General features: G+C 41.4%; 3 protein-coding genes across 9 annotated transcripts; 2 read left to right on the top strand and 1 right to left on the bottom strand.

Moving 5' to 3' along the window:
- Positions 1-18,514: 18,514 nt before the first annotated feature.
- On the bottom strand, positions 18,515-34,786 carry pdia6 (protein disulfide isomerase family A, member 6). The gene is made up of 13 exons (XM_048558233.2): positions 34,385-34,786; positions 32,550-32,688; positions 30,677-30,734; positions 29,458-29,584; positions 28,798-28,904; positions 26,965-27,095; positions 23,161-23,275; positions 22,759-22,902; positions 21,666-21,750; positions 21,352-21,424; positions 21,007-21,165; positions 19,940-20,036; positions 18,515-19,431 (listed from the first exon to the last, which is right to left on the bottom strand). The coding sequence occupies exons 1-13, from the start codon at positions 34,404-34,406 to the stop codon at positions 19,363-19,365; spliced, it is 1,326 nt and encodes a 441-aa protein (XP_048414190.1). The 5' UTR covers positions 34,407-34,786; the 3' UTR covers positions 18,515-19,362.
- Positions 34,787-40,608: 5,822 nt separating this feature from the next.
- On the top strand, positions 40,609-75,053 carry ak2 (adenylate kinase 2). Of its 3 annotated transcripts, XR_009447184.1 has the most exons (8): positions 40,609-40,836; positions 46,254-46,379; positions 49,280-49,390; positions 53,560-53,654; positions 54,546-54,618; positions 56,094-56,289; positions 59,923-61,600; positions 68,566-69,349. XR_009447184.1 is itself a non-coding variant. In XM_048558235.2 (7 exons), the coding sequence occupies exons 1-7, from the start codon at positions 40,738-40,740 to the stop codon at positions 68,571-68,573; spliced, it is 708 nt and encodes a 235-aa protein (XP_048414192.2). In that variant the 5' UTR covers positions 40,609-40,737; the 3' UTR covers positions 68,574-69,349. The 3 variants fall into 3 exon arrangements, 2 of the variants coding, with proteins under 2 accessions (XP_048414192.2, XP_059510326.1); XM_048558235.2 differs by lacking the exon at positions 59,923-61,600; XM_059654343.1 differs by lacking the exons at positions 40,609-40,836; positions 46,254-46,379; positions 49,280-49,390; ... (1 more) ...; positions 54,546-54,618; positions 56,094-56,289 and having other exon boundaries at positions 59,956-61,600; positions 68,566-75,053.
- Positions 75,054-80,632: 5,579 nt separating this feature from the next.
- Positions 80,633-243,712, top strand: rnf19b (ring finger protein 19B). 5 transcript variants are annotated; one of them, XM_048557934.2, is made up of 15 exons: positions 80,633-81,149; positions 103,743-103,824; positions 168,516-169,701; positions 174,132-174,245; positions 175,636-175,757; positions 206,213-206,720; positions 215,516-215,817; positions 229,484-229,689; positions 230,064-230,205; positions 232,075-232,237; positions 234,094-234,208; positions 235,571-235,711; positions 238,192-238,399; positions 239,061-239,195; positions 241,361-243,712. In XM_048557934.2, the coding sequence occupies exons 4-15, from the start codon at positions 174,228-174,230 to the stop codon at positions 241,797-241,799; spliced, it is 2,499 nt and encodes an 832-aa protein (XP_048413891.1). In that variant the 5' UTR covers positions 80,633-81,149; positions 103,743-103,824; positions 168,516-169,701; positions 174,132-174,227; the 3' UTR covers positions 241,800-243,712. The 5 variants fall into 5 exon arrangements, with proteins under 5 accessions (XP_048413891.1, XP_059510325.1, XP_059510324.1 ...); XM_059654342.1 differs by having other exon boundaries at positions 80,634-81,149; positions 168,516-169,438; positions 230,061-230,205; XM_059654341.1 differs by having other exon boundaries at positions 80,634-81,149; positions 230,061-230,205.
- Positions 243,713-254,623: the final 10,911 nt, after the last annotated feature.

Below are 254,623 nucleotides of genomic sequence, written 5' to 3'. Positions count from 1 at the left end.
TTAGGGTAATGCACAAGAGGCAAGAGTTAGTGGATTGCAGATATCCCAGGGGATTGTGGGGCTTGGGATGGGGGAGAAGTTCAGACAATAGAGGGATTTGAAAAATGAGAATTTCAAAAGGATAACATTGCTTGTTTGGAGGTCAGTGAGCACAAGGATGATAGGGCAATGGTACTTGTGTGTTAACATGCAGGCAACAATATTTTGAATGATCTAAATAGAGTATAGGTTATGGGAGACCAGCCAAAGGTGCATTGGAATGGTCAAATCTAGAGACAGAGAAGATAGACGAGCTGAGGCAGAGATAACAAAGTGTAGAGCTGATCTAGGCCCAGAATGTCAGCTTTTCTGCTCCTAAGATGCTGCTTGGCCTGCTGCGTTTATCCAACTCTACACTTTGTTATCTCGGATTCTCCAGCATCTGCAGTTCCTATTATCTCTGAGCTGAGACAGAACTGACTTCAGATGATGTTACAATGTGGAAGTAGACATTCTTAGCGATAGCATGAATGGGAAATCAGAGGTTCAGTTCAGGATCAATGCCAGTCTGACTTAATATTAGACTGTTATCAGCGAAAGGAATAGAGTTTGTAACTAGGGAATAGGGTATGGATTTGGGTTAAAGGCAATGACTTCAGACTTCACAATATTTAATTGGAGGAAATTTCTACTCAACCAGTACCGGATATCGGATAAGCAGTCTGCTCATTTATCAGCAGTGAAGAAGTCAAGCTGGTGAAGGTAGATTTGTGTGTTGTTATAGTGTACGTGTGAAAACTAATGCTGTGCTTTTGGATGGAGTTCTCGTTTGGTAGCATGTAGATGGGAAATAGGAAGGAACCAAGGATATATCTTTGACACCAGAGACATCAACACAATAACAGGAAAAGGAACCATGACAGTGATTCTCTGGCTACAATAGAATAAACAAGAGTAGAAACAGGTGACAGCAGTTACATCTATCTGAATGACAGTTTGAAAGGTGTAAGAGGTTATTGCTATGGTCAACCATGTCAAACTCTGCAGATGGATTAAGAAAAATGTAAAGAGAAAGTTTACTATGGTCACGGTCACATAGGCTGTAATTTGTGATTTTGATAAGAACTGTTTGGTACTGTGTCAGGTAGAAATTGATTGAAGGGATTCAAACCTAGAATACAAAAGAAAAAGAGATAAGGTGTAGAGCTGGATGAACACAACAGGCTGAGCAGCATCTTTGTTCCTAAGATGCTGCTTGGCTTGCTGTGTTCATCCAGCTCTACACCTTGTTATCTTGGATTCTCCAGCATCTGCAGTTCCTATTATCGCTGATACAAATGAAAATCTTGTGTTTCTTCAGTGATTTCGCAGTCCAAAGTGCTTTACTTTCAATAAAGTACTTTTGAGGTGTGACTGGTGATGTTTGTGCACAGCAAGTTCTCAGTCAAGTCCAAAATGCACTCAAGAAGACTGGTGTCCACATTTACTTAGAAGTGTATAGTCTGCAAGTCATTTAGGAATACTGAATTTTACAGTATTTTAGAGTTTTTAATCCTGAGCTTTTTCTGCCTTCCATAGTGTTTCTGCTGACACATTCTCTTTCAGGAACCGGTCATGCTTAAGTTTTAGCACAAGCTTCTTTCATAATGGTAAAGCCTACACTCATTGGGAATATTTCAAGCTGATATTCAAAAGAAGTCCTATGAAGCAATGCAATGCAGGTCAGGCACAATATCTGTACCTTCATGTCAGTATCCACACAATCAAAGAGAAATGAGATATCACTTAGCCATGTTCATAATTGTTCCTGTACCCAAAGGAACCTGTGCTAACCAATTCCTCATGGCATCATTTCCGTTTGTTATTGTCTGACTAACCGCTAGATGAATGATTCTTCAAAAGCACCCAATTAGAATTTGCCAAGTTTTATGTGGTACTGTATGAAAATGGCTTGATGGTGTGATCAAGAGTGATTGACAACACCTCCCAAAACGCCACCAGCCATTTCTGTTGTGCCTGTTTACTCTTGAGTTCTTGCCAAACATAATCTATCCATCATATCAAGTTCTGGGTCAGCAGAGCAACTGACACAAAACTGTGGCAACTGCTTCAAACATACTTGTGACCTGGCATGTGGGCAGATACTTTAATCATTGGCTATGGCCTGAAACTTGGCTGAACCTAGTTGCTGATCTTTGAAATTGTAGTGTTGAAAACACAGAGAGTCATTTTGCAATAGAACAGCATTGCTTTTCCTTTAAAAGCAAAACAGATGATAACGTATGTTTTGTCACTTGTCTACAAATGACTCCTTTCATCTCCCTTCTACTGACACTACAGAATTCCTGCCCCTTGAGCCTCAGTAGATGATAGTTTGAAATGCCATTTAAGACATTCCAAAGACTTACTGTGCTTTTCCCTCCCTATGTGACAGACCCCTTTAATTGCACACAACTATTTAAATTTTGTGTCCATATAAATTCATCCAATGTGTTCTTCCTAAATCCACTTTATTGTACTTGTTACTATGAATAATAATGGAGAACAGCCTATACTAGCAATTAAGAGCTAATAACAATATTTCAAGTAGGATTTTTATACATTATTAATCATTTAGAATTAATTTGAACCCAAAAACAAAATTATTCTCTGTGATGTTTACTCATCAAAATTTCACCCATGGTCTATGAAAGCTGTCAATCATACAAATGGGTAGGCAATGGCCTAGTGGTATTATCACTGGACAGTTAGTCTAGCGATCCAGGATGAAGGGTCTAGGCCCGAAACGTCAGCTTTTGTGCTTCTGAGATGCTGCTTGGCCTGCTGTGTTCATCCAGCTTCACACTTTATTATCTTGGATTCTCCAGCATCTGCAGTTCCCATTATCTCTAATGTTCTGGGTATCTGTGTTTGAATCCTGCCAAGGCAGATGGTGAAATTTAAATTCAATAAAATATCTGGAATTAAGAATTTAATGATGTCAATTGTCAGGAAAAACCCATCTCATTCACTAATGTCCTTTAGGGAAGGAAACTGTTATCCTTACGTGATTTGGCCTACATGTTACTCCAGACCGACGGCAACGTGGTTTGCTGTGGGCAATAAATGCTGCCTAGCCAGTGATGCCCTCATCTCACTAATGAATAAAGGAACTGCTCACAAGTCTAAAAAACAGTCCAGGACTTCCTGGATTTAAGGTTGTAAGCAAAATTACAACAATATTGAGTAGGGTCCCTCTGAAATTATGCCAACCTGAGTCTCTAAGGAAAAAAAACTGGTGTGTCACTTTGTGTGTCTTGCAGTTTTTTTATTTGTTAACTTATGTAACATATACCAGAGAGTTTGGTTCCAGTTTTTGAAGTTTACTTACAATATGAACTGTTTACACAGCTACAATATCACAGACTTAGATTTGTAGTTTGGGATCTATGCTAAAAGATGTCACTGTAGATTATACACATAGTTGAATGACTAAAGACATAATGTGGAGGTGCTGGTGTTGGACTGGGGTGGACAAGGTCAGAAATCACACAACACCAGGTTATAGTTTGACAGATTTATTTGAGACCACAACTTTCAGAGACTCGCTCCTTTTCCGGGTGTTAGTGAGACAGGTGGCATCAGACACAGAATTTATAAGTAAAAGATCAAAGGGTCAATCAACTGATGAGGATGTATTAAACAAACCTAAGATGCTGTTAAATCTTTAATCAGTTAGAAGATTTTGATTGATTAATATGTATATGTAAATCCCCAAATTTCTTTCAAACCACTGTTTTGAGAAAACTAAAGGTTTTATCAGTGTAAAGAGGTGACATTTTAGGTCAATGTATGTTAGGTGTGAGGCCTTATTTAGAATCTGTTTATGTTTTGGATTAGAGTCAGACTGTTTTTTGTTTTTAAAGTAGGAGTTTGTAAAATGCCACATTTACTAAGTGTCTACAAATTGTGTGCTTTTTGAACAAAATAGAACGTATCTTTAAATACAAATTCACCCCGTATGTTTACGTGTATGTTTCTGGGCATGTAAAGAAGACAGAGAGTGTATGTATGTGTGTGAGAGGGGTGGGGGGGAGGTGGGAGAGAGAGAGAGAGAGAGAGAGTGTGTGTGTGTGTGTGTGTGTGGTGACCATACAGAGGTTTATAAAATCATGAGGGGCATGAATAGTGTGAATAGTCAAGGTCTTCTCCCCAGGGTGGGGGGAGTCTAAAACTTGAAAGCATAGGTTTAAGATGAGAGGAGAAAAATTTAAAAGGGACCTAAGGGGCAACTTTTTCACATGGAGGGTGGTGTGTGTATGGAATGAACTGTCAGACGAAGTGGTGGAAGTTGGTACATTTACAACATTTAAAATGCACTTGGGTGGGTATTTAAATAGGAAGGGTTTAAACAGATTTAGGCCAAATGCTGGCAAATACGACTAGATTTATTTAGGATATCAGGTCGACATGGATGAGTTGGACTGATCTGTGCTGTATATTTCTATGATTCTACCTTATCAAGCTGTATTGATATTGAATCTAAGATAATGAAATGTGAGGCTGGATGAACACAGCAGACCCAGCAGCATCTCAGGAGCACAAAAGCTGACGTTTCGGGCCTAGACCCTAGCTCTCTGATGAAGGGTCTAGGCCCGAAACATCAGCTTTTGTGCTCCTGAGATGCTGCTGGGCCTGCTGTGTTCATCCAGCCTCACATTTCATTATCTTAGATTCAATATCAATACAGCTTGATAAGGTAGAACCATAGAAATATACAGCACAGATGTCCTGCTAAAACTATTGATTGACGCAGTAATTGTTCCAGAATCAAGCAACTTCAGATGCTGTTGGCCTGTTACAATTGCATTGAATTTACATACTTCTTCTGGCACATGAAAATGGTATATTCTTTGTGTTATTATTAAGCACTTTTCTGAAGGAAATAATTGGTGTAGCAGCAGGAAGCAGTTTTGAAAACCTTTTCAGCTGAGTTAGCCAGAGTGCTGAAGGGATGATTCATCTCTGCCTCCACCAGAGGTCCCAGAGTCATAGAACTTTTGCCTATTGACATCCAATGGCATTACCATCACTCCTTCTCTTCTATTAATATCCTGGGGATTACCATTGAACTGGAGTAGCCATATGAATACTGTGGCTACAAGTACAGGCCCGAGGCAAGGAATCTTCAATGAGTAAATCACCTCCTGACTCCTCAACACCTGTCCACCATCTACAAGGTGCAAGTCAGAGGTTTAATGGAATATTCCCCACTTGCCTGGATGAGTGCAGTTCCAACAGTGCTGAAGAAGCTTTGACAGTATCTAGGATGAACCGCTTACTTGCTTGGCACCACATCCACAAACATTCACTCCCTCTACCATCAGTATATGGTAGCAAGAGTGTGCACCATCTGTAACATTTAGAAATTCACCAAAACCCCTTGGACTGCACCTTTCAAAATCACTACCAGTTCCATTTCGAAGAATGCAGTAAAACACCACCAACTACAAGTTGTCTTCCAAACTACACAACCTCAGGACTCGCAAATATATCACCCTTCCTTTGCGATGCTTGGTCAAAATCTTGGAAGTACCTTCCCAATGGCATTATGGGTTTACTCACAGCACATGGACTGTAGTGGTTAAAAAAAGGCAGACCACCAAGGGCAATTAGGGATGGTCAATATGTGCTAGCCCAGCCCACGATGCCCATATCCATGGATGAATTTAAAAAATGCCAGTCTTCAGCCAATTCAATTTACTCCACATAATATAAAGAAACGGCTAGAGGCACTGGATGCTGCAAAAAGTGTAGGCACTGACGATATTGAGGTAGTAGCACTAAAGTCTTGTGTTCCAGATCTTGCCACACCTCCAGCCAAGCTGCTTCAGTACAGCACAAGCATTTACCAGTCAACATGGAAAATTGCCCAGGTGTGTCCTGTACACGAAAAGCAGGACCAATCCAAAGTGGACATTTACTGCCCCATTAGTTCTAATCTGTCATCAGTAAATTGATGCCAGATGACAAGTAGCACCAGCTTAGCAATAACCTGTTCACTGACACCAAGTTTAGGATCTGCCAGGGCCACTCAGCTCTGCCTTGGTTCAAATGTGGACAAAAGAGCTGAATTCCCGAGGTGAGGTAAGAATGACAGCCCTTGACATCAAAGCCACATTTGACAGGGTGTGACATCAAGGAGTCGTAGCAAAACTGGAGTTAATGGGAATAAGGGAGGAAAACTATTTGATGGTAGGACCCATACCTGACACATAGGAAGATGTTTGTGCTTCATGGACGTCAGTCTTCTTAGCTCCCAAATATCTCTGCAGGAGTACTTCATTGTAGTACCTTTTTCCCAAGTATCTTCAAGCAGCTTTATCAATGATCTTCCTTCTGTTAGTCAGAAGTAGGAATGTTCACTGATGATTGCACAATATTCAGCACTATTTGCAACTCCTCAGATACTGAAGCAGTCCATACTCAAATGCAGCAAGATCTGGACACTATCAGACTTGGGCTGACAAGTAACATTCACATCATACAAATGACAGGCAATGACTAACTCCAGTTAGAGACAATTCAACCATCGCCCTTGACATTCAAAGGCATTACCATCACTGAATACCCCATTATCAACATTCTGGGACTTAGCATAGACCAGAAACTGAATGGGACTAGCCATATAAATACAGTGACTGCAAAGAGGGTCAGAGAGTAGGAATACCATGACGAGTAACACACCATCGCCTCAAAGACTGTCCACAAGGCAGGACTGTGATGGAATTCTCTCAACTTGCCTGGGTAAGTCAGCTCCCAACAAATCTCAAGAAATTTGACACTATTCAATACATGGTAACCCAGTTGACTGGCATCACATCCATAAATATTCCATAACTCAACTATCAGCAGCAGCAGCACGTACTATAAGATGCACTGCAGAAATTCACCAAAGAGCCGAAGGCAGCATCTTCCAAACCCATGACCACTTTAATTTTGAAGGACATGGGCCATAGTAGATGGAAAACACCAACACCCACAAATGCCCTTCCAAGTCACTCATCATCGTGACTTGGAAATATACCACCATCCTCTTCACATCGTGGTGTCAAAATCCCGGACCTCCCTTCTGAAGGGCATTATGGGCCTAAATACAACACAATGACTGCAGCAGTTCAAATAGGCAGCTTCACCATCATTTTGTCAAGGGCAGCTAGGAACAGACAATAAATGTTGGCCCAGCCAGCAACACCTGCTGTTAAAAGCTTCTGTGAAATCACATCCTTTACCTTTATACAACTACCCACCTATGAATCCGTTGACAATTTCACCGAACTCTTGCTGGTATGACATGGATTCAAGCCTGTGTTTGTTGAAATTGACTTGAACTTTAAGTCTAATGTCTAAAATCTGAAAAAAATATTGTCAAGTTCTTTGTGGCCATCATCGGAAATACTGGAGGATTTTATTCTTCTCAACCCATCAATATGTAGAACTTTGCTTGTTGTTCTACCTCAGATATCTGCTGATCCACAAGATAAAATTTGATTCTTAACTTGAACAAACAAGGTTATGAAAGAATGTTGCTAGATTGCCATTCCATGGCTAGATGTTTGTTTTCCTTCTCTTTGCTCTTTCAAATATTAGTGTAGTAATCAGTATTGCAGTACAGTATGGGTTTTTTTTGTTGGCTTCACTGCTATTATTATTAAAGTTGCTGCCTTTACAAAATTTGCAGGACTGTAAAGTGATGTTCATGCCAAAACAAAGAGGTCTAATGTCATGCATGTTCTTCCTCCTCGTCATCATGTCTTTTCTGAGGAGCAAGATGACAAATTCAACCAATGATTGTGAATAGGTATACCTTTTTGTTTTATTGGTTGAGTTTGATTTATTGTTGTCATATGTACCCAAGGACAGTGAAAAGTGTTTCACTTGCTGTACAGGCAGATCGTACCATACAAAGTGCATCAGGGTAGCAGAACAGAGTGCAAAATAGTGTTAGAGCTGCAGAGAAAGTGCAGAGAGAGATCAGACTTAACATTTGAGAGGTTCATTCAAAAGTCTGATAACAGCAGGGAAGAAGATATTCTTGAATCTGTTCGTACGTGTAATCAAACTTTTATATTTTCTGCCTGAAGGAAGACGTTGGAAGAAAGTGTAATCAAGGTGGAAGGGGTCTTTGATTGTGTTGGTTGCTTTCCCAAGCTAGTGGGAAGTCGCGCTGGAGTCAATGGATTGAAGGTTGTTTTTGTTACTGTTTTCTTTTTAATGTGATAATTAGTTTATCCTTTTAGCACTATTTAAAAGCCATTTCTTACATTGGAGCTGTCCTTGGACTCTTGTAAATTGCCAATTTCTTTGAAAGTGAGAGATATATAAAGTACTCACTGTGCTTCTGATTTATAACCTTTTTAGTTTTGGTTGAATCACTTTAGTCTAGTTTCTCATTATAACTTCAATTGTAAACTTGAATAGATTGATGACTGTTAAGAAAAAGACATTTTACACCACTGTCACCATGTAATTCTTTTACATCTACTTACTACAATTGCCCAGCTGTCAAAAATAGCTTTTCATGACTACTTGCTCCTATCATGATGCAATTTGTAGTTTTCTATGTGTTAACCCATGCAACATACCACAGAGAATCAAGTTTCATTGATTCAAGTATTTTGGAATTTAAAATACCAAATTTCACACCCATTCTGGTTTCTGTGATTACTGTTCTTATTTTTTAAACATATTCACCCGTGGGACATAGGAATCATTGGCTAGCTAGTATCTATTGCCTGCCCCTAGTTTGCCTTGAGAAGGTAGTGCAAATTACAGACATAAAAGCTGATTGACAGAAGACTGTTGACTCCATTATATTGAGAGAGCAACTGAAGCAAAACAGATCCCTTTATACTTGAATGTTATATTGTCATACCATGTAATAGTCTTAAAGTTACAGGCCCTGTTAGTTTCGTAATATCTGTACTATTCAAAGTTGTTGTATTATGGCACAGAGTAAAAGAGATGCTGGTTCAATTCGAAGTTTATTCTAAATTGCCTAATCTTAGCAGGAGTACAGTAATCAATAGGCTGCACCATCTTGGTTTTACGAAATGGAAAAATCAAGCAGGATTTCTTTCTAATGGTGATTGCCTAATCCCCATAGTGGAAGAAAAAGTATTGAGTGTGACTTTAGTTTTGGGGGTAGGATTGGACTTTAGCCATTGGTTGCATTCTTTTGGCCCTCAAATGTGAATGGACTTTATTGGGTAACAGAGCCAGATGGTACATCAACATCTCAATTCATAAGAAGTGAAGGATGGCAGAAAGCGAAGCAATATTCACCATAGTTTGAGCTGTAACAGCCCCTCAATCTGGAATATTTAATGTCATGCTTGACTCACAATATTTCTTGCTTCCTCAAAACATTTGAATCTCCAATTATTTTCAGTCCCTTCAGACAATCTATATAAAAATATTTATTATCTTGTGGATAAGTACTTGAGAAGAGTTAAAAATTGTGAGGAGATACAATGCAAGAATGATCGAGATGATGAGGGTTCCTGTCTCTAAGAAAGTATTTAGATGTGCATGAAAGAAAGTATTTAGATGTGATGCCAAAGCAAAGGCGGCTATGGGCCAAGTGCTGGAAAATGGAATTAGAATGGTTGAGAGCTTGTTTTTGCCTCATACAGACAATGGGCCAAAGGGAAATGATCTGTGCTGTAGACCTCCATGGCCTTTAAAACAAATTGTTGCCCACAATCACCAGAAAACCAAGATATATCCGTACTTGTGTAGTTTACAGTTGAGAAACTGGAATTGAAATCTGTGTAAACTACTCAACAAAAAAATGTTACAAACAACCAGCTGATAAGAGGCATACAAATAGTATCCTACTATATGTATTGGGTCAGCACAAAATGTCTGATGTTAGCAGATTTCCATACAAAATGACTGCTTTTAACAAAACTGAATAAACAGCTCCCATTGTAGATAAAATACAGGATCATGAAATAGGATACTGCACAATCCAGGTATAGTAGCATAGTTTTTTATGACATCCAGAAGCCTAGACTTTCAATTGAGATGTCTGGTGATGTATCCAGAGAATAGAGGTTCAAATCTTATGTCTGATTGAGAACCTCAGTTTAGAATCCGTCCACAAATAAAATGCTGATACTGTACGAATCACTGATTCATTATAGCACAGAAAACAACCATTCAATACAATGAGTCCATGTCAGTTCTGTAAGTAATCTATCAGCCCCTTTCTCCACTTGATCCCCTTTATTTTATAAATAATTTAATGATGTTATGACACACCCATGGAGCAGGTTGGACTTCAAGTCTGGCCCGCTGACTCCGAGATGGGTGTGCTTGATCTGTACGGCTGTTATAGCTTTTGCACATAGAATTTCATGGAATCCCTGCAGTGTGGAAACAGGCCATTTGGCCCAACACTGCCCTTCTGAAGAGCATCCCACCCAGAGCCATTCCCCTATCCCTGCATTTCCCGTGTCTAACCCACCTAACCTAAACATCCCTGAACACTACGGGCAATTTAGCATGGCCCATCCACCTAACCCACACATCTCTGGGCTGTTGGGGGGGGGGGGGGGTGTAACCATTATGGGATGTATTTGCATGATTAAGTCGTAATGCTTTAGCACCATGAGACTGCAACAAAATACTCTACACTGAGAAACAAATAATCCCTTCATACAAACACTTTTCCTGCACCTGAAACCAGAGATGAAACATATTGACCCATTTCCCACTTTGAGATTTACTGTACCTATTTGGAAATTATTGAAGGAAAATTACAGCAAGTATTGGAAGCATGAGATATGTTATAAAGAAGGGTCTGGTACCATCGCAGACTAAAAATGTATGAGTATAGGTAATAATTTAGAAGGTGCTCTTCCACTTTTATATCCTTCATTGTTTTGAGCTTAGATCTCCAAATAATTCCATTTTACACCCAAAATCTCCAATTCTGTGAGGCTCACAAATAACAACCGATTGCTTCATAATGGCCATTCAACATGTTGATCCCATGCAGCTAGAGGTCTGAATCAATCAGCAAATTGTCAGCAACGAAAATCGAGTGGTAATGGCTATTTCCCCAATAACCCATCTAGTGACTTTATTCCCATAGGATTCGCTATTCCAATTTCAGGTGAAGAATACTGTTGGTGCTTCACAATAGTACAATCTAACATTTTTGTTCCTGTCATCCCCTTTGCACCTCTTGTTCAAAGCCTTAAATCTGCATCCTTTAGTCCTTGTATCAGAGCGAACAGGAAGGGGTTTTATTTTCAACTTTACATAAACCAGTCATAATGTTGTATGTTTCGCCTCAATCTCCATTACTGTAAGGAGAAAAACCAGCTTCTCCAACCTGACATCACCCCTAACCAACATCTCAGGAGCACAAAGGCTGACGTTTCGGGCCTAGACCCTTTTCTGATGAAGGGTCTAGGCCCGAAACATCAGCTTTTGTGCTCCTAAGATGCGGCTTGGCCTATGTTCATCCAGCTCCACACTTTGTTATCTTGAATTCTCCAGCATCTGCAGTTCCCATTATCTCTCATCACACCTAACCACTTGACATTTCGTTACAGTCACTGTATGCAACTTCAAATTTGGCATCATCAGCAAATTTTGAAGTTGCGCTTTATATTCCCATATTTAAGTAATTTATATATATTGAAAAGGCAATGCTTCTAGTACTGAGCTTTGAAAAACCCACTGTCTACTGTTCTCCAATCTGAAAAACAATCATATACCACACTCACTGTTCTCTGGCCATAAACCTTTTTATTTGATTCTGCTGATCCTCACCTTCCTATGCTGTAGCTGTAATTTTGTTAACCAGTCTTTTATTGTCTGTTAAAGTTCATATAGACAACATCTATTGTATAGGGAGGCAGTGGATTATGAATAACGTTGCTGTATTAGCAACCCAAAATCCTAGGCCAATGTTCTGGGAACATAGTTTGAATCCCACCACAGCAGATGGTGAAAAAACAAAAAAAAAACAAACCAATAAAACCTGGAATAAAGAACCTGCCTAATGGTAAGTCACCAGATTTACCAGACTTTTGGTTTTCATTGCAACCAACGTCTGGCTCATTAATGCCAATAGAATCTCTACAGTGTGGAAACAGACCATTCAGTCCTACAGGTCCACACCACCCCTCCAGAGAGCATCCCACCCACACCCATTCCCCTAACCCTGCATTTCCCACATCTAACAAACCTAACCTAAACATCCCTGGGCACTATGGACAATTTAGCATGGCCAATCCACCTACCATGTACATCTTTGGACTGTGGAGGAAACTCACGCAGACATGGGGAGAACATGTCAACTCCATACAGACAGTCTCCCAGGGGTAGAATCAAACCTGGGACCCTGGCGCTGTCGGCAGCAGTGCTAACCACTGTGCCCTCTTGGGAATGAAATTTTTTCTACATTCATTCATGGGATGAGGGTGTCAAAGGTTAGGCAGCAGCTATTGCCCATGCCTAATTGCCCAGAGGGCAGTTAAGAATCAGCCACATGGCTGTGGGTCTGGAATCACTTGTCGGCCAGACCAGGTACGGATGACAGTTTACTTCCCTAAAAGGACATGAGTGAAGCCGATGGGTTTTTCCAACAATTGATAATGGATTCACAATCATCATTGTATTCTTAATTCCAGACATTTATTGAATTCAAATTCCACCATCTGCCAAGACAGGATTTGAATGTGGGTTGCCGAATTAACAGTCCAGCAATAATACCACTAGGCCATCACGTCCCTTCTATAGTCCTTAATTGGTCTGGTCTATGTATGGCTCTCTGGGAAATAGTGATAGTAATAAATGTTGGCCCTGCCAGCATTACCTACATTCTATGAATGAAATAAGACAAAAATCTTTTTTAACCATCACTTGTTATTTCCATTAGTTAAGCATGATGTACTTCATTATAATTCATGATAACAAAGTGTGGAGCTGATGAACACAGCAGGCCAAGCAGCATCTTAGGAGCACAAGATGCTGCTTGGCCTGCTGTGTTCATCCAGGTCCACACTTTGTTGACTCGGATTCTCCAGCATTTGCAGTTCCCATTATCTCGTTATAATTCATGCTGGCACTCCTCAATTGACTCAGACTTCTTTAAATGGTGTAATCCTAAACTGGCTAACCTGTAGTAACTAGGAAAACCCTTCCAAGAGAGAAAGGCAGATAAGAAATAAGTGCAGGAGTAGGTTATTTCGCCCATCATGCCCTCACATTCATTCAACAAGATCATGGTTGATCTGCCCCAGGCCTTAACTGTGCTGAGCTGGCACAGAGGAGTTATCAACTCCCTGATATTTAAAGAAAACTACAGGTAGTTCTCCTATTGTGTGATAGTTGCATTCTTGTGTGACTTTAATCACATATTAAAGAAATTGCTTTCCTTGTACAGTAGCAAATTCATGTTATCCAAGCAGTATTCTGTCCACTATTCATCAATTGCGTTACAGCAATTTGCCTTAACTAAACACATTATAGCAGAACCACTCGTACCATCTCTTTAAATACTTCTGCTGATATGGCCTCCACAACTCTAAGGTAGAGAATTCCAGACATTCACTATTTGTCGGTGTGACAATGCTATGGCTGTAAGTGGTGCATGTTATCCTGGTTAATTTTTTGAAAAGAAGTAGAGACAGAGGGATGGGTGTGGGTGGGATGCTCCAAGAGGCAGTGTGGACTTGTTGGGCCGAAGGGCCTGTTTCCACACTGTAGGGAATCTAATCTTAAGAAAAACAGCCTATTCCCAACCAGTATAGCATTTTTAAAAAAAAAATTTGGAACAGTAGAAGCAACATAAGAGGGTGAGGTCAAGCTCCCACAGAACCAGGATTTTAGTTTAACCTAAAACAATTGCTGGGGTTTTGAAGCTAGATCTGGTAGCTGTTATTCCAATCTGTTAAAGCTAAAAAGTTCAGGTTTTATTTCTGCTGTTAGAACTACATGCAAAACAATCTTATTTTACTGAATTTGCCTTTACCGATGTTGTGTTTATGGGGTGTTATTATATTTGAACAGTTGCTTAGTAATTAAATCATCTACTAAAATGTTAAGTTTTGCAACAGAGTTAATGCGTTCCAATTCTTCTTTCTTTTGTCTTTAACTAAAGGTATAAGAATAAAGGGTATTTTCCTTCAGGGCCAGTAGTGCGGCCAATCAAATTGCATCCAGAACACAAGTAAATCCTCTCACCCCAGAATATTGAGCTGCCAGACCCATACCTCCTTCAACTATGTCTCCCTGATGGCAATATCATATCCCCATTTGTTAATTAATATCGTCAAATCATCTGACTCACTCAGACTCCTTACATTAAATAAAATGCCATCCAGCCTTGCTGTAATCATTTGTGCCTAATTATAACCATATTCAGACAGCCTCCTAAATTGATTGGTTCTTCCATACTTTGCTGTGCATCACTCCCCTATTGTACCCTCACTGTATCCCACTGCATGAGCAAATCTACTGCAATGTTGGTCCTATCCTAGTGCAACCTAATGGGATCTATATATGCCCAGTTCCCCCAAAAATCAATTCAATATTCCAGAAATCTAAAGCCCTCCCTCCTACTCTAATTCATCTGTTCTAAACACCTATTCATGTACTTACTAATGTGGCACTAGAATTAATCTAGTGATTACAACCTTTGCCATCCTGGTTTTTAGGTCTGCTGGTTCCCTAAATTATGTTGGCCAACACAAACTACAATTTCTGACAGTTAGCCCTCTCTTTTCAGAATGCTGAGCAGCTGCTCAGCAACATCCTGGATCCTGGCTCTAAAAGTGACAACTCATTGCAGACTCCAGGCTGCTACTCCTGGACTATGACACCACGTTTGCCAGCAGTCTCAGCATCAAACAGCTGCCCTGGAAAGGATAGGTATGGTGGCTCAAAATGACATTAATTAGAACTAAAGACATTGGCTGTGCTCTGCTCAAGGGTTAATTGGAAGAAATGTCCATTCGCTCAGTGCTGGATGTACTCAGTCTGGCAAGTTAGAGAATGATGAGAATGAGGTAGACAAAATACAATAATTATAACATTTCATAAGTTCAAACATAACAGTTTAGAAATGCTTAAAATCAGGCATAATTAACATTTAGTTCTACCTCAAGATTCTACAGTTTTGAAAATATTTCAGTAATTTAAAAAATTAAAACCACATGCATTAAGGAATTGAAAAATAAGGCCAAAGAATATTAATAAACTTTTGGTGTTAAGATCCTGCTTAATTTCTGGTGCTTTACCTGGTGGTTAATTTGCATAAACAACAGGAATCCCAGCAGAAGTATGCTGAATTCACAAAATTCCTTAAGAACGATAATCCAGAAGACTAAAACAGACTATTTCCTTACAACAATTAGAAGTCAGATTCAAATCAATGTTCAACTCAACAATCTTATTTGGAATAAGAGCAGAAACAGTGCCCATCTTCAAAGAACAGCACACTATAATCACAGCATGCCAGACTGGTGAGAACAATTCTTAAGAGGATGGAAGGCTGATGTTTTGAGTTGTACATATAATGGCTATCCAAATATATGTGGAAATCTTAATATAGTGGATGGTCGCATTCTTCTGCTAATTTGATGTTCTGTTTAAACAGCTGGACTTGGCAGGTTCATTCAGTATTTGCCTCCCACTCACCAATAAATGTTCTGCTTGCAGCTGAATGTATAAGAAACAATGCACAGGACTTGCAGGTATTTTGGAATAACTTCTATACTAAAACACTATCAGATATTTTTGGAGATGATGTACGGATCATCAGTGTGAAGAGGTACTGAATGTGATGTGTGCTGTGGCATGCTAATAGGGACACCAGAGCAACCAATGATCTTGTTCTCACTGCTTGTAACATTCAAAGCTCAGGGCTGCAGCACCTCTGGTTCAAATGGGTCAGAGGTTGCAGAGAAGGAAAAGTTTGGACAGTACCCTCTGCCCAATATTCCTTGGCAGGACAGGAAGTTCTCTGCCTGGTCACTAATGCACTTAAAATTGAGCATGCCTTCACAGTATTCTGAAAGTTCCCTATAGCAGAACTCATGCAACCTCATCATCGTCCAGTGAGTGGCAGATAACTGTGTCAGCTGCAGCCTACTCGTACCGAGCGATATACCAGGGATTGCCTATACCTGCACACTTTCTGCTAATGCATATATGAGAACTGGTGGCTTCTGAACAGTAGAGCAGTAAAACATCGTGGTATTTGAATTTGTTTTTAGTTTTATGAATTACAAAAGAAACTGTTCTTTCATTGAAAGCATCCACTTTTTAAAAAAAAAAAATTGGTTTAGGGAATCCTAGGAATCTTCTCTTCCAGAAAGCATAGTCATTTTCCAAGCAATTTAAGGCTGATATTCATGGATTTAAGAAAATTCAAAGCACATGGATGAATCAGTTAACTAGTTGTTCTCCACTAAGGCAGTTCATAGATTACTTGTCATCTGCCTCTGGTGAGGAGTGCATTCAGTCCAGGGAACTCATTTTTTCAGTCTACCCCTCAGAAACATTCCAAATATCTACTTAATTTTATTTCACTGACAATATTGAAAAATTTTCATAGCACAATTATATCAAAATTAGGAACATTTTCTTTCCGCTCTAGTGTAGCTAGAGAAAAAATAGTGTCAATACCATACTCTTTCAAGAGCTGCACTGAGTGCTATGGTCTGTGTATAATGCATGTAATGCTCCCACTCTTTGAAAGATGGTGTACCTCAGGATTGGTAAAGAAAACATTTTGCATTTTATTTCAAACAAAATAAAATTCCCCAAGTTGATTCTTAAATCAGTATTTGAACATTGTTAAATATGCATGTAATATCCCTAGCCATTGTTGAAAGTGAACCTGCAATTGTCTGGATAAATAGATCACCCCTCATTTAAAGTTGTTACAACCTCTACAAAATTAGTGAACACGAGACTAGCACTTACTTCACCAAACAAGTGCCACTTCTAACATTCTCATTCAATAGAAGGAAAGAGATCCTTTACCATGAATTTCTTCCTCAACATACAGCACTCCTTTAAATGTGGCTTAGAACAATTCATTTACTAAATAATAATTGCACTTAATGCAGAGACAAAAGATCTGAGATTAACTTGTCTTCTACCTATAATTTCATGCATGCAATAAATGTTGCCTCAAATTGGATAATGCTGGATCTTGGGTCCAACTTCTGTTTATCCTGGTGGGACAAACATTGATCATTTTCCAGTTGTATGAAAAATAATGAACTTGAATTTCAACACCAATTGATGAATTTTGGTACAAAATGTATGTAGAAAACAGACAATGTCATCCTACAGCAGAACGCAATCCTTTTCTGTAGTAAGGATGGAATTAGTTGGCTGGAGCAGAGTGGAAGATCCATTCTGTTCCGAAAGTTCTTTATACTAGCAACAGCCACCTGAAGTGGGAGCTGTTCCAATTTTCAGTATTTACATAGCTAAGTTCAAACAGTCCATTACACTGAACATCTACAGACCTGGATAGAGACAGTCAAGAAAGAAAAATCAAAGACTTCACAATTATCAGAAGTAGTATCTGAATCCTTATTTTTGGTATACATGTGAGGTAAATATTTAAGTTTTGTCCAGGTTAAACATCAGCTGTAAATTCTGCTGATTGTAGAGACTTATGGATACTCAAAGTCATTATCTAGCAAGAGATGTAACTTGTCATACATTCCACGTTTGATGAATCAACATTCAAGTTTGTGATCAATGGCAGCAAGAAACAATTAGATGAAAGCAAGGCCATCTGTTATTTCATGGCAACAAAAAGTAATTTATTCCCCCCCCCCACTTCAGTCTTAAAATCAAGAAAATAACCATATTAGAAGAATAGCTTGGATCTTCCTGTAAATCTGTACAGGAGGAGGGGATTCAAACACATTATGATGCTTTTTCTTTCCAGAGCCACCTCCCAACTCAAATGATGCACATCTATCTATATTCTGCATTCTTGAACTGGTGGCCTAGTATTGTCCGTTGTCTTAAATCAGAATTTACCCTTTCTCCCCATTTCTAGGAGGTTAAGAATTGTATTTTTACATGTGTAAATACATGAGATCGATATAAAAAAGGTCACTCTTGGTCTGAGTTGACTCAAATCTGCAGGTGCAAAATTAAATAAACAACTTCTCTCATTATCCTGAAAAATAGAAAGAAATCAGCATGTTAAAAAAACTGACAACAGTAGACAAACTGAAATGTAATTCTGATTTGATGAAAAGTGAAACACGGGACTAAAAATGACTTCCCTGAATTTTACTTAATCTACTTTCACAGAATGGTGACCTCTAATGGCATTTTCAAGTATGACCATGGTCTACACAGTTCTCAGGAGCAACAGCAGGTATTATTGAGTTGTAATTTGTAGAAAACATTTACAAATATTAACCTTTTCCTTTAATACTGCCCATTACAAAAAAGGAAACCACTTCAGATGTTTAAGAACTGACTCCATTGCTCAGTGTTATCATGAAGTCTTCATTCACAAAATGAAAAGACCAAAAAACATACAAAGAAAACCTTTCAGAATTGAAAATGTTTCATGGTATTAAGTAATAATGATACTCAGACATCAATTGCAAAACTGAATATTGCAAAGTAGATTCTGTACAGTACCCAGAATAAACTGACATTTGCAACTATCTTCATCTTAGTGAAACTGAATTAAGCTTGTTTGTCACAGGAATCAATCATGTCATTGTGCTGTGGTTAAAAGTACGATGAGTCTCCAGTGTACAGCTTCAACATAGTCAAGTCTTTGATCTCTGTAGCCACCCCAGAAAATCTTGACTCAACTATGTGAATCCTCCAAATTTATTGAAATGCATGTTCGGCTTGGGGGGGGCGGGGGGGGGGGGGTGTCTTTCCACTATCCAAAGTTCCAAATGATCAATCCCATTTAGTAGTGTAATCACCATGATTTCACTTGTCCTATGCAGAACAGGTTACATTCTTTGGAATAAGGATTGCTCAAATACAAGTAGAAGTGTCTAAATGCATTTTGCAGATCTGCACCTCATCCCCTCAAAAGAAATAAGAATCCATTCAAATAATTAAGAGTCAAACAGGTATAACAAATGGCTGTTTGGTCTGTTAGATCAATTTACTTAAAATAGGTGGAAAATTTAAAACATAACTGCAACATTCAATTTGCTTTTTCTTTAAATAGAAAAAACCCAGTGAAACATATTTACAGATCACAGTAGAAATACAGTGAGCTAGAACAATGACACAAGGCCTCAAATGCAGACAGATGACAAGTTCAGTACTTCCAACGGTTACTGTCTGCCAATAAGAGGGAGGACAATCAGCTCACAGCTCATCTTTGTCATAATCCTCAAGATCCACATCGCTTAGATCAATGTCATCCTCTGCTGGCATCTGAGGAAGATTAAAAAAGACTTGTTCAGTATGTAACATGAGTCCAAATAATAAATGTTTAGTTACCTCGACGGTGTATTGCTACAATTTGCCAAATGCATGCCTGTGTCCGATTAAAATTGCATCTAGCTTTTTGTCCATTTTTCACAAATTAAAGTTCAGGTCCAACTGCATGCAAACTGGTTTTAAAACGATTTGCAGCTCATATGGTCAGCATTATACTTTATTGTTTAATCACATTAGAGAGCACTGATGAGCCTCCATTTTTGATGAAATCTGATTAGCAAGTATGACATTTTGTTCCACTCACTACAGCTATATGGTTTTACTACTTTAAACATTGTAGATCTGCCCTACTGGACTATACAAAATTTAATTGAGTACATACCTGAAAATAATTTGTTCAGTGCCCCTATTACAGAGCTAGCAAGCCCAGGTTTGAGTCCCACCTGCTCCAGAACTGCATCATCATCATCTCTGGACAGGTTGATGTGATAGAAAAACTCACCTGACCATCCTTGCCATCCCATGGTTGTACTACATTAATTTTTGGGAATGCAGCACCTTTCACAGGAGATGTCGAGCCTCTTCCAACTGATAGCTCCCTGCAAGGAAATTGAAAGCATAAGCAGTTTAGTTGGAAAAGTACAAGCAGCAACTAAAAAGTTAAACAGTATAATTTCAGAAAGAGTTTGAAATTCATGAACTAGAAGTGCAACACATTTTATGCACATCTCAAGTGGCAACAAGTTTACCAAGAACTAGGAGCAAGTTACAACAGATGCTAGAATCTGTACCAAAAAAAAATATGCTACAGATCAGTGCAGGTCAGACAGCAGTTCATGGAGACAGAGCAAGTTAACATTGAGCCTAAATGAGGATAGCATTTATGTAATAATTGGGTGGGGGGGGTTGGGTTGCAGAAGAGAAACTGGGGGAGAAAGGGTATTGTTAGTGCAGATTAAGTGACCAGAAATGTGAGAACAATGGTGTGTCTAATGGCCAGACAGGAAAGAACAAATAGTCCTATTGGAATCAGGAAAGGGGACAGAGGACACGGTGGCAGAGATTACAAACAGTAAAGCTAGGGAAAAAAAATGGAAGGAATGGGGGTGGACTCGAGCTGAAGGTGCTGAACTTTAATATTAAAATCCAGAAGGTCATAAAATGCCTAGTCTGAAGACGAGGCCAAGAACTAGTCTTCAATTAAGCTGGGCAAATAAAATCAACTTAAAATTATTCCATGGTTGGGGGGGGGGGGGGGGGGGGGGAAGAGGAGGAAATCACAGGAAAAAAAAATGTTAAGATTCCTGATTGTTTAATAATAAGAGGAATACCATGTGCCTGGGCCATGAATTGAGATAAGCGAACTACAGTTTGATCCTTTGGAAGATGTGGATCAGAAATTTAAGTGTTGCCATTATTTTAGACCATTTGCAACAGCTCCAAAAGAAAGCACAAAAAAAGTCAGTGATTGGTAATTTCTTATTGAAGTCTTCCTTGTCCCCTCTGACAGATTATGACATGCTTATGTAAAGAACATTTCCCATTTGATTGAATGTCAAACACAATTACCTAAGAAATTCATTGATGCCCTGATCACTAAACGAGCCTTTCAGCAGAGCATATTTCATCTTCCTGGCATTAATTGTAGCCATTGCTGGGTAGCCAAATCCACCAATACCCAAAGAATCTTCAAGTTCTGCCTGAGCACCTGCCTCAGTCCATAGCCAACTGAAAAAACAAACAAAAACCAATTACTGGAAGGAATTCAAATACAAACAGCAGTAATTAGTACAAAAGGTTCAAACTGTCAGTTCAGCTATTTATATTTAGTATTTTAAACAGTCAATCAGCATATTAAGACTCTAAACATCTGACTGCATGTTTCCATTTGGAAAAAAATTTAATCATACCTACCCCCAGAATTTCTTTTTGTACTTGTTGGCCATAGTCTTTAGTACTGCCAAATATTCATTTCGCCCAGAAGCCCCTGTAAACACATGTAATCTAGTTACTTAGATGATCAAGTAGAATGTATTCACAGATCACTGTCATTTAAAAATAGGCAGGCATTCAATGCAAAAGATTGACCTAACCATAAAAGGAGTATAGGATTTTTCTTGCATTTACCCCACCAGATTAATACAGACAGGCTTCACTGACTAGTCAGTCAATCTTTTCCTATTCTTGGTTTTCATGTGTTTCATGTAACAGTAAGAACTAAAGCTCACCTGTATCCAGAATATGTGGCAATACAGCAACAATACACAGTTGATGGTCATCACATGTCTTCTTTAGGATCTCTTCGTCAGTAATCTTTTTTTTCAAAAAGATAGAATATTAACTGAGACATGAATTTATTCAGCACTTGTTTTGATCCTTGCCAACTTACTAAGAAAAAGGGCAAGCAGTAATTTGAAAATGTTACTGTAACCTTGACTGGAGAATGGTAACCACCAATTATTGAACCTGAGAGTTCAAAACCTTAGTTGGGAACCTGAGTTGGCTTGAGTCAGGAAATTTCCTGATTAGCCAAACCAAACCCCCAGTAAAACATCCATTGGAAAATGGATGATTTTGCTGTATTTACCACTGAAGCAGAGTGCAAACAATCACAGGATGGGCAACTTCATCCTATTCATTAGGCCATCTAGCTCAAAAATAATTATGTACCATAGCTCTCATTGTTGCACAAACTATCATTTGTGAAACATATTAAAGCCTTTAAAATGACATTTAAAGTTCTTTTTTGAAAAGAAAGCCAGACTCCGTATTAAAGTCAGCTGGCCAGTTAGCCCTTGAATGTGCTCTTTAAACGTCAAACTGTCACGTCAACCTACTATTGCAATAACTAGAGCTTTTGAATCTCAGCCAAGCATTTATGGCAACATAATTATAGCTTTGGGGAAAATGCAAAATTCTTGAAATGGTACAAGCACTAAAATTTGTTTCTTATACACACAAACTAGCTTGCCAGAAGCAGGCCAGAGGGCTTTTAGAAGAACTGACAGTTGCAGCACTTGAATTGTTGGCATTAACTACCCTACTTTTATACCTTCCATAAAATAGCAAGGAAATCTCAGCCAAGGCCACATGTGTACAATTGCGCATGCAAGTGCATGAAATTCTTTGGTTCAACACAAACTAGATGCACAGCAACAGGAGGCAGAAGTGTCAGAGGACCACTTCCATTTTGTGAGCATGATTAAACCACCAGATCTGGTCTCGAGTGCACCAAATGAGGTTACGACCATATCACAGACAGAAAAGACTGAAGGGTACAAAATAAAGTTAAGTAGTTTGACTTTCCAATCCACTCCATACCTCATGCAGTTCTGGAGCTGGTGCATTTTCAGCAAACAATTCGAGAGCACGAGCAACAATATCACTTTTTGATCTTCCACCATCATAGTCATATGGACCATCTTCATCTCTGTGGAATACTTTAATGGTTGGATACCCACGGATCTGTGGACAGAATAATAAAAGGGAACCTTGCAGCATTCTTACCAGATTGACATTTAATATGTTTAAAATCAAATTTTAAAGACCATTAAAAACCATGTTTTTAACAATATGCAACTTTACAGATAGCAACTCAACACTTGAAACACAAAAAGTAAAGCTCTACATCAAAGAAGAACAATGTGCTTTATAAAAATAAAAAGGCTCCAAATTGTATCAAGTTATACTATCTGCTACAAAGCTGAGTTTCTGTCCACTTACCCCATACCGGCTGGCTAGTAGTTGATTAGCTGTGGCATCCACTGCTGCCAATTTCACCTTGCCACCAGTCTGACTTGTCACCTCGGAAGCTGCCTCAGCCCACTCAGGTTCCAACCTTCACAACACAATCAGGTTTTAAAGGAAAACAAAAAAAAAGTGTTACATATTTCATCTGCTCAGAACTCTTGACTTAGGTAATTAATAAAAACAGCATGATGTATTAAGCATGAGACCCAGTGGAATCATTAGTCTGGGAAACCAAATTACCAATACCATAAAAACAACCAATGGAATGGGCAGATGTGCAAACATGTATTGAAATCACATGCCCAATGAGTGTCTAATAGTACAATTTAATAAAAAAAATGTTACATCTGAAGTCTTAATTGGCCAGATGTAGATGACGACTGACTTCATAATTTTACACACAAGTAAAAGAATGTAATACATTAATTCAGAAACTCAGCAGCCAATCTATAGCATTTATTAGTACAGGGAACTCCATGCAAGTGCACAGAATCAATAAGTTTCACAAGCAACTTAAAGTTTGAGTAAAGCAAAACTAAAAACAATGTACCACCACCCTCTTAGCCCAACCCTATTCCAACTATTTTACATTGCCTGAATAGCAAAGACTCCTGATGACCAGCTTCTTAGGCAGAGGTTACTTTCTAGTACCTAGCAGTTATCATTCTTCATATATTGAAAGGCAATTAAAAAATTGTGGAAAGTGTCAAAACCAAGCATTTCAAAGACTAACAGTCCAGCACAGGAACAGGCTCATTAGCCCACAAGAGACAGCCCCGACATGATGCCTTTTCAAACTAAGGCCCTTTTGACTCTACGCCGTGCATATCCCTCTATTCTCTCAGAGATAATGGGAACTGCAGATGCTGGAGAATCCAAAATAATAAAGTGTGAAGCTGGATGAACACAGCAGGCCAAGCAGCATCTCAGGAGCACAAATGCTGACGTTTCAGGCCTAGACCCTTCAGAGGGTCATCATCCAGCTTCACACTTTACTATCCCTCTATTCTCTGCCTGTTTATATAGGTCAAGATACCTCCTAAACTGTTATGATATCCACCTCCGCCATGTCTGCTGACAGCACATTCAAGATACTCAGCACTTTCTGTAAAAATCTGCTTCTTGCATCTCCTTTTAAAAAAACTTACCCCCTTTTACCTTAAACCTATGTTGATATGACTAAGCGTTTGCCATTTACTGTTTAAATTTCATCCTGCATTACATCTCGCAAAATACATCACCTCATATTGTGTGGATTAAACTCCATCTGCCAAGTCTCCAGCCCATACTCTGTCACATCCTGACAATCCACCTCACTTTCCACAGCTCCTCAATCTTTGGGTCACCTGCAAACTTAATTAGGCCACCTATACAAAGGTAGAGTAGCAGGTGTTATCTACAGGTACTTTAGCAGGGCTTTTAGACAAGGTTAGATCACATGGGCTCCAGGGACAGCGAGCCACTCGGATACAAAATTGACTTCACAGTTGAAGGCAGAGGATGGTAGTACAGAACTGTCGTCCAGACTGGAGGCCTGTGACCAGCAGTGTACCACAAGGATTGGTACTGGGCCCACTTTATTTAATAAATAATTCGGATGAGAAATTAGGAGGCATGTTTACTAAGTTTGACCCCAAAATTGGTGATATAGTGCAATGTGAAGAAGGTGGTTATCTAAGAGTACAATGGGATCTTGATCAACTGGGCCAGTGGGCAAATACAAAAAGGTTAATGGTAGGGGCCTGAGGAATGTTGTTGAACAAAGACCTAGGGGTGCACGTACATCGTTCCTTGAAAGCAGCGTTGCAGATTGACTGGGTGGTGAAAGTGGCATTTGCCATGTTGCTTTCATTAGTCACAGCACTGAGTACACGTGGTGTTACAGATGTATGAGGCACTGGTAAAGCCACATGGGAGGACTGTGTACAATTCTGGTCATCCTGTCATAGGATGTTATTACACGGCAAAGGGTACAAAAAAGATTAAGGACGTAACGGAGACTGGAGGGTTTGAATTAGCAGGAGCAGCTGGGACTTTGTTCCTTGGAACGTAGGAGGCTTAGGGGCGACCTTACCCAAGTTTATAAAAATCACAAGGGGCACAGATAAAGTAGATAGGCCCCAAGGTAAGGGAGTCCAAAACTAGAGGGCATGTGTTTACAATAAGCAGGGAAAGAATTTAAAAAAAAGGGGACACAAGGAGCTATTTTTGCCAGAGGATGGTGCACATATGGAATGAACTACCAGACAAGTAGAAAGTACAATTACAACTTTTAAGCCATTTGGATAGGTACACAGAAAAGGAAAGGTTTAGAGGGATACAGACCCAGAGGCAAAAACAGGATTGGCTCAGTTTAGGAAACCTGCTCGGCATAGACAAGTTGGGCTGAAGGGCCTACTTCCGTGCTGTGACTAGTTTTCTCCAAATCATTTGTGTATGTGCCAAACAACCAGAGTCCCAGCACTGATTCCTGATCTCTAGACCAAAAAAAACCCTTCCACCCTTACTGTCTATGACTAAGCCAGTTCAGAGACAACATCATGTGGAGCTGCAGGAACACAGCAGGCCAGGCAGCAGAGAAGCAGGAAAGTTGATGTTTTGGGTCAGGACTCTTCTCCTGGCCAAAAACTTCAACTTTCTTGTTGTTCTAAGGCTGCCTGACATGCTGTGTTCCTCCAGCTCCACACTATATTGTCTCTGACTCCAGCACTTGCAGTTCTTACTGTTTCTGTATCCAGCTCACTGTGGCTCCCATGTGACTTCACCTTTTGTATCAGATTATGAAGGACCTTGTCGAAAAGTCATCTTGCCCTCAATCACCTTTGAGGACATGACAAAAAAAACTCAAACCAAAGTTTGTAAGATGCTATTCTCTCGTCTTCTGGGACCTTTCTTGTGACTGAAAAGGATACAAAGGAAGGCCCAAGCAAATTCCTCACCTGCCTCCCTCAGCATTCTGTGGCAGTCCCATCTGATCCTGGAGACTCATGTGTTAATGCTTTTCAAAGGCCCCAACACCACTTTTTAATCTTAAAAAAAAATCCAGAATGTCTTAGAACATCAACATCTTCCTTCCAAGACTCACTACGTCCTTCTCCCTTGTGAATACCAGTGCAAATGTCGGGACCTCACCCACTTCCTCCAGCTCCACAATTTCACTCCTTTGTCTTTGAGTGGACCTGACCTTTCGCTACCTACTCTCTCACTCCTCATTTATAAAAAGGCCTTGGAATTTTCCTTAATCCTGTCTGCCAGAGACATTTCTTGGTACCTTTTCAGCTTGTTTGAGTTCTTTCCTGCTATCTTTTTATTCTAGGAGGCATTGGTCTTCCGGTTCCCAATCCATTAGGGCATCAGGACTGTGAACCAGAGGATTATCTGATCAGTCATGGGCTCATCAACTAGAGCAGAATGAATGGGCTGAATTGCCTATTTCTTCTCCTATACTTCATGGCCTCATCTCTGGACTATTTACTGAATCAATACAATCAATCAACAAAAAAAAGACTTTGAAAGTGAAAACAAAGTGATGAAATCAAATGTCATGTCACAGCACAAGTATCTGACTGCAGTTAAGAAATTCTGAAGAACAGGTGCTCATTACTGAAAAATGATACGCAATAAGATACTAACAACTTCATGTTTACTTTAAAAAATTCCTTCAAAATCTTACTGCTCTAACCCTTTGGAATTCTTCAGAACACTTCAGTATGACACTGAATAGTATAACAATAGCAATTTTCTCCCTAGTATACTTTACAAAAAGTGATTGGGTACCTCTTGCAGTGCCCACACCATGGTGCATAGAACTCCACCATCCAAATGTCACTGCTGCCAATTACATTTTTGTCAAAGGTGTCATCAGTCAATTCGATCACATCTTTTTTACCAGATCCACTGTCACTGCTCTGTAAGCAAGAAGGTTAAAAAGTTACATCTAAAGAATTGAACAGCTCAGCAAACAAGTAAATGAGGATGACTAGGACAGGTGACAGATATTATTCCAGACGTGGATGTCTGAGGAAGAATGCAGACTGCATGGATTAGTCATTTAAAAAACAAGTCTAGATGCAAGTCTCAGCAAGGTCCCCTCTAGAATAAATGCCTTATGACCCTTCAGCTAGATCTAACCCAGAAGCAACACATCAGTCAATGCGAGATAAAGGTGTAGAGCTGGATGAACACAGCAGGCCAAACAGAATCATAGGAGCAGAAAGGCTGACGGAAGGGTCTAGGCCCACAATGTCAGGCTTCCTGCTCGGCCTGCTGTGTTCATCCAGCTGTACACCTTGTTATCTCAGATTCTCCAGCCACTGCAGTTCCTATTACATTAGTCAATGCGTACATCCCTACCCTGGAAAAAAATGGATGAGGCTAAAACAGATTTTTACTACTTCCTCAGTCACTGTGCCATGTCAATCCTGATTCTGATTGGTGATTCCAAATCTCTGAAAAGGTGCGATTAGCAAGGAAGGTTTAGGGATGACAAACAAAAAGGAATCCCCTTTCTGACAAAATGCCAAAGGCAAACAACACTATTGTGCCAGAGCAACAAATAAGAGATACCATGGCAACTTCGTCAGTCTGGACACTGGCACCTACTCAACAGCATCTCAACAAGAGACAAAGATGCTTGCAACATCTGCACCATGACAGGAACCAATGACTGCTGGACCACCTAATCTGATTTAACCCCAGTCCGGTCCAAATATCACGAGTAGTGCCTCTGCAAATTGTTTTGCCACAGATGGACAGTGTCTGCATGTTTGGTAAGATTCTCAAAACAAGCTCACTATTCCAAGCATCATCACAGCAAGTAGTTATCAGGACGGCACAGGAAGTGCTTCAAAGGCATCCTCAAAGCTTTTCTGAAAAAAAAAGAGCAATTCCCACTCACAGGAATCACTTACTCAAAAACAGCATCTGCAAAGGTGTCAACCAATTACCTTGACCGTTTCCACCAAGCCTATGTAAACGCAAAGTATACAAAGGAGCATATGAAAATCTGAGCATCTCACCCAGTCACCTCTTCAAACATCACTTGACTCATGTGGAAAAATGTACAGATCTGGCAGTGGATCGTTTCCTCACCTCACCATACCCCCCCAATTGGAAGTCATCCTCAATCATCAACACCATTAAACTTAAAGCCGCAGCACAAAGCGTGGCTTTTCTATGCACAAAAAGCCACCATGTCAAACAAACATTTTTTTCCCAGATTGCAGGTTTCTTCTTTCTTCCACACACCATGAAGCCACATTCTATCTTCTTGCAATACCAGTTTTCTCCCAAACTAAACAACTCTTGTGCCCCCCTCAAAAGCCTATTTGTTGCCTTCCAATGGCAAAACAGAAGCCCTCCACTCCCCCTCCTGGCAGCGCAAAGAGGCCGATTGTTGCTAACCATAATAGAACGGCTGCTGGCTGCCAAGTATTTCCATGTTGTGAACTTGTAGCTAGTTTACTCAAGTGTGCTGCCTGACATTCATTCTTGGGTGACGGATGTGCTGTTTCTCTACATGCATTCAGTGTCTAGGTTTGTTTAAGATAAAACAAAATCACAATCGGCACAAGTATATTTGTCAGTACAAACACATTAAGAGACTTTTACCTTTCTCCCAGAAGAACTTGAGCTGCTCTTGCCTCCGAGTCTATCTCGGACAATTGACCTTAAAGAATTAATGGCTGCATCTGTGATCCCTTGAGCTGATCTGGCACCTGCATGTAATCAATGACAATCTTACAATGTATTTCTTGAATTAAGTTGCAGTTCATGAATTTACAACAGGAGCCAGCCTCCACAAAAGTTAAAAAAAAATTTAACATCACAATGATTAAGTGAATTAAAAATGACAATGTAATGCACTCCGTTAAAACATAAGCCCCTGATTTAATTCAGCTTTTTACAATTTAGTCATGCAATTACAACAGTAGCTTTCAATTAGAGATTTGGTACTTCAAATAAACAAGCATTTAGCACTCCTAAAACATGGCAAATTTTAACAGTTTTTTCAGGATAAACAACACTTAGGCTGGAACCGTTGATTACTTTTGCATGTAGAAAAAGACTAAAAAAGGACAGGCTACATATCACTTCAAGTCTTAATGAACCACTGGCTCAAGTACAGTCGGAGAGAAATTCCCTTTTAAGTGTGTGCTGTTTAACTCTGAACTTTTTCAGCTACTGAATCACCCTTTAAGTTTTCAAATTGAACTGTTATAATCTTTAGTAATCTGACTGATTCAAGTATCGCCACATAATTTTTCTTACCATTATAATCATCTGGTTTATTCTTATTTACTCCAAATAGCTTGATAGTTGGGAATCCCTGAATGCCATACTGTCCACCAAGAGACTGATGCTTGTCTGCATCCACGGCCCCAACCTTCACTATTCCCTGCAATATTACAAGAGTCATAAAGCAAAGTCATAATTTCATCTTTTCTTCAATGAAGTCTCAAGGGATTGCAAAACACCATTTCTTGTACATTCTACAGCACAGCACCCCATCACTAAGAAACACTTGGTTAGCATAGAAAGATAGAACACATGAGAAGGGGGCCTCAGCTCTGACAGCCTGCTCTAGCATTCAATACAATCATTCAACTTGGTACCCTGTTCCTATATTCTCCTCATAGCCTCTGAACCTTTCAACCCCAAGGCCTATATCGATCAACTTCTTGAAAACAGTGTTTTAGCATCAACTATTCTATGGCAGAGAATTCCACAGGTTCTCTCAGAATTGCTCATTCAGTACCAATTGCCTACACCCCTTATCCTTCAGACTTCTGGTTCTGGACTCCAGTCATTGGGAACATCCTTCCTGTGTTTGTCTTCCTCAATGCCACAAGATTACCCTTCATCCTTCTAAACACCAGTGACTATAGCTCTAATTTCCCTTACTACATCGGTCCCATCATCTCAGGAACCAATCTGGTAAGCCTTAGTTGCACTTCCTCCATACCAGAGGATCATTCATCAGAGAAGGATACCAATACTGCACATGATACTCCAAGGTCCTCTACAACTGAATGGCACCTCACTAATCACTGGACACTTTGACACCACCCAAAGCAATGAGTTAAAACATTACACTTGCTATACAAGAGGTTCCATAGCTGTTGCCCAGAATCTTAAAAAAAGTGTCCTCCTAGTCCTTGTACCATCTCTTAATGGGAAAAGCTTTTATCTATCTTATCTAACCCTGTAATAACTTTGTGAACATCCATCCTGTCACCTCAATCATCTTTGCTCCAAGGAGAACAAACCTCCTTCTCCAACTTATTTTGTAGCTAAAATCTCTCATCTTGAAAAATTCTAGAAAATCACCTCCACACCACAGCCTCTGAATGACTTTACATCCTTCCTAAAAGCACTGTCAATACAAGTATTCCAATAAAGCTAAAATATTTCTCATTTCCAAACAGTTAATCTGAAACACAATTCATAGTCAAAAAGTTCATTAAGTTGCATGCAATTCATTATAAACCTTCAAGGCTGATGCAGCTTTCTTCCACTCTGGGGCCAAATTCTGACAATGTCCACACCTGAAACAGGACAAGACAGTCAACTAAAATCAGGTTCAAACAAAGAGTGCTCAATATTCACTATTATAAATGCATGACTAAAGATAAACAATTACTACAGCTATGAGTGAACAACTTTGAATGCTAGTACTTTTGTACATATTTACCAACAAAATGATCAGATTCCATTTTTAAAGCATGGATTTCACTTAGATTTTCCATATTCAGTGAAGCAAAGAATGTTAAGTTACCAAAAAATTGCAGTTAAGCAAAGAAGTTCAAGTGTTGTCATGCTTTTATTTTTTTAAAGCTGCATTTTCTGCCTGCAGTAATTATCTTGCAAACACAAGTAATTTCAACGAAGTGTCAGAGAATGAGCTGTATTTCAGACAATCCAACCATAGACGTTCAAGATCGGATTTGCAAAAGTTGGAAAATTTAAAATATTTATTTAAATAAAGCATATACTGATCTCAGATCCTGACCTGGAAGTTTACTGAGCTAACACTTAGTGGCACTCAAAGACCAAGAGGCGTGTAAGGACTTACAATTGGACAAAGTTTCAGACAGCTGACATTAAAGGGTGACGAGTGATTAGGAATTTAATAATCATGTTTCAGAGCAACAGCACATGTAGAGCTTTACTAGTTAGCACAAGGAAGAGATGGTTACGTAGCAATGACGGAGGTATGGCAAGTCATAAATTAACTTTGAATGGAAGAGGTCTGTTTCAGTTCTAAAGAGTGGTCGGGGACAAAACCAAGAAATTAGTTACAAGAATAAGCTTGTAGCTTAGACAAAGATGACACTTTAGTCTAATAAACTGTGTCATGAAGTGCAGTTCGCTGATCACCTGCTCATCATTATATACGCTTGTCATTTGTCAAGGTGAGTATGTAGACATGACCTATAAGTTAGACGACCAAAGAATTCAGTAGACAAGATAACCTGTTACAGAATCTTAATATGGATTTACAATTCCTGGGCCATCATATGCTCTAAGCAGGCAATCTTTTATAACACTACAAAAGATCTGAAACATGCTTTTATGCTATTTCAGTTTGCATGATTTAATGACTTTCAAAACAATGAGGAAAATAATCTTTGTATAATGCCTTTAAGAAAACCAAAAAGTGCATTAATAGAATCTGTTCTGTCCATTCAGCTTAATTCTACTCTCTCTCTAGCAAACATTCATGGGACAATTGAAATTGAGCTCCTAAAGAAATGTTTCAGGTAAATGTTACGATGAACAAAATTGTTCACTTTCATCCTGCAAGATGTGGCAAACATCATGTATTTACTCAGAAGGGGAAGAGAACAAACTCCTACTGCTGAGAAAAGCAAATTTTACACACAATTATACTGTCTGACATTTAGCTGGATCAATCTGACCTAGATATTTCTTAGAGACTTTTAGAAATGACATTTACATTTGAATTTCCTTATGGAAAAAATATCAGACTACCTTTGATCTACATTATTTCTGGGATTACCTTAAATCCAAATAATTAGGTTTTCTGCTTAGTCTGCAAAAGCAGCATGGAGCACTACTCATGTGCAATGAACTCAAACATTATCACCATTTTAAGTGCCAGTTTTAAACTGGATGGCTATTATCATAAACAAGGGTAAATGCATACTTCTTTCCCTTAAGCTTGTCTGTTTTAAATGCTGTATACAAAGTAAAATACAAAACAATAAAATGGGAGGGGAATACCATGAGGCTGTAAAACAATAGGCTACAGTAGTAGCATTCACACTCACCATGACCTGATTCATAATTAACAAGGTGTAGCATGTGCCAATGATCAAATTGGTGTCATTTTGACTTACCATGGTGCATAAAACTCCACCAACCAAAGTTCATCACTTTCGATTACTTCTCTGTTGAAGTTACTTTGGGTTAGTTCTACAACATCATCACTTGCTGAGTAGAGAGCATGAACAGTAACCAGCAAAGACCCAAAAATACCTGCCAAAGCAAAACAGGACATCAATGTTAGATTCAGAATGTTGATACTGCAGATATAGCTGGATCAAAAACATGCCCACAAAAAAACTTTTAAAAAATTTAAATAAGTTTTTCCAAGTCATTCCTTGCATAAATTCAGTATAACATTTGCTGATGAAACATACATCTTATACAACACTACAAACATATCATTGAACTTCAAAAGTTGTGCCAGGTTTGTCATGCAAATCTTAGAAAGGTTGTGTAACTCAAAATTAGTGGCTTACGGAGCAACGTACGTTTCAAAATCATACATTTCTTTCTAGATATTAATTCAGTGATTAGAACTAGTTAACAAGCCAAGAAAACTCCATTAGTGATTCTACAGTTAATGTAAACTCTATAGGAATATTTAACATTTAAAATTAAACTGCAGCATAATGCAGATTGAGCCAGTTAAACTATATGTTGTGTCCACTTTTCCTCCACACAAAAATATTCTTCCTTCCTCTGCACACTCACTTTAGGCCTAAGTTCACAACAGCATATGCAACACAATACTATTAAAAAAAGTTTAACCAACCGTGTAAACTGCAGAAATCTGGTCACAATTTTTGATTGAAAAATTAACTTGATTAAGGTTCACTGGAATAGCCCCTGACTAGAGTGCTGAATCAAGTTTTAACATGTCATTTAAAGTTTGCCTAGGGGAAAACATGCAATAATTGTTGATCTAGTTCACTAGTGTCCTTTAGGCTGTATTTCCTTAAAAGGAGCAGTGTATTTAAATTAATCACTTGATTACTTAGTTTAATGGAGGGGACTAACAAATGAAAATAAGCTACGGATGATTTGGTGATGGCAAAAAAATATGTTCAGAGAACTTTTGGATGAAAAATGGTTTGCCCTCCTTACCTGGTTAAGCTGCATGAGACCCACAGCAATATAGCAACCCAATCACCCTCTGGGCAATTAGGGATAGGCAATAAGGGCTAGTGTATCACTGACACTCAAGTCCCATCAAACAAAATATTTGCACATACTATGATTTTTTTTGATTTCTTGTTTTATCAAGACATTAAAATATACCTAGCAACATTAGCTGTGATCAAAATTTTGCTTATTCTCAGTAATTACTTCTCATTTGAAGTAGGCACAATCTCAACTTCCTTCTGGAAAAATCTTAGAAGGCTAGAATCGTTTTATATCAAGTTTCACTGAGTCACTTTAGCACATAGAAGCTGCTTTACGTTAATGTCAATTTGCAGTTCCAAAAATCAAAGTTTTCACGAGGTTCAAGAATACTATAATTGTAGATTCATGAAACTTCACCCGACATATTTGCATTATAAAAAAATCACAGAACAACTTTGGAGTACCTGCAAGGGGGGAAAAAAGCAAACTCCATTCAAAAATAAGTCGTGTTGGGGAAAGCGAGTGAACATTTTAGTAAGTTTATAGCAACACATATCCTTCACATCTCATATGTTGCATTAATTGGACCCACTAAAAGATTTCCTCGACCTTTTGGCGTAACTAGCCAGACATCAGACTTTAACGTTACTCAAATGAGGCAGGACGGCCTTCCCGCGTGTCCATGGGGTGCGGGTATGTTTGGATACCAAGTCGCAAGGCCAAGGGATGTCAGTCAGTGCATTTCTCCGTTTCAAAGATTCGCGTCCTTTACGATGTAAAAGGTAGAGTGGCAGATACTCACCGAGCACACGAAGCAGCCCCATCTCGCTGCTCCTGAGCTGCTTAGTTGGCACCTAGGTGATCCGGTTGCGCTGGTCGGTGAAGAAAGGGAGGCGGTGGCGAACTGGAGCTTGGGCCCTGTCTCAGTCGGCGAGCACCGGCGGTTAGTCCCTACCTCACGGGCGCACCTCCAGCCAGTCCCTCTCTCGCGGGTGGTCAGTGTGTCGGGCAGCTGCCTCCGGCCAGTCGGGTAACTCCCCTCTCGCTTGTGGTCAGTGTGTTGAGCAGCTGCCTCCGGCCAATCGGTTGACCCCTAGCTCTCTCGGACAGCTGCTTCTGACCAGCCTGATTAGTCGCTTTACTGGTCACGCTCGGCACAGCGCGTTCCTGCTCCTGCCGTGGCCGCCGCCCATTGGCTGTTGCTTCTTTGTGACTTCACCGCGGCTTCCACGGCTTTCACCAATCAATAAACGGACACGTGTCAGCAGCAGCGGCGCCGCTGGCTGAGTTCAGCAATGCAACAGGTAGAGAAGGGGAGTAGTGGGAATGCTGGAAATGGTGAAGAAGGGAGAGGAATAGGAAGATAGGGACAAATAGAGGAAGTGGAAGTGAAAAATAGAATAGGAGAGATTGGGTGGACAGCTCCAGAGACAGACAGTAGGAGATAAAGAGAGAAATATACAAAGTTGAAGAATAGGAGAGAGATAAATAGTGGAAGAGATAGTGATGGGTGGCGAAAGAGAGAATGGAAAGACGAGATCGAGAGACAGTGTGGGAGGATAAGAAAAAGATCTATTAGACTATTATAAGGTATGTAATACCACAGCATTTAGAAATACATAATATGATCATTCAGAGTTAGCAAGAGTTTGCAAAGGCGAATTATGCCAGACAAATTTAATAGAATTCTTTGAGGCAGTAACAAGGAGGATCGGTGAAAAGAAAACAGTGAAGGTAATGTATTTGGATTTTCAGATGCTGTTTAAGGTGCCACATGTTGGCCTACTTAAGAAGAAACCATGGTATTGGAGGCAGTATATTAACATGAGCTCTAACATTTTCCCAATAAGACATGTTAAGCTTAATGACCTTGTTACCTTACTCTGTCTCCTCCCCTTGAAAATAAAGGTGTTACATTAGCAGTATTCCAATCTTCTGGGTCCTTTCCAAAATCTCAGGATACTTGAAAGATGACAATCAGTAAATGCACTACGTTTGTAGCTACTCATTTTAACATCCTCGGATGCAATCCATAAGGTTTAGGGGACTGTGATAATGGGAATTGCAGATGCTAGAGAATCCAAGATAATAAAATGTGATAATAAAATGTGAGGCTGGATGAACACAGCAGGCCCAGCAGCATCTCAGGAGCACAAAAGCTAACGTTTCGGGCCTAGACCCTTCATCAGAGAGGGGGATGGGGTGAGGGTTCTGGAATAAATAGGGAGAGAGGGGGAGGCGGACCGAAGATGGAGAGAAAAGAAGATAGGTGGAGAGGAGAGTATAGGTGGGGAGGTGGGGAGGGGATAGGTCAGTCCAGGGAAGACGGACAGGTCAAGGAGGTGAGATGAGGTTAGTAGGTAGGAGATGGAGGTGCGGCTTGGGATGGGAGGAAGGGATGGGTGAGACCCCACCACCCAAGACATTTTTCCATCCCCACCCCTGTCTGCTTTGCGGAGAGATCACTCTCTCTGTGACTCCCTTGTTCGCTCCACACTGCCCTCCAACCCCACCACACCCGGCACCTTCCCCTGCAACCGCAGGAAATGCTACACTTGCCCCCACACCTCCTCCCTCACCCCTATCCCAGGCCCCAAGATGACTTTCCACATTAAGCAGAGGTTCACCTGCACATCTGCCAGTGTGGTATACTGCATCCACTGTACCCGGTGTGGCTTCCTCTACATTGGGGAAACCAAGCGGAGGCTTGGGGACCGCTTTGCAGAACACCTCCGCTCGGTTCGCAATAAACAACTGCACCTCCCAGTCGCAAACCATTTCCACTCCCCCTCCCATTCTTTAGATGACATGTCCATCATGGGCCTCCTGCAGTGCCACAATGATGCCACCCGAAGGTTGCAGGAACAGCAACTCATATTCCGCGTGGGAACCCTGCAGCCCAATGGTATCAATGTGGACTTCACCAGCTTCAAAATCTCCCCTTCCCCCACCGCATCCCAAAACTAGCCCAGCTCTCCCCTCCACCCACTGCATCCCATAACCAGTCCAACCTGTCTCTGCCTCCCTAACCTGTTCTTCCTCTCACCCCCAAGCTGCACCTCCATCTCCTACCTACTAACCTCATCCCACCTCCTTGACCTGTCCGTCTTCCCTGGACTGACCTATCCCCTCCCTACCTCCCCACCTATACTCTCCTCTCCACCTATCTTCTTTTCTCTCCATCTTCGGTCCGCCTCCCGCTCTCTATTTATTCCAGAACCCTCACACCATCCCCCTCTCTGATGAAGTGTCTAGGCCCGAAACGTCAGCTTTTGTGCTCCTGAGATGCTGCTGGGCCTGCTGTGTTCATCCAGCCTCACATTTCATTATCTAGGTTTAGGGGACTGATGGGTCTTTAGCCTCATTACTTTGTCTAGTGCTTTTCCTCCAGTGATTGTTATAGCATTTATTTCCTCTCCTCCTCTTGTCCCTTATTTAGTGCTTTTGGAACAGTGTCAATGCAAACATGCAATGTATTTATTCATCTCTTCTGAATTTTCCTGGCTCCTTATCATTTCCCTATCCTCATTCTCTAAGAGTGCCTACGCTCTCTTTGGCCCTCTCCTCCCTCTTATCATTTTAAAGAAGTCCTTGCTATCCTTTTTGATACTACATATGTTTACCTTCAAAGTTTATCATCATTAATTTGTTCAACTTTTGTCAGTTTTTAAAATTTTCACAGTCCTCTGGCTTTCTTCTAATTGTTGCTGCATTGTATGTTGTTTCTTTCAAGTTGATGCTGGTTAGCCATAGTTGATTAATCCCCTTTCTTGAATTCTTGATTCTCACTGGAATATATCTTTGTTGTGAATCATAAACTATTTTCTTAAATGTACGTCATTGTTCCTCATCCCTCTGACCTTCTCCTGCAGCTATAGTTCTTGTGATAACTAGTACAGTTCAGTTTTTGGTCAATGCTAAATCTCAGGATGTTGATGCTGAAGGACTCAGTGATGACAATACCGCTGAATGTCAAAAAGGTGATATTGAAGATGTTCATTGCCTGTAGCATGAATGTTAGTTGGCACATGTCATCCCAAGCTGCAATACTGTCTGGATCTTGCTGCATTTGGCCATGGACCACTTCAGTATCTGAGGAGTCACGAAAGGTGCTGAATATTTTGTAACCGTCAGCAAATATCTCCACTTCATACTTTATGATGGAGGGTAGATCATTGAAACAGCTGCTGATAGTTGGGCCAAGGACATTACTCTAAGAAACTCCTGCAGCGATATCCTGAAGCTGAGATGACTGATCTCCAACACCAAAATCACCTACCTTTAGGTATGACTCTAACCAGTTTTATCTCTGATTTCTATTAACTCCAATTTTGCTACAGCTCTTTGATGCCGGATTTGGTCAAATGTACTTTCAGGTCAAGAAATGCACTCTCACCTCACTTCTGGAATTCAGCTCTTTTGTCTCAAGTTTGAGCCAAGGGCTGTAAAGAGGTCAGGAGCTGAAAGGCCTGGATAGAACCAAAACTGAGCTTCACCGAGCAGATGTTGCTTGATAGCACTGTTGATGACACCTGCCATCAGTTTACTGATAATTGAGACAGCTGTAGTGGTATTTGGCTGGAATGGATTTGGCCTGCTTTTTGTGTACGTGACATATCTGATCAAGTTTCTATCTGGTCTGGTAGATAGTGTTATAGCTGTACTGGAACAGCTTGGCTAGTGATACATCAAGTTCTGGGGCACATCCTTGGTACCACCAGGATGTTGTCAGAGCCCATAGCTTTGTGGCATCCTGTGCCTTCAAACGTTTCATGACATCATACAGATTGAATCGAATTGGTTGAAGTCTGGTATGTAACGCTGGGGACCACTGGACAAGGACAAAAGGTGGTACAATTGTTTCTGACCCAAATGTATCCCTCACAAACTGAGTACTAAGTTTATGATGTTATACACAATGTAAAAGTGGAAAACACTGCTGGCATCATCAGAATCAGCATTGATTTATAACATGAAATTGTCACGTTTTGACAATTCTACCGAATTATTCCAGGATGTAACTAATAGAATTGATGAGCTCTGCTTCACCCTCCCTAAACTCCTGTTTCTCATTTTCCTCCTTTAAGACGCTCCTTAAAATATTATTGATTGTGCTTTTGATCATCTGACCGAATATTTCCTAATGTGACTTATTTTATGTTCATGTTCTGAGGAAGGGTGACTAGACCCAAAATGTTAACTCTGATTTCTCTTCACAGCTGCTTCCAGACCTGCTGAGCTTTTCCAGCATTTTTTGTTTGTGTTTCTGATTAACAGCATCCACTGTTCTCAGAGATAACGGGAACTGCAGATGCTGGAGAATCCGAGATAACAAAGTGCGGCGCTGGATGAACACAGCAGGCCAAGCAGCATCTTAGGAGCACGAAAGCTGATGTTTCGGGCCGAGACCTAACATGTGCATCTTTTTAACTATGGGAGGAAACTCGAGCGCCTGACGGAAACCCATGGAGACATGGGGAGAATGTGCAAAGTCCACACAGACAGTCACTCAAAGCTGGAATTGAACCCTGGCCCCTGGAATAGGGGGCAGCAGTGCTAATCACCGAGCTACTGTGCCACCTACTATTTATGCCCTTTTATTCCTATAGGCAGAAATTTCATATATGTTCTTCGATCTCCCTCTCACTCTGAGGGTTTGTAGTATACTCCTAGAAGTGTGACTGCCCCTTTTCCTAACTCAATCTATGAAGCCTCATTTGTTAATTTATTTAGTATGTCATCCATTCTTGATTCTTTAACCAATACTGCTAACCCCCTCCTCCTTTTTATCACCCACTGTATCTTTCCTGAAAATTCTATATTGATTTGCCAGTTCTGGAGGCTAAAATCAGGCTGATCAAATTTCTTGCAGTTTTGCCAAATGGCCCATTGTCTCCAACTGCCTCAACCACTCAATATACAGCCTTTTTTATAATTTAAGATGACTGTAAAAAGCAAAGGTTTTTGAAATAAAATGGGAAATTGACAATTTTTATTGTGCCTGGGTTTGCTTTGCACCATCCCTGGGTTACTTAAGTAGTAGCATACAGGAGATTAATTTCTGAGAACCTTATTAACTATCCCAAAGTTTAGCAGAAGATCAACAGAGCAAAGGGTTTTCTTAGGCTCCTGCAGTCCATTAGATAGCTAATTCAAAAATTAAGTCAGACAATAAAACTCAAACAACTTATAGTCACAGAGGACTACAGCATACAAACAGGCCCTTTGGCCCAACCTGCACATGTTCCCAGTTCTCACAATCACCGTAGTCCCATTTTTCTATGTTTGGTTAACATCCCTCCATATACATGTCTAAATGTTTCTAAAAGGACAAAATTGTACACATTTTCCACCACTACCTCTAACAGCACACTCCAGACACACCACCCTCTGAGAAAAATATTGCATTTTTGGACTCTTTTGTGTCACTCCGCTCACACCTTAAATCTATGCCCTCTAGTTTTAGACTCGCCTACCATGAAGAAAGGCTGTTGACGAACGACTTTATCAATAGCTCTCATGATTTTGTAGACCTCTAAAATCACACCTCATTCTCCTACACTACAGGGGAAAAGTCCCAGCCTCTTTAATCTCTCCTTATAACTCAAACTTTCCAGTCCCGGTAGCATCCTAGTAAATATTTTCTGCATTCTTTCTAATTTAATGATGTCCTTTCCATAGTAGGGCAATAGAACTGCACACAGCACACCAAATGTGGCCTCACCAACCCCTTACACAGCTGCAACAAAACGTCCCATCTCCTATGCTCAATACCATCTCTGAACGATGAAAGCTGGAATGCCGAAAGTAATTACAAAATAATAAGATAAATTAATTTAAAGTAACAGACAAACACAATAACTATACAGCTCACACATGTAAGACTGACAATGAACGTAATATCCTCTTCCGGCTGAACGAACTGCCAGAAGGAAAGAAACAACCGCCGACCACGTGACCGCACAAAACTCTCGAGCGCCTGCCGCCCCACGGTAACCGCGCATGCGCTCCAGCTGCCCGCTTCCGTACAACCCGCCGCCGCACTGAGTCGGCGCGAGGAGTTGGGGCAATTAGCGCGAGAGGAGTCGTTCGAGGCAGCACGCGGCGAGTGGCGTTGGTCCCGGCCTTTCGAAAGGAGCCGACGTCGAACGAAATATGAGTCCCGGAGCAGGCAAGGAACCGAGAGAGAGCCGTGTCCAGAAGGGGATCAGGGCTATTCTGCTGGGGCCCCCCGGGGCAGGGAAGGGCACACAGGTGAGAGGATCTGGGGGTTGACTGAGTGATGGGGATGTTTTGACTTTTGAGGCCGGGAGGTGGTGGGTTCAGCCATTGCGGGGGGAGATTCAAAAACGCAGAGGCTGATGAAAGGGGGTATTGGGCAGAGGAACGAAAAGAAGAGGCATGGCTGGGTCGTGAAAGGCAGAGGGACGTGAAGAAGTGGGTCATTAGGGTGAAATTATTGATGAAATTACTTTTTCAAAAAAAGTACAGTTTCATTGTAAAGATCAGTTAGATTTCGTAACAGATCAAAATACAGCATATTGAAAGTTTAATATAGTTCTTTTGATGTTCTGTGTGACCCATGAGTTGTCTCAATACAAGAGGTATTTATGCATCCCATCACAATCTACAGCATGAGGGGTTTTACAGTTTCCAACAGTTATTATCCTTAGGCTTTTTTCCACTATGCATGAGAATATAAACTGTCTGCTTTAACTTAAATGTAGATTATACAAACCTAAATAAAGTATCTTTAATCAAGTACTTTAAGTTGATCAAATTCTGTTTTCATTACCAACATGCAAGTTAAATATTCTGGCAGAGGAGGGAGTATACAGTTGTTCCAGCTCTGCCATGGAACGTCTATCCATACGCTTCCTAAATTTTAAATTTGGGTAAGGACTCTTTGAATTGATTAGGGGATGGTCTGATTTAATATTTTTATAACCAGGTCCTGTTTAATATTTTTACAACAGATAAAGCATTATTTTTTTTGAGATAACAAGGTGTGGAGCTGGATGAACACAGCAGGCCAAGCAGCATTAGAGGAGCAGGAAGGCTGACGTTTCGGGCCTGGACCCTTCCTCAGGGTCCGAAATGTCCCTAGGCCCGAAACGTCAGCTTTCCTGCTCCTCTGATGCTGCTTGGCCTGCTGTGTTCATCCAGCTCTACACCTTGTTGTCTCAGATTCTCCAGCATCTGCAGGTCCTACTATCTGTGAAAATTTTTTTTTCTGCCTCAAGTTTCCAAACTGCTATATTATTTCACAATTTTCATTAATAATTTGGATTCCATTTTACTAAAATTGGAGATCCAAGTGAGCTTCAATAATCTTCATTTTTTTTTCCAGTGTTAAAGCATTCAATTAAGTTCTTAAATTATGGGATCATTTCTGAAGCCTAGATTGAAACTAATGTAGTCAAATTTAAGATTTGTGATCCTAAGATAAGAAATCTGGGAAGTAAAATCTTTTAAGCTGAAGTCTGATCAAGTTAATTGCATCATGGCACTGTTCTTAGAAAAAAACTTTTATGTTTGTGTAGATCTGAATTTATGCTAGTCAAAGTGGACAGTTTTTATTTTTATACTTGATGAGGAGAGGCCCAAGGTTATGACTACTGAAAAATGAATTGCTTCTTCATCAGCCACTCCTAAGTTGGCTAAATCTTCCTTTTCTGAACTTGTGGGGGCATCTTGAACTCGGTCACATGGTTATAGAATAAGTGAATGCTAATTTTTAAACTGAACTGTGAAGGACTTTCTTCCAAAGGGAAGTGAACATTTGGAATGCTGTATGGCTACAGTAGCCTGAAATGTTGTGGATGTGGCATCGCTGAAGAGGAGATAGATTTTTGAAATATCAGGGGGTTGCAGCTATGCTGAGTAGGCATGAAGGAGAAGTTGAGGTCTAGAGCAGATCAGACATGATTTTGTTGAATGGTGGATGCTTGTTTGAGAAGCACCTAGTCCTGTTTCTTGTGTTCTTACACGCTTGAGGGCCGCACTTGGGCACAAGGTGAGCAAACCGTATGCCACCAAGCAGCTGCTGGCAAGATGTGAGGTGGTGATAATATATTGGTACGCCACCTGCTTCTTGCCTGTGTCATTTTGCTACCCTTCTTACCTCCCAGCCGGCTTTCAGAGGGCTGGTTAAAATATTAGCCTATAGTTTTCTCTGGAGCATCTTCGCAATACATGCGGGTTTCCTCTGTACAAGATTGGGGCTGAATAGGGGTTGGAGTGTGTAACTGCCCCTGAAAGTCCCCAAATTTCATGAGGAATTCACTCATTGGGAAACCAGAGAAAACTTGCCCCCTGAAAATAGAATGGAAGGCAGTGGTGAGACAACTGAGGTAAAGAATTCCTTGCAAATGAATGTTGAATCTAAAAGGCTTGTAACTTCAGGAGCGACCATACATGGTAGAGGAGCAGGGAGAATGTAGTGAATCTTACAGTAATTAATGTTGTACATTGTCAAGTTTACATCTGAGATCCAAGATGCTGTAATCAGGATTATTAATGCCTGAATAATATAAACCAACTTTGTACTTGTGCGTTGGAAACACGTTAACAGTAGTCTCATCAATCTGTGGAAGTTGTACCTAAGCTAATGGATTTTCATTTGCAGATGTGTGTCAGTTATTTAAAAAAAAGTTGTCAACTGTCACAGCTTAACTGGGATGAGTGCACCAATAATCCTGACTCACTGTTTGATGAGCCATCACAAATTGCATAAGTGTATAAAATCCCAATGAGACAACCAAAATGTCTAATTTGTCTGATTGCATTGTCCTGTACAGTAATCAGCCATATTTCTTCAATAACAGAAAATAAAACCTGTTTATTGTGTACTTAAGGACAGTGAAAAGAACAGATTTATAATTTATACCAATTTAAATTGCATTCTTTCAAAAACTCAAACACACGCAATCACCATTAAGAGCCAATAGACAGACGGTTTAACATTGAATTTTGTTTACCTTGGCCAAAGTCTAACGATCAAAAGTCCAGACCACAAAGTGCAGAGTTTATTTCTCTTAATCCTTTTGATTTTTGTAATGATGACACACTGTTGTCAGCCTTTGGTTTGATCGTTGATTGGAAAGGGGTTTGGGTATAGAGGGACAGAGGGAGAGGTATTGATGCTTTGCGTCTGGAGGCTTCTGGGTGTCTCTTCCACTGCTGCTCTTGGCTCCTATCAGCCTTTTAAAAGTCTGTAGGTCTACCAGAGAACTGCTGTCAGGTAGCATTTCCCTAATTTGAAAGGTTCTTGGTGTTGTTCAGTCTTGACTTCTGATTCTTGCTGCTTCCAAAAGCAGCATTGTATTGCACATCTGAACTGTGTGCAACATTTTTTATTTTCGACTTGTGAACCTTATTGGTATTTCAGCTACAGGGAGTCCCGAACTTTCAACATCCAACTTACGAATGCTATCTACTTGTGATGTATTAATATTAATTCTAAAAATCTGACATTCGAATGTTTCTTTATACTTACAAATGGCTGTTTCATGTTGTCCTACATAGTCACAGAGCCATACGACATGGCAACAGACCCTTCGGTCCAACCCGTCCATGCCAAACATAATCCCAACTAAACTTTTCCCATTGTCCCACCTGCCAACTCCTGGCCCATAATCTGTCAAAACCTTTCCTATTTGTGTACTTATCCAAATGGCTTTTGAATGTTGTAATTGTACCCACATCTACCACTTCCTCAGGAAGTTCATTCCATACATGAACCACCCCCTGTGTTTATAAAAAAAATTCCACCTCATGTATTTTTTAAAATATGTTCCCTCTCACCTTAAAAATATGCTCCCTAGCCTTGAAATCCTCCATCCTAGGGGAAAAAACAACTACCATTATATCTATCTAAACTGTCATTACTTTATTAACTTCTATAAGGTCTCCTCCACCTCCTACATTCCAGTGAAAAACCCCCAGCCTTTCTTTACAACTCAAACCTTCCATACTTGGCAACATCCTGGTAAATCTCTTCTGAACCCTCGCAAGTTTAATAACATCCTTTCTATAACTATTTTAGAGAAGGCCTCACTAACGTCCTCAACATGAATATATTCTGACTTTTAAATTGACTTAAAACATTCAAAACCTCGGGACTGTTTGTATATATTTTTCAATTTTTGGAACTAGAAACTAAAAAACTGGACAAAAAGTGTTGTCTGTTGCATAACTTATGCCTGTTGTTTTTAGTCAGTTTTAAATTAATGTTTTGCCAATTTGTAGTGGCTTTAGGTTTAATGGATACTTATTGTGGACATTAATGAGTTATTTGGATACTACTTTCGTGAAAGTCCAAATATCCCATATCTTGAAACAAGGTTGAAGGTAGTGTTACTACATGACTGCTACCAGTGTTTATTCAGATTAAATCAGCTCTCACTGTTATCATGTAAGAGCCAGCAAGTTATGAAATGTGAAAAGGTGAATTGATCCAATACGCCATTTTGATTGTTTAATTTGAAATCTGTTAATTCATTCTAATTGCAATAAGTTTTCTTTTGTTCATACTGTTTATCTTTACATTTACGTTTTCACATCTGAGTTTGATTTCATTTTGTCCATGAGACACGTTTTCTCCTCTGTCATCCTCTATCTTTCCCTCGAGCTATTTCCACAAAACTGCTGATCCACCAATGTTTGATTTGGGGCTATTGCAAAATTTCCACATTTGCTGATATTTCCCACCCGCCTTTTGAATTTTTGTTCACGAACCTCTCTCAAAAAAAACCCATTCCACCTCCAAACTCCATTCCTTCCAGATTCCTGTCACGCCTCAAAATCATGTCCATCATCCACACAACTCTAGATTTGAACATCACCAATTGGGTTTTGCACTACCATAGTGGTGAAATGATCCTTATTAAGGTCACAAGTGACATTTTGCTTCCGTTTTCATAATATTTCCTGTTTTCACTATAGCCTCATCCAACTTGTTGTTAAAACCCTCATTCTTTTTCAGCTTTGACTGTTCTAGTGTTCTCCTGGCTATCCTCCAATCTTAAGCACACCTGCTATTCTGTTGTCCCTTTCTGAAGTTACATGAAACACTTTCAAGCATCACCCTTCTGATCATCGCTGGAACACAAGTTGATGAGAATCAATGTTACAGGTGTAATTTTCTTTAACCTTTTGTTCAGATCTCTCAATGGCCTTAACAGGTAGTTCCTTGGAGCCTTGAGTGTGTCCTCAATTTTTATTTGCACCATCACCTTTGGCTGCCTCGTCCGAAAGCTCTGAAGTTCCTTCTGAAGTAATTCCTGCTTCTCTATCCGTCTCCTACCTCTTTGACAACGATATTAGCTATTTGTCCTTGTATGGCTTGGTGTGAAATGTCAAGAGATTTTTTTATTATGTTAAAGGTGCTATGTAAAGTCAAATTGTTGTTAGATGGACTACAGTTAACATATATAGCAAAGTTCTGTTAGTTGTGCAGCTGCTGCATGCTCATTAGTGTGCTTGAGTTTCAGAAGTTGCTACTGCGCATGGACCTCTGAGAACCTTCAGAAGAGAAAAGGTTTAAACAGAATATAACTTATAATAGAACATAATGCACTCAATGTCTTAACAATCTACTTCAAGGAATTTTGTGGTACTTCTCAATTATATATAGAGATACCTTTAATTGCATTCCTTTCTTCCTTTAGGCTCAAAGACTTGCGGACCACTACAATGTCTGTCACTTAGCAACAGGTGACATGCTCCGAGCAATGGTGGCAACAGGATCAGAATTGGGTCTAAAGTTGAAGAAAACAATGGATGAGGGCAAATTAGTAAGTTTTGTATAATGAATTGAACGTTGTTTTCTGTACTAAAATGCTAATACCTTTATTTTTGGGTTGTAAAGTTATGATTGGTATCTAAATACAATTTAAACTTTATTAAATAAATGCTGGTATCAAAGTGGTAAAGAAACAGCTTAGTGTAAAAACTTTATTAATAAACATTAAGAAGATCCTGTCTTCAATATTTCCTTGATGGAATTGGGTGATTTAGCGAAGGAAGAGGTGGGCGGTGGAGATGCAATGACAAAAGTATCTTTGGGCAAAGGCAAAGATGAAAAAAAAACTTACCACAATTGCTACACCTTAACAGTTTGCAGTGACTCTTATGCGAAAGTGTAAGTCTATGGTCACTTACTGAGGATTCACTTGGGTCCATGTGATGTACTCTAACTTAAAACTGGTTGTCAATTATGTTACGCATAGAAAATGATTGCTGTTCGAGCTGTTGTGATGCAGTGGAAGTATCCCTACCTATGAGCTAGGAGGCTCATGTTCAAGTTCCACTTGTTCCGCAGTGTTGGCATTACACCTCCCTGAACAGATTGATTCGAAAATAGATATTATAAAGAAACAAAATGGTCATGGATTGAGTTACCAAAAGGTGCTCAGCACTCCAGATTAGTTCACAGTATTTCAATCTGTTAATCCACAAGGAAACACTGGGTTGCATTTAAAACACAAAATCATCCAACAGAAGTATCCTTTTTCATTAGAGGAACAAAGCTAACAAATTCCACATTGGTAAAAAAGATAGGAACATTGTTAGATAATGTTATTCTTTGTACCCACAACTTATTCAAGTTCAACTTGTGTCCACAGGTTGTGGAAGTTCTTGAATATATTATTAAACATCCAATGCTCCTCTGCTGCTGCCTGGATGTGGATAAAACCACAAATGGGACAGATACGAAATCATTGTTCTACATTGGCTTCTCTGACCACATTAAAATTCATCAAATTGTGAAACATTGAACCCATTTTTGATTCCTGCATAATTGTTTACATTTTCAAGAATTGTATATTTGTGTGTGAGATCTACTATGTACATTTGTGTGTGGAAATGGCTTGCACAATCATTTACATACATTTTGTGTTGCAAATGTCTTTGTCTTTGATAATTTTTGCCTTTGTTTCCCTCTTGAAGTTTTGGCATTTTTAAGTTCATGGAAACAAGGTACTTTTCAGTACTACAGCAAAATAAGTATCAATTATGTGCAGGTTTTAACAGTGAATTTTACCAAAAGTGCATCAAGTGGCAGTTAGATGATCCAATGTCAAAATGTGTGTATTTCTAATAAAGACAGCTGGATAGTGATCAGGAAACCCTTGCTTGCTTTCCCTCTTGCCCCTTTCTCCAGGCCTTAAATTACTGATGACTATAATCACTGTGAAAGAGATCGGCAAGCTTGTACACTAAATGATTCTCCACTCTTTTGTTAATTTGGTTTTTCTCAGCTACCTGTTATTAGCCTGACTTTTTACGTGTACCACTTTCATTGTCTTTTAAATGGGGCTGCAGAGAATTACTGTAATACATGTCGTTTCTGATATTGCATAACTGAATTTGTGGCTGTGTGATTAGTGTAACCTAAGGAACTTAAAACAGCTGAGAATGATCAACCGAGAAACCCTTTCACCCATTATGATTATACAAGTATCTTACTAGAACAGTCAAAAATTGGTTCCATGTGTACATGAATTGTATCCAACTGCTTCACGTACTTCATCAGTTTTTACTTAGCTCTGTTTTCATTCTTGATTTCGTTATTTATCAGTGACTTTTTTAAAAAAGAATATTAATTAATTAACTAATTTGATGCAAGTCCTACAAGCTGCCATGGTGAGGTTTGAACTCAGGATTAAAAGTTTGATGACATTACCATGGTAGCACTCTACCTCCGAATAGAGCCAACATGACAGCTGGTTTCTGTCAAAATGTTTTATTTTGGTCTTATCCACGTTAGTCATACTCTTAGTTCTATATCTATCCATTTCAATTCTCAAACTGGATAATTCTCCTGACTGTCAAACTCTTTCTGTGGTCAGCAAATATTGGCATTTTTTAGACTCATTCAATAGTATCTATTTTATTTGTAAGCTGCACTGTAACTTGTCGGGAAGGTCTTGCAATGCAATAGGCTGCACCTTACCTCTGCGCCAGAGGCTTTTAGTTCCAGTCCAAATTCAGAACACAGTGATTGCGAAAGACCATTTGAAAAATGACTAAACAGGCTTTTCATCAACTGGCGAATCCTTCTACTGCTTCTATGGCAGGAGGTAAGAGCAGGAGAAACTCCAGGCCAGCTATCTTGATGCAAAGTGGTGTCTCTCAAGCTGTAACTTTTTGACTTCAGTGTAGCAACCTGTTCCAGATGAAACAACAGGCTATGGAAATAAATATAAGCTTGTGCTTCATCTGCCTTATGGGTCTTTAGACGAGGTAAACTTTCCAAGTATAAGTACCTTTGTTGCCCTGATGTACTTGTTATCCATTTATGCACTGTTGGTTCTGTTAAGGCCTGAAAGAGCGTAACTTTTATGATGCTAGGCAAGTGTACTATTATATTTCAGTTCAATTGGTATTAACTCCATTCTATTACTGTATGTATTTTTCAACAGCATAGTAGCCCGTCTCTTCAGTTAATTGCTGGAACTGAAATTTGAAAAAGCTCATTATAGATATCGCCCCCCCCTCTAGTAGGGCGAATCAGTGTGTACACTTCATGAGGGAACTTATGTGAATAGTGCTTTTTTGTTTTGAAACCCCAGAGCTAAAAGTCTGTCTTGAACAGCCGTCCATTTTAGTTTCCAGAATGAGGTGCTAGAAGGCACTGAAGCTTATTTTATAAAATTTCATGTTTGTAATTAATTCTTGGTTATTTGTCTAGGTCGGCGATGAGATGGTGGTTGAACTGATTGATAAAAACTTGGACAGCGCAGCCTGCAAAAATGGATTTCTGTTGGATGGATTCCCACGCACTGTGAATCAGGCACAGATTGTAGGTTAAACTCTACTAAAATGGTATGGCAGATTGAAGCATGGTCTTGTAAAATCATCCTAAAGCACCATAAATAAAGATATCCTGTTGTATTTGATTTGACTTGACAGTTCTATGAGAAATGCAGGGGATTAGTTTATTGCTGCCATCTTATTTTGTGCTTAATGTTGCTTTAGTTCCAAAGAGCACAAATAGTAGGAGAGACTATTAAACTCATGGTAAAAAGAAATTTATGTTTCAAAGGAAAGAAGATAATCCAGGAAAGAGTTGGGCGGCAGGTGGGAGGAAGGAGTGGGCAGTAATCTGTGCATGGACCCACTGGTTATCGGCATGGTGTTAAATGAGTATTTTACATCAGTCTTCACTCTGCAGAGAGAGGATAGGATAAAAAATTCAGGATGAAGGACTGAAATTTTTGAGCACTTTGTCATATGGAGTGAGGAGGGATTAGTGGTTTTGCTGGGCTTAAAAATGGGAAAATCCCCAGGTCCGGATGAGTTGCATCCCAGGCTTCCTTGGAAGACGAGGGAGGAAATTACAGGGGTTCTGAGCCAAATTTTTAAATTCCTCTCTGATCAGGGAAGATGTCACAGAACTGAAAGACTGATTCCACCTTTCAAGAAGGGTAGTAGAGATAAACCAGGGAATTACAGATCACTGAATCATATGTCAGTAGTAGGGAAATTATTGGAGAAATTCTGAAAGAGAGAATTAATCTCCACTTGGAAAAGTAAGATTTTAATCAGGGATAGTCAGTGCAACTCTGTCAGAGAGAGATCCTATGTAGCGAATTTTAATAAAGGAAATTTTTGGGGGTGACCATGCGTGTAGATGAAAGTAGTATGGTTGATGTAGTTTATATAGAAGTCAGCAGAACTTCTGACAAGATCCCACACAAGACTGGTAAAGAAGGGATCCAGGGTAACTTGACGTTTGGATTCAAAATTGGCTTAGTGATAGGAGACAGGGTGATGGTGGAAGGCTGTATGTGTAATTGGAGGCCTTTGCCAGTAGCATACCACAGGGACCAATGCTGTGCCCATTGCTGTTTGTGCTATATATAAACAATGCAGAAGAAAACGCATGGAGGATGATAGGTAGGTTTGTTGATGACACCAAGTCTGACTGGGTGTTTGTGAGGAAGAAGGTCTTAGGTTACAGGAAGATATAGACAGATTGGTCAGATGGGTGGATCAGTGGCAGATTGAATTTAATCCTGACAAATGTGAGACGATGCATTTTGGAAGAAGTGACAAGACAAGGGAGCACTCGTTAAATAGAAGGATAGTAGAAAGCTCAAAGGAACAGAAGGATCTTGGATTGCTTGTCCGCAGATCCCTTAGGTAGCAGTTCATGTAGTTAAGAACGCATATGCAACACTTGCCTTTATCAGTTGTGGCATAGATTACAAAGTAGGAAGGTTATGTAGGAGCTGTACTGTGGGCAATCCTGGTCACTGCTCTGTAGGAAGGATGTAGTTACAGTGGAAGGGATGCAGAGGAGATTCACCAGGGTGTTGTCTGGCATTGAGCAGTTTAATTATGAAGAGAGCCTGGATAAGCTTTCCCTGAAGCAGAGAAGACTGAGCGGATACCTGATTATGGTGTACAAGATTGAGGGGCATGGACAGGGTGCATAGAAAACAGCCGTTCCACTTTAGTGAGGAGTCACAAACAAGAATAATTTTATGGTGAAAGGCAGGTGGTTTAAAGTGGATTTGAAGAAGAAAATAATCCACCCAGTGCCTGAGGGAATAGTTGAGGCGGGAAACCTCACATCCTTTAAAATATTCTTGGATGAGCACTTGAAATACCATTACATTAAAGGTTATGAGCCAAATGCTGGAAAGTGAGTCAAGTGTAGATTGAGAGTAGGTTTTTGTTGGGGAGCAGACTTAATGGGCCAAAGGGCCTCTTCTGCACTGTATGATGCTCTGATGATAATGAGGGCTATAATTGTAAATATTTGATTTTTTTTCGTGGAGTAAAATTAATGATTTGATCAGCGTTAACAAACTGGTTTTTCAGGTACCTTTTATAAGAATGTTGAGCTTAAGCAAACATATTTGGGAAGAAGATTAGTTTTGATAGGCTATGTATCAGGAAACATAACTAAAATCTAGTTCTAATTGGACAGTGCAACAACTAGCCCACGGATAATCTTGATATCTTTGCAACCAATGCTTACAAGCATAATCTTCCAATGACCTTGAAATTGTAGGATGTCAGTTTATGTGGGAGAAACAGTCACCACTTGTACAATCTTGTTAAATTAATAGATAAAATTCATCAGTGGAGGTGTATTCAATGGGGGGGGGGGTGTCAGATAGGGCAAAAAAGGTGCAAAATATAAGATGACACCCTTATGGTGTGGGAGCGATTGTTTGGCTGTCTAAAATGCTGATGAATAAATGATTCATTGATGATAAATCCAAGAGGGTGTTTGACAGTTCACAAAGCAGAATAATTTAATGTACTATTTTGTTAATTGGTTACTATTGTGAATGGGGTTTAAAGGAAATATATATCATTAAATAGCCCAAACCTAGAGTTAAGTGAAATTAAGGAACCAAAGTTAAGGCTGCTTAAAGTATTAGATGCGTTGGTGTTAAATGTAATATTTCAACATTGGTGAATGTTAGTGAAGAGAATAGATTGGTACTTTGTACAGATATTTATTGGAAAAACATGGTAGAAAAGTCAGAGATAAGTGTGGAGCTGGAGGAACATAGCACAGAACTGTGTTTTCTCTGATTTCAGTATCTGCAGTTCTTACTATCTCATGGTAGAAAAGTCAGACTGGTTTAAACTATTCATAGCCAGTCATTTGATTCAGTGCCTCAAATGAGTTTCAAAATTCATATTCCTTTCATCACAAAGACTGTCTGTTGCCACCTCTGTAATGTCACCTGTCTCTTATCACACCTCACCTGTCACTGAAACCCAAGCCATCTGGTCACTTCCAGGTTTGATTTTACCAATTCTGTCCTGGCTCCTTGTGCATTGATTCCATCTCTTCCCTTGCTATTGACTACCATGCTTTTAACCATCTAGGTTTCACATTCTAGAATTTGCATCTTAGAGCTTCTCTACCTTTTCACCACCCAATTTTCCATTTCTGGGAAAAAAAACATGTTTTGGTTTTGGTCACCTCTCCCGACACCTTTGATTGTTTTACTCTGCGTCTCTGTGAAATGCCTTTGGACATTTTCCTGCATTAAATGTACTGTATAAAGTCAAGTTGTGCAAGCTCCGAGTGGTGTCTACTCTTTAGACTGTATGGTGTGGGGGCGCCCTAATGTGAGTTGACTTGTAGCAGAAAGTAGTGAGCTAACAAAGAAAGTAATGGAGCACATTAGGTATTAACTAATCTGTTTCCAGTTTATCAGCTTGTACTCTAATACAGTTACATTTACCTGTTATGGCTTTCTGTTCATTGTTTATGCTAATGTTTGGGGTCCTGGGTTAGAATTCAATCATGGCAGATTGTGGAAATTGAATTCAATAAAATATCTGGAACTAATAGTCTAATGATGACCATGAATCCATTGTCGATTGTTGCAAAAACCCACCTGGTTCATTAATGCCCTTTTGGAAAGGAAACTGCCATCCCTACCTGGTCCGGCCTACATGTGACTCCAGACCCACGGCAGAGTGATATATACTTACCTATCCTCTAGGATGGGCAATAAATGCTAGGCTAGCCAGTTGCACCCTTTTCCTGTGAATTAATTTTTAAAAAAAGTCACCTCTGTTGTTATCTATCAATGAATGGATGCCAGCCACTTCCCCTCAAATGAAAAGTTATTGTATAAAACCGAAAGAACTACAGATGCTATAAATCAGAGACAAAAATAAAAATTGCTGGAAAAGCTCCAACAATTTCTCCTTGTCCCAGGAAAATTAATAGAAGTTGGGGAAGATACCTCATTACAGGATTCATCATAGATGTTATTTGTGTTACATTCGTTCAGATTGAAATCTGGCAGACTATCAGTAGCCAGTTGGTGGGGCATTGATTAAAAGACATTAGGCAATGTTTCTATACTGTCTATCTTTTGAAATCCCATTTTGACATATATTTTAAACATGAATTATTGGGAAGCACGTGTAGATGCCATGGATATATGAACTTTTGCCTTATTTGAATATGTTTTGGTCTTTTTGCAGTTTGATCAACAATTAGAAAAGCGATCTGAGAAGTTAGACTCTGTGCTAGAACTTAAGATTCAAGATGACTTGCTGATAACCAGAATCTGTGGCAGGTAATTTTTTTTTAAACTTGATTAGCAGCAAATTGATAGTTGGATTTTCACAATTACTTAAATAATTCAGCAAATAACGTTTTTTAATCATGCCCTGTTTATGCCTACTGTGAAAAGCCAATTGTAGTGTCCCATTTGGGAATTTTAAAGGATCCATTGGGTGCAGCTGCTTCCTTTGCTGACCATTGCTATCACCAGCAGGCCCACCCTTCTGAGTTTGCACCATCATCAGTTCCAAACATTCCACAGGGTCATAGTGCCTGCCTTTTTTTTATTATATCGTAGTACAGCAGACAGTACAGAAATAATGTTGTTAATGGAGGGAGTAGATTTCTTGTGCCAAAATTTTGCTTCTGTTAAAATCAAGTTTCTAAGACTAAATCTTAGTCAAAAAGTAAGGGCTCAACTTTTACATAAGTTTATACAGAGCAAGGAGTTTTCATTGACATGTATGTAAGAGTTAGCAACATTCATTATAGACTCAGCATCATATTAAGCAGTACATGTCTGTTAAATTGTTGGGGATGTGTTTTATACAAAAAAAACTTCAGGTTCTTGAAGGAGTTACTGTATTTTATCCACCAATTCACATCAAGAATGCTCATCTGATGGATGTATGCAGCCTGCACTGAATTTGAACTGGAGTAAGAGTCTTTGGTTGATAAGTGTTACTACTTTGTACCTTGTTCAATTTAACATGCTCATTTCATTGTAGAACCTAATTGTGTCGACATGATAAGCTTACTTAATGTTTCCCAACAGTTAAATTTAATTTGAGGTGAAGTATTTGCTCTTCATTGAAAAGGTTTATTAATGAACGTAATATTCCAAATGTTAACTACATTGAGTTTTATGAATAAAATCTTGTGCAATCATTTTGTTTTTTCACAGACTGATTCACCAGCCCAGTGGACGCACTTATCATGAATTGTACAACCCACCCAAAGTGCCAATGAAAGATGATGTATGTATCAAAATAGTCATGATTGGTTGTGCACTGTCCTTGATATTAGGCAAAGTAAATTATACGTGGGTTAATTCAAATTAAGTATTCAGACATATACAAATGTTTCTCAAAGCTAAAATGTTTCATTTGCATTTTACTGGTGTAGAACCAGAGTGCAGCAATCTCCCAGTCTACAAACTCAGCAGGTCTTCAAAACAAATATGTTCAAGTAAAGGGAATAAATTTGCTTTGAGCATTAATGGGTGTAGTTATCTCAGTTGGCTTCTGACTCACTTGCAATTAACAAATTCTTGCTTGTTTTGTAGATACAATAAAACTGGCTTAACAGTAATCTTTGTGGATACTTGAAGGTATCTAATGCATGTAGTTCTTTAAAGGGTATATTTATCAAATTAAAATTGGGCTTTGTGCAAGATTGTACTCCTTTTGATGTAACCTTTAACAGATTATTCCATTGCATTGAGAATCTCTATAGATATGAAGGTGTTTGAGTGGGCAAAATAGCACTTTCCACTCCAAACTTAACACTCTTAAAGTACCCATTCAGAATTGGTTTAAAATCCTCTACTAGCAAAACTACATTCAGAATGTATGCCTCTATTTACAACTTCTTCCTAAGAGATTGACAAGAATCGCCTGTTCATGCTTTTGTTTTCTCTGGTATTGAGAAAAGTAAACCCAACTATCCCAGACTTATAACCTCTGCAAAAATGACATATGCAAGTTTAGATGCCATAATGCCTTTCTCCCAAACACCTTTCCGTACAAATCATGGAAGGTTCTTGACAGTTAAATAAATCTTGCGTTTATACAATTTATGATGCTCCAGTTTCAGTATTGAAGATTGACCATGTGCTGTATCTTGTTATTTTTGTACCTTGGGTGATGGCAAGTTACAAGTTTGTGTTTTTTTAAAAAAAAATCAGTCTACTGTTTTGACTTTTAGCTACTAAACATGAATTTTGTTTATAGTCCTGGATTCAAAGTCTGTGTTGAAGGCTTTTCTTTCTTCTGGCAAAACTTCCAGAATGTAAGGACTGAAATTTTCTGTAGCTATAGTAGTGACATGAATTTCTTCTCAACCCTGGGCAGTATTGCACTAACAAAGTCTCATTTCAGTTTGTATGAAACAAGTGTTCCCTAATAGGTGTAATCTTTGCAGAGTATGGAAATAGTTGATAAAATCCAAAGATTGTAATAGGCATTCTCTAAACCATCCAGCCTAAATTGGAAGGGACCTGCAATTAACTGCATGGAGGAGATTTTCAAGAAAGTATATGATGTTTCTACTAATGTCTTGAAATTTTTTCCAAGTTTGTATTTTTTACTGGCCTGTAGATTGACAAATTATCCTCTTGCACCCCAAATTGTGCATGAATGGTCCTATATTAGAAGAATTATCTTCGAGTGTTCTGAGACTTACTTTGTGCGACGTGGTTCCTAATGAATGTATTGTTTGTTTCCATTTGAAGGTAACTGGTGAACCTTTGCTAAAACGTTCAGATGACAATGAAGAAACATTAAAATCTCGTCTTACTGCTTACCACACCCAAACCAAACCTCTGATTACATATTACCAAAAGAAAGGGCTCCATACAGCTGTTGATGCTGCACAGCCTCCTGATGTTGTATTTTCTACTATTCTAGCTGCATTCAGTGGAGCTGCATGTAAGGACCTGGTTATGTTTGTTTGATTTATTGATGTACTGTCAAATTTAATACACTGCATTATTGACAGGTAAAGTGTAATCTTAAATTTTATGTTGGGTAATGTGATCATGATAGTTGTTGTGAGGTAATTTGGATAGTTGATGAAATTCATTTCTGTGACTTCAGCTATGTTATTGTTAGATTTTCAAAAAGGTTACAAAGAAATACCTGTTGTCTCAACCTGCTACAATCTGCACTTGGTACCTCAGCAAGTCTAGTTGTTGCAACCTATCATTTTCATTTTTTGCTATTTTGACAAGGTCTCTGAGGTTGAAATGGCTTGATTTGCCAGTTAGTCAATTTAGAACCGGTTTTCCAAATCAAACTGGTTAATCTTTAACTTCCAATTGGTACTTCAACTTCCATAAAAAAATCACAACGTTTAATGCATATTGAGTTTAAAATGTAACTAAATTGATCTGCTATTGGATTTAACAAAGTATATTCCTTCTCTGGTCAAATGCAATTGACAACATTGCATTTAGCCTAAAATATGCAATCTAAACTAATTTGTCCACATTGAGTGCACATGGTTTCTTAAAAAAAAATCAGTTTTCAAGTAAGTAGTGGACTGGGAATTCATTTACAGGAATTTATCTTTTCGGTATCAGATTGCACATTGTTTGAACTTTGTCTTAAGTTATGGAATCCTATGCACCTGTCAGTTGGAGTTGAAAATGGGTCATTTTGATTTGGTAATCCAAATGTTAAATTAGAAATTAGTTAATCCATGGGGAAAACTGTAGTATTTAATAGTGCAATATTAAATGGACTCATTAGTGTTCTGTGAAAAATTCGGCTCAGTAAATTGTAAATGTATAAAATCATCATCTAAACCTGTTATCCTGTCAAAATTATGATGTTTATTTCTATTACCTTTTTCTATTTTCTCTTCGAGTTATCTTAGAGGGACAAAATTTCCCAATGATGAGCTGCCTCCTCCTCTCGTTTGATAACTGGCACTATTCCTTGATTGTTTACAGATCTATCAAATTTATTTCACTTTAAATAATGTTTCTGAATGACTGGAAAATCTCTCATGCTGCAAACTAATACTCTTTCTTTCTATCAAGGATTTTTTTTACTTTGAATATTTATGCCTATTCCTCAGCACACTCCTCATCTCATGTTTTTCTGCCCTTAAACATTTTGCTTCTGAGAATTATGGATAACTGGGTGGCCTACAAAGTGAGCATAATAAACCTTTTATAGTAACTAAATGGATCGAATGGTGAGTACAAATTATTGCTGAGAGGTTGGGTTTATTTTCTGTTTGAAGTCCTAAGAAACAAACTATTTGTTATTTGGCATGTAGATGCCACAAAGTAGATTGTATAGTTCCAGTAATGTTGTCTAAAGTAAAATGAATGAAATTTAGGATTATTTATTTTACAAGAAAGGTAGGATATCCTTTTCTCATTCTGTAAGGTCAATGAACATATCTCCTGGATTTAAAGTTAATATTCTACCATTCATCATAATTCTTTTTATAAATTTGTAGTTGCACCTGAGTTTCTACTGAACAGACTAGCTCTTGGCTGGTCCGTGGCGTGCTGCTGATAAATCTAAAGGACTTCTGATTTATTTTCTTTCTGATAGCTCTTTCAAAGCTTGGTGAATATTTTCATGCTTGCTTTAAATTTTGTTTTTCTAAGTAAACTTTGGGTTGAATATTTGAGCAGGCTGTGAATCTTACAGCAGGCCATTTCAGTTTTGCATTGAATGGGGTGCCATTTAATTTTGACACTTACTCATGTTTCACATTTGTATATAATTTGTTTGCACATTTATAAATTGAATCCTGAAGTAAACAATTTTTAAGTTTGCTGAAGAAACAAGCACGTCAGTCAGCAAATGTGGAGAGAGAATCAGGGATAATGTTTCAATTTGATTAGCCCTTTATCAAAGCTTGACAAATATTAGTGATGTAACAAGTTTTAAACAAGCACAGAAGTGGAAGATGAGTGAAAGAATAAAGCAAGAGAAATTGAATGATAAAAGGGTGGTGGATCAGTGCTAGGCAAAAAGATGATAACAGGGAAAATAAACACAAGTTGGATCTGGAGTAGGTGGAAATAGGAATATTAAAATTAATACCCAGGCCTGCCATCCAAAACAATGGGGAAGAGGTCCGCATCTAAAATTGTTGAACTCCATGTTGTGTCCAGAAGTCCATAAAGTGCAGTAAATTTATAGTGTACTTTGGAGGTGTTGAAGGACAGCTGGAGAAAAGAGATCAGAGTTCGATGGGCAACCAGAAGCTCAGAATTATGCTACTGGACTGGATAAAGAATTTCAGCAATTTGGTCATCCAATCTACATTCAGTCTATGTAATATAGAGGAGCCTAAATTGAGTCATAAATATAGGATATTAAATTGAAAGATGTACAAGTAAATAAATGTTGGTTTATGACCCTGTTTGTGGGAAGTTGAGATAAGACCACTGTTACCTCTCTTGCACATGTATGGGAGGATAAAGTGGGAAGGGGAGTGGCTTTTCAAGTTGATTGGAGTAGATCTGAGAGTGACAGTGTGAACAATTTCATCAGAATTCTGAAGGAGCAGGGAACATATACTTTGTGATGCGTCATAGTGGGGTCAGTGGAAATTGCAGAGGATGATCCATTCAGTATGGGGTTTGTATCTTGGAAAGTGGAGAACTGGGAGAACCTGTCATACATCTGGGTGGGAGAAGAAGTGGTGAAAGCAGAAGTGCTAGAAAATGTCATGCTTGAGGGCGTTGGAGAGGAATCCTTGGATGAGGAACATATATTGGTTGCTTTGGTACAAAAGGTAGCATGGTGAGACTAGATGCAAGAGAGTTTAAGAAACTGGGAGAATGGAATAGAGTCCTGTCAAGGAGTAGAATGAGATGAAATGTAGCACAGATACCTATGGGAGCCAGTGAACCTAATGGATTTAGACTGTATGGATTCTGCTTGTCCCCAGAAGTGGAACCAGAAATGTCAAGGAAAGGAAAAGCCAAAATCAAACAAGGCATTTCAAAGCAAGATTTTGAACTTTGTATATCACCAACAACTGATGCAGGTTTCTAATCTGCAGTGTGTCCAACCCTGTAAAGTTGGGAATAATTTGACTCTACTGGATGGCAGATGGCCATCCTGTTCATAACAAACTGATTGGACTTTTCCAGCTTTCTCTGAATTTGTTTAACTCTGCTCAGGGAAGCTCTTTTTAAAAATAGTTTCTATATCTGTGAACCTGTAGCTTTTTCACAAAGCTCAATAGAGGACTATTTGTTTATCACAGCAATGACACTTTACATCCAAAACAATATTTTATATGGTTAATAATGTTTAAAGAAGCAACTCCAATAAAACTGTAAACCAGAGTATGGCATTTGATCAATCTTCTTAGTAAAATACTACTTGCTTGCTTCGATCAAATTTCAATTTCATTAATAATGGTATTGAGATTCTCAGAAGTCTCTGCAAAAAGTTGCAAATTTTTAAGATGATAGTCACTGCTGCCTGGTTCAGTGTTACTGCTAATTATGTAGCAATCAGAAATTTTATCATTACTGTCATCTAATAGAATCAGTGAAATAATTTGTATTGGATTTTCTTTAGCTGAGAAGTGGAGGCTTGGTCTGTACTGAGCGAGGTGACCTTTCTGCCTTCATCTTTACTGGAACTTCCTGGATGATCTACCTCTCAAATTGTCTTCAACAACTGTATGATTGTTAACAGAATTGAATTTATTTACATGCTATTTTCTTTTAAGTAAATTAAACATGAACAAAATAAAAACTGAAAAATAAGTGAAACCAAAAGCTGAAGAGAAACAGCAAGTCAGATAATATAACTGGAGATTGTAGAACTGTTTATGCTGTGGATAAGTTTGACGTGTTGACTGTTTAATTTTAATGTAGAGGATGATTTTCTGCTGTAGTTCCAGTTTTTAATTTTGCATCAAATGAAATCTATCTTCATCCTTTCAATTTCAGTTTGGTGACATTGAGACATTAAGTATTTGAAAATTAACCTCCATGGCACATTATGCTGAGTCTCAGATTTTTATTTTTGGGGCTTGTCAGTGACCCTGTTCGGAGAGTTTGGGGTCCTACAGGTACCATCATCCCTGAGTAATTTTCTCATCTGCACAATATTTTTCTGTCGAACCCAGAATCTAGTGTCCACTTAAGGTCATTACATTGTTTCTGATTCTGATAGGTCTAAAGGAGAAAATTCCCTTTTGACATAATTACAAACTTAACTCTATTTGGGATAACAAGGTGTAGAGCTGGATGAACACAGCAGGCCAAGCAGCATCAGAGGTGCAGGAAGGCTGACAGAAGAGTCTAGGCCCGAAATGTCACCCTTCCTGCTCCTCTGCTGCGGCTTGACCTGCTGTGTTCATCCAGCCCTACACCTTGTTATCTCAGATTGTCCAGCATCTGCACTTCCTATTATCTCTCTCTAACTCTATATTTGGGAAGCCTTCTTAAAATCTAAAGTTCAAACTTTTTAATTAATGTATCCTTTTCCAAATTGACAATTTTATATCTTTCCTGTTATTCAAAGAGGAGATTGAGAATTTGCTTTGTTTTGTAAAAGAGTTCAAATAAAAGTGAACCAGTGAAGCTCATTCTGGAGTATTCAAATTCATTTAATTGTCTCATCATGAAAGGTAATGCTTTGACATATGATTGACCTCATCTTTTTAAGTAGAAATAATATAGCTGTATTTCTAACTAACTTACAGATTGAACATCATCTTTATCTGGGAATAATTTTGTGTCTTCACCTTAATTATTTCTACCACTAGTACTGCAGTTATTTTAGAGCATTCAGATGCATTATCATTGGGAACTAAATTTGAAAACAGTAAGCATGTTTTCTTCCATCTGCTCCATTCTTCCCCTTGTCCTGACATCAGTAGTTGATCACCAACAGATGAAACTAAGATGTAAAAATTAGGGATCTTGGTATGTGGAAAGAATTGTGTATTTCCTTATAACCTATTACATAAGCTGTTGGTTGGTCATCTTTCATACATTGTAGAGGTTTATGTATATGTGCACTCTGTGAGTATACTTCCCACTTCTGTGCATCTCTTTTTAATGTATGATCAGTTAAGGCTTGTTACTTTCAAAATTGATAACATAATTTTATTAGGCTGTGATTTTTGGTTTTTTTTTGTAGAACAAATTAGGTTAAGAATAGTCAGATATCTAAACTGGCCAAAGTGCTGTTACTGTGAGTTGGAAAATGGTTGGCATGCCAGGACCTGTAACTTGCAATTTTGGTAGGTACCTTGTGATCCCTTGTAATTTTACAGCAGTTTTCTCACTGAGACTGTTGTCAGAATTGAAATTTTGTCTCTGTGCTGGTGTGATGTTGGTAAAGTTTTGGGTGGGTTCATAGAATTAATGGATGTGTTAGACCTATGCGTTTTTAGAACAATGGTCTACTGTTCTTTCTGTTTGCATTCATACTTTGCAGGAAATTGTGTGCTGGAAATGTGATTACCAGATCTTTTTAAGGAATGTATAATCAGTTTCCTAGAGTGCCTTTAATCATTTGAATTGGTTAATACCAGGGTTAGTTTGATAATGGCATCTAAGCTTCTGAGTGAATTTGAAACAAGCACACAGGGCTTCTGTTTGGAGAGTTTATTGATTTCTCCTTAGCCAGCCAGTTCTCATCCAACTCACCAGTCCCCATCTGCACCCTCTTTATAAAGAAAGATTTTAATCAACTTGTTTGGACATATCATAACACCTCTGTGTCAGGTGAAACTTGAATCTAGACTTTTTGACCCGGATGTAGGGACACTACCACTGTGCCGCAAGCACTGCTTCAACTACTGTACTACAATTAATGAATTAATACTGATCACTGTTTACTTCTGACTAATTGAGGGAATCATCCATTACATGTATATTAAAATAATTTGACATTAATGTTTATCTTTATTCTCTTGTTTGCATAAGTAATTACTTGTTAAAAATTGCCAATGTTAGGTGTTTATTGGAGGACGTTTGTGATTACTTTTGTTTCACACATACAGTCCACGTGTCAGATTTAGGGACATAAAACTTGAGAGCAAGAGTGGGTCTTTTGGCCTTTTGAGCCTGCTCTGCCTTTCAGCAGAATAATTGCTAATTTGCTTGTGATTTCAATTTCTGCTCTTCCCATAATTATTGATTCCTTTCTCTACAAAAATATGTCTTAGTAGAGCCTTAGAATAATATAGGACAGAAACAGATCCTTCGGTCTAAATCGTTCACAACGACCAGACATCCCAATCTGTCCTAATCCTATCTGCCAGCATTTAGCTTCTATCCCTTTAAATCTTTTCTATTCATTTACCCATCCAGATGACTTTTAAATGTTGTGTTTGTACCCTTCTCCAACACTGCATCTGGCAGCTCGTTCCATTTCACCCTCTGCATAAAAAAAGTTCCTTCTCAGTTTCTTTTAAATTTTTGCCCTCTCACTGAAACCTATGCCCTCTAGTTTTGGACTCCCTCACCCTAGGAAATAGACTGTGGCTATTCACTTTATCAATGCCCCTTGTGATTTTATAAACCTCTATAAGGCCACTCCTCATTTCTTAGCGTTCAACAGGGTAGATGCAGGAAGGAAGCTTCCTTAGGCTTGAGATGGATGGGGGCTTTGGAACTAAGTCTTTTAGGGCTGAGATAGGGAAGAATGTCTTCTCATGTTTGTCTGCCCATATTTGTCTACAATATATTTGGTTACTTGGCCTCAACTGCTTTATGTAGAGAATGCTACAGGTTCACCAGCTGCTCAATTTCTATTTGATCCTCAATGGCCTACCCAGATCCTGAGGCCCTGACTCCTTTTTCTAGATTTCCCCAGCCAGGGGAAGCATCATCACCGTATCGAGTCTGTCCAGCCCTGTTTAAAAGGTTTCAACATATCCTGTTCCATGTTTGTAAATTCAAGTGGATGCAAACCTGGTCAACCCAATGTCCTCATGGCAAACCCGCCACTCCTTTTGAATCAGTCTGGTGACCTTCACTATACTCTCTCTATGACTAGTAGATCTTTCCTCAGTTAAGGAGATCAAAACAGCAAAATAATCAGGTGAGTCTCACCAAAGCCCTACTCAGCTGCAGCAAGGCAACATTGCACCTGTACTCCAATCCTTTTGCAATGAAGGCTAACGTACGTTTGCTTTCCTAACTGATTGCTGCACCAACATGCTTTGAATGACTGGTGTGCAAAGGCACCCAGGTATTTTTATATATTCATTTCTAACCTATTATGAATTAAATAATATTAAATTGGACAACTTGACATTTATTTGCATGATACTGTGTCTGCCTAATATTTGCCCACTCACCCAAATTGTCCAAACCACCTTGACGCGCCTTCACTCTTTGCACTACTCGCAAATCTTTCTAGTTTATATTATCAGCAAAATTGGAAATATATTAGATTTCCTCATTCAAACTATTTGAAATTTGTTGTGAATAGCTAGGGCAAAAACACTGATAACTGTTACATAGACTCATTAGAATTCCTACAGTGCAGTTGCAGACCGTTCAGCCCATCAAGTCTGTACTACCCTCCATAGAACCACCCCGTCCCCGAACCCGACATTTCCCATGGCTAATCCACATAACCTGCACGTCCTTGGACACTGGGCAATTTAGCATGGCCAGTCCACGTAATCTGCACATCTTTGGACTGTGGGAGGAAAACAGAACACCTGGAGGAAACCCAGGCAAACACTGAAAACATGTAAACTCCACACAGGCAGTTGCCCAAGGCTAGAATCAAAGTTTGGTCACTGGCGCTGTGAGGCAGCAGTGCTAACCAGTGAACCACCATGCTGCCCACTACTTCCAAATCAGATCCATTTTATTCTAACAGTGTTTTCTATTTGCTAACCAATTCTCAATCCATATCGGTATATTATCTCTAATCCCATGTGCTTTAACCCTTGCGCCCCAACCTCTTGTGTGGACTTGATTAAAATCCAAATCCACTGTTTTCCCCTAGTCTATTTTGAGTTGTGTCCTCAAAAATCTCTTTAAAGGTTTGTCAAGCATGATTTCATGCTCAAATTCATGTTAACTTTATTCCTGTTTGCTGATAATCTCATATCAGTGGTAGAAAATAAACTAATTTGTAATTAACATTTTGTCCCCTTCCTCCTTTTGTAAAAGATGTGAATAATTTGCCAGCCCATAATCTACTGCGACTGTTACAGAATCTGCAGAATTTTGTAAAATGAGAACCAGTAAATCACCGATTTCCATGGCCATCTCCTTTTGTTCCAAGGATGTGGATTAACAGACGCTGGAGACCTATCATTTTTCAGTCCCATTCATTTCTCCAGCATTTTTTTTTGTTGATAAATGTTAATTTATTTCAGTTATCTTTCTCAATAGAGTCTTGCTTCCTTATAATCTGTCTTCAGTGAAGGTAGAACTATAGTTTTGTTTTGAAAAGCTGTACCATTTACTTGTTCACCACTATCTGTTCTTTTGTATTTCTGTGACACTGCCTGATCACATCACGATTTTCTCAGTATCCTGCTTTAACCTTATTGATAATGGATTCCAGCAATTTCCCTATGACCGATGTTAGGCGAATGGGCCTGTAGTCTCGTCTCGTCTTCTCTCCTTGTCTTGAATAAGATGTCACGTTAAGTATTTTCATTCTGTTGTAATTTACACAGGAGCATATGAATTTGGAGCATGAATAGCCTGTTCAGCCACTCAATTCTACTTGTCCATTCAGTAAGGCCATGGCCGATCTGTTTGAAAGGAATTTTGGAAGTTCAGAACCAGTGAATCTTCTGCATTGAGGCCAAACACACAATACCTGTTGAGCACCTTGTCATTTCCTAATCTTTTGTAATCAGTTCCACAGCCAAATTTCTTTAGTAGATGAACGCTAACTTTTTTGTTACTTTTTTCCTCTTTTTAAGTATTTGCAGAAACTAATACTATTTGTTTTGATATTACCAGACCCCTGTCTCTTACATTGTACTTCCTCCCTCTTGTTTTTTGCTAGCTCTTAAAATCTGACCTAGCACTAATTTTTTTTTCTAAATTTGTAGTTTCTTCCAGTTTAATACTATGCTTAATGAAGGCATGGATGATGTATCCTTCTCAGACTCCTTTCTGTATCCCTTAAACATTTTCACTGCATCTCCAATGTCTTCTCTTTTAACTTAGTTTTCAACTTCACTTTTGCTAATTCTGCTTTCATACTCTTATCATATTTTTATTCCGGTTTAAAGCGCGAGTCAAAGACCCACAATTCTCCCCAGAAAACTGAATGTAATATTTTTGAAATGTTAAATATCCTTCAACGTTCAAGTCCAAGCTTTGGTCAACCTTCCATTGTTATCTCTGTAATGACTATTGAATAGTGTAGAGAAACTTCAGTTATGAGGATAGATTGAAGAAGTTGGGACTAGGAGAAAAACTCTAGAGGCTTTTAAAATCCATGAGTGGGCTGGGTAGAGTAGTTAGGAAGAAACTGTTCCGGCTTGTAAAGGAAGCAAAAACAAAAGAGCAGAGCTCTAAAGTAATTTTCAAAAGAAGCAAGGGTGTTATGGGAAGAAACCTTTTTCACTCAGCGAATAGTTAAGATTGGAATGCGCTGCCTGGAAATATGGAGACAAATTCAGTTGAGGCTTTCAAGAGGGCACTGTACAATTATGTGGATGTAAATAATATGCAAATGTGTTGGGTGAAAAGCAGGAACTTGGCACTAGGTAATATTGCTCATTTGAAGATTCAGGACAAGCATGATCGGCCGAATGGCCTGCTGCTCTGTAAGATTTCTGTAGTTCTGTGGTTTATTTTTAATTGTGTTAGCAGTTTTCCATCTTATTACAAATCCACACACACAGATACAGAGCCTTTCATTCTGATTTTTCTGCTGGTGCACTATTAAGATTGTACTTTTAGTCCCTTCCTGCCATACTTTTGGTTATTATTATCTAATCCACTAACTACCCTGTTCTCATTACTTCATCTACGAAATCTTTGATCTACCAAATCTCCCCCCTCACTGACATTTCTCCTCTGTGTGTTTAGTTCAAAGCCTTCACTACTGCCCAGTTATATGACTCATCAGAACACTGACTTTTTTCCCCAGTGTCCCATGAATTGAAACCCATTTGTCCCATGTTAGTTTTTGAGAAATGGATTCATTTCTCTAACCTGAATTGCTCTACAACATTTTAGTTGTGGCTTCAGATTCAGCTTGCTAATTTATCCCCTAGCTGTTTGTAATCCCCGAGCAAGACCTCCAATCTAGTCCTGTTTATGCTGGTGATACTCCATGGCCCAGAACAACTGGATCTTCCCCTTCATTGTAAAAGTTCTTCTCCAGTCCAGAGCTGATGACTTGGACATGCCCTGTCACTGGCAAGCAATATAACCTACACCAGTGCTCTCAGCTGCAGAGAACTATGCCTGTACTCCTAACTTGCCCCATATTACACCACGTTCCTATTGACCCTTACTTGAATGGCTTCCTGTACCATGGAGCCACAGTGCATTTACCAGCTGCCAAATCCTCAAACCTGTTTGAACAATCACAAAGTCTGCGACTCCTCTACTTCTTGGTCTTATCTATCATACTTTCTCACATGTCGTCTCAGGTTTCTGATGGGCCTAGATGTTATTACATTTCTCAGTGTTTTGAAATATTTCCCTTTTTCTGGTCTAGCTAGCTATTTTAATCTTTTCTGTTTTTTGTACATCTTTAATCATTTATTTTCTATTTTAATCTTGTGTAATTTTTTGAATTTAGTTTATTTCCTTAGGTTTTGGGTTTTTCTGTACCAATACTCTGGTGCATATTATCAATGCTAATATTTTAATTTTACCACTGGTCGGCAGAAACAGAAATTTTAATTTGGCCTATTTCCAAACGAAGCAAAGCAATTAAAAGTTTATTTTTCTGCCCACTTTAGATTATTTCCCTATTCCTTCCTTGGGCATTTCAAAAATTGTGTCCACTTGTTCAATTTCCATTTTGACACCCTGATGGAGAGAGCAGGTTTTCAGATTTGCCAGAGGACACTGATAAATGTTTCTGGAGATGCAAACATCATTCCCCCTGTGAGGCTTCAAAAACACACATTTCAGTCATCAAAGACGGTTTTTAATACATTGTAAAATGCAAAATTTATTTTTCTGTTTTGCATCATTGAGTTGGAAATAATTTTGACACCATGTCCATTTAGTGATGCTAAGCAAGAGAGTTGTAGGGAGATTAGAAAGGTAATCCATATCTGGTCCAATCTGAGAAGAGAAATTGAAAGGGCAAATTATATATTGCAGATATACAGTGCTGGATAGAGCCTTGGTTCTACAAACTACTTTTCAAGTGTAGTCACTGTAACGTGGGATTTATTTAAAAAGATCCCACTTAAAAATAGCCCTTCAAAATTTAAACGAAGGGTAACAACAGTAACTAAGAACAGTGGTAACGTAGGGAGTAAAATTAGATATTTAACCAAAAGTACTCTATTGTTCAGGTTCGCACAAATACAGCTGTTAATTTTGTTCGGGAGTGTTGTAAAGTAGATGCAGCAAATGAATTTGAAAGATAAGCAGTGAAGAAAAAGACAAATGGATGTAGACAAAAGATATATTTATCATAAAAAGCTCAAAGCAGTGACAGGTACAGCAGACTTTTTAAACCAACCAGTGTGGTGATGATAGGAGGATCCAACCTAAGGCTTCAAAAGATAATTATGGGAAAGTTTCTTCGTCAGTTTATTTTAATATAAAACTACACGTGCCATTTACAAAATGTTTATGAAGTGTATAAGTGAACTAATTTTAAACATACACTATCTTGTGGAAGATTTCATGATGATGTGTATCTGTTTCTTAGACATTAAAAAATAATTTTTAAGAATGAGTTCTGAAAGCAGAGTCTGTTAGGTTGGGAGGTGGCTTTTCTTATCTCTGACTTTTTATAACTGCTTAGAAGTTGGTTGTCTGAAGTAAATGGGCTAAAACTGTTGTGAAAGTAATATCAATGCAAAGTCTATGCTGTTGGTAAAAGTATTTGTATACAGGTGAGTGGATATGCAATAGCATTTATAAATACCGTGTAAAAATACAAGTGTAATGTACTTATTGACTTCAATATTAATAGTTTGTCGACATTCTGTCATGTTTATCTGATTGTGAGCCATCTGATGGTCAGATTTGTGTTGAAGTTGCAATTTACTTAACCATTTTTTTTGTATCATTTCAGCCATCTGAAAATTATGATGCCCAAGACAATGTTTTCCCAGACACCAATGTGCCAACTATCAAGTTTATTATATCAAGTTTACATTAATGTTGAAGGGAACAGTGGTGGTAGGTTACAGAATGTAGGAGAGGATGTTGGTGGACTATAAATGTGCCATTCCTTTTTAAAACTCTTATTATTGGGATTTAATTGATGAATTATGAGGGCTATTCAGCAATCTAGCTTTTAAACCATTCCATTTTACTAATTATATAATAGAAAAAGGAAATATTTGCAGTTAGTGCACAATATAATTGATGTAAAAATCCTGAGCAAATTGCCACCTACTTTTCATTTCCTTGTGCTGATTGACAAAAGTGCAAATTACACTTCTTGGAGTTGGTGTGTAATGAAGGGCATGTTTGATACTTGTATCAAATATGCTTTTTTCAAAAAAAAATTATGATTTAACAATAAACTTGAAACAGTTGCATTGACCATTGATATTGTTAGAGTTTGGTCCAGCTGATTACAAGTCAGTTTTAATACCTGACTAAAATTCATGTCAATAAAAAGGATAATTTATCACTTTTATTTTCATTTTATAAATATAAAATACGTACTAACTTGGACATGACTGCTTTTGGAATACATAATTCGGAATTGACCAATCATGATGAAATATTGTGTGCAAAGGCAGTTAACTGAGAGCATAAATGGTTCTGATGTGTGTGCAGAGATTTGAAATTTCAATTCTCTTCAGTATGAAATTTAGAATTAAATAAATACTAGTGACTCAGCATAAGCTTTTCTGTTGAATCTTTTTATCAAATTGCTTAATGATATGTATCCACTAAAATATTAACTATTGTACTTTATAATTACAAGCGTTAAAGAAAAGGCTGGTGTAAATTAATTATCAAGCCACTTGGTTAATAATCCATTACCCTCACTGAAGAATCATGTTAACATGTGGTTGTTTGGCTTGCAGAGCTGGTTCGTTGTTCCGCATATATGTAGACTTCAGAAAAATCTGAGTTTCTGCAGATGCTACATGGAGTTTTCATGGAAGATTAAAGCAACGTTGGGTTCAAGTACTCATACTTGTTGCATGATCACAATATTATCGTGAATAAAAAGCAAAGTTAATTGTTAAGGAGTTCAACTTTTAGAAGTTTTGAATTACCCTGTAATAAAAGACAGCAATTGTGTTACACATTTCACACATTAATTTTATTTAAAACACTTGAATTAAATCCTTTCAAAATTTGGAAATTGTAATGGGGCACATGGGAATGATACGAAAGAAACTGGCTATGATTGAAATAGAACCCTTAGATCCTACAGATTGTTTTTTCTAAATGTTGGTCGCCCATCGCTCATGTTCTGCAAGCCCAAAAGTGCTGGTCATGTTGCAAATAGCTGCTGCATGTGTAACTCCTTGGGTATTATCTCAGGTTTGAGCCATTAGAGGGTGGGTCATTGAACTACAAGACCTGGCATATATGTCTGGGACTGGGGAGAAAGGTGGGCAAATGCAGACTTGGATAGGTGAATTGGGTGGGGACTTGGAGGTCCTGTGCCTATGGGCTTAATAGGGAGAACTATCTGAAGTGTTTTGATGTTTGGGGAGCTGGGCTGAGAGGTGGCAAATGGAGTTTAATGCAGACAAGTTTGAGGTTATGCACTTTGGTAGGAGTAACCAGAAGGCAAAGTACAAGGCTAATGGCAAGATTCTTAGCAGTGTAGATGAGCAGAGAGATCTCGGTGTCCATGTACACAGATCCTTGAAAGTTGCCACCCAGGTTGACAGGGCTGTTAAGAAGGCATACAGTGTTTTAGCTTTTATTAATAGAGGGATCGAGTTCCAGAACCAAGAGGTTATGGTGAAGCTGTACAAAACTCTGGTGCGGCCGCACTTGGAGTATTGTGTACAGTTCTGGCCACCGCATTAAAAGAAGGATGTGGAAGCTTTGGAAAGGGTGCAGAGGAGATTTACTAGGATGTTGCCTGATATGGAGGGAAGGTCTTCCGAGGAAAGGCTGAGGGACTTGAGGCTGTTTTCATGAGAGAGAAGAAGGTTGAGAGGTGACTTAATTGAAACATATAAAATAATCAGAGGGCTAGATGGGGTGGACAGGGAGAGCCTTTTTCCTAGGATGGTGACGGCAAGCACGAGGGGGCATAGCTTTAAATTGAGGGGTGAAAGATATAGGACAGATGTCAGAGGTAGTTTCTTTACTCAGAGTAGTAAGGGAATGGAACGCTTTGCCTGCAACGGTTTTAGATTCGCCAACTTTAGGTACATTTAAGTCGTCATTGGACAAGCATATGGACGTACATGTAGTAGTGTCGGTTAAATGGGCTTGAGATCGGTATGACAGGTCGGCACAACATCGCGGGCTGAAGGGCCTGTACTGTGCTGTAATGTTCTATGTTATATGATTCACCTATATGGCAAGGCAGATAGAAAGAGACTTGCATAAACGTGATAGTCAGTATTGAGCACAAATTTGAATTTATTGTCACGTGCTCTGAAATGAGTGCAGTGAAAAGTTTGTAATGTTGTTTCTTTGGCCCCAACTTAGGTGAGGATCCCTTGGTACAGCTACTTTGTTACAGAATGGAAAGAGTAAAAATATAGTCTAGCATAGGAATATAAAGTTTTAAAAAGTACTTCAATTACTCAAAGTCAAGAATAAAAGTATCTTTGTAAAGTACTGGGACTACAGTCCTATTCGCTGAGTCTGTGCCCACCAGGCTTCAGAACTCGAGGCCTCACTGCCTCCTCGTGCTGGTCCTGGCCCAGGACCCACCACCAGGACTAGTCTCCCTGGCAGGCCTGGACTCAGACTGCTTCCCGTGACTCGTCTCCCAGGCCGGCTTGAGCTTGGACCTGTTTACAAACATTGAGTATTTAACTATGGTCATCTCATCTGTACCACCAATGTCCCATCAGTGCATATCAGCATATGCAATAGGATCAGGAATAGGCTATTCTGGCCTTCAAGCCTGCTCTGCCATTCAATAACATGGCCCATCTGCACCGCGCATCCATTCTTCTGGATGAGGTGGTCCGAAGGGTCTGTTCCCATGCTGTACACCTATGTGACACTCTCATTTTTAAATACATTTTCCCTTTTTCTATAACCATGTGCTGTAGTTTGAGATTGCCTCACTAGTGGAAACATCAGAGCATCATTTCTGTAAAGCCCCCCTCAAATCTTGTGTTTCAATAAGGTCACCCTTCCTTCTTCTAAATTCCAATAAATAAAGGTCCAGCCTGTTTAGTTGTTCACAATCAGTCAACTCCTTCAATCCAGAAAGATTGTCTGTCTTTTTTTTTCCCCTCCCCGTATGTCTCAGCATAGTCGCTGGGTCTGCGGCTGTGGTGGAGGGAACCTGCCATTGAGTATGTCTAGTGATATGCTGAGTGTGTCCTTGCCAGAGGCAAGTGCCCCTCCTCACCTTGCACTCCTCTAGGGATGAGGGTGCCAGACAGGATGGAGGTGAAAGGCAGTGCTATTTGTGGAGTCCCTTGTGAGAGATCTCTGGGGGTCTTAGGTGTAGTTCCTCTAGCTGGGTGCCAACTGGCACTTTCTTGTTCCTCCTTGTAAAGAAGGGGCACCTTGTGTGATGTCAGAGTCCCTGGTCCTCCTGCCACCTTGCCATTGGTGCTGGGGATCCAATAGCTATTATAATGGAGTGTACAGTTGCCCACGAATCCACACCCTGAGACTGTTGGACCTGGCTGTCCAAGGCAGCTACCAACCTGTTCATGAAGGCATCCAGACAATTGCATACTAGAGACTGCAGATTTCCTGTGGTGTTGCTGCATTCCAGCAGCAGTTGTTCTCTCATGTTCATTCTACAAACACCCTGACAAAAAAAAGAGGGTGTTTGGGTTTGTGTGTGTAAGAGAAGATGTTGTATGCAACAGTGAAATTAATACAAGATGAGCCTTGGTAAGAGGAGCAGGAGCAGAGATAGTGAGTGTGTGTGAGAGAGGTAGTAGAGAAGTTGGTGGCACTTAACCTGGGTGGAGCAGAAGAGGTTATTGACCTTCCCCCTGCTCTGCTGGGCATTCCTCTAAACTTCAAAAATTGCATTGACTGAGATAGTGACCCCCAGACCAAGCAGGCAAGTTTGATAACATTGTCTCCTCTGGCAGTCCTTGCGTGACGAGAACATCCTTCCTCTCCGATGTCACCCAGCAGGAGCCCAGGCTCTGTGGCTGTTAAGCAGAGTGCCGATTTCATTCATAAAGTCAGGAGGTATGGGATACAGGGTGATCTGGCTGTCTGGATTCAGAATTGGCTGGCTGACAGGAGGCAGAGAGTGGTTGTAGATGGTAAGTATTCTGCCTGGAGGTCACTGCTGAGTGGTGGTCCGCAGGGCTCTGTTCTTGGGCCTCTGCTCTTTGTAGTTTTTATAAATGACTTGGATGAGGAGGTTGAGGGGAGGGTTAGTATGTTTGCTGATGACACAAAGGTTGGAGGTGCCATTGATAGTATCGAGGGCTATTGCACGCTTCAGCGAGACATTGACAGTATGCAGAGGTGGGCTGAGAAATGGCAGATGGAGTTCAACCTGGATAAGTGCGAAGTGATGCATTTTGGAAGGTCGAACTTAAATGCTGAATATAGGATTAAAGGCAGGATTCTTGGCAGTGTGGAGGAACAGCGGGATCTTGGTGTTCAAGTGCATAGCTCCCTCAAAGTTCCCACCCAAGTGGATAAGGTTGTTAAGAAGGCATATGGTGTTTTGGCTTTCATTAACAGGGGAATTGAGTTTAAGAGCCGTGAGGTTATGCTGCAGCTCTACAAAACCCTGGTGAGACCACACTTGGAATATTGTGTCCGGTTCTGGTCGCCCTATTATAGGAAAGATGTGGAGGCTTTGGAGAGGGTGCAAAGGAGGTTTACCAGGATGCTGCCTGGACTGGAGGGCTTGTCTTACGAGGAGAGGTTGACTGAGCTCGGACTTTTCTCTCTGGAGAGAAGGAGGAAGAGAGGTGACCTGATCAAGGTGTACAAGATAATGAGAGGCATGGGTAGAGTTGATAGCCAGAGACCTTTTCCCAGGGCAGGATTGACTGCCACAAGGGGTCATAGTTTTAAGGTGTTAGGAGGAAGGTATAGAGGAGACGTCAGAGGGACGTTCTTCACCCAGAGAGTTGTGAGCGCATGGAATACTTTGCCAGTGGTAGTCGTGGAAGCGGAGTCATTAGTGACATTTAAGCGACTGCTGGACAATGCACATGGACAGCAGTGAATTGAGGGGAATGTAGGTTAGGTTATTTTATTTTTGGATTAGGATTATTCCGCGGCACAACATCGTGGGCCGAAGGGCCTGTACTGTGCTGTACTTTTCTGTGTTCTATGTTCTTTCCCTTCATCTACCCTCACGTGTGAACCAGCTCCAGAAAGCCTGCACTTGCCCAGCTGCGCAAATGGCTTTTGTTTAATTTTCTATTTAGTTGTTCAGAAATGTTATCACACATCTCTGGGGCAAGTGGGACATGAACATGGGCCCCTTGGTACAGAGCTAGTGACCCTACCACAGTCTGCAAGAACCGTACTAATGGTCTTTTTGAATTGGCACCAGTGCCAGGGATGGCTGTCATTTGTGATATCCCAACAGTGACCAGAAACTCCTGTGAATGGAAGAATCAAGCTGGTGTCACTAACTAATATGACGTGTTTGGGATGATAATGCAAGAAATCTCACCATGCCTCATGGAGCGAAACGCTCCATGAAACTCAACAAAATTGACATTGTCAAATTATGAAATTCAGCCCACTGTTTGAGGTAGTATCTTTTTTAAAAATTGCAACTTATTCATAAAATGGATGTAAGTTGTGCTCAAACTGATATTTGTGAAGGACAGCTGTATCGATGTTTTACATTTTAACCAACCTAAGATCTTGGATCTTTAACAATCATGGTGGTTAATAGAAAATACCAATGATAAGCCAAGTATTGACTAATACAGTCTTTTATGATGACTTATACAGTGACCCTAATTTTCATTTTCCAATTAAATGCAATTAAAATTGCTTGTTGGAACGTCTACGCACACTTGATCCATTACTATGTACTGCTCGGTTTAAGATGAATGAACAAATAAAATAAACAAAAAACACCAAGTTGAATGCTGCAAGAAAGTAATAATAATAATAATAATAAGTAACATTTAAAAAACCTGACCGAGACCAAAGCAGCATAAAATTCTTATCTTCTATTGCACAAGCATTTTGACTTTTTAGTGCCTTGATTTCTTAAAATTGTACATCTCAGGTCAGCTCAATAATTTATTTTTCATGATTTGTTCCCCATCCTGTGTAGGAATATAAAACAAGCACAACACAATGAGATTAATAAATAATGAATGGTGTGATGATGTTGCACTTTGATTTGCCTTTGAAAGAATAAGAATGGTTCATACTTTCACTCTGGCACTTGTATCATAATTCAATAGGACAAATGGTCATCTTGTACCTCTTGATAAGGTTGACAGCACCTGAAAACATTGTATCTGATTCAGTGCCTTAGACCAAGTTAAAATCCAGTGTTGAAGAATATTAACAGCAAGTCATTGAACCAAGTATTTTTCATAAAATATTTCTAATCTGCTTTATTGTTGTTCTTTTGCTGATTCATTTCAACTTCTAGAAGAGATTTCATTTTCTTGTTAAGCCTTGTTCTTCCTAAGAACTCTCTGTTCCATGTAAATCAAATTATGCACAATTTGGAGAAGGAATTGTCTTTTCTGCTTGCAGACATGCTGATTTCATTCAGTTTTGCCTTCTTCATTCAATGTGATGTCCAAGAACAAAGTATTTCCTGTTGTTAGATGGTCATTTTCAGTTAAGAGACACTTTTTAAAAATTCAAATCAGACAAATAATCGACAATGAAAAAGCATCAAACCTTACTTTCCTATGTTGATAACACCAAGTTGCTGACATGAAGGCCTAGATCTCCTCTTTCAATAGTGATGAATGCTGAGATGGAGTCTCAACTGATTGATTGTCCCATCAGGACCTATTAGTGCCTGGAAATAGATTGTTGGTCCTGTACTCATATTTACTTTTTGCATGAATTTATTAGTTATGTTCTTAGTAGTTGTGGAGTCTGCCAAAAATATAGTCCTTTACATCTAGAGCAATGTCTCTGTATTGTCGTTAAACACCCACTCCTGCCCCCCCCAAACTTACCCTGCCTGTACCTGCATCCCAGGGCCGCCCATAACCTCATTACTACTCCTATTCTTCTGCCACTTCTCCCCCTTGTCATCCCTGGCTCTTTCCTTCTGTTGATATCAGATCAGCATCAGTGATGCTGTGAGGCTTGGGCTGAGAGGGGAAAGGTGGGGAGTGACAACAGGGCGTGAGCAACACAAAATTTGAGAGCTACACTCAAGGATACAATTAAAATAAGTGAAGAAAGCAATCACTAGAGTACATGACATTCACATGTTAATATGGCAATATTTTTATGAAGAACTTCCATTTCTTTGAGGCACAAGATGAATCCACATCTAACAATCTGCTCCAAAAGCTTTTCTCACATTCCAACAGCAAAGACAAATTGCCCCCGGCAACCAAGACAATCCATAGCATCCTAAAACATACATTTTAAATGAAGACATCGTGCTAGTCATAGGGTGAAAGTTTTAGAAATATCCAGGACAGCATTTTAAGCCAGCACGTAGAAAACCCTACAAGAGAGTGGGCAGTCTTGGACTTAATTTTAGGAAATGAGGCTATGCAAATGGCTGAAGTATCAGAGGGAGAGTATTTTTCAGACAGTGATCCTAACTGTTAGATTCAAGATTGTCATGGAAAAGGACAAATATGTGCCTGAAATCAAGGTTTGAAACTGGAGGAAGGCTAGTTTTAATGCGATCAGTGGACTGGAAGTGGATATTTTTTGGTAAATCTACGTCAAATCTTGGATGCACTCTCAAAGAAAATGAGAGTACAGTCTCAAAATATTCCAATAAAATACAGTGTAGGACCAGCAAAGCCAGTGAATTATTGATGTTAAGGATGTACAGAAGTGGATCAAGAGATAAAGGGAGGCTGATGACAGATACTGAGGGCTCAAAATAACGCAAGCCCTAAAGGAGGTATGCAAAAAGAAGACAAATGTAGGATTCTTACAACTGAAACGGGAAGTTATAATGGGGAACAAAGAGAAGGAAGACAAATTAAATACATATTTTGGTTCTGGCTTCACAAAGGACTCAAATAATGCCCCAAAAATATTGGTGACTACGTAGTCTATAGTGAGTGAGAAAAACAGTAGGAAGTCATTTAGTAAAGAAATGGTGGAAAATTGAGGCAATAAAGACTGACATATCACCAGTCCTGATAGTCTGCATGTCAGAAATTAGTGGATGCATTGGTGGTTATCTTTCAAGATTCTATCAACTCTGGCACAGTTCTTATGGATTGGAGACTTGTTAATGTAGCCTCACTGTTTTAGAAAAGGAGGTAGAGAGAAAACAAGGAGTTGTAGACTAATTAGCCTGACCGGTCATCGGAAAGCACTAGAATCAATTATGAAAAGATCTAATAGCAAAGCAATGGAAAACAGTGACAGTCAGACAGTCAACATGGATTTACAAAAGGGAAATCATAATTGACAAATCTATTGGAGTTTTTCCAGGATGTAGCTGATAGAGTTGATAAGGGAGATCTGGTGGATGTGGTTAACTTGGACTATCAGAAGGTGGTCAATAAGGCCCCATGTAAAAAAAATCAGCATGTAAAATGAAAATGCATGGCATTGGGGTAGTGTACTGACATGGATAGAGAACTACTGGCAGGCAGGAAACAGAGTAGGAATAAATATGTCATTTTCCAAGTGTTAGCCAATGACCAGTGGGCTACTGCAGGCATCAGGGCTTGGACCTCAGATGAGGGAATTAAATTTAATAACTCCAAGTTTGCAGATAATACAAAGCTGGTTAGGAGGTTGAGTTGTAAGGGTACTTCACTGGCTGCAGGTGAAGTGGAAGATCACTGATGTGGTTCTTTAGTTCAAGAAGGGCTGAAGGGATAGGTCAGGTGATTACAGGCCAGTTAGTCTGATGTGAGTGATCAGGAAATTACTGGAAAAAGTTTTGAATAGCAGGATTAATCAAAATCTGGAAAGGCAGGGATTGATGAGGGATAGTCAGCACAGATTTGTTACAGGGTGATCCTGTCTGACTTTTAATTGAGTTTTTTGAAAAGGTGACTGAAAATGTTGATGTGGTTTACACAGACTTCAGACAAAGTCTCATATGGAAAGCTGGTTCAATATATAAGAACTCATGGAATTGAAGCCGAGTTGGAAAACTGTACCCAAAATTGGTATACAAATAGGAGGCAAGGGATGATGGTGGAGGGACGGTCTGGGTAGGATGCCCTTCACAGGGTTGGTGTGGACTTGATGGGCTAAATGACCAGCTTCCACACTAGAGATTCTACGATTCTACAATGTAGGATCATGGAATGCTTGTTACAACTTTATAAAAGATTGGTTTGTCCACAGTTGGAATACTGTGTGATGCTTTCGTCAGCCACACTAATAATACACTGGAGAGGGTGCAGAGGACATTCTCCAGGATTTTGCCTCGGATGAAAAGTTTCAGTTATGATGAGCAACTGGATAGGCTGTGTTTGTTTTCCTTGGAGCAGAGGACGCTGAGGGAGAATGTAATTGAGGCATATAAAACTAAGCACAGACAGAGTAGATTGTGAGAATCTCCTCCGTGGTAGACGTGTCTAAAACCAGAGAGCATAAGTTTAAGGTGGGAGCAAGTGGTTTAGCAGAGATCTAAGAAAAAAAATCATCCAGAGGGTGGTAAATGTATGCAGTCTGCTGCCTGACAGAGTGATGGAGCAGGTACTCTCATAATATTTAAACGAATATTTAAAATGCCAGGGCATTGTAGGCTATGGACCAAGTGCAGGTAAATGGGATTAGTGTAATTTGGTGTTTGTTGGTCACCATGGATGTGCGGGGCTGAAGGACCAGTTTCTATGCTGTATGACTCTAAGACCACTGCAGATAGTGGAGAATTGAAACTAAAACAGAAAATTCTGAAGAAACTCAGCAGGTCTGGCAATATTTTTGGAGAGAGAAATAAAGTTCATTTTATGATGCTAACATTCTCTTCAGAACTGAAGAAGAGGTGGAAAAGTGATATGGTTTTATGTTGTTGAAAAATCTGGGAAGGAAGTGAATTTGTTTTGTTTCCTTAACCTGTGATAAAATACAGACTGAGTCAATCATTTATCAAAATCAGTATTACCTAGGCCAACCACCACTATAACACACCGTGGGTCAGTTGATGTTTAACTAGCTAGACTGGTTCTTGAAAACCTGTACAAAGATAACGAAAAACAATGTAAAACAAACAGTTTCATCTAAAACAATCTTCTATCCAAATATAATTAAACTTATAAAACTGGTGAAAATTAATCATCAAAAGGTCATTGGGGACAGTTAAGAGACTGCTGGACATGCATATGGTCACAGAAATTTGAGGGTGCATACATGAGGATCAATGGTCGGCACAACATCGTGGGCTGAAGGGCCTGTTCTGTGCTGTACTGTTCTATGTTCTAAAATAAAAATGCGGTATCTGTTTTTTGAAAATGCAGGTGACCAAAGGGCAATTTTCAAATGATGTGATAGTTTTTACCAGTCACCATTGAAATGAACCAATGGTATTTGCATTCTTTTTTGTCGATACTAGAATAAGACAAAACAAGCTAATGTTGGCATAGGTAGCTAAATTGACCATATCCCACATTTCTTTGCAAAATCTATTTTGATTCCACTAGTCTAAGAAGAAATGGATAAGCTTGTTTTCAAAAGAATGAGTTCCTTCGCTAGTTCAGTTGTTGACGAAACATCTGAACCTCCCACAAAAAAGCAAAAACTATTCAGAGATTGAGAACTGACTGGTCTCTGGATTTTCATGGACAAGAGGTTGTCTCCCCCTCACCTGTATGCTTCATCTGCAGAGAGAGGTTGGAAAATGCTGTGATGGTGTCAAGTAAATTAAAATGTCATTTGCAGACAAAACATCCATCTCTTGTGAACAAACACATTCAGTACTTCCACGTGCTTGAAAGAACAAAACATGAAGCAGATCCAATATCTGATGGATATGCAGGTACTCGATAAAGCTGAAGAGCCTAGATACCTCATGGCTGAGGTTTTGGCAAAATCAAAGAAGCCCTATACCATTACTGAAACTTTAATCATACCTACATCTGAAAAATCATAGTTGTAATGTTAAAATTTGATGCTGCAAAACAGATTGCCAAAATTTTACTCTCTGATAATACAGTTGTAAAGAACAACAGAAAAGAACACTTCTCAGGAGATCAAGGTTTGCAGGTGGTGCATCAGTAAGCCCAGGTTTCCCACTGACTCAGTAAATTACAATTTACTCTACTTTGCATTTTGCTCTGATCCATTGAATTTCAATGACATATCAGTTCAATTATGGAATAAAATAGTATATTTAAAAATATTGTCACAAATATGAACTCTCATCCTTGAAATTCAGACTCCTGAGTTGAGTGCAGTGTGTAGACAGATTTAGTGCCCTGGAATAGCTAGAAATAGTTGAATTGAGCACATTTTAAAAATGTGTCTGCGCTTGCAATCGAAAACTGTGTGTTTCTTGCAACAGATTTGAAACATTAATCTATTTGATTCTTTAACAAGCATGCGCTGTGTTGCAAACCTCTCCAGTATGACCATAACCAAAGTAAATGCAATAAATGTGCTTATGAGCAATCAATTGACCTGAAAAAGTGGGTGTGTACTCCAATGGTTTGTCTACTTAAAGTGTGTGCCTTGTTCCTGAAAAGATTGGGCACTTCTTCTCCATTGTAGTGTCTAAGGTCTCCCTTGTCAATGCTCATTCTGGACAGGTGTCCTTTTTTCTTACTGTTAGTTGCCTCATTATTTGCATGAATCTTATTTTAACACATTGTGGTCTCTCAACTTTGATTTTGAGAAACTGCACTTGAATTCGCTGGACTCGGGTAAGGTCAGTGCCTCAATAGGGAATGGGCTGTAGAAGGAAACCGTACTATGGAGTACTTGAACAACAGGAGTGGGTAAAACTGCGTGAAGAGTGAGTGCAAAGATGGCATTCGATTTGCAGGGAAGGTAATAAAAGGTTCATTCTCAACTGGGTTACAGGGCTGTGATTCCCATCCGCCTCTTTCAGATTTTAAGCACAAGGTACGTTTATCAGTCTGGGGCTTTGGGGGAGCTTTGCCAATCGGTTAGACGAGGAGCCAAAATTAGTCTGAGCCCGATTTTAAATATTCACACAGTCTGCATTAGAAGATTATTTATTTTGAGATTAATGCAGAGGAATTCCACTGGCGTCACGACAGAAAGAAGCTTTCTTTGTGACGTCTTGGACTTTGCGCATCCGCAGCTTCTCAATGACTAACGAAAACTGGAAGCGAGGATCTCAATCCAGGGTGAGCTACAATAGAGGGGGAAAGGCGAGAAAAAGCCGGGGCTAGATGAAAACACCGAGATCCGCCACTCTGCTGCAAGACTGGCCCAGGCAGGGTAAGAGGATATTTTGCATTTCGATGCATAACCATATTTTGAACCCGTGCAATGAATTAATGCATGTCAGCTGTTGCTGGAGCGAGGTGTTCAAAATGCTGCAGTTTCTCCCCGTAGCACCCTCCAGTTCAAATGCATCGTCCTGCAAGATCTCTAGCTATTCCAATGCAATGCATTCCTAGAGGAGAAAAAGGGTGAGAGATTTTCTGGATCTTAGTCTCAAATGCTAGAGTTTGCTGAAACACTGAGACGGGTGTGAATCTGGAAAAGTCGTAAATAATGCAATAGGAAATGGACCTGATTTTGACATCAGCACGAATTGCAAAAAAAGCAAGCTCTGCTTATATGTGCAGATTGCATTTGCTCAGTACCTTGTACATGCTTTACCCGTTCCTGCGATTCTGACACTAATAAATTGATTCAATTCCTTTCGCAGGTAAAGGTCAGTTTCTGAAATAAATATTATTCGTGTCCTCAGACCTGCGGTTCATCTCTGCCGCCTGCTTTGAAAACGGGAATTATATCGTTATGAGATGACATGTTAAACCCAGTAATCTTGTGGACAAAGACTGTGTTGTGGGGGTGGGGGATCGAGTTAATGATTGACATAAACTCTGTCCTGCTGATTCTGAAAGAATAGTACCGCGTCAAGACATAATTGAACGTTTGTGTCTGATGCTGACAAGCGAAGTGGTTGTCTTGGTGATTACAGTAATTGTCTTATATGGGGGACACTTTAACTTAAAATGCAGCAATGGCTAAAAAAAACCTTGATCTGGTGCTGTGTAACGTGACTCCACGAGAATCCATGTTTGCACCCTTCAACTTGTTTTAACAAAATATGACAAAAAAAACCTGGCATTGGTCCATTCCCTCCCGCAAATGATAATGGCTGTGCGTTTACCAACTTGTGCTTTAGACTATACAGAAACTGGAATGTTTCTGTGGAGATGAAAACATTTAAGAAAACACAGCAATAATTCGAATTTTACACAGCTCTGTGAGGAGAAATCTCAGGCTATTGGAGAAATTCATGCTCAACGTGACCTAATCTTTAATGACACACATTCAAAAGCCAAGATTTTTCACCAGAGTTTACACCATTGCTTTGTGGAGGGTGAGCTGTACGACTGATTCCTCGCTGATACTGGCCCCAGTGTGTGTCTAGAGAGCGACTGTGGGAGATCTCTCAGCGAGCTCGATTTTAACCCCTTCCTTCAATGCCCATAGTAAGCTTATGCAAGACACCTTTTTGCATTTTGCACTTATGCCACTCTGCAATTATTTATGAGCGTTTGTATTAATTGCAGTTTCCCTATCATTATCATTACCATTTCAGGATAACTAGTACAGCGCAGGCTGGGGTTTGCCTATGCTATGTGCCACATTGGGTTCCACTTACGTCATCGTGGGAGACATTTTCTTTTGCTTTGTATTAACTTGTTAAGAGAACATTCTCCCTACACATTAACTCACAATAGCATTCCATATGCCAATGTTATCTTTATTCATAACAGTTTTTAGCATTAATTTAATGCTAGTTTAAAATTTACAAAGTAGCCAGCTGCTTGAAAAATTTTTTTTTGTTTTATTCACGTGTAAGAGTTTAATAAGATTTGCCAATGTAGTATTTAGCCTACCCTTTCCCAAATTAGATTTGTGAAATAGTATTCTTGTAAAAAATATTCAATGCAATGTAAAGATTTCTGGCTAAACTGTTACAAATTTCAAAATCCCAATTATAATTGGTTTCTGACACATTGATGTGAACATAATTCTTCTACAGTAGCTGTTTCTCAAAATTCTACACAGAATAGGAAAAAAAGTGAAGAAAAATAATAGTCAAGGAGTAAATACAAATAATAATTGTTAGCATGTAGTGAATAATGGGTATCTTTAATTCAGGGGTTCAAGTGAAATAAATCATAAAGCTTAAATGGTTGAAAACTGCTTCCTAAATTTATTCATTTAGGCATTGCTAGGAAGCAGGTATTGCTGATAGGAGTATCATTTATTGGCTACCTCTAATCGTCCTTGAGAAGATGGCAGTCGACTACCTCTTTGAAATACTGCACTCCATGTGATGAAGTTTTATTGGGGAATTCTGAGATTTGAACCCAGTGGCACCAAATGGACAGGGACTCATTTCCAAGCAAGTCCAGTGTGTAAGTTGGAGGAAAACTTGTCGACGGAGATGTTCTCATGAGCTTGCTGAATTTTAGGTTTTTAAACTCTTACTTTTCTGATTTACCTTAGCCCAGGCTTTTGATCCCATTCAATTCCTCTGGCTCTCTGTAACTGATCGGACATTGAATCCACCCATTATCCTAAACTCAATTCCTCTGTTCATTTCTGAATCCTTAAATCTCATTGGAGTCATCGATTTTGCCCCATTATTTGCCAAGGTTCTAAATGCCCTGTTATGTATTGATGCGTTCTTACCAACTCTCACTTCCAACAACTCTGAGCAATTTTTTTTATATCTCCAACCAGCCAATTTAAGTTGTTTTTTTCTTTATTCATTCACGGAATGAGGGCGTTGCTGGCTAAGTGGCATTCATTGCCCATCCCTAATTGCTCATAGGGCAGTTAAGAGTGAACCCCATTAAGTCTAACAAATGGAATCCCAATAAAATTTGGTTCTGTTTCTGGTTTTGGTCTAGGTTTTGGCTATAGCGATAGTGAACATTAAAGCAAACTCGATTTGCTAATGTACACAAAGTTTTAATGGGTAATATTCATACAGGGTCCATGATTTGAGAAATTATTTTAAGTATAGAAATGGCAGTATTCCAATTTGTAGTGGTCAAATAATTTGAAGTTGTGAATGCCTGTAGCTGCAGCCTTGCTGTTCATTACTCTGTATAAGATGTTACAACTATCTCTGTCTCACTGAGATAAGGAAAAGCATTTGGCTATCACAGTAACTAGTTCAATCTTGAAATTCAGTTTGATAGTTATGCGTTACATTGAGTTGATAAATTTAGCCATAAATATTAACACTAAAAAATACAGCTCTAGAATCCTTATATTGTAGAAGCAGGCTATTCAGGCCATCAAGTCCACACTGACCGTTCAAAGACCATCCATCCAGACCCACCCCATCCCCGTCACCCTGCATTTCCCATGGCTAATCCATCTAACCTGCACATCCCTGGATACTTTGGGCAATTTAGCATGGCCAGTCCACCTAACCTGCACATCATTGAACTGTGGAGGAAACCGGAACACCCCGAGAAAACCCATGCAGACAGAGGTAGAATGTGCAAACTCCACACAGTCACCTGAGGGTGGAATCAAACCCGGGCCCCTGGTGCTGTGATGCAAAATTGCCAACCTCTGAGCCACTATGCCACCCTGTGTCTACTATGTTTGATATTTGTATTGCATTCAATTTTCAGTCACTTGCTTCTTGTTTTTCTGTTGTTGTTTCTAACCCCTGAATCATGCACCAAACTCTGACCCATGTTACCAGAACCAGCCACTAGGTAGCATTCAGGAGCAGCCAGCAGTAGCTTCCTTTTTTTGGACTGTCTTTAGCTGAATATGGTAGAGCACACAGTTTGCTCAGCACATTCATTGAGCTTACAAAGATTTTATTACAATATCTTCTGGTTTTATCTTAGCTTTACCATTTTCAATAGAACTAGTAAATCTACCAAAGTTTGTCTTTGGCTTGAAATATCCCTATTTTAATTTGAAAAACCCAGAATAACCGAAGATGCTGGAAATCAGAAACAAAAATGGAAATTGCTGGAAAACTCAGCAGATTTGGCAGCATCTGTGGAGAGAAGTCAGAGTTAAGGTTTCAGGTTCAGTGGCCCTTCCTCAAGACTGATGCTAGCTAGGAAAAAAATGTTTTTATGCAGAACATAGGGTCGGGGAAGGGAGTATGAAGTAAATGATAGGCTAAGATACTGTCCAAAGAGAGAGAACAATTGGACGAAGGAGTGGGTAACAATCTGGCTAGAAGGTGAATAATTACTAATGGGGACTATTTGTGGCTAACAGTGGGTAGTGTGATAACAAGGCCTGATGTGTGGGGTTTAGGCAAACGACATGGAACAAGGTGCCTTGAGCCCTGAAATTGTTGAACACGATATTGAGTTCAGAAGGCTGTAGCGTTTTCACGCAGAAAATGAATTGCTGGTCTTCCAGCTTGCGCTGAGCTTCACTGGAACACTATAGTAAGGCTGAGACAGAGATGTTGGCCAGGGAGCAAGATGGTATGTTGAAGCAGCAAGCATCTGGAAGCTCAGGGTCTTTTTTTGCAAACAAAACGTAGGTGTTCTGTAAAGTGGCCATCCAGTCTGCACTTTGTGTCCTTATTATAGAGGAGACTATATGGTGGACAAGCTTTGGCGTGTCAGGAGATGAGTTAGTTAGTTAGTAGTTAGTTATAGTTAGTTAGTAGTTAGTAGTTAGTTATAGTTAGTTCACTATATCGTGAACAGCAGGATGCCACCACTAAACACACATAGACCTCCCTTCTCTTATAAGCCTTCTGCAAGGATTGTTCCATCTGGGAAACCCTGATCCACTCCTCCTTTGCTTCCAAAACTCACCTCCCCCACAGCCTTACAGCACCTTCCCCTGCAACTACAGAAGGTATAACACTCGCCCATTTACTTCCTTCCTCCTATGTATCCAAGAGCCCGAATAGACCTTTCAGCTGAAGCAGTGCTTCACTCGATCCGGTTCACTGCAATCACTGCTCACAATGTGGTCTCCTAGACATTTTTCCAGCACTTTCTGGTTGTGTTCCTATTTTGTTTTATCTTGTATTTGATTCTCCTAATTTCAATACTGACCACCTTATCCCGAGAGTTCAATAATTACTACAAAATTTAAATCCAGCTATCAACATGAGACTGGCTCCCTGTACAACTTCTCTGCTATTAGCTTGTTCCAGTGGAAGCAATTCTATACATATCTAAATCAATTTTGTAGCTAAACCCAGAGGTGCAGAATTCCACTTTTTCATGTCAAATTGAAAGCTGCTGTCTTTGAACCCTGAAATGTTGCGTGCCTGTGACATTCCTACTCTTCAGTTCAGCTCTGTGGGCTCGACCTCTGTAACATTGTCCAATGCAACAAATTACAGCTCATTAAAATCATCAATGTGTGCATCCAAACTGTTATTCTCACTATAATTGTCAACTGCATGGAGTCCTGTGCCTCAGAAAATTGTCTACTGAGTTTTCAGCATCAGCATCAAATCCATCTGTTAGCTTTCTCCACTTTACCCAGGGATAGTAAGGACTGCCAATGGAGTCTGAGATAATGCAGTGTGGAGCTGGAGGAACACAGCAGGCCAGGCAGTATCATTGGAGCAGGAAAGTTGACGTTTTGGGTCAGGACCCTTCTTCAGAGATGGGGAATTAGGAAGGGAGTTCAGGAATATATAGAGGGCTGGGGCTGGGGAAGGTGGGTGGGATGGTGATAGGTGAGTGCAGGGAGGGTGTGGTGGGGATGGGTAATGAGGTAGGAGAGGTGGATAGGTGGGAGAGAAGATGGACAGCTTGTGTCAGGTCAAGGAGGTGGGGATGAGAGGGAAGATTGGTCATGGAATGAGGCCGGAGGTGGGGAGATTTAGAAACTGGTGAAATCCATATTTAGGCCATTGGGCTGCAGGGTCCCTAGGCGGAATATGAGGTGCTGCTCCTCCAGTTTCTGGGTGGTGTCATTGTGACACTGGAGGAGGCCCAGAATGGGCTTGTCACCCAGGGAGTGGGAGGTGGAGTTAAAATGGTCTGTGACTGGAAGGAGTTGTCATTTGTCATGAACGGAGTGAAGGTGCTCTACAAAGTGGTCTCCGAGCCTCAGAACCTCCCAAACCAAAATGTCAACCTTCCTGCTCCTCTGATGTTGCCTGCTCTGCTGTGTTCCTCCAGCTCCACACTGTGTTATCTCCACTTTTCCCAGGACTGTTGTATAACCGTGTAGACATCCTATCATCGTCTTCTGTGTCTAGGATTCTCCTTGTTCTCTGCTCCACTCGATGAAAGTTTCTACATAGACATATTCTGGCATTCTCTTAATATATCCCTCCCAACCATCTGTCTTTTTTACTGCCTTAACTGATTCCAAAGTGTTATTTGGATCATTTTCTGTGATCCCAGGCACAATGTTCAGTGCATTAGAATCACAAGCTCTGTTGCTTTTACATTAATAGTTTGCTGCTGATGACTCCCTTAAATGCCAGTTGTAAATAAGGAGAAGTTCCCCCAGTGCACACAGTGCCAACTCTGGTAATAGAATCATACTCAAGCCTGTTGTTGAGGATGGAGTTTACAATGTTATCAGTCAGTCATGTTCCTGTCACACCCTGGAGAGCTTAAAATTGATCTATGATCGTATCATACCTGGGATTTTCAATGGTATTGGACTACCAGCAAAGGAGCCATGGATTAACTTTGAAAGTAACTTGCACACTAGAAGAGTTAAGTCATGCTAGGTAAAGATAAATTGTTAAATCGAGGAATGATTTAAACTGGATGAATGAAATGATAAACGTGCAACATGGATTGGTCTTTCTCTCTTTAGATAAAACAAAGGGTTCCTGTTGAATGTTGCTAAAAATTTGGAAATTCTAGAAGGGACTTTACAGCTGCTAAATCTTAAGTCTGCAGGTTTTTCGTCTATAAAATGGCATACAGTCTTCATGTGGTGAGCTCCTTGGCTTTAATCAGAAGTGAGGTGACTCACCTAATGGAAGTAAAATTGGTACTGACTCGACACACGTTGGTCATCTAACATCAGCAAGGCTCAAGAACACATTTGTGCCACAAAGCTGCCAGGCAATGATGTCCTCCAGCAACAGAATTCTTAGAGGGGGGTCTCAAGAGACAAGCAACAGAACTGAGGAAATGAGCAAGGGAACAAGTGGGTGGCAGGCAAGAAGCACAGCTATGAGAGGTGGTGAATTGGATGCAGGAGGTAAATACAAAGAGTTAGGTAATAAATATTTTTAAGCTAGTAAGAATTTTTTTTTAGTGTAGTTCAGTGCAGCCAACAGATTTGTAGGGTTAGACCTACAGGTCAGGAACGTAATCTAACCTCATTACCAGTATTTTTATGGGAAAGTGATTTTTGTTCAAGACATTTTCATTTAGCATACATTTTTTAGGAACATACGAGGTCACCTAAACAAGGAATACCTGTCTCTTCGTGATTTAACATTTGGAGTCAGATATTATTTTGTTGAACCTTAATTCAATACCTCCAAGAGTTATCTATTCAAATTACTCCAGGTGTGGCACCACTAGGACCCTGTATAACTGAAACAGAGCTTCCAGAGCCTGCATTTTTTAGTGATCTAGATAGAAGGGATATTTTTCTTTGAATCCACTAATGGAATGAGCGTGTTGCTGCCTGACCGGCAGTTATTTCCTGTCCCTAGTGGTCCTTGAGAGGGTGGTGATGAGCTGCTGCCTTGAGCCTCTGCAGTCCGTGTGCTGTAGATAGATCCATGATGCCTTTAGGGAGGGAATTCCAGGATTTTGACTCAATGACGGTAAAGGAATGGTGATATATTTCCAAGTCAGGATGGTCAGTGACTTGGATGGAAACTTGCAGATGGTGGTATCCCATGTATCTGCTGCCCTGTTTGTAGATGTGGTGCCAATCAAGCGGGTGCTTTGTCCTGGATGGTGTTAAACTTGAATTTTGTTGGAGTTGCACTCATCCAGCAAGTGGGGTGTATTCCATGACACTCCTGAATCGTATCGTGTAGATGGTAGACAGGCTTTGGGGAGTTAGGAGGTGAGTTAGTCACTGCAGTATTCCTAGCCTCTGACCTGCGGTTGTAGCCATTGTGTTTATGTGGTGAGTTCACTGAGTCCAGGACAATGGTAACCCCTAGGATGTTGATTGTGTGAGATTCAATTGATGGCAGTGCCTTTGAATGTCAGAGCATGTTGTTTAGGTTATTGTTTATTGGAAGTGGTCATTGCTTGGCATTTGTATGGCGCGAATGTTACATGCCACTTGTCAGCCCCAGCCCAGATTTTGTCCAGATCTTGTTCCATTTGAACATGGACTGCTTCAGTACCTGAGGAGTCACGAATGGTGCTGAACATTGTACAATCATCGGCAAACATCCTCACTTCTGGAGGGAAGTTCATTGATGAAGCAGCTGAAGATGATTGGGCTTATGACATTACCCTGAGGAATTCCTGCAGAGATGTCCTGGAGCCATGAAGACTGACCTTCAAGAACCATGACCATCTTCCTATGTACCGGGTATGACTGCAACCAACAGAGTGTTTTCCCCTGATACCTGTTGATTCCTAGGGCCCTTTAATGCCACACTTGGTCAAGTGCAGCCTTGATGTCAAGGGCTATCATTCTCGCCTCACCTCTGGAATTCAGCTCTTTGTCCATGTTTGAACCACAGTTGTAATGAGGCCAGGAGATGAGTGGCCCAGGCGGAACCCAAACTGGGCACCACTGAGCAGGTTATTGCTGAGCAAGTGCTGGCTGATAGTAAAGTTGGTGACACCTTCCAACACTTTTTGATGGTCTAGTGTAGACTGATGGAGCAGTAATTGGCCGGGTTGGATTTGTCCTGCTTTTTGTATACAGCACATACCTGGGGTAGTTTCCACATTGCCAGGTAGATGCCAGTGTTGTAACTGTACTGGAAGAGCTTGGCTAGGGAAGCAGCAAGTTCTGGAGCACATGTCTTCAGTGCTATTGCTGAAATGTTGTCAGGGCCCATAGCACTTGCATTATCCAGTGTCTGCAGCCAATTCTTGATGTCATGTGGAGTGGTTTGATTTGGCTGAAGACTGGTATCTGTAATGCTAGGGACCACTGGAGGAGACTGAGATGGATCTTCCACTTGGCACTTCTGGCTGAAAATTGCTGCGAATACTTGAGCCTTAGCTTTTTCACTGGTATGTTGGGCTCTTCCATCATTGAGGATGGGGATATTTGTGGAGCCTCCTCCTTAGATGAATTGTTTAATTGTCCACCACCATTCATGACTGCATGTGGCAGGACTGCAGAGTTTAGATCTGATCTCACCACCTGCTGCAGACCCAGCCTAGCAGATATGTCCTTTAGGACCTGACCAGCTTGTCTAGGACATTTTAATGATTTATATACAGTGGCAAGCTGTGAATGAAGATATTACTTGCTACAGAGCCATATTCTGGCATTTATCTTGGTATGTACTGCCATTATCATGCAATTCCCAAAGATTAGTAGCTATAATTTGCAGTACTCCCTGCCCTGTTCTGTCATGAATTACATCTAACTTTATTGAATTTCTATCGCGTGGGCTAAATGTGCTTTTTTCCTTCCTTTTCCCTTTGAACCACTGATTTTCTTCTCTTTAAATCTACAATTCATTACCTCCTCGTTTTTTTATAGGATCCATTCATGCACTTATTGGATGGAATGTTCATTATAAGAGGCACTCCTGATTGTTATTCATAGATATTTTCTAATCAGTCAACTATACAGATTGTGAGTGGATTGATGGGCAGTAAGTAGCTGGGTCGGATTTGTCCTGTTTTTCTCTGCAGGATGTACATGAGCAATTTTCCACATTTTCAAGTAGATGTTCGCCTTGTTGCCGTACAGAAACATCTTGGCTAGAGCCATAATCTTCAATGCTATTGTTGGAATGTTGTTACGGCCCATAGCCTTTGCAATGTTCATTACCTTTAGCTATTTCTTGATATTGTGTGGAGTGAATCAAACTGGCTGAAGACTAACATCTGAGAAGCTGCGACATCTGGAGAAGGCCAAGATTTATCATCCACTTGACACTTCTGACTGAAGATTTTTGCAAATACTTAGTCTTTTCTTATTTGGACTGATGTGTTGGCTTCCACCAGTAAATCAAAAACGGGGATATTTGTGGCGTCTTTTCCTCCTGTTGGATGCATAACTGTCCATCACCATTCACTCTGATCAGGTTTTCAGTCTGGAGCACCACAAAAAGACTACCAACCAGGAGCACAAATGCTGCTCTCTGTGGCCGCAATCAGTATTGAATTATTCTTCCACAGTGTTTTGACTGTCTTCAACTACTCCATAGTCCTTAAACGTCTCACCCATTGTCTCAGCAGAACTTCCCTTGCCTCGTTCCATTTTTATTTATCTGCCAGTAGGAAGAATAATTCCAGCAACTGCTTCTGTTTGTACTCCTCTGCATTTTCTGTCCAGTTCAGACATTTACCTCTGGCCCCTCCTTTTTGTCATTACATGCTTTGTAGACATGACCATTTGTCTTTCACTACCAAAACATGTAGATGTTGGGTGAGCTTACACCTTTATGTAGAGGGCTGTTGTGGTAATATCCCAACCTCTGAGGCCTGGGTTCAAGTCCCACCTGCTCCAGAGGTGTGCAGTTTTGGTTAGAAAGCATCTCCATCTATAAGGCTATATCACCCAGCATGACCTTTCTACCATCACTTAACTGCCTTTATTGAACTTGGAAGAACTGTAATTTATGCTCGTCAAATATAGGGAAGATTGAACGTTGTCTTTTGTCCACATCAAAAACATTAAACTTTTCCTATCAATTCTATATCCTTCCCTCATCACTGTCTCAGGCTAATCTCGTGTTTTCATAAAATTGCCATCCAAAGTTGACCCTTGGATGAATTTGGGACTACATCCTCCCCAGACCACCACCAGATTCTGCGATTGTCACAACCCATCTGCTACCGTAGTTTTCATTTGGCCTTTGTCATCTTTAGAGTTGACTGTTCCAAAGCTTTCCTCCACCTTCTAGCATTCCCACTCATTCACGCGCATCAGCGAGATCATGAATAATTAACCTCCCAAACCACAACATCTCAAATTTAAAATGTTCAGTCTTGTGTTTAAATTCTAATAAAGCCTCACTTTTCCTTATCTCTAAACTTCCTCTGGTCTTATAGCTTAACTTTCCTACCAATTTGCAATCTTTCTCTGCCTCTGATCTCTTTTGTACCGATCTCCCTTCCTTCACCCTACCATCTGGGGTCATAGCTCCAGCTGCCTAAGCTCTTTGGATTGAAATTCCCTCCTGAAACCTCTCTGCTTTTTCTCTTCCTCTTAAAACAAGTGTATCAACAAAACACTTCCAGGCCCCTTCCATGTTCGGTTCTGGGGGTTCATAATCACAATGACCTATTATAGGAAATCAACCATGTGTAAGAAATTTTCAGACAGTTTTTATTGAGTCTGTTAAGAAGTGACAGTTGAGATACAATGTATTATTTATATAAAAGAGAGGAAATGTACAATCCATAATAGATCAAAGCACTTTACTGATCCCAAAGCCATTCTGTAGAATTGAGAAACAGAGATGGTGGAGGTCTGTGATATGGAGTCGTGCGGTGTTAATCTCTGATGTTTTGCAGTCTTTGGCAGTAACAATCCTTTGTTCTTCCCTTGAACCGATGCAGCGGATCTCGTGGTCTTTTCCTGAGAAAGCTTGTTCCCCTGGGACCTCGCTTTCTCGTTCCCACATATCCCTGCTTAAATATCTTATCGGGAAATGGCTACAGCAAATTGTGTGGTGTCAGTCACCTGCCTGACCCCTTTGATCATTGACCACGAGCAGTTACTCCAGAGGTCGAGATGGCCATTATCACCTGGCCCAACTCCCTTTGAAGGTTAGTTTTCATCCCTTCTAAGAATAAAAAATCCTTTTATGCCAAACACTGCGTTGATAATAGGGCAGTGCCCTCCTTTTTGAATCTTTGTCATTGGTTCAATAAAACATTATGACCTCAGAGATTCTTCTGGTTATGTTTGTAGAAGGCTAGTTACTGCTGTAACACTCATGCTAGACACTAAATACAGAAATCTAAAATAATTCAGTTTTGAAAAGTTTCCCAATTTCCAACATCCACATTTCTTTCGTTCGGTGTTCATTTACACTGCTGTGAATTCCTTGGGGGATTAATTTTCGATGTTGATGTTGCTATATAAATGCAAGCTATGGATTTACATATACCAAGTTGTCTTCTGTTAATTGCTGTTTTAAGGGCCTTAATTAGCATTCTGGGAGAAAGTTTTCTTGCCTGGATTTAATCGGGGCAGTTGGAGGAATCTCCACCCAACCGATCCCATCCGATCAGCCACCTGCCCCCCCCTCCCCGCTCATCTCCCCAACTGCCCCCAAGCCCAGCCTCGGACCTCACTTCTGCAGAAGACATTGAATGTTGTCCATTGTTCCAAATTCTTATATCAGTCTGGTCTGGAAATGCTGCACCCCTCCTGTTTGATTTGGCAGTCATGAAGGAATTTAAGTCTCTATTGCATTTTTGGCACATTTATTCAATAAGTAATAATAATGCTTCTCCTAATCCCTCTTCCCAATTCCAATTTATAAACAAAAGCTTCATTAATAACCTGTATTCTGATTGAATTTTGTCTAACCCCATTGAGATGACACCATTAAAAGCCGAAAGAATTGCGGATGCTGTAAATCCAGGACATAAACAGAAGTTGCTGTAAGGGTTCAGCAGGCCTGGCAGCATCTGTGAAGAGAATTCAGAGTTAACAGATGCTGCCAGACTGGCTGAGCTTTTCCAACATTCTCTATTTTGTTTCTGAGTGAGACCATTGCTTTACAAAGGGTTAATTGGCATTGTGCCTAGAAGAATTGCTTTTCTGCCCTCTTTCATTCTGACTTGGGTGATTTTTCTTTATAATTGTGTCAATTTTATCTTATTGAGTCCCACTGAGACAATCCGTACATCTAAATTGTAACCATCTTCACTTTACCCACCAAAATAGGTTCAATGTAGAACCATCTGCTTCATCTCCATTAAATGAATATTCCCAACTCGTAAGCTCTCTCTTCAACCTATTCCACCTTTAGAGTACCTACATAATGAGTACCATGCTGTTATTGGACGTCAGTAAGTAATTGAGACCATTTCTCCTTTTTGCCTTCCTTTCAATGAAATAAAATTGAATTGTGGATCAGAATGTGAATGGGAGCAAGGAATATAAACAATCCAATCACCTGTGAACAGGTACTGACTATATTATTATGACCAAAGTCTGACAAGTCATCCATCCAAATAGTTTTCATCCTAGGGTCTTAAAAGAAGTGGCTGTTGCATTGGTAAATGCATTGGTTTTGTTTTCCCTAAATTCTCCAGATTCTTGAACTGGCCCATCCAGCTGGAAAACAGTGAAAGTGACTCCTCTGTTCAATAAACGAGGGAGGCAGGAAGCTTGAGGGCTGTTTGCCGAACATCTATCATAGGGAAAATGTTGGAATCCGTTGTTAAAGAGATTATATCACAGCAACATAGCTTTGTGAGAGGGAAATGGTGTTTGACTAATTCATTAGCCATCTATGAGAATGTAACAAGCAACATAGATAAAGCAAAGCCAGCGAACATTATTGTGCTTCGATTTCCACAAGGCACTTGCTAAAGTATCACATCAAAGGTTACCATTAGAATTTATATGGTAGGAGGTAACATATTAATTCTGATAGAGGATTGTTTGGCTAATTGGAAGCAAAGTTGGCTTAAATGAGCCATTTTTGAATTGTCAGGCTGTGACTCCACACTTTTTTCAAATTAATGTCTCCCCGAGCTGCTCAGTGGATGTTATATGGTCAGTGAGAAAGTAAGTCATGTGATCCAGAAAATTCCAAGGTTCAATTCTTGGTAAGCTGAAATGGATGATTTCAGTTTTAGTGATAGTTTCTGGTTTCAGAAGGTACAGAATTGGGTAGGATTCATAATTTCAGTGGGCTCACTTTTTGGTTTAGTTTCTTTGGTTGGTTGTACCGAAGCCCTTGTATTCTTCTTAGCACAAGGCTCAACCTTACTCGAATTAAGATGTAGTTCACTAATTTAACTAAATAATAGAGCTAGTTACAGGGTTTATTTGAGAGAACAAAAACAAGTTTATTACCTAATAGCTGTGAGAAAAATAGTAAAAAGACACATTCAGTGTTTGCGCAGTCATTTGGACTCTCTCCCTCTCTCTCACACATGCATACAAAGTTAACAGGTGTAACATCCACTATCGGTAGAAGAGGAAGATAAAAGAATTTGCAAAACAAAGTCCTTTGGGTTTCTTTGAGGAATAAGGATGAAACTTGAGGCCACAGTTGGTTAATTGATTTCTCGGATTGTCATCAGTAATCTTTTTTTTATTTTTATAGGTGATGTGTTAATGGGGAAATATGACAAAGTGAGGAAACATTCATCTCAGTGTGAGCTGAGTGAGATTTACAAATGATGTTTACTACTAAGTTGTATCTTCAATAAAAGCAGTAAGGCTGGAGATACTTAGCGAGTTTGGCAGCATCTGTCAGGAAGAACAGAATTGACATTTTGGCTCGACTATCTTAAGTGAAGAGTAGTTTCTTTTGCTTCAACACAATCTCAGAATGCTCTAAGGAATGGTTCAATATAAAGCAATGTTCTTCATGTCCTGAACTTCAGCAGCAACATTAACTCAACTGTTCGTGCACTGTGAAAGTATTGCTACTTTTGCTGATGTGACGAAACGGATTTCCCAGAAGTTACATTGTGTCGTTTTCACCCTCCTCCAAAAATTCACATTGGTTCAATTCTTTCAGAACTAATATCAAAATCGGTCATTTCCTGTTATGCTGACAGTGTTATAGAATCCCACACTTGGTTTGTTTTGACTGTTAGGTTTTTGACATCAAGTAGTTCATGTAGGTGGATAAAATATTTTTGAGTTTCATTTTGATTTTTAAATAATCAAAGTGTGTCTGAGACTTCATGCAGGCATGAGCATATCATGGGTTCCTGAGTTTAATGTGTCTAGTACATGTTGCAGATGTTTTAATGACAGAGCTTTTATGGTTCAATGCACTTTTTTAGACACTATTTTTAGTGAATGAACGTGACTGCCACACCACGACATGGTCCTTGAATGTTCAGATCTAATTGCACAAATTATTTTTGAGAGACCCTCTTGAAAAGGTAGTTTTTGATTTTGATGGATAACTAGTTGGTTTTCAGGGGTTACATTTTAATTTTCACTACTTTGTCATTACATGACTGCATTATCTAATAACAACGTTTCTGGATGTGAGTTTGCTTGCTGAGCTGGAAGGTTAGTTTTCAGACGTTTCGTCACCATTCTAGGTAACATCATCAGTGAGCCTCCGACGAAGCGCTGGTGTTATGTCACGCTTAACAACATTTCTTTTTGTACTTAAGTTGATGTATGGGGCATTTGGATCAACACAAAAACAGAACTATAACAATTCATCAATGTACTGAATAACTGTTAAACCTCCACTAATGCTATAACATAAGAGGAAAACATTAATTTGCTAGGCACCACAGTATTTAAATGGCATAAGTCAATAGGTATAACAAAAGCTTTTCTTTGATAATAATAGACCGTCACTTCTACGTACAAAAAACCATGACCTTTAAAACAGCTTTCAGATTGGTAAGGTTATGGCTAATGCATTTCCATTGCATATTCACTAAAGTTGGGATATTTTAACCAGACAGTGGTATCCTTTCTACTGCATCCCAGAACTTAATCGCAGATTTAAATGAAACAATTGATGCAGTGTTCATTATAAAGGCATCCAATACGTTTTCCCATGTGGTAGCTCCTGAATATATACAGTGTTAAGCGAAATATTCCACCTTCATATGCAAGTCATTCGTTACCTCGGTAATTTCAGGCTTTCCTGGCGCCACTTTATTGGAGTGTTTGTTGACCAGCTTGAACATTTACTGTTTTCTCTGCAGCCTCCCTCCTTCTCCCACCCGCTTCCAGCTTCCTTCCCTCTCTCTACCTGCTATTGCTGTCCACTTCTTCCACCTTCCTGCAGCCTCTTTCTGTCTTCATTGCCCTTGCGATTTTCCACTGTCTCTCTCACTTTGGGCAATTTGAGGGATTTGGGAGTGAACTCACTTTTCACCCTGTGCATTTTGAGCATTGCTGCAGTGACTCTTGTATCGTAACAGCACACATTTTCAATATCTTTTACCAGTTAATGTGTAAATATTTTGCACAGTATTCCAACCTTGGCTTGATATTTTGTATTTTAGTTGGTGCAATGGGAAAATTAGCTTATAACTGAAAATGAATATCAATAATATGTAGCCAATTCCAGCAAAAAGACAGAATATTAAAACAAATGATGTATCTATTGTATTTTGCAGCAAAAAAACTTTAAAAATTGCATTTTAGACATTAATTTTTGATGCTTGGTTTGAGAGACTAATGACAAACACAACATTTTATTGATCCTATTAATTAGGTTTTAGCCTCTTGGTCCAATGTGTCTCAAATCTGTGAGCAAATAATCCCTGTGCTTTGTTCTAGCTCCAAAGAACATGGTGTTCAATTTAATTTCAAACTCTGTATTCAGTCAAGGGAGGCAGCCTTATTAAAAATACATGTGATCCCCTCTAGGAGCAAAATAGACAATGAATATTGATGCATTGAATTGAATGATTTATTGTTACTTGCATTTCTCGGTGAATATTACAGGAAAATACACTGCCACAATCCAATTATTCATTCTTAATACTGTATGTATTAGGAATTGCATGCCAAAAATGAAATTAATGTGTTAGATTTAAGTTTTGAAAGTTTAGCCTATTTGGGATAATTTAAAAGATCACTGGGTTATTAGTAACCAATTCAGTAGTTTCCAGAATTTTTGTAGAAAAGCAATTATTAGGTTTCAAATTGTAAGTCTTGGGAAGACGTTTATTTGATGGATTCTTGTAGGAACACCTCAGTTTACTCAGTTGAAGTGCTAACATTTCTCCATTTTACCACTTGTGCTACATTTTATAATATGTTATGTATTCATGAGGTTATTAATGGACACAGGGAGGTATGGAACTTTGGAGCTCCCATGAGGCAATTGGGAAGGCAGTGGGGCAGAAAAATTGAACTGGCTTTTAAAGCAAGACAGCAGAGTCACAGAATTATTGTGTGCACATGGAAGGAGGCACTTTGGCCCATTGCATCTACACTAGCCCTCTGAACATTTTAACTTTGTGCCCATCTCCATCCTTTTCCCTGTAGTCCTGCACATTGTAGCTATCCATTCAATAATCTAATGCCCTCTTGAATGCTTCAACCGAACCTTTTGCCTTCACCAGACTCACAGGCCACGCATTCCAGACCCAATCTCAGGACTGTGTGAAACCAATTCTTCTTCCCTTGTCAATTTTCTCATGTTGCATCGTAGACAAGCGATGTGGTTTGTAACAAAAGTGAAAATGTTTGCTAACCACGCTTTGGGAAGGCAGTACCCCTTTAGATTTTGAATCTGATATGTAATTAATACAAAGCATTGGGGACTGGGGAGGGCCTGGGGCTGGTGCTGGGAGTGATTGAAGGAAGATGTTACATGCAGCAGTGACAGTGGTAGAGCATGAGCCTTGGAGGAAGACAGGTGTAGTAGCGGAGATAGAGTACATATTGAGGTGGCAGAGAGATGGTTGCATTTACTGTGGTAGAGTAGAGAAATGCATTCACCTTCCTCCTGCACTGATGGCATTTCTTTGTACCATGAACAACACACTAATCCAAATGCCAACCATGGATCAGGCTGTGACATGCTTTGGCATTGTGGCCTCCATAGGCGATCCTCCAGGAGGAGCATGTCCCTCCTCCATACCATACCATCCCACCCAGGACCTACAGGTCCAAATCCACACAAGAGGGCACCAATTTGCCCTTACCTACCATACCCAGGAAGAATGTGTGAGACTGTACAGAATGTCCAGCACTTAACTTGTTGCTGAATGCATTTCAAATATGGCGCAGTGCCAGGGATGCCATTGTGCCGGGATATCTGGACTGTGGCAAGTACTTTTGGCTATGGTGAGTGGGCAAATCGGGCCAATAATGGATGAGTGGGGTCCCATAGGGCCACAGCACTTAGCAAATGAGGCGAGTTTGGGGTGGTCATACCAGAAAACTATTAGACCTTGTGAAAGGAAAACAGTACATGAAACTTGATAAAAAAAAGAAGACACTTTGCCAAAATATGGTAAGATTCAGCCAATTAGCACTAATTATTCAAACCAAGCAGCAATGTGCTCAATTCTGGCACTCGTCATTGTTGGAACAAAGGAAGTGACTGGCATTCAAAATTTAACAATTCAGAAGACTTTTGAACGTAAGTAGAGATATACCAAAGAGAAGGGGTTTGGGCAGGGAATTTGTATTTTTGTTTCAGAATAATAAATCCAGGAGTTATATTGACGATTAGTTTAGCTAGAAAGACCAGTTTTGAGGGGAACCTTGTAATAAAGCTTAATTCCTTACTGAAGTAGCTATATTTTTCTTCTTTAAACACTTTGTGTTCACTTGAGAAACTGTGATGTTTTAAAAAAAACTTTTCTTAATTTTCTGATGGACAAACATTTTTTCACAGTTCAATGAGAAAATGGAAATACTGAGTGTTTTTATAATTTGACTTTTTCCTTCCTGTGTGAACACTTTGTCCTGTAGGAATCAGTGTAGTGACCACAAATCACCTCCTCATACTTAGTCAAAATGACTTCATCTTTCGACCAAAACCATTAAGCCCATTTAACTTTCAGTATCCATCACAGCCAGATCAGATCCAGTTCCTCATTTTTGTTTTTCAAGCATGGAATTCCAGCAGTGGTTATAGAATCATAGAATGATAGAATCCCTACGGTGTGGAAATAGGCCATTCGGCCCAACAAATCCACACTGCTCCTCCGATACTGAATTTCCAGTGGGAATGCGAGCCCTGGCTGTATTTTTTTTCCTCAAAGCCCTGACAATTATAGGATAATTACCACTGTACAATCTGAAGATAGCTAACATTTACACTTGAACTAAAACAAAATAATGCAGAACATGAAAACTGTATTTTAATTATATTTTGCCTCTCCTGCTCAAATTTCCATCCTGATCTGCTTCAGTGAAGTCTGCCACAAGCTGAAGGAATAGCAATTCATTTCCCCTTGGCACTTGGTAGCTTTTTTGATCCAACATTGAGTTCAGCAATTTCAAACTGTGAATTCTGCCTTTCATTTGGTTCTCCCTGGGCCCCTACCCTGCCAGTGTCTAGTTTTTTTTAGCTTTATTTTAAACAGAGCTGACCTATAATCTGCTTTTAACACATCTCTGGGCCTCAGGAAACTGTGTGGAGTTTGCACATTCTCCCCTTGTCTGTGTGGGTTTCCTCTGGGTGCTCTGTTCTCCTCTCACAGTCCAAAGCTATGCAGATTAAGTGGAATGGCCATGCTAAATTGGCCGTATTGTCCAGGGATATTTAGGTTAGATGGCTTAACTGCGGGAAATGCGGGGTTACAGGGATTAGGGTAGTGGCGTGGGTGGAATGCTCTTTGGAGGGCCGGTGTGAACTTGCTGGGCTGAATGGCCTACTGAAGAAGTCAGACTTGAATAATGATTATTTTGTTTCTCCTTCCACAGGTGCTAAAGGTACTGAGTTTTTCCAGAACTTTGTTTTTATTTAGCATTGCACTTAGTTGAGCAAACCTGTTTGCAATTAAGAATTGTACAACAAGTTAATTACTATTTCTTAAATATATTTGACTTGAATGCAAGAGTGTCAATAGTTTTAGAACATAGAACATAGAACATAGAACAGTACAGCACAGAACAGGCCCTTCAGCCCACAATGTTGTGCCGACCATTGATCCTCATGGATGCACCCTCAAATTTCTGTGACCATATGCATGTCCAGCAGTCTCTTAAATGACCCCAATGACCTTGCTTCCACAACTGTTGCTGGCAACGCATTCCATGCTCTCACAACTCTCTGCGTAAAGAACCTGCCTCTGACATCCCCTCTATACTTTCCACCAACCAGCTTAAAACTATGACCCCTCGTGCTAGCCATTTCTGCCCTGGGAAATAGTCTCTGGCTATCGACTCTATCTATGCCTCTCATTATCTTGTATACCTCAATTAGGTCCCCTCTCCTCCTCCTTTTCTCCAATGAAAAGAGACCGAGCTCAGTCAACCTCTCTTCATAAGATAAGCCCTCCAGTCCAGGCAGCATCCTGGTAAACCTCCTCTGAACCCTCTCCAAAGCATCCACATCTTTCCTATAATAGGGCGCCCAGAACTGGACGCAGTATTCCAAGTGCGGTCTAACCAAAGTTTTATAGAGCTGCAACAAGATCTCACGACTCTTAAACTCAATCCCCCTGTTAATGAAAGCCAAAACACCATATGCTTTCTTAACAACCCTGTCCACTTGGGTGGCCATTTTAAGGGATCTATGTATCTGCACACCAAGATCCCTCTGTTCCTCCACGCTGCCAAGAATCCTATCCTTAATCCTGTACTCAGCTTTCAAATTCGACCTTCCAAAATGCATCACCTCGCATTTATCCAGGTTGAACTCCATCTGCCACCTCTCAGCCCATCTCTGCATCCTGTCAATGTCCCGCTGCAGCCTACAACAGCCCTCTACACTGTCAACGACACCTCCGACCTTTGTGTCGTCTGCAAACTTGCTGACCCATCCTTCAATTCCCTCGTCCAAGTCATTAATAAAAATTACAAACAGTAGAGGCCCAAGGACAGAGCCCTGTGGAACCCCACTCACCACTGACTTCCAGGCAGAATATTTTCCTTCTGCTACCACACGCTGTCTTCTGTTGGCCAGCCAATTCTGTATCCAAGCAGCTAAGTTCCCCTGTATCCCATTCCTCCTGACCTTCTGAATGAGCCTTCCATGGGGAACCTTATCAAATGCCTTACTGAAGTCCATATACACCACATCCACAGCTCGACCCTCATCAACCTTACTAGTCACATCCTCAAAAAACTCGATAAGGTTTGTAAGGCATGACCTACCCCTCACAAAGCCGTGTTGACTGTATTTGATCAAGCCATGCTCTTCCAGATGGTCATAAATCTTATCCCTCAGAATCCTTTCTAACACCTTGCAGACGACAGACGTGAGACTTACCGGTCTATAATTGCCGGGGATTTCCCTATTTCCTTTCTTGAAGAGAGGAATTACATTTGCCTCTCTCCAGTCCTCAGGTACGACTCCAGTGGAGAGCGAGGATGCAAAGATCTTCGCAAGTGGCGAAGCAATTGCATTTCTCGCTTCCCAAAGCAGCCGAGGACAAATCTGATCCGGGCCTGGCGACTTGTCAATCTTAATGTTTGACAAAATTTTCAGTACATCAGCTTCCTCTATCTCTATCCATTCCAGCATGCACACCTGCTCTTCAAAGGTTTCATTCACTACACAGTTCGATTCTTTCGTAAAGACAGAAGCAAAAAACTCATTTAGGGCTTCCCCTACCTCCTCAGGCTCCACACACAAGTTCCCTATGCTATCCCTGATCGGCCCTACTCTTTCTTTGACCATTCTCTTATTCCTCACGTAAGTGTAAAATGCCTTTGTGTTTTCCCGGATTCCTTCTGCCAAGCCTTTCTCGTGCCCCCTCCTGGCTCTCCTCAGACCATTTTTGAGCTCCTTCCTTGCCTGCATGTAATCCTCTCTAGCTGAACTTGACCCTAGCTTCCTCCACCTTATGTAAGCTACCTTCTTCCTTTTCACTAGAAGCTCCACCGCTCTCGTCATCCAAGGTTCCTTTATCTTACCCCTTCTTGCCTGTCTCACATTGTTAAACATTCTGTACCATATTCCCAGGTAAGAAATGACAAGTTAACCTTAAATTTCAGAAAAAAATTCCCATCTGAGTTTCAGATTCTTGACTTTAATCAATAAGCAACAAAATAAACACCATATCCTTTAGGAAAGGAAATCTACAGTCCTTACCTGATCTGGCCTACATGTGACTCCATATCCATTGCAATGTGATCAACTCCTCACTGCTCATTGAAATGGCTGAGCACGTCACTTAGTTCATGGGTGATTCGGAATGGACAACAGTGTTGGTTTTGCCAACAACACCTGTATAGCGATTGTAACAAGGTCAGCCAGGTGGACCTCATAGAACATGAGTTCCTTGATTGGCGCTTGTTAATTTGGTCCAATCTGGGAGCCCTGCCTGACAGAATATAAACAGGAATATCAACGTTTCTTTTCATTCTGAGAGCTGGCTCTGAGGAAGTCAGATCTGTGCCAAGTATTATACCAGTATAAATAAAGGCTGACTGGCTGACAGGGTACCAGCTTCTGTGGGGTTATTTCAACCTACATGCTGTAAAAGAATTCTTCCTTAATGTCAATTTTGTCAGACTTTAAAACAAACTTAAATAAAATACACTGGATTCCATTTAATATGTATGCTTATGGAGCAAACTATTTCTTTTCATATACAAAATAATGCAGTAGAGTTGAGGAAACATGCTACTTTAATATTTCAAATAATTTAAACGGGTAATTCACATAGACTGCAAAATCGAGGTGGTTATGGCATTGGTGAAAAGGTAAGCGCAAAAACAGGTGAAGAAGGGAACAGGAAATCTCCCCTCCCACCCGACCACCAACACCCCTACCCCAACCCCAGACAACAAAATGGAGCTACAAAATGGTTCTTAGCCAAAAGTGAGATTTACCACCACTGGACTCCAGTTAATCATTTTCATTGGAGAGCAAGCAGAAGAATGTTACAAAAGCTTTGAGTGAAATGACAGATTGTGTTTCAATTTGTTTCTTTGCAGATTCACAGCATAATGATAGCAACTGCTTTCCACCAATAGCCTGGATGAATCATGAGCTAATCAGTTAAGACTTAAAGGAATGGTAACGTGTCACTGTCATTGTTGTATAAATATGTGCGAATATCTATATTGCAAATTTATTTAGGACTTTTTAGACTTTTCATAACATCTCTACATTATTATTGTGCCTATATATATCAGCTACATTATTGCTCAGTTCTACGTGATGTGTCTAAATATGTATTTGAATCCAGAGTCACGTTTATTGTCCTTCTTGTTAAATATGAAATTAAATATTATAAAGTTGTTTGACAGTCTGACATTGATTTTGGAACTAAAACATAGAGTCCAGTTTTTCTCCCTTTGTTCACATTCCAATGCAATATCTTTGAAAAAATCCTGAATTTGGGATCGACCAGAAAGACCAAAACCATACCAAGTTTAAAAAAAAGCTGTACTTCACAATTTGTAAAATTTCAAAATGTATTTTGATTAAGGAATCTTTTTCTCACAATTAATTGTGCAAGGAAAATGAATCCAGCCTGTTGCATACTGTCCTGTTCCTTCTGTCAAATGCTGTACTTAAGCAGATTAAACAGCTTTTGCAAATGTTGCTTCATTTAAAAGGAAGTAACACGATTAGTTCCAGCTTCCCCTGCTTTGCTAATGACTTGTTTGCGTAGGCTTTAAAGACATCACTCCCTGTTGTGTCTCCTATGTGTAGCCATTAGCACAGTGATATAGTGAGTCATTGATGTCATTGGAATAAAAGTCCAAATATTATTCAGTCAATGTGGTAATCAAAACACGGTCATGATGTTTCTGCTCCTTTTCGTCTGTAATATCAATGCCATTGAGCTGAATCAGTCAAAGCAGCAGAACAGGTCTGGCAATTTTAATAGTGAGTAGATATGCCAAAATCGCTCATGCTGGAGCAATTACCTGACATCTGCAACCCCCCCCCCCCCAAAGAAAAGGAGTCAGAACTGGAGATTTCTGAATGTTTCAAATGACTTAGCTTAACTGTTACCAAACAAAAGTGAGAAGAATTGAATTCTGCTCGGTTTCCAACTTACCTATTAAACTAACCCTGACCCAACTCATCATTTCCTTTGGATCCCCACAGGCACAAGTAGAGTTTCCATTTCTGTTTGGAAGATCTGGGCTGATATATTCAGCACAACCTTGAGCACATTCTGGGGATATTGTTCTTTCCTTCCTGGGCCGGAAGTGGAAATCCTATTATGAGTGTTATATTTGAAAAATGTTGCTATTTTCACAAGAGTTTAGATAAAGCTGAAATTGCCATATCGTGTCCATCTGAATTGTGATTACATTATCATTACAGCTACAATGAGTATAGAGTGCAGTTACCATGTTTTTTAATACTCTTATGTTTCTCTCTTTCTCTCCATTTTTTAAAATAATCTCATCCCCACCCCACTTGTCATGGTTATAGTGAAGTACCTATCTTTAGCTAATTGGAGTCACTGTTCGAAGGAAAAAATATCGAGTGCCTTCTTTAAGAATCCCTCTAGTATAATATTCAATGAGGGATTTAGAGAAGGCAGTAGAAACCCCAATTAATAATTTTAATCAGTTATTGTTAAATCTTTAAATATTATTTTGGACAAAGAAGATTTTAGTTAAAAAGAAAAACTTGGAGTAATAATTTCATGAGCAAACTTTGATGGTTTGAGTTTATATGGAATTTTCAATATAAATGTTGAAGTAGTGTTTTCTCCATCCCGATGGCTTGCATTTTTCATCACAAAAACATTTACTACAATAAGTAAGACTAGTTTGTACGGGAGGCAAGAGTCACATACAAAATTAAAAAAGAGCTCTCTATTCACAAATGAAAATCTTCAATATGTTTTTCTTCAGGCAGCATTTATTGTCCATCACTAATTGCCCAGAGGGCTGTTAAGAGACAATTACATTGCTGTGGGTCTGGAGTCACATGTAGGCCAGACCAGGTAAGGATGGCAGTTTCCTTCCCTAAAGGGCATTAGTGAACCAGATGCATTTTTCCCAACAATCAGCAATGAATTCATGGTATCATTAGATTTTTAATTCCAGATATTTTATTGAATTCAGATTCCACCATTTGCTGTGCCAGGATTTGTACCGTGGTCCCCAGAACATTATGTGGGTCTCTGGATGAACAGTCCAGTGATAATGCCGCGAGGCCATTGCCTAGTGATTGATGTTGCCTTTTCAAAGCTTTGAGAGCAATATGTCGGTAGTACCGTCAATCAGTGCAAGACATTCCTGTTACTGTTGAGGTTGGTTGGCTCGCCGAGCTGGTTTGTTGTTCCTCAGATATTTCATTACCGTTCTGGGTAACATCCTCAGTGCAGCCTCCGATGAAGCGTCGGTGTGTTTTCCCACCTGGTTCTTAAACTCTGGGGTCCGTTGCGATGGATTGCCTCACTTCCAGGTTTCCTCCGTAGTGGAATGTATATGGGGTCGAGCTCAATGTGTTTATTAATAGCATGTTTCATGGAGTGCCATGCTTCCAGGAATTCTCGTGCTTGTCTCTGCCTAGCCTGTCCCAGGATCTTGGTGTTGTCCCAGTCGAAGCCGTGGTTCTCCTTGTCCATGTGGATTGAGATGAGTGAGTATTGGTCATGTCTTTTTGTAGCCAGTCGGTGTTCATGTACTCTTGTTATTAGTTTCCTTCCTGTTTGTCTGATGTAGTGTTTCTTGTAGTCTCTGCAGGGGATTTTGTAGGTGATGTTGGTCCTGTCCATGGCAGGGAGTGGGTCTTTAGTTCGGGTGAACACTCGTTGTAGGGTCAATGTGGGTTTGTGTGCCACTCTGATGCCCAGCGGTCGTAGAAGTTCTGTAGTGAGTTCTGACGTGTTCCTGACATAGAGTAGTGTGATGAGTGTGTTGGGGCGTGTAGAATTTTTCTGACGTTGTTCTTGTAGGCATCTCCTGACCCAGTTCTTTTTATGGATATCCAAATAATTCACCAGTTTGTTGATGAAATGGGTCCCTCTGTCACTATTTATTCCTACTGGAATACTGAATCTAGGCGTGATTTCTTTCATTAATATATTTATCACAGTTCTACCTTCATCCATCCTTGTTGGATAGGCGTCCACCCATCTGGAGAACATGTCTACCTTACTTAAACCCCTTCTCAGCAGGCATGTGCACAGAGTCAATTTGCAGATTTTCAAAAGGCAATTCTGGTTGGGGTAAGTGGTCAGACGTAGCGGCAGCCCTTCCTCTATCATTCTGCTGGCACACCAAGCAAAGTTTGTGCTACTTTCTCAATGGTTACTGTTATCCCGGGGGCATACCATTGTTGAGTGATAACATGTTGCATCCCTCCTTTGCCCATGTGAGCCTGGCCATGGGCCAGGTGAGCTAGAGGCAAAAATCGATGACGGGGGGACACATGACGTGACCATCCGGGTGACGCCAAATGGAACCAGATTGATAGCCCCCTGCCTTGTGCCAGGTGGTCTGCTTCAGGCATGAGGTGTGCCTCTTCCACCTCTTCCACCTGTGGTGCTTCAGTACACACAGGAAGCTCCCATGGGTAGCTTTCAATTTGATATGAAAAAGTGGAATTCTGCACCTCTGGGCTTAGCTACAAAATTGTTTTAGATATGTATAGAATTGCTTCCACTGGAATAAGCTAATAGCAGAGAAGTTGTACAGGGAGCCAGTCTCATGTTGATAGCTGGATTTAAATTTTGTAGTAATTATTGAACTCTCGGGATAAGGTGGTCAGTATTGAAATTAGGAGAATCAAATACAAGATAAAACAAAATAGGAACACAACCAGAAAGTGCTGGAAAAATGTCTAGGAGACCACATTGTGAGCAGTGATTGCAGTGAACCGGATCGAGTGAAGCACTGCTTCAGCTGAAAGGTCTATTCGGGCTCTTGGATACATAGGAGGAAGGAAGTAAATGGGCGAGTGTTATACCTTCTGTAGTTGCAGGGGAAGGTGCTGTAAGGCTGTGGGGGAGGTGAGTTTTGGAAGCAAAGGAGGAGTGGATCAGGGTTTCCCAGATGGAACAATCCTTGCAGAAGGCTTATAAGAGAAGGGAGGTCTATGTGTGTTTAGTGGTGGCATCCTGCTGTTCACGATATAGTGAACTAACTATAACTAACTACTAACTAACTATAACTAACTACTAACTAACTATAACTAACTACTAACTAACTAACTCATCTCCTGACACGCCAAAGCTTGTCCACCATATAGTCTCCTCTATAATAAGGACACAAAGTGCAGACTGGATGGCCACTTTACAGAACACCTACGTTTTGTTTGCAAAAAAAGACCCTGAGCTTCCAGATGCTTGCTGCTTCAACATACCATCTTGCTCCCTGGCCAACATCTCTGTCTCAGCCTTACTATAGTGTTCCAGTGAAGCTCAGCGCAAGCTGGAAGACCAGCAATTCATTTTCTGCGTGAAAACGCTACAGCCTTCTGGACTCAATAACAGATACTGGTTGTCTTTGTGTAAGGGAATAGGGAAGAATGCTGAGCATAGGCCTAATACCGTGAAGGCGCTAGCCTCCGCAGGAATAGACGTCAGTATAATATTGGTATTGAGCAGTGGGTATCAGTACCTTGTTAACAGCCCTTAAGTCTTGCACAACCAGCATTCATTTTTTCCAGAGATGGTGGGAACTGCAGATGCTGGAAAATCTGAGATAAAAAGGTGTGGAGCTGGATGAACACAGCAGGCCGAGCAGCATCTTAGGAGCAGGAAAGCTGACGTTTCGGGCCTAGACCCCTCTTCATAAATGGGGGAGGGGAAGGGTGTACTGAAATAAATAGGGAGAGAGGGGGAGGCGGATCGAAGATGGATAAAGCAGAAGTAGGTGGAGAGGAGACAGACAAGTTAAAGAGGCCGGGATGGAGCCAGTAAAGGTGAGTGTAGGTGGGGAGGTAGGGAGGGGATCGGTCAGTCCAGGGAGGACAGACAGGTCATGGAGGCGGGATGGGGTTGGTAGGTAGGAGATGGGGCTTGGGGAGGGAGTAATAGTTAAGGAGGCGGGGATGAGCTGGGCTGGGTTGGGGATGCAGTGGGTGGGAGGGGGAGATTTTGAAGCTTGTGAAATCCACATTGATACCATTGGGCTGCAGGGTTCCCAAGCGGAATATGAGTTGCTGTTCCTGCAACCTTCGGGTGGCATCATTGTGGCACTGCAGGAGGCCCATGATGGACATGTTGTTCAAGGAGTTGGGGGGGGTGTTGAAATGGCTCGTGACTGGGAGGTGCAGCTGTTTATCGCGAACCGAGTGTAGGTGTTCAATAAAGTGGTCCCCAAGTCCCCACTTGGTTTTCCCGATGTAGAGGAGGCCACATCGGGAACAGTGGATGTAGTATACCACATTAGCAGATGTGCAGGTGAACAGGTGTTTAATGTCGAAGGTCTTCTTATGGTCTGGGATCAGGGTGAGGGGGGAGGAGTAGGGGTGAGTGTAGCACTTCCTGCGGTTGCAGGGAAAAGTGCCGGCTGAGGTGGGGCTGGTGGGGAGTGTGGAGTGGACAAGGGAGCCATGGAGAGAGTGGTCCCTAAGGAAAGCAGATAGGGGTGGGGAGGGGAAAATGTCTTCAGTGGTGGGGTCACATTGCAGATGGCGGAAGTGTCAGAGGATAATGCATTGGATCCAGAAGTTGGTGGGGTGGTACATGAGGATGAGGGGGATTCTGTTTTGATTGTTATTGTGGGGAGGGGGTGTGAGTAATGAGTTGTGGGAAATGCGAGAGACACGGTTGAGGATGTTCTCGATCACTGTGGGGGGTGGGAGGGAGTTGCGGTCGTTGAAAAACGAGGATATCTGAGATGTTTGGGAGTGGAATGCCTCATCTCAGGAGCAGATGCAGCAGAGGCGAAGGAATTGGCAGTAGGGAATGGCATTTTTGCAGGAAGGTGGGTGGGAGGAGGTGTATTCTAGGTAGCTGTGGGAGTCGGTGGGCTTGAAAGAGCTATCAGTTTCCAGGTGGTTGCCAGAGATGGAGACAGAGAGGTCCAGGAGGGAGAGAGAGGTATCGGAGATGGTCCAGGTGAACTTAAGTTTAGGGTGGAAGGTGTCAGTAAAGTGGATGAACTGTTCGAGCGCCTCGTGGGAGCATGAGACGGCGCCGATACAGTCATCAATGTAACGGAGGAAGAGGTGGGGGATAGGGCCAGTGTAGCTTTGGAAGAGGGATTGTTCCATGTATCCTTCAAAGAGGCAGGCATAGCTTGGGCCTATGCAGGTGCCCATGGCCACCCCCTTTGTCTGTAGGAAGTGGGAGGAATTGAAGGAGAAGTTGTTAAGGGCACTCCTCTTTTTATGGCTGCTGCCTTTCAAAAATGGTTCCCCTGACCTCAGGGCATATAGTAATAGTAGTCATAGGCTCCTCCCCCATAGTTTTGGACAGTTTGATGACCGGCGCCTGTACCACCCTCCCCTCGTGGCACCTTTATGCTGACGCATTCAGGTGACTAAAAGAGAAGGGGGGCACCTCCCGTCCCCTCAGGTCCTGGCCTCGTCCTGATCTACATTCCCAGGTCCAGTGACTCTTCCTTCCACAATTGTTACACTGGTCTTGGGATTTATCTCAAAACTTTGTTTCCTTCCCCCCGCTCCACCCCTATTGGTCTAGGGATATCCTCCTTTTTGATCAAATTGTCCCATCGTGCCGGGCTTGTTGTCTTCCTGGGAGATGAAAAGGCCCTGTCTGTCCATATTCGTTAATGAATTGACCACTTCTCCCCGTCGTTGATCCTGCCAATTTAGGTTTACCAGTTTGTCAGCATGCGCCTCGTGGGGGGCCATACCGTTTAGTAAAGTGTGGATTACTAGTGGCCCATTCTCCAGGGGAATATCTGCATGCTCTTCCCATTTACTTCTATATCTGACTATAAAATCTGGGACAGGCTCCCCTTGTTGCTGCAGGCAGCGGGTTACTTCCCCTATGTTGCGATCAGAGATAATGGAAACTGCAGATGCCGGAAATCCGAGATAACAAAGCGTGGGGCTGGATGAACACAGCATCTCAGGAGCATAAAAGCTGACGTTTCGGGCCTAGACCCTTCATCAGAGAGGGGGATGGGGAGAGGGTTCTGAAATAAATAGGGAGAGAGGGGAAGGCAGACCGAAGATGGATAGAGGAGAAGATAGGCGGAGAGGAGACAGACAAGTTAAACAGACGGGGATGGAGCCAGTAAAGGTGAGTGTAGGTGGGGAGGTAGGGAGGAGATAGGTCAGTCCAGGGAGGACGGACAGGTCAAAGGGGCGGGATGAGGTTGGTAGGTAGGAAATGGAGGTGTGGCTTGAGGTGGGAGGAGGGGATAGGTGAGGGAGAACAAGTTCGGGAGGTGGGGACGAGCTGGGCTGGTTTTGGGATGCAGTGGGGGAAGGGGAGATTTTGAAACTTGTAAAGTCCACATTGATACCATTGGGCTGCAGGGTTCCCAAGCGGAATATGAGTTGCTGTTCCTGCAACCTTCGGGTGGCATCATTTGTGGCACTGCAGGAGGCCCAGGATGGACATGTCATCTAAGGAATGGGAGGGGGAAGTTGAAATGGTTCGTGACTGGGAGGTGCAGTTGTTTACTGCGAACCGAGTGGAGGTGTTCTGCAAAGCGGTCCCCAAGCCTCCGCTTGGTTTCCCCAATGTAGAGGAAGCCACACCATGTTCAGCAGATGCAGTCTACCACATTGGCAAATGTGCAGGTGAACATCTGCTTGATGTGGAAAGTCATCTTGGGGCCTGGGATAGGGGTGAGGGAGGAGGTGTGGGGGCAAGTGTAGCACTTCCTGCGGTTGCAGGGGAAGGTGCCGGGTGTGGTGGGGTTGGAGGGGAGTGTGCAGCAGACCCGGGAGTCCCAGAGAGAGTGATCTTTCCGGAAGGCAGACAAGGGTGGGGATGGAAAAATGTCTTTGGTGGTGATATCGGATTGTAGATGGCGGAAGTGTCGGAGGATGATGCGTTGTATCCGGAGGTTTGTGGGGTGGTACGTGAGGATGAGGGGGATTTTCTTTTGGTGGTTATTGTGAGGGCAGGGTGTGAGGGATGAGGTGCGGGAAATGCGGGAGACATGTTCGAGGGCGTTCTCGATCATTGCGGGGGGAGTTTGTGGTCCTTGAAGAATGAGAACATCTGTGATGTACGGGACTGGAATGCCTCATCCTGGGAGCAGATGCAGCAGAGGTGAAGGAATAGGGAATAGGAAATGGAATTTTTGCAGGAATGTGGGTGGGAGGAGGTGTAGTCCAGGTAGCTGTGGGAGCCGGTGAGCTTGAAATGGACGTCGGTTTCTAGCTGGTTGCCTGAGATGGAGACAGAGGGGTCTAGGAAGGTGAGGGATGTGCTGGAGATGGTCCAGGTGAACCTGAGGTTGGGGTGGAAGGTGTTGGTGAAGTGGATGAGCTGTTCGAGCTCCTCTTGGGAGCAAGAGGCGGCGCCGATACAGTCATCAATGTAACGGAGGAAGAGGTGGGGTTTGGCGCCAGTGTAGGTGCGGAAGAGGGATTGTTCCACGTACCCTACAAAGAGGCAGGCATAGCTGGGCCCCATGCGTGTGCCCATGGCCACCCCCTTTGTCTGTAGGAAGTGGGAGGAATTGAAAGAGAAGTTGTTGAGGGTGAGGACGAGATCAGCAAGGCGGATGAGGGTGTCGGTGGAGGGGGACTGGTCAGGCCTGCGGGACAGGAAGAAGCAGAGGGCCTTAAGGCCATTTGCATGGGGAATGCAGGTGTATAGGGAGTGGACATCCATGGTGAAAATGAGGTGTTGGGGACCGGGGAGTTAGAAGTTCTGGAGGAGGTGGAGGGCATGGGTTGTGTCACGGACGTAGGTAGGGAGTTCCTGGACCAAAGGGGAGAAAATGGAGTCCAGATCGGTGGAGATGAGTTCGTTGGGGCAGGAACAGGCTGAGACAATGGGTCGACCAGGGCAGGCAGGTTTGTGGATTTGGGGAAGGAGATAGAAGCGGACCGTGCGGGGTTGGGGAATGATGAGGTTGGAGGCTGTGGGTGGGAGGTCCCCTGAGGTGATGAGGTCATGGATGGTGTTGGAGATGATGGTTTGGTGCTTGGGGGTGGGGTAATGATCGAGGGGGCGATAGGAGTAGGTGTCGGAGAGTAGGCGTTGGGCCTCGGCGATGTAGAGGTCAGCGCGCCATACTACCGCTGCGCCCACCCCCCTCGTCTGTGGGTTTGATGGTGATGTTGGGGTTGGAGCGGAGGTCTGCCCGTTCTGTGGGGGAGAGGTTGGAGTGGTTAAGACAGGTGGAGAGGTTGAGGCAATTGATATCTCGACGGCAGTTAGAGATGAAGAGGCCGAGGCGGGTTAGGAGGCCTGGGGGTGGTGATCAGGAGGAGGACTTGTGTTGAAGGCTGGTAAAGGGGTCAGTGGAGGGAGGGTTAGGCTCCCAGTTAGAGAAGTAAGCATGGAGGCGAAGGCAGCGGAAAAACTGCTCAATGCCCAAATGTGACTGGTATTGGTTGATTTGTGGGTGGAGGGGGACAAAGGTGAGCCCCTTGCTGAAGACTGACTACTCGTCCTCAGTCAGTGGGAGGTCTGGAGGGATGGTGAAAATTCGGCAGGGCTCACTGTGGCTGTCTTCTTTGGGGTTGCTGGCTGTGGGCGGAGCGATGTCGGCGTTGGCTGTGGGCGGGGTTGCGTCTGCTTTCAGTGGAGGGAGGGTTAGGCTCACAGTTCCTGGACATCTCTGTTTCCATCTCAGGCAACCACCTAGAAACCAGTGTCCGTTTCAAGCCCACCGACTCCCACAGCTACCTGGAATAGACCTCCTCCCACCCACCTTCCTGCAAAAATTCCTATTTCCAATTCCTTCACCTCCGCAACATCTGCTCCCAAGATGAGGCATTCCACTCCCGCACATCCCAGATGTCCTCGTTCTTCAAGGACCGCAACTTCCCCCTCGCAGTGGTTGAGAACGCCCTCGACTGAGTCTCCTGCATTTCCCGCAACTCATCCCTCACACGCCACCTGCGTATTAACAGCCAAAAGAGAATCTCCCTCGGCCCCACATACCACCCCACCAACCTCTGGATACAACGCATCATCCTTCGACAGATCTGCCATCTACAATCCAACCCCACCACGAAAGGCATTTTTCCATCCCCACCCTTGTCTGCCTTCCGGAAAGACCACTCTCTCCGGGACTCCCTTGTCCGCACACTGCCCTCCAACCCCACCACACCCGGCACCTTCCCCTGCAACCGCAGGAAATGCTACACTTGCCCCCACACCTCCTCCCTCACCCCTATCCCAGGCCCCAAGATGACTTTCCGCATCAAGCAGATGTTCACCTGCACATGTGCCAATGTGGTATACTGTATCCGCTGTTCCCGTTGTGGCTTCCACTATATCGGGGAAAGCAAGTGGAGGCTTGGGGGCCGCTTTGCAGAACACCTCCGCTCGGTTCGCAGTAAACAACTGCACCTCCCAGCACGAACCATTTCAACTCCCCATCCCATCCCTTCGATGACATGTCCATCCTGGGCCTCCTGTCGTGCCACAAATGATGCCACCTGAAGGTTGCAGGAACAGCAACTTATTTTCCACTTGGGAACCCTGCAACCCAATGGTTTCACCAGCTTCAAAATCTCCCCTCCCCTCACTGCATCCCAAAACCAGCCCAGCTCGTCCCCGCCTCCCTAACCTGTTCTTACCCATCCCCTCCTCCCACCTCAAGCTGCACCTCCATTTCCCACCTACTAACCTCATCCCACCTCCTTGACCTGTCCATCCTCCCCGGACTGACCTATCCCCTCCCTACCTCCCCACCCATACTCTCCTCTCCACCTATCTTCTCCTCTATCCATCTTTGATCCGCCTCCCCCTCTCTCCCTATTTATTTCAGAACCCTCACCCCATCCCCCTCTCTGATGAAGGGTCTAGGCCTGAAACGTCAGCTTTTGTGCTCCTGAGATGCTGCTTGGCCTGCTGTGTTCATCCAGCTTCACACTTTGTTACCTACTTCCCCAATATCACTGTTTTTGCGCTCGTCTCATTATAGCTTCCTTCCCTCTATTCTCTAACCAGTGAGACAGAGACTCATTCCTGTTTGCAAGTTGGTCATCGTTTGGTCACCAATGTCCGTTTTCACTGGGGGGAATATAGTGAATCCCTCTTTTAGAGATGACCACGAATTCCCATTTGGACATTTCAGTAGCATCTGCACATCCCCAGGGAGGAGGCGGTAGATTGTACACATTTGTAACAGCCAGTTATGAAAAGCATTGGGTCTCTTTAAGGGGTTTGGGGCTTCAGACACCCTGGCTTGGGCTTCTGCCGGAGCCCAGGGTTTTAGTATAGTAACGTTTCCTATCATAATACAGAGAGCTTGTAAAACCTCCTCCTCCACCTCCTGTCTTATCCTTAGCTTTTCGGCTGGGCTGTTTTTGGAAGTCGCTAGTGCAACGACCTGTCGACTCAGATTCCCCTGTGCTCTGGGATTCCTCGCTCCCACCAACTGCCTGCTGTGCCAGGGGGCCCTGGTAGTGTGGGTGCAGGGCTGCTGCAATTAGTATCAATTCGTCCACACCGTCCCCACCAGGGGAAGAGCACTAGCTGGGGCAGGAAGATGTGGATGTAATCCCACTCCTGGGGAGGGTGTTTAGTTTCTACTGCCTTTTTAGCCACTGACTCTATTTGGTTCTTTTTTTCTTGGGTGGGGATGGTTTGGTGGCTGGTGACTTTCTTTGCCTTTTTAAAACATCGCAACGTGTAGTCCATATCCCAGTTTGGGTCGCTGGCCCCTTCTCGCATGACATCCTCCCAAGTTTGAATTAGTTTTACATTAAAGTTCCCCCATAAGGCCACTGTCCGTCCCACCTCCCATATCAGTCACCACTGAAGGTAGCTGAGTGCCTTTCATCTCCTGTTTCCTTAAGCACAGCATTGGCTGGGGATCCTGCTGGGACTAAGGGGTCCCCCAATCGCTGCCGTTGTTTCTTAACTTGCTTTATCTTTTTTAAAGTTTTCTGTCCTACCTCCAGCCTTCGTCGGCTTGTTAGCAGGACCAGCATTACCTGATCGACTGCTTCTGTTTCCCATCTTTCCTTACCGGCTTCGTCTCCCCATCTCTTTTCTGTGAAAGTAAAGGCTACACAAAACACTGCCTTATTTACACTGAGCGCTCACCGGTTTTCCTGCCATGTCACGGGCCCTGGAGTCGAGCTATCATTCGCCTTAGTTGAGACGTTTGAGTCTGATTTCCTTTGGCCCCCAATTCTTCCCAGCCCTCACCCTGTTCCTTAGCCCTCGGGCGTCTTGGCAGTTTTCTCGGACTGGGTCACTGGCTGGTCTGTCTTAGACTGTGGGCGGCCTGGACCAATCCCCCTTTCAGCTCAGATTTGCTTAGCTCCGTCCCCCTTTTAGCTACGACCGGCTCAGATCTGTCCTCCTCCTTGTTGGACAGTCTAGGTTTCAGAGTCCAGTGTCTCTACTCAGGTGATTCCATTCGAATCCCGTTCTTTTGGGATCTGCCGGCTACGCCAAATTGTTTTAGGAATTTTTATTTCTGCTTAACTAATAATGAGACTAGACTCCAGCTCCCATTCAAAGCAGTTTTATTTTATTTGGTACCAAGGAGAGTGAGTGTTGATCTCTACCGGCACCCAACTCTCCCAGTACAGAGTATAACAATCTCCTGTGTACCATTAACTTCAGAGCAGGGGGTTCCTGTGACAGCTTGTGTTTGTTGATTCATTCATTGTAAGTTTAAGGAAAACAGACGCATCTCAAGATAACAGGAATACTGTCTTACAGATGCCTAAATAACTACTACTTCAAATGACCTTCAGCATGCAGCGAGCATTGGGAGTGATTTACGGATTAATTGAAACTTTAGCTTATCAGTAACTAGGCTACGCGCGGATACAAAGAACATCTCTACTTCAGCCTAAAACCTTGGTAAGGTGACAGTACATGAAAAGATCCTTTTCCAACTCTAGCTAACATACACTGAGTGATAACACAGCCTGAGCAACTACCTCCTGACTTCTGCTAAGTTTGTTAAAATCCTTCATGCTAAACTAATTAAAATTCTATTTCTATGCCATCAGTTTCTCCCATGGCCGCCTTTTCAGTTTTGGCCTAAATTCCCATCTACCCTTGCGATATAAATTTTTTCTTCCACAACTATGCAAAATAAAACTTCCTCTCCTCTCTCTTGCCCAAAACCTTTTAAATCCAAGTTCCATAGACTTTGTAGCATCAGCTAATAGGTTATGTGAACCTGCCATAATCTTGTATACATCTATCAGGTACTATTAGGAATACTCTTATAGAGTCATAGAGATTTCAGTATGGAAACAGACCTTTTGATCCAACTCATCCATGCCAACCAGATATCCAAGATAAATCTAGTCCCATTTGCCAGCATTTGGCCTATATCCCTGTAAACCCTTCCTATTCATGCCTTTGTAACCTTTAAATGTAACTGTTTCATTGTTTTTCTGGGCTGATTTTGCCTGAATCCCGTTGCCAGGCCCTGGTCACCCATCACTGCTGTGCTCATATCTTATGAATGGGTAGGACCATCAATGTCGTATGTGCTGCAAACACAGCTATTACTAGGTAATGGTTGAGGTAGTGTGCTGACTTTCATCTCGTTTAACACTAAATTAGAATGGGCCTCTGATGGGGCACTTTAATGAAAATACAAATTCACCATTAACGGAAACTTACGTAAGACAAACAAAACCTTGTTAAATCAAAATAACATTAACCGGCGATGATGCACTGCAGGCCCTGTGGTGTCCACAGGTCTCTGAAAGTTTCTATTGTGCTGGTGACGTACTGACTTTCTGTACGGGGTCTAGGGGCCTGTTCCATGGTGAGGAGGAAGAGCTAGTGAGTCCAACAAAAAGAGACACTTGTCTTAACAAGGCATAATTTATTTCAGGATGGCAATAGGTCAGGTCATTTGGGCTGGATAGTTTTAATAATTACATCTATCAGGAGATCGGGATGATCTGTCTTAGCCCATTTCAGTCTCAAACTGAACTCCTCTGTTGCCCACCCAAGAATCCTTTCAGAATATTGTCTTATATGATTTTCCCTTTTAACTAACCTTTATACATGTAGGTATGGGTTGGCACGGTAGCTTAGTGATTAGCACTGCTGCCTCACAGCACCAGGGACCCGGGTTCAATTCCACCCTCAGGCAACTGTCCATGTGGAGTTTGCACATTCTCCCTGTGTCTGCGTGGGTTTCCTCCAGGTGCTCTGGTTTCCTCCCGCAGTCCAAAGATGTGCAGGCTAGGTGGATTGGCCACGCTAAGTTGCCCATAGTGTTCAGGGATGTATAGATTAGGTGGATTACAGGGAGATGGGTCTGGGTGGGATGCTCTGAGGGCCAGTGTGGACTTGTTGGGCCAAAGGGCCTGTTTCCACACTGTAGGGATTCAATGAAATAAATAAGTATACTTACACAGACCTTGGCTCTCTCTCCCTCTTGCTCACTCCCACTCTCTCTTCCCATCTTGATATGTGTTTGACTTTGATTCTCATCTTCTGGAAATTACTTCACCAGTAGAAAATTTTTTATTGCTTGGATAACTTTCACGAAGATCTTTTTCCTGCTAAACTCAATAGTTGGTCTCTTACCTTATTTTCATTTCTTGAATACTGTTTGCAGATTAACTGTTAGCTACTAATTCAGGTTGTTGCTCCAGAACATCGTATGGTGCTCCTTTAATTTCATGAATGTCCATCCTGGTGAATGGTTGTTCTGCTGATACAAGTACTTTCTTTCTTCCAGTATCCTGGATTTTCAGACTAAATAATTTCTTTTTGACTGTATCCTGAACCTTTGGACATCGGTCTGGCTTCCATGGAATCTGTCCAGTTCATCCTGCACTGTGTTCAAACAAATGTTTACTCAATGTGCTGCTACATTTGTGGGTTAAACTATACATGCTCTTCAACTTGTTGAGTACAGTAGACATCTTCATTTGCCTTCTGTGGATGTTTTCCAAATGGACTAGACATTTACGTATCCTCAGTCATGTTACTGGAGATATACTGCTTAGCTAAAGCTCCTTTGTCCTTCAAAGAATTCACTTCCAGTGATGAACAATTGAAATGTTGTTCTTGAGCTTATGTTAACTCATCATCCAGCAACTAAGTCATATTTGTCGTAACAGTTTGTTCACCATGCAGTGTTGCTCTCTGAAGAACTTCAGTTAAAGTTCCTAGTGAGCTGAAGTGGGTTCCACGGACCATTCTTGTTCTCAGTGCTTGCTGATTTTTGTCTCCTGAATTTTCTTCGGTGACGTTAGGATTGGAAAATATTTCCATGACTGGTGTATAGTCACAAATTGCCTTCCTGTTGATGAATAAAGCAATTCCCTTACATCAGCACTGCTAATCGGAGTGGGTTAATTGTTTTGGGTTCTGATATGAATCTAGGGAGCCCAGTGAAATCTTCTGCCGGATACCCCTTCACTAGTTGGTCAACAAGGTGTCCTTCCCCTCACAGGATTTGTCAGTGAGCCTTTATGGTTTCTGTATTGAGTACAATTTGAACAGACTTCTTCAAAGTCAGATTTTCCTTGTGTTGCAATGTTCGGTAGAGTACTCATGGATTGGGAGACAGGAAGTTAGAATTTGGTATTTGTAAAATGCAACGGGGGAAAGCATTGCGTGGTCCCTTTAAAAGATCATGTGCTTTTTCTGTGCTTACAAAGGATTTAAAAGGGTTGTCCGTGAACAGCAACTTGAAAGCTTGCAAGCACACAGAGAGCACCCAAATTGAAATATTTGTATTGAAAGGCCACACATCAGCTTTTTTTCCACGACAATAGGTTTTTGAATTTAGCCAATCAGTTTAAACTAGATACTTAGATAGCAAAATCTTCCTAAATTTAAGTCTGCTGGACCAATAGGACCAATCCTATTCTAAGAAATATTGATATGTCATCAAGCGTGTAAAAAGAACGGATCCAGTTGGACAAAGTCTCAGAGCTAGCTGCCATCCACCAAAGTTAATGGCCCACAGCCCTCAAGAAAGAACTGCAGGCTGTCACAGTCTCCTCTTATTAGATTAGATCCCCTACAGTGTGGAAACAGGCCCTTTGGCCCAACAAGTCCACACTGCCCCTTGAAACATCCCACCCAGATCCATCCCCCTATAACCCACACACCCCTGAACACTATTGGCAATTTAGCATGGCCAATCCACCTAGGCTGCACATCTTTGGGCTGTGGGAGGAAACTGGAGCACCCGAAGGAAGCCCACGCAGATACAGTAAGAATGTGCAAACTCCACACAGACAGTTACCTGAAGCTTGAATTGAACCTGGGTCCCTGGTGCTGTGAGGCTGCAGTGCTAGCCACTGAGCCACCGTGCCACCCCAGAGAAAGTGCCTTAGAGAAAGCACCATCTAAATGACAACGGTACCCATAGTACAACTAGTTAATATTCCTGACACAGGAATCAACAGAGAACACACAGAACATTCTGGAAGACACATAACCTGGCTGTAATTTTGAGATAATGGGAACTGCAGATGCTGGAGAATTCCAAGATAATAAAATGTGAGGCTGGATGAACACAGCAGGAGCACCTCAGCATCTCAGGAGCACAAAAGCTGACGTTTCGGGCCTAGACCCTTCATCAGAGAGGGGGATGGGGAGAGGGAACTGGAATAAATAGGGAGAGAGGGGGAGGCGGACCGAAGATGGAAAGTAAAGAAGATAGGTGGAGAGAGTGTAGGTAGGGAGGGGATAGGTCAGTCCAGGGAAGACGGACAGGTCAAGGAGGTGGGATGAGGTTAGTAGGTAGATGGGGGTGCGGCTTGGGGTGGGAGGAAGGGATGGGTGAGAGGAAGAACCGGTTAGGGAGGCAGAGACAGGTTGGACTGGTTTTGGGTTTTGGGTCCATCATGGGCCTCCTGCAGTGCCACAATGATGCCACCCGAAGGTTGCAGGAACAGCAACTCATATTCTGCCTGGGAACCCTGCAGCCATATGGTACCAATGTGGACTTCACCAGTTTCAAAATATCCCCTTCCCCTACTGCATCCCTAAACCAGCCCAGTTCGTCCCCTCCCCCCACTGCACCACACAACCAGCCCAGCTCTTCCCCCCCACCCACTGCATCCCAAAACCAGTCCAACCTGTCTCTGCCTCCCTAACCGGTTCTTCCTCTCACCCATCCCTTCCTCCCACCCCAAGCCGCACCCCCAGCTACCTACTAACCTCATCCCACCTCCTTGACCTGTCCGTCTTCCCTGGACTGACCTATCCCCTCCCTACCTCCCCACCTACACTCTCACCACCTATCTTCTTTACTCTCCATCTTCGGTCCGCCTCCCCCTCTCTCCCTATTTATTCCAGTTCCCTCTCCCCATCCCCCTCTCTGATGAAGGGTCTAGGCCCGAAACGTCAGCTTTTGTGCTCCTGAGATGCTGCTTGGCCTGCTGTGTTCATCCAGCCTCACATTTTATTATCTTGTAATTTTGAGAGACTAAATTTTTTTATATAAGTGGGACTTCCACTTATTGGAAGAGCGTGCCATTAGAATCTTGCTTTCTTTGGCAATAGTTAGCATTTGGAAGGGATTTATTCAGTTTGTTAATAGTTTAGTTAGTTTGTTCTCTGTTATATTTTAAAGTAAGTGTCAGGGATTTATTTTCTTTAACCACCAGAAGTTGTTGGAAAGCAAGTTACACCACTTTACACCCTTGTTTCACAGATTATAGGTTGAGGTGCTCCTTTTTGGGTGTTTCAGTTTTAGTTCTTGGGGGTGGGGTCAGCCTCCACTTTATAACACTTGGACTATAATAAATCTGACAAACATACCAATAATTCCAAGGAAAGTTCCTCTAAATCCTGATTTCAAATCTCCATAATCATAGTGTCCACTAATCTGTAGATATTATTTCATTAAATTGTCTATGATCTATGCTATCTTTGATAGATATACAATCCACCCATGATGTTGAATTCTTCTGCTAAATCTTGCTCTTTTAAGAATTTTGTTCATTCTCAGATTAAAGTAATTATCAAAAGCATGAAAAATTCTTTAATGCCGTCTGTGCTTTTTCTTATATTTTGGCAATTTATAGTGTCATCATCTGCAGGTTTTATTGAATACAGTGATATATTTACTTCACGTTGAGAATCATTGTTGATTTTGGAGCAATTCTGCGTTGTAAGAGATCTAATCCTGTATCCTATTTTGCCCATGACTGGCATTAAATCTTTATAGTACTAGCTCTCATGCCATTTTTTTCTTAATATGATTAGTTATTTGTATTACTTTTAAAGCTGTTTCAAATCTGCTGAATGCCTATGCTGTTTATAATATCAAGATGTAGAGCTGGATGAATGCAGCAGGCCCAGCAGCATCTTAGGAGTAGGAAAGCTGACATTTTGGGCCCAGCTTTTCTGCTCCCAAGATGCTGCTTGGCCTGCTGTGTTCATCCAGTTCCACACCTTGTTATCTTGGACTCTCCAGCATCTGAAGTTCCTATTATCGCTGGTTGTAATATCCTGGTTTTAGGGCTGTTAATCTCAGTGTATCAATGTTTCTCCTGTAGGGAATCTAAAAAAAATTCCATCTGAGTGTTAATGCTGTTAAGGGTTCTATGATTAACAGCATAATTTACACTCAAATTTGATCCTCCAAAATGCATCACCTCTCATTTGTCTAGATTAAACTCCATCTGCCATTGTATACTTTCACAATTATTGACACTAGCAGAAACTCCACCAATCTTCATGTCATCTGCAAACGCACTAATCAGACCAGCCACATTTTCCTCCAGATCCTTTACATATACATAAACAACAGAGGACCTAAGACTGATCCTTGTGGAACACCAGTAGTTGCCAGTCTCCAGTCTGGAAAGTACTCTTCCTCAGCTGCCCTCTGTCTTCTATGACCAAGCCAATTTTGTATCCGTGTAGCTGGCCCACCCCAAATTATGTGATTTTAGTTTTTGAACCATCTGCCATGTGGGACTTTACCACATGCCTTACTAAAGTCCATATAAAGTATATCCACAGCCCTTCCCTCATCAATTATCTTTGTCACCTCTTTAAATAATACAGTCAGGTTGGTGAGACATGACCTTCTCCAAATGAAGCCATGCTGCATGTTGCTAACTAGTCTGTTTTCTTCCAAATGTGCATACATCCTGTCTGTCAGTACCTTCTCCAAGATCTTACCCACCACTCATGTACCCTACAACATTCTCAGTACTTTGGAATCAGTAAATAGTAATGTAAATGACTTTAGTAGAGTACCTGTGTTTCATTATGTCCTTGCACAATGGTAGTGACACTCCCTGTAAGTGGTAAATGTACCCTTTTTTTTAAACTTGTGTCTGCTCCAGCCTGGACTTTCATGCCATTAATTTTGAGACTTTATCCTTTGCCAACAAGAATTTTGAACTTAAGACATGGAGCTCCAAAATGGCTTCCCAGTTGGACCTTGAATCTGGACTGCCTTTTCTGCCTTAATTATTCTATTACTGTCAAGCGTGACAAGCTGTTTCATTCTGTGACTAGCCCACACTATGTTTCCCTGCACCTTTCACTAGTTCTGAGGTGAAGGTTTTAGCCTGGATTTCTGCTTTTGCCATTCTGTTGATTACATGTCTGTTCAAGTGCCTGCAGCTGCAGACTGGCTGTCCGAGTATTCTTAGCATGATAATGCCTTTATACACTCTTGTTTTATGAATTGTTTCACCCCCCCCCCCGACCAGATTTTTTTCATCATTGTTACCTTGTAGGTATTTAGACATCGACTTCCTCATTGATCACCATGTTGTATGTGCTGCTGAAACATCTTGCTGATGTTCAGCGTAGAGTACAGCTGCTATTCCAAGTTTCTGTGTTGGGTCTCAAAGTGAGAGAGAATGAATCACTAGAAAAAGAAGAGACACTTGACTTAGCAACAGTTTGTACTTGTACTGCCTGACAGCGGTAAATAGTAGCGACATTGCTGATTAGTCGTCGTAACAATGTTTGTTAGCAGTCAGAGATGACACATCAGATGCTGTCTCTCAATCTAGACTCGTTCCCTACCCATTATTGCATGAATGCATCACAATGGATAGAATCCATCGTTAACCCGTTCAGAACCATTACTTTACAGGGCAGAGTGACAGCTGGATGTTTAACCATGAGAGAGATGTCACTGTTAAGCCCGATCCTTTTCCCCTCACAATATCTGCTCATTTCTTTATTATATATTATAAGTGTACTCCATGTCAAAAGAAGTTGGAAAAAGCAGAAGATGAATCACCACGGGCCTCCTGTCGTCCAGTCTAGAATTGAGGCAGCCCACTGCTTTGAATATGGCTCATGTCAATCTGGATTTCTAAAGCAGTGGTTGTTTCGCTTTGAAAGTATAAGGTTGCAACTTAAATTATGTTAGGGCCATTCATCAAACAATTAAAATGTTGTGTTCACTGTACTTAACGGTGTCGTTTTTACAATTTAATTACCTATACTTTCAAATGTTAAATGCCACATGCAATCAAAATTTTTTGTGAGACCTTAAGAGGTTTCAGTTGTGTAGCATTTAAGAATTTTAAAGCCACACATTTTGTTTGCTTTTGTTTACTTGTCAGTTGTCTGTATGTGTCTCTCCCCTTTCATAAAAGCATTGTCTCCGGTCAGATCTTCTGGCAGTTTGCATATTTTCTTTCCCTCGACTGCTTTGTTTATTTGGTTCATTGAATGCGAGTGTCCGCATCAAAACCAGCATTCATGTCCATCATTAATCTCCCTTGTTCGTGAGCTGTGTGTGTGTTTGGGCAGGCTCATCCTATATGGAGTGTCAGCATTCATTTCAAACTTTTGCAAGCTACACACATACCTTACAATAAAGGTCACCAGACTGTGGTCAGGATCTTCAACCTCCGCCAGAAGCAGCCATATCTCTGCGAGCGGTCATGTCATTTTGCACCTTATTTTTGACATTTGTCTTATGTTGGATCCCTGTTCCTTTTAATAATTTGAGTGTACAAACGTAGTCTAGGGAAGCAATGGGAGGGAGGAAATGAGACTGTTACATTTCCTAGTTAATTGCCTGCTCGAACTGTGCTCTCTGCCCACCCCTGTTCCAGCCACACCAACAGTTCATAATTGTTTGTTCATGCAGAAGTTGAATATTGCTTACAAAAGATATATTTTATCAAAGCTTTTCATCTTGTCAGGACAAATTGCAAGATTCCCAATTTAAGGGAAAAGCCAACATTTGACCTGACACCTCCGCTCGGTTCGCAATAAACAACTGCACCTCCCAGTCACAAACCATTTCCACTCCCCCTCCCATTCTTTAGATGACATGTCCATCATGGGCCTCCTGCAGTGCCACAATGATGTCACCCGAAGGTTGCAGGAACAGCAACTCATATTCCGCTTGGGAACCCTGCTGCCCAATGGTATCAATGTGGACTTCACCAGCGTCAAAATCTCCCCTTCCCCCACCACATCCCAAAACCAGCCCAGTTCGTCCCCTCCCCCCACTGCACCACACAACCAGCCTAGCTCTTCCCCTCCACCCACTGCATCCCAAAACCAGTCCAACCTGTCTCTGCCTCCCTAACCTGTTCTTCCTCTCACCCATCCCTTCCTCCCACTCCAAGCCGCACCTCCATGTCCTACCTACTAACCTCATCCCACCTCCTTGACCTGTCCGTCTACCCTGGACTGACCTATCCCCTCTCTACCTCCCCACCTATACTCTCCTCTCCACCTATCTTCTTTTCTCTCCATCTTCGGTCCGCCTCCTCCTCTCTCCCTATTTATTCCAGAACCCTCACCCCATCCCCCTCTCTGATGAAGGGTCTAGGCCCGAAACGCCAGCTTTTGTGCTCCTGAAATGCTGCTTGGCCTGCTGTGTTCATCCAGCCTCACATTTCATTATCTTGGATTCTCCAGCATCTGCAGTTCCCATTATCACTCATTTGACCTGAGTGCTTGTTTGATTGGCAAGTGAACTCTCACTGGTAGAGACACTGAAAGTTACTGCCAGGCAACTGTTATTAACTGTTTTATTCTCCATGGCAACCTCTCAACCAATAATTCCTATGAATGTAGTACGTCAGACTAGAAGTAGGCCATTCAGCTGTTTCGGCCTGCTCTGCTATTCAGTGGGATCTTGGCTGATCTGTCTATGTTTTGACTTTCAAATTCCTTTCTTTCCTTGATAAGCTTTTATGATGTCCCCTGCTTAACAGGAATCTATCTAACCTTGCATTGAAATTATTTAATGACTCTGCTTCCACCATATTCTGAGAAACAGAGTTCCAGAGTTTCACAACCCTCTAAGAGAAAAAATAACTATCTTCATTTTGACCCCAAAGGGCGACCCCTGACTTTATGACAATGTCCTCAGTCATGCCCTTTAACCTGGGATCTGATTTGCCCAGTATTACTGTCAGCTGGGATCATAACAGCCAACGATTCATCCAGGTACTCTAATTGCTTTCCACAGTAGCCTCAAACCTTTAGACCTCGGTCTTTTTTCCTGTAAATAAAGAAAAATACTGTTGATGCTGAAAACCTGAAAGAAAAATTTGACCTAAAGAAGAGTCGTATCAGATTTGAAATGGTAACTCCACTGATCCTGCCAAACCCGCTGAGTTTCTCCAGCATTTTCTGGCTTTTTTCCTGTATTTAGTTTGGAATCCTGTAGTGTATACGCATGCTGCACACTTCTTGATTGTATCCCAGCCACATGCCTAACACTGCCTTACTTGATGCTTAGAGAGGATGTACCAGACTAGATTCCATGCCTCAACTGAATTTAGATCTGATTTAATCATTTCTCTCAACTATGATCCAGATGCTGAAACAAAGCTTTGTCTGGCCTGTAACTCTGCAGGCAGGTTCCCCAAATTCTTTCGTCCGCGTCCTGATAGTGTTTGTCATGAACAATGATTCTACCTTCAATCTCCTGTGTCTTCACCAGTCAGTCCTGATGCAGATTCATAACTGTTAATACGCCTCTTACACAAGCCAAGCTCTTTCCACAATTCCACAGACTAATTTATATCACATCAACCCATTTTAGTCATACTGTGCCGCAGCTTATATCAGTTTTACATATTTTCAGTTCCCATTTACAAAAAACTTGTCCTTGGTACTTTGGTGTCACTGGTAAGGCCAGCATTTGTTAGATGCATTTGTCGAACAATTTAAGCAGTAGAAGCTCAAATACCGTACTGTGCTATCCTGTATAATTGTGAATATAAATTGTTGAACCAGTTCTGCTCAAAGTAGTTCAACAATCTATTTCAGATTTCCACAATCTTAAATCCACATTGTAGACTGTTTATTTCAGAGCTATACTTGCAACATGTAATTGTTAAATATCTTGGTAAAGATTTTAATTTCTGCTTCCAAATCATCCCAATGCAGAAATAATCACGTAGACACCAGCAATGACGAACATACAACTGGCTTATTGAAAAAATTGTTATCATTGGCCAGAGAAAGAAGACAGTACAGGAGTAAGTGTGGGTACTATTTAAATAGAGAGAGATTGCAGCACAGAGGGATTTGGGGGTCCTCAGGCATGAACCATAAAAACTAACATCCAAGTTCAGCTGCTAATGGGAAAGGCAAATAGACTGTTCACTTTAATTTTAAAGGGACTGGAGTATAAAAAACAGACAAGTCATGCTGAAATTATACAGGCATTATTAGATCGCACCTAGAATACTGTGAATGGTTTTAGTCCCCTTATCTAAGGAAAGATGACCTAGCATCAGAGGCAAGCCAGAGAAGGTTCACTAGGTTGATCCCAGGTACGGAGGGATTTGCTTATAAAGAGAGGTTGAGTAAATTGGGTATGTACTGTGTAGCTGAATGAGAGGAGACTTGTAGTGAAATAAAAATGATTTGGGGGCCTTGTCAGGGTAGATGCAGAGAGTTTGTTTGCTCTTATAGAAGAGCTTAGGACCAGAGAGTGTAATCTCAGAGTAAGATGTTGCACATTTAAGACAGAAATAAGAAGGAATTTCTTCTCTGAGAGGGTTGTGAATCTGCGGAATTCTTTACCACAGAGGGCTGTTGAGATTGTATTATTAAGTATATTCAAGAATGAAGTAGACAGATTTTTAATCAGTAAGGGAGTTAAGGGTTATAGGAAATAGGAAAATGGTGTTGTTGATTAGCAGATCAGCTACAATCTAATTGAATAGCAGAGCAGACTCAATGGACTGAGTGACCTATTTCTGCTCTGACATCTTATGGTCGTGTGGAGTCTGTGAGCTCTTTGTAAAGAAAAAAGGAAGAAGGATAATCATATCTGTCGGATGGAGATTGTGTCAACCAGTAACTGAGATTGCAGTTAGTCATGGTGAAAAATTCACTCACCCACTTTCTGAATGAGAAACAATGAGAGAAGATGAAGGAGTGGTTGAAATGGGAGGGGATTTAGAAACTGATGCATGAAAAAAAGATTTTTTGGAAAATTTAAAGATTAAGGTTCTGGTAAATTATAAACAGTTGCATACTGCAGTTTAATAACCTGTTCCTGGAATCTGAGTCATTACAGACACAAACCTTCAGGCCTGAGTAAATGTAGGTCAAATCTCGTTTTTCCTTTCCAATGTAAGAGCCACAAGTCACAGTGTCTGTGATTGATGTAACACTTGCTGTGCAGTTTTTCTTGCACTCTGTAGCAACCAATCATGCCAAATTATCCTTCATCCTTTGACATCTAGTTTCTGAGTTTACAACATATACCTCTTAGCTTCCTAGAGATGTATTAACAATGAGTATGGTAGTTTGCAGTTACAAGAGGCCACTTTAGATTTGTAGGAATCAGCTGATCACAGAGATGAAGGTAGTGTTGTAAACAGCATTTTGTGTTTTCTTGTTTGGAATAATTAACGTTGCTGATTTGCAGGCAGTTTTATTTGGTTAGTGGTTGTGTTTGAAAGCTGTTAGTCACCATTTCACTCCTGACCTTTCTCTACACAGGAGTTTTGTATGTAACAGTGAACAACTTAATATGTTTTTGAAGGTGCAAAATTTTGATGTTGCCTCCACAAGGAAAGAAGAGTCCAGCTTGCAGAGTTTCTGGTAGTTGGAGTCTGCCATAATTAGTGTACCGGGTCTGATTACTGTGAGACTGTCACATTGGTGTAGAAAATTTTGCAGTTGCAGATTAAGATGATTCTATCAATAAAGGGTTTTTTTTTAGCTGTTTACTAGGGATTCCAACAGACGAACAATTTCAGTGACTCTACCAGATTTCCTGTAGTTTGTTGTGTCACTTATGGTATAGTACTTTCCAACACCATAGCAGGAATGAACAATTGACTTGCATTTATGTAGCTCCTTTCACATCCTTAAAAGCCCTACAGCTCTCGTTAGCCAATGAATTATTCTTTAAAATATAGTTATAGTTGTAAGAAAATGTGACAGCCAGTTTTCACACCATAGGAGCACATTAATAGCAATAAGACCAATGGAAAGTTGATCTGTTTTGCTCAGGGAATGGATTTTGGCCGGGGTACGGGGAAGTTGCTGCTCTTCTGTTGCATCCACCTGAAAGGAAAATGTGGTTTTTGTTTCAGTATCTCATCTAAAGGACTGTATCTCTTGTAAAGCAAACAAATAGTTTACCATCTCTGTGAATGTTTGAATTTGGATCCACAAGTCTTCTGAAATTGGAAGATTGGCATTATCCTGTGGTACTGAGCAAATCTAGAACTAGGTTAATCCATGGTTTGTGGGGTAGCACAAAACTAGAGGGCATAATTTTAAGATAAGAGAAGGAAATTTTATAAGGAACCTGAGGGGCAACTTTTTCACACAGAGGGTGGTTCGCATGTGGAATGAACTGCAAGAGGAAGTGGTGGATGTAGGTACAACTACAACATTTAAAAGATACACATTTGGACAGTTACGTTTGAGAAGCCTGGTCAGCATGGATGAGTTGGACTGAAGGATTTGTTTCTGTGCTGTATGACTCTATGACTCTTATGACTTGACTACCAATGATTGCACAGTAGGTTGTTAGTCTGAGTGATAATGGGAACTGCAGATGCTGGAGAATCCAAGATAACAAAGTGTGAGGCTGGATGAACACAGCAGGCCAAGCAGCATCTCAGGAGCACAAAAGCTGACGTTTCGGGCCTAACCCTTCATCAGAGAGGGGGATGGGGAGAGGGAACTGGAATAAATAGGGAGAGAGGGGGAGGCGGACCGAAGATGGATAGAGGATAAGATAGGTAGAGAGGAGCATATGGGTGGGGAGGTAGGGAGGGGTAGGTCAGTTCGGGGAGGACGGACAGGTCAAGGGGGCAGGGTGAGGTTAGTAGGTAGGAGATGGAGGTGCGGCTTGGGGTGGGAGGAAGGGATGGGTGAGAGGAAGAACAGGTTAGGGAGGCAGAGACAGGCTGAACTGGTTTTGGGATGCAGTGGGTGGAGGGGAAGAGCTAGGCTGGTTGTGTGGTGCAGTGGGGGGAGGGGACGAACTGGGCCCAAAGAGGATCCCCCTCGTTCTCACACCAAATTCCGGATACAATGCATCATCCTCTGACACTTCCGCCGTCTACAATCCGACCCTACCACCCAAGACATTTTTCCACCCTTGTCTGCTTTCCAGAGAGACCACTCTCTCCGTGACTCCCTTGTTCGCTCCACACTGCCCTCCAACCCCACCACACCCGGCACCTTCCCCTGCAACCGCTGGAAATGCCACACTTGCTCCCACACCTCCTCCCTCACCCTTATCCCAGGCCCCAAGATGACTTTCCATATTAAGCAGACGTTCACCTGCACATCTGCCAATGTGGTATACTGCATCCATCGTACCCGGTGTGGCTTCCTCTACAATGGGGAAACCAAGCGGAGGCTTGGGGACCGCTTTGCAGAACACCTCCGCTCGGTTCGCAATAAACAACTGCATCTCCCAGTCGCGAACCATTTCCACTCCCCCTCCCATTCTTTAGATGACATGTCCATCATGGGCCTCCTGCAGTGCCACAATGATGCCACCCGAAGGTTGCAGGAACAGCAACTCACATTCCGCCTGGAAACCCTGCAGCCCAATGGTATCAATGTGGACTTCACCAGTTTCAAAATCTCCCCTTCCCCAACTGCATCCCTAAACCAGCCCAGTTCGTCCCCTCCCCCCACTGCACCACACAACCAGCCCAGCTCTTCCCCTCCACCCACTGCATCCCAAAACCAGTCCAGCCTGTCTCTGCCTCCCTAACCTGTTCTTCCTCTCACCCATCCCTTCCTCCCACCCCAAGCCACACCTCCATGTCCTACCTACTAACCTCATCCCACCTCCTTGATCTGTCCGTCTTCCCTGGACTGACCTATCCCCTCCTCACCTCCCCACCTATACTCTCCTCTCCACCTATCTTCTTTTCTCTCCATCTTCGGTCCGCCTCCCCCTCTCTCCCTATTTATTCCAGAACCCTCACCCCATCCCCCTCTCTGATGAAGGGTCTAGGCCCGAAACGTCAGCTTTTGTGCTCCTGAGATGCTGCTGGGCCTGCTGTGTTTATCCAGCCTCACATTTTATTAGATTGTTAGTCTGTATTGCCACTGCTGATCATGGTGTTTGCTGATTGCTACTGAAAAAGCATGCACCTGTAAATGTTGGATAATGACAGAACCAAACTTGCTTATTTTCCTAACTCCTAACTGTATTAGAAAGATGAATAGGAGCTTGACGTGTGCACGTGCAATGGTACTAATAGGTTACAAAGTCGTTACAGTTGTTTCCTAGTATTAATCATTGCCTTCAGCAAAGGAAGAATGAGGCAGAGGGCTGACACCCAGTAGCTGCTTTTTCAGCCTTTTCCAGGTTGAATCACAAATAGTTTAATATAATAAAGCAGTGAAACATAAAAGAAATACCTCACAAGATAATTTTAAATGAAAGAGGACTTTTTGGCATCTCACATTTCCTTTCCTCCTGATAACAGAATTATTTCCTAACTCTATCAAGGATATCTGCCTCCAGCACTCTTTCGGGAAAATAAATTCCAATCCAAAAATTGAATATTCTGTGTGAAGGTTTTCCTGAAGTTTTCCTTTTGCTGGGTTAAACTTATGTCCTTTATCCAACTCCTTCAATTTGAAATAATATTGTGATTTATACCCTTGCTATTTCCAATCTCCTTTTACCTTTTATAGGACAACTCTTGTGTGCCTTCTCCTTTCCAGGCTGAAGGCCCCAGTCTCTACTCTCACTTTGTGACTGAAGTCCTTGTTTGACTTATCAAGGTGTAGAGCTGGAAGAACACAGCAGGCCAAGAAGCATTAGAGGTGCAGGAAGGCTGATGTTTCGGGCCTAGACCTTTCTTCAGAGATCTCCACCTATCTTCTCCTCTATCCATCTTCTATTCGCCTCCCTCTCTCTCCCTATTTATTTCAGAGCCCCCTTCCCCTCCCCCATTTCTGGAGAAGGGTCTAGGCCTGAAACGTCAGCCTTCCTGCTCCTCTGATGCTGCTTGGCCTTTTGTGTTCATCCAGCTCTATACCATGTTATCAAAGATTCTCCAGCATCTGCAGTTCCTACTACCCTTGTTTGACTATCAGGCTGTTGGTTCTCCAATGCCTTAGCCTTGTGCATGTGTCTTGTTGAAGCAGCTCCCTGCCCTGCCAATTTTAGTCCTTGCTATTTTGTTAGTCAGTGCCTGATTAAGGGACCAGACACTGGGAAGTTGAGGGGATGGGGTGTTGACCACAGCTTCCTGCCTTTTCTTCAGATTCCTATACCCTCCTTGCTTACCTGTGGTCTGGATTCCATGTTAACAGTGAATGGAGAGCTCCTGGACTCCAAATATTCTGGATCCTAAAACTCAGGAAAAACCAGATGTTGCTGGCTAAGTGGCTGATGAAGTGCCTTTCAGTGCAGAAAGCTGTAGACCCCATTGACTGTACTGACACAGGCTCAACTGTAGTTGCCAACAATAAGTTCCACCCATCATTTCCATTTTTTGGAAGTTGATAAATATCAGACTGAGTGGTTGATGCATCTTCTACAACCTGGCTAAAAGCACAAGTGTTTAATCTGCAGAAAATATCCTCACTTGTACATTAAGGCAAAAAGTTTATGTATTTGGGCATGAAAGCTCCCCCTGCCCTATGTTTGAGCCCCTCCTGTCCTCACTCGTCTGTGACTGCAAATTTTGTTACAGTATCTTCAGGGTGATGGCTTTCTGTTGCTGACAAATGACTTAGCCAGTACCCAATCAGGTTACAAACAATGAGCCCAGCACCTAAATATCTGATCTTTGGTGATTAAAATGGCATTTACAGTTGTTGACTAAAGTGAGCAATTTTCTGTTGAGTTATACAAGCGACCGAGAGACTGTTAGTACTCAGATTGCAGACAGGTATTCTGGATTTGAGTTTTGTTTAATATTGGTGATGGTGGGAGCTCTATATCTTCTATGTAACGAGTAAAGACTTTACAGCAAATTGGATTTGGAGTGAATTTGGCCTCACTTGAAATACAATTTTATATCAGTGTTTTCTGAGACCTGGTATACTCTGATCCAAATATGCTCTCTCATGGGATTTGATCCAGTAGCTGTAGAAGCTCTTTGTAAACTGTCCAGTACTATTTATGTAATACCGTGTCTTAACTCTATAGCATTTCAGTTTTCCAAGATTTTTTACTTTGAATAACCTCTATAATGTTGACGTCAAGAATTAGGATTGCTCAAATAACCATACTGTTAAAATAATGGTTGTGGGCTTAATTATCTTTTAAAAACAGTTGGAGCAACGGTTTCGTTTGCCAAGGTGGCAAATAAGTAACAAGGTAAAGTGAAAGTAAGGGGCAGCATGGTGTCTCAGGGGTTAGCTCTGCTGCCTCACAGCACCAGGGACCTGGGTTTGAGTTCAGCCTTGGGCAGCTATATGTGTGGAGTTTGCACATTCTCCCTGTGTCCAAGTGGGTTTCAGCTGGGCATCCCAGTTTCTTCCCACAGTCCACAGATGTTGGGTTAGGTGGATTGGCCATGCTATATGCCCAGTAGTGACCAGGGATATGCAGGCTACGTGGGATAGCTATGGGAAATGCAGGGGTTAATAGGGGTGGGTTGGGGAAATGGGTGGTATGTCTTCAGAGGATAGTCGCAGACGGGATGGGCCGGATAGTCTCTACCTGCACTGTAGATATCACATGATACCTTCATGTGCAGCTTTTGAAGGGATGAGTTATTTTTTAATAATTAAAACGTCAAAATCAACACAGTGAATTGAAAAAGACTGGAAATTCAGCTCAGAAGCGGGGCCAATCAAAGATTTCTTGAACAAATCAGACAATATGTTTGTTTTTTTAACTGAGCAGCTTTATTTTCTTCCTCAGGCATCTGCCTGATTGATTTTTTAAAAAACCCACTCAGCAACAAATAGATCAGAGTGTTGCAGTGGGCGGAATTGTCGTGATATGGACTGGAAGGAAATTTGTAGCAGAATCAGATGAGCTGTCCAGCAAGGCCAATCCTGATCTGGGGAGCATCTCACTGCGTCTTTTATCCATCTACTGAGTGGTCAGGCCAGTTTCTCAAGAGGTAGTGCACATTACCAGTTGAGAAGGATTATAGCTTGTTAAATGCCTTATTAATGCTGCAACTCTCCTCATTACTATTCAGCTTTCTGTCATACCCAGTATGTTAAATAAGATAGACATTGCAAAATCTCAGTGTGGAAGTCAGAGTGGGAACTTGGCGACTACAGCTCACCACTTTCTCCAAAGGGCCTAAGTATTAGGTGCTGGGCACCAGCCGATCAGGGCATGCTCCATAGGCATCAGTTTGCCAAATAAACTCTATGCACATCCAACCACTTTGAATGGGCATCCACAATGACTAAAAACATTAAATCTATGAAGGGACCAGCATATTCAATGTGTAACCATGTCCAGGGTTTACCCGACCATTCCCACCAATTTGGGGGAACTGCAGGCAGTAACGTTTGACGTTGTTGGCATCTGGGCACTGCCCCACCAATGTGGCTATGTTAGCATTCAATTCTGGCCACTGGACATAACTTCTTGCTAACACTTTCATTTTGGAAACCCTTGGATTCCCCAGCGGAGTTCAGCCATTATCTAGCAGTGGCCTTTACTCAGGACAATCTCTCTTGCTCCCCATAATAATGCGCTGACCTCCCCTGTGATCTGGTCTGGCTGGGTCCAGAAAAGTTTCAGCCCTGGCTATGATGGCCCTTCCATTTCCGCCATCACCGCAAGCTGTTTCTGTTTTACCAGGACCAGATCTTTCTGTGTCCAAAGCCTGATATTATCAGCTGTGACTGGAAGTGTGCCCAGAAAAATTTAAAACCTTTATGGTCTCTTCCAGCGGATGCACCAGCAGCAGCGTGTCTGCCCGTGGGAGGTGGCACAATGCAACCACATTTACTGCTTGCCCTCCTGGAAGGTGTTCGAAGTTGTCATTATTCACACTTAGTGTTAGAGCCCACTGCTGAATTCAACCTGAAGCTATGGGTGGCATGGCCTTGTCTTCTTTAAGTAGCCCAGCAGGGGTTTGTGGTTCATTACTGTTACACATTTATGGCCATAAAGGTATTGGTGGAAATTCCTGACTCCAAATATGACCCCCCAAACCTTCCTTCTCTATCTAGGCATATTTACGCTTTGCATTAGCCAAAGTCCTGGATGCATATGCTATTGGGCATTCCTCTTCATTGGCCATGTATGAGCTGATACTACTCCGATGCTGTACAGGGAGGCATTGCATGTCCATACTAGCTGTCACTCGGGATCATTGTATGCTTAGAGGATGATAGCTATGGCTTGGCTACATGACCATTTCCAAAGGTGACTCTTTTTTAGGAGTAGATGCAAAGGTGCCAGAATGGAGGTTGAGTTATGTATGAACTTTCGGTAATAATTCACCAGCCCAAGGAAAGAGCCAAACTCTAGAACAGAAATGGGAGGCGGTGCACTTTTGATTGCCCTCACTTTGACTTCCAATGGGTGTGACCTGGTCTTGTCAACTCTGTCACCCAAATAAGTCACTTAGGGTGCTTGGAACTCCCAGCTTTTTCTTTCTAAGACGTACGTCTGCCTGGGAGAAATAACTAAGGTTTACATCCAAGTTCTCTAAATGTTCCTCTTTGTTCTTCCCTGTATTTAATGCATCATCTAGATAAATGGTAACCTGGGGTAGACATTGTAAAATGTTCTCTATCATCTGCTGAAAAATTGCACAGGTCGACGATATCCCAAATGGCAATCTCCTGCAAAACTTTATGGGTATTACTCGTAGCATACTCTGGGAATCCTTATGTAACCATGGCTCATGTCCAGCTTTGTGAAGGACGGACCCCACCTGTCCCACTCCACCAGCTTTGAGTACCAGTCCTCTATGCAAGAGATTGGATATTTACCCAGCTGCAAATTGTGGAAAAATGGTTTACTATTTGTTTAAAATTCCCACAAAGGTATTATGAAAAGGGAGAGGTCGAACTCCTCGGATAATTAAATTGGTACTAACTGCTATGACAGAAACAAAGATTCCCTTCTAGTAATTAAATCCGAAACGCCCAAAGAAGCTCACCTCACCCTTTGTAATCTGCTAAAAGATTAGTTAGAGGAAGGAAAATCCCTGACCTCCACTTTATAAGTAACACGTAACAATTTATTTATTCAACTCTAACAATGAACAAATTAACAGAATTACTAACGAACGGAACAATTTCATCCTCAGTACTAACTATTCCCTAACTGAACTAACTTCTACTGGAATACTGTTCAAATAAACACAGGTCCAATTTATATAAACCCAATTAATAAGAAAACAATAAATTAAAATTTAATCTCTTGGCACGGACTGTGTTTCCTGGAACTGTGCCTTCTCCGTTATGCCACAAACGCCTTTCTTCCTATGATTCTGCTGTCAGGGATGTCTTTCTGTGTAATTTCTTCGGTGAGGACTTTGAGGTTAAATGCTGTGGTATGTTTGGGGTAGTAAGAACAGCAGATGCTGGAGCCAGAGATAATAGAGTGTGGAGCTGGAGGAACACAGCAGGCCAGGCAGCATCAGAGGAGCAGGAAATTTGATGTTTCTGGTCGGGGCCCTTCTTATGTGAAAACCATGTTTGTTTCAGGATGGCAGACTTGCTTTTGCTTGAGCTGACAGTTGTCTGTTCCTGTGATTTTTCAAAAAAACTCCTTTCTTATATATCCCCTATGACATACCAAATTCTTATTATATGATTGGTTTCAGGTTGTCAACACCATCAGTTTTTAATTTCAACTGGCTTTGAATTGCTGAGTGCTTAGTTTAAATTCATTGACCAAATTCAAACTTGTCAAAATATCAAAACAAGACCACGGTTTTGCCTGCCACATATAAGGCCTTTCGATACACTTGTTTCACTTTTTGAGACTCTCTGTACAGTATGTGCAACTTCCAAGCACAGACATTGCACAATTTATTTTTAAAAGGGATCACACACTACTTGTTTTGCTGCTATCATTTTTAACAGCAAATTCTAACCTCCCACCTTCCAATTCATAAGTATTCCACCCAACGTTGCGACAAAGGTGAACTGACCATTGGGGTTTCCCAATCCTAATGATGGGTGCCACCCATTTTGTGAATTGGACTTGCATGAGGATTCCTGCCTTCTGATTTCTGCCTCTACTTTTGTCCATAAGGCAAACAGCACTGGGTGGGCCTTACTGAGCCACAGAATTGCTTCCTGGTCAACATGCATGATGGCCTTGGCTCCTTTGATAGATGCAAGAACTTCTTAAAAACTTCTGGGTATTTAATTAGGACTTCATGGAGGCAGCAATTTTCTCATCAAAATTTGTTGAGCTTGAGCCAATCTAGCTGAATCTTTCTCAACCAACTTCTCCCCATCTTGCTTGGGCCTCAGCCTTTTATTACAATCAGTCGTAACTGAAACAGCTGCTTCTGGAACCAGAGTTGTACCCTGATTCTGTAAAGGTTCCCAGGTTTAGGTTCTCAGCCAGGCTGTGATCTTGCGCAAACTTAAGGGTTGGAGCATGGAGTGAATTTTGTTCATTTTGGTCCTGCAATCACTAAAATGACCATGACCATTTAGCCAGACGATTATTTTGATTGGTTCTGATTTGGATGTTACTAAGGAATTTAACTATTCCAAATCAGACGTAGGTGGACTTTCCAGGGAGTGCTGTCTCCTGGACACTGGCCTAGGAGTTCTCTTACTCAGTTTAGGCCCAGTGAAACTCTTTCGCTGTCTCAAGTCCACTTACCAGCTACAGCTACAATGGCTTGCTGGCCCGGAGCCTGAAGGAAGCTTTAACTGTTTGGCTGAGGCGTGGCTTTGTTTTGGGGTTTTGTGTGGGCTGAACTAGAGTCTGTCTGTTCAGGGTATGTCCTGAGTGAGGCTGTTCAATTGCCTTCACTCAAGTGGTGTTACCCAAGCTGAGTCAGCCTGGCGAGGGTGTCCACTCCCGCCAGAATACCCTGCAACTAATATGCTGCACTTGCTAAATTTACCAATGATAAAGCCAGGTGTAGTACCTTTTTGAAGTCCAGTTGGGCTTCAGTGTTTTTGCATGGTTACATCATTAATCCCACATACCAAACAGCCTCTTAACATCTCATTAAGCATTAAACCAAAGTTGCATGCCTCTGCCAGTTGTTTTAACCTAGTCAAAAATTCTAGTACAGACTCCCTTGATTCTTGAATTGCCGATTAAAACTGAAAGCGTCTCAGAATTAGACGAGGCTTGGGAGCATAATGTTCCTTAACTAAATCTCTCAACTCTTGAAAGGTTTTACCATCTGATGCCTCAGGGAAAGTTTGTCTCCTAATGACCGAAAAAGCTGCAGCTCCACAAGATGTCAGGAGAATTATTCATTGCTTTTCATTTGCCCTAATGTCATTTACCCACAAAAAAATAATGCATTCTTTCCACACACTGGGCTCAGTCTTCAGTAGGATCGAATGAATCAAGCTTCCCCAATAATGACATCATGCCTGAAATGCTTACCCTAACTCAAGATGACTGTTGTGAGCAAATTTCTTCTGGAGCATGCTTTTCTCTCATTGTCACTGAAGTAGCTCCACAGGGGCTGGTATCCTATCACCAAGTCATTATTTATTTACACGCGGAAAGTCCTAGACACTGACTCAACCCCTTCAGAGCTGGCTGTCAGAGTGGCAGGATGTCTGATTCTCCTGTTCTTATCTGTCAGCCAGGTCTCCTGGTTTGGACCAGGTTAACAGTCCCGGTGAGGGAACTTATATTCTATGAGGTCCACCTGGCTGACCTCATTACAATCACTACAATTCTGGCCAGAGCAATTGGCTTTGTAAGAGACTGTGTTCAGATTAACTCTGTTGACCTTTGTTTATGATGTGGCCGTGCCCTCTGATATTCAGGATGAGTCAAAAACACCCGTGACACAAGTGCATCATCAGAACCCATGATTTTGATCTCTTCAACCACTCTGTATACTTGGATTTTGGTAAAGGTGTGCAATGAGTAATTTTGCCAGACAAACTTCAAGTGAGAGCCAAAGGAACTGTTGATGTTGGACAGTCAGTTGTCCATCCCCTTGTTGGTTGTGCATTATCTGAGATAATGCTGCCTTGATGGCTCCACTGCATTGAGGTTCCTGCTGTCAATGCCAATCTGTGCTAGATTGTAACTTCCTCATGACTGAGGTTAGTAAAGACTAATAATACAACCAAAGGCGTTTGCTGCCTCTGAGAAACCATTTAGAACAAGTTGTGTTATCATCTCTGTGTTGCCGGCAGAATGCAGTTGTCAGTAAACAGAAGCTCCAGTTTAAGCTCTTCTGTGGTATTGGTATGTTGCAGTCTGAAGAGAATTTAAGCCGATATAAATGCGTGTTTTTATTGTTAAGATTTACAGTAGGACAGACTCGGCACATTAGTTTTATTATGGTAGTGAGACTTTATCATTGTGAGTAAGTATCTTGAATGATTATAAATTGCTTCTCCAGCGATTCCTGGGTAAATTTACTATAGGATATTTTGGAATTTTTCTAAACGCCTGGAAACAGGGCAAAGAGAAGGAGGAAGACGGTCCCCAATGTGTTTCCACCTCTGAGCACTGTTCCTGAAGCTGAGCTACCAGTGGCAATGCTGTCATGCCTGGCAGGTATTTAAAAGGACAATTGTCCCTATTTGGGTGGTGCAAAGGAACTTTGGCAATGCAGCAACAAATTAGAGGTGATTTCATGATGGGACACCAGTGGACCATGATGTAATCTGGCATATTCACAGATAAAGAAGCAGAAAGACTGGAAGCAGCACTTTGGGCATTTAGAGTTTTCTCCCCTGCTCACTGATCCCTAAGTTGGTTCCAACTGCTATTTATAACTGGGCCTTAGTCTCCATCCCAGCTCTCAGCTTTCCCAGTGGCACTGCCCGCCAGCACTCTCTTTGGTCTCTCTCATTGATCCTTTCATGCCCATGTGCCACCTGCCATCTCTGCTTAGATGGTGGACATGGAGGTTGCAAACTAATGGTCCCAACAACAGGCTGTTCCATTTTCAGAGGAACATTCAGCCCACTTGGACTAGAATTCTTTGTTTAATTGGTCTCATGTGGGGAGAAAAATCAACCCGGGTCTTGTTCTGCTCTTAGTTGGAATGGGTTTGTCCATGTTGAATAAAGAGAGGAACAGGTTTGTCTTCCTATGGACTGGTTTATTAATGCTTACAGCTGAGATGGACTCATCCCAAGTGAATTATTGTCTGAATAATTGTCAACCAGTTTAAGTGGTCACTGCCTTTGAGAGAAAATTTGGAAATGAAGAGCTGATTATGTTTCCAGATCCACAGTAATTAGCTGAAAGCTAAAACTGAAAGAACTGTGAATGCTGAAACTCAGAAACAAAAGCAGATTTTGCTGGAGAAACTCAGCCAGTCTGGCAACATCGGTGGAGAGAAAGTGGCGTTAACATTTCAGGCCCAGTTCTGAAGATGATGCCTGAACTGCTGAGTTTTCCAGCAGTTTCTGTTTTGTCTTGCTAATATTTTAGCTTTCATTTCTTTGATATGGTAAAGTGTTCATGAGCTTGAGCACCTTCTTAATGCTATTTTAGAATTAAATTTACATTTCCTGAAGTCATATATTGATTGCTAACAGTGTAACCTACTCCTGGAATTAATTGAAAAGTTTGAGTCTAGAAAAGTTAATCTTTCACAATTCAGATTCTGAAGAACATTAAGGTCAACAAACATTGACTCCATGTCGCTTGGGCACAGTTTATAGGAGCGCAGCGGTGGATGCATTAATGTTCCTTACTTTGAGCTCCTAATGTTGTAAAGGCTATTGATTTCGCCACCTCCAATATTATTTTGAGTTTTTAATTCCTTGCCTACATAACAATAAACACCACATGCAACAGATAGTGTGAAGCGTTACATTGAAGTGGGAGTAAGCAAAGGTCCCCTTATGCCTGCTTCACCATCTGTAAAATAAAAGCTGATCTTCAAATTGGCTTCGGGATTTTCCTTGATTCCTCTAGTTTAAAACAAAACAAAAGACTAAAGTGTATTTTGTGATGGTTTGATGAAAAGAACTGTGTAAATGCGGACCATTTATTCTGAACATTGGAGATAGGACATCACCATTAAAAGCGGCTCTGTGAATTTAATAGATTATCATAGAATCCCTACCATGTGGAAACAGGCCCTTCAGCCCAACAAGTCCACACCGACCCTCAGCCCTTCCACCCAGACCTATTCCCCACTAATCTACGCAATCCTGAATGCAATGGGCAATTTAGCATGGCCAATCCACCTAGCCTGCACGCCTTTGGATTGTGGGTGGAAACCAGAGCAAACCTGCGCAGACACGGGGAGAATGTGCAAACTCCACACAGACAGTCGCCCGACGGTGGGATCGACCCCAGGTTCCTGGTGCTGTGAGGCTGCAGTGCTAACCGCTGTGCCACCCACTAATAAATGACTAAATGCACCTGTCGTTAGTAGTAAATCTGCAATGCTGTACAAGGATTGAGTTTCAGAGGGAAAACTCCATAATTGTGCATGTGTGTGTGTGTGGTACTCCATCTAGAAGTGAACCTGGCCACAAGCACAGTCTTGTAAATATAAGGTTCTGAGATAACAAAATGTAGAGCTGGATGAACACAGCAGGCCAAGCAGCATCAGGAGCGGGAAAGCTGATGTTTCGGGTCTAGACCCTTCTCCAGAAATGGGGGACGGGAAGGGGGTTCTGAAATAAATAGGGAGAGAGGGGGAGGCGGATAGAAGATGGATAGAGGAGAAGATAGGTGGAGAGGACACAGACAGGTCAAAGAGGTGGGGATGGAGCCAGTAAAGGTGAGTGTAGGTGGGTAGGGGGTAGGTCAGTCCAGGGAGGACGGGCAGGTCAAGGGGGCAGGATGAGGCTTATAGGTAGGAGATGGGGGTGGGGCTTGAGGTGGGAGGAGGGGATAGGCGAGAACAAGGACAGGTTAGGGAGGCGGGGACAAGATGGGCAGGTTTTGGGATGAGGTCGGTGAAGGGGAGATTTTGAAGCTTATGAAGTCCTCATTGATACCATTGGGCTGCAGGGTTCCCAAGCAAAATATGAGAAGCTGTTCCTGCAACCTTCGGGTGGCATCATTGTGGCACTGCAGGAGGCCCAGGATGGACATGTCGTCTGTGGAATGGGAGGGGGAGTTGATTGTTGCGAACCGAGCGTAGGTATTCCACAAAGCGGTCCCCAAGCCTCCGCTTGGTTTCCCCAATGTAGTGGAGGCCACATCTGGAACTGCGGATACAGTATACCACATTAGCAGATGTGCAGTTCCTACTATTTCTAAATATATGGCTCCTTTCCTTGTTCGACAAGTGTAGGCAGCTCTTTTAATGTCCACAAGATGGGGCAACTTAATCTCACTGGAAAGCAGCAAGGAGTAAGTTCAGGACTGTAACATACAGTTATGTTTCCTTGCTGATTTTGACACTGAACATCCCAGATGGATGTGGAAATGGAGCATGTGAGTCAGCAAGTGAGATGAAAAATTGCGTAAAAATGGGTAAGTGCTGTGCAATAATTGACCTGTAATTTTATCAGGCAGTGATTTTGAAGATAGTCTTATGCTTCTCTGATTGGAACGGGGGGCCAGGATGGTCCGTTCAACCGTCTGGTCAGCTCTGCTATTCTATTAGATGACTGCAGATCTGTCATTCAACTTCATTAACCTGTATTTTCATATATCCCCAAACATCCTGACCTAATGAAAAAATTATTGAACTGCATTGAAATATTCAATTGATTCAGCATTCACAGTCTTTTCAGAATAAACTTTCAACTTTTCATAAGTCTGTGTGATTCCACATCTAACTGGTCTGGTTCTAATTTAAAGAGTATTCCCCATGATCCAAATGCCTCCAATTGTGAACATAGTTCCTCTGCATTCTGTCCTGTAGAATTTCTTTGTCACCTTTTCAAATACGTTAGTTAAATCGTCCTTTAGCAATCTAAATTCAAGACAATGCAAATTCCACCTTATGCTCTAGCACTGGTAATTTACCTTTTTAAACCTGGGGGTATCTGTCTGGTGAATCTGCAGTGCACCCCTTCCAAAGCCAGTAAATCTTTCCTGAGGGGAAGTGTTCAAAATTGGAGTTGAATCAGGAGCATTGATTTGATCAATGTTCTCAATGTCTGAAGCATCACTTCTGCACCTTGTTATATTTCATCTCCCCTGAGATAAAGGTTATTAATTATTTTGTGCACCTATACAGTTGCTTTTAGTGATTTGTATGGACATCTTAATCCCTTTGCTCCTTTGATCTCTGAACATTAAGATAATACTGTGGTTTGTTCTTCTTAGATCCAAAGTGGATGACCTCACATCTCCACACATTGAAATCCATCTGCCAGGATTTTGACCATTTACGTAATCTGCCTGTCTTCCTTTGTAGCTTCAATCATGCATCAACATGACATATTCTTCCCAAATATCGTCTGTAAACACAAGCCTTTTTTTTTGTTTTTGCATCAGTCAATTCACGAACATATTTGATGTAAAGCAGAGGTCCTGGTAAAAATTTTGAAGGACATCCTTTTGAATCCTATGATTGTATGAATCCGAGAATATTTCCTTTGTGTCCACGTCCCACAACGCTAGCCCCAATTCTGTGCAGTCTAATATTTTGCTATTCCTTTGTGTGGATTAATCTCATCAAATGCCTATTCTAAGTCTCTATGTAACACCCATTGCTATTCTCCAATTCAGTAAGCCAGAGGTCTCATCAAAACTTCAACTCAATTAATCAGTCAAATATCACCTCACACAGATCTTAACACAACTTGATCTGCTTGTACTTATACAAGCATATAAGGAAATCCACTTTTGTAGCAAGAAGTAATAATTGACTAAGATCAACTTGATTTCCCTCCCTCCAACTCTGTCACTCCCACAACACTTTGAGTGTGCTGGTCAGGTAGTCAAGTGCCAGAAAAGATACAGAGCTGAGCTGCAACTAGGTGAATACGACACACCCATCCAGAGCAATATGTTAACCTTCACAGACTGCCATGTTTCTCTTCCAGCTGACATTGTGTTTGTTTTAACTCAGTCAGTCGCTGAGCTCCATGCCTGCACACCCAGGGAAATGCAGAAAAAAAATAGATATCACTGGTGATGCCCCACCTCCTTCAGAATAGGATGGCGATCATCTGAGTAAAGTTTAAATTTTCTTCCTTTCCATGCTGCAACAAACAATTCCCATCCCAACCAGTTTAAATCCCCGGGACGCCACCCAAGGACATAAATGTGAGTCATGAATTGTTTAAGGAACACTAGTTTCTCTGCTGCAGTTTTTGACAGAACTAAACCTGCACCATCAGGGGCAGTGTGCCACTGAGGTATAATAGCAGGTAACAGGTGCTGTAGGAATTCACATGTTTTGATCGGAGGCAGTGTTTCAAAGGCTAGCATTTCACTAAGTATTTTAATTAACACTCAAAGTATTTGACGTAAAATAAGGAACAAGCCTGGTGAGCTGTCCTGCTTTTCAGCCAGATCTTCTCGCTAAGCTACACCTTCCTGCACTATGCTCAAAGCCCTTGATTCTCTAAGTATCTCTGAATTGAATGTACTCAGTGACTGAATGTGTAGCTCTTGGTGTAAAAAAAATTCCAAATGTTCACAATGATCTGAGTGAAGAAAGTCCTCAGTCTTAAAGGCTGACCCCTTTTTGCTGAGAACATGACCCCGACTTCAAGGGAAACATCAAGGTTTCTTTTTGCATTCAAGAACTAACAAAGCTTAGAACGTATTCCATGATCATCAGCATGCTGGTGATTTTAGCCGATGATTGAGAAATAATTTGGCACAATAGTATTATTATGGTGGGACCTTACTAGCGTCAGCTGTGCAGTTTTCTCTCCACGTTCATTGGATCCTCTCCATTTGCAGGAAATGGCCACTTTGTTCTTTTTGAACATTTTCCAGCTTCGTTACAGTCAGATCCTGCGTCAGGTCCTATATGGCTGACGCAGGAAGAAAACATTTGTGATATTTCACAAAAACAAATATACGTTCCAGAGCCCTGTTGACCGAATGTGTTTTGATGTTTCCAGAGAGCAACCTTGTCAAAGGAGATGTACGGCTTATTGCATTCCTCACATTGTTTGTCTTTTAAAATGTAATGCTACCTTTAAATAGTAATTTGATTCTCTGTTCTAAGCTGTTCTTCCTCTTTCTATGCCATCAGTGTGTCAGCTGTAGTGAGGCGCTGTGTCATGACCTGTCATATCTGTTAATGTACCACACATTGCCTGAAAAATTAGTCCAGCTATGTTGTGAAAGGAAAAAGGATGTCAGCCACATAAGAGAACAGTAAGCAGCTAGGATAATGGCCAGACACATTTCATAAACATATGACTAATAACCTGTAAAAACTAAAGTTAACTTCATTACCATTTTCACATCAGTAAGATTTAATAAGTGCAAAGAATCTGAGTGATTGCAAATAATGTAAATGGTTTTTTAGGTTCTCGCTGCTAGTGATGTGCTGTGATTTCTCCTCAGCAAGATTAATGATGCTGACATAATTATTGGCAATTTCATTAAGAAATGCTTACTAATTGAATACTGAAATGTTCTTAAAACTAGTCAATAGTGCAGTTTGGATAGTGAAGCTGAGTTATAATAGATTGGAAACTCGGATTTTCGTCAAAGCAAAACTAATTACTCTAAACTGGGAGTGTCACTTGTAGGATTTGAAGCATTGTTAATCAAGATTAACTTCCAATCGGAAGCCAGTGAACATTGCTAGGAAAACATACATGTACACATTGGATAAGAGGGTGAGACCGGACTGTCCTGCCTATCAATCCTCACTAATGCTTCTTGACTAGCCTTACATGTGAAGAATTGCTGCTTGATTGAGGTGCTAGAGAATGTCTGCTAAAGTGGAACTGCACCTCATGTAAATTATTACCATCAGGATATGAAAGCCACAACTACAAATAGGTTTTTTTTGACAGATTGAAAGAAAATTTTAATTTTAATGATCCTATTAAATTGTGTAGCAGGCTTGAGAGGCCAAACAGTCTTCTCTTTTTCCTATTTCTTGTGGTCCAGTGATCTTAAGTATACCTGTGACCTTCTGCGCACTAAGCATCTCCGGGCTCTCCATCATCTCTGATCCCTGGTACTGTTTTAACAAATCAGTGATTATTATCACAAACAGTATCAAATGAAGACATGCAGCATTTTCTATTTGTCAATTGTTCCCTTGCACATTCGGCTCCAAACTTCTGATATTAATCATAGTGAATCTAAGAGTGTATTGCAGTCTGAATTTCTTTTAACAGTTTGGTTGTTCTGGTAATTGTAGGTTGGAAACAAAAGCTGGAAATTTCCTATGACCTAGTACTGCTAGATGAAGTGACAGAAACTATAGTATTCTTATGATCCTGATAGAGACCGTTAGCATTTAAAGAGAAATCTGAACACCTGGTGATTAATCAGCAGGACTGCGCCATATGAGTTCATATTTTTAAACAAAGGTACAAACTTTATTTTAAAAATTTCTGCAAAGCTGGCTGTATTAACAACATTCTGGCTTGTAGAAACCTATGCTATAAACTCAGTTCAGTTTCTTACTTTCCTCAGCTTCTGCAAAGTTCCTTTATGCATTATAATAAATATTAAAGAATCTTTACTTCATTGGGCACCGACCCAATATTATGCAAGATCCCCATGGAATTCATTTTAATTCCCCTCTGCTTTCTGGCTATTCTCTGCAGTAAGACTTTTGTAGGATTGTTCCACTAGCTTTTTGGTCGAGTGATCCTCCAACTTTTCTTTAAGACTCTAAGTTGTCTTGGCCACTTGTTCTAGTTGCCAGCAGATATCCAACTGTTTTCTCACAGCTTCCTTGCTAACTCTGCTGACTGCTTTCAGCCACACAGTTCTGAAAAGGTCATTGTAGATTTCCTCCTTTCTGCCAACTAGGCAAATCTTCCAGCTTTTGCCTTCATGAAATCAAAATTGCATTTGAGCCCCAACTGAATTCCACATGGTAAATAATAAAGTGAGCATTTTCCTCTGCTTCGATGTCAGGCCTGACTATTATTCTGCCCTGTCAATCCAGTGAGATGTAGCCTACAATAAAGCAAAGCTGCAAATGTCTTTTGCGAACAAAACCCAACGAAGTTCAACAAATTAACTTCCCACCCCCACTGTCTATCTCTGTGACAATGTGACATGATTTTACAATGTCCTCAAACAGATTTGTAAACTAATTACTAATTTTACATTTTTAAAAAACACAACTCTTCGACTCTGTAATGCATTATGCGGAATTTATGTTGCTGTTGGATGGAACTATCCTCTCTCCGGACTTTGGGTTCATAAAGAGACTCCCCCACCCCATTAGCTTTCTTTTTTCTGGGAGCTAAATTCATAATTCAGCTTTTTAAATTCAATATGTGGAGACCCTCCAGTTCTACTACAAGCCTAACAATTGTTCATGTTTATACTTCTCCCTAAGACCTCCTAAACATCGGTTAGCCTTTTAAGTGTAATTAACTTCAAGCTTGTTTCAGTTGAATTGACATCAAGATTATAGCCAGTTTGACACTTAGCTGCCACTGTATATATTCAACGTTAAAATTTCAATTCTCAAAGCTCGAAGCTATATTCTAAAACATCTGAAATTTGAATTGGATGTTCGTAAATGCGTGATGTCAATATTGCTGTCACGTCAGAAGTTTAGTGTTTGGTCAAAGTGGTTTTGGTCTCAGACCAATGTTAAACTTTTCACTGTAAATTAGGTGTTGCAGTTCAAACTTAATGTGCAGAGCAATGTACTCTAACTTAGCTTCCCAGTGAGACTGCTCCATTTTGCTTTAGTTGGTCAGGTTCTGACTGTAAGATCAGTTTAGCGATATAGTGAAATAAGCCACATTATGCTGATGTTTTAGCTGTTGTGTAATTGTCCCACTAAATGTTCAGTGATCAAATATTTCCATGGTAAAATGCAATGTGTAAAATTACAAAGGCATTCCCAGAGCAGACAGAAAGGAACTTTACCTTGATGCAGGGTTCAGTGACCAGGGGACGTAGGTTTAAGGTAAACTTGATGGGCCGAAAGCCTTTCTCTGTGCTGTAGACCACTTAAATCGAATTACTCCTATCCAGCATCCCTAGGAAGGCTGTGTAATGGAGAGAGAGCTCCCACATTTAGACGGAAACAGGATGGTTATTCTCAAACTATTTCTGTCAGAATCAACTACGTGGAAATAATAAATTGGTTGGGAACACTGTTATCTTTTTCTTCTCTGAATCAATTTTAGTTTGTAAGAAGAAAAATTATCAATTACCTTCCACACAAATTAGATACCTGTGAATTTTATATGGCACTGTCTAGTCTTTTGATTTAAAAGAATAATTTTCAAGACTTCAACTGAGCCTTAATCTCCCTGGGAGGCTAAAAATGTATATATTTGGTTTATTTCCTGTTCCTGATAAGCTGAATATGAAGAGATGAGCGTAGAATTGGGGCAGAGCTATGTTCTTTCCAAATCCCCTCCCCGCTTTCTCTCCTTGTCAGCTCCCCTCTAGAATGACTAATGGCACACGCCGTGTGGTCTTCCTATTTGGGTTATGTGGGTGAGGTATGAGAGATCTGTTGCCCGAGATAGAACAAACTCTCAGTGTTGAGTCACAAAAGTGAGGGGAGATGGGGAGGCAAGAGAAAAGCAAGCATCTCAAAATGCTAACACCAGCTCCAACTGGGAGTTCAGTCAGGAAAATTAGTGATTTCCTCTTGGGAATGTGGCCAATTTCAGATCTTTCCTCGATATATTTACTGTGGTACAGCTTCCCTGACACCCAAGCTTAGAAAGAAATGAGCCTGGGAGCAAGGAAAAGGCCTGAAAGCATCCCATACCTGCTATGTGAGAAGGAATTTGTCTTGGTATTATTTTATTGCAGAAACATTTGCAAACCTCAGGGGATTAATCAGGTTGTGGAGCAAATCCTTATACAATTAGAGTTTTTTTGCATCCCCTCCCCCCCACTTTATTCACCCTCTTTTGATAAAGTAAATTGTATGTTTATTAATGAGCAACTTCTAATTACAGCATGTTCTACGGTGCATTCATTTTTACCTCAATCAGCTCAAAATAAGTTATTTTACTGCTTTGCACGAGGTGAGAAGTGACAGACAGCAAAGAAATTTGCCAGATTTCTCACTGGGTTTTTTTTTCATAAGAGTAACTCTGAAAGAGCAAGCCATGGTGATAATCTCTTGGTTGATCTGAGAAGCAGGTTCACAGGAAATTAAAAACTCCATATATTTGATTCTGGCAGAGACTTGTAAAAGTGAGTTTGTAATTCTGCAGGATGTCTGCACGGAGCCCTAAAGATAAGTGTCTGCAGCCCTCAAAAATGCATCAAAGATTCTGAACCCTGAGCTATCGCATCCTGCTCTGTATCTGTGAACATAAAGCACTTGGCACATTTGTCTGATTAAGTGTAGAGTTGGCTTGTGAAGACAGATGCAGTCTGTGTTACATGTACCAAAGTGAGAGTTTTCCATATCCTCAGCATTCTTCAGCTACGCAAACAACTAAAGGTGCTGTTGTTTTCTGTCGCCTGATGTCTCAGTCTGTGGCAGTTCTTCTGTGTTGCAGTTACAGTCAACATAAAAAGGTGTTGGTGTCATGCTCTGATTATGTTTTTTCTAGTGTGGGTTGGGGCTTTGAATAGAGACCCAAACTGTACATAAAACCTTCCATTGCAACATGCGGAAACTGGCTTGAATCTGATTTGGTTCAGGTTAAAGTGTTCTCAGTGTGGTGCACAAACATTCCTTTAAGTTCTGATACCGGATTTGAAACTTTAGCTCTGCTTTCTCTCCACAGATGCTGCCGGGCCTGCTGAGTTTAACCAGCAATTTCCGTTTTTCTGTCTAATGCGTGTTTCCACCAACAGGGATTATTTCTGCAAGCCATAGAAAATTAAAGTAGTGTTTGTGGTCTGTTGCTAGTCTGCAGTTAGAAATGCGTATCAACTTTGGAGAAGATGTTTGATATAGAACATAGAACATAGAACAGTACAGCACAGAACAGGCCCTTCAGCCCACAATGTTGTGCCGACCATTGATCCTCATGTATGCACCCTCAAATTTCTGTTGTTTGTTTTTAAATAGGTATTCACCATTACAGCCTAAAATGCTAGATTACTCTGAGTGCTTTTATGGGAAACATATTCATTTTGTATTAAATTATCAAAATTCCTCCTTCACCATTCTTACAGAATGTGATTACAAAAGATGGGGTTAGCACCTGCAGATCTCTTGCGAGAAAAACAGGTTTATTTCAGTCCTTGTAAATCAGTGGGTCTGCTTATTTTGTTTCAGGGCATTAAAAGACTTCTTCATTTTAGTGAAACCCCAGGACTGCTCAGTAAAGTAATATTTGCTTCAACCAAATAAAATGCAACTTGTGCAGTACTGTACAGGGAATTTAAGGTAATCTAACTTTAAAATGACACTTCTCTGTGGGGTGAAAGCTTCAGCAGGTGATGAGCTTGGAGGCAGGAAGGGTCCTGAATTCACTGGGATGGTGCTGAACCAGAATCCTAGCATTTTCTTGACTCTGCCAAGATTCAGTTCTTGGTGGAAAGGCCGAGAGTCAATGATCCTGCCCCTTGCCAATTGAAGCCCTTCAGTGGCCAAATGAAGAATTCCTCTGGACTTGTGAAGAGTTAGAGATGAGTTAATTGAAACCTGTAAGACCAAGCCAAAGTCCCTATCGTTGAGGCACTGACCACCCTTGATGGGCTATGATGGGCTGGGAATGTTTTCGCATGAGCAACACGAGACTCCCTGAGCAGGTGCTCCATTCCCAGCTCCAAAACATCAGGCAAGCTCCAGGTGGGAAGAGGAAGTGCTTTAGTCGCCTCCTCAAGGCCTCACTGGCCAAGTGCAGCATTCCCACAGACACCTGGGAATCACTGGCCCAAGACCGTCCAAAGTGGGGGAGGACCATCCAGGAAGGTGTTGAGCATCTTGAGACTTGCCATCGGGAGGAGGGATGGGGCAAGTGGAGAAAACCTGCCACATCAGTGCCCCACCCACCCCTTCCTGTGACCACCACCCGCCCCAAGTGTAGCAGAGCCTGCGATAGCCACATCAGTCTGTACAGCCACCCACAGTCTCCCCCTGAGAGTGGAAGAGAGTTTCCTCCTTTTAGACAGACCCGCCAATGATGATGATGATGTTGATAAGATTCCAATGTCTTGACTGAGTGGATGTTGAAAGGATGTTTCCTCTTGTGAGAGAATCTAGAATTAGGGGTTTTAGTTTAAAAATAAGGTGTGGTCCATTTAAGACAGATGAGGAACCATTTTTTTCTCCCCACAGTTGAAAGTCTTTGGAATTTCCTTCCCCAAAAGACAGTGGTTGCAGAATCTTTAAATATTTTTAAGCCGGGGTAGATATATTCTTAATTACCAGGTGGCTGTGAGATTATTGGGCATATGCAGGACTATAATCAGATCAGCCATGATCTAATTGAGTGATGAAGGGCTGAGTGGCCTACTCTTGATCCTTGTTTTTATGTTTGTAGGAACTGCGTCAGGTCCTCAGCCTGCTCCTGCTGGAATAACCCAGCTATAGGTGGGCTTGGTGCTATGAAACTTTATGATAGCTGTTACTCTGTAGGTAGAGTACAGATGTTCTCAACAAATGTTCTCATCACTTGAAAATGGCTTAAAGTACTTTATTGAATGATTCATTGTATGGTGCAGTAACTGTTGTTCTGTGGGCTAGTGCAACAGCTGTTCTCCAGGAAGGTCTTGTTTTCTGGTGTTTTGTGTGAGGGAAAACATATTAGCCACAGGGGGGAGAAAAATACTGCCTACCTTACTTTAGATGTGACTCCTTTGCTGTCTGTCTGAACATAAAGTCAGTCCCAAATCTTTTACTAATGAATGACAAATGACCCAAGTTGACGCACTGAGTTGACCTGATCTCAGCCACATTGGAGAACAGAGCATCACAATCGTCCCTCTTCATTCTTCGCCTGGGAGGGGCTCAGGTCCCTTGATCGAAGACAGTCAGTGTCCTGCAGGTGTTGTGGAAGTTGAACCCCTTCCTTTGCCTCCAACTCGTTGCCCTTCTTTCCCTACAAGCCCTCATTCAAACATTGCCCCCAACACCCACCTTTCTCCACAGCCTTGTATGATTCTGGAATCTGGGTGTGGTCTTCCTGGAGCAGCAACACCCTCCTCTGTGCCACTGTTGAGTGTGAGATCTCCCATCTCTGGCCAGGAGCTGTTATGGGCACAAACTTCAGCCTTTGGGATCTTGATTGGAGGTCTTCCTCTGTCTTTGCCAATGCCTGATTGATATATCGCTCATTCATCTTCCCTGGTCAGGGCAGCGTGGGTCTTTGACTAGCTCTCAAACCAGCAGACAAGACCTCTGATGCCTCAACAAAATTCCTCCCGCAGTTTGAGGTGGGAGATCTGATGAATGGAGGGTCACGTTAGGATCGCGTGGAAACACTTCAGCTACTGATGTCACCTGAACTACGGGTTAGCTGGTACTAAACTTTTTCCTGAAAACTACAAGTAGCGCAGCTCCAGATTGGCCATCATTACATGCGTCCACATTTGCAAGGAGGAGTTAGAAGTTACATAAAGTTCTTAGGGCTAAACAAATCAACGGGAAGTGAGCAGGAATAGGAGACTGAGTTGGATGATCGACCACAACGATGGAGCTGAAGGGGTGAATGACCTACTTGTGTCTCTATTTTCTATGTTTTCGTGCTGCTAATGAGGGAACTCAGTACGCGCCCCAGTTGCTCGGGTGAATCTGACACATTGGAGCCTGTGGAGGGCTCAACAAACATTTGGTGTTTTGGTGCCTCTAGATTGATGACTGGAGTTTAAAGGATTCAGCCATGCCTCATATGATGGGTTTGGCTCTGTGTTTGGAAGGGTGTTTAACAAGCTACAGGAGTGGGTTTAAATCAGTATATGGAATACATGCATGTTACCTTCTTTTAGCCCACGATAACAAATTCCTCTCAAACAAAATAATATGAAGAATAAATACACGGTGGATTTCTGACCACAGAGTGTCCCAAAAGCACTGTACTAACAATGACGTGTGTTACTGTTGTAATTCAGTTGTCGTAATCATAACTGTAACAGTAACAGCTATGTCTCTGCAGCTGTACCGGTCAAAACCACATTCCGTTCTGTTTGGACGGTTGTACCCACGCTGGGTCCAGCACTTGTTGCTTTAGAGTCTCTGCAACCAGCTTAATGTGAGATTTTCCCCGAGTATGCCCTTGTTCATTCTTTGCCGGTTTGACAGAGGCCATTGGCACAAGTTCATTACGTTTCCGACAAAACATCATGAACTGTCTCTGGGTTGTTAATCATTTTTCTACTGACAGCTTAAAACAGAATGACGACAAATTTTCTTGGCGGACAGGAGATTGGGATGATGCAGCCAATTTCTGGGATTTGGTAGCGTGTTGAATTTTTAAACTGGTTATTGCCAAAAATGGCACCAGGATGTAAATCTTGTGTCAAGCTACGTGTGTGATATTCCTGTATGAGTCATGTAACTCACAAGCCAGGTTTGATCATCTGAACATTTTTTAATTATTTAAAAATGCATTTAATGTTCTCATCACTTGAAAATGGCTTAAAGTACTTTATTGAATGATTCACTGTATGGTGCAGTAACTGTTGTTCCGTGGGCTAGTGCAACAGCTGTTTTCCACGAAGGTCTTGTTTTCTGGTGTTTGTGTGAGGGAAGACTTATTAGCCACAGGGGGGAGAAAAATACTGCCTACCTTTCTTCAGATGTGACTCCCTTGCTGTCTGTCTGAACATAAAGTCAGCCCCCAGGCTTTTACCAATGAATGATAAATGACCCAAGTTGACGCACTGAATTGACCTGATCTCAGCCACATTGGAGAACAGAGCATCACAATCGTCCCTCTTCATTCTTCAGGACAGGGAAAGACGGTAAATCAGTGAGGATTCCTGGTCCAGGTAGTTATCCAGTAGCACTTGATGGATGTATATCTGTTCTTTGTTAGAGCACAGAAAGAGGCTGCTCAACCCATTGTGTCACAGAAGAATCACAGAATTGTTACAGCGCAGCAATGGGCCATTTGGCCTAATATGTCAATACTGACTCTCTAAGCATTTTAACTTGGTGCCAATTCCTGCCTTTTCTCTGTAGCCCTGCATGTTGAGTATATTTAAAGAACCATCCTATGCCCTCTAGGTGCCTCAACTGAACCTGCCTCTGCCAAATTTCTGGATTGTGCATTCCAGACACTAACTACTCACAGTGAGGTAAAAAGTTTTCTCACCTCATATTTGCTTCTCTTACAAAACAATTTAAAATTGCATTATTTTGTTCTCTATCTGTTTATGAGTGAGAACTCAGTTTCTCCCGATCAACTCTGTCCAGAGCCCTCATAATTATGAAAACTTCTATCAAAGCATCATCTTATCCTTCTCTCAAAGGCAAATAGTCCCAACTTCCCCAATCTTATTCAATCTTCTTCAATATTCCCCAATATCAGCCTTTCTATCCTCATTAATTACTGTCTCAAATAAAAAATCTCACTGATCTTTTCCAAGTCCCTGAACTTATCATCTTCCCAGCAACTTGTGCATCTCCCTTTCCTTCACCCAGTCATTGGGACTGCAGCTTCCTGGATCCTCCTCTCTGGGATTCCCTTCCCAAATTGCCTTACCTCTCTCTCTCAACTCCCATAAATATGCTATTTCTTCAAACAAGTATTTGCATGTTCCACCTGAACATTTCCTGCCATGGGTATCTGTTTTCACAATACCATCTGTGAAATGATTTATGATGCTGTGTACATTAAAGGCATCTTGCAGTATGGTATCCCTGGAATTCCGACTCACTCTGAAGGCTTTTGATTCCAATGGCTGGTTTGTTCTTCAGTGTCAACTCCAAATGTTTTCACATTATTTGAATTTCTGGCGAATGGTTTAAGTTTCCTTTCAGTTGGAATACAACTGTGGCCTGGATAACAGGATAACCCTAAATAACCAATCATAACAAGCAGGGGAGGCGATAGCCTGATGGAGTTATCACTGGACTGTTAACCCAGAGACCCAGATAATATTCTGGGGACTTGAGTTCAAATTTGAATTCACTGGACTGTTAACCCAGAGACCCAGATAATATTCTGGGGACTTGAGTTCAAATTTGAATTCACTGGACTGTTAACCCAGAGACCCAGATAATATTCTGGGGACTTGAGTTCAAATTTGAATTCAGTGAAAATACCTGGAATTAAGAATCTAATGATCACCGTGAATCCATTGTTGATTGTTGGGGGAAAACCCATCTGGTTCACTAATGCCCTTTTTTGGGGAAGGAAATTGCCTTCCTTACCTGGTCTTGCTTACATGTGACTCCAGACCCACAGCAATGTGGCTGACTCTGAACTGCGCTCTGGGTAATTAGGGATGGATAATAAATGCTGCCTAGCCAGTGATGGTCTCATTCCATTAATGAATAAAGGAAAAAAATAGCAGCTTGCTCAATTCTTACTAAACTTGAAAGGATGTGGGAACGACTGACTATTCTCATTGAAAGCATACACCACCAGAGCCATTAGCGCTGACTCAGCCAAACTTGAGCTTGAAAGACTGACGTTGGTACAAACTTTTCTAAATTTAATCAACCTTTTTGTGGCACATTCTCAGTCAGTAATTTATCCAGCCTGTTACTATTCACCAGCTGCTTGCTGCTCGTGTGGATGTTGCTGAGGCTGTAGGAGATACAACCCCATATGGAGATGTTTCCCATCCATTTCATGCATTCTTTAAACATTCAGTGCTCTCAAGAATGTTACAAGTTGCTTCCACATTGGTTTTGATTTCTGGATGGATGTGATCATTTGGCAAGGTTATCGAGGAGCTGCTGAAAGCCAACTAGAAGGGAGGACAAGCAGAGCTCACTTTGACTGTGAAGGCACTTCTTTCCAAAACTCTGGAATACTTTTCGCATTGTGTATTCCATTACCTTATCACCCAAAGCATGTATTTGATTAATCTCTTGCTGACATTTGCAACATTGTTTCAGGGTATGGTCAGTGACCACAGCCAAGTCATTTTGCAGTTTGGCTTTTGCCAAGGGATTACTGAAGAGCCTCCTAATTGTTCTGATGTCTGTAAGTCTGTGAAACAACCCAATTTCTGGGCCAGTTGAAGGACAACCTTAATACAACATGATAGATGGAGAAATACCTACATAGTTATTGCAAATGAACCTTGTCCAATTATTTAAAGAAAACATGTATGTTCCTACTGCTCATGTTTCAAATACTGTGTCAGTTGAGTGTGTTTATGAGCATATTCTAGCGGTTTGGGGCAAGTGAAGAAAGATTTGGGCATAGAAATAGGAACCAGTAAGGGATCCTGTGCAGTGGTAAAAGGCCCACCTTGCGAAGTAATGGCCGCGGACCTGTGCCATGACACATCTAACTAGTTTTATGTGATAAGAGCCAGATTCCAGCTGAAAGCTGAGGACAGGTAAGCCTGTGATTGGGAAAATTAATGTGCACATCTACTGCACCTTTCCTAAACCACCTCTTAGGCATCTTTAGTAGGTGCAACAGCCCATCGCCACCACTGGAATTTGTGCTCACAGTAAAAAAGGATGGAAACCGTTTCTCCCCTAAATGCCTGGCGTTTTGTTCCCACCGAATCAAATTTCTATCCCCCCAACATAACTCTGAATTCCCAACCTTTAGTTTTCAGAAGTCTCTTCACAGCGCATCTGATCAAATGTTGACTTGGGATTCATGATGATGAACTTTGTGGATCCCTCACCAGTGTATTTGCAGGTGGAGCAAGTTGCATGAATCAAACAAGAGACTAGATAACAAGGTGTAGAGCTGGATGAACACACCAGGCCAAGCAGCGTCAGAGGAGCCGGAAAGCTGACGTTTTGGGTCGAGACCCTTCTTCAGAAATGGGGGAGGGGCAGGGGATTCTGAAATAAATAGGGAGAGAGGGGGAGGCGGAGAGACGATGGATAAAGGAGAAGATAGGTAGAGAGGAGACGGACATGTCAAAGAGGTGGGGTTGGAGCCAGTAAAGGTGAGTGTAGGTGGGGAGTTAGGGAGGGGATAGGTCGGTCCAGGGAGGACGGACAGGTCAAAGGGGCAAGATGACGTTAGTGGGTAGGAGTTTGGGGTGGGGCATGAGGTGGAAGGAGGGGATAGGTGGGAGAAAGGACTGGTTAGGGAGACGGGGACGAGCTGGGCTGGTTTTGGTATGCAGTCAGGGGAGGGGAGATTTTGAAGCTTTTGAAGTCCACATTGATACCATTGGGCTGCAGGGTTCCCAAGTGAAATACAAGTGGCTGTTCCTGCAACCTTCAGGTGGCATCGTTGTGGCACTGTAGGAGGCCCAGGATGGACATGTTGTCTTAGGAATGGGGGGAGGAATTGAAATGGGTCATGACTGGGAGGTGTAGTTGTTTGTTGTGAACCGAATGTAGGTGTTCCATAAAGCGGTCCCCAAGCCTCTGCTTGGCTTCCCCGATGTAGAGGAGGCCACAACGGGAACAGTGGATGCAGTATACCACATTGGCAGATGTGCAGGTGAACATCTGTTTGATGTGGTAGGCCTGTTTAGGGCCTGGGATGGGGGTGAGGAGGGGGGAGGAGTAGGGGCAGGTGTAGTACTTCCTGCTGTTGCAGGGAAAAGTGCCTGGGTGGTGGGGAGTGTGTAGCGGACAGGGGAGTCACGGAGAGAGTGGTCCCTCCGGAAAGCAGTGGGGAGGGAAAAATGCCTTTGGCAGTGGGGTTGGATTGCAGATGGTGGAAATGTCAGAGGATGATGTGTTGGATCCGGAGGCTGAGTTGGTACATGAGGACGAGGGGGATTCTGTTTTGGTGTTATTGTAGGGAGGGGATGTGAGGGATGAGTTGCAGGAAGTGCGAGTGACACGCTCAAGGGCATTCTTGACCACTGCGGGGGGAAGGTTGCAGTCCTTGAAAAATGGTTTTCCTCATTTTCCTTCCCTCTGACACTGCCGCCATCTGTAATCTGACTCCATTACAAAAGAATGTTTCCCTCCCCACCCTTATCTGCTTTTCAGAGGGACCACTCTGTCCATGATTCCCTTGTCCACTCCACACTCCCCTCCAGCCCCACCACCCCTAACACTTGTCCCTGCAACCGCAGGAAGTGCTACACCTGTCCCTACTGCTCCTCCTTCACCCCCATCCCAGGCCCCAAGAAGACCTTCCACATTAAACAGGTGTTCACCTGCACATCTGCTAATGTGCTATACCGTATCTACTGTTCCCGAAGTGGCCTCCACTACATCGAGCAAACCAAGCGGAGGTTTGGGGACCGCTTTGTGGAATACCTACGCTCAGATCATAACAGACAACCGAACCTCCCAGTCACGAACCATTTCGACTCCCCCTCCCATTCCTTGGACGACATGTCCATCCTGGGCCTCCTGCAGTGCCACAATGATGCCACCCGAAGGTTGCAGGAACAGCATCTCATACTTCGCTTGGGAACCCTGCAGCCCAATGGTATCAATGTGGATTTCACCAGCTTCAAAATCTCCCCTCCACTGACCGCTACCCAAAACCAGCCCAGCTCATCCCCGCCTCCCTAACAATTCCTCCCACCTCAAGCCCCACCCCCATCTACTTACCAGCCTCATCCCACCTCCTTGACCTGTCTGTCCTCCCTGGACTGACCTATTCCCTCCCTATCCCCCCACCTACACTCACCTTTACTGGCTCCAACCTCACCTCTTTCACTTGCCTGCCTCCTCTCCACCTATCTCCTCCTCTATCCATCTTCTATCCGCCTCCCGCCCCTCCCTATTTATTTCAGAATCCACATGCCCTCCCCCATTTCAGAAGAAGGGCCTCGACCCGAAACAGTTTTCCTGCTCCTCTGATACTGCTTGGCCTGTGGTGTTCGTCCAGCTCCACACCTTGTTGCCTCAGATTTTGCAGACTCCTCAGTTCCTACTATCTCAAGAGACTAGATGGTCATCTTTCCTCTCCGACTGAATTCACAGTGCTTCATGTTACAGTAGGTTGTCTGCCATTTCACCATTTGATTGACAGCTCCAAATATGTACTCCTTGAAATGGGACTATAAATTCCAATACTTGCTTTTATAACAAATTAAACACTTGAATTACATGTTTTAAGGGATTATGTAATTGAACGATTTTTTAATGAATTAGAGTTTTGTTTTTAAATAAATTCTGTAATTTGCATTTGGGATTATATTGTCTCAGAACAGATCTCAAGGTCTACCTGTGTGAATCCTTGGCTTGGCACGTAGAAGAACAAAGGATGAGAGATGGGGAACATATGTTGGCATAAGTTCACACTAAATTGGCATGAGGCTCCAGGGCCACATGATTCCCAGAGAAGCTGGTTACCTTGCATCCCTGGAAGAAAAATCCCAACATCTGGAATTGTTTTCTCTCGGGTCGGATTTCTGCGCTCTTGCCCCATGAGTTTGTGCCCATTGCAGTAGACTGCGAACCCAGCAAAGAAATTATGCAGTCAGTGCACTGTGTGTAAATGTGCTCTATTGTAAAATATTGTCTGCTGCATAATTCCACTGTAGGTTAAAGTGATGAAGAGGGCTAATTCTATTTCTGCAGTTCCACTCCAGCACCTTCAGGACAATGCAAACAAGAAGCACGTTCTTCCTTGCCCTTCCTCACTCAGTAAAAATTTGCATTTAAAAATGAAATATGTATGTGCGAACAATGCAGCTACTGTTTCCCTCTCCCCTGCCCCAAACATGGTATCAGGTGACTGATGAATGGGTTTGACAAACAAAAAAAAATCCTTTTCATCATTTATTTTTAGTTCTTGGACTACATGTGCGTCACAGGAAACCACACCGTTATCGTATTTCAAATTCTCACTGCTACTGTCTCCTTATTTGTAATTATAAACCTGCAGAAAAAGAACGACATTCTTTCATTCCCTTTAGCTCTGACATCGGAAGCCTCATTTCCATGCTGGTTAATGTGAAATATTCATTCCGTTCATGTTTTCAGCAAGCAAACTCTCCTTTTTTCAAAAAAAACTTTCACTATTATGAAGCACACCAACTGTAAAGAAAACATCAAATTTTCCTAAGTGACTTCATCTCCATTTCAGTAAAGCAATATGCTTTAGTCATTGGAACAATAATATTGAGGAATACCCTTATTAACCCTCCCACATTATAGTACTGTGGAAACTGTCTATCATGAAACTGTATGTGGGCCTGTCTGTGTTGGGGGAAGAAGCTTGTCGCTGTTGGAGCCTTGAACCTATTTTATTTGTTGGAAACACAGTTATCTCCAATCTCACCTCAGTGACTCCAACATTTTGGTGGGAACTTAAAGAAAAGGTGAATAGGCCAATAGAACAGAATTATTTATCCTTCATTCCATTTATATTTTTCCAAAACAGAAATGTAATAAAGGTTAGTTGGAGAGAGATAGTAGGAGCTGCAGATGCTGGAGAATCTGAGATAACAAGGTGTAGAGCTGGATGAACACAGCAGGCCAAACAGCATCTTAGGAGCAGGAGACCTGATGTTTCGGGCCTAGGGGTCTCCTGCTTCTATGATGCTGCTTGGCCTGCTGTGCTCATCCAGCTCTACACCTCGTTATCTTTAAGGTTGGCTGGAGTTTGCTCTTTATTTAATCAATGTCTAGCCCACCTTTTGCCCACCTCTGTGGCTTGTGTTCAAAACAGAAAGGGTGGTGCAACACACATATATATATTTCTATATGGCTGTACAGGCCTAACTTCATGCCTGCCTCAGCCGTTTCCTGCTGAAACCCTCATCATTGTCCTTATTGCTTCAAGACTTGACCAATTTCACTAGGATCCTCGATGACTTCCGCACTCAACACTCAGACTTGAAGGCATCCAAAACTCTACTACTTGCATCTTAATTCACACCAGGATATTGAATCATAGAGTTGTACAGCATGGAAACAGACCCTTAGGTTCAACTCAACCATGCTGACCGAATTTCCCAAGCTAACCTAGTCCCATTTGCCTGCTTTTGGCCCATACCCCTCAAAAACCTTTCCTATTCATGTACCTGACCAAATGTCTTTTAAATGTTGCAACTGTACCTGTGCCTACCACTTCCTCTGGCAGTTTGTTACACATACGAACCACCCTATGTGTAAAAAAAAGTTGCTGTCAGGATCCTTTTAAATCTTTCTCCCCTCAACTTAGAAATATGCGCTCTAGAGAAAAGACCTTTGCTATTCACCTTATCTATGTCCCTTATAATTTTATAAATGCTGTAAGGTCACCCCTCAACCACCTATGCTCCAGTGAAAAAAATTCCCAGCTTATCCAGCCTTTCCTTATAACTCAAACCCTCCTGTCCCAGGAACATCTTTGTGAATCTTTCCTGCATCCTCACCAATTTAATAATATCCTTCCTATAGCAGGGAGACCATCATCCCTATCTGCATTCACCTTCACTGGCTCCTAGTTGAGCAGTGTTTCACTTTTAAAATTTGCTTCGCCTTGTTTTCAAATCTTTCCGTGGCTTCGTTTCTCCCTGTGTCTGTAATCTCCTCTGCCTCTGAGACATCTGCTCCCTTCAAATTCTGGCCTCTTGAGCATCCCTGATTTTAACTGCTCCACCATTGTTAACACTACCTTAACCTGCTAATGCTATGAGTGCTGAACCTCCAGTGCTAAAACTCCACTTTCCTCCTTTAATATGCCCGTTAAAATGGACTATGTTTTAAATGGTAAAAAATTGCAGCACATTGCTGTGCAGAGGGACTTGGGTGTCCTTGTGCATGAATCGCTGAAGGTGGGATTGAGGTGCAGCAGGTGATTAAAAAGGCAAATGGAATTTCGTCTGCCATTGCTAGAGGGATGGAGTTTAAAAACATGGAGGCTATGCTGCAGCTCTGTAGGGTCCTGGTGAGGCCACACATGGAGTACTGTGTGCAGTTTTGGTCTCCTTACTTGAGAAGAGATATACTAGCACTGGAGGGGGTGCAGAGGAGATTCACTCGGTTGATTCCAGAGTTGAGTGGGTTGGATTATGAGGAGACACTGAGTGGGCTGGATTTATATTCATTGGAATTCAGAAGAATGAGGGGAGATCTTGTAGAAGCATATAAGATTATAAAGGGAATAGATACAGTGGAGGCAGGGAGGTTGTTTCCGCTAGCAGGTGAACCTAGACTAGAGGGCATTGCCTCAAAATACAGGGAAGCGGATGTAGGACTGAGGCCAGGAGGAACTTCTTCACCCAAAGGGTTGTGAATCTGTGTAATTCCCTGCCCAGTGAAGTGGTCGAAGCTACCTCACTGAATGTTTTTAAGGCAAGGCTAGATAAATTTTTGAACAGTAAAGGAATTAAGGGTTATGGTGAGTGGGCGGGTAAGTGGAGCTGAGTCTGAAAAAGATCAGCCATGATCTGATTGAATGGCAGGGTAGGCTTGAGGGGCCAGATGGCCTACTCCTGCTCCTAGTTCTTATGTTCTTATGTTATGCCCTTAAAACATACAAATGCAATCAAGCTTTTGATTGTCTCTACATGTGAAGGTGTCAGATTTTGTCTGATAATCCTCCTGAGTTGTCTCGTTACTTCAGATGCATTCAGTAATTATAGGTTGTTGCTATCTACAGTAAGTTTTTTACATTGACCCTGTCAATAATGTATTGCAATTCGTAGCTGTTTGTCATTATTATCAGCCAAAAAATTGTGATTCACTCAAAATAATGATGATAAAAGACTGCTGTCAGCCATCAGTAACATTTATGTGAACTGTTATGCTTGCTTAAAACACACCAAATTGTCACCATTTACTAAGGAACTAAGATTAAGAAACAAAGCATCAAGAACCAGACCAACAGTTTATAAAATTATTTTTCAGAAGTGGTTTGAGCTGCCATTTTGATTTTTGGGGAAGCCTATTCATACAAAAACAAATAAACTTGCATTTATACAGCAACGAGTGAGACCTTAGGATATTCCAAAATGGTTCACTGCCAATAGATTTGTTTGAAGGTGTGATGCAGCGAGATATCATAGCACAGTTAATGTAGGGAATATTCCCAAGCACTTCATTTTGAAATATTTCCTGAGGCAAAGGAAGTAGGGATAGGAGTTAGCAAAACCTGCTTAAAGAAACAAGTTTTGAGAATTTTGAGTCATTGCAGGGCAAGGAAGGACAATGCAAGTATGATTGGAGAATAAGACTTCATGCAAATAAGAATAACTAGTTTTTAGGGAACTAGTTTTGAGTATTGAAGTCTGGGAGAGGGCCTGAGGGGTTCAGGAAGAGAATTTCAGAGTGTAGGCCCTCAAAATTATTTACAGTATGTATGTCACTTCCATTTGAACTGTGTTTGTTAAAACAGTATGGATGGAGTGATGAGTAATTGTATTGACCAAGCCCCAGTGATTTCAGGCGACCTTTTTTGCAACTTCACCTGATGATCTGGAACTCTGCTCTACTTAGTCTTACTTGCACAAAGTCTCATTCTCCAGTTGTACTTCCATTGCCCCTCCTTGCCCTGCAATGACTCAAAATTCTCAGTTTGTTCTCAAATCTCTCCAGGTCCTTGCCTATCTGTATCCATGTAATCTCCTTTGGTCTGTGAGATCTGTGTTCCTCCAACTCAGGCCTCTCTACTTCCTAAATTTCACCCCTCTCTTTTTAATTATGGTATAAGGGTAATCTTTCTGAACGGGTTAATATTGGAAACTATATTAGGTTTTATCCAGTCAAATGCTGTCATATAGTCTTGAGTGGGGAGAAAGATGAGTATTAGAGTTATTGAGTTTTTACAGCATGAAAAGAGGCCTTTTGGTCTATTGTATCCATGCTAGTCATCAAACATCTGTCTGTTCTAATTGCAGCGAATTTAGCTCAAGATTTTGTTGGAGGCACATCTGTCCTCATTGTTCCCTGGTAGACATTGTTATAATGTCTAATGAGTCAATGCAGCTTATACCTATTACTTTCATGCAGATAAGTTTGGAGCCTGGATTTGTATGTGGAACTATAATGTTTCTGTAATGGCTGTAACTTGGTTGAGAGACGTACAGGATTGGCAGCTAAACACTGCAGGATTTAGATGACTCAGGTGTGTTAAAGAGAGGGATGTAAAAGGGGTGGAGGAATTGCATTACGCATTAAGGAGAAGGTCACTGCTGCACTTAGAGAGAGAACATCTTGGAGGGCTCATCCAGCAAGGTCATATGGTTAGATCTCAGCTCCTGACCTAACTATAGCCTTGATTCAAACTTGGACCAAAGAACTGAATCCCGCAGGTGAGGTGACAGTGATAGCCCTTGGCATCAAGGCTGCATTCAACCGAGTGTGGTATCAAGGAGCCCTAGCAAAACTAGAATCAGTGGGTATCAGGGGGACAAACTCTCCATTGGGTGGAATGATGCCTGGCTCCTGGTTGGAGGTCAGTTATCTTGGTTCCAGGGCATCTCTGCAGGAGTTCCTCAGGTCAATGTCCTGTATCCAGCCATCTTCAACTGCTTCATCAATGACCTTCGCTCCATCATAGGGTCGAACATGGGGATGTTTGCTGATAATTGCACAATGTTCTGCACCACTCGTGATTCGTCAGGTACTGAAGCAGTCCAAATGCAAGATATGGATAATATCCATGCTTGAGCGGACAAATGGCAAGTAACATTAGCGCCACACAAATGCCAGGCAATGACCATCTCCAGTAAGAAACAATCTAATCACCGCACCTTAACATTCAACCATGTTACCATCACTGGATTGCCCAACTCTCAACATTCTTGGGGTTACCATTGACCTGAAACTCAACTGGATTCACCACATATAGCTAGTGTCTACAAGAGCAAGTCAGAAGATAAGAAAACTACAGTGAGTAACTCACCTCCTGAGTCCCCAAAGCCTATCCACCATCTACAAGGCACAAGTCAGGAGTGCCATGGAATATTTCCCTCTTGACTGGATGGGTGCAGCTCCAAAAACACTCAAGAAACTTGACACCATCCAGGACAAAGCAGCCCACTTAACTGGCACCACATCCACGAACATCCACTCTCTCCATCACCAACACTCAGTAGCAGCAGTGTGTGCTATCTACAAGATGCACTGAGAAGTTCACCAGAGATCCTTAGACAGCATCTTCCGAATCCATGACTGCTTCCATTCAGAAAGATAAGGGCAGCAGATAAATGGAAACATTACCACCTGCACGTTCCCCTCCAAGCCGCTCACCATCCTGATTTGGAAATATATCGCTGTTCCTTCACTGTTGTTGGGTCAGAGTTCTTGAATTCCCTCTCTACTGGCATTGTGGGCTACCTGCACCAAATGGACTGCAGCAGTTCAAGAAGGCAGCTCACCTCTGCTTTCTGAAAGGTAACTAGGGATAGGCAATAAATTCTGGTCCAGCCAGCAGCATCCATATCCCATCAATAAATAAAAAGAAACTCACTTGTGGTTTGTCCTCTAGCAGGTAACAGGGATAGACAGGAGGATTGTTGACAGCACACTACTCCATCCATTGGTTAGTTATGGTTTGTTCTGCAGCACATTCAACAGTAAGCATCCCCTAATCTGCCTAGGCCCTAACTTCTGGAATGTCCACTCTAAACTGTTATGTCTCTCCCTGTCTAAAACACTACTTAAAACCAATCTATTTGTCCAAACGTTTGACCTAACCTTAGTTTCTTTTAATGGTTTTGCAATATGTTTTGTCTCGTTACCTCAAATATGCATTTTCTAAAAGAAAAATATATCACAGATGTTCCTCTATAAATTCCAACCGTGCACAGTTTTTAATGTACATGGGTAACATCAATCAACAGGATATTGAGCTGCATACATCCATGGTGTAGGATTCTCATTTACTCCAATCATTCCCTTCAAAAAGAAAAACTAAGCTGTTCATTTTGTGTGTTTAGCTTCAGCTCGCAGGTGGGTGGAGTGGGGATCACTCTGTGAGTTTCCAATGAGGCAAGAAGAATTTTCCCTCCAGTCTTTGAGCAAAATTATTACTTTTAAAGCAAATGCAATGTCTACAAGTCTTTTCCCATTTGGACATTCTAGTCTGTGATTATATCTCACCGGTGACTGTTGATTACCAGGTTCATTCTGAATTTCATGATTATCATTGCATTGAAGATAGAAAAATACTAAATTTTTAAGAAAAGGCTAATATCTGGATACTGGCATAGGAAGGATATTATTAAACTGGAGAGAGTTCAGAAAAGATTTACCAGGATGTTGCCAGGAATGGAGGGTTTGAGTTATAAAAATAGGCTGGGTAGCCTGGGACTTCTTTCGCTGGAGCATTGGAGGTTGAGGCGAGACCTGATAGAGGTTTATAACGTCATGGGGGGCATAGATAAGATGAATAGCAAAGGTCTTTTCCCTAAGGTGGGTGAGTTCAAAACCATGGGGCATATTTTTAAGGTGAGAGGAGTGTGTGGAATGAACTGCCAGAGAGCGTGGTGGATGTGGGTGCAGTTGCTATATTTAAAAGACACTTGGAAAATGAATGTTAAGGTTTAGAAAGATATGGGCTAAATGCAGGCAGGTGGGACTAGTTTAGTTTGGGAAAATTGGTTGGCGTGGACTAGTTGGACGAAGAATCTGTTTCCATGCTGTATGACTATATGACTGAAAAAAAACTGAGTAACATACTGAGACAGTTTACATCTTTACAGACTGTTGCGAAATCTAAGGTGCAGCAAATGATGCAAATAGTTTTTCACTTCCTCTTGTATACCTCCTAGCATGTATAAGCCTGATTTATTTGCACAAGTTTCTTTGATCACAGCATGTAATTGTGGATTGACATACTGCATCGCTATTAGTAATCCTTCTATGTCATCAATATAAGGTTGAAGTAAAAAGTACCCAGTTATTTATATGTACTTAGTGGAAAGAATTCAAAAATAACAACTTCACTAATAGTTTGCACATGAACCCAGGTTCCTGTCTGGCATTTGCTTTTCTTGCTGATCAAGTTGGGTTAGTTTTAAAAATGGTGGTTGAGAATTGGTTGTTAAAGGGTATGGGGTTTCCGTGAGATCTATTGGGAAGGTTTGTGAATATGTTTGGTATTTACAATTGCATCATTTAAAAAAATGCTATATTTCTAATAACAAAATGCTTGGTCACTTGGAAATTGTTTTTATCAGGGAGAGTGTGTTATGCTTTTGGATTTAGAGTTAGCACAACAGTTTTAGGTATGAAGTCCATTGATGAGAATGTTTTGAAACTTAAAACATTGTTTTAAATGCTAGCCAATAAGAAATCAATGAAGTCAGAGAATTTCTTTGTCCACAATGTATCTATTACCATTTCCTTCCCATCACATCTAAACTGAGTAAAATCCATTAAAAAATTATCATGACATCTTCATTGAGTCATGATGTCATACAGCACAGAATCAGACCCTTCAGTCCAACCAGCCTGTGCTGAAATAATCCCAAACTGAACCAGTCCCACCTGCCTGCTCCTGGCTCATGTCCCTCCAAACATTTCCTATTCATGTATTTATCCAAATGTCTTTTAAACATTGTGTTTGTACCCGTATCCTCCACATGCGAACTGCCCTCTGCGTAAAAAAAATTGACCTCATGTCTTTTTTTAAATCTTTCTCCTCAAAATTATACCCCCTCCCCAAGTCTTGAAATCGTAGGAATCCACACAGCATGGAAATGGGCAATTCAGCCCAACATTACACACCAAATTGTTCCCCCCCCCCCTCCCACCCCGTAACCCTATATTTCTTGTGGCTAAGCCAGTTAACCTACACATCCCTGGATAGGATGGGCAATCCACCTAAGCTGTGCATTATTGCACTGTGGGAGGAAACCAGAGCACCCAGCAGAATCCCATGTAGACACAGGAAGAATGTGCAAACTCCACACAGCTAGTCGCCCGAGGCTGGAATTGAACCCAGGCCCCTGGTGCTGTGAGGCTGCAGTGCTAACCACTGAGCCACCGTGAAATGTTCTATCTGAGGGAAAAGCCAGCTATCATTAACTCTATCTATACCCCTCATTATTTTATAAATGTCTAAATGATCGCCTCTCAACTTCCATGTACAGTTAGAGTGAATAGTCGTATGCTCTGGCACGGGGTTTAGACTGTACTGAACTGACTGCCAGCCTCACTGCAGCTTAATGTCAGAGCAGATAGCCAAAAGGTACCATAATCTTTGAGATATACATTTGTTGGATGTTTAGTACTAATCATTTTTATTTCCATTGGTACAGAATCATATACCACCATCGATGGCCGTTCAGTCTGTAGCCCTGTCCTTGCGTTCTGAAGGAGCTGTGGTAATCACAGGAAAAACACTACACTGGTTGGAAGCAGACCTAGATCGAAGAAAGGTAGTTGTGGCAGTTAGATGCCAATCATCTCACTCCTAGGCTACCACTGCAGGAGATCCTCGGAGCAGTTTCCGAGACCCAACCAAATGTTAAGCACCATTCACAACTCCTCAGCTACTGAAGCAGCTCATGTTCATATGAAGCAAGGCCTGGAAAACACTCAGGCTTAGGTGGATAGGTGGCAAGTAACATTCTTAGCACACCAGGTTTTGACCATCTCCACCAAGAGAGAATCTAATCATCTCCCTATCAACATCCTTGTGATTACGATTGACCAGAAACCGAACTGGACCAGTCCTATAAATACTGTGACTACAAGAGCAGGTCAGAGGCTGGGAATTCTGTGTGAGTAACTCACTAACCAAGAACTGTCCACCATATACTGTCAGGAGCAGTGGATGGGTGCCTGGATGGGTGCAGTTCCAAAGGCACTCAAAGGAGCTGGACACTATCCAGGATAAAGCAGCCTGCTTGGTCATCACCCCAACTACCATCTTAAACACTATTTCTCTCCACTACTGAAGCACAGTATTTGTATCATCTACAAGATGCAGTGCAGCAACTCACCAAGACACCTTCACCAACATGACCTCTATCATCAAAAAGAACGAGGGCGGCAAGCCTCTGGGATCACTGGCACCTGCAGCTTCCCCTTCAAGTCACAGACATGTTAGAAATATATTGCCCTCCCTTCCTTCATACTGGGTCAACATCCTGGAGCTCCTTTCCTAACCGCACTGTACGTGTACTTGCTGCCCATAGGACTGCAGTGACCCAAGAAACTCAACACAACCTTCTTGAGGGTAATTAGAGACTGGCTTTGTCAGTGACACTCACATTCCATGAAAATAATATTTCTGAAAGTTCAACAAAATGATGTATTTATCAACTGCGAGGCTCCAGCAAGGCCACTAGTGCACATTTGGCAATGGTTTCTGCCAGTATTTTCTGCATAAGATGCTCAATCATTCTCTCTGCAACTTTGAATATGTGGTTATTGTGATCTTTTAAACAATTTGCAAATCTAATCTCGACGTGCAGCATTATATCACATTGAGAATGCCTTGTAAGTCACCACCTGCTCTTTGGGCCATATTTTTGATCCTTGTGAATGGGGTTTATGAATTTATAGGGAGAATCTGTATCAAGAATAGTTTTGTGCGAGATGCTAATTGAAATTCCTCAGGCAGAGAAGACTGATCTGAAAACATTGTGCAGTTATTTTTTGAAAGGTGATTTTTCATCCAAACCACTTGCTACTTTTAGATCATAGCAAGGAGCTTTGCTGAGGGACAAAATAAGCTCTCAGTTTTTTTTTGCACGCAAACCTCTCTTAAAACCCCTCTTCTCCCACCTTCATCCTCACCGTACAATAACTAGGTGTTCATTTCCAAAGTATATCTAATTCTTGAATTTGTATAAGTACATTACAGAACATTTCAGCTTAAGAATGAGGGAAAGTGTAACAAAATTCAACTTAGTTCATACAGTATGATTCACTCTTAGAAATCTTCATATAGTTGCAGTAGTCTTAATAGTTAAAATATAAATTCCATGCCATGAGAGCAGCCTGCATTGAAAATTACAAAAAGCACAATAGAAATGAACTTTTCCTCCTGTGGCATGTTCCCTATTAAGTATCTCAGCAGAAATTTCATGCTCGCTGTCTTGTCAGGTACATAGCCTGTGGACTTCTACAGATTCCGATCTTTGATGTACTATTTGATGTACTTTGAACCTTTTCCCATTGTGCCCCTACAGTGGACACCCCATGTATTGACAAATTGAGGTTCTTCAGTACATTTTCAATACTCCTGGTGTGCAGACTGTAAATTCTTTAGACGACAGTGCCTGAGGGGTTCTCCAGTTTCCCAACCCTTAGTGTACAATGATTGACAGGCTTTGGGAAACTCATTATCTCTGCATTGCACTTCTGTGGTGGCTTCCCCTAACTTTAGTACATCCATTAGCACGTGGTTTTGGTCCTTAGAATGTGCCAGTCTACAGCACCCAGTCGAGGACAACTCATTGCACCGAAAAACCAACAAATTTCAGACAGACCAAAGAGGATCCTTCATCGAGCGGATGACGCTCCGGGTTCAGTTAATGCTTGCCTTGGCCTGTATTCCTGGAAACAACACATGGAGCAGAGACCCATCATCATTCTGCTCATGATAAACCTCAAAAAAAAACTTTGCATCTCTCTCTAGACATTCCTGGCAAAGGCACATTCTATTGGACATGGGTGTCATTCTCATCCTCACCACAGCCACCTTCAGGGCAACATTCAGAAGAGACGAGAGTTGCTCTTTTTGCTCCCAATAACATAGTTGTTCATAAAATCTGTCTAATAAAGAAATTACTAACATATTTCAACTTTAATCTTAAAGTACTTGCAATAATATTCAATTTGTTCCCATACTGCATGTTCCATTCAATATAATTGTAATAGACTTAATATTGACACAATGAATTCCATGTCAGGTAACGGCCTGAGGGTGAAAACAGTTTATAATTAGAACTTTTATCTGAATTAATAGCTTTGACCCCTGATGCAATGAGCTTCCTTGGCCCAAGAATGGCTAGATTAGGACTTAGAAAAAAAACCCTTTTCTATTTTGGGAACTGCACACAGTACAAACTAATAATGCTTTGATTAGAGTTTGCATAAACTGTGGCGTAAAGTAGAAACCTGTTGCTCTCACTTGTTAATTACCAAGCCTGCTAAGGAGATATTTGCATTTGAGACTTTGCATACCACAGTGAGGAGGAACCTCTCACACATGATTGCTAGCCCATCTCTGCCTGGGGCACAGCACATTATTAAATTGAATCAAATGCATTGAACATGGGCTTTCATGAAATAAGAACAGCTGCTTTAGGGTTCAAATTAAAGGAAGTTATTAAGTACCTACACAAAAACAGAGTATTGAAAGGGCAGGGTAGATCACATAATGCTCTATTGAGTATCATATTTCAAAGGTTATCGTACAGTCACATGTTCAGTTATCTCATGCTTTACAACTAACCTCATGGAAATGTTTCCTCCAGTTTTTGGAAAAGCATTACAGAACTGTTGTACATTTGTTCAAGGCAGGTGGGTGTCGCTGGTCAATCGTAATTGTCCAGAAAGCAGTTGAGAGTCAACCCATTCTGCAATGGGTCTACAACCAGACCATGTAAGGATGGAAGATTTCTTCCGCTAAAGGACATTAGAAACCAGTTAGGCTGGTTACATAGTCACCATTAGGCTAGCTTCACATTCGAGTTTTATTGAATTCAAATTTCACCATTTGCCGTGGTGAGATTTGAGCTCATACACCTTAGAACATTAGCCTGAGGTTTGAGATGACTAGTCCAATGTCAGGCCTCGTGCAGGGGTACATCAAGGCCCAACAGCTGGTGCCTAGGCCTCTATGGGACCCGTATGCTCTGGGCAGGAGAGGGATCTGCCTGTGCTCCTTTTTGGAGCAGGACCTACTGTGCTTTGGTTATGGGCTTTCATTGGCCCAGTTGGCAAGGAAGACAAGACGTGGTGTCAGCCTGAGGGTCCTTTTGGCCTAGAGGGCCAGGCCTGCTGACAGCCAAATGCAGGGTCCCCCTCCTTGGACTTCTATAGGCTGCAACATCACATGCAGGGGAAGAGAATAGAGAGTATTTGAAGGGCCAGGCACCTCTGCTGTGCCCCGAGATGTGACATTGATAGAGCATAAAGCTGTACAGCAGCATGTCCACTGCCATGACTGTTCAGTGCTTTGAACTGTGATAATTTGTCCACCTTTCTCTCTGCAGTAAGAAGTCAATGCAAGCCACAAAGGCTTAGTCTGAATGCAGAGTAAGTGAGCGCTAAGAAAAGAAGTTACCATCTATAAAATACATCATGCGTCATGAGATGTGCATGCATCATGAAACATAGAACAGGTCAGGACAGTACACGCCCTTTGGCCCAAGATGTTCTGCCGACCTATTATTCTACTCTAAGGTCAAACTAACCTGCACAGCTTTCATTTTCACTATCATCCATGTGCCTATCCAAGAGTCGCTTAAATGTCTCTAATGTATCTGACTGTACTATCACTACTGGCAGCGCATTTCACGCACGCACTACTCTCTGTGTAAGGAACCTACCTCTGACATGTTCCCTATACCTTCCTGTGATCACCTGAAAATTATGCCCTCTCATGATAGTCATTTGTGCCGTGGGAAAATGTCTCTGGCTATCCACAGTATCTATGCCTCTCATTACCTTGTACACCTCTAACAAATCACCTCTCATCCTTGTGTGCGAAGGACCTTGCCGGAATCACACAGGTTGTCTGTGTCTTGAGCTCTGAAGGTCTGAGATGGTGTGTGAGTTTGTCCAAAAGCAGGCAAGATGATATGGTGAGGCTGGCAGTTTGCCAAAGACGACCTGTTTGGACAAATAGTGGAAGAAGATGGTATCCATGAATCATGTAAGGAGATTATGGTGAAGAGTTGGATAGTTGCCCAGAGAAGTAAGTGTTGAGCTGCTGCCAACAAGAAACCACTCTGACTTTCATATTAGGAATTTGAACTATCTCATTCTCAAGGAAGGAGAGAATTGGGTGGGTGCAGAGAGATGAGGCGAGATCAACTATTAATCAGGAATCTGATTTTTTTTTCCATTCTCATTGTATTTTTCTACTTTCTCACCATTGCTCATGGTGCTCAAGACAGCGAAAAATTCCACCTATAGACATTTGAGCAAAGGTAGGGTGTGAGTAGCAAGTTTAGAGTTGTGCTGTTTTCATATACTGCTCCTCTTCCTCTGCAGTTGTGCTTTTCCTGCAGATTCTGGGAGGAACTCAGATACATGTTCTTTTAGAAAATCTTGAGATGTTATATGAAAAGTTTTGCGTTCTAATTGATTCAAATCAATTATTTTTAAAACCTCACAACAAATACGTTTTTAATTGCGAACTAAAGGAATTACAACTGTATTTATGCACTTTCTCCTAAAGGTAGTGCGTTAGGATATATTCAGTGTTTGCCATTAACTAGATCCCATAAATCTTTCATATTTTACTTAATGTTTCTTGACTGGAATATAATTGTTAGTATAACCGTAGCATCTTTCAGGGCAGAAAGAGTCAATCTGACCTGTTCTGTCTGTGCCAATGTTTTGCACGACCTGTCCAATTCAGTCCTAAATCTGTTTTTCTTCCCCAAAACCCTGCAGATTTCACCTCATCTGTGTACTTGTCCTATTGCCTTTGAAAGTTACTATGAAATCTGATAACGCTATTCTTTACAACATTTCAGATCCTGTCTGAAAAATACTCTTTCCTCCTTGAGTTCCTTTGTTGATTATTTTAAATGTATGATGTCCGGTGACGAACCCATTTCCCTGTAATGTGAGCTGACTTCAGAAAAACACCTCATCTCACTGTTAAATGGACAACTATGAGTAGTTGCATCTTTTTAAATTTACTTACTACCATCTAAATTTGAGTCATCTTAAAACTTCATTCGCAGGATGTCAGCATCACTGACGAGGCCAGTATTTATTGTCCATTCCTAATTCTTCAGAGGGCTACTGAGAGTCACCTATGTTGCTGTTGGTCTGGAGTCATGTGTACACCAGACGAGGTAAGGATGGCAGTGAACCAGATGGTTTTTTTTGACAATTGACAGTAGTTTCATTGTTGTCATTAAACCCTTAATTCCAGATGTTTATTGAATTCAAATTCCACCATCTGCTCCAGTGGGGTTTGAACCTAGATCATCAGAACATTACTTAGGTCTCTAGATTAATAGAGAAGCAATAAACTGCTATCAAATGAATAATTTAGATCCGTCTAGTCCAGGGCCGAATAACCAAGAGTAAGCCCCCAAATGTAACTTTGAATGGGGCACTTCTTTCCAATGGGATATTTTAGCTACAAAGCCATTTCGTTGAACGCATTTCGAACCTTTCATCTTCCTCTGCACCTGTGTTCACTGAAGGTGACCATGCTGGATCTGAGCTTTCCCACCCTTCAAATCACCAGATTTCCTCAACACTCTGACCTCCTCCTCCACCAGAGTTGGTCTGTCCAAAAGCACCTGTACTGAGTAACCATTTTCTGATGGAATAAGAACCAACACTAAAAGTTTGCTGACAAATTATACTAACAGTTCCTTCTGCTTTCTAGTTTTCCCTACTTTAAAAAAAATGAGCTCACCTCTGTAATGTCAAAGTAGACCATTAATTGAGGCTTAGCTGCAAACAGCATTTAATGCTTTTGTAAGACACGTACTCCATGGTTTATGTTAATATAGTTCTTTTAACAGAGGGCAGTGTTTCATCTCACCTCACCTGAGAGTAAAGGAGTAAAAGGAGTGGAAAAGTTTTAAAAAAGCTGCCATTGGTTTGGTTGATAAGATTGATTTTGTGCATTAGTTTTCTAGATCTGAAACCATATATAGTCTGACATTTGAACTTATTTGCTATCATGAACCACTGATTGTGTTTTATTTTGGTCAGCCCATCAGTGAAAGATTTAATGATATATATTTGGATGTAGAACCCCCTTTTACTCATTTGGCCCTGTCTGTCCAAAATATGGACTCCACCATCCTCCCATTAGACCTTTCATATTCCACATGAAAGGCCCACAATGCTTTAGATTAAATTTATATCCTGGTTATCAACCAGTAATCAGAAGGCTGTGGATTTCAGCCTCATTCCATAGAATTGAGCAGTGGCACTGAGGGAGCCCGATTGGAGGCACTGCCTTTCACAAAAAAGAATTAAGTTGTTCCCTAGAGATAGCTAACCAGTTGTCCATGTTGATTAGGTGTGTAAGGATCAGCAAGAGTTAATACTGTGCAGTGCCTTAAGCATTAACCCAGAATAATAATGTCATACCTGCTTGGTGGGAAATCAGCGAGAGGTATCAGAGGGCCTTCGTCATATTCTCTGTAACAATAGCTATTAGATAGTGGAACTGTACATACATGCTAGCATTGCAATAAGCTGCACCTTTCTTCGAACAAGAGCACCTTCTTACTGGACCGCCATGTGGTTTCCTGTAACACACCCGACCAAACAGGCTCCAACCTGACTGAAGATGCTTGCAGCAAATCAACCAGAGAGGCCATGCAACATAATGAATGGTGGTAAGCATGAATTTTACGCCAGTCCTGAGCTGTCAAGCAAATTTAAAAGATCCCATTGTACTAGTTGAAGAATGCCAAAGGATTTCTAATTGTCTTGATGAATATTTATCTCTTGACCAACAATGGAATATCTGGCTATCATCTGGGCTGTTTGTGAGGTCTTGCTGTGTGTGATCAGGTCACTCCACTCCCTACATTTCAACTAGGGCTGTGCTGCAAAATACTTAATTGTTTGTTAAGTACTGAAGCAGCTTAAGAATGCCTTGTGGTTGTGAAACGAGTTTGGTAAATGAATTCTTCTTTCTGAATATTTCACTGCAGTGTGATCTGAAGTTGAGAACATCAAACTCTGACCCTTCTGGGTCCAGTGTTGCCAACTGAGTCAATGCAATATGCAACGTCTTGTGTCCCATTTGTAGCACAAATAATTAATATATTTTTCTCCAGGTGAGATGTCTTATTCTAATGTCTATATATTAAGGAAAATAAATTAAGTCTTGCGGATTGAGAATTTAAGATTTATGTCATCGAATCAAATCATGTGGGTCCTTGTTAATTATATCCATGAACTTCACAAATTAAATTTCATTTATATCTGTAAATTTGGGTTAAGTAGAAAATGGACCTAATAAAAATTCCTCTGACAATTAGGCGACTGCCAGAAAAGTATTCATCAGGGACATGCACTAACTGATATTTTGCCTCTCTCCACCGTGTGTACCAGGAAAGACAAATTTGCTTTTAGTAAACTCTTTTCATGGCATCCAGCTGGCTTTATGACAATGTGAATTGTTGAAGTGTATCCATTGTTGTAACCTGGGAAGTGCAGTAGCAAACTGGTGCACAGCAAGCTCTCACAATTAGCAATGTGATAATGACCAAGCAAATCTGTGTCTGGTGTAGTTGATTGAGACAAATATTCGTCAGAACATCAGGGCAAGCGCCCCCATTCTTTGTAAGAATGCTGTGAAATGATTACAGCCACACGTCTAGTTTAATGCCTCAGTTTAGCGCCTCATTGGACAGATGGCACCTCCTGATGGTGCAGTACCCCATAGCACTGCACTGGAGTGTCGGCCTAGATATTTGTGGTCAAGGGCTAGCAAGAAAATGGAACCTTGCGACTCAGAGGAAGCAGTGAACAACAGCTGAGGGCTGCGTTGTGCGGATTTAATCCTTTGCTTATTGAAGTATTTATATCGTATAATGTACAGGTTTGATGCAGACATTAAGAACAAACTGTCCAAATCACATTCCATCCATTCCCTTTGTATAAAATTTTCATGTATGAAGTTTTCCAGCACAGATTAATTTCCACCCTCTGAATTTTTTCCTTTGCCCTTGTCAATGTAGATTGGTTTCCAGTCCCCAAGTCACAGATGTACCAATCTTTATCCTTTTGGCTCTAAATCTTATTGACTTTAAAGTTCTGTCCACACCCCCACAGACTGTATCCCCTACCTCTCCACTCTTTGCGTATACTGACACAACTCCGCAGAGGCCAGTATCCCATCACCATTTATTTACAAATGGAGCGTCCCTGACACTCTCCAGCTCCCTCAGAGCCAGGTCTCAGAGTGAACAGGACATCTGACACTCTTGTTTATATCTGTCAGCCAGTGCTCCCTGATTGGACCAGATTAACAGCCCCAGTCAGGAAACTCCTATTCCATGAGGCCCACCTGGCAGACCGCATTATAGTCACTACATATTCCCTCCTTCCTCTACAGCAAGGCCTTTGAAATTTCTTGAACTCTGAAATTCCCTTTCTAATGCATTCAGGCTTATCACCTCGTTCCTCATTTTCTGAAGTTTCCTCATAATCTATTCCAAATGGACCTTTGACTCTCTCCCAAGCCTGTTGCAAAACACCTCCTGAGTATCGCACCCTTTGTCCTCTGAATCATTTTGTAGTAGTGAAAGTGTTATGCAAATTCTAAGTTTTATTTCCTCATGGTATTTCTTGCATTATGATTGGAATCTTGGATTGGCAAGGACACAACTTGACTTTAGAGGATAAGAAAGAGGATTTAAAAATGGAATGAGGAACTAGCCGAGATATTGAACAAGTATTGTGTGTCATTCTTCACAGTGGAGGAAACGAATAACATGCCAATAATTGATGACAAAGAGACTAAAGTAGGTGAGGACCTGGACACGATCATTAACATGAAAGAGGTAGTGTTGGGCAAGCTAATGGAGCTAAATGTAGACATGTCTCCTGGCCTGATGGAATGCATCCCAGGGTACTAAAAGAGATGGCAGGAGAAATAGTAAATACGCACATGGTAATTTTCCAAATTTCGCTGGATTCTGGGACAGTTCCAGCAGATTGGAAAACAGCAAATGTTTAAAAAAGGAGGTAAACAAAAGATTGGGAATTACAGACCAGTTAGCTCAACTTCTGTAGTAGGGAAGATGCTTGAACCTATCATCAAGGAAGAAACAGCAAAACATTTAGATAGAAATTGTCCCATTGGCCAGACACAGCATGGGTTCATGAAAGACAGGTCACACCTAGCCAAACTAACTTACTGGAATTCTATGGAGACATTACCAGCGACATGGACAATGGGGACCCAGTGGATGTGATGTATCTGAATTCCCGAAAGACATTCAGCGAGGTGCTACACCAGAGGCTGCAGCATAACGTAAAGGTACATGGCATTGCAGGCAATGTATTAGCGTGGATAGTGTATCGGTTAACTAACAAGAAGCAAAGAGTGGGGATAAATGAGTGCTTTTTTGGTTGGCAATCAGCAACTAGTGGTGTGCCACAGGGATCAGTGTTGGGATCACAATTGTTTACAGCTTACAGTATGATTTAGAGTTGGGGACCACGGGCAGTGTGTGAAAGTATGTGGATGACACTAAGATGAGTAGTAGAGCAAAGTGTGCAGAGGACTCTGAAAGTGTGCAGAGGGATACAGATAATTTAATTGTGTGGGTGAAGGTCTGGCAGATGGAGTACAATGCCAAATAATGTGAAGTCATCCATTTTGGTAGAAATAACAGTAAAAAGGACTGTTATTTGAATAGTGAAAAAACTGCAGCATGCTACTGTGCAGAGGGACCCAGGTGTCCTTGTGTATGAATCACAGACGGTTGGTTTGCAGGTGCAACAGATAATTAAGAAGGCAACTGGAATCTTGTCCTTCATTATCCGAGGGACTGAGTTTAAAAGCAGGGAGGTTATGTTGCATCTGTATAAGGGCTGGTGAGGCCACATCTGGAGTACTGCCTGCAGGTTTGGTCTCCTTACTTGAGAAAGGATGTACTGGCACTGGAGGGGATACAGAGGAGATTCATTAGAGATAACAAGGTGTAGAGCTGGATGAACCCAGCATGCCAAGCAGCATCAGAGGAACAGGAAGGCTGACATTTCGGGCCTAGACCCTTCTTCATAAATGGGGGAGGGGAAGGGGGTTCTGAAATAAATAGGGAGCGGGGGGAAGCGGATAGAAGATGGATAGAAGAGAAGATAGGTGGAGAGGAGACAAACAGGTCAAAGAGGCGGGGATGGGGCCAGTAAAGGCGTGTGTATGTGGGGAAGTAGGGAGGAGATAGGTCAGTCCAGGGAAGATGGACAGGTCAAGGGGGCAGGATGAGGTTAGAAGGTAGGAGATGGGGCTGGGGCTTGAGGTGGGAGGAGGGGATAGTGGGAGGAAGGACAAGTTAGGGAGGCGAGGACAAGCTGGGCTGATTTTGGGATGCAGTAGGGGGAGGGGAGATTTTGAAGCTCCTGAAGTCCACATTGATATCTTTGGGCTGCAGGGTCCCCAGGCAGAATATAAGTTGCTGTTCCTAGGTTGATTCTGGAGTTGAGAGAGTCGACTTATGAGGAGATGCTGAATAGACTGGGATTATATTCGTTGGAATTTAGAAGAATGAGGATCTTACAGAAACATATACAATTATGAAGGGAATAGATAGGAGCAGGGAGGATGTTTTCACTGATGGGTGAAACTAGGGGGAACAGATTTAGGACTGAATCGAGGAGGAACTTCTTCACCCAAAGGATTGTAAATTTGTGGAATTCCCTGCCTGGTGAAGTAGTTGAGGCTTCCTCATTGAATGTGATTAAAGCTAAGATAGATAATTTTTTGAACAGTAAAGGAATTAAGGGGTATGGTGAGAGGGTGGGTATGTGGAGCTGAGGCTATGAAATGATCAACCATGATCTTAGTGAATGGCAGGAGTGGGTGTGAAAGGCCAGTGGCCTACTCCTGCTCCTGGTTCTTACATTTTTATGCCCTTGCTATATTAACATTGCATTTCTAAAGAATTTCTTTCCATTAGGTTCCAACAAGGAAGTGGTATTATTTCCTTATAGCAGGGAAACATTTTAAAATCGTTTAAGCATAAACCTGTTTGATAATAAATCTAGAGATAATAGATGCTGGAGAATCTGAGATAACAAGGTGTAGAGCAGGATGAACACAACAGGCCAAGCAGCATCGGAGGAGCGGGGAAGCTGATGTTTTGGGCCCAGACCCTTCTTAGGAAAAATTTTTGGAAAACACCTAAGTTCCTGAGGGGTCTTCACAGGGTGATTCTGGGAAGGGTATTGTGGGAGAATCTAGAACTAGTTGTCACTGTTTCAAAATAAGGGGTCATCCATTGAAGACATTTTTCTCACAGCAGGTCATGAATTTTTTGGAACTCTCTTCTTCAGAAGGCAGTGGAAGCAGGGACCTTGAATGTTTTCAAGGCAAGTGTAGATGGATTCTTGATAAACAAAGGGGTGAAAGGTTAACGGGGAGTTAGTCGGGAAGATGAAGTGATCAGATCGGCCATGATCTTACTGAATGAGCAAACCTAATGTGCCCGGTGGTCTGCCCCCCCCCGTGTGTTTATAATGCTATGAACTGGACTACATTGCCTCAAAAGCTGGTGGAAGTGATATCTTTTCAGAGAAAACTCGGACAAATACTTGGAATGAATCATTTTTCACAGTATCGGGGCAGGGGTAAAAAAATCAATTGATTTGTTCTTTCACAGAGTTGGCTGAGCCACAGTGAGCCAAAAGGTCATACAACTCTTTGACAGCTTGAGACTGAAAAAGTATGTTCTGCTTAGAGTACCATCGCACAACTTGTGTTATTCAAAAGTATGTTCTTTTTTACTGGTTTAATCACAGACCTCCGTTTAGCAATCCTAATCCAGTGATAGCATTTGACACTAGATGACAATTAGGACTACATGCTGTTTACATGTCCCTGAGGAGACCAGACACTGAAGCCAACAAACTACATTTTTAAAATGCACATACTTTAACATAAGAAAATGTGAAAGCTCCCCTTGATCTCACCTTCAAAGGGCACAGGCTGGTGCCAGATACGATCCCTCCCCCAGTACCAGGCCCTGCGTACTGCACTTTCCCAAACTCTGAAAGGCCTGCTGTTTTTGCAGCAAACTTGCTCCAATGAAATGGGATTTGAGGGCTTCAATTATTTTCGTTCACTACTGCCTCACAATGCCAAGGACCCAGGTTCAGTTGCAGCCTCGGGTAACTGTATGGAGTTTGCATGTGCTCCGGTGTCTATGTGAGTTTCCTCTAGGTGATCTGGTTGCCTCCCACAATCCAGAGATGTGCAGGTTAAGTGGATTGGCCATGCTAAATTACCCTGTCGTGTTCGGGGATGTGTAGGGTAGGTGGGTTAGTTATAGGCAATGCAGGGTATTGGAGAGAGGGTGGGATGCTCTTCAGAGGGTCACTGCAGACTCAGTTGGCCAAAGGCCTGTATCTGCACTGTAGGGATTCTATGTTCTGTGATGTGTGTGTTACTGACTCAGCCACAATTTATTGCCCAGAGAGCAATCACATTGCTATGGGTCTGGAGTCATGTGTAGGCCAGACCAGGTTAGGATGGAAGATTTCCTTCCCCTAGGATATTTGTGAATCAGATGGGTTTTTCTGTCAATTGGCACTGGTTTCATGATCATCATTAGACTTTTAATTCCAGATTTGTTTTAATACTGCATTCAAATTTGAACCCAGGTGCCTAGAATACGACCTGGGTATTTGGATTAATAGCCGAGTGATAATACCACCAAGCCATCACCTCCCCTTTAATTAGGAGCCTCTTAGACCTTGGCATTAAGCCACTGGTTGTGATAGCTGCCCTCCTGTAAGAAGATGATGTGCCTGAATTTCTAGCGCGCTCTGTGATATTTATATAAATTTGTAGCTTGCTGAAACCCTTGTAAACTGCATTAAGTATTAAATGTAAACAGATGTTGATTGTCCCTCATCTGTTAGGAGTGCCTCAGGGTGTGTAAACTAACAGTTGGAACTATCAAGTTGAACGGTATGTGTGCTTTAGTTTTTCCAGAACATGAAGTATCGCTATTACCACATCCATTGCTGTAATAAGTCAACGAAGCACCTGTGTAATCCTTCCTCATGATGTGGATTTCAAGCAGTTTCTGTCTTTTGTACTGTACATTGTATTTTTACATATTTTGTCCCTGTTCTAAGTATTGGTTTATTCCAACAAAACTCTTTCGTGGGCAAAAGGTCAAAATTATACCTCGTCAAACTCATTTATGAATGAGCCTTGGCAGGCAAAGTGAACAGTCTATTCAACAGTTGATTAGAAGGGCCACTGCTGTCAAACTCAGTTCTTTGCTTATCTGATACTCACACAGGAGTACTAATAGCAGAGGTTGATTTGATTTATTTGACTTGATTTGATTAATTGTCATGTGTATTTATTGCAAATACAGCGAGAAGTGTTGTTTAGTGTCACCACTCACTGGCGCCATCTTAAACACAGAAAACAAACCAAATCAGAATGTAAAGCCAGAAAAACAAAATCATAAGTTTCATCTTATAGTCTTATTGCAATAAAGTTAGGTGGTCTTTGGAACAGCTCCAGCAATGGGCCTGAATCTGGGCTCCTTCACCCCATTACCTTGAGTCCCTGTTCTAAACCAACGATGCTGCTGTAACTGCACTTCGCCACACCGCTGCCACTGGAGCAAAGAGTTACCACTCTCTCATTGCTGGGTTGGAGTCAAGAGCAGGAAGTCTGATCTAGTTCCCCCTGCCGAATAGCCTGTTCAATTTCTCTGCCAAGACTCATTCATGAATGCTGGCAAGTTCGACGAGATGCAATCTTGACCTGTTGTCCGTGAAAATGTTTTGTTGGTCAAGTTCCCTCTCCCCTCTGACCCAAATGACCAGTCTGGGACCTTCCCAGTCAGCACAGCTGATGTCTTACTGTCTACCGTTTGTATCCCAGCTTAAGGAGCAGTAAGGCCAGTGTATTCTTTTTCTCCCAGTCGCCTCATTCCACAATGGTCTAGTGATGTAACTGCTGGACTGTTAATCCAGACACTCAGATAATGCCCTGGGGACCTGGGTTCAAATCCCATCCATCATGGCCGCTGGTGGAATTTGAATTCGATAAATTTCTGGAGTTAACAGTCTAATGATGACTGTGATTCCGTTGCCAATTGTTGGGAAAAACCCATCTGGTACACTAAGATCCTTTAGAGAAGGAAACTGCCGTCCTTACCTGGTCTGACCTACATGTGACTTCAGATCCACAGCAATGTGGTTGATTCTTAACCCTCTCTGTGGGCAATAACTGCTATCTAACCAGCAATGCTGTCATTCCATGAATAAATAAAGAATTCCAGTTTCATTTATAAACTCAGTATCAGCAGTTTTTTTCAAGTTTCAAACATTTTTCAAAATAGATCATTGAAAAGAAAGGTTGCATTTACTTAACTTTAAACACAAGTTTAGGTACACAAGTAAATGCTATTTTTCTGAAGAATAAATAAAATGCTGGAGAAACTCAACAGGCCTGGCAGCATCTGTGGAGAGAGAAAAAGAGGTAACACTACAAGTGCAGTGTGATATCTTTCAAACTTGGTCACATTCAACTCAAAATGTAACTTTGTTTTTCTGTCCACTGTCAATTTATTTTTATTACACATCTTCATCATCTGCAGTGTTTTGCTGTTAATGTTTTGCTGAAGGCTGAATACATAAGAACACAATAAATAGGAGCAGATTATGGAGGCTGTTCTGCCATTCAATCAGATCATGGGTAACCTTTGTTTTCACCACTGTCCTTATTCCTCGATTTCCCAAGAGAATGTATCTGTGGCGTCCTTAAAAACGTTCATCAACAGAACATCCAAAACCCTCTGGGGTCGAGATTTCCAAAAGCACACTTATTGTATGAGACAAAAACGGAAATTGCTGGAGAAAATCAACAGGTCTAGCAGCATCTGTGGAGAGAAAACAGAGTTAATGTTTCGAGTTCAATTAATCTTCTTCAGAACAGAAGTTCCTGAGTTCTGAAGAAGAGTCACTGATTTAGAAAGGTTAACTCTGCTTTCTTTCTACAGATGCTGCCAGACCTGCTGAGTTTCTCCAGTGATTTCTGTTTTTGCTTCACACTTCCAGAATGCACAGTTCTTTCTTTTATGTTGGTATTTGTTATATACATTTGTTTTCCATCTCCTTATGAAGTTGGCTATTACTTAGGAAAAGAAGGAACATATTGTGAAACTCAGAGATAGTAAGAACTGTCGATGCTGGAGTCAGAGGTAACACAGTGTGGAGCTGGAGGAGCACAGCGAGCCAGGCAGCATCAGAGGAGCAGGAAAGCTGAGGTTTCAGGTCAGGACCCTTCTTCAGGAATGGGCCTTTCTGAAGAAGGGTCCTGACCCGAAATCTGAGCCTTCCTGCTCCTCTGTTGCTGCCTGGCCTGCTGTGTTCCTCCAGCTCCACACTGTGCTTTATTCTGAAACTGTTGACTTCAATAAAAGTTATCAAGAAGGATCCAAACTTTGTTTAGCAGCTTGCTTTTTATGTGTTATTATTCAAGCATCCATCTGGAAGGAGGAGTTTCTGGACAAGCATTAACACCACACTACAAGTAGTGATACCCAGAGAGGGGAAAAAAAATAAACAAACAGCAATGCTTGAAAATAAATGTACTGGAGCTCCATTTTGAAGTATACGAGATGAGTGGTACCAGTATGTGTCATTTTCAAGTCACATCTCTGTCTAAAAACAGAATTAATAGAAATGCTCTGAACCAGTTACGATGAAAAGTGAATAATCTGACACCCTGGATGGAATTTTCACGGTGGAGGTGCGAGACTCACCATTGCTGAGGAATCTGACTACGTTTAAATTTTCAAATGACTGGCAGTGAATTGGTCTGGAGACAGGTTTCCTGCCCAGCTAAGTGTAATGGGTAGATTCTGAAAGCTGGAGGGACAATCCAAGGTCTTCCAGCTGTCCCCAGAGTTAAGCGTCTTTGTGCAGAGATCTGAAAAGATTTTGTTTTCTGATGTGGACTCCCCATGTCTGCCCATGATCCCAGTTTCTGCTCATGCTTATCTGAGACGTGTGGATCATCAGGTTAAAACCCAGACATCAATGTAGACCTACCAAATGTACATAGCTCCAGGTGCATAGATAGTTCACACTCAGAAGGAATGCAATCCTGAAGAATTGTCTTAATGGATAGCCTGCAACATTTGCAGAAGATGTGAAAATCCTGGAAAAGACAGAATAGTGATATGATTGCTTCCTTGTGAAGTCAGAGTCTTTTCATGATTCAGTCATTGATGAAATTAATGAGCACATGAAAGATATTTTTAATTGTGTCGCTGACAATCTCTGAGCTGTTCTTGTGTGCAGTGGTAGCATTACCACCTCTGGACTAGAAACTCCGTGTTTGAGTCCCCCACCAGGACCTTTTGGTCACATGGGCCGTTCGTAATGTACAGGTTGTTTATCAGCTTGTAAATCCTTCCAAATATACCCAATGGCAGGCAGTAAGATGGAAGAACTTTTTTTGTCAGCCAACCTGTAAAAGACAAAGATGCACCATTACAGTACTTCACCCATAACTGTGGAACGATCCAATGGAAGTCCCTTGGAAGTCAGATTAGGAGAAAAGGCAAACATTCAAAACTATCTATGAGCTGTTCAGCGCTGAATGAGAGGATCACAGGTCTACCTCCTGCTCTGTATTAGTGAAATGGGTGTTTGCCATGGGTTACCTCTAACACTGTCCCTCATGTTTTGCACTCTAGTTTTTTCTTCTTGGCACTTCTGCAGGAAGGCGGACCTGACTTGGTGCCACAGCCTCCACTGTAAGATAAAGCAAGGAGGTAGGTCCTGAAACCACCTCAGCCAGCAGAGGGTTCAAAACCCCCGGCTGTTGGTTCCCATTTGATCTTCCCCAGCCAAGTGGTGAACTGAACCAAGCAGTCCATGTTAACATGCACTTTGTAGTCTGAAGTGACAGATAATGATGGTAGAGTCTTCACTTTCTTTCCATCATGTGGTTGACCAGGAATCTGTCCATCAGTCATTCATGTAAGTTGGAAGAATGAAATGTTGATGATCAACCTGTTTGACCATATTATAGGTAAACTTGCCTTGGTAATTAAATTCTGGAGTTGGACTTGAACCCAGAATTTCTGGCTCAGATGCAGGGACAGTATCCATTTATGATACTGTTGGGTTTACTTTAATTTTAATTGATGTAGATTTTGCAATTATAAATGAATTTGAGAAATCTGACAGTTTAGTAGTCCTGTTTAGTCACAAGACCATCCCAGGCACAAGTAAATTGCACAGATTTTACAGAAATTTAGAATCAAAGTAAATGCAGAAGAAATACTTAGTCTTCCCTGGACTGACCTATCCCCTGCCTATCCCTCCTCACCTATATTCTCCTCTCCACCTATCTGCTTTTCTCTCCATCTTCGGACGGCCTCCCCCTCTCTCCCTATTTATTCCAGTTCCCTCTCCCCATCCCCCTCTCAGATGAAGGGTCTAGGCCTGAAACGTCAGCTTTTGTGCTCCTCTGATGTTGCTTGGCCTGCTGTGTTCATCCAGCTCCACACTTTGTTATCTTGGATTCTCCAGCATCTGCAGTTCCCATTATCACTGATACAGATTCAGTTACGTTTCACAGCAGACAATTAGGAGACATATTTAAAGTAACCAGGGCAAGTTCAGGGGAGTGGGATAAATTAGATAGGTTTATCAAAGAGGCAGCACAGGCATTATGGACAGAATGGCCTCTTCCTGTCTGTATCTTTCTATGATTTTAACACTTCTGCCTGCAACAATGTAGGGAGGAAGGTGACGCAGAGGGAGAAAAAACTATTTGGCTCCAATAAGATAGGCTGCTTTTGGAGAGCAAATCGATAACCTCAGGATCAATTGCCCACTCTGTGCTTACCAGTAAATATTTAAATGGCCTCAACTGCGCCCTGTATTTTGAGTTTTATAGTGTGGGTAGTAGAGTAGATTCACTGCTCTTGTTGTGAACAGCCAAAGGGACAGGCTGTTTGATGTGATTTGCTGGTGGTTTAGATGCACTGCCTATACACCTAACATCACACAGGCATTGGAAGTCATATACCCTCATTACTTGTTTGTTTGGTGGACAGAACGTACTTTTGGTTTGATGATAGCATCCTGTTAATGGAAAACACTACATCTATTGGTACTAGCAGCATGACACAGCTAGCTACACCTGTTGTTCAAACCTTTGGGAGACCTTACTATAAATCTGAGGTAGACTGGGCACCTTTTAATCCCAAACCTTTGGTCCATTCCTATACGATATACAACAAGAAGTGATCCTACTGGGCGAGCCACTATCTCACAGGACGGCTTTGGTACATCCCCATTTCAGTATCAAGCTCGAATGTGAGCAATCCCCCCAACACGTTTCCTCTTAAGGGGGCTGTCAATCGGCCAATTGTATGGCACATGGATCTGGAGGACTCCCAATATAAATATTGACCAATGAAGATAGGCTTACAGCAGATTTATGAAAAACACTAATAATTGTCTCAACGAGCACCTTAAGAACAGGAGTGAGGTTCCTGCAGCCCAATGGTATCAATGTGGACTTCACCAGCTTCAACATCTCCCCTTCCCCAACTGCATCCCAAAACCAGCCCAGTTCGTCCCCTCCCCCCACTGCACCACACAACCAGCCCAGCTCTTCCCGTCCACCCACTGCATCCCAAAACTAGTCCAGCCTGTCTCTGCCTCCCTAACCTGTTCTTCCTCTCACCCATCCCTTCCTCCCACCCCAAGCCGCACCTCCATCTCCTACCTACTAACCTCATCCCACCTCCTTGACCTGTCCGTCTTCCCTGGAGTGACCTATCCCCTCCCTAGCTCCCCACCTATACTCTCCTCTCCACCTATCTTCTTTTCTCTCCATCTTCGGTCCGCCTCCCCCTCTCTCCCTATTTATTCCAGAACCCTCACCCCATCCCCCTCTCTGATGAAGGGTCTAGGCCCGAAACGTCAGCTTTTGTGCTCCTGAGATGCTGCTGGGCCTGCTGTGTTCATCCAGCCTCACATTTTGTTACCTTAAGAAAAGGAACTTGTTTGACTGTTCCATTTCAAAGGCTAAATGAGCACAGAATGGAGCCTGTTTAGATGTGGAAACAAGTTATATACTGGTGGAGATTTTCATGTAGCGAATGCATCATGTATTCGTTGAAATATGCAAAGGGTAGGAGCTTAGTTGATACTTCCATCCAAGATGAGTTTCTCATGAGAAACTCATGAAGATGTGAGATCTGGTCATGGGGGTGGAGAGAGGGGCAAGTGGGAGGAGGGGGTTGGTGATTAATTCCATATGGCAACGCTGTCTATTTGCGTATACCCATCGTCTTTAAACCGTTCAATGAGTAGACTCAGACCATAGTGGTGTGTGTAGATCACTATGATATAGAGATGTGATATGAATGACTATAACGTTCAGTAGCACCACGTTAGTGACAAACAGTATTGAACAAACACATGGGAACAGCATTGCTGTCTATCAGCAGGTTCTAAGAGTTGTAATTTTGTACTGTGAGAAGGTTACAGTGTTGGAGCAATTAAAGAAATATATACAACATGTCATATTGATGAATTAAAGCTTTGTACCAGTTTTGAGGTGCAACAGTACAATTAGAAAAGATTGGAATTGTCCGAAGTAGGTGGTCTCTGGGCTGTGATCAATTGGGCCCCTCACTAACTAAATATGAAGAGGACACTTACTGTGCCCAAGAACAGTTAACACAGCCAAGGTGAGTGACGAAATCTGAGATGGAAGATGTGGGTCGATCATTCATTGACTAAAATACCTACAGCACCCTGGCCTTAGCTACAGATGACCTGTGATCGGCTTCTAAGTTCTCACCAGTGCTCCTTCTATCATGAGACATGCTGGGAATGTGAGATGATTTTCCCCTTACTGACCTCACCACCCAGCAGGGAAATGCCTGGCATTTGATGATTTATCAATGTTTGGAGATGTGACTGAAACCTTTAGCTAAACCTGTGAAGACTGTAGGTGTTAAACCACATCCCATCATACAGTGCACTGATGCTGCAGTATGCTGTGCACATATTTTACATAACTTGCAGTGCACCTTGTGGTTGTGCTATTTCAAGAACATATGGCACACAAGGTTAAATAGCAGATTAGGGGCTCAGCACAACTGATCTTTCTCTGAACAACATGTGTATTAAATACCATCTGCTCGATTTAGATGTTAATCTGCCAATATTTTGACCACTGCCTGTGGTCTCTGTCAAAATGTGTTCGCCAACCGCTGACTCCATCGCACTTCCTGGCAACTGTCTCAGGCTGAACTGACATCAGTATCATGGTTGACCTTGAGATGAGAGTTTACAATCTCTTTGCTGCACACTAACTAGAACTGCCTATTTCTACCTATGTAATCACCCACCTTTGCCCCATCCCAGCAAATTTGCTGCTGCACATATCAGCTAACTTTTATGGCAACTTTCTACCTTCTAGTCAATGCAAAACCTTGCTGCTTTCATCCTAATCACACTGGGCGCTGTTCAAATTTCTCCAAGTCTTACCCCTCCATTCCAAGTTCTATAATCTCCAGCCCTTTAGAGATACCAGTGGTACTCCAATTATGGCTCCTTGAACATTCTCAATTCTGAACACCCTCATCCTTGGTCCCTTCAGCTACCCAAGTCCAATGCCATGGAATTACCCACCAACCCCCTCTGTTTCTCTAACTCCTTTACTGCCCTCCTTAAAATGTTGCTCTTTGACCAACTTATCAGTCACCTCCCTTACACCTCCTTTTGTAGCTTAGTGTTTTGGTCCACTTGAGAACTGTTCAGTGAAAGATCTAGAGACATTCAATGACATTAGAAGTGCTAAATAGACCCAAATTGCTATTGTGGGACAGAGTTTGTGAATGGATTGATTTTTGATTGTGAAGTACAGTAGCAAAATTTGATCTTCCAGTGACAATCATCATCTACTTCTCCATCAGCAAAACGTTTGGTGATATATGCAGATTTAATTTGAACCTGCTGTCTAATAAAACTGAAGAAAGACACAGTATGTGGAACAGTACAGCACAGGAACAGGCCCTTCAGCCCACCATGTTTAAAGTAACTTAAGGCCTTAGATTATTCCAACCAGATAGTGCAGTACATTGATAGGTGAAACCACTCTTCTGTAGGTTTACGCTGGACTTTGAATTCACACTGATACATCGTGTGAGAACATGGTTCACAGATGAAACACTTCATGATGAGCTACAGATTGGACTGAGAGAGGTTTATGCATGTGTTACTGATCTGCCCATTGTCCTGGCTAAAGTGTCAAAGCAATAGTGGCTGTATGGATAGAGAAAAAGAAGTCTTTGCCTTCACATCAATACATGTGCTTCTTGATAATTGCTGCAGTTTAAGCTGACCCTGTGTTTTATGAAACCATTGAATGCTTTCAGAGTTATTATGCTAGTTTAGTTAATATATTTTCTTTTGTTAGTGATTAATAATTCCTTGAATAATGTCTTAAGATTGCAAAAGTTGATTTATTTCATACAGTGTTGTCCAAGTTGGAGAATATTCATCATGTTTTGAAAGCATTTGGCAAGCTAATAGATTTTATTTTGGCTGACATTGTTCCTAGGAGTTTTACCTACCCTTTTACACCAAGGTTGCAAAATTAATTTATATTTTGGAGGTTATCAACATCTAAAACCAGCTCTGAAACACTGCCTAATTATAATCAGGTCAGAACGTATATTATTCTGATTTATAAATTGGTTTGTTTGATAATTTAATGATATCTTATCAGGTGCCACCTTCAATCTTTTGGTACACCAATTCCTGTCACTCGGATGGAAGGGTGTGGCTTTGGCACAGGTCTACTGTTAGCTCTGGGAAACGGGCTTCTTGAAGCAATGCTAAAGTTTTGTATTAAGAAACTTTGCTTCCTTAAGCAAGGTTTCTATTTCACCCTAGTCTGTATATATCCATAAAAAAAACTAATTAAAATCAGCCACTCTGAGTTTTTACTCAACAGAGCAGTCTCGAAGATTAGGGACGTCATGCCTGTAGGTCCCCAAAGGACATGGAGCATAGCACTGAATACTCATGCATCACGTTCTTTTTCCAAGCCTTTGTAGTTTTCCCCTGCATCCTACGCAGAAAGAACCACGTGAAGAACATACTATCCACAGATCAACAAAAACGGTGAAACGCTCAGATAAGGTGCCTCAAATCTGGCAATCTCAGGATAGATTGTAGAATCCCTACCGTGTGGACACTAGCCATTCAGCCCATCAACCCTCTGAACAGCATCCCACCCAGACTCACGCCATCCCTGTAAATCTACAGTTCTCATGGCGAATCCACTTAACCTGCATGTTCCTCTACACAATGGGGCAATTTAGCATGGCCACTGCACCTGACTTGCACATCTTTGATTTGTGGGAGGAAACCGGAGCAAACCCATACAGACACGGGGCAAATGCGCAAACTTCACACCAACAGTCAGCCGACGGTGGAATCGTATCTGGTTCCCTGGGGCTGTGAGGCAGCAGTGCTAACCACTGAGCCACCAAGCCTCTCAGACCAGATTTCAGTCAGATTTGGGATGTAGGCAGTTCAGGTAAAGTCAGGGATCACTTGGAGCATCAGTCACACCACGATGGCAGTAGGTAGCCATGTTGTCCCAATAGGTAAAATTGATGCATGGAGCATCATAAAAGTTTCCAGTTTTTCGACGTCTCTAGCTTTTGGATAGCTAGACTTGAGGGATTGGGAAGAATTTTCCACATATGCAGAGAGTTTTTAGAAGGGCAGGTTGGGGACTTAAATTCAAAAATACAGGGTTCCAGAAACAGGTCAAACTCTTGCTATTCAGTTCTCAGAACTTTTCAGGTTCCCAATCACCTGCTTTGCATTAATTAGCATAACATGAATACTCATTAACACCCAGCCCATTGTAAGTATGTTAAAGATTGTGATGTTGATGGACAAAGAAAGGGGTGACTTGTTCACAATCCCAATTCTATAGATAAGTCAAGTGTCTGGTGAGGTTGGTTTCTTCCTGAGGTTCCAATGGATACAAACTTCTTCAATAATATAGCTCCTTCATAACTATAGTGCAAAACACTAACAAGATAAGGAGTGAGGCTTGACAGGATCGACCAGCTCAGCATAAGCCTCAGTCAATGCAATGTTGTTGTTAGACAGTGTTAGGGGTGAAGGCTGACTGAGTCAACAAGTCCGCCCAGGTGAGACAGGCACACTAGCTGATGCCAGCAAACCTCATCAGGACAGACAATCAGAGCTCAACAGGCCAAATTTTGTTGATATATCCTTGTCCCAGGCAAGGCTTGCTGAAAAGCTCTCAAACCTGTATGCTAGATAATAAAGTGTGAAGCTGGATGAACACAGCAGTCCAAGCAGCATCTCAGGAGCACAAAAGCTGACGTTTCGGGCCTAGACCGTTTATCAGAGAGGGGGATGGAGTGAGGGTTCTGGAAAAAATAGGGAGAGAGGGGGAGGTGGCTTCAGGACATGGTCGAGCAGTTTCAAAGCTGAAGAGATTACAAGAGAACTAAACCTGTATGCTGTCCTATTTATGGTAATAAAGTGTGAAGCTGGATGAACACAGCAGGCCAAGCAGCATCTCAGGAGCACAAAAGCTGACATTTCGGGCCTAGACCCTTCATCACAGGGATGCTGTCCTATTTGTGATGGCCAGCGAGTTAATGGGTGCATGGACTACTAAGTATTGTCGCTTTTTTCATGTGTTCAAAGTGAACTCTGGAAGGTAGGAATTGGAAGGTCATGTTGTGGGTGTACAGGACATTGGTTAGGCTACTGTTGGAATGCTGTGTTCAGTTCTGGTCTCCTTGCTGTAGGAAAGATGTTAAACTTGAAAGGTTCAGAAAAGATATACAAGGATGTTGCCAGGGTTAAAGGGTTTGAGCTGTAGTGAGGGGCTAAATAGGCTGGGGCTATTTTCCCTGGAACATCACGACCTTGTAGAGGTTTATAAAATCATGGGCATGGATAGGGTGATTAGTCAGGGCCTTTTCGCCAGGGTAGAGGAGCCCAAAAATAAAAGGCATTGATTTAAGTTGAGAAGGGAAAGATCAAAAAGGGATCTAAGGGGCAACCTTTTCATGCAGAGGGTGGTTTGTGTATGGAACAAGCTGCCAGAGGAAGTGGTGGAGGCTGGTACAATTACAACATGTAAAAGGCATCTGGATGGGTATATGAACAGGAGAGGTTAGAAGGATATTGGCCTAATGCTGGCAAATGAGACTAGATTAATTTAGGATATCTGGTCAGCATGGACGAATTGGAGCAAAATCTGTTTCCCTGTTGAACATCTCTATGACTCTGTGTGTGAGAGGCAGCACCGCTGTGATCCCAATAAGACCACAATGGTAGCTATAATGAAGTGATAGACATCGATTGCGCATAGGGGATTTGACAGGAGAGGCTTGACACACAACCTTGTGTCTCACAGTCCTCTGCAATGGAAAGGGTACAATTTTAACACTCTCTGTTAGAGCATGAAGCATAAAGACAGTGGTACACATCCTGACAGACCACAGAAATTGTTTATCCTCCTGTAGAACTGGCGGCAGGTTCTCATGAGTTGCTCATGTCTACTAAACTCCACAGCCACCTCTGTTCTCTTTATCATTTGTGACGGTCTTCTGTTGCCATCCATAGGGATATGAACCCTTCTCCTGAAATGCCTTTAGGAGAACCTCTAAAGAGGAATTGCTAAAGGCAGGGCCACTTTTTGGCCTGGTCTCTGACATCTCCAGGGGCGGCTGGGAATGATGGTCAAAAGTTGAGTGATGTTCCTGCAAGGACCAAAATGCTGTTGGCTGCCTTTTTAAATACAGTGCCTGGATATTGGAGTCTGCACGGTTCCAATGGGTTTCCCACCTGTAAAATAGGGCAATTCATACATGTGGATGAATATATAAAGAAAAAATTCTATCCACTGTACTCTTCCCTTTACCTAACTTTAAAAACCAGAGGAACTGTGGATGCTGTAAATCAGAAACCAAAACAAAAATTGCTGGTAAAGCTCAGCAGATTCGGCAACATCCGTGAAGAGGAATCAGAGTTAATGTTTTGGGTTTGGTGACACTTCCTCAAAACTTAATGTTCAGTGACAGGCACACCCTTAAGTACCTAAATTGAGGTGTGTGGATTGTTATCATCCCAAGACAGACTGCTAAATTTATATTACAATCTAGCTTCGGACTACTAATGTATTTTGTAAATTTTGACAAAGTATGAGACCCAAGATACTTATTATGAGACTAGAGCCACAAGATTTCAAGGTTGTGAGCAAACAGTAATAACAATTAATTATACAGAGTTCAATGAGTAATACAATCTATTATAAGATAACAAAGTGTGGAGCTGGATGAACACAGCAGGCCAAGCAGCATCTCAGGAGCACAAAAGCTGACATTTTGGGCCTAGACCCTTCTCATTTATATTGATTTGATTTATTATTGTTATATGTACCAAGATACAGTGAAAACTATTGTTTTGCATGCTAACCAGATAAATCATACCTTACATAACTACATCAGGATAATGGAACAGAATATAGTGTTACAGCTACAGAGAAGGTGCAGAGAAAGATCAACTCTAATATACGAGAGGTCTGTTCATAAGTCTGATGTCAGCAGGGAGGAAGCTGTTTTTGAATCTGTTGGAATCTGTTTTCAATTTTTGTATCTTCTGCCTTTTGGAAAAGGGTGGAAGAGAGTATGACTGGTGGGAGGGGTCTTTTGGTTACTTGATGACACAATTTATTTTCTGACATCCAATTAGAATTAACTTGAGGTGTAAGTAGGTAACAGACAAACTGTGGTCAGAGTCTCCACAGAGCACCTCAAATAGCAAATGCAGCTCTGATGAATTTCGCAGCAACTTCCTAGCCATTAGTGACACTGGATCATCAAATCTCACTAACATCTTACAAAAGTTTTTAATTCTTCTCTTGCAAAGACCTAGGACTTACCCCTAAAGCCAGTCCACCATAGACAGCTTAAATTTCACTTTCCTTTCCTGGGTATCTGCTTTCCTGGATTCTGGAAACTGCCTTCTGCATTTAAACACAGGTGCAACACCAGTTTTTCACAGACAGTTAGCTTCACCAAGCCAGTATTACCCCTCAATTTTCTTTCCTGAGCTCTAAGTATAATTTACTTTTTGAAGTTAATTATATAATTGTTCTATTAAAATAAATGTACAAGGCTACAGGGAAATGGCAGGAGAATAGTTCTCAGTCATTATTCTCATTCAGAGAACCAGTGTATAGATGATGGGTTGAATTGTCTACTTGTAACAGTGATGCACCAGGCAAATACTGCTTGTGAGCTTTTCAACTCACTTTCAGCTGCACTAAAACAACTTCTCACAGTTAACATGACTTGAAACATTAACTTGGTTTCTCTCTCCACTGACGCTGCCACATCTGCGGAGTTTCTCCAGCTCTTTCTGTTTTCATTAAAACACAATTAATTGGCATATAGGGGCTCCCTGGTTTATGAACATTCTTCTTGTGAACATTCATACTTACAAATGCAATCCCATGTAGCGGTATAATTTTAAAAATTTGATATATGAGCAAAACCTGTCCTTGTAGTGTCCTGCGTTGTGTTCCAATTCGCCTACAAATAATTTGCAAATGGACTCAAGAATAGAACTGATTTGCAACCCGGGGACTGCCTGTATTAGGTTTTGTATAAAGAACATTAAGCATACCAAAATATACTTTTAGAAAAAGTCCTCTGTGATCTACAGACTGGTCCAAAACGTGTAATGTAAAAAGCCAATAGAATGTTGGCTTTTATCTCAAAAGGGTTGCTTACAAAGAGATGAAAGTCTATGTTACAGCTGCTCAAAAGCCTGGCTAGTCTCCAACTCAGTGTTGCATTTGATTCTGGGAATCACACCTGAAGAATAGAATGGCTTTGAAGGGTATGTAAAACTGATTCACTAGAATTACACTGGTAAAATAATGAGGACAGGTTGCAAACATGGCTTGTCTTCCATAAGTATAAAAGATTAAAACATGGTGCTAAAGAGGTTTTTAAGTTTGTCAAAGCAGCTGATAGGTCACATGAATGAAAATAATTGCCTGTAGTGGGAATGTCCAGAAAAAGGGGCATTATCTTAAGAGGAGCGTTAGGTTTTGGAGGTGATCTCAAGAAGCACTTCTTCACTTAAAAGGCCGTGGAAATCTGGAACTTTCACCTTTTTAAATATTGTGAGCCAAAGTTAATCGAAATTTCAAAACTGGTATTATTTGACCAGCAAGTTAAGGGTTATTGAACCAAGGTAAGTGGATGGAGCTAGGGTACAAATAATCCATTATCAAACAAAATGGTGGTGGAGGCTTGAGGGCTGAATGGTCTAATTTTGACCACCTAGGGTCATAGCCTTCAACCTATTTGGTACTTGAAATAAGTGCACAGAGGGCGGTATCCCATCGCCAGGTCACCCTTTATTTCCATGCACACAGTGCATGGACTCTGACTAACCAGCTCAAAGGCAGTCCCTTCTGAGTCTCCTGTTTATAACTGTCAGCCAGGACTCCCTGACTGGGGCTGTTAACCTGGGCCAATCAAGGATCTCACAGTGAATGAGGCCCTGGTTCCAATCACTACGGTGCTTTTACCCACATGAGCTACCACCTATGCCTTTTATTATGTATCTAACAAAACATTATAGTGGCTTTTTGAAAGTAAGGAGTCCAATATAAGTTTTTAATCTGCAAAAAAAGTAAATCACTCTGATGTAAATATTGCCCTTCATAATGATCTTTGTGTGTTAATATTGATTGAAATTCCAGTTCACTGATGAGTGTGCCCAAAATTGATAATATTTCAATTAATGAATGCTTAAGCTGCCAGATAGATGACATGAAACTGGGTATCAGATTTTAATTAGCCTTCCCATATGCGACCAATCACATGCATAGATCTGCATCTTTCCACTCCCAAGGCATAAGACATCAGACTGATTTTTCTTGTAAATATCCTCCCTTTTCTTAATAAATCAATGCAAAACAAATGAGCAATAAGGCTACAGGCACTTGGCCTATTGTGTATTTTATACATATGACAGATGGAGGCTGACCATTAGGTAAAGTAAGGCCAGTGGGGCTTGCCAAGTTTCTAAATAATACTGGAGTAGAGTTTCTGCTTTGGGGTTACTCAGGAAGGTTATACCCAAAATATATTTGAAGTCATACTGGTTAAGGTATTGTTCAAAATTCTGCTTCAATTATTTTGCATAATCATAAATTTATAATCATCCATGAATGAGCAGAATTGGTTAACATAATGGTGCAGAAGGGAGTTTTCTTTTATCAACTAACAATATCTCTTACTGGTTTTAAGACAGGTAACCTGGCACAGTTTGACTGATACAACTGTAAGTAGATTTATCACTAGAAATAAATATGTTTAGTAAGTGTGTCCATTCTTCATCTGTGAGTAGGCTGATTTATATCTGAATTGTGAATTAGTAGCACAATTAGCATTTGACTGAATTGTCCCTATTACACTGAGGATGTCTGCCACTGCTGGAACATTGGCCGTGGTCTTCAGAGAATGATATCAAAGAGAATGCTCCTACCCACTCCATGACTTCCTCCTGTGTTCTGCTATCAGAGTTACATACCCTCCAAAGCCATTCTATCCTTTAGGTGTGATTCCCAGAATCAAATGCAGTACTGTGTTTGAGACTAGCCAGACCTTTGAGCAGCTGTAACATAAACTTCCATCTCTTTGTAAGCACCCCTTTTGAGATAAAAGCCAACATTCCATTAGCTTTTTACATTACATGTTTTGGATCAGTCTGTACACAGATCACATATCAAATAAGAGCAGAAGTGGACCATTCAGCTCTTTGCGCCCTTCAATAAGATAATGGCTGATATGGAGGGAGGAGCCCCCACAATGATGCCACCCGAAGGTTGCAGGAACAGCAACTCATATTCCGCCTGGGAACCCTGCAGCCTAATGGTATCAATGTGGACTTCACCAGTTTCAAAATCTCCCCTTCCCTCACCACATCCCTAAACCAGCCCAGTTCGTCCCCTCATCCACTGCACCACACAACCAGCCCAGCTCTTCCCCTCCACCCACTGCATCCCAAAACCAGTCCAACCTGTCTCTGCCTCCCTAACCTGTTCTTCCTCTCACCCATCCCTTCCTCCCACCCTAAGCCGCACCCCCATCTACCTACTAACCTCATCCCACCTTCTTGACCTGTCCGTCTTCCCTGGACTGACCTATCCCCTCCCTACCTCCCCACCTATACTCTCTGATGAAGGGTCTAGGCCCGAAACGTCAGCTTTTGTGCTCCTGAGATGCTGCTTGGCCTGCTGTGTTCATCCAGCCTCACATTTTATTATCTCTCTCCACCTATGGTCCGCCTCCCCCTCTCTCCCTATTTATTCCAGAACCCTCACCCCATCCCCCTCTCTGATGAAGGGTCTAGGCCCGAAACGTCAGCTTTTGTGCTCCTGAAATGCTGCTTGGCCTGCTGTGTTCATCCAGCCTCACATTTTATTATAATGGCTGATATGATTGCGTTTCAAATTCCACTTCCCTCTCCAGGTAACTTTTGATTCCCTTGCTCATCAAGAATCTATCAACCTCTGTCTTAAAAATATTCAACAGCCCCACCCCCCCACATTCTAGGCAGACTCTCCCAAAGACAATCAACGCCTAAGAAAAAAGAAATCTTCATCTTTGTTCTGGAGATATAGTCCAATGAGTAGAGGAAGCTTTTGTTACCTTGCCCATTAGTAATATTCTTGACTTGTGATCCCATACACAGGACATTAAATCACAGAGAATGGCAGGTGAGGGGTGAAAGAAAAATTAAAGCTAAAGCTGATTCTGTTCTTATCTAAGATCTACATAACTTTCCAGGAGGAGTCATTGGGTAGTGGTCGATTTGGATTACCAATTCCCTTGTTTTCTCACTTTTCCTTGTTTGAGACCAACAACATTCAAAATGTTCAACACCACCAGGTCAGAGCAGCTTTCTTAGCTGGCACCCTTCCAGCACCTTCACCACTCACTCACTAATAGAAGTACAATAGCAATGTGTATGTACCAGGTACAAAATGCACTGCAGCGACTCACCCAGGCTGTATAGATAGCACCGTCCAAACTGTGACACTTACCATAGAAGTCAAAAGTAGCAGATACATGGAAACACTATTACCTGTCAGTTCCCCTCTAAGCCTCAGACCATCCTGAATTGGAACTACCGTGTCATTTCTTTTGCGAGTTTAAAATTCTGAGACTCTCCTGCTAAAAGCACTATTGGTTCCTAATACCCTATGGACTGCAACAGTTTGAAAAGGCAGTTTACCACCACTACTACCTCCTTGAGGGCAATTAGGGATAAACAATAAATGCTGGCCTGATCAGCAATACCTACAACTCATGAGCAGGAAAAAAAGGTGAAATCTCATTTAATGCTTGACGTGAGATTGGCTACTGATGATCAAAAATGAGGGCAATTGTTTTATCTAACAGGCCGCTAGTGAAACAGATTGCCTTTTAAAACCAATTTGGTATTATAAAGTTCATTTTTTAAAAGTTTTATTGAAAATACACTGCCAACCCAATTATTTAGAGAAGGCGGGTGTCAGATATGACTGACCCATTTTCGGCATAAGTTTCATACAAATTGTGTCCTTCTGCTGTAATGTTTGACAAACATCAGGCAAGAAAGATTTTTCAAACAATTTCTAACAAAACCACTGAGTTGCTTTAATTGATTTCGCCTGCTCATTCATGTGATACTACATATATCTTCATTAATCTTTTCATAATACAAGCTGGGAGTGTCTTAATTTGAGTATGACTGAGTAGATGACGCCAAGGAGCTAATGGACTGGGAACTGTCTGAACTAATTCATAGTCCACTGTCGTAATGGTTAAAGCAAACAAGGTAGTTCCCATGTTTGATCACTGTTCTGTGGTCAATGATTGAGGTCAGGTTGGTCATGGTGGAGCCCACTTTAGCATGTCTCTCTAGGGAGAGAGGTGATATTAAGGTTTGCATTATTGATTATACCTAATGATGTCCATGAAACAATGTGTAATGGTCCAGTGACGATAATATTTGGGTTTTTTTCAATTCTTGGGATGCGGGCAATACTAATCAGGCTAGATTTTTTAAGTCAGAATGTGGAGTGATGATTCTTTTCCATCGTGGCAATTAAGAGCCAACTGCATTGTTGACTAGAATCAAGTCTTGCCAGAAAAATATGAGTGATCCAGTTGGGATTTTACAATAATTTGACAACTGTCAAGATAACACGCAAATTCATAGCTTTACTGACTTCAATTTGAGGATTTCCTATGGTAGAATTTGACCACTTAACCGATTGTTTCCTATTCCAAGATTATAATCATTATCTTATTGTGTAGTGGTACACCTGTGGTCTGTGCTATACCTGAAAATTCAGATTTCAATTGTGAATATTTGAATACAGGGAAATATGTTAAAAGGAAATAATACATCTCAAATTTGGTGTCCACTGTTCTGTCACTTACTATCATTATCATCCCTCCCGTTTATATTTTACATTGCTATGTCGATGTATGAAGTCTGTCTACAGTAAGGATGTCTAATACACAATCTGGAGATTAAATCTGATCACCAGTTCTTACAGTTGAGCTTGCAAAGAGGAAGCACTCAATACTGTCGGAAACAGAAACAGAAAATTCTGGACAAACTCAGCAGGTCAGGCAGCATCTGTGGGAAGAGAAACAGGTGAGATTGTTGGCTTGCTTACTGAGCTGGCTGGTTATTGTACAGACATTTCATCACCATGCTAGGTAACATCATCAGGGCGGCCTCCGATGAAGTGATGTTGTTCTGCTCTGCTTGGTATTTATATGATCCAGTCTGTTAAGTTTGGTTATGTCATTTCTGGTTCTATTCTGCATGGGTTTATGTATAGGTTTTAATTCCACATGTTTGTTGATTGCATTGTGGGTTGAAAACCAGGCTTCTAGGAATTCCTGTGCATCTCTGTGGTTGGCTTGAGCTAGGATGGTCACATTGTCCCCGTTAAATTGATGGCCTTCATTGTTCAAGTCCACTGAGATGAGGGAAAGTTGGTCATGTCGTTTTGCTGCTAGCTGGTGTTCGTGTATCCCGATGGCTAATTTCTTTCTGGCCTGGCCAGTTTAGTGTTTGTTGCAGTCAATGCGAGGTATTTGTAAACTATGTTGGTCCTCCTGCATGTCGTGGCTGTGGGATCTTTGGTCCTTGTGAGTGTTTGTCATAGTGTGACTGTGGGTTTGTGTGCCACCATGATTCCTGGTGGTTGTAGGAGTCTCGTCGTCAGTTCTGATATGTTCCTTGATATAAGGTAGTAGGACCAGTGTATTGGGGCATACTGTGTCCTGTTGGCATTGTCTATCTAGTAGGCACCTGTGGATGAAGTTCTTGAGGTTGTAACTGGGATAACATGACCATCTGTCTCAAGCCAACATCAAACACGCACGGCAATTCCTAGAGGCCTGGATTTCAATCCATAATGCAATCAACAAACATGGAATTAGACCCCACATACAAACCCATGCAGAACAAAACTGGAAAACACACACACCCAATGTAACGGACTAGGTCACATGAGTACCAAGCGAAGGAGAACAAAATCACTTCATAGGAGGCCGCACTGATGACGTTACCTAGCATGATGATAAAATGTCTGTACAATAACCAGCCAGCTCAGTGAACAAGTAACAACCTCATCCACAACCTGAGCTAGAAATCTTCGCAAGAACCTTAAAGAGAGAAATCGAGTTAATGTTTTGAGTCTAATATGACTCTTCTTGAGTATTGAAAAAGATCCAGTTTTGAAGATGTTATACTGGACTCAAAACATTAACTCTGCCTTCTCTCTCCATCAATGCTGCCAGACCTGCTGGGTTTCTCCTACATTCTCCTTTCAATATCCAGAAATGCTCTTACACACAAGTGACTTTTTTTTCCTATCACCAAATCACCCATCTTATTTTTTTCCTTGATAATGGGAACTGCAGATACTGGAGAATCCAAGATAATGAAATGTGAGGCTGGATGAACACAGCAGGCCCGGCAGCATCTCAGGAGCACAAAAGCTGACGTTTCGGGCCTAGACCCTTCATCAGAGAGGGGGATGGGGTGAGGGTTCTGGAATAAATAGGGAGAGAGGGGGAGGCGGACCGAAGATGGAGAGAAAAGAAGATAGGTGGAGAGGAGAGTATAGGTGGGGAGCTAGGGAGGGGATAGGTCACTCCAGGGAAGACGGACAGGTCAAGGAGGTGGGATGAAGTTAGTAGGTAGGAAATGGGGGTGCAGCTTGGGGTGGGAGGAAGGGATGGGTGAGAGGAAGAACCGGTTAGGGAGGCAGAGACAGGTTGGACTGGTTTTGGAATGCAGTGGGTGGGGGGGAAGAGCTGGGCTGGTTGTGTGGTGCAGTGGGGGGAGGGGACGAACTGGGCTGGATTTGGGATGTGGTGGGGGAAGGGGAGATTTTGAAGCTGGTGAAGTCCACATTGATACCATTGGGCTGCAGGGTTCCCAAGTGGAATATGAGTTGCTGTTCCTGCAACCTTTGGGTGGCATCATTGTGTCACTGCAGGAGGCCCATGATGGAGATGTCATCTAAAGAATGGGAGGGGGAGTGGAAATGGTTTGCGACTGGGAGGTGCAGTTGTTTATTGTGAACCGAGCGGAGGTGTTCTGCAAAGCAGCCCCCAAGCCTCCGCTTGGTTTCCCCAATGTAGAGGAAGCCACAACGGGTACAGCGGATGCAGTATACCACATTGGCAGATGTGCAGGTGAACCTCTGCTTAATGTGGAAAGTCATCTTGGGGCCTGGGATAGGGGTGAGGGAGGAGGTGTGGGGGCAAGTGTAGCATTTCCTGCGGTTGCAGGGGAAGGTGCCGGGTGTGGTGGGGTTGGAGGGCAGTGAGGAGCGAACAAGGGAGTCACGGAGAGAGTGGTCATCCCCGCAACACATCCTTCACACCCTGCCCCCGCCACAACTGCCCAAAGAGGATCCCCCTCGTTCTCACACACCACCCCACCAACCTCCGGATACAACGCATCATCCTCCGACACTTCCGCCATCTACAATCCGACCCCACCACCCAAGACATTTTTCCATCCCCACCCCTGTCTGCTTTCCGGAGAGACCACTCTCTCCGTGACTCCCTTGTTCGCTCCACACTGCCCTCCAACCACACCACACCCGGCACCTTCCCCTGCAACCACAGGAAGTGCTACACTTGCCCCCACACCTCCTCCCTCACCCCTATCCCAGGCCCCAAGATGACTTTCCACATTAAGCAGAGGTTCACCTGCACATCTGCCAATGTGGTATACTGCATCCACTGTACCCGGTGTGGCTTCCTCTACATTGGGGAAACCAAGCGGAGGCTTGGGGACCGCTTTGTAGAACACCTCCGCTCGGTTCGCAATAAACAACTGCACCTCCCAGTCGCAAACCATTTCCACTCCCCCTCCCATTCTTTAGATGACATGTCCATCATGGGCCTCCTGCAGTGCCACAATGATGCCACCCGAAGGTTGCAGGAACAGCAACTCATATTCCGCTTGGGAACCCTGCAGCATAATGGTATCAATGTGGACTTCACCAGCTTCAAAATCTCCCCTTCCCCCACCACATCCCAAATCCAGCCCAGTTCGACCCCTCCCCCCACTGCACCACACAACCAGCCCAGCTCTTCCCCTCCACCCACTGCATCCCAAAACCAGTCCAACCTGTCTCTGCCTCCCTAACCTGTTCTTCCTCTCACCCACCCCTTCCTCCCACCCCAAGCCGCACCTCCATCTCCTACCTACTAACCTCATCCCACCTCCTTGACCTGTCCGTCTTCCCTGGACTGACCTATCCCCTCTCTACCTCCCCACCTATACTCTCCTCTCCACCTATCATCTTTTCTCTCCATCCTCGGTCCGCCTCCCCCTCTCTCCCTATTTATTCCAGTTCCCTCTCTCCATCCCCCTCTCTGATGAAGGGTCTAGGCCCGAAACGTCAGCTTTTGTGCTCCTGAGATGCTGCTGGGCCTGCTGTATTCATCCAGCCTCACATTTCATTATCTTATTTTTTTCCTTCATCTGTTAACCACCACCAGCGGTAAATCACCCATTTCCAATTGAAAAATTTATATGCAAAGCTTGTTAAGGGCATGAGAAAGGTTTAACTTACTAAGAAACCAATCAGTGTGCACTGCTTATGGTAGCGAATGACTCATAAAATCTCTACAGTGTGGAAGCAGATCATTTGGATCACTGAGTCCACACCAACTCTCTGAAGATCAGCCCACCCGGACACACCCACCCAGATGAAACCCTCCGACGCTATTCCTATCTCCCATGGCTACTCCACCTACCCTGCACATCTTTGGACTCTGGGAGGAAACCGGAGCACCTAGTGGAAACCCACGCAGATATGGGAAGATTATGCAAACTCCACAGAGGGTGAATCCAATCTGAGTCCCTGGCGCTGTAAGGCAGCAGTTCTAGCCATTGAGCTACCGTGCCACCCTTCATGATTCAGCAAAGGATTTTTGTAGAACTCAGTTTCAGTGATTTTAAATTCAGCCAGTCTTAGGAGAAGTATTGGATACTAATTGCAAATGTTTAGTTTTTGTCAATAGATCAGTTTTCATCTGTAGTTTTACTCTTTCTTGGGATGTGGATAATTGTTGGAAATGCCAGCATCTGCTGCCCATCCCTAATTGTTTTTGAACTGAGTGGTTCATGAAGTCATTTCAGAGGGCAGTCAACTGCATTACTGTGGGCATGGAGGCCAGACCAGATAATGATGGCAGATTTCCTTCCCTTAAGGACATTAGTGAACCAGATGGGTTTACACCCAATGATAATTTCATAATCACCATCACTGGGAGTACCTTCATATTCCAAATTTATCAATTAATTGAGTTCAAATTCCATGAGCTGCCTTGGTGGCCATTCAAACCTTAGGTTTCCTCATCAGTAGTCTGGACTTCTAATTCAGCGACATTACAGCTACACCATCTCTTCTATATCAGTCAAGCTGGAGCAGAAAGCCACTTTTAAATTGATCAGTTAGTACTTCTAATGAAAGAAAATAAACACTTGCATCTTATTACACTGCCATATTATTTTAGTGCATGGACTAAGTTATTCTTATCAGAAAGATAACCAGCGTAATTCTGAGTATATTTTGTATACAACTTCCCAACTGTGTGCAAAACAAATTTTGCTGCACACTCTCTAACAATTCAGATTGTTGTTTTTTGCTAAGCAATGATTTTGGGATGTTCTCTTGCCTAAATAAAATATGGAAACTGAATGCTAAAACTAGTTTTCATTGTATTTACAGAGTAACTTCGGTTTTAACAACATCTGTAAAGATCCCGTGATATATGTTGGAATTTCTGATTTCACTGGTTGCTAATCTTTGTCAGGACAAACACAGCAAAAGGATCAGGCTCAATTTGCAAAGGACAGGATGAGCAACTTTCTGTCAGTGAGGAAATGTGCTGTTCGAGCAAAAATTATTTTTCTCAGATAAGCTTACATAAAGAGTATAATCCTCAAAGCTAAGTTAAATGATTTTTAAAATGGATCTTGATACTGTTTACAGGATTTTATTGCTGAATTAAATAAATGAGCCGTCTCCTCCCCCCAGTTTGTGAATGGTTGTTCAAGGGTTAAATGATTCACTGACACAGTAGCAAAAGTGAAAGTCAAACATATCTGTGGAGGTCTGGAAGCTGTGATGACACTTCTCTCTAAACACAGTGGGCTGGTGGGGAGCTAAACATCATGTTGTCAAAGTGAGACTAGTGACTGATTGTGGTGTTTTTTTTTGTTAGCAAGTGTATCTGAAATGATCGAATTATTGACCATGACGCAGTTTCCAGCCCACACGCTGTAATTTTCTGTTAACTCCGTTTAAAGGGCAGTAGGAGAGGCACTTTTCCTGAGCATGCTCTGTCATGCCTTCATGATGACACAACTCACACAAGCCTGAGTGAAAACGGACTTGCTCATTTCCTCTTGTTTTATGTTGCAGCTTCGACCAGAAGGAGAGGAAGGGACGGAGGAGGAGACGAAGCGGCGGACCGGTGACGCTGCTGCCGAAGGAGACAGACTCGGGGCGTGCTGGGGGACCTTGGTGGAGCCGATCTTTTGTATCCAGCTGTGCTGTACCTCAGCTGGCTGAGACTGTTCAGCTATCACTGCCATTATTGACTGGAGCGGCTTTACTAACACCACACACACGCACACGTACAGATCCTAAAGGAAATTTATTGCAATCACCTCCGAGCACCGGAAAGACAAAAATGCGTTCTGATTCCCCCCACTCCTCAGTTAATGCAACTCCAAACCCCAAATGCCCGGCAAAGAGAAGAAGAATTTCTTTCCAGAGCATATTTAATGGCAAATCCAAAGCAAAGGAGAAGCAGGAAGTATCTGTTGCCAGCATCGAAAGCATCCACATTGAAGTGGCAGAGACTGAAAAGAAACTGCACGCGTCTGACAGCCGGACGACATTAACATCTTCAGATTCAGCAAGGAAGGTTAGAATCTATTTACCATTAAATATGGTTAGACGATAGAATTGAGTAATCTGACCTCAAACCACAGCTTTATTAATAAAGAAAATATATAGTGCAGCTTCAATGTTAGTACCATTTAAGCCACTATGGTAAACCAAAATATACGTGGGTATTGGAAACTTTTATTAATTTAGGCTTAGACTGGCCTAAATGCCACCTTTTAGTGTTGTCACTGTCTGGAAGGTGGGGTCAAATTATCATTGCAATCCTTTCATAGGCAGATAAAGATTCCCCAGTAATTGTTATTTTAATAAAGATAGGATTGTTGTTTGTGTCTTTTTAAAGTTTAATAATTATGTACTGACCAACTGCACGGTGTAGAGGCTATGAGGCATGATGGTCAAAGTTTATCCAACCCCTTCCCCATAGGTCGTAACAAATAATCACTACAGAATTATGATCATAATATGTTTCTGTCCCTTGCTCAAAGAAAGTTGCATTTCCAGAATAAATTACAGTTAAGTTATAATGCCTTCAGTAGTTGGGTAGTTTACTGGTGATTTTCTTAAGCTTGGATTACTGTACTGCATGACATACCAACTGCCAATGCCGCAAAAGCAAGTTTTGTACCTCAAAATATACTTTTAATGCGTGAAATTGCAGAGTTAGAAAGACGTAAGCTCGTTGTAGGTTCTGACTCGGTACCTCTGCATTCTCGTGAAACAGTCTGCTGTAAAAGCTTGGCAATAGGTCGTCATGACTCTCCCTCCCATAAGCCAAGGAATCATTATAGCTTGAGCAACCCGGATCTGCTATTTAAAAGGCACATCACTCAAGCAAGCAGCTTTCAAAGGTGTGTTGTTTTGAGAAAAGTGTTTGGCAAAACAGTCTGCTGGCACCTAAAATGTCAAATGAGTTTTTTCTCATGATATCACGCATTCAAGATTAATGTTCATTCACTTGCCTCTTGGCATATTTGTTTACAAGCACTTCATCAGTTTGATGACTTGTTAAATTATTTTAAAAGAAAATGAGTTACGTCATTTACACAATGCATTCATAATTTCTCAAGGAATGAAATCCTATCCAGTTCTGCATCTTTTTGTGTTATTTGACATTATCATTTTCAAAGATTAGAAGACAAGCCATTAGGACCCTCGAAGTTAATTCAAACCCTATGCCTTCTCCAATATTATTTCATTTCCTTCTGTTTTCAGAAATACATCTGAATTCCTTGACCATTTGTATGTCTGCGTCAAAGGCCAATCTGCTAAAGTACATTTATTTTTCTGATTTAGGACATAACCCTGTCATTTTTCATTTTTAATATTTTTCCCTGTGCCCTTCAAATTTTGATTAATTTTGCCAAGTCATTTGATAATCCCTAAATCTTCATCTTAGTAACTTCAAAATTTACAATTCTCAGATTTTTTGAAAACTGATCAATTGATTTAGATGTCAAGGAATCTACTATACATTAGTAATTGCATTCCATGTACATCTAACCCAGTTAATGTGTTAGGAATAACCCATATTCAGTTTATGATGAAGAATTGTCAGATTTTCTTGAATGCTTTAACATTTTTTTTAAGAGAATGATTCCATTCACCTTTTAAAAATATCCAAAAGATCAAAGGATGTTTTCCCAAAATGAAATTCTTGGAAGGGTCCAGACCTGAAACATTGGCTTTTCTGCTCCTCTGATGCTGCCTGGCCTGCTGTGTTCATCCAGCCCTACACCTTGTTATCTGAAATTCCTGATGACTGGGGTCATTTCTGCTCACATGTCTCCCAAGGCCAGTGATGAACCTGCTAAGATTAAATGGTCAAGCCTGCATATGGGAATAGACCCTTTTACAACAAACAGGGATGGATTGAGCCTATCAAAATAAATTATCTACATGTCCTAAAGGGTCTTTTTATATCCCTGGGAAAAGAGCATTGATACTGCAACAGTCTGCTCATGGTGCCTTTTAAAACATAATTCAGAGATGCTCTGACAAATATCAGGGGTATTATGGGAAGAAGGGAGCAACAAATAATTTGTTTCAAAAATTACCCAAATGATTACTTTGCCCAGACCTGCTGAAGATGATATTGGAAGGCATTTAGTCAAACAACAGCACTGCCTACATGTTGAAACGGGCTAGGGCCCCAGTGTGTTAACTTGAATGTGCTCATTAAACTGCAGAAGCAGGTTACGAATCCATCTGTGCATATGTTTACACCTGGGATTACCTGAACAGTGGTTTGCTGCTCTTTGCTGGGTTACCCAGCACGAGCAACAAGGAGAGTTGAAGGACAAGGAAGAGACAGGAGAGTATGAGGCAATCTGGTCTGCCTGTGTCAGGCATTTAAAGCCTCTTAAACCCAGCAGCAGCAGCAGCATTCTGATATGATCTAGCGTCCAATCCTAAATTCTAGTAGAAATTGATCAGACTGCTGCATTGCCAACTTCGTCCACTTTTTTGTTTTTGTCCAAGTTTGGGAACACAAGGGTCTAGGCCCGAAACGTCAGCTTTTGTGATCCTGAGGTGCTGCTTGGCCTGCTGTGTTCATCCAGCTCCACACTTTATTGTCTTGGATTCTCCAGCATCTGCAGTTCCCATTATCACTAATTATACCTGTTGGGATATGACAGCTCGTGTCTTAGCCCTGCTTTGGATTGTCAGAGATCTGGGGACACTGTAGAGCGGAAGGAATAGTGTGAAAATTAATTGTCAAAAATAATGAAACTGACTGAAAATCTATGAAGTATAGTCGATGCTAAATTGAAAGGTGTAATGTAATTTACATATAACTTGATGTTCATTTTTTAGGAAATATCTCTTAGTGAATTGTTGAAGATTATCAATGGATATATTACTGAAGTTTAATTTATATGGGTTTTTTTCTTCAAATTTCTTTGGAAAAATATTTTTCCTTCACTTACTGTATAGTTAAAAACAACTGTTGCTATCCAGCCATTACTACTGCCAGATATCAAAAAGATGTTTCTTTTATAATACTACTGATCAACCGTGTGGGGACTGACGTACATGTCAACAGTTTTTCTCACAAGCTCCAATAGTTATTCCTGCCATGTAGTGCTTCCTAATATGGTGGTTAACATCATTCCTCTGTGTTCTCTTGTATACATTCAGCTCCTTCACACACAATTCTCTTTGTAGTTTCCAACCCCGGCCATCTTAAGAATCTCTTGTCTTTTTCTGGGTATACACATTTGGTTGGCACAATGCTTTGTTAATAGATGCATGAACTAATGGTTCTGGCCCAGGATTATTCTACATATTAATTATGTGGAAAATGCTGTGAAAAGCATAAGAGGACAAGGTGAAACTTTGTGGAACGTGACTGCTGTGTCTAACACAAGTTTTGAATACAAATATGGTGTCTTGTTCCATTCCCTGTTTTTAAATCTCTCCAAGTTACACATCCTTTTTCTGATGAAGGCAGTAAGAAGTGACTGGATCACAGGTTTCTAACAGTGCCGTTAATTAAATAGCCCCTCATTACTCCTTGAGACCATCCTGGCTGATTTTGTTACTCAATTTCTTTCCTTGCCTGTGGAGTTAACCCTGATAGTTTAGCAATGACTAGATATTATTCAAATTGCTGCACTGTCTGAGGTATAAATAAAAGGTTTGGAACAAGCATTGCAGTCTAATGATTGACCTGTGTGTGAAGTACAGTCTAATTTTATAATTTACATTTTGATTCTTCCCACCCTTCATTTGTGTTGAAGAATTGAGATAGATCATCAGTTGCAGCAGCTAATGGAGGCAAAATGCCACGTCGAGCAGACAAAGGACACTGAACTATTTGTCTATAATTTCAGAAGAAAGTGCACTACAAAGTGTCATCAGTCAGTCAGAAAGAATGCACATTCCAGATACCTTAACACTCAGAGGTTTGAAGGAAAATTACACAATTGTTTTTGTTGCCTGGTCGCAGTGATAAGATCTAATTATGTGGAGTTTAACATTTTGAGGACTCTAATAACATTTCTATTTGGGGCAGAAAAAAGTCAAAGAACATCAGCTGAGATAACCAGTTTTGCAAATCCCTTTAAAGTTGTAGGAATGAAATCCCACACAGATTTTGTAAACTACACGGAAATTGAGCTGATCCAAGACCAGTGTCACATTACTGAGCTGCCTTTAATATGTTTTATTACAACTCCGACCTATTTTAAATATGTTTGCTGATCTGTCAGAGATTTTTCAATCATTGTGTTAAAAGTGAAATTAATTAAGTTGGTTTTAAAGTGAATGGGTAGGTTGTTGTAATACCATGACATGTTTCAATGACCTCGCAGCAATTAGTCACTTAGTTTTGAATTTTTGTTCATTCTGAGACAGAACATTAAGTGATTATGTGCAATCAGCAAGGCTCTACATAGACTACTTGTGTTGTTACTGTACTTTCTGGAAGTTCAAATTATTTCAGAGGATCTAGCAACATATTTAGCTTTCTTTAATGTTTAACAAGTGGCAGTAAGAGTTACAAATGTGCAAGTTAAACCTTTCAAAAGCTATGTTTGTGAATTTAATTGAACTTAGGAAGGGTGTGGCAATTGTATTGCTCCTGCTATAGAACATTGGCTTAGTTCCCAACTAGCAGCCAGAAGTTCAATTCCAGATTTTGGCTGAACTCAACAATGTTTTTTCGGTTTCCAACTGGACTACTAGACAGGAGTTTTATATGATCATAACAGTGTGACAGTAAATGGGACTGGTCATACTTTCTTTTAAAAACAAAGAATATATTCCTGGTACACTTTTGCATATTAAAAGAAAAAGTAGTATACTTTTTACTGTTCAAAACCCACTTTACCAGTGTCAAATGAATGTTTTTAAAATATAAAAATTATTTAATCAAAACTCAATTGAACTGGTAGATATTGGGTCTTAGTTCACATGGTGCAAAGGTGGGCAAGGTGATAGTTGCATATTTTCCTTGCATAAATTAGGATAATAAAGGTAATAAATTCCAATTTTTTTAAATTTAAAAAGCCTTCAAAATAAAACTCAGATTTAAAAGTACAATGAATATGTGCGATTAGTCTTTAATCAACCTTGGGAAATCTCCAAAGGATGCGGAAGCCAAGTCAAACACTGCCCTGCCATAAGCAGTTTTTGTTTTATTGTTTGAGACATGGAGGACAAGCTTTAAATGTGGCTTTTATTGAAATCAGACTGTGCCCAATCATTTACCAACACCACTTTCTGAATAAGTAAGCTCAAAATGACCAGTTAGTAAGTAACTGTCAAAAATGAAATTGTGCTCTTGACTCAAATTGAATGAAGTTTCAGGGCATTTGTTTTTGTTAACTTTAACAATTCAGAACACAATTCAAACAACTTGCTTCAGGCACGTTGCCTACAGTATTTTTCAAAAAGTTCAAAAGCCCTTTGAAATATATTTCCTATTGTGATGATACTATGGCTGTAGGAGGTGTATTTTGTCCTTTTTTAATATGAAGGTTGAAACAGAGGTGAGCAGCAGTCTGCTGAAAGCCAGTAAAGTGAACAGCTTAAGGCCTTGAGTTTTTTCTAAAGTTGGAACAATAGAAGTTGCCTGAATGCATAGGGTCAAATCTCCACGAAACCAAGATTTCTAGTTTTAGCTTTCTGCAGTTGCTGGGATCTTTGAAGCTGGATGTGGAAGCTCTTATTCCTCTCTCTGTAACAGCTAAAAATTGGGATTCTCTTCCTGCTGCTAAAATTGCATGTGAGACAAATCAATTTTACTGAATTTGCCTTTACCAAGGGTGTGTTTATGGGATGTTATTATACTGGAACAGTTAATTAGTAGTCATTAATGTATGTGTATTATTTTAAGCATTTTAATAGAGTTATAGTTAAGCCAATTGTTTTTAATTTTGTCTGTATTTTAACGGTGTAGTAAAAAATAGTGTGTTTTGCTAAAAATCCAGTAGTTTGACCAACTGATTAGATAATGGGAACTGCAGATGCTGGAGAATCCAAGATAACAAAGTGTGAAGCTGGATGAACACAGCAGGCCAAGCAGCATCTTAGGAGCACAAAAGCTGACGTTTCGGGCCTAGACCCTTCATCAGAGAGCTCTCTGATGAAGGGTCTAGGCCCGAAACATCAGCTTTTGTGCTCCTGAGATGCTGCTTGGCCTGCTGTGTTCATCCAGCTTCACACTTTGTTATCTGCAATGCCTTATACTTGTCTTTTAAAATAAGAGAAAGTTAGGACACAGACTATCATCTTAAAATATTTTGAAGGTTTTGGTCTAGTCTATTATGCAATCAGGATAGGTAGGTTGAAAGGGGTTAGTGCTCCTGAGATGCTGCTTGGCCTGCTGTGTTCATCCAACTCCACACTTTGTTATAGTGAAATATCTATCTAGGTTTTAAGGAAGAAGTTAGTAGGAGAGATATTAAGAGGGAATCTCAGTGAATAGAGCTGTGTTCAGCAGAGGGAAGGGAAAAGAACAGAAGACCAGGCTCAGGATTAGAATGATCAGAAAGGAAAAGGCTCCAAGTCAGGATAGTGTGTACCGTGAAGGGAAGCTTGCAGATGATGATGTCCCTGTACACTTGCTGTCACCTTGTACTTCTAGATGGTAGAGGTCACCAGTTTGGAAAGTTGGGGGAGCCTACATGAATTGTGCAATTTGTAGCTGGCATGCACTGCCACCACTGTTTCATCAGCGTTACAGAGCGAACGTTGAAGGTGTTTAAATGTGATACTGATCTAACCATCTGCTTTTTCCTGGATGCTGACGAATTATTAAATGTTGTTGAAGCTGGTCTTATGCAAACGGAGACTATTCCATCTCACTCTCGACTTGGGGGAGACAGGAGGTGGGTTGCTGTCTGCTGGATTCCCAACCTCCGACAGCTAGGGTTTCAAACAATTTGGGACAGTGACTGGGAATGGAGGTAGAAGTCAAGTTAATAGAGAGAGAGAGATTTATGCCAGGGGATATAGTGTTGCAGCTGCCCAGAAGTTAGAAAGCAAGCCCTTACAGTTAATTTTCAAAACTGGGATTGAAGTGAATGATCCCAGTGAACCTCTATTCTCAGATATTGCCAGGAGTAAAATGGCCATTCGTGCCACCAGCTACCGAGTTCTTTAAATTGCTATTTAAGTAAGTGTCACAGCAACAGTTGGATTTGGTACCAAATCAGTTTGCTTCCTGCTTTCGTGAGGTTTTCTGATCAGCTGTGATTTAATTTTCATCAGATGGGCCTCTTGCCAATCAAATCATCTGGGACTGTGGGCGTGGAGCATTTAAAGGAAGGAGATACCGTAATGAAACCTCTCGGAAATCAGTCCAACAAGAGTCTGTGACCTTTGTCATGCCTGTGTTCGTCCATTTAAAAAGCTGCAATATCGCTGTGGAGGGGAGTGAATTGGATTAGGCAGAAGCTTCTCACCGAGAGTTGAGATGAATTGAGCAACTATTAGTGATGATTGCGCCAGCGTCAATGTGTGGGAACAAATTCTGGGGAGAGATGTGAAAGGAGAAGGGGAAAAACGCACATGATTACACAATCATGAATGGTTAGGACACCTCTCCATTGAATCGTATACTAATGAGTAGCTTCAACAGAGCTGCCTCCATTAAGGAAATATTAGACAGTGAATTATTGTTACAAAGAGTGAGGGAGCTTGTAAAACCCATGAAACTGGTACCTGCCAACCAGATGGGCAAGACCTGACACATTTGGATTCTGTTATGTCTCCTAATCGTTATTACTTCATGAAATGTGTAGAAGGTTTGTTTTTTTTTCTTGTTGTGGATTAATAACATCTTTATGTCTGAGCAAGTGAGAGTTATGTGGTGGTATGAATATTGTAAGAAAGGAAAATGTAATGATCAGGCAGCAGTGAGTGTGCATATATCTGACATCAGCTCATGAACTATAGACTTGGAAAGTAACGTTTTCATACCAAGCCCTGCCAAAACATCTCTTCTTGTGCCTTTTTTTTGGTCTTGTCACCATTATCATCATTTGTCACAATGTTAGAAATAGTTTGTGAATTTGAGGTCAGGGCCACACTGGTCTTGATGACTGATACCTCAACTTAACATTGCACATTGACCATGAAAGTCTGGAAACAACGTATGCAGTTCTGATGTTGGTATCAGTCACCCTGATCAACATTTATTATGTTCTTTGCATCAAATTTGTTAAATAAAATGCTGAATTTTAGTGGCTTGCTTAAATGGACACATTCAGGAGGTGTTGTAGTCTGCTTTGAGTCCGTTTGATGATTACACTGAAGATGGAACAGAAGAAATCTAGCCTATGAAGTTTGTTGTTTCTGAAGATGCATCAGTTCGTGTACAATGTTCTTTCTCTGGTTTTCTCTTCTCTCCTCTTCTGCTGGAAAGCTGTTCTTCGAGCAGCCGCTCTGTGACATTGTGGCGTTAAATTCTTAAAGTGTAATCGTGGACAGAGAGAAGGGCTTACTGGTCACAGAAGGGGACAATCACAACCAGGCCTTGGGCTTACTGTATCCTGCTAGTGACCCATGGGCATCTTTTGAAACAGGTGTCACTGTTACCTGACCAGAAGTAGGAATCGTCGTAGAGTATGTGTTTTTTTTTCCTTCTGTGGACAATGTCATCAATTGTAACACCCATCAGATGGCTGTGACTGAAATGAATGAACTGAACATGCTCCTCAAACACTGGGTCTACCTGCTTGCTTCAGTTCAATTCTTCTGTGTTCTATCTATTGATGATAGGTTTCTCTGCAGATTCAATCGGCAGGCAGAAACAGTAAAGAATTTGTGACAACTGATTATCTTACCTTTTGTTCTTTATTCAAGGTGCTGTCCGGCTTTCTGGAATGCCCCCTCTGTTTAGTGCGTCATCCGCAGGAGAATGTGCCCGAAATTATGACCTGCCACCACCGTTCCTGCCTCGACTGTTTGCGCCAGTACCTGCGCATCGAAATCACAGAGAGCCGTGTGAATATCAGCTGCCCTGAGTGCTCGGAGCGGCTAAATCCGTATGATATCCGGATGATACTGAATGATCAGGCGCTGATGGAGAAATATGAGGAGTTTATGCTACGTCGGTACCTGGCTTCTGACCCGGACTGTCGATGGTGTCCAGCCCCAGACTGTGGGTACGTGTGTGTTCCTGTTTAAAAAAAGACAATCTGTCTACTGACCATATAATTTAATTGCTGCAATTGATAGAGGCGTTCAAACTCATTGAAGGTGGCTAGACAGACTAGATGAGGAGAAACTGTTTCCATTGGGAATACCAAGAACCAGTTTCAAAGTGATTGGCAGAAAAACTAGAAGTGAAATGAAGAGAGCCCTTTTTTTAAAACACTGTGTCTAGGATCTGGAATACCGTGCCAGAGAATGTGGAAGTGGCAGATTCAATTCTGCTCTGCAAAGAGATTTGGATAATTACCTAAAGAGAGAAGATTTTGCTGGAGGTACAGTGAGTCCTCTGGAGGGTGTGCTAGAATGATACCAGAAAAGAAATTATAAATATGAGGAAAGCTTTGAAAAATTGGAACTTTTCTAACTGGAACCAGGGAATCTAACAGATTTAGAGAATCATGGAAACTTTTTAAGGGTAAATAACTAAAGATTGGCACCTGTTGGTGAACCAGCAGCAAGGGGCATAAACTTGGAATAGTTTTTTGAATTCTACCTCTCAAAGATTGTTATTAAAACTGCTATTGGGAAAGTTCATTATAACTTTCAAAGTGAAATCATAGCAGACAGCATGCAATGGCCAGGATGTTACAGAATAAGTAATTAATTTGTTAGTGTTTGGCTTCTTTTAGTGGGTAGTGCTTGTGCTTACAGTCAGCTGAGTAATAAAGTAGTGATAAAGCATATGGAATTAAAATTTATCTATAAATAAATGTTATAACTAGTAACCAGGTGAGACTGTAAAGCTCTCAGATAAGAAAGAATAAACTTGCTTTCCTCCTTTATCAGATTGCCCCCTTAGTTGTTCGCAATAAGGTTAATTCAGAATGGATCTTGTCTCTTGCACATACCTTGTTTCCAAGCCAAAGGAATCTCAGTTTTGAAAGGAGCCAATTTAACCAGGCTTGCTTGGGTTAACAACAGGGTAAGTGTATTAGTTATGAGCATGAGAAGAAATAATAACACAACATGCATACACACAGATCGGTAATAAGGGAGTTCAAGCATAAACATTAAGGTTTAAAACAAAAAATAGGTCATTCTGAGTAGTTGAAGAGTAGTTGGAAAGTCAATGCCATGGTTTTTACTGGTAGTGTTGATGTTGATAGTTGAATAGTAAATTTTGTGATTCTTGGCTTTGCAGATCAATTGAAATTCTTTTTTGTCCTGGCAGTGCTGAGAGTGATACACTCTTTGGCCCTTCCTTTCTTTACCTGTAGGGTAGGGATGTTTAATGGCTCTTCCCAAAGCTGTGACCTTCATAGCACACTAATCTACACTAAGATGTTAGGTCACTAACATGCGCACATCAGGGTTGAAGCTCACTTTTTTAGCCCGGAGTCCTTGGCAAATCTAGCAATGGGTAAAATGGCAGAAAGTCAGTGGGTGATGTTAAAAAAAATTAACATCTCACAGAACTGTTTATATCCCTGGGGAGGGCCTCTCTTTTCCAAGAGGGAAAAAAACCATGGATGCCAAAAAAAAGTTGAGACAATGAGAAGTGAAAAGATAAAAGTATGGAAAAATAAGAGAAAGTATTATCAGTGGGAAATGTAAAGAACAGGAAACAGTGAAAAATTGGATGATGAGGGCTACTAATAGACTGTATGGATGAAACTTGTCAGAGCTATAAAAGTCCGTGTAAACTTCTAAATTAATTTAGGTAGAAGAGGGAGGTTAGGAATCAGGTGGACCCTTATAAAATGTTGTGGTTGCAGGGATGTTAATTGATTACATTTCATCTGTATTTACAATAGAAGACTTTCCAAGGAATTAGAGACAATGTGGCTCAAACTACTGTTTTTTCCTAAGAGGTGTATCATTCCACACATAGGCTGTTTAACAAGTTAATAGTGGTGTTGGGGATAGTACATTAGCATGGATAGAGGATTGGCTAACTGATAGAAATCACAGCGTTAGCATAGAGGAGACAGGATGGCAAGCTTAATTAGTAGCGTGCCACAGGAATCTGTGCTAGGCCCACAAATACTTACAGCATTTAAACTAATGGCTTGGATGAGGGATGTGAGTGTATAATTGCCAAGTTTGTGAATGACACAAAAGTAGGTGGGAAGGCAAGTGGTGAAGATGACAGAGTCTGCAGTGAAATGAGTGGGCCAAACTTGACAGCTGGAATAAAATGTGGGAAAATATGAGGTTATGCAAGTTGACTGGGAGGGACTGAATATTATTTAAATGCAGAAAGGCTGCAACATCAAGGAATTTGGGGGGATTTTGTGCCTGAGCCACAAAAAAACTAGCATCCAAGTTCAGTAGCTAATAGCGAAGAATTATGGCATTAATCCAAAGGGAATGGAATTAAAACAGGGAGGTATTTCTAAACGTATTCAAATCACCAGTTAGATCTTGCCTAGAATGCTGTGAAAAGTTTTAGTTCCCATATCTTAGGATAGATATGATGGCATTGGAGGTAGTCTGGAGAAGGTTCATTAGGTTGATCCTGGTTATGGAGGGATTTTCTTACGAAGTGATGTTGAGTGAATTGGAATTGTACTGCTTAGGGTTTAGAAGAATGAGGAAGACCTTTATTGGAGCATGTTATAAGATTCTTCAGGGGCTTGACAGTGCAAATACAACAAGGTTGTTTCTCCTTATGGGAGAGTCTAGGACCAGAAAATGTTATATCGGAGTAAGGAGTCACCCATTAGGAGGCGAAATCTGTTCTCTCTGAGGATAGTGAACCTGTAGATTTTTTTTTAACCATAGAGGGCTGCAGAGACTGGGTTGTTATGTCTGTCTCAACCCTGAATGTTGTTATTTTTATCGGTAAGGGATCAAGGGTTGTGGAGATAAGGGCTGGAATGTAGAGTTGGGGATTATCAGATCAGCCACAATCTTGTTACCAGAGATGATTGGCCTATCTTTGCTCCTACATCTTATGGTCTTACGGACAAGGGCTCATCAGAGTGTAAGCAAATCAATAATAATGAACAAAACATTGGCAGGAGAGACTGACAAACCCCTAGCACCAGATGATTGCATCTAAGAATTTTAATGGAAGTAGGTGAGGACATTGCAGATATCCTAAATACAATCATACAAAGTATTCTTCATTCAGAAACTGCTCTTCTAAATTGGAAAGTTGCATGTGTCCTTTGGCTGCTTAGGAAAGCTGAGAGGCACAGAAATCAAAAGGGTTGAATTACAAGGAGAGATTACACAAACTAGAATTATGTTGCTTGGAAATTACGGGGTTAAGGGGAATGACTGAGTTCATAGAAGTCTGCTTTAGGGACTAGAGAATGCAGTAAAAAATTAGGAGTTTTGAGAGTGAAACTAGAAAGCATTTTTACACATGGATGGTAGGAGTCTTGAAGTTTCATCTACAAATGGTAGCTTGGTCAGTTATTAATTTTAAATCCACGACTGATAAGTTTTCATTAGCCTGAGATATTGAAGCCTTTGGGGCCAAGGAGCTGGGTCATGTTTCAGCTATAACCTCACCTGAGTGGTTGAAATTGTTGAAGGGACTAAATGGCCTCCATCTTTTCCTATTTCCCTTTAGTGTTCAATGAGATTCATCTGTGACATCATCTAAAATAAATATCAATTGAATATCAAACATGTAAGAAGGAAGTGGAAATCAAATAGAGAATGCTAGTTGAAGCATTTGGTCAAAGGCTGTGATCAACTGACTTAACATTTTGGATGCAATTTATATTAATCTCTATGATAAATCATGACTGATTTCCTTTTCTTTTTTAAAAAGAAGTTTCCTATCAGAATGAAATGCAGTGAAGAGTGCAGGACGGCATGCCAGGAGGAGCACTAGGCATATCCAAAAAAAAAGTTAGATGACATTCTGGTGAAACTACAAAACAGGACTAGCTGCATGCCAATTAGTACAAACAGCAAGTGATGGAAAGTGCACAGTGATTCCACAACAAATGGATCAGACCTAAGCTCTGCAGTCCTGCCACACTCAGTCATGAGTGGTGATGGACGATTAAACAACTCACTGGAGGCTCCACCAATATTCTCATCCTCAATGGGTGCAGCTCAACACATCAGTTCAGATGGTAAGGCTGAAGCATTTGAAACAGGCTTCAGCCAGACATGCCAAGTGGATGATCTAACTCAACCTCCTCCAGAGATCCCTAGTGTCACAGACACTAATCTCCACAATCTCAATTTGATTCACTCCACGTGATATTGAGAAATGGTTGCAGACACTGGATCTTGACAATGTTCCAGCAATGGTGGTGAAGATGTTCTCCAGAACTTGCTGTGTCCATAACCAAAGTGTTCCAGTACAATTACAACATTGGCATCTACCTCACAATGTGGAAACTTGCCTGGGTATGTCCTGTACACAAAAAGCAGTGCAAATCCAACCCAGTCAGTTACTTCTCCATCAGTCTCCTCATCATCTCCTGAAAGTGATGGAAGTGCCTTCAAGCAGCACTTGCTCAGCAATAACCTACTCAGTGACCTCCAGTTTTTGGGTGTCGGCTTCTGACCTTATTGCACCCTTGGTTCAAACATGGACAAAAGAGCTGAATTCCAGGGGTGAGCTCTCGCAAAACTTAATTCAATGGGAGATCACGGGGAATCTCTGTAATGGTTGGAGTCATCCCTGGTTTAAAGTAAGATAGTTTTGGTGGTTGTAGATCAGTCCTGTCAGTCTCTTCAGGAGTTCCTTGGGGTAATACCCTAGGCCCAACCATCTTTGGCTACTTCACCAATGACCTTCGCTCCATCATTAGGTCAGAAGTGGAGAAGTTCACCAATGTTCAGCCTGATTTAAGACACCTCGGATACTGAAACAGTCAAATGGTAGCAAAACCTGTACAGAATCCAGGCATGGTCTTACAAGTGGCAAGTAACATTTGTTCCACTCAAATGGCAGGCAGTGACAGTTCCAACAAGAGAAAATCTAGCCCCCGATTTTCAATAAAACTACTGTCACTGTCACAGTATAAACACTGTGGCTACAAGAGCAGGTCAGGGCTAGGAATCCTACAATGTGTAATTATCTCCTGACTCCCCAAAGCCTGTCCACCATCCACAGGGCACAAGTCAGATATGTGATACAATACTCCCCATTTGCCTGTATGAGTGAAACTGTAATAACACAACAATCAATAGAGATGGTACAGTGGCTGACTGCTTATCACCGTCTCAGTGCCAGGGACCCAGGTTTGATTCTGCCTTTGGACGACTTTTGGGTTTGCAGATTCTGTCTGCATGGGTTTCTGCAGTGCAAAGATACGCTGGTTAGGTGGATAGGCTGTGCTAAATTCACCATCTGGTGATGAGCAGGCTGGGTGCTTTCACCAAGGGGGGAAAACAGCATTGCTGGGATGGAATGCTCTCCAGGGGTTTGGTGTGGTCTCAATGGGCCTAATGGTCTGCTTCCACTAGGATTCTAGAATCCTAAAACCTGTTATGATTTAGATTAGGCTGTTTTCATTAGAGAAGGCTGAGAGGTGACTTAATTAGACATAAAATAATCAGAGGGTTAGATAGGGTGGATAGGGAGAGCCTTTTTCCTAGGATGGTGATGGCGAGCACGAGGGGGCATAGCTTTAAATTGAGGGGTGAAAGATATAGGACAGATGTCAGAGGTAGTTTCTTTACTCAGAAGTAAGGGAATGGAACGCTTTGCCTGCAACAGTAGTAGATTCGTCAACTTTAGGTACATTTAAGTCGTCGTTGGATAAGCATATGGACGTACATGGAATAGTGTAGGTTAGATAGGCTTCAGGTCGGCACAACATCGTGGGCTGAAGGGCCTGTACTGTGCTGTAATGTTCTGTTCTGTTCTGTTCTATAACACTTGAGAAGCTTGACACTATCTAGGACAAAGCAGCCTGTTTGATTGGCACTACATCCATTAAGACTCAGTCCCTCCTTCACTGATGCTCAGTGGTAGCAGTGTGCCCAGGCTACAAGATGCACTGTAGAAATAGACAGAATCTTCTCAAATCCATGAACACTACCAGCTAGAAAAAACAAGGGCAACAAAAATAGAAACATGGGAACACCATCATCTGCAGGTTTTCCTTCAAGTCTCTCACCATACAGACATGGAAATATGTGGGAGTGATAATGGGAACTGCAGATGCTGGAGAATCCAAGATAACAAAGTGTGAGGCTGGATGAACACAGCAGGCCCAGGACATGGAAATGTGTTGTCATTCCCTCGCCATAATCCTGAAACTTCCTTCTTAACGGCATTTGTGAGTCTGCCTATACCAAATGGACTGCGATGGTTCAAGACGGTAACTCACCCTCACTTTCTCAAGGGCAGTTAGGGATGGGCAATAATTGCTGACTCAGCCAGTGATGCCTACATCCCATGAATGAATTGAAGAAAAAAGTGAGAGCAAGTGTACTAACACTTTAGCATGGTAGGGGTTGGACAAATAGTATGCCTGCATCTTATTTTGATTTCATATGAACTACTCTTTCTTCCCTTGGGAGCAAGTCCAGATGCTTTCATATTTTCTACATCTGGTTTTACATGTTGGCCTGATGTCAGCCCAGTAAAAGAATAATAGTATAACTGTGTGGGCGATTTCTTAATCTTGTGCACATACCTGCTCACGCTGGAAAATTTAACCGGAAGTTTCAAATTCTTTCAAGTGCATCTGTGAAACTGCTGAAAACATTCAAAAGCATTGCTTTTATGGCAACTGTTTATGGAGTGACATCAAGATAATTTAACTTTCCCCTGCCCACACGCCTACCTCTGGTTCCATAGCTCAGAAACTTCCCACTTATTGATCCAACCAAGCACTGACAAAATGCCCCACGAATGTAGTTGCAGATTTGATGTAAGGCACCTTTTGTGAAGTAAGCTTGATGTCTCCTCAAACAGGTACTTTTTAAAATCTAGATGTCAGGTAAGGGACATGTAGTTCTGTTTGACAGGCTGCAGTGAATGAAGACAGGGAGGAGGGGCCAATAATTTAGATGATGGGTTACTGGGTAGCAGGAACATTTACAGTGCAACATCATTGGGAAACTCTCAAGAGTTTGAGTCTGGGAAACAATTGAAGGATCAGAAGAGGGGTTTAAGCACTGAAAGATCTAGACATTGTGGAAGATGATCACAGGAGACCAGAGAGACGCAGCGTGAGGGTTGGTGCTAACTGCAGGGAGTCTCTTGAGGGCATTGGTTCCTGGGTGGTTGGAACCTAGGATTTCTGGAGGAGTTAAGGGAATTGCATAGTGGGTTAAGGAGGGAGCAGTTTTGGTAAAGCATTTACCTGTTCTGTGCAACAGCCCTTCCTCCTTTTAGCTGCCAGGTTTCCTGAAATCTTAGCGATCAATCTATGTTTCAGGCTTCCTGAGGAGAGGATGAAAGGAGACGCTATTGGTTATTTCAAATGCAGTTTAGATGGACTTCTTCCAAAATAATAATTTGAGATGTGATCTGAGCAATTTGAGACATGACTTACAATAAGTGTACTATGCAGGACAAAGTGTCTTTGGACTTTTGACTGTCAAAGCTTCCTATTGTTGCAGTTTTCCTAATTTCCTGGTTCTGTCTGTTGTGGGTAAGTTGGTGGAGATCATTTGCTGTGGTTGGTCAGCAATTACGTTATTGTTTTGTAAGTAGTGATGTTAGGTGGGCTTTTTTTTTAGTTTATTTGTCCAATAATTTCTGTTCATACTGAAGTAACATTCAGTTGCAGTGTTGGTGGCAAATCCCACCTCTAACCTGATTTGAGGCCAAAAATTTTGATTGGATGATCTGTGAAGTTGACTTCAGATTGGGCAGATTGCTTTTGCATTTACAAATTAGTTTATTTCACAGCATTTCAGTGCACATAAACACTCCACCTATGAGTTTTCTGCTGCAGTTTTAATTAGGTTGATATGAAGGAGAAGCATTTGCAGTGTCTGGAGTGCACCATATTGTCCAATTTGGCATAGACAAGGTCACTGTTGGAAAGGACAACACCTCCGATCAATAGAGGTTGAATTTTAGTTGACCCATGTAAAGAACACAATGTTAGCAATATTCACGAGATCTAAGCAGCATCTGTGGAAAGCATCTCTACTCTGAAACATTGGCAGGAATTTAACATAAAGTACATGGAAAGGTTAGGAGGGTCGTGGGCCAGGAGCAGACAGGTTGGATAAGTTTGCTTGGGATTATGTTCGGCATGGACTAGTTGGACTGAAGGATCTGTCTCCGTGCTTAGTGTCTCTGTGACTGTGACTCAGCCTACCAGGTGGGGAGCTAGTGGGGAAACACATCAAGTGCTTGTATGAAACCAGCAGAGAATGCTGGAGTAACTCAGTAGGTCTGTTAGTCTGTCAATATCTGTGCAGAGGGAAGCAGATACTGTGTTAATGTTTCAAATCCAGTATGAGTCGTCTTCAGAATCCATTTGGGGGTTGGAGTGGGGTGGATGGAAAGGGAAAGAAATCTGCCATTTTTAGCCAGACTATATGTGACTCCAGACCCACAGCAATGTGGTTGACTGCTAACTGGACAGTTAGAGATGAGCAATAAGTACTGCTCTGGCTAGAGAAATCCAAGTAGAATCCCTAAAATGCAAAAAGGGTTCATTCAGCCCATTGAGCCTGCACCAACCAACATTTACCATGACTAATCCACCTATCCTGCACATCCTTGGACACCTCGGAAAATTTAACATGGCCAAGCTACCTAACTTGCACAACTTTGGACTGTGGGAGGACACTGGAGCACCTGGCAGAAACCCAAGTTGACACTGGGAGAACCTGCAAACTCTACACTATCACCTGAGGCCAGAATCAAACTCCGATCTCTGGTGCTGTGAGGTGAAAGTGCGAACCACTGTGCCACTGTGCTGCCTATTCACAGCCTGTGAATGACTTAATTAAAAAGTTGGAATGAAAAGAGAAAAGAAACAAGGGAAAAGAGAAAAAAATTTAAGAAAAAATTTAACATTTTGTAAGCTCTGAGAACAATTTATCAAATACAATAGTGAGATTAAACAATTAAAATTATTCCCTTTCTAACAATGTGGTCAACTGGTAATAACTGTTATGAAACAAAACTTTACTGCTAATTTTCTGCAGCATATTTAATAGATAATCACTGCAAATCCAGAAGGTTCTTGAAAATAACAGCGACTGAGGGCAAGAAAAACAAGGCACAAATTAACTACTGAAATCTAGATATCTACAACCCTTGGGCGAGTCTCTGAATCTCCTGAATCTGTTAACTGGTTTGACTGTAAATTGTTGCCCAGCAACATCTGGCTTAATGTGTTATTTTACCTTCAGAACCTTTAACCATATTGAAATGAGAGAAACTAAGTAACCCTTTAGAAATTGTGCAAAATGATTCCAGTGTATAGAGAGGGCATAGTCCTTCTTGTCACATTTTTCTGGTGTCAAACAGTAAATTGTTTTTATTTCTCTTGCTGGTTGGAACTGGTATAGAATTGTCCAATAATTTTGCATAGTTTTAAAAGCAACTCAAAAGTAGGTCTGTACTAATTGTTGGACATTCTGTACAAGTGTTAAAAATCAAAACATAATAAATCTGAAATGAGATATGAGCCAAAATTGACCTTTTCTGAAGGCACCTTCACATGGATATGAAAATGCCAAGACCATAAAACAACTTTTTTTCTAAGTATTGTGTTGATGCAGCAGCTGAATCATCTCTGCTTGGATCCCATCCCATCCACAGTCACGTTTTATCACAGGATTTGATCTTTTGATTACTTTTATGTCCTTTTTAAGATTTTTAATTTGGTTGGACAGGTCTAGAACATGATGCTGCAGTTGTTGAAGTAAGCTCCTACTTCACCTTAAACCGTTGAGGTTTGGTTACCTCAGTTGACTGGATGGTTGGTTTGCCATGCAGCATGATGCCAACAGCGTGGGTTCAATTTCTGCATTGGGTGAGATTGCCACGAAGGATGCTTCTCAATCTTTCTGGACCCTCGGGTTAAACCACCTCTAGTCCCTCTCTCTAATGAAAGATCTGGTAAAACTGTACCTTTTTTTTCACACGAGAGCACATGTTAGACATTTTGGAGTTAGTATTAAATTTAATCTGTCCATTGGCTTTATTTCAAATGAAATGTATTAGTTATGGTCATTCCGGCCAGAGTACAAGACAGGATGACCAGAGACCAGCATCCAAGCAGTTTTGAAACTTGATAACAGGTAGAGAGGACTGAATACAATAAGTGTAGGATAAATGTACGTATCAATAAATTTAATTACAAAACCTTTCATTGCCTTTTCTGTAGAAAAGCGCAGAATAGTAAGTGGTGTGGAAATATAGATTAGACTGCAATTTAATCCTGAACTGGGAGAGAAGTGCAGAGTTAGTTTCAGGAAATGATGCACTGGGGGTATGCAGTGATCAACAACGTTCAGAAAGTGGAATGAGCATCCAGATGGAGTAGGACTGCAAAAATGAAGATTCTTCAGTAATCTCAAAAGCAGGTGAATGCTGCAAACTGGGTATACTGGAGTCTTTCTGAATGGGACAAATGACCACCTTTTCCTGTAGTTAACTTGTAATCGACTGGACTTCATTTGCTGCTTCAGTACCCATAGGCTTTGACCTGAATATTTCAGGTGGCAGTGAAAGCCATTCATTGTCCTCACAGTTGCCCACAGATTCTTTTTCTTTCAAACTTGAAAGGCAGCTTGGGGTGTTTGGAAATCCTTCTCAGTTCACAACCCTCCTCATGGAATTTGTGGCATGTGTGAGTAGGCATGCAATAATGTTTCTCCTCAACCAGTCAGATTGAAGGATCCTCGCATGAGATATACGTTTTAAATCAGGAGACATAAATTAGAATATTTAATTGCAAAATCATGTAAAGAATATAAAAGAGAAGGAAAGAAGGATGGGATTCACATAGAGAGAGGAGAAGCAATGTTTTTAAAAAATCTCCAAAACCAAATTGCGTAAACTTTCAGCATCATGGAGTTATTTTGCAATAGTTAAGATTTGCTACATTGTTTTTAAAGTTCAATTACTCTGAATGGACAAACCCTAATATTTTCTGTCACATTTATTGGAGAAGTACAGTATCTTCATGCCCTCTGTGTACTTTAACACAGACTGCATTGACTAGGTACTGATGGAGCGCCGCCTGCAGACGTACAGGGAGAAGTGGACCAGAGCTTCCTGAATTCAGATTTAGCTGCAGATTATAGACACAACAAGTTACTGTCCTATTTATTACTTAATGGCTGTGAATGGTGATATGCTCAGTGGTTTTCAATGTAAAACTTAGCTTAAGGTTTTTTTTGTGATTATTTATAAGATTACAACTGGCAATATTTTAATTTTTGATTGAGATGATTTGATGATTATTTCCTTGTGTGCAGATGAGTTGATACCGTACCTAAAGGGAGGACAGAACTTGGATTTATACAACGTCCTCCATCCTTTTAGGATGTCACCAAAGTGTTTGACAACTAATGAAGTGTACTTGAAATGCAGTTGTTGTTGTAATTAAGGAAGATTGAAATGTTTATTCTGTTTTGTTTTTTGTTTGCAGTCCAATAAAATCCCATGAAGTCGCCAGAAATCCTGATGCAGTAATTTATTTCAGTCAGTTGTGGTGACGTAGGTCAGGGTGATGGTGCTGGATTGTTGGCGTTGGAAGCACTTCCCAGTTGTGGTGACGTAGGTCAGGGTGATGGTGCTGGATTGTTGGCGTTGGAAGCACTTCCCAGTTGTGGTGACGTAGGTCAGGGTGATGGTGCTGGATTGTTGGCGTTGGAAGCACTTCCCAGTTGTGGTGACGTAGGTCAGGGTGATGGTGCTGGATTGTTGGCGTTGGAAGCACTTCCCAGTTGTCACTGGATGGGAAAATGATTGTCGCTACTTTTCTCCAGCACCTTCACTATTGTTAGAACCAGTGAGAGCTTTCCAATTCTCACCAGCAGCGGTTTGCTAATGACGGAATACATTGTGCTAATGGTGCTATACAGACTGCATTTTGACATCTTTTTAATCAATTTGTTCACAATTGTTACGACACACCTCTGGGCCAGGTGGGACTTGAATACACACCTCCTGGCCCATAGGTAGGGTCACTACACTGTGGCACAAGAGGTTGTATGCCAGCATTATGTTGCAGTTTGGGTGCACTATGTTGTACCACTTGACATGAGTTGGTATCTTTCCAAAGTGAATTCTTGACCTTGACTAGGCCATCAATCTGAAGGGCAGGACATGGTTTACAGAAGAAAATTTATCTGGGAGAGTGTTACCTATGTTGGCTATGCTCATTATTGAGTAGGACGTCTATAGCTCCAACTGCTCACTCTCTGATGATTGGGGGGAGGGGTGTTGGTGATCCACATTCATTTTTTAAAAAAAATGAAAAATAAAATCTTTAAATTTCTGTCCTTACATTTGGATTCACACGTCATTCAGATAAAATTGCTGAAGAATGCGAAAGCTAAAGTTAAAGAACAGTGATATAAAATAAGGATTGATGGTGATTTAAATAGAAAATAGAAAATAGAACAATACAGCGCAGAACAGGCCCTTCGGCCCTCAATGTTGCGCCGACCTGTGAACTAATCTAAGCCCATCTCCCTACACTATCCCATCATCATCCAAATGCTTATCCAAGGACTGTTTAAATGCCCCTAATGTGGCTGAGTTAACTACATTGGCAAGCAGGGAATTCCACGCCCATACCACTCTCTGAGTAAAGAACCTGTCTCTGACATCTGTCTTAAATCTATCACCCCTCAATTTGTAGCTATGCCCCTTCGTAAAAGCCAACGTCATCATCCTAGGAAAACGACTCTCACTGTCCACCCTGTCTAATCCTCTGATCATCTTGTATGTCTCTATTAAATCCCCTCTTAGCCTTCTTCTCTCCAATGAAAACAGGCCCAGGTCCCTCAGCCTTTCCTCATAAGACCTTCACTCCAGACCAGGCAACATCCTGGTAAATCTCCTCTGCACCTTTTCCAATGCTTCCACATCCTTCCTGTAATGGGGCAACCAGAACTGTACGCAATATTCCAAGTGAGGCCACAGTAGTGTTTTGTACAGTTGCAGCATGACATCACGGCTCCAGAACTCAATCCCTCTACCAATAAAACCTAACACATCGTATGCCTTCTTAACAGCACTATCAACCTGGGTGGCAACTTTCAGGGTTCTATGTACATGGACACCAAGATCCCTCTGCGCATCCACACTACCAAGAATCTTTCCATGACCCAGTATTCTGCCTTCCTATCATTCTTCCCAAAGTGAAGCACCTCACATTTATCCACATTGAACTCCATTTGCCACCTTTCAGCCCAATTCTGCAGTTTATCCAAGTGTCCCGGCAATCTGCAACATTCTTCCACACTGTCCACCACTCCACCGACTTTAATGGCATCTGCAAACTTACTAACCCATCCACCTATGCCTGCTTCCAAGTCATTTATAAAAATGGCAAACAGCAGTGGTCCCAAAAACAAATCCTTGAGGCACACCACTAGTAACCAGACTCCAGGCTGAATATTTTCCATCAACCACCACTCGTTGCCTTCTTACAGAAAGCCAGTTTCTAATCCAAACTGCTAAATCTCCCTCAATCCCATGCCTCAGCATTTTCTCCAATTGTTATCTAAATTTTCAATGAACTAAATTATTGTGTTTTCCAGGTATGCTGTGATTGCCTATGGATGTGCAAGCTGTCCAAAGATCACCTGTGGGAGAGATGGCTGTGGCACAGAGTTTTGCTATCACTGCAAACAGCTCTGGCACCCAAATCAGACCTGTGATAATGCTCGCCAGCAGAGGGCGCAAAGTCTTCGGATTCGTACAAAACAAACGTCAGGCCTGAGCTATGGCCAGGAACCAGGCAGTGGTATGTGGTCAGTGTGTACACAGTCACAGTTCATACAGGGCTTACAGTGCCAAATAGCCAGTATCCAGCAGTGCACTGCCTATATCCCATATTTGTCATGGGTTTGTACTGATCAAGATGTGCGGATTTTACTGTCGATAAATGAAATGTTATTCCACTTACTACTTTGTGTCAACTTCACATGTTTATTATCAGTTGATTGAGGTAAAATTAATGTTCAAATGTATTTTAGTAATACACGGTATCTTGAAATAGCTTGGTTAATTCTTTTTAGCTGTATCCACGTAGGTATGGTAGGTAGCGTGCCCTTTTTATTCTGTATGGAATAAGTCAGCTCTTCAAAGCCAAATCATCCACTTCTTTTCCATTAGCAGATGATATCAAGCCGTGCCCACGATGTGGGGCTTACATCATTAAAATGAACGATGGAAGCTGTAATCACATGACATGTGCTGTTTGTGGCTGTGAGTTCTGCTGGCTTTGCATGAAGGAGATTTCTGACCTCCATTATCTTAGGTAAGAGACAGCATGTTATAATGTTTAGAAGTTGTGTTCTTGGACTGCAACATGGGAGGGAGAGAAGCAATCACTTTTTTTTAATTAGATTTTTCCAAAAAGAGACTTTGCTAATTTTTGGATAAAATGTGTCCTTGCAAGCAATGGTATATTAAAATCCTGATTTAACAAGTTGGTGAGTGAAACTGTTATACTTTGTGATGCGTTTCACATTTAAGTAATGCAAAGAAAAGTGTCCAGTACTCCAGATGAGGTCTGACCAAAGCTCTGGATAACTGCAGCATGACTTCCACAATCTTGTATTGTAGCTCTTTTGATGTAAAGGTCAACATAATATAGACTTATTTGAATACGGTCTATACCTGTCTGCTATGATTATTTAATGATTTGTGTATGTCAACATGCACATCCTCTTAATCTTCCACAACTCCTAGTTTCTTTAATTTAGACATCATTCCTCTTAATCATCCACTTAAAATCCAAGAATGATAATGTGCTCCTGTATGTTGAATTTCATCAGCTACTTTTTTTTTTACAATTACTGAACCCATTCTTTAACTATTCCGTTGTAACTTTCTGGTCCCATTTGCCCAATTTACTGTGCCTCTTGGTTTGACTCCTTCTGTGAATTTGGACAAGCAACTATTGGATTTCTTCATCCAAATAATTAAGTGTGTAGTCCAGTACCAACTCCTGAGAGACATCATATATCACACCCCGCTAATCTGAGGGAGTTCCCTTTATCCTATGGTCTGGCTTCTAGCTTCGAGCAAATTACAATAGAACTCTGTTCGTGGATTTTGGAGGAAAGCCATGTTCCTGATCTCTCACTAGTTCTGGAATTCAGTTTCTGTGCAATCGCCCATTTAAATAAACTGATAATATTCATTGTCAAGCTCATGTGTAGAGATTGCCATTGGGACGGTAGAAACCTGTAAGCCACTGCTTGGAGAAAAGTTTGATATCTCTGGAGTAGTCAAATTCTGAGGCAAAAACGCAGTGGGGAAGGTGACAAAATCTTCACCTCACTTTTATTCCATTTTGGCATGATTATCACAGACTGATGTCTGTACTGTACGGGTACTAAATGTTTAGTGGAATGCTGCAAACATCAGTCCAATTTTTTAAAAACACTTTTCTCCCTGGTAATGTACAGTAGTTGTAACATAACTCCACATAACATGAAAGCTTTGTTTCCCCTTGCTAAAGCTTAGGAGATGATTTCCAATATCATTTTACATTCCTGCTGAATTGTATATTTTTTTAGTTAGTAGATATTCATTTGTTGTAAAATAACTCAGTAGCTTTTCTAGTGTGTTTACGCATAACCTAAGCCCTCACCTTCTTAGGGACAATACAACATACACATTCTGAGAAAAGGTCATAGACCTGAAACACTGTGTTTCTCCCTCTGCACATGCTGACCCAAGTATTTCCAGAATTTTCTCTCTTCTGTTTCAAATATCCAGCATCTGCAGTACTTTGCCTTTTCCACAAATGTTTGTTGCCAGTTTAGACATATTTAAATTGCAAATTCATCATGGTCATGATTCGCAGTCTTCCACCTACAACAATATCGCCATCTAGCCGTGAGGCATAAACCTGTTTCACATGGAACCAAATAGACAAAAAGACATGAATGGGAAAGGTTTAGAGGGATATGGGCCAAATGCAGGAAGATGGGACTGGTTTAGTTTGGTAAACTTGTTCTGCATGGATAGGTTGGACCAAAGGGCCTGTTTCAGTGCTGTGTGACTCCATGACTCTGTGCATTCCCTGTTGGAATCTGGACAAATCTCTTGAATCCCTGTACCTTGATGTTTCAATCTTTGGGGGAAAAAAAACCTTTTCTTCTGTTGCCATCTCCAGTCCCTCTGGCTGTACCTTCTGGGGGAAGAAGCCATGGAGCAAGAAGAAGAAAATTCTCTGGCAGCTTGGCACATTGATCGGTGCTCCAGTGGGCATTTCTCTCATTGCTGGAATTGCCGTGCCAGCTATGATTATTGGCATCCCAGTTTATGTTGGTCGGAAGGTAAGGAAAAATAATAAAGCATATCCATCCTTTTGTTTGTAACAACTGTGTTTTTTAAATGCAGTAATATTCTGTAACATCTCACTGTGATAACGTAGGCAATAGGAGTAAGGTTGACATTTCAGCCCTTCGAATCTGCTCCAGCATTTAATATGATCACAGCTTGTCTTCAAAATCAAAACAACAGGCATGCAGTAAATTGTGAAGCTGTACCAGAGAATAAATTAGTTATATTTCAGCTCCTGGATCTGAAAACTAATTTGCATTCTTCAACTATATATTAGATTGTTTAGAGACATGGTTTGCTATTGTCATTTTCTAAGTGTTATTTTAATGCCGAAAAGCCTCTAAATAAAACATTTACTTTTGAGTGATTACTGCCTATGTAGTTACTATGGAATTCTTCCCAGCTTCATACCTGAAAATGCACTTTTTTTGTGGTGTAAAAATGCTGGTCTTTCTCCTGCAAAGTCCCAGACAACAGCTTTGACAAAGGGTCATTGGACTCAGTTTTTCTTCCTACAGGTGCTGCCTGGCTTGTTGAGTTTCTCCAGCACTGTCTGTTTTTGTCACAAACTAGCCATTGTTCTTGTTAAATACAGGTATTTAACATCATCAAAATCCTCGAGTGCTGGTCTATCCCAGTTGTACTTATTCCAGTTCTTGCATAGAAATATCAGAGTAGGCCATTCAGCTCCTCAAATCTGCTCTTTTATTCCATACCATGGTTTATCTTGTACCTCAACATATTCCTGTGCTATCCCCATATTCCCTGATGTCATTAGTAACAAAAATCTCTGTCTTTAATTTAATGGCTGAGCTTCCCTATATACATGCATTGCACAGAGCTAATGGGTAACATGTTTGCTGCATAGTACTTGTAGAAAGTAAGAAATTAAATTGTATAGAATGGCAAAAGGATCTAGAGACGCAAATAAAATCGATTAAAAGCAGCCTCGCAGGTTGAAAAAGATACTTAAAAACTAAGTACCAGATTTACTTCTAAAGCAAAATGAATAACTCTGAATGTTTAGAAAGCAGAACTCAGCACCATAGGAAATGCTTGAGCTAATTAGCAGAGGCAATTGGCTTTGCTGCTTTCAGAAGGAAACTTGATGTGTACATGAGTGAAGGAGCTGTAGAAAGATGGGCTGAAAGGTTGGATTAAATGGTTGTTTCTATTTCAAATATTCTGCAACTTGTCCAACCCAATCCTAAGAATGTAATTCTGGCTGAGTTAAGTCGCAGACTCGTGATTGATCGAATTGGTTTTGGATTATCTTAGCATTTTAATTTAGGTAAATAGTTTTGGAAACTAAACTTTTATTTCCGGTAGTTGAATAGCATTGGAGCATTGATTTACTCTGGGTTCGCTTATTTGGTTGGACAGCTGGCTTGCAATGTTAAGCTACCATTAACAGCTTGGGTTCAGTTTCCACAGAGTGGCTGAAATTACCATAAAGGATTCTCTTTCTCAAGGGCTCTCCTCTCCTGAGGTGTGACAACACCCAGGTTAAACTCTCCCTGTCTAATAGAGGGAGCAGCCCTGTAGCCTCCTAGGACAATGGTGGCTTTATCTCTACCCGTATTTAAATTTTACTTGAAACAGATGCACTAGATGCTTTACAGTGAACAGCTTACCACTCACTGCAAAGAAAATTTAAAACAAATACCAAAGATAAAGGTACATTAGATCTTTCCCACTTCTTGTAACTTGTGCAGTATCACGTAAACCTGCCGATTTCAGGAGCATTATTTCAGATTGGAGAAAGTAGGCATATGCAGTGTTCTTGTTCTGATTTGAAGGTTTTTTGACTTGGTGAATATCTTAACTAATTCTGGCTTTTGTTATTTAGATTCACAGTCGCTACAAAGGAAAGAAGACTTCAAAGCACAAAAGGAATCTGGCAATTACTGGTGCAGTTACCCTATCTGTTATTGCTTCTCCTGTGATAGCAGCAGTCAGTGTAGGTAAGCTCTGAATTTGTGGCTTGAGACTGGATCTCACAACAAACATAAAATATCTACTGAATAACTAACGTTCTGTTAAAATTGTTGCAGAGACAGTAGGAACTGCTGATGCTGGAGAATCTGAGATAACACAGTATAGAGCTGGATGGACACAGCAGGCCGAACACCATCAGAGGAGCATGAAAGCTGACGTTTCAGGTTGAGACGAAGAAGGGTCTCAACCCGAAACATCAGCTTTCGTGCTCCTTTGATGCTGTTTGGCCTTCTGTTAAAATAGTTTAATTGGCTCACTTTCCAAGTTGGAGGTGCAAGAATTATGTTTTTCCAAGATTTTTTTTGTTTTATTGTCTGATACTCCAGTTGCATATACAGGACTCCTTGACTGAATGAATTGTGAACCATCAGCTCGAACAATGAACCTCTTGGTTTAACTTGGGTCTATCCAAACTTAAGCGTTCTTATTTTGACAATAAGGATATCGTCACCCTCTTGAGGAATCTCATTGTCTTCCATTGAGTGTTGTTGCTGATATTGGTGGTGAAAGCCACCGTTGCTGTGAGAGAAGTAAGGGGCACAAACCTGCCATGTCACTGTTAGTCACGGTCCGTTATGGATCTCTAGTCTGAATCTGAGACAAGGACAGAAACAAATTGTTAACCTGCTTTGTTATTCTGTATTGCTGTGCGTAAAGTAGACAATTAAATATTACCTTGGCTTAACTAGCAAAAAGAAAGACATTTTTCAAAAACAAGACAGACCCTTTGCCAAGACCATCTTTACTGACAAGCTTCTTCAGGTGAGTCCTTTGATCATGATCCATTAGGCAGTCAAAAAGTGGGTAACTTTTGCTTCGGCATGAAGTTCTCAAGGTACCATCTGTTGCTATCGCTAAAGGAATTGTCCTAATGAGACTCTGGGCTGAATCGGCTGACTCCTGTCATTTCCATTTGAAATAGATCTAAAGCTCTAACATTTCAAACTACTTGGCTTTAGTAGAACTTCAATTCCTGCAGTTTGTGGTTTCTAATTCTTTCATCTTTTTAAAGAAGTACAATAATAATTGTAAGCCGTGACTCCTCCTCACCCTAAAAAATGTTACAGTTGGATGCCTCAGCTGTTCAATTAAGTTTTGAAGATGTATTATGAATATGATCAACATCTTCCTCTAATACAAATATTATTTAGGCATCTACAGTATATTAGTATTTTTTAACATAACACAAATAATTAACAAGTAACATCAGCTCAGCTGTAATTGGTTACAGTTGTCAATGCACATTTCGGCGGATGGAACATTGGGAGCTAGCTGTTCCTTGTTTCTCAACAAGTCATTATTAAGGTTAGGTCTGCCTTGCTTTTAAGGAATTGGAGTTCCCATCATGTTGGCTTATGTTTATGGCGTGGTCCCAGTGTCACTTTGCCGTGGTGGTGGATGTGGAGTCAGTACAGCCAATGGAAAAGGAGTGAAGATTGAATTTGATGAAGATGATGGACCAATTACAGGTAACTCTCGGACATAAGTCTGAGATCCACTTTAAAATGGCTGCATCAGTATTCAGCTTTGAATTCGGAATTACAGCTAATCATATCCCAGATCATTTTGCAGCTCTATCTGTCTTGTATAGTGTGTATTTTGCTGGCTGGCTAGTGTATGTTTGCTTACCTTTGCAAACTGTTTCTGACTCTGTTCATTGATCCCGTTTGCTTATTCAGCTGAGATTGGGTATATGTTAGCTTACATATATGCTTGTGTTTTTGTGTGTTCAAAGCATGTTTATGCACATGTCGAGTTATACTTTTTACTGTCTTGTATAAATGGGGTGGCACAGTGGTTCATAATTAGACTCCTTACAGTGTGGAAACGGGCCCTTTGGCCCAACAAGTCCACCCAGACCAATCCCCCTATAACCCACACCCCCCTGAACACTACGGGCAATTTAGCATGGCCGATCCACTGAGCCTGCACATCTTTGGACTGTGCGAGTAAACCAGAGCACCTGGAGGAAACCCATGCAGACACAGATTTAACGTGCAAACTCCGCACAGACAGTTGCCCGAGGCTGGAATCAAACCCGGGTCCCTGGTGCTGTGAGGCTGCAGTGCTATCCACTGAGCCACCGTGACGCTGTGGTTAGCGCTGCTGCCTCTCAGCGCCTGGGACCCAATTTCACCTTCGAGTGACTTGCACATTCTCCGTCTCTGCAAGGGTCCCCTCCGCATGCTCCAGTTTCCTGCCACAGTCCAAAGATGTACAGGTTAGGTGGATTGGCCATGAGAAATGCAGGGTTATAGGATAGGGTAGGTGAGTGGATCCAGGTTGGCTGCTGTTCAGAGGGTCACTGTGGACTTGATGGGCCAAATGGCCTGCTTGCACATTGTGGGGATTCTATGACATCTCTTATCACCTGTAAATGACAACTTCTAACCTTTATGTATAGTGAGTTCACACCATTGTGTGCACACGTACCTACCTAACTCAGTTGTGAATCTGCTGGAACTAGAATCACGTTCACTTTACATCTGATGACCATAGTAGGTGCACAGAATAAATCTGAAGCAGTAACAAAAGAGAAATTGGAAAAACTCAGCAGGTCTGGGTGCATCTGTGGAAAGAAAGCAGAGTCAACATTTCAGGTCCGGTGCTTTGCCTGATAAAGTAATCCTCAGCATTCCCATTCCCATTGGCTTTTATCGTGGCCACAGGGAGGTTTTGCCTGCTGGTCAGCCAGCAAGAACCAGGTACGCACTCCAACCAAATAAACCAAGGAGGTCTAGCAGCACCAGTGGAGACAAAGCAGAGTTAATGTTTTGGGTATTATGACCCTTCTCCATAATTAACCTAAAACCTTAACTCTGCTTTTTCTCTGCCGATTATACAGATATTGCCAGGCCTGCTGAGGTTTGCCAGCAATTTTTGTCTGTCTTTGATTTCCAGCATCAGCAATTCTATGTGGTTTGTTCGTTAAGCAAGAAACACACATTGCCTCCTCCAGGATGTCTCACTGGTTAACTGCTTCTCGCTTAAGCAGCCAATAGTGGGACCCCACGGGGTGGGAATGGCACCTGCTGAGAGCTGCTGGCCACTTGGAGGTGGGCAACTCCTGTGAGCGGCCGTGTCAGTCGGTGTGTGTTGGGGGGTGGGGGGGGGGGGGGGTGGGGTGCGTTGCAGCTGGAGTGAGATTTACCAGACGTTCCAGATTGAACAGTGAGCTCGGTGGGGGAGGGGTGGGGCACAGGTAAACCACAGCAGGTGGGGTTTTGCAGAGGGGAGGTCATGAAGAGAGAGTCACAAGGGAATGACTGTCAATGAATCACCCTCCCAACTTGATCAGACACTTAGTTCCTTTGAACAGGGTCCTCTCCCACACCCTCCTGATGCCTCCATGGGGAAACCCCTACCAGTCAGGTAGTTTGTCCTCGTGTGTACTGTGTATCTTGCCGTCGAGAGGAGGTTATTGAATGGTCATTAATAGAAGACTTTAAAGGCATCAGTTGTCAACGAGGTGGGAACCCATCCACAAAGCAGTAGGGCTCAGACACACTACCCACTTTGCTGAATTGAAAGACTCCCCTGTCTCCCTCGAGATCTTAAAAAAAATAAACCCCACCCCCCAACCGAGCCTGAACTTCGACACAAAAATGTAGCTTAATTTGTTTTAGAAACTAGCTATTATTTCCATCCTATAAATTCCATTGCAAATTTTAAACAAAGATTATTAATCTGAGCTTGTGAAATGGTGACAACTCTGTTTTGAAAAATAATTTAAATGGGAATTTAAATGTGTTAAGAGTTTCTGATATTCACACAGGTCAAAATTTAACCTTAAGAATGTAGTGGTATTTTATATTCATGTAGGAGACAAATGACAAGTAAATGGACATTAATTAATCATGAGAGTTTATAACATCATTCTCAAAGTGAAATGGGTTTTTCTTTATCTGTCTCTTCCACTCTGTGTCTTGTCTTTCCTCTAATCTTTCAGTTGCTGATGCTTGGCGTGCTCTGAAGAACCCCAGCATTGGAGAGAGCAGTGTCGAGGGACTGACCAGTGTTCTGAGTTCTAGTGGCAGCCCCTTAGATGGTGTGAGTGTAATGCAGAGCAACTATAGTGAGACTGCCAGCTTTGCAGCTTTATCAGGGGGCACACTGACTGGAGGAGCACTATCAGGGAGCAATGGACAGCACGGCAGGTAAACATTAACTCCATATTTTTCTGTAAAGTTGTTAAAGAAATAGAGGACTGGTGGAATATAAATTCCACTCAATCAGTCTGGAATATAAGTATCATTCTCCTTCTTAGAGAAGGAAATTTGCCATCCTTATCCATTCTGGTGCGGATGTGACTCCAGATCCACAGCAATGCAGTTGACTCCCGACTGCCTAAAAATTAGCATGGCATGCCTTTCAGTATGAGAACAGTTAGGGATAATGACAATCAGAAATTTCTGAAAAAGGGTCTAGGCCCAAAACGTCAGCTTTCCTGCTCCTCTGATGCTGCTTGGCCTGCTGTGTTCATCCAGCTCCACATCTTGTTATCTCAGATCGCTTCAGTGGACCTGCCCTTTCTTTCCAATAAGTACATAGTAAGATGTACAGAACAGAGCTGATCGCATTGTCAAATCAAAGCTAGGGGCTGATTGTGAACAGGAGACTTGGGCAGTGAAGAATGTTGGGAGTCACTGCTATCACTCATGATGATACAGTAATACAATCTCCTGTAAAACTGAATATCCTTTGCTGAATGTGGGGAAGAAATGTGAGGAGTTGTTTCGGGTTTGAGGTGTCATTTTGAAGAGAGAACTTGATTTTGATTACAAACCCAAGTATGATGTTTTTCACTACAATTCACAGGTTGGAGATTCAGACTGACATTAAAAAAGGCTACAATTTGAATAAAGATTCCATCAGCCTTGGAGCAACCAGTGATAATGCCAGCACTAGGGCGATGGCAGGTTCAATCATCAGCTCATACAACCCACATGACAGGTGAGAGAAGAAACATGCCACACTGCTACAGAATGGATAACCAGCAAACTGCAACTTTTACCAAGGAAACCTCCAGCCAATAACTATTGAAATTTGGAAATAGCTACATTCTTTAGAATCTACATATTCTCAAAGTATTCTAAATCTACTTTTACTTCCATGAAGGCAGTATGGTTCCTTCTTTGTTGTTTGTCATGAGGATTGTCAGAGCCTGGGAGCATGTTGCTTTCTGATCTTCCCAATTACTGCTGATATGAGCTTGTTGAAGCTCAAGAATGATTAAAAATGAAGAGGGAGTTTATGCCAAAAGAAAGTCCATTACATACAGTTCTTAAATTTGCATTCTTTCGCCCTCATATCTTGGAAGGTCATATGCTATTTCTATTCCACCCTTGTATAGCTTTATATTTAATACCGTTTTCTTGATTGATGAATTATCAATCATTTCATTCAGAAAATTAGCAACATCAAGAAACAAATGCTGGGATTACCCAGCAGGTCAAGCAGCCCATGGGGAGAGCAAAACCAGTCTCTCATTAGAACTGGAAATAGTTAGATTTGTGACAGGTTTTAAGCAAGAACAGGGGCTGGAAGGAACAAGAAAGGTCTGAGACATAGTCAATCACTTTACCTTTGACTATACATCAGAATGGATGATGGACCAAGACGAAAGAGCATGGTAATGGGATAAGAGAGAAATGAAAGATGGCTTGGTGGAACTGTAAATGGCATCGGCGGTATTAATAGTGTCAGCTGCTGCTCAAAGAAATGGCAGTTGTAGTTATGACCTGAAATTGTTGAACTCATTTGACATTTTACAGCCTTCCAAAATTGACAATCAAAAAGTTGGGCATTGTTCCTTGAGGTTTTGTTCAGCTTAATTAGAACGCTACAGGAGGCAAAGTCAAAGTGGGGAGAATTAAAACGACAAGCATCTTGATGCTTGGATCATGATTGCAGACTGAATGAGGGGTGTACGAACAAATCATGCAAACTGAGCATGATATAAGCAACCTCCGTCATCATCAATGAGTACAGGATACCAGGCTGAAAGAACCAGAATCATCACCGAGCACCATCATCATCTGTCAAAATTCACCAGATGCATAATTCCATTTAATACTGAAATTGTTCACTATGTGCGGAGCAGAATTACATTAGGAAGTTAAAACTGGAACACTTCAGCACTTTCCTTGAAATTCAAAGTTCTGTTCTCAAATTTGACTGTGACTTGCACGTTTAGATTAGATTAGATTCCATACAGTGTGGAAACGGGCCCTTTGGCCCAACAAGTCCACACCGCCCCTTGAAGCATCCCACCCATGCCCCTATAACCCACACACCCCTGAACACTATGGGCAATTTCTCATGGCCAATCCACCTAACCTGCACATCTTTGGACTGTGGGAGGAAACCTGAGCACCTGGAGGAAACCCACGCAGACACAGGGAGTATGCGCAAACTCCACACAGATAGTCACCCAAGGCTGGAATTGAACCCGGGTCCCTGGTGCTGTGAGGCTGCAGTACCGTCCTAAATCTTTACAAGATCTTAGGATCTTTTAAAAGAAAAATTGGAAGACTGTGTATTTTAAAACATAATGCTGAAATATTGCATCATTTTCAGAAAAAAGCTATTAAACGTTAGAGGCAATGTGGACGTTTCCTTTTAAATGCTGCAAAAGATGAAGCGTTGAACCCAATTTTGGATAAAAACCTTATACTTATGGTTGAGAAGTCTCTGTTTCACCCATTCACCAAGACTGGTCTGGTTGGCCTTTACTTCTGGTGATGAACCCTGATAAAAGTAGAGGCGTGCCTGGTTAGCCTGGTCCAATTTTAAAACTGAGCTGCAAAGGTAGTGATCAGATTGGGAAAAAGATCTTGGAGAGCATTTGGGAATTAGTTTGTTCAAGTCAAGCAGAATGATCACTTGTAATGGGGAAACATATTTTCATTAGTTTGCATGATTGAACAAAACATCAGCTTTGAATTTTAAAAAAAAAAGCTTAATGATTCATCTCGTGTCTTAAATTCACAATGTTCAGCATTTTGAACACATAACCATAGGATGTTCAGACTGCCTATAAATGATAACTAAGGCAAAATCTAAATCTATAATTGAGAATGTCACGCTAAGCTAATTCATTTCTGTTTTAATTACAGGGAGTGCAATAATCTAGAAGTGCAAGTTGACATTGAAACCAAACCCAGCCACCTTTGTTTAACTAGTGGTAGCAGCATTGATGAATCACTTCATATCCACACTCAGTCAGTGGAGGGACTCTGCTGTGAAGAGAAGGCCAACTCTTACAATAGTGATCACAGAGACTGTGTCACAAGTAAAACCTGCGATGTGACTCTTGCTCAACCAGAGAGCATAAAAAGTGATGAAGATAGCACAGACACTCAGTCAGATGATGTGCCCGACATTAGTTATGATGAATGTGATCCACCCAGTCCAATGAATGGCAGCCAGTTGGAGATTGCTGCTTCAGATGTCAAACTCTTAAATGATGAGAGCGTGGACGGTTATGTTGATGAACAAAGGGAATACATTTTTGACAAAGATGGGCAGCCAACAGTGACTGTATACTATGTTTAAACATACAACCCTCACATAACTCATCAACACAAAACATGCACCTTATTTTTCAGCATATGGAATTATATTAAATTTGATGTCTCAATATAATGTGCTTAAATGTTCAAGATTTCATTGCACAATCACATTTTTGACATAGTAAATAAAGGTATTAATTGATTATTTTTTGTGAATCCTGTTAGCACTTCCACTGTTACTTTTGCATGAATTTAAGCAGCACTGTTTCTTTCTCAGAATTTTTTCCCAGCAAAAATACCTGTCTTACAGGGATGACAGACGTTTCAGAATTGTTCTTGATCATCCCAAATGTGAAGTTTTCTTCTTGATGCCGGCTGATGTTGGAGTCCTGCCCTTTCTGACCTGTAAAACATGCATTCTAAACAAATCATTTGCAAGAAGGATAAATACACCAGTCACCACATTTAGGATCTGTATGGGCTCTGACATGCAGGATGCCATGTCTCAATGTGGTTGCATTCCAAATGAGTACATTGAAAGGTAAAATAATGAAACTAGTCTTTTAATTTGGATTTTCAATTCTCACTTCAAGCTTAGAACATACGTCTAAACAGCTGGAGTTGTCACTACAAAGTCAGTCGTACTGGTGTCAACTCCACACACACAGGCAGCTGTAGATTTTAGTTTTTTTTTGAGGGGAACAGGAATATCTGTCTCTGAGAAACTGGAACAAATGGAAGTCTCATTCGGACTAGGTTTGATCCATGTCACCATGTATTTTAGGATGGTTTATTAATACCTCCAGTTTGCATGGATTTCCAAAATCCACCCATTAAAAGTCTTTATTCTTCTTGGGTGATTTTTAAAACAGGAAATCCTATTTCAATTGGATATGTTTTGACAGTCCCAACAATATCTCAGTGCCTGAAATGCCTTTTTACAACCTGGAAGGTACTTGTGACATTTTTGCACTATAGTTTTCCAGGGACCACTCTACTGCCTATGAGATAGTGTAAGAGCCTAATGTATATACTTTAGTGGCTACCACAATTCAAAGTATTCCAATTTAGCTATCTGGGCATTGATTGTCACACTACAATAATAACTTGACACTGACCAGGGCACTTTAATGTCTCAAATCAGCCTGTTCTGTTTTAAATATGGTTTCTGTTTGCATATATCTCATGGTGAATGTTACAAGGTTAAAATGAAATGGACAAAACCTATAAAATCCTTAACTTATGATGTTTTGAACCAAACTAAACTGTAATTGTGTTTTCTGATTTATTAAATGCTACTGTGGATATTACATTGCTTCAAATACAGTCTCGTATTAAAACCAAGAGAGAACTCTGTTCTGATTAAGTAGGCAGCAGCAGTGTTTGCTGGACTAATTAACTATTCCAATTTTTTTATTTCCCCTGGGCTAATTTCAGCTGGGAAGCAATAGTCATAGTGCAATTGTACTTAGCACCCCAAGCTAACTCAAGTCAGGCAGAGTTCCCTCTTCTGACTCCTGCTAGAAAGTTTACATGTGTAATTCTCAAATGAGAGCAGGATGGGACATGGCTGTGAAGACCTGTCTAGCTGAGCTTGTTGAGTGCTCACATTCATGTGTCTGGGTTTACACCAAAAGCCACTTGACCGGGTTTGGTGTCTGTAGAGCCATGCTCCAGCAGATCAGTGCCTCTAGGACAGCAGGGGGAGTAATATTGCAAAGTACCTTTTTAATGAAGCTTTATTTAATTATTTGTGAAATGTCACTCCCTGAAAAGCATGCAAAGCTACAGGTTCTTCAACTCCCTGATCCTACCACAGTGCCACAAAGCACACAATAACAGTGCAAGCAAGAATCTGTGATCAGAGCAGTTCCTTTGTTATTTTAAAACTACTTTATTATTGCTTTATGTAAATACAAAGAAAGTAAATTAAAGGAGAATTGTCTCTGACATTAATTTTCACACCTAATCAACTCATTTTTATTCAACTTGTGCATCATTGCTCTGGCTGTCATGAAAGGCTATGAAAGATTGTTAACTGATAACCTTTGCTGCTGCTGTTGTGAAAGTGCTACCGGTGCCGTCTAGCAGAGATTCTCCTAGTACCACCCTCTTTCTAAATGAAAGAATTAATGTCATTTAATGAAAAGTGGAGCAAGTTCCCCACTGTTTCAGATAGCAAATGCAAGCCATAAATATCAGTGAGTCTAATTGTGTTGTGCTCTAGTTAAATCCTAATCTATTCAAACCAAGATTGACTTGAAAGACTCTGATAGTGAGGGAAGGAAGTAAATGCTGGTAATGTAGTCTTGATCTTTGGCCAAGAACCATTGGTGGGGAAAATTATGTGAAATTCTGGCAAGGATTCATGATTTTTGTGGTCTGGTCTAAATCAGACGAGGAGAATGATGTTATTCCCTGTGGTCAATGTTTGGAGTCTGCAGAACCTGCGTCACGGAGGAATCAACAGTTTTATAGAATTGCAAAAGTTTAAGCACCTGCAGAGGGGTGTGTGTGTGTGTGTGTGTGTGTGTGTGTGTGTGAACACCTACTGCAGCAACCTGAAACTAATCTCATTATCTTAGTCTTTCTCTACCCCTGTGTTCCTTGCAGATTCAAATTTTTGATCTTTTATAGGAGAATAATAATGATCTCTGCCACAAAACATCAGTGGCAGAACATCCCATTCAGGAACAACTCCCGATATGTGGATTTAAAGTAGAAAATTCACCGTGAGCATGTTAAACAAGGGAGAGGATCAAAGAGCTAAATGAAATTATGTACAAATGTATCTTAACCCATTTGCTCTTGTACGCTCTGTTCCTGAAATAATATCAATTTATCCAATTTCTGCAGCCTATTTGTTTGTTTTATTTCCCTTTACTTGCACCTAAAAAGACTGACATATCGACATACTTACGGTCACTGTTCCACTAACAGGACATCTGTCAATTGAGTTTATATACCTATTCCTTCTTTGTCATCATAAATTGGTGATCTTCCAGTAAATCACACCTGCCACCCGTTAACCCAATCCCTCCTTGATAGTTGTCAAACCTAGTTCTAACTGTATCAGAGATAGTAGGAATTGCAGATGCTGGAGAATCCGAGATAACAAAGTGTGGAGGTGGATGAACACAGCAGGCCAAGCAGCATCAGAGGAGCAGGAAAGCTGATGTTTCAAGCCCAGACACTTCTTCAGAAATGGGGGAGTGGGAGAGGGTTCTGAAATATATAGGGAGAGAGGGGGAGGCGGATTGAAGATGGACAGAGGAGACAGACAAGTCAAAGAGGCGGGGATGGAACCAGTAAAAGGTGAGTGTAGGGGGCGAGGGGATGGGTCAGTCCAGGGAGGACGGACAGGTCAAGGGGGTGGGATGATGCTAGTAGGTAGGAAATGGGGGTGTGGCTTGAGGTGGGAGGTGGGGATAGGTGAGAGGAAGAGCAGGTTAGAGAGGCGGGGTGAGCTGGACTGGTTTTGAGATGCAGTGGGGGGGAAGGGGGGATTTTGAAGCTTGTGAAATCCACATTGATAACATTGGGCGGCAGGTTCCCAAGCGGGATGAGTTGCTGTTCCTGCAACCTTTGGGTGGCATCATTGTGGCACTGCAGGAGGCCCAGGATGGACATGTCATCTGAGGGGGGAGTTGAAATGGTTTGCAAGTGGGAGGTGCAGTTGTTTATTGCGAACCGAGCGGAGGTGTTCTGCAAAGCAGTCCCCAAGCCTCTGCTTGGTTTCCCCGATGTAGAGGAAGCCACAACGGGTACAGCGGATGCAGTATACAACATTGGCAGATGTGCAGGTGAACATCTGCTTGATATGGAGAGTCTTCTTCGGGCCTGGGATGGGGGTGAGGGAGGAGGTGTGGGGGCAGGTGTAGCATTTACCGCAGTTGCAGGGAAAAGTGCCAGGTGTGGTGGGGCTGGAGGGGAGTGTGGAGCGGACACGGGAGTCCCGGAGACAGTGGTCCCTCCAGAAAGCGGACAAGGGTGGGGAGGAAAAATTGTCTTTGGTGGTGGGGTCGGCTTGTAGATGGCAGAAGTGTTGGAGGATTTCACAAGCTTCAAAACCTCCCCTCCTCCATCACATCCCAAAACCAGCCCAGCTCGTACCCGCCTCCCTAACCTGCTCTTCCTCTCACCTATCCCCTCCTCCCACCTCAAGCCTTGCCCCCATTTCCTACCTACTAACCTCATCCTGCCTCCTTGACCTGTCCGTCCTCCCTGGACTGACCTATCTCTTCCCTACCTCCCCACCTACACTCACCTTTACTGGCTCCATCCCCACCTCTTTGATTTGTCTGTTTCCTCTCCATCTATCTTCCCCTCTATCCATCTATCTTCGATCTGCCTCCCCCTCTCTCCCTATTTATTTCAGAACGCCCCTTCCACTCCCCCTTTTCTGATGAAGGGTCTAGGCCCGAAATGTCAGCTTTCCTGCTCTTAAGATGCTGCTTGGCCTGCTGTGTTCATCCAGCTCTACACCTTGTTATCTCTAGTCCTAACTGTACCTTTAATACCTGAGTCCACTAATCTGGATCGGAACATCAACACTGACCCGAAAATGAACTCAAATCACAGAGGCCATTCTTCAGCCTACCCATGTTCCTAGTCTTGTTCAGCCTGGCCCTGTAACATTAAACCAGACCACAACTGCTTACACAAATGGTTGGAAGTACTGGATACAGCAAAGTTGATGAGCCCTGAAAACATTCCAGCAGTAGTACTGAAGACTTCTACTCCAGACCTTGCTGCATCCCAAGACAAACTGTTTCAGTTACAACACTGGCATCTACTTGATATGACTGTCCCTTCAGTGTGGCTGGGTCGACATCCAGGAATTCTTCCCACCAACAGTATTGTGACAACTGCACCATAGTCTGCAGTGTGAAGAAGTCAGCTCACCACCATTTCTCAGGTACAACAAGGGATGGGTAATGAATGCTGGCCCAGCTAGCAATGTCCATAACACCTAAATAAATTTTAAAATGCCAACCCTAACCTTGGCTACTGTCTCAGAGGTTTTTTCAATTCAGACTACCCAGACTCTGACCTGATCCCAGAATTAATCCAAAATCCTCAACCTGAATTTCTACTCAACTATTATTCTTATCTTGATCTTAAACAAATCAATCCTCTCAGTACCAACCATATGCCTCAAACCCTAAATCTCACTAAAACCATGCATTAACCCCAAACAAACTTCAACCACAGAACAAAGAATCCTAAATTGGTCACAGTTTAAAACGATCCCAGCTGAGGAGAGAGAATGGCAAGCAAAAGTGAACTAAAATAAAACTAAAAGTGAAATAAAAAGCATGAGCAAATGTGGATAAGGTGGCAAACCCCTAGCTGAAAACGAGAGAAAATGAAACTACAGCAAACTTTGCTTTAGTTGGCATCTTGGGATCGAACTCTCCCGATAAACCGGCAAAAAAACCCAGCCCTATATATATCTACACATACGTACATACATATACACCTGAAATGCCGGATGTTGACATCGCGATCTCCACTTTGCCCGAATGGTCAATTGAGGGTGAGAATGGCAAGATTCTCCGCCAGTAAATTTTATTTAAGGCAATTTGCATTATTAAAGTGCTATATGCTGCCAAGAAAAGGTAATAGTAATGTGAAATCCCCTGCATTATGTTATGTATTTTTGACAACCGGCACGCGTTTTGTCTCATTTTGCCGGTTAATAAAAAGTCCGTTGCACAAACATGATCTAATTACCATGTCACCTAAACACCTCACACTAATCATTGAGAATGAGATGAATCATAGAGGCGTGCCAACTGGCCCATCATGTGTGTTGACTCTTTCAGGAAACAGTTATAAGTTTCCACAGCCCTCCGAGTTCCTCAGCCACGATACCTGCCCAGCTCCCATAAAATTCTCAGGAATTTTATATCTGAGCATTTAATTTTTTTACGACCCCAAAGAAACCTGTAGGTACCTGGCTGTACCAGTAGAGTGTGTTGCAGCTTTTTTAAAAAAAAACAGTCGGCTGTAACCTTAACCACAGATAATGGGAACTGCAGATGCTGGAGAATTCCAAGATAATAAAATGGGAGGCAGGTTAGGGCCTAACTTGTTCTTCCTCCCACCCATCCCTTCCTCCCACCCCAAGCCACACCCCCATCTACCTACTAACCTCATCCCACCTCCTTGACCTGTCCGTCTTCCCTGGACTGACCTATCCCCTCCCCAGCTCTGCACCTATACTCTCCTCTCCACCTATCTTCTTTTCTCTCAATCTTCGGTCCGCCTCCCCCTCTCTCCCTATTTATTCCAGTTCCCTCTCCCCGTCCCCCTTTCTGATGAAGGGTCTAGGCCCGAAACGTCAGCTTTTGTGCTCCTGAGATGCTGCTTGGCCTGCTGTGTTCATCCAGCTTCGCATTTTATTAACTTTAACCACCCCTGTTTGAAATCTGATCTGCCGAGGGGAAGGGACAAAGTTATAGAAATTCACAGTACTAAGGCCATTTTGTCCATTATGTCTGTGCTAGTCATTGGACAGCTATCCAGTCTAATCTTACTATCTAATTTTTGTCCCATAGCCCCAGCACTTCATACCAGAGTGCTTCATAAAAACAGTGAAGGCTAGAGTCTTTACAACCCTTTATGGCAGTAAGTTCCATCACCTTCTGGGTGAAGAATATTTTTCTTCACTCCCCTCTAATTCTTCGAGCAATTGTTTGCCTCACAGCTACAGGAAGTAGGTCCTTCTTACCTACTCTATTTAGATCACATAATTTATTCAATTAAATATCCCTTCTGTTCCAAAGAAAACAACACCAAGATTATTCAGTCTTACTTCATAGCTGAAATTCTCCAGTTCTAACAACGTCCTGACTCCCTACCACATAGTCTTTCCAGTAATGTGATCAGTATCTAGCTGCTGCTAGACTAGTGCTTTATATAGTTCTAGCGATACCTCATTGTCCTTAATAATAATGATCAACCTAAGAACATCTTTTGCCATGTCTTCAAGCCTTATAGTCTTCACCATTCCCCTTCAATTACTTATAGGAACTTCCCATTTTCAACATCAGTAAACATATGACTAGGGAAAAGAATACATTTTTATTCTGCATTCTATGCTTTCACTATTAAAGGAAATATCCTGTATGTCTTCATAACCACCTTATCTACTGTCCTGCTGCATTCAGGATCCAGCAGACCACCAGATTTCTCTATTTCTCTGCACCATCCCATTTGTTGTGTATTCCCTTGTCTTGTTTCTTTCCCCATTACCTCATACTTCTCCAAATATAATTCCATTTACCATTTTACTGCCCACCCAAGCAGTCTATAAATTTGTTTTATTGATTTTCAGCCTTCTTACTCACTATTAGCCAAGTAGTTAATCTTTGTGGCATCAGAAAATATCTTAATCATGTGTTCTACATTTACTCTACATTATTGATTTACAGCACAAAAAGAAAGGAATCCTAGTAATGAGACCTACAGAATCTCACTGACAGTGGCTTTCCAGTCACAAAGCACTCATTGATCATTACCATTTGCACAAAGTCAACAAAAGTAACCCATAAGGTAACATGAAAATAAATTGAAAACATAGGTGGGTTATAGGGGTATGGGTCTGGGTGGGACGCTGTGAGGTTCGGTGTGGACTTGTTGGGCCAAAGGGCCTGTTTCCACACTGTAGGGATTCTATGATTAACATAATCCAGAAACAGTTCAAACTAGAGAGAATAGCTGTAACCCATAAAATTCACCACACTTGTTGAAGTGTACAAGTATCCATACTTGACAACTGACACCAGGCGAAATACCAATGAGAAGATTCATCAGGTCTGACTATGATACTGAAGCCAGTTGTAAAAGGCTATTGCCCTGGGGCTGTGTCCAGCTCCACCTAGTCTGAAGATGTTTAACAGCTTTGAATGAAGAATCAGGAGTGCAGCTTAAGATCCTGATGGGGTCAGACAGGTCATTCCTGGTTCCTGATCGTTTAATTAGACATAATTATTAAGGCTATGTATTTTTACATTTGTTTTGAAGAGTCACTGGACCTGAAATGTTAACTCTGATTTCTCTCCACAGATGCTGCCAGATCTGTTGAGCTTTTCCAGCAACTTCTGGTTTTGTTTCTGTTTTCCAGCATCCACAGTTACTTTGGTGTCTATTTTTACCTATTGCTGTTAAGAAATAATCTGCACTTTTTTGTTGAGACAAATGTCTTTTCTCAGTAAGTTAAGTTCACATATGTTTATTCTCACCAATTAACCAAACAGCCCATTAGAAAAGAGAATTGGGACTTTTGTGGCACAGTTGTCCACTGAAATTTTATATAAAGGTGTAAAGACAAATTATTTGCATGCATCACTATATGTTATCAGAAAAGAGTTTGCATTTTTTAAAAAGGGGAGTTATTGTTTAACAAGTTCCAGACCAGATAGGCAGTGATGTTTTGGTATAAGAATGCTTGTCTCTCCTTCCTGTCAGGTTTTCAGTGCACTGAAGCCAGTGTATTTTCAGTCAGTCGTGCACATGTTGTGTAATAATAACAGTCAGTAAACACAGAAATCAGACTATATCATGTAAACTCCACATCTTATCATTTCCTTTAATTTCGGACTGTGAACTGAAAAAGGAAAATATTGCCTTAAACTAAGGAGATTGTGCAAAGAAATGACTGCAGTTTTACAAATTATGCTTACTGAAGAACATTGTGAGTTGTACGTAATGTTGTATTTTCCTAGGACGGTGAGAGCAGAAAATAGACACCACATGGTTCTAAACTATGGGACAACAGCTTGAGAACAAGGCCCTGACTGGTTCCTGATCAAGTGACCGTAGTTTGTTTGGAATCAGTGTGCAAAGATGCATGTAGTTTGCAAATAAAAATCATCATAAAGTATCTCTAAACCTCTCCCCTCCCCCAGCACCCCCCACCTTCCTTGAAGGAAATTCCAGAAAGTCTCTGGTAACAGATAGCTGTCTGTACATCACCTTTCTCTGTAAATCCCACCTTAAAAACTGGAAAATTACATGTAAAGACTCTGAAAAGGCAAATTATCAACCAGTATATGAAGAACAGCAATGATGTGCAAACAATTTCATCTCATTGAAAAATAATTAAAAGGAATCAAAAGGAAAAGGAAGAAATCCTGTGGCCCAGTTTGGTGCCATTGAACTGCCTTCATTATTTTTCCCCCCTTTTCACATTCTTACCAATGTTTCATCTGATTTTGTCTGTTTATTTGTGAAGGCAGCAGAGGGGAGTTTTGGGAAGGGATAGAGTTTAAGTAAGAGAAGAGTTTTAACTTAGCAATTCATACTTCCTAATTGCCACTGTTTAAAGATAATTTATTTCTAACAGTTATTTTCTGGTTAAGTATTGAAACTTGGTCAGTGCCATCTTTTAACCTGAGCTTGAGAGTCAGGTAAATTAGCGACTTTAGATAGTTTCATGAAATCTTTCTGGATTTGTGATAACTCCAGTAATGTTACGGTTTGATTTCCAGTGTATTACTGCAGTCAGTCCTGACAGTGAAAGTCTGAGATATAATAAATGTAATTAATTAGTGTTGTTAATAACCTCAAGACATCTGACTCAAAAAAACCCTAGTCTTTGTGGTATATGTTAAATTAGCTAACATATAGGGCAGGATTTGGATCATTTTAGTGACAGTGGTGCTTGATCCAAGAAACAATCTCACTTCACATGCATGAATTATAAACTGCCTCCCCAAAACTAAGAGATGTTGGGTTTGGGAGCAGGACCTGTAGTTCCTGACTACTTTTGGAATTTTTGCCATGATGGCTTTTGCATCTGTTTTCACAGATGAAAGCTACAGAGCTCAAAATGCATGGAATTAAAGGAAGAATTCAGTTTTGAAAACCACAAAAAAAGTCTCGGAAAAGTCAATCACGGAGTGACTACTGAAAATAATGTCACTCCTACACTTGGGAGAGTCAGAATAAACGATGAGCTTTCCCTCCAGTCACAGAATTTGTCTCTCTTGATCTGGCTGTTTCTCCAGGAGCAGAATCTATGACTGGAGGAGCAGCAAAGGTGGGAGATCAGGTATATTCTTTATACAAATTCCTAATTATTTTCCTAAATGTTTGCATTTGTGAAAAGAATGTGACTTGTCCCACAGGCCAGCATTGACTTCTCTATTTAATATAGTTCTTTTTCATCAAGCTCTGTATTTCAAGCTAAATCAATTTGTCAACAAGCAGCACACCATTATTGAGCAAAAATTTGTGCAATCCAAAGTATATTCTGCCTGTTTAGTGAAGCAGTGAATGAAGGTCCTGATGCTTCAGAAGGGGCATTTTATTTTATAAATGCACAGTCCTGGTATGAGGCTTCAAGGGCCAAGAGTGTCCAATGAAGCTAAATCTTGGGGACTTCTCATTTAAATGAATAAAAAATATTGCATGTCCTAAATAATTAAATGTAGCTTTTCCTTTTCAATACATCAGATTAGCCATAATCTCATTGAGCAGCAGAGGAGGCTTGTAGGGCTGAGTGACCTACTTCTGCTTTTAATTCAATGTTAATTTTTCATTAAGATGTCACGTAATTGGTGAATATACAATAACCGAGAGTATAAAACAATTTAAAACTTATTTCATATATGCATTTTTTTTCGTTTCATGAACAATATGGGTTTTGCTTGTATTCTGGATCAGAAATTGGCTAGCTGTAAGAAGACAGAGGGTGGTGGTTGATGGGAAATGTTCATCCTGGAGTTCAGTTATTAGTGGTGTACTGCAAGGATCTGTTTTGGGGCCACTGCTGTTTGTCATTTTTATAAACGACCTGGATGAGGGCATAGAAGGATGGGTTAGTAAATTTGCAGATGACACTAAAGTCAGTGGAGTTGTGGATAGTGCAGAAGGATGTTGCAGGTTACAGAGGGATATAGATAAGCTGCAGAGCTGGGCTGAGAGGCAGCAAATGGAGTTTAATGCAGAAAAGTGTGAGGTGATTCACTTTGGAAGAAGTAAAGGAATACACAGTACTGGACTAATGGTAAGATTCTTGGTAGTGAGGATGAGCAGAGAGATCTCAGTGTCCATGTGCATAGATCCCTGAAAGTTGCCACCCAGGTTGATAGGGTTGTTAAGAAGGCGTATGATGTGTTGGGTTTTATTGGTAGAGGGATTGAGTTTTGGTGCCATGAGGTCACGTTGCAGCTGTACAAAACTCTGGTATGGCCGCACTTGGAGTATTGTGTACAGTTCTGGTCGCTGCATTATAGGAAGGATTTGGAAGCATTGGAAAGGGTGCAGAGGAAATTTACCAGGAAGTTGCCTGGTATGGAGGGAAGGTCTTATGAGGAAAGGCTGAGGGACTTGAGACTGTTTTCATTGGAGAGAAGAAGGTTAAGAGGTGAATTAATAGAGACATACAAGATGATTAGATAAGGTGGACAGTGAGAGCCTTTTTCCTCAGATGGTGATGGCTAGCACGAGGGGACGTAGCTTTAAATTGAGGGGTGATAGATATAGGACAGATGTCAGAGGTAGGTTCTTTACTCAGAGGAGTAAGGGCGTGGAATGCCCTGCCTGCAATGGTAGTAGACTCGCCAACTTTAAAGGCATTTAAACGGTCATTGGATGAACATATGGATGATAATGGAATAGTGTAGGTTAGATGGGCTTCAGATTGGTTTCACAGGTCGGCGCAATATCGGTGCTGCACTGTAGTGTTCTATGTTCTGATCACTTATGAATGGGGTTTTAATGTTCTGTGAGTGCAACAAAATGTGTTTTAAAAGTTATGCATTGCTTACTTTATGACATGGGGAGAGCTGTGATCTTTTGATTGACTAAGTTAAGCTTGGAATGAGAATTAGTAACACATTACATGCTGTACTGTTCTATGTTCTATGCTCACAATACATTTCACACTGCTGACCAGTGATCTTTGTAAAATCTTTTTGAGAGTTTTAGAGACATGGAAAAAAGAAAATGGCATGTTCTTCATTTGATTTGAAAGTAGCAATTCATTTAAAATAATTACAATTCAATGCACAATAAATAGATCACAAGGAAAGCTCTATGTTGTTTGTGCTTATTGGAAAAGGAAAAGTGTGCATGTTTATCACAGGTCACCTTGAAGCAGTGGAATAGAGGAAGGGGCACCAAGAGAAAAATTGGCTAAGTAATCTACTATGGTGCTCCTGGCAAATTTGGAACAAGCAATTTTCTGTTCGCTGAGAGGAACAGGTTCTCTGGTTTGGTATGGCTGCCAGGATGAAGCTAAGGGTTATGGTGGCATTGCAACCTAGGTGATGCCAATGAAACTGGGGAGAGTAAGACTGGGGTGAGTGGTGGGAGGCTTGATTGCAAACCTGAAAGCAGTGGAGCAGGCCACAGGGAAGAATATGCAATGCACATATGCAAAGGCCAGTAGTTCAGAACACAGGACAAACAACACCCTGGATATTTACAGCTCAGAACAAGTGGCTCAAAAAATAGAATGGTCTGGGACGTAGTCTCCCTGGTGGCTGCATCTGAAGATATCTATGCAATGCAGGTCAGTGGGCATGAGGGTGGTGGGAGAATGGAATGCTGTGAATTAAAACACAAGCAGCAGAGTTTTGGATGACATCAAGAATAATAAGGGCGTGGAAAGCCATACCAAAATGTGTTGGAATATAGTCTAAAAGATAATGAAGGCTTGAATGAGGTTTTCAGCAACTTTTCTAGTTAAAAAGATTTATTTAATATATACATTAAAAAATAATGTTTGCTATTTGTTTTACCTTCTCTAACTAAAGAACTCAAATAAAATTCATTTCGGTCATTGACTGAAATGATGTTGGCCAAATGTATTAAATAATGGAGCTGATTAGAATGAGAAATGAATCCCTGAAA

Source organism: Stegostoma tigrinum, chromosome 24, assembly GCF_030684315.1.
Source record: "Stegostoma tigrinum isolate sSteTig4 chromosome 24, sSteTig4.hap1, whole genome shotgun sequence".
Lineage (NCBI taxonomy): Eukaryota > Metazoa > Chordata > Chondrichthyes > Orectolobiformes > Stegostomatidae > Stegostoma > Stegostoma tigrinum.
Note: the sequence above shows the minus strand (reverse complement) of the source record. Positions and strands in the feature narration are given on the sequence as shown.

What these genes read in the sequence shown, in the direction of transcription:
- pdia6 (XM_048558233.2), bottom strand. Translation starts at nt 34,406, where the DNA reads ATGGGGCTGCTTCGTGTGCTCG. An exon ending in GGGGCTGCTTCGTGTGCTCG is followed by an intron (nt 32,689 to 34,384) that starts GTGAGTATCTGC and finishes TTGCTTTGGCAG; the next exon opens with GTATTTTTGGGTCTTTGCTG. An exon ending in GCCACATATTCTGGATACAG is followed by an intron (nt 21,425 to 21,665) that starts GTGAGCTTTAGT and finishes ATGTGTTTACAG; the next exon opens with GGGCTTCTGGGCGAAATGAA.
- ak2 (XM_059654343.1), top strand. Translation starts at nt 72,748, where the DNA reads ATGTCACCCAGCAGGAGCCCAGGCTCTGTGGCTGTTAAGCAGAGTGCC.
- rnf19b (XM_048557933.2), top strand. An exon ending in TGGCCAGGAACCAGGCAGTG is followed by an intron (nt 229,690 to 230,060) that starts GTATGTGGTCAG and finishes CTTTTCCATTAG; the next exon opens with CAGATGATATCAAGCCGTGC. An exon ending in GATAGCAGCAGTCAGTGTAG is followed by an intron (nt 234,209 to 235,570) that starts GTAAGCTCTGAA and finishes CTTGCTTTTAAG; the next exon opens with GAATTGGAGTTCCCATCATG.